Here is a 288,358-nt window from a genome sequence, read left to right as displayed (position 1 = left end):
TCATTTCCACCTTTGCCGTAATAAAATAGAAACGTGTGTGTTTGTGTGGGTGGGTGGGTGTGTGCATGTGTGTGTGTTTGTGTACTGTGTGTTTATGTGTGTGTGTGTGTTTATGTGTGTGTGTGTGTGTGTGTGTGTGTGTGTGTGTGTTGTGTTGTGTAAATAGTGGGGAAAAAAGGAAGTGCTACGTCATGATCTCTAAGAGTGAGTCTACCTGTAAAGGCAGGGTCAGCTCCAGGAAAGGATGGATTAGAGATATGGCTGAGTGTGCTGCTCATGTTTATGATGCTAACCTTAGAAAAGAAAGAACTTCTAAGAGTCTTTGGAAAAATCAAACTGTCAGATGTTTCAACTGTGGTAAGCAAGGCCTTCTGAAAAGGAATTTCAGGCAAGGCATTCCTAGAAGCTAGGGTTTTCCAGGGAGAATGCCAAGAGAAGGCCTCAGCCTTGTGGACTCTGCTGGATGTGTGTCAAAGACCAGCCTTGGACCAATGAATCCAGATCAACAAGAAATAGTAGGCAAGGCAATCCTATGTCACAGTAGGCCCAGGGTCTCCCAGAGCACCCTGCCACCCCCATCCTTGCCCTCTCCCTACACCCACACCACCACCAAAGGATGAATCCCGTTGGTGTGTTCCCTGTCTGGGTAGGAGAATCCCATCCACAGAGCCATGAACCAGTTCATGCCTCTTGTGAAAACAGCATGGTTCTGGGTGAAATGAAGGAACTGGACAGCTTCAGTGGATAAAAGAAAAGGCTCAAGAAAGACCAGCAAATGCATGATTTGCCCATGGGCTACAAATGAGCAGACACCTAAGCTAAAAGTGAAAAGAGCCGGCAAAGGGGTTGGAAGTGCCATGGACACAGAGGCAGATGAAACAATGAATTCCACCCAAACCTTGGCCTCTTCAGGAGGTAAACATCCATCTTCTAGGGACTGGAGCTTTATCTCGTTGGATAAAACAAAGTGGGGGACGGCTCAAATGGGTAAGGCCAGAAGGAGAAATAGGAAAACTAAGGCCAGATGTGGCTCTCCTAGCCATGAATTAACGTCTAAAAACTAAAGTCTCCTTCTTAAAGAAATGGAGAGTTTTATTGTTTGGTATGAAAAACCCAGCTAAGAGCTTGAAAATGGTTTCAGTCAGGCCAAAGGGTTACTACAGTTCCCACTTGTTTTCTAAATCTCTAAGAGTTGGAGTCCTTTGGAGCTAGGATAAAAGACTGGGAGCAGGCTGGTGGGAGCGCATGCCTTCCTTCTTAGCAGAGGCAGGCAAATCTCTGTCAAGTAGTGGTTTCATAAATTCTAGAGTTCCAAAGATGAGAGAGGTGCTGGTTCTCACCTGGAAGCCCACCCCTACCTGGTAGGCACAGACCTTTGCAGCCAACACTGACGAGGCAGAGGCACAGGCAGATAAAGAAGAAGTACAAAGAATAGGGTGGAGAGAGGGGTGATTGTGTAGGGACTGGGAGGAATGAGAGAATCGACTGGGATTTATATACAGAGTAAAGAAATGAATGAGAAAAAGAAGAAGAAGAAGAAGAGGAGGAGAAGAGGAAGAAGAAGAAGAAGAAGAAGAAGAAGAAGAAGAAGAAGAAGAAGAAGGAAAAGGAGAAAAAGGTGACAAAGAAGAAGTGGAAGAAGAAGAGGAAGAAAAAGAAGGAGAAAAGGAGGAGAAGAGGAAGAAGAGGAATTAGATGATGATGAAGATGATGAAGAAGAAGAAGAGAAGGAAGAGGAGGAGGAGCAAGAACAAAATCAACAATAAGATATACAGGCAAAGCACACCAGCAACAACAAAACACACCAACAACCAAACCTATTACAATGATCACATTTAAAGGCTGCTAGTAAATATCAGGCTGAAACACAAGGTGGATTGTTGCAGGAGACTTGATCCCATTGTGAACCCTGAGATGTGAGCTATCAAACCGTTTCCTTGTATGAATTACTCTCTTTCCCTGTGGGTCAGCCATGTTGGTCCGGATAGCCTTGGCTGTCCTGGACTGGCTTTGTAGACCAGGCAGGCCTGCAACACACATGGATCCACCTGCCACCCCAGTGCTGGGATGAAAGGCCTGTGCCATCAAGCCAGGCACAAACTCACACTTTGAATCCAAGGGCTTTCTGCCCTGAGGGCTTGATCAACCCACCCTAGGGCAAGGGGCGGATCTAGTAACCAGCTGACAGAGATTGAACTGAAAGGCGGGGCTTGGAGTTGAAGGGTATTTAAGAAGGCCAGGAGAAGAAGACAGACGCTTTGGCTTTTCCCTCTTGGCCTATCCAGTGAGCTAGCAGGCCTTTTCCTCCTGGGCTGTCAGGTGAGCTAGCCAGCTTTTGGCTTTTGGCCTTTTGGCTTTTGGTGTTTTCGGCTTTGAGATTTGGGGTGGTTTTTCTTTGTTTCTTTGTTTGTTTGTTTGTTTGTTTGTTTGTTTGTCTGTCTGTCTCTCTGTCTGTCTGTGTGTCTGTCTGTCTGTCTGTGGATTTTAATGATCTACCTATTTATTTGTTGATTGATTTTTATCTTTTTCCTTCAGGCCGTGAGCTGGGTAGGAAGACCCCTGTGTGCTTTCTCTGCCCTCTGAGCTAGCAAGGCTTCACCCCAGCATCTGGCTCCTGAGTCTTCCTCAGAAAACTTGAAGGATTGGGGCTTTCTTCTGTCTTGGAAAGAACACTTTGGCACACCAGCAAGTGGCCAGGCCCCACAGACAGAGAGATGGCTCACTCCAGCTGCAGAGAAACCGAGAAGCCATCAGCTTCGGTAAGTCACCTGAGAGGTACCCAAGGGGAGAAGAGTGAAGGACCGGCAGGCCCATCACAGAAGGCTCTAGAACCCTGCCTAGTGCCACTCTAGATGCCTTGAGAAGAGAAGCAGAAAATGAAAAGGGAAATGGCCTGGCTCACTGCCGCCCCATAGTCGTCAGGATTCTCATCCTTTGGGTATCCCAGGCTTCCTTCTTAGTAGCCATAATGCCCCTGTGTAGTCCATGAGAGAAATGGTGGGTGGAGAAGATCCAAGCCTTAGAGGGAAAAGTAGAGATGCTTATTAAGGAGAAAAGGAAAGAGACTGAGACACAGGCAGAGGAATTCAGATATGAGAGTGAGACAAATTCTCAGACCCAGGCAGAGCCCCCCACACCAGCACCTGAGGAAAGGGAAAGGGAAAGGGAAAGGGAGAGGGAAAGGGAGAGGGAAAGGGAAAGGGGGTTGCCTAGGATGGTTGGAAAGCCAACCCTAGCTTCTCCAGCGAATGCAGGAGAGGTCCCCGGAGGTGATAGGCACCCCCGAAGGTTCTAGAGAAGGGCAGTGGAATCCCAGAGACATCTTCCATTGGAGAAGATGGAGGCAATCGGTCATCTCCTATGGTGTGCGTTCATCCTAGGTGAGGGAGACTCTCAATTCCTGGCCCACCGGCCAACCAGGATTAGTCCCCCAAAACTGGAAAGGTGTGGCAGGAACAATCTTGGAACCTGGTCCTGGGTGGCCATGGCAATGCTGGTGGGAAGAGGCTGAAGGGAAGGCCTGTGAACAGGGAGATGGGGCCAGAGGGACTGCTAGCTCCCAGGATCAGAGCTAGGTGAAAGTGGCCATGCTGGTTTAGAGAGGCAGGTGGAATCTGCTGTGGGACGCCTTGGCAACTCTTGCCTAAGAGCTGGAAATGCTTGGGCTAGGGCTGAAGAATCAGGAAAGGGGTCTGAATCATTTACTAAAGCTCCACACATGTTTTGCAAAGGCTGACTTTGCAACCAGTGACTGACTCTTTTGTCTTTCCCAAGGCTCCTTGTGAGGTGCGCAGGCTGGATCTGAGTGCGCCTTCCACGCCCTCCTTGGTGGAGAAACTAGATATGTCTTTGGATGACATCATCAAGCTGACCCAGAGGCAGCGAGGCCGAGTTGGCCGTGGTGGCCGCGGGCACAGGGGTGCTGGCAGGGCCTGCTCCCCGGGAGGCCCCAGGGGCGCACTGAAGGCCGCCCGGTGTGGGCATCGCGGTGCCTGGCCTAGGAGGAACGGGCAGGCACCCTACAGCAGACGCGGACAACTTCCAGGCAAGCGGCAGCACGACCAGTTCCACAGCGCCTTCCCGCGTGGAGCCAGCCTGGACTCCTCTGGGAGGCTGCTGCTGTCCAACCTGCACTTCCAAGTGTCAGACGCTGATATTCAGAACCTCTTTGCTGAATTTGGACCGCTCAAGAGAGCAGCTGTGCACTATGATCGCGCTGGACAAAGTTTAGGGACAGCAGATGTGTGCTTTGAACGCAAGGCAGATGCCCTGAAGGCTAGGAGAGAGTACCACGGTGTCCCTCTGGACGGGCGTCCTTTGGACATCCAGCTTGTCCCATCCCAGGTGGAAACACAGCCGAGCCATGCAGGAAGCGCCAACAGAGGAGGCATGAGTAGAAACCCTGCCTCTGGGTGCTCTGCTGGGAGAGGCCCCTGGAGAGGGACCCAGAGAGGCAGCAGGGGAAGAGAGAGAGGCACCTGCAGCAACTCCAAGCAGCAGCTTTCTGCAGAGGAGCTGGACGCACAGCTGGATGCTTACGCTGAAAGCATGGACACCAGCTAAACAGCCCAGCCAGTCCACACAAACCACAGGACCCAGAGGGCTCCTCCTCTGATCCCTAGAGGGAGGGGTGGCCACTGGACTGTGCAGACAATGCTGGGTTGCTCAGTCTTCATCGCTGACTCATTTCTTCATTCCTGCCTTTCCATGGGCCTAAAAACTCTTTTAAAGACTTTGTCTTTTCCCCTCTGAAAAAGGGAGCTGCAGAGCTGAAGAGTACTGGCTGTTCATCCAGAGGGCCTGCCTTCAATGTGATGACAGCTGGTGCCATCTCCCGACATGTAGGTTCACACCCTGGAACAATACTGTATCCAGAATCACTCAATAAACGAATAAATAAAGACACTTTTGAAAAATGGACAACAGTCGTGTTTTGTGCTGAGTTATTTCGGGGGATATAATTTACTGGTGGCTCTTGTGCAGATGTTATCATTTCCACCTTTGCCGTAATAAAATAGAAACGTGTGTGTTTGTGTGGGTGGGTGGGTGTGTGCATGTGTGTGTGTTTGTGTACTGTGTGTTTATGTGTGTGTGTGTGTTTATGTGTGTGTGTGTGTGTGTGTGTGTGTGTGTGTGTGTGTTGTGTTGTGTAAATAGTGGGGAAAAAAGGAAGTGCTACGTCATGATCTCTAAGAGTGAGTCTACCTGTAAAGGCAGGGTCAGCTCCAGGAAAGGATGGATTAGAGATATGGCTGAGTGTGCTGCTCATGTTTATGATGCTAACCTTAGAAAAGAAAGAACTTCTAAGAGTCTTTGGAAAAATCAAACTGTCAGATGTTTCAACTGTGGTAAGCAAGGCCTTCTGAAAAGGGATTTCAGGCAAGGCATTCCTAGAAGCTAGGGTTTTCCAGGGAGAATGCCAAGAGAAGGCCTCAGCCTTGTGGACTCTGCTGGATGTGTGTCAAAGACCAGCCTTGGACCAATGAATCCAGATCAACAAGAAATAGTAGGCAAGGCAATCCTATGTCACAGTAGGCCCAGGGTCTCCCAGAGCACCCTGCCACCCCCATCCTTGCCCTCTCCCTACACCCACACCACCACCAAAGGATGAATCCCGTTGGTGTGTTCCCTGTCTGGGTAGGAGAATCCCATCCACAGAGCCATGAACCAGTTCATGCCTCTTGTGAAAACAGCATGGTTCTGGGTGAAATGAAGGAACTGGACAGCTTCAGTGGATAAAAGAAAAGGCTCAAGAAAGACCAGCAAATGCATGATTTGCCCATGGGCTACAAATGAGCAGACACCTAAGCTAAAAGTGAAAAGAGCCGGCAAAGGGGTTGGAAGTGCCATGGACACAGAGGCAGATGAAACAATGAATTCCACCCAAACCTTGGCCTCTTCAGGAGGTAAACATCCATCTTCTAGGGACTGGAGCTTTATCTCGTTGGATAAAACAAAGTGGGGGACGGCTCAAATGGGTAAGGCCAGAAGGAGAAATAGGAAAACTAAGGCCAGATGTGGCTCTCCTAGCCATGAATTAACGTCTAAAAACTAAAGTCTCCTTCTTAAAGAAATGGAGAGTTTTATTGTTTGGTATGAAAAACCCAGCTAAGAGCTTGAAAATGGTTTCAGTCAGGCCAAAGGGTTACTACAGTTCCCACTTGTTTTCTAAATCTCTAAGAGTTGGAGTCCTTTGGAGCTAGGATAAAAGACTGGGAGCAGGCTGGTGGGAGCGCATGCCTTCCTTCTTAGCAGAGGCAGGCAAATCTCTGTCAAGTAGTGGTTTCATAAATTCTAGAGTTCCAAAGATGAGAGAGGTGCTGGTTCTCACCTGGAAGCCCACCCCTACCTGGTAGGCACAGACCTTTGCAGCCAACACTGACGAGGCAGAGGCACAGGCAGATAAAGAAGAAGTACAAAGAATAGGGTGGAGAGAGGGGTGATTGTGTAGGGACTGGGAGGAATGAGAGAATCGACTGGGATTTATATACAGAGTAAAGAAATGAATGAGAAAAAGAAGAAGAAGAAGAAGAGGAGAAGAAGAAGAAGAAGAAGAAGAAGAAGAAGAAGAAGAAGAAGAAGAAGAAGAAGAAGAAGGAAAAGAAGGAGAAAAAGGTGACAAAGAAGAAGTGGAAGAAGAAGAGGAAGAAAAAGAAGGAGAAAAGGAGGAGAAGAGGAAGAAGAGGAATTAGATGATGATGAAGATGATGAAGAAGAAGAAGAGAAGGAAGAGGAGGAGGAGCAAGAACAAAATCAACAATAAGATATACAGGCAAAGCACACCAGCAACAACAAAACACACCAACAACCAAACCTATTACAATGATCACATTTAAAGGCTGCTAGTAAATATCAGGCTGAAACACAAGGTGGATTGTTGCAGGAGACTTGATCCCATTGTGAACCCTGAGATGTGAGCTATCAAACCGTTTCCTTGTATGAATTACTCTCTTTCCCTGTGGGTCAGCCATGTTGGTCCGGATAGCCTTGGCTGTCCTGGACTGGCTTTGTAGACCAGGCAGGCCTGCAACACACATGGATCCACCTGCCACCCCAGTGCTGGGATGAAAGGCCTGTGCCATCAAGCCAGGCACAAACTCACACTTTGAATCCAAGGGCTTTCTGCCCTGAGGGCTTGATCAACCCACCCTAGGGCAAGGGGCGGATCTAGTAACCAGCCGACAGAGATTGAACTGAAAGGCGGGGCTTGGAGTTGAAGGGTATTTAAGAAGGCCAGGAGAAGAAGACAGACGCTTTGGCTTTTCCCTCTTGGCCTATCCAGTGAGCTAGCAGGCCTTTTCCTCCTGGGCTGTCAGGTGAGCTAGCCAGCTTTTGGCTTTTGGCCTTTTGGCTTTTGGTGCTTTCGGCTTTGAGATTTGGGGTGGTTTTTCTTTGTTTCTTTGTTTGTTTGTTTGTTTGTTTGTTTGTTTGTCTGTCTGTCTCTCTGTCTGTCTGTGTGTCTGTCTGTCTGTCTGTGGATTTTAATGATCTACCTATTTATTTGTTGATTGATTTTTATCTTTTTCCTTCAGGCCGTGAGCTGGGTAGGAAGACCCCTGTGTGCTTTCTCTGCCCTCTGAGCTAGCAAGGCTTCACCCCAGCATCTGGCTCCTGAGTCTTCCTCAGAAAACTTGAAGGATTGGGGCTTTCTTCTGTCTTGGAAAGAACACTTTGGCACTCCAGCAAGTGGCCAGGCCCCACAGACAGAGAGATGGCTCACTCCAGCTGCAGAGAAACCGAGAAGCCATCAGCTTCAGTAAGTTACCTGAGAGGTACCCAAGGGGAGAAGAGTGAAGGACCGGCAGGCCCATCACAGAAGGCTCTAGAACCCTGCCTAGTGCCACTCTAGATGCCTTGAGAAGAGAAGCAGAAAATGAAAAGGGAAATGGCCTGGCTCACTGCCGCCCCATAGTCGTCAGGATTCTCATCCTTTGGGTATCCCAGGCTTCCTTCTTAGTAGCCATAATGCCCCTGTGTAGTCCATGAGAGAAATGGTGGGTGGAGAAGATCCAAGCCTTAGAGGGAAAAGTAGAGATGCTTATTAAGGAGAAAAGGAAAGAGACTGAGACACAGGCAGAGGAATTCAGATATGAGAGTGAGACAAATTCTCAGACCCAGGCAGAGCCCCCCACACCAGCACCTGAGGAAAGGGAAAGGGAAAGGGAGAGGGAAAGGGAGAGGGAAAGGGAAAGGGGGTTGCCTAGGATGGTTGGAAAGCCAACCCTAGCTTCTCCAGCGAATGCAGGAGAGGTCCCCGGAGGTGATAGGCACCCCCGAAGGTTCTAGAGAAGGGCAGTGGAATCCCAGAGACATCTTCCATTGGAGAAGATGGAGGCAATCGGTCATCTCCTATGGTGTGCGTTCATCCTAGGTGAGGGAGACTCTCAATTCCTGGCCCACCGGCCAACCAGGATTAATCCCCCAAGACTGGAAAGGTGTGGCAGGAACAATCTTGGAACCTGGTCCTGGGTGGCCATGGCAATGCTGGTGGGAAGAGGCTGAAGGGAAGGCCTGTGAACAGGGAGATGGGGCCAGAGGGACTGCTAGCTCCCAGGATCAGAGCTAGGTGAAAGTGGCCATGCTGGTTTAGAGAGGCAGGTGGAATCTGCTGTGGGACGCCTTGGCAACTCTTGCCTAAGAGCTGGAAATGCTTGGGCTAGGGCTGAAGAATCAGGAAAGGGGTCTGAATCATTTACTAAAGCTCCACACATGTTTTGCAAAGGCTGACTTTGCAACCAGTGACTGACTCTTTTGTCTTTCCCAAGGCTCCTTGTGAGGTGCGCAGGCTGGATCTGAGTGCGCCTTCCACGCCCTCCTTGGTGGAGAAACTAGATATGTCTTTGGATGACATCATCAAGCTGACCCAGAGGCAGCGAGGCCGAGTTGGCCGTGGTGGCCGCGGGCACAGGGGTGCTGGCAGGGCCTGTTCCCCGGGAGGCCCCAGGGGCGCACTGAAGGCCGCCCGGCGTGGGCATCGCGGTGCCTGGCCTAGGAGGAACGGGCAGGCACCCTACAGCAGATGCGGACAACTTCCAGGCAAGCGGCAGCACGACCAGTTCCACAGCGCCTCCCCCCGTGGAGCCAGCCTGGACTCCTCTGGGAGGCTGCTGCTGTCCAACCTGCACTTCCAAGTGTCAGACGCTGATATTCAGAACCTCTTTGCTGAATTTGGACCGCTCAAGAGAGCAGCCGTGCACTATGATCGCGCTGGACGAAGTTTAGGGACAGCAGATGTGTGCTTTGAACGCAAGGCAGATGCCCTGAAGGCTAGGAGAGAGTACCACGGTGTCCCTCTGGACGGGCGTCCTTTGGACATCCAGCTTGTCCCATCCCAGGTGGAAACACAGCCGAGCCATGCAGGAAGCGCCAACAGAGGAGGCATGAGTAGAAACCCTGCCTCTGGGTGCTCTGCTGGGAGAGGCCCCTGGAGAGGGACCCAGAGAGGCAGCAGGGGAAGAGAGAGAGGCACCTGCAGCAACTCCAAGCAGCAGCTTTCTGCAGAGGAGCTGGACGCACAGCTGGATGCTTACGCTGAAAGCATGGACACCAGCTAAACAGCCCAGCCAGTCCACACAAACCATAGGACCCAGAGGGCTCCTCCTCTGATCCCTAGAGGGAGGGGTGGCCACTGGACTGTGCAGACAATGCTGGGTTGCTCAGTCTTCATCGTTGACTCATTTCTTCATTCCTGCCTTTCCATGGGCCTAAAAACTCTTTTAAAGACTTTGTCTTTTCCCCTCTGAAAAAGGGAGCTGCAGAGCTGAAGAGTACTGGCTGTTCATCCAGAGGGCCTGCCTTCAATGTGATGACAGCTGGTGCCATCTCCCGACATGTAGGTTCACACCCTGGAACAATACTGTATCCAGAATCACTCAATAAACGAATAAATAAAGACACTTTTGAAAAATGGACAACAGTCGTGTTTTGTGCTGAGTTATTTCGGGGGATATAATTTACTGGTGGCTCTTGTGCAGATGTTATCATTTCCACCTTTGCTGTAATAAAATAGAAACGTGTGTGTTTGTGTGGGTGGGTGGGTGGGTGCATGTTTGTGTGTTTGTGTACTGTGTGTTTATGTGTGTGTGTGTGTGTGTGTGTGTGTGTGTGTGTGTGTTGTGTTGTGTAAATAGTGGGGAAAAAAGGAAGTGCTACGTCATGATCTCTAAGAGTGAGTCTACCTGTAAAGGCAGGGTCAGCTCCAGGAAAGGATGGATTAGAGATATGGCTGAGTGTGCTGCTCATGTTTATGATGCTAACCTTAGAAAAGAAAGAACTTCTAAGAGTCTTTGGAAAAATCAAACTGTCAGATGTTTCAACTGTGGTAAGCAAGGCCTTCTGAAAAGGGATTTCAGGCAAGGCATTCCTAGAAGCTAGGGTTTTCCAGGGAGAATGCCAAGAGAAGGCCTCAGCCTTGTGGACTCTGCTGGATGTGTGTCAAAGACCAGCCTTGGACCAATGAATCCAGATCAACAAGGAATAGTAGGCAAGGCAATCCTATGTCACAGTAGGCCCAGGGTCTCCCAGAGCACCCTGCCACCCCCATCCTTGCCCTCTCCCTACACCCACACCACCACCAAAGGATGAATCCTGTTGGTGTGTTCCCTGTCTGGGTAGGAGAATCCCATCCACAGAGCCATGAACCAGTTCATGCCTCTTGTGAAAACAGCATGGTTCTGGGTGAAATGAAGGAACTGGACAGCTTCAGTGGATAAAAGAAAAGGCTCAAGAAAGACCAGCAAATGCATGATTTGCCCATGGGCTACAAATGAGCAGACACCTAAGCTAAAAGTGAAAAGAGCCGGCAAAGGGGTTGGAAGTGCCATGGACACAGAGGCAGATGAAACAATGAATTCCACCCAAACCTTGGCCTCTTCAGGAGGTAAACATCCATCTTCTAGGGACTGGAGCTTTATCTCGTTGGATAAAACAAAGTGGGGGACGGCTCAAATGGGTAAGGCCAGAAGGAGAAATAGGAAAACTAAGGCCAGATGTGGCTCTCCTAGCCATGAATTAACGTCTAAAAACTAAAGTCTCCTTCTTAAAGAAATGGAGAGTTTTATTGTTTGGTATGAAAAACCCAGCTAAGAGCTTGAAAATGGTTTCAGTCAGGCCAAAGGGTTACTACAGTTCCCACTTGTTTTCTAAATCTCTAAGAGTTGGAGTCCTTTGGAGCTAGGATAAAAGACTGGGAGCAGGCTGGTGGGAGCGCATGCCTTCCTTCTTAGCAGACGCAGGCAAATCTCTGTCAAGTAGAAGAAGAAGTGGTTTCATAAATTCTAGAGTTCCAAAGATGAGAGAGGTGCTGGTTCTCACCTGGAAGCCCACCCCTACCTGGTAGGCACAGACCTTTGCAGCCAACACTGACGAGGCAGAGGCACAGGCAGATAAAGAAGAAGTACAAAGAATAGGGTGGAGAGAGGGGTGATTGTGTAGGGACTGGGAGGAATGAGAGAATCGACTGGGATTTATATACAGAGTAAAGAAATGAATGAGAAAAAGAAGAAGAAGAAGAAGAGAGGGGAAAAGACAAAGTCTTTAAAAGAGTTTTTAGGCCCATGGAAAGGCAGGAATGAAGAAATGAGTCAACGATGAAGACTGAGCAACCCAGCATTGTCTGCACAGTCCAGTGGCCACCCCTCCCTCTAGGGATCAGAGGAGGAGCCTTCTGGGTCCTGTGGTTTGTGTGGACTGGCTGGGCTGTTTAGCTAGTTCCATGCTTGAAAAATACTATATACTATCTTGTATAAAATAATGCATTGATAATTTCTAGTCCATTCCTGGTGCAATGGGTCCTTGAGTGAGCCCCTTATGCGCATGCCTGAATGCATAGCATGAGGTGGCGTGATCCACAGGCACCAACCAAGAGCGACAACGTGGCAGTCTCTGATAGAACCAGGCACATTATAAAGGTTCTGTTTGAGTTTTCCCAGGGTCACTCAGGTAGTCAAGGTCCCTGAATAAACTGCTGCAAGAAGAGTTCCCGGTTCTGGTGTTTTTCCTGCTGGTCGGGGGCGGCATCGCCACATTAATATTGGCAACCTTTCAGAAAGTATTTTACAATTTATCCTATCTTGGTGTGTCCAAAGTTTTGTACCTGAATCATGTGTATCAAAACTTGCATTACCAACCAAAACCCTCCTTAGACCTGAAAAGTTTTTGTGAACCCTAAACAACTATGTTTAGCTATAAGCGCAGAACTGTTTTGTCTTCAACCCCATCAGAAACTTTCAAAGGGTAAATATTATCTGACTAAACAGGAAGTACAGGGCAAGCAGTTTCCAAAACCATAGAAATGATAGACACTGTCAGTTGCGTGGACATTCACTCAAGATATCTCTGTAATGTTGGAGCATCATCTTCAGCCTTCCGGCCCAGAGTATCCAACAGGTTTTCTCTCAAGCTCGTATAATGAAGGACTTGTCTACCTTGTCCTTACAAAGTACAGGAATTGACTTTCCTGCACCCAGTTTGTCCAGTATTCTGTCTGTAGTTGAAGCAAGGGAAATTCTTACCCAATGGCTTCATCTCCTAAAGGAGAATTTTTTTTTTTGATGCTCATCTTCTTCAAAGTTGAAATTGGGTACATCCAGGAGCTGACATGTTTTCATTGTCAAAAAATTCTCCAATTAACTAAACATCTTTAAATGCCACATTCTACTGATCTCTGGGGTGTTTGAAAACCATCTGTCTCTCGTATATCTGAATTACTAGTTTCCAGCTATATACTGACTAAGTATTGTTTCTATATCATTTCTATGTCTCCCTTTTTCTCTTAAACTTTTAACTCTAAACAGTTAATTAATATTTTAACTCTAATACAGTAAATAATTTAACTCTAATACAGTAAAACTAGTTACAAAACTTAAGCAATTTTTGCTAAACTTTCCACAATGTTCAGATTGATTGTATTTGACAGTCTTAGGATCAAGTATTTTTTTAGTTCAATGTTCTGTAAAATGCTCATCATATGAACTCAGCCATTGAATGTCCTACGTAGTCTGTAGTATGAAGCTCACCTTTCCATGGTTATTGTCTGCTTAGTGGGATCCTGACCTGGTAGAATATAACAGGCAACCCAAGAGTGTCCACTGTTTGTGCAGAACCAGGCAGCAGCAGAAACATGGAGCTACTTTTTTTTTCTCCAGTCGTTGGTGCTACACAATCCAGGTAGATTCATCCTTGGGGGCCCTGTCACGTTCTTGGAAACCTAAAAAGTTACTGTTAGGAGTGGTAGAAATCCTAAACATTTTAGAAGTCATATATAGCATATTTCAAAAAGGTTTAAGGACCATAATCTATTAAGTACAATTATTAGGACTATGAGCCTGAAAGTTCAAAATGTAAGACTTTGCTTTAAGTTTTTATATTTTAGCTTCTGTTCCTAGTCCATACTTACCTCAACAGGTTTCCACTTGGCTGAGAGACACCATCCAGGAAGAGTTCCTTAAAGCTGCTGTGACCCACTCTAACTGATGCGATTGCTCCCTGTCCCCTCAGCTGAGTCAACTCGCCATTTCCCATCTTTGGCTAGTCTTTCAGCCTCCTTGGGCCCTGACAGCAACACCCTAGTTTCAACTGGAAGTAGTTAAAAAAAAAAGAGCGTGTATAGTTCCTTATACCCCTGCCAAAGGTTGAAATGTTAGGTGAAAAGGAAAGTTCCTGGCATAGGGGAGGGACAAAATGGCATACCAAGAAAGCTGGGCTCAGAATTATCAACAGGTAGATTCATTAACTGAAATAGTTGTACAATATGACAGGGCACGTAACTGGTTTATGCAACAAAGAGGCACTGAATAACTTTAAGACAAAACAAAAAACAAACAAAAAACCCCAAAACTTATCTCTATACAAACCATTCCTGGCTGTACTCAAAGAAACACTGCAAAAGGGGGAGCTGGGATGAAATAAATGACTAGTGCTTCATCCATTTCAAGACTCCATTTAGATAGTAACTCTGTTATGAGCCACCACAAGGCCTTTGGCCCTTCTACTAACTACTATTGGCTCTCAGCATCACTGATATCTTAACTAGATGATAATTCCTGTCTGGGTACCATTAAGCTGATGGTTATTAGACCCCAATATAAACAGGTGGCACATCACAGAGACATTCTTCTAGTTCCCCCCACCCCCTCACCTCCCCCCGCACCCCCAAGACAGGGTCTCTCTGTGTAGCCTTCGCTGTCCTGTACTCACTTTGTAGATCAGGCTGGCCTCGAACTCACAGCGATTCGCTTGCCTCTGACTCTCAAGTGCTGGGATTAAAGGTGTGTGCCACCACTCCTGGCTCTCTTCCAGTATTAAAGAAACAAAAGTTTTGTTTGTTTTTTTTTATATTTCTCAGCATTCAGAGGAGAATAACTCCTATACAGACAAATGTGAAGTCCTACCTTTCCTCTTTCTATATCACTTTTATCCTACCCTTTAACTTGAATAAAAACATCAACCAGCATTCAGGCAGGAACCACAAGCCTTTGCTTTTTGCAGCCACGAATTGGCTGCAGATACTTAAGTTCTTTGAGAGTAAATGAAATCACTGCATAAAAGGCAATTAGCCAAAATAACTTTGTAATTTGCATATTAATTTGTAAATTGCAGGTCAATCCTACTTTAAACTAGTAAAATATGGTACACATGCATATAAACATTAGCTTTCAGATTTGATTTTTTTATTATTATTTTATTTTATGTGTATGAGTGTTTTGCTTGCATGTATGTCTGTGTATCATATGCATGTGTGGTGCCCTCAGAGACCAGAAAAGGGGTGCTGGATCATTGGGAATGGGAGTGACAGATGGTTGTGAGCTGAGAAGAGGATGCTGAGAGTCCAAGCCAGGTCCTCTGGAAGAACTGCCAGTGCTTTTAGCTGATGAGCCATGTCTACTACCAGATTTGTTTTTGAAAGCTGTATCTGCACCTTGCAGCAATGTGTATGGCAGCTTCAAAGGGGCAGCTCAGATTTAAAAAAAGAAAAGAAAAGAAAACAGCAGCCTGGATACATCTGCCAAGGCTGCTGTGGTCCCTGGCTGGCATCAGGCTCCAGTTTCTTCGGCATTTCAACATAAACTCAATACACCCAGGGTTTTCCAGACCTTCAGTGCCACATAGGGACTGCTGAGCTTCCTCGATTGGTCAATTCTGGTTTTCTGATTCCCTGGTGAGCAAGTATTGTTGATATACCCAGCCTCTCTCGTGTAAGACAACTGAATAAATCCTTTACGCAGGCTGGGTGGGGACCAGATCTCCAGGGAAGGTTGTGAGTCTCAGGAATGCAGACCTTCCAGCAGGTTGGGTCCAGGAGGCTGGATCTCCAGGGATCATTGGGTGTTAATTGTATCTTCTGGAGAGCGCAGGCAGGTTTAGTTTATGGCAGTGCGGTCTTTCCCAGAATGCAGGAAGTAGTAGAATCACCTGGAGGACAACTTTCTCACAGACCATGGCATTAATTGTAGAATATAAATTACATATAGAATATGGCATTAATTTTGCCCCTACAAAACTCACAGTGATTGACCTGCCTCTGCCTCTCCAGAGTGCTGGGGTTAAAGGCGTGCACCACCACACCCGGCTTAGATTGTTTATGTAAGATAAATGAAATAAGTAAGAGTGAGGAGACACAGATAAGAAGGAATCCGGTAGGGTGTGCTTTCTAATGAACAGGAGCTATACTCACTATAAATCCCTGACTGAAATCTGACATCTCAGTTTCTGTGAAGAACGTATTGATGGAATTTATCCTTAATGCTACAAGTGAGGAAGCTGATTTAGAGGTTTGTGAAGTTGCTTAAAGCACAGACCTGCTCAATAGCCAGGCACCCATCCTAGGGTGCTTTAACTGGACAAGGTTTCCGGAAACAGCAGCTGTCCATGCACCACTCAGAGCAGCAGAACTGCTCAGCTACTGCTTTTAGACACTGCTAGTGCTGTGTCTGCCTAACAATCATTTTTCTTCCTGTGTTCCTTGGACTTTTAACTTTGTTGTTGTTGTTTTGTTTTTTTCTTTCTTTTTTCTTTTTTTTTTTTTTTTTTTTTTTTTTTTTGGTTTCTTTCAAGACAGGGTGTCTCTGTGTAGCCAGGCTGGCAGTGAACTCACAGCGATCCACCGGCCTCTGCCTCCCAAGTGCTAGAAATACAGGCATGCATCATCATGCCCAGCAGACTTTTAAACTTTTTGTTTAACTTAATCTTAAGCAATAACATCCATGAAATTATGGTTCACATATTACTTTGTCTGAATACATGGATTTGTTTAAATGATGCCAGTGATTAATATTAAAAGTATATCTGCTTACTGCCTAAAATTGAATGAAAATAAAAAGGAAAGGAACCTGACTGCTTCTAAGTCAGGTGAAGGAGAAAACTTTATTTTATTTTATTAAAGAATTATTTATTATGTATACAGTGCTCTGCCTGCATGTACACCTGGAGGCCAGAAGAGGGCATCAGATCACATTAGCGGTGGTTGTGAGCCACCATATGGCTGCTGGGAATTGAACTCAGGACCCTTTGGAAAAGCAGTCAGTGCTCTTAACCTCTGAGCCATCCCTCCAACCCGGAGAAAGCTTTATATAAAAGGGAGAGTGACAGTGAGGGGAAGGGAGAGTGAGGGAACTAGGTGCAGCAGCCAGGAAGCCCAAAAGAGAGTACAGTAAAAAGACCAGTAACCAAAAAGGTTGGATTACATTAGGAAGGGCAGCTGGAGAAAATGACATTCTAGCCCCTGGGCTGGAGAAATCTAGGGTATGGGGCTAGCCAGGAGGACCCTGTAACAGACAGAGGGATGCTGGGAGAACCTGGCAGCCAGTCCACTTTGATAAATTAAATAGGAGCCTCTGCCATTTGTCCCAGGGTTTGAGGTTTTTAAAAATTACCTTAAGTATTCTCTTATAAATACCTAAGATAAACGCCTGTTTCCCGCCGTGGTGCCTGGGAGTGTTGTACCAAGGTAGGGGCAAGTGGGACAGTCATATTTGTGGACATGCCTCGGCTTAGAGGAGATAAATTAAGCTATTTTTCTGAGAGGGAGAGAGGGAGGGAGCCTGACTCATATTTCCAGAGCAAATTGCCAATGCACCAAACAAGGAGTTTCATAAAACATTCTCCTGTGGCCACTTAGACTCTCCAAACAGCTGAACTGGAATTAAACTTGGGAACAATAACTGAGTATCACCAATGTCAGACAACTGACAGTTTCTGCAGCAAGAGCAGAATCAAAAATAATAAAACCGAATTGCAGGAAAGCACCTATGCTGCCTGCAGGAAAAGCGTCCTGGCTTTTGTGCTGGCCCAGCAGGAGTTGAACTGTTTCTATTCTTTCCTGTGAGTAAGTTGGGGAAGGAAGTCCTTGGGCAGTCCTTCTCTGCTGTAGAGTGGGAGGAATAACACAGGATTATTAGAGAAAGCAGGGAAGGGGCAGTGAGGAGGAGGACCACTATAAAATAAATTCATATTTTTGTGGGGGAAAAGAACCTTGAATTTGGTTTCGGCATTTGGATATGGTCCAATGCATTTAATAAGGGAGGGGGGCGGCTGGAAAAGTCTCAGAAAACACAACAAGGGTCATAGTGATAAACAATATTAAATTATCTCTAAAAGCTGTGAATATAAATTTTGACATTGGGTTGAGGAGTGTAGCCCAGTGGCAGAACACTTTCTCAGCATGCTCAAAGCCCAGATTTTAGTCACAACATTGAGAAGAAAAAGCATTTTAACGTATCTTCACATCTGACACTCTCCTTCCCTTATCCTTGGGTAGTAACTGGTACAGGCTCACCAACATCTAGACTTTAACTCAGAAGTTGAATGAGCAGACGTGATGCTCTTGACCTTTTGCTTCCTAAAATAAAAATTCCCTGAAGGGTTTTGAGTTGGAAGTCTTGCTTTCCTTGAGGAGACAGCATCTAAGTGACATCTTTCTCAAGAACCAGAAATGTGGGACTGCCCTCGTTTTTGTCTTGCTCTGGCTGGTTCTGTGGTCCTGTAACCTAAGCAACAGATCAAATGACTTCTGCTTGCTGAGGAGTCATTACAAAAGAATGGACGTTTATTTTCCCTCACATTCTTGGGACAAACTAACTAAGGCTGCACTCTATTTAGTAGGTTGAAGCTATTATTAAGCCTGGAAATTGTGAGGAGAGACCAAATCCGTGATTGCCCAATTAAAACAAGCTTTGTTTAGTACTGGCCAGGAAGGTGGACACTAGCCAGGTCCATACCCAGGATTCCCAGAGACTGGTGCTGAATTAAGTCAGTCAGATTTCTATAAAGGACAAACCCACAAGGCTAAGTATTTTCTCAGTTTGTCCAAGGAGGCAAAGCGTATACCCTGTTGTTCTTTCTGTCTGCATGTCTCCCACCTACATGTGACCCAGCGCATCCTGTGCAGTTGGGGCAACCAACCTTGTATGTTGAAGTTGTCAGCATATAGGCGGTCCCATTAGCCTGCCTTTTAAGGCCCTAGCAACCTCTGACATGATGACTTGCCACCACTGCCAGGTGCCTGCCAGCTGTGTACCTGATAAGAGGACCCCACCAGCATCCTTAGCTCCTCTTTCTCTTACACTCTCTCTTACAAGCCCTCTCTCTGTCTTTCTTTATCTCTCTATCCTGAGCACCTCTCTCCTCTCTCCACCTCCTTCCCACAATAAACCTCCTTTATACCAACTCTGTCACATGGCATATTAATCATTATTTTAACATTGGTGCTAATGTGGGCGGGGTGGGGCTTTCCCCGTTGTCCTGGCACACCAGCATCCCTTTTATGCTTGCCCACAACAGATTTGCTTTCTGGTCCACTGATTGCTACATTCTTAAATCCAGCACTGGTGAGCATGAGCAGCTATGGCTGGCCATTTTCGCTGTCCTTCTTTCAGACCCTTTCCCTGGGTGATATTCCCTCTTCTACCAACACTGACTCTTCTATCTCTTTCTCCCACATAGAAAAGCTTAGCACTAGGTGGGAACTGTGCCCGCTGGAGCATCTGCCCTTGGTCCCTGGCAAGCACATGATCATCCACTTGGCCAGCTTGTACTGACTCTTTTCTAACCCTCCTATACCCTTTGGAATGCCATGAGGTAGGGCTTGTAACTGGTTGATTTCTCTATTCACACACACACACACACACACACACACACACACACACACACACACACACATATTTTGGAGACAGGGTTTCTCTGCGTAGCCTTGGCCTCAAACTCAGAGATCCACCTGACTCTGCCTCCCAAGTGCGCCAACACATCTGGCCAAGTTGGCCTATATTAATTTTAGACTCATTCAATTGTTTACAGTGTTAGAACTTGGCTATTATGCTGTATCTTCATTCTCAAAAGGTTAAAATCACTGCCTCAAAATCCTGTTGTTTTATTAATGTTACTAATCTATGATATGGCTCTAGATTTATATAAGCTACAGACTTTTTATAAACTAAGTCATACAAGAAACTGTTATGCTCTATTCTGGTACATCATAGAAAAGTCAAAATGTTCCCACCCTCTTTATGGACTATGTTTATGATTTTTAAAGCTCCAATTTAGCAGAGATAAAACCTAAGGCCCAGCCAGGCGTGGTGGCAGACACCCTTAATCCCAGCACTTGGGAGGCAGAGGCAGGTGGGTAGCTGTTAGTTCCAGGCCAGCCTGGTCTACAAAGCAAGTCCAGGACAGCCAAGGCTACACAGAAAAACCCTGTCTCGAAAAACAAAACAAAACAAAACAAACAAACAAACAACCCTAAAGTCCTAGTCTTTAATGATTAAGAAATGCAAGTTAATAGTCATCTTTAAAATGATCAAATCCAGCTGGGTGCAGTGGTGCATGCCTGTAATCTCAGCACTCAGGAGGCAGAGGCAGGCAGATCTCTGTGAGTTCGAGGCCAGCCTGATCTACAAAGTGAGTCCAGGACTGTTACACCGAGGAACTCTGTCTAAAAAATAAATAAAAATAAAATCCTTTAACATGTCCAGAAACATATTTGTAGTCATGCTAAGAACCAATGTGATCAATTATAGGATTAAGCTTTATTTAGCCTCCTGTGCATGTTTTCCAAGTTAAATGAAAATTAACTAGAAACAAGCAAAGTTTGCCTGCATAGATCTACTTTAGATAGACATATGATCCCCAAACCCCCATACAGGAGTTGGTGAAAATGATTTTTAAAGTCTTAAAGCCCGAGAGGAGGTGGCTGAGTCTTTCCAACAGGCTCAGCTATGGCAGAGAGCTACACTCCAGATCCAGGCCTTGGCTGCCACCCTGAGGTCATTGGCATTCCAACAGAGGGAACAGAGAGTTCTGCTACACACCACACCACCAGGGCCCAGCCTAAGTCAACTCCACCAGGGACCTGTTTCCAAAGCTGCCAGGAAAGACACTGGTCCTGCAGGTGCCCCAAGCCCTGGCAGCCCACCGAGCCACGCCCTGCCTGCCAGCAGCCTAGCCACTGGAAGTCGAATACTCCCAAGCAGGCTCTTCCTCCGTGCTCAGCCACAAAGGCCCACCCCAACCAGCACAGGCACAGAAGACACTGCCAGACTTCAGTCTCTTCGGCCTGGTGGCCTGGTGGAGGGCTGATGGCTCCCAGACTCAGCAACCCCCATCACCTTCTCCAAGCCCAGAGTAATGCTGCAGGTCTGTTTACCTCACACTTGGGTCCCACTGTCACATTGCCAACTTCTCTCATGGGAGTGGACAGAATCTTTCTCCTTTTCCTCTAAGACCCCGACTTCTGTCTCAGGTCTTTGATTTGTTTAAAGGCTATTTGATGAAATATGTATCAGTTTAGGAGCAGAACTCAAGCCTTCAGATACCTTCTCAATCCTCTTCATGTGAAAAAAAAATCAGGTCTTAAGCCTCATTTCTAGAAATGTTACCACTATGTCTACACACAGACTATGTTGTTACCAGACTTAGAAAAATAGGTCTCAGATGTAACTCTGTACCTTCCTTTAGCTGAAGGACTGTGATTGCTCTCAGCAGTCTCACCTGTGTCTCATGATAAGCAATTGGAGGAGAGAGATACAAAGCTAGGTAAGGCCTAAGGACACAGAAGACCTATGAATGTATTTTAGAGTCTAAGAAGGTTAACAAATACAAGTAAAATCCTAGATGGTTATAAGAAGGTGATTTAAGTATCCAAATAAATAAATAAGTCAATAAATCTTCAGATTTCTTCCTGTTGCTATTCTACTGTTGTATTAAGACTTTTCAGATCCCAGCACTTGGGAGGCAGAGGCAGGTGGATCACTGTGAGTTCAAGGCCAGCCTGATCTTCAACGCAAGTCCAGGACAGTCAAGGCTACACAGAGAAACCATGTCTTGAAAAGCAAACAAACAAACAAACAAAAAAGACTTTTCAGAGCTTTGACATTAATCACTCAGTGGAGCTCTGATTTATTAATCTAATTCTAGCTATTAAAAAAATTCCACTAAGACCAGGCATGGTGGCACACGCCTTTAATCCCAGCACTCGGGAGGCAGAGGCAGGTGAATCGCTGGAGTTCAAGGCCAGCCTGGTCCACAAAGCGAGTCCAGGTCAACCAAGGCTAACACGGAAAGACCCTCTCTCAAAGCAACAACAACAAAATTCCACTCAGATCTTACAAGATTTTTTATTTATTTATTTACTTACCATCTATAATGTGATCTGATGCCCTCTTCTGGAGTGCAGGTGTACATGCAGGCAAAACACTGTATACATAATAAATACATTTTCTTTCTTTCTTTCTTTTCTTCCCCCTGCACACAGCCCCCCCCGCCCCCAGACATGGTTTCTCTGTGTAGCTTTGGCTGTCCTGGACTCGCTTTGTAGACCAGGTTGGCCTCTAACTCACAGCGATCTGCCTGCCTCTCTGCATCCCAAGTGCTGGGATTAAAGGCATGCACCACCACCACCCGACAATAAACACATTTTAATAAAAGTCCATTGTACCATCCATTATCATGGTTCCAAACTCAAGATTTTAAATTCCCTTTGGTTTGTCTTTTAAGTATAGATTTAAGAGGGAAGAAGCTTCTCTTTCGTGTCTGTAATCATACTGAAAATCAAGTGAGCTTTTTCCCCTTCTTCACAGGAGGCTTCTGCCTTCCCTGAGCTCATGTCAAAGAGTGTTCATACTGTTAAGCCAAAATCATTTCCCAAGCTTCTGCTATGCTATGACACCAAGATGTGTATCTACTGCCTTTTCCTAATATGTATATTTCACTGCAGAGTACAAACAATGGTGATGCTAACATGTTTAAAACTTATCTTCTTTGTAAACTTTAAAAAAAAAAAAAAGGAGTCTCGTAAACTACAGGAAATCCACCCAAATCCACCTCTAAGGTTGAATGGGCTCCAGATAAGAACTGCCAAACAACAGCCTGTTTCCCACCTATTGCTCATTTCGGAGGTGGGATTCCTCCCTGTTTCCCTAGTTTTGGGACTCCTCTCCCCCAACTATCAAGTCCATGAGTTCAAAAGTTTCATATATACACCTAGAAAAAGAATATTTTTCCCCTGCCCTACTTAACTTTGTCTTCTGCCCATATATATATGGCCCAATATCCTGTCAAGCCAAGGGGTTTACAACATTCATGACATTGCCAAAACAGCTACCTGCAGGTGCTCCAGTCTAACCGCACAGATCTCATGAGCTGGGCCTGCATTTTCCTTCCTAGCCACAGATATTCTCAAAGATCCTGGAGAGCAGTAAAGCAGGTATCCCAGGGCTCCCCCGGCCACGCCCCTTCTCTTAAGATCCCCAATGAACATGCCCTGAAGTCAGCAGGAAGCAGCCTGTTTAAACACAACACCCTCAATCCCTCCTCACCACCCCTCCTAAGTTTGTCTTTTTTTTTCTTTTTCGTTTTCTTTTCTTTTCTTTCTTTTTTCTTTGTAGTAGTAGTAGTTGTCATTGTTGTTGTTGTTGTTGTTGTTGTTGTTGTTGTTGTTGTTTTGTTCTTTGAGACAGGGTTTCGCTGTCCTGGACTTGCTTTGTAAACCAGGCTGGCCTCAAACGCATAGAGATCCACTTGCCTCTGCCTCCTGAGTACTAGGATTACAGGCCTGTGCCACCACTATCCAACAAAATGGAAGGAATGTTAGCATACGGGCGGTCCTGCTGGCCTGCCTTCAGGGCCCTTTTAGGGCCCTAGCAACCTCTGATGTCATCACCGGCTGCCACCAACCAGGTGCATCACTTCTATAAAGGCCACTCCATGCTCTTCTTACTCTCTCTCTCTCTCTCTCTCTCTCTCTCTCTCTCTCTCTCTCTCTCTGTTTCATCCCTCTGTCTGTTTTTTTATCTGTCATGAGTACCCTCCCTTTTCTCCCCCTCCCCCCTTCCCCACAATAAACCTCCTTTATACCAGATCTGTCTCAGGGCATATTAATCATTATTATAACAGAAGTGAAAACACATGGTTTGTTATCTTATATAAACATCACCCCCAGCATTTTAGAAAATTATCTGTCCTGGAGCAAGTGGGGCTTACAGATTACCTTTGGCCCTTATACAACCTTCATTTAGTTAAAAGAACATTTCGGGTCTTAGAGACTAGCTGTAGCATCTACACTCCTTATAATGGCTTGGAAGTAATAGTAACAAAGACAGGCATGCTTGTGTGTTCCTGGAGAGTAGCACTAGGCAGAGCCACCCCTGTGGAGTGAAGGTCTCGGCTGTCGCATCTGGCAGGAGCAGTAGTTGTTTCTTCACAGAAGTGACCTCCTTGGAACAGACTCTGTGACTTGGACAGTGGACATCCTGTCAGTGAGGTAACAAATTGAGGGCTTTCCTCATGCCCCTTCTTCTCAGCTTTATAAGCCTTAATATTCTTTCATAAAGGATGAACTGAGGCCCTCTAAAAATAGTCTGTTGAATTAGCAGCCTTAACAGACTTGATTAATTTAACCCCGGAAAACAATAAAATGTAGCATCCCTACACTTTCATTGTGTTAGTAATGTCAATGCAAAAACCAAATATCTCATTTAAAAGGGCATAAGAGTTTACTCTGAAGCCATTTGCGATGACCATAGGCCAGGAACATAGATTTAGGTTGTCCTAAATCCCATGTTCCAATATAAAAGAAGTTTCATGGATTTACAGAACAAAGCAAGTCATGAATCAAGGCACATCTACAGTACAGGGATGGTACATGAGAGAGGCAGGTTCAGTGAGAAGGGCCCAGATGCTGTCTTAGCTTTTGGGTTGGTGCAAGCTAGTGGGCTGCTAAGTTAATAGATTCACATTCAAGGAGAAGGGCTTTTAACACAAGGCATGAAAACCAGAAATGGAGGGTACTTGTATCCATCTTTGTATATACAACCTAAGTTATGGAATAAGATTATAACAATACTGAGAAGTTCGTGAGGGGAAAAAAACACAAATCAAATACAGTGTTTACCACAATGGTTGCCATATTAGTATTCTGAAAACTTTATTTTATGTGTATGGATGTTTTGCCTACTGCCCCGGCCCGCGGGGTTTTCAAACGGAACCTGGGAAGGGGTGCAGGAGTGAGAAAGGAGACACAAGAAACAAGAGGCAGGTCTGGATTCTGATCAAATTTCGTTTATTGAAAACTTTCACAGGGTTTTTATAGGTACAGAGGCATGGGTATTTGCGTAAGCGAGGGTTGCTATGGATACCTAACTCTGGAATGCTCCAGCAGGTGTCTACCTTTATGCCTGCTATAACCACAGAAGGGGGAGAAATTCCACAGAGAGAGAGAAGTAATAAAAGATCTGGTTAGTCAGGAAAAAGTTCCCGGAACTGCTGCTCATGGGCAGCTGGCCTTTATCTGATTTTACCAATAGTCTTACTGAAAAAGCTAGTTTATAGCCAGAAAGGAGTAGCTCTTACTATGAGCTCGGGGGTCTTAAAATGACCATCCCCCACAGCCTACATATGTGTCTGTGCATTACTTGTATCCCTGATGGTCTCAGAGGCCATAAGGGGACATCTAATTCCTTGGAGCTGGAGTTCCAGACAGTTGTGGGCCACCATGTGTGTGTTGGGAATTAAAGCTGAGTCCCACTTGTTTCTCCAGATCCCATATTAGTACTCTTCTGCTCAATATTCATATGTTTACTTATAACTTGCCACTTTATTATACATGCTTTAGTATTTTTCTAATTATTCATGAAAGAGAATAGACATAAATAAATAAATAAATAAATAAATAAATAAATAAAATGATAGATTTACTGTAATCATTTTATTAAGGGGGAGACAGGGTCTGAAGTATGTAGTATGTAATATTTACTAAAAAGAAAAAAACACTGATTTCTACTAAACATCTATAGAAAGCGTTCCTGTGAATCTCACTTTACACACTGTGGTGGCTTGAATGTGATGCCCCCGTTACACTCATGTATGTGGACACTTGGTCCGCAGCGGACGGTGTTGTTTGAGGAATTTTAGGAGTTGTGGCTAGAGGAAGGATGTTACTGGAGGAAGGCTTTGAAGGTGGAAAGCCTCGCTTACCTCCAGTTTGCTCCCTCTGCCTTGTGTTTACAGTAAAGGACATGAGCTCTCGGCAGCCTGCTTCAGATGCCCAGAGGCCATGCTTGACACTCGTTGCTTCTGCTCTGACATCACGGATTCCTCTGATCCCTCTGGAGCTAAAACATACTTTATCAAGTTGCTTCTGGCCAGGGCATTTTACCACAGTAACAGCAAAGAAACTAACAGGTTCATTAAAATGCAAATTAAAGCACTGATGTGCAAACATTATGTCATATTGACAAGGATTTGAAAGTTCCATTAGTGAAGACTGCGGAGGAAAAAAACAGAAGAACTAATAACTGTAACGATGTGAGATACAGATAGATGCTGTGAAGAAAGTGAATGTGGGATGAAAAGTTGGCCTTACAGCGCTACAAGCCCAGCACTGGTACACACCCATGTGTGCACTTGCACATGGAAACCAGAGAGCAACCTGGAGCATACCTCGTGTGCCGTCTGCCTAAAGTTTATTTCTACATTCTAGTTATTTGCTTATTTGTTTATTTATTTATGGAGGTACGTGCACACATGCCCCAGTGTGTGTGGAAGTCAGAGGAAAGCCAGCAGACATGGGCTCTCTCCTTCCAATGCACAGGTTCCCAGTTCAAACCCAGCTCAGCAGAGCTGGCTTCCCGTTCCTTTTCTTGTTTTGTACTGTTTTTCCAGGCAGGGTTTCTCTGCATAGCAGCCTTAGCCTACTGAGTCCTGGAACCGCTCTGTAGATCAGGCTGGATTGAACTGACTCACCGAGATCCACCTGCTTCTGCCTCCTGAGTGCTGGGTGTAAAGGTGGCCACCACCATGGCTGGATCCCACCTCCTTCCACCTCCTTTAAAAAGTTTTTTATTTTACTTATGTATTTATCATTTTATTTATTTACTTATTTATTTTGAGACAGAGTTTTACCCTGTATTGCTTGCTGGCCTGGAACTTGCTAAGTAGACCTGGCTGGTCTCAAACTTAACAGAGATCTGCCTTCTTCTGCCAAGTGCTGGGATTAAAAAAATATGCCACCATGCCTTCCCCCTCCCTCCCCACACACCACCTTTTTTTTTTTTAACAAAACAAGGCCTTTGACATGGAACTTACCAAATAAGGTTGCTTGCTGGACTTTGATTTCTAGGCATCGCTTGTCTCTGACTCCTCGCTGTTGAGATTACAAGTATGTACCAGAGTGTCCAGTTTTTTTTTTAAGTGGGTTCTGCGGAATCAATTATTATTATTATCAATTATCAATTATCAATTATTATCTATTATTATTATTATGCCTCTGAGTGACCAAACCATGTCCCTAGCCCCAGGGTTGCCAATTGTACACAGAATAGTCAAAGTAACTTTTCTCAGGGGAGATACTTGTGCAGAAACCTAAAGAAGTGAAAGCGGGCCTTCAAATCCCCAGAGTAAAGATGTTGCAGAAAGATGTAAGTGCAAAAGCTGACAGGTTTGCAAAGTATAGGCATGAGGAGAAGCCTGGTGCAATGGACACACAAAGGAACAAGCGGAAAAACCGAGAGAAATGAAGTTAGGGAGGTGGCAAGCGGCCAGGTGGGATACATAGGATCTGGTAGGTTGTGTGAAACAAAACAAAACAAAACAAGAATTTTATTTTATGAGCCAGTGCCATCTGTGATTGAGAACGGGGGAAGAGACATCATAGGGTTTATGTATGACAACAATCTGCGGCTGCTGCACTGTGGGGGAGGGGTGCAGGAGATGTGAAATGGAAGCAGAGGTCTGAGGAGGTCTCAGTACCTACTGTGAATGAGAGAATTCCTGGAAAGACGCTGTGTCAGTGAAGGCTGATCATCAGATCCTGGAGTGGCTGGGATGCTGCAAGTCCAGAGCCTAATTGTCCTTTACCTTGAGTGCCCTTTAGGCCCCTGGATAGCCATTGCTGGTCCAACCCTGTGTCACACCAACTATGTTGTGTGGTTAAAAGATTAAAATGTACTGATATGTTATCTCTGCTGACAAAGTAAGCCAATTCAAGCCAAATTAAAGCAGAAACGCAGGTTTATTGGGGGCATCGCTCTCGTGGGTTCATTGATCTCTGATTGATTAAAAGAGAATGAGCTAATGGTGAGACAAAGCTATATTATACAAATGCAGGTTTATTGGGACACTGCAGGGCAGAGAGGTGGCCACAAAGGGGGTGGGGGGAAGGACAGCAGAACCAAAATGTCTGGATTATATAGTGAAGGATCTCTGGGAGAAGCCACACCCTGCAGCAGGACCTAACAATCTCAAAGGACGGAGTCAGTGAAGCTGCTGTGCAGAAGGAGACGGAAAGGGGTAGACAGAGTGAGAAAGTGTGCAAGCAGAGAGAGGAGAGAGGAAGTGCAGAGAGAGAGAGAGGGAGAGGGAGAACCAAATCATCTGGATTGTATAGTGAAGAGCCCCTCTGGGGGAGAGGAAGCCATGTCCCTTGTCTGGGAAGTTCAGGGTAGAGGGCTGGGTATGCCAGCCATGCCCTGTAACAGGTAGGGACTGAGGGATGCTGGGAGAACCTGGAAGCCAGCTCCTCTTTGGTTAATGGCACCTCATCTGCTTGTCCCAGGTCTGAATCCTAATGCTAACAAAGCCTAGTTTGTACCAACCCACTTTCTAAGGGTCATCAGAGAGTCTGAGGCCATAGCTGAGGTTTCTCTGCACTGTTATATAGAATTTAGGAGACAGTTGCCGGAGTCCAGCATCTCAGGAACAACCTCCATCTTGCTGGCAGGGTCAAAACTGAGTTCATGTTCCCAGGCTGAGGGCCCAACTCCTAGTTTGCCTCTTCAGGTGTTCATGTTTGTCTGTTAACCAGTAAAGGACGTAAATAGAGGAGTTGCTGATGACCTAAACTAAGGCACGCAAGTCGTAAACGTACTGCCTGTCATGACCTATGCTGACTAGCTTACCCACTTCTTTCTTTTTAATTTTTTTTTATTTTATGTATTACATATCCAATGTTCTGCCTGCATGTATGCCTGCACAGATCTCATTAAAGATGGTTGTGAGCCATCATGTGGTTGCTGGGAATTGAACTCAGGACCTCCAGGAGAGCAGACAGAGCTCTTAACCGCTGAGCCATCTCTCCAGCCCGTGCTTGCCCACTTCTTTGTTCCCCTATCATTCTGAATTCTGGACCAGAAGTCCAGGAGAGGACCTAACTGAAGAAGCTGAGTTGAGGGCCCTGAAACCCGGCGACCTGGATAAATCCCAGTCACTAATGTTTACTTCCTTGCTCAGCACCTGTGCCAAACTGTGATTGGACAATGCTACAGCCTGCCTCACTCCCATCCTCTCCAACACATGATTGTGCTATGTTGTGTGACAGCAGGGATGTTGGATCCCTTGAAAGTGGAGGCAGAAGAGGAAGCAGAAGAATTCAAAAGGCAAGAAAGATTTGACCCTCTCTTTCTCTGCTTTGAAGAAGGCTATAAACCTAAAAATGGAGGAGTTTTCTCAGGAAAATGCCCCAGCTGTTAACCAGCGAATTCATGAGGACCTTAGTCTTATACAAACAAGGAATGGAATTCTATCAAGGTCTGCATGATAGTGGAAGTGAGTTCTCCCTTAGCCTCCAAAGAGAGGCCCTCACCTTGACTTCAGTCATCTGTGGTCCTAGCAGAGAACCCAAGCCAAGCCCACCTAGACACCAATCTGCAAGGTCATAGGTGAGAGCTATTTTAACTTTATTGTGATTGATTAAAGTAGCAGCAAATAATTAATACAACTGTTTCTTGTTTCCTGTGTTTTACTGCACAGAGAAGAGGTCTCAGGTCCTCACCACTCCCCGACAGTCTTCAAATAAGCTTCCTCCTGCGCCTAATCTCTGCATCCACTCTTTTCCATTTGTGAAATTCTCTAGTTATTTCTGGTTCTTAAACCTCCTTTAGATGACAGTTTAAATGTCACAGCCCACGCTGGCCGTGGTGGCACACACCTTTAATCCCAGCACTCAGGAGGCAGAGCCAGGCGGACCGCTGTGAGTTCGAGATAAGATGTTTTAAGTTAAGAGAGATGAGATATGATAGATATTGATCCTCAATCAGAAATTTATACCTAACAAGATAGGAAATATGTTTACTTCAAGTTTGCTAAATACAAATAGCCAAATCACTATGAATGTAACATTTACATAATTCCTGATTGTCTTGTCCTTCTTCCTGCTGTATGTAGTTTACTTTATTCATGTGTAACAATATAAATGTATATGTTAAAAAGAAACATAATAAAAATTTTTTAAATGCCACAACCCTTAACTGCTCCATCTTAAGTAGCATGTTCCTAATTTACTGTCTTACTTCCCAGTTATTTTCTGCCTAGTGTTAGTAGACCACCCCCATGCATAAAAATTCTAAGCACTTTACATTTAAACATTGTAAGGTTATGAGGTGAGCGATACTGTTTCCCGCTGTTCACAGGTAAGGAGATGGAAGCACAGAGACCAAGAAACTTGCAAGAATCACACACCTGGTAAAGGGCAACACTGAGATTTGAACCCAGGAAGTCTTCTTTCATGTTGTATGCAACTTTCTTTATTAGAAATAATAATCAGGGGTCTGGAGAAATGGCTCAACAGTTGGAGCACTTTCTATTCTTGTAGAGGACTAGAGTTGGTGTCTTTACCATGTCAGGTGGGTCTCAACCACCCATAACTCCAGCTCCAGGGAAGCTGACCATGTACACCTCTTCTAGCTTATACAGACACAACATGCATGTATACACATGCATGTAAACACACACACACTTTTTAAAAGATTTTTTTATGTACATGAATGTTTGTCTGCATGTATGCCTTGTGTCTATGCAGGCCAGAAGAGGGCATCAGATACCCTGGGGTTGGAATTACAGACACTTATGAGCTGCCAAGTGGGTGCTAGGAATTGAACCCAGGCTCTGTGCAAGGGTAGCCAGTGCTCTTAACCTCTGAGACACCTCTCTAACTTCAAAAAATAAAACTTTAAAAAAATAAAAGAAAAACATGATCAATTTCCTGAGTGTGTAACATTGCCCCAGAATATATAGTCTGTCTCATGTGGCAAAATGATTTGCTAGGAACGGTTTGTCAAAACCTACTGAGGCATGACGGAGGCTCATTCTTGCACTCATGACAGTTAACTCTGGGCCTCTTTACATTCCTGTGGAGGCTTCCCTGGCACTCCCCTCTGAGACATAGCTTAATTCTGGGAAGTCTTTCTGGTGACCTTCAACTATTTCCGTCTGTCTGCCTAGAGTAGCCAGCCTGTGCCTAACACACACTGCCTTCTCTGCCTCTGCAGGGCGAATTTCTCCTGGTAGGAGCCTGTAACAACTATTTCTATTTTCTTTCCTTCCCACACTAGTTTCTCTCTGGTCAGCACAAGTAGCCCTTCCCACCTTTGAATACCCAAATTACAATACATGTTCAAGAATGCTCTCCGCCCCCGCTGAAAGCCCTTTTCCCGCTATAAATAATAATCAGTGTTCAAGATCTCCCAGCTGACTCTATTGACTCCAAACAACCTAGTCAAGCCAAGACTCCAGCCTGTAAAACACTTCCTCAATAGACTGACATGAAACAAAGACACTCATTTCCAGGCCTTTAACCCAGGCTGCTGGAGTCCACCGGGGAGCTAATTGTTTAGATTTCCTGTATTTGAAGCACAAATGCTTCCTTTTCCAATAATAGACTCGCTAAGGCCTCAGTCAACACAGCAAAATTAGGGCCTTTGCAGAAAGCCTGTGTTCAGATAGCTCTCAGTGGTAATTTAGGTTGGGAGTCTGTGGGACTGCAACATGCTTCATAAAGGAATGGCAGGCCCTCTCAGTTCACGGACCGTTGATTATGGTTCTGGAGGGGCTGCCCTGGCAGCAGTGACTCTCTTATTCTATGTCCCCCATGAAGTTGAACAGGTGGGTGTGCCAAGGATGCAAATATAATTTACAAAGGAATGCACACTACTAAGCATAATATAAAACATTGTTTATGAAATGGGGTTTGACTCCCAAGCCAGCATTTGCTCCTGCCTCTGCCCTTGCAGTCCTGGGTTCCAGCAACGTCAAATCCTTTTCCACATCTCACCACATTTCTTACTTTTCCACATTTTCCTCTCCAGGCACTTGCTTGGGAGCATCTTCTAACATACCTACAAGGTAGATGACTCCTGTTCCTTAAGATAGAGGTGACATCATTTGTTAGCTGTGCCCTCTGGTTCTCCAGGGAGCAAATACAATGGGGAAAGGCATAGTTTGTGGCCTCCTGATTAGCAGGGAACATAGGAAGGAGAGGAGGGCAGCATGGAAGTGTTGCCTACTTATTTCTTATAGCCCGTAGGCCACAGACCAAAGAATATGTGGCTCTGTAATAGAAGCCTTTCTTGGGACCCCAAACCTGGAACATGTGGGAAGAATTTGACAGTGAAGGAGGAAAGAGTGAGACGGAAGTGACAGACCATCTCCCCCAGGGCAGCCCTTTAATACAGAGAAAAGAAAAACTCCATGAGGCAACATGCAGATTTCTCATTTCAGGAAATTATGACAATTGAAAAATACTCCACACTGGAACTCCTTGATTTATGAAAGACTTTTAAAAAGTTTTTAGCTTTATTTTATGCGTTTTGCCTACATGTATATTTGTGTACTGTGTGCATGCCTGGTGACCATGGAGACCAGAAGAGAGCATTGGATCTCCTGGAACTGGAGTTATGTAGATAGTGAGCCACCAAGTGGGTGCTGAGAATAGAACCTGAGTTCTCTGTAAAAGCAACTGTTACAGTGTAAATGTATCTATTTCCCTGAGGTAATAATTGTCAACTCAGAGGCTTGCTGCCTCTGTCTGCTAATTTAGGCCTAGTCCTGGAAGCTTCTAGCCTCCATACAATTTAATTTGGGCCCAGAATGTTTTCAGCCTTTTAAGACTTACTGTTCAATAAGCTCACCTTTTCCAGTTCTTTCTAAACTCTGGCTGACTAGTTAAACTCAGCTGTTCTGGCTCAAACTCCTCTCCTAGCTGATGGATTCAATCTGGCTTTTCTCAGTTTCTCACTGAATTGCTCTGTTTGGCCTCAAACTAACTCTAACAATTTGTTCTAATCTTCTGGCTCCTTCTCATTCTCTGGCTCGTTCTGTCTTCACCTGTAGCTTGCTCTTTCTTCAACCTCTTTCTATAAAACTCTCCCAGTAAAACTGCCTCTGAATTCCATGAACTGAACTGCTACAAATTCAACTCCACTGCACTGCCTCTCAGCTCACTCTCAGCAGAACTGCCTGAACAGCACTGATTGGAACTCAGAGATCTGCTTGCCCCAGTCTCTGGAGTGCTGGATTAAAGGCGTGTACCACCACCCTGGACCTAAGCTTTTCTTTACCTAAAACTTGCTCTAATACCTGGCTGGCCTTGAACTCAGAGACCTGCTTGCATCTCTCTCTCTCTCTCTCTCCTGGGATTAAAGGCGTGTCTGCATTCCAGATGGATCACACACACCTAGAAGGTCTTTGGATGTGATCTCTTACCAGAGCAGCCATGTTCTGAATTAAAATTCCCCTACATGGCAGAAATAATATGCCCTCCCAGTGAGAAATGACTCAGCACACCTAGAGACTAATGAAGGCAAAGCTCTGTAACAATGCTGGCCCTGATGGAGATAATGCTCAGAAAGGAGCTATCCTCCAACGGGTGAGCTGACTCTAGGCATGAAAAATGAGAGTGAGGGGATTCCATCACGCACCCCCATGACTGGATGTGAACTAAAGGATTTGGTGTTTTCCCTGTTGGATTTGGGTTCTGCCAAGGTCTAACCTATACCTGTTCAGTCCCCATCCTCCCTTTAGGAACGGAGTGCTTATTCTTCGTCACTGTGTATTAGAGGCGCATGACCCGCCATTTGATATTATGGGAACTCACAGTTAAGTTTGTCTTTAGTGTGAACTTTGGATGTTTGAGCGGTGACTGTGGAAATGTGCCCCTGCATGGGTCTATGACGGCACCTCCAGGAGAGTTCAGATGATGAGGGAAGAGCCATCCTGAAAGTGGACAGCACCATCTCAGCCGCTTGGTTCCAGAAGTGAGCTGAGAACCAGCATGCATCTCTCGGCTTGCTCATAGAATGTGCCGACTGTCCCAGGCTCCTGCTACCGTGCCCTCCTTCCCTTCCTCAGCTGACTACATCCTTGGAGCATGATCCCAAATAAACCCTTGCTTCTGTTAGTTGCTTCTGTGAAGTATTCTCTCACAGCAATGAGAAGTTACTAATTAATACAGTTACTGTGTGGATTGTATAAAGTATACCTATTGTACTAGGAACTATTTTAATCTGATAATGCCAACAAGTTTGGTCACTTGAAAAAACTACTTAAAACAAAAACAAAAAACAAGATCTCAGTGTGTTGCTCTGGCTGACCTGAACTCTCTATATAAACTGGCTGGCCTTGAACTCAGAGATCTACCAGCCTCTGCTTTCCAAGTGCAAGGATTAAGGACAGGCACCACCATGCCCAGCCTCAAACACTGTACTCGTTTATTCTTCTTTTGCACAATATCTTGATTGTTTTTTTGTTGATGGTTTGTATCTTTTACAAGCTGTGGCCAGTAACACATTATCATGGCTATAGTTACTTTAACAGTTTGTCTTCAAAACTTCACACTAGCGACAGGGTTGACTTGTACACTACCATCATGGGATGGGGATTTTGAGTAGAATACACTTATTATACTAGTGAGTTCTTTATTTCCTTTTCTTTTTCTTCTGTGTGTGTGTGTGTGTGTGTGTGTGTGTGTGTGTGTGTGTGTGGTTTTATCATTTTGTTTTGTTTTGAAACAAAGTTTTACTATCTAGCCCTGGCTGGCCTGGAACTCACGGAGATCTGACTGCCTCTGCTTCTCCAGTGCTAGAATTAAAGGCTACCCCAGCACTTCCAGCCCCTACTGGACACATTCCTCAACGCCTTGTTCAAGTTACTGTTTATTCAATCTGCTGGGTTCCTTAGCTTGATGATCTTAAGACTGCTCTTTGGAATGTCTTGTCAATTCAAATATTTCCGTTTAATTAGGACTGGCTTCTGGAGACTTACCCTGGTCTTTTATTTGCACCACAGTTCCATGTTTCTTCATTTTTTTCTTGGCTCCTCTATTGGCTTCTAAGCATGAGCTGATGTAGAAGAAGTGTGCCTCCACAGCTGGCCCTGTTGAGATGCTGTGGAGCTACAAACTCCTTGAGCTTGTTCATTGTGTACTTGTTCTAACTGGGACCCTAGCACACGTTAGGGGCTGAGTCCTCCGCTGGAGCCACCGTTTTGTGATGAAATTGAAGGAGGTACAAGGGCTGACGCTTCTTCCACTTCCTTCCCTGCCTGTAGAGAAGCAGAGAGCTAGAATTTTTCTCTCAATGCTCTGCCCTACACCGAGGAGACAGGCTGAAGCAGACGTCCACTCACTTGACTAGATTGCATGGAGTGTCTGTGTGTTTAAAAGTCACCCTTTTTGTTTTCTGTGGTCTAGGAAATGAGGCACGCACAGCTTTGTCAACCTGCAAAGCTAGACAAATCCTTGGGTGACAGTTATAAAAGCCGGAGCGCTGGATGCACATAGAAATGGCATTGGAGGCTGAGCACAGATCTGGGTTGATTGTCAGTCAGACCAGGGAAGATGGTGCTGCGAGCATTCAGGCAAAGGGAGGCTTCTGCTCACCTCTCAGAAGAAGGTGTCAGGTGTGGAGTCATTGCTGAAGGGAGCCAGGGAGAAAGGCTGAGGAAGTGCTCCTTTTCCTTCACAATCCCAGACACATTCTCCCTCTGCCATCCTCTAATGATGACTTGCAGGAGTTTGTGTCTGGAGCAAACTGGAGGAGACATTGTCATGAGCTCTCCCTCCCCTCCCCCACTTTTATAGAGATTCCGCCTTTCTTTCTTTTACTTTTCTTTTCTTTTCTTTCTTTGTTTCTTTTTTCTTTTCTTCTTTTTTTCTTTTTTTCTTTTCTTTTTTTTTTTTGAGGAAGTAGTGAGAGGTAGCAGATACAGATCTCTGGAGCAATCCAAGGGAGAAAGAGCACTTGTTCACCTGCTGGGTTTGCTGGCAGAGCCCGCCAGCCTCCTTCCACAGAGTGTTCAGCTGCACTGTTGCTGGAGCAATATGAGAAAGAAGGTTCAAGAACAACTGCTCCCTGTCCTCCTAAGCAAAAGGTTTCACATCATCCTTGAAGGACAAACTCCTGGTTTGGAGCCATTGCTGAAGCACTCTGATGACCACTTCCTTTTAAAATGGTGTTCTCTGGGGTGGGAGTATAAACCACTGGTAGGATGCTAGCAGGTACAGCCCTCAACTCAATCTCCAACACCACAGTAAACAAGCCACATGGGCTGGAGTGGTGGCTCAGCAGTTAAGAGCACTTGTTGCTCCTTCAGAGGACCCAGGTTCTATTCCCAGCCCCAACATGGTGGCTCACAAATACCTTCTTCTGGCCTCTAGGGGCACCAAGGACACATGTGTTGCATTAGACATACATGTGGGCAAAATATTCATATATACATATAAGATAAAGATTTATTAATCTGAAGCACAAACACCTTAAAGCTAAATCACAAATTAAATAAAACATGAAGTTGTTTTCAGTAGCATGTTGCTACTTCCTGTCTGATGTTGTTGCCGTGGAAACAGGAAGGAAGAAAGAGGCTCTTTAATATGTTGTACTTTGGGGAAGACAAGCAGGATAGTGGATGTTTGACAAGGGAACATTATTAAACCCACGAGACCTTAGAGAAGTAATGATAAGGAAGTAGGAGCAGGTGTGATGGTAAATGCAAGTCCTTAAATTCAACCTGCTTTGTAATTTTACCTGTGGTCCTCGGAGAAGCTAGTGTGGACCAAACACATATTCAGTATCTTCTATTTTTCTTTTTTCTGTTGTTGTTGGTTTTTTGAGACAGGGTCTTGCAATATAGCTTTGGCTGGACTGAAACTCCTTATTAGACCAGGCTAGCCTTAAACTCAGAGAAATTTGCCTGCCTTCCGAGTGTTGAGATGAAAGGTGTGCATGACCATGCCTCCCTGTCTCTCTGTCTAAGTATAAATTGATAGGCTGATGATCAGTTTGGAAAGTTGCAGGGAAAAAGAGAGAACTGACTGGTAAGCTGTCCTGTGACCTCCACATGCACATCATGGCTCATGTGCACCCACACAATAAAATAATAAAATATTATAACAAAAAGAACAAGAGAGAAGAGACTAAGGATTTGAGGGAAGACAAACAAGAAAGAATGAAAGAAGGCCAGGCGGTGATGGCACACACCTTTAATCCCAGCACTCAGGAGGCAGAGGCTGGCGGATCACTGTGAGTTTGAGGCCAGCCTGGTCTACAAAGTGAGTGTAGGATAGCCCAGGCTACACAGAGAGACCCTGTCTCAAACAACAAAAACAAAAACAGAAAAGAATGAAAGAAAAAGAAAGAAAGATGGACAGGGAAACAGTAGGAAAAGAAAATTCTGGGTATAGAATGATTTATGCAAGTATTTGAAAAAATATCAACATACTTTCCTTTTAATTGCATCTTCTTGAATTTCTTCTCTCCCATACACACCTGAAATTCTTGCATTTGAAGGGTGTTTTTGCAAACAATTAGATATGACCACTGAAATAAATATGGGATTCAGAGAAACTACATTAATTGACTGCTTTATCTAACAATGAGCTATTGAGAGCCTTTTTGTGTCCGGCCCAAAGCGTAGGAGTAGTACTGATTAGACAGAAACCCTTTGGAGATTTCATTAGCCTTGAGCTCACTAGCGCACCCAAGATCCCCACTCTATCACAATAAATGTCTTCTCTTGAAATCGTAGCAGGAGAACACGGCAGGTGAAAGTGTCCACCCCAAGGCTACATACAGGTAGGTGCTTAGTGTAATCGCCTTGTAATGACACTATTAAAACTCTAAGAATAGTCAGCGTGCTCTTTTGAACTTTATAAGGCAATGGAAGAATTTCTATAAAGAATATTAGAAAGAGTTACCGATCAATCCATCGAATTGATGGGAATGTGGTTAGTGTGATTGAGGGTTCTTCTTCCCCTCTCTCGAGGGCTCTCCCACGTGACAGGGTCCATTAGTGTGCATCTTAGTGCAGGGAGCTGGTCTTCTGCCAGTTATCACACTTGTTCCACCCTGGGGGGACCAGTGGGTTTCCAAAGAGAAATTGGATTTGGACAACTCAGCTTCCCCCTCTTGGGGTATGGTGGGAGAGAGGAAGCTTGTGGGTTTCTTTCTCATTCTCCAGGGACAGGCCCTGAGAAGGAGGAATGGATTTGCCTAGGAACTAATAGGTACATCTGAACACTCGGGTTTTGGCATTTCTGAGCCTACTTGCTCAGACATCCGCTTTCCCAGCTAAGCTTTGTGAGCAGTGAAGGTGATCCCTCTTGCTTTCCGCCTGTCTTACTTTTATATTGCTCCCTATTAAGTCAGAAATCAGGTAAGAAATGGGTGATAGTTATTGGTCCTTGTTGCTCCCCAGTTTGTCATCACTGTGACATATATGTGTGTGTGTGTGTGTGTGTGTGTGTGTGTGTGTGTGTGTGTGAACCAACTGCAGGGAGGAAGGAGTCCTTTTGGCTCCTGGTTTTGGAGGATTCAGTTCTTGCTCATCAGGTCTGTAGTGAGGCAGAATATCACAGAGGGGCAAAAACTCTTGCATCATGATGACCAGGAAGCAGAGGACATGGAGGAGAGTGGGCCAAGGTCAAACATAGCCACAAAGAGCACACTCCAGGGGCCTTCACTCTAGCTAAGTCTGTTCTCCTAAAGTTTCCAAAATATGGCTGCCATTTACATTCAAGCCACAGCAGTCCTTTCAATTAAGTTAACACTGCTCTAGTAAGTGTGTAAATAAAAACATAAAACTCAGTGGAAAGTGTCTAAGCTCTTTAATTGACCTGGGTTTTTAATTCAAGATAGTAAAGCCAACCAGCTCAAACTGACCTTGTCCCTCCTTTACCACCGATAGCAGGCTTAGCATTCCTGCAAAGACTAAAATGGCGTAAGTATCAAACACGATGCCCAGTATTAAAAACAGCATCATGGTGGATGTAGTGGTGGGTGATTGTAGCTGTCCAGTGCTGGGATAGTCATTAATGTACTTGCCCATTTCTGGAAAAATAAATGTTTTAAAGAATGTTACATTAAAAAAAGATTTGCTTTATTTTAATTATGTGTGTATACATTTCTGTGTACGGCTATATGTACATGAGTGCAGAGTCCTACGAAAAACAGAACTAAGGGATCCCCTAAGCTGTGAAGTTTCAGGCAGTTACAAGCCACCTGAGGTGGGTGCTGGGAATTGAACCCAGTCTTCTTCAAGAGCAGTCAGTACACCATCTTAACTGCTGAGCCATCTCTCTGGCCCCTGTACCTGTTTTTTAAAGGGATAGCTAACTAAACTGTAAATCTCCCCCATGGAGGAATACATGTCTTAATATTTAAAATATCTGTGGAATCCCAGGAGGGAAATGAACTAAAACAAAGTAAAAGTACTTGTTTCCAGTTATTTTTGTTTTGTTTTGTTTTGTTTTATTGTTTGTTTGTTTTGTTTTCTGGTTTTTCAAGACAGGTGTCTTAATTAGGGTTTTTATTGCTGTGATGAAACAGCATGACCAAAAGGCAAGTTGGGAAGGAAAGAGTTTATTTGGCTTACACTTCCAAATAACTGTTTGTCACTAAGGAAGTCAGGACAGAAACTCAAACAGAGCAGGAACCTGAAAGCAGGAGTTAATGCAGAAGCCATGGAGGGGTGCTGCTTACTGGCTTGTTCCTCATGACTTGCTCAGCCTGTTTTCTTATAGAACCCAACACCACCAGCCCAGGGCTGGCACCACCTATAGTGGGCTGGGTCCTGACAGCCTGCTCTTGTGGAGATATTTTCTCAATTAAGGTTTCCTCCTTTTTGATGATGCTAGCTTGGGTCAAATTGACATAAAACTAGCCAGTACAACAGGGTTTCTCTGTGTAGCCCTGGCTGTCTTTGAACTCGCTCTGTAGACCAGGCTGACCTTGACCTCAATGATACACTTGTCTCTGCCTCCTAAGTGCTGAGATTAAAAGTGTGCACCACCACACTCAGCATAAGGTCTATTTTTTAAATTTCATACCTAAGTACCATATTTACATCATTTCCTCACCTTCTTCCTCCTCCAACTCCTCAAATTCATGACATCTTCAATTTTCTCCCTCCCTCCCTCCCTCCCTCCCTCTCTCTCTCTCTCTCTCTCTCTCTCTCTCTCTCTCTCTCTCTCACACACACACACACACACACACACACACGGACATACACATACAGACACACATGGACACACATATCAGTTTGTGCCCCTTTCACTCCAGGGGAAATAACATGAAGTGGTTCTGCTCCTCGTGAGCTTGTTCTCTTCGCACGTTCTTCGCTGTTCTGGGAGGGGCTTAAGGCTGTCCTTTTGGCAGACGCTGTAGGGACAGAGCAGGCCCCACCCCTCTGGTGCTCAGAGCTTTCCTAGCTCTTGCCACTCTGCAGCCAAAGCACAGCAACACAACGTAAATAAACTGGCACAGGCAGGAACTGTTTGTGTAAAGAACTAATGAGCGGTTTGTAGAGAGCAGGAACTTCACACGTCACCGTCCTATTGGGATGGCCCATGAAGAACCATCCGAAGAGTCAATTCATTCAGAACAGAGTATTCATATGCGTGCAAACCATGGACATACATGGAATAAATAAATGGAAACCTACATATCACCTACTCTTCTTGTTGGGGGTAACAAAACAGTGGACAAAAACAAAAGTAAAAAACATACTTAAGAGAAGAAGGCTTAGCTGGTTGTGATGGCCTTTTATCCCAGCACTTGGGAGGCAGAGGCAGGTGGCTCTCTGAGTTTGAGGCCAGCCTGGTCTACAAAGTGAGTCCAGAACAGCTAGTGCTACACAGAGAAACCTTGTCTTGAAAACAAACAAAAAAACAACAACTACAACAAAAACAGAGAGGGTTTGGTGGCAGGAGATTGAGGAGGTTGGTCACAGTACTTCTACAGCCAGAAAGCTGGGGGGAAAGAGGAAGTAGGGCTGGGTCAGAGAACCCCAACCTCCCCCACCACAGGTCAGAGAACCCCAACCTCCCCCACCACAGGTCAGAGAACCCCAACCTCCCCCACCACAGGTCAGAGAACCCCAACCTCCCCCACCACAGGTCATAGAACCCTAACCTCCCCCACCACAGGTCATAGAACCCCAACCTCCCCCACCACAGGTCAGAGAACCCCAACCTGCCCCACCACAGGTCAGAGAACCCCAACCTCCCCCACCACAGGTCATAGAACCCCAACCTCCCCCACCACAGGTCATAGAACCCCAACCTGCCCCACCACAGGTCAGAGAACCCCAACCTCCCCCACCACAGGTCAGAGAACCCCAACCTCCCCCACCACAGGTCAGAGAACCCCAACCTCCCCCACCACAGGTCATAGAACCCCAACCTCCGCTACCACAGGTCAGAGAACCCCAACCTCCGCTACCACACAGTGAATCCCTTCTGGCTTCTGGCATAGGTCTACTTCCTAAAGGTTTTCCTCCCTCCCTTCCATCCTTCCTTCCTTCCTTCCCTCCCTCTCTCCCTCCCTCCCTCCCTCCTTCCTTCCTTTCTCCCTTCTTTTCTGGGTTTCCCTGTGTAGCCTTGGCTGTTCTGGACTTGCTTTATAGACCAGGCTGGCCTCGAACTCACAGAGATCTGCCTGTCTCTGCCTCATGAGTGCTGGGATTACCAGTATGTGCCACCACGCACACCTGGCTAATGTTTCTAAATCTTCTAAAATAACTCCATCAGCTAGGAGGAACCAAGTGTTTTAAACCCAAACTTAAAGGAACATTCCATGTTCACACCACAGTGTATATGGATCTGGTTAGGCTTATTAACTAGGGCTATCTTGACAACTATTCAATTCAATAATTTGTCATAATAAAATCAGGTGATTTCCCAGGTCCTGTTCCCCCCACCCCACTTCTTTTAAACAATACTACACATGTATAATGCTCTCTCATTAACTTCCAAGGAGTCACTTTTCAGTTGACTTGTACCTTTTTCTTTGTTTTTAATTATCACTTTTTTTCCAAAATAATATTTTTATTGATTCTTTGGGAAGTTCTCCTCGTACACCCAGGTCACACTCATTTCCCAGTCCTTTCATGCCTGCCCCCACCCTGCCCTTTGTGGCCTTCCCCACCCCCACCCCCAAAAGGAAAACAAGTCTAATTTGTGTTGTCAGTATACTCACTAGAGCATAGTTAAAATCCCAGTGACCTAGCTCCCAAAAGAAAACTGAGCCCTTCCCCATCAGAAGCCATCAACTGTGGAGAGCTACACTTCAGCATCCTTATCACAACCGTTAGAAGTTCTCTTTGATGGCTTCCTGATTTAGGCTGTGATTTTTGGTGGGTGGAAGTTGGGGTGGGGCAGAGATTGTCACAAAAGCCTTCTACGTGCTTTTTTTTTTTTTTTTTTTTTTTTACCAATTGTGTGTCTCAGTCATCGTTATCATTGCCAAAGTAGCTTCCTTGTTCTTTATGGTCACATCAGGGCTTCCTCGTGGTTTCTCGCAACAGCACAGATCATGATTTGCAATAGGACCACGGACCCTGACAAGGCCTTCAGAGGTAGCCTGGACTGTGTGCATCAACATGGCCTCAGGGGGCAACACAAGCCACTCACACCAACACGGCCCGCAGCAGCACCATAGCCCATAGAAACCAACACGACTTCAGGCCACGGCATAAAGCACAGTCCTCCCCGCATGGTGTTGGCGGTAACATGGGCCACAGACACTGAACTGGCTCCAGCTGCATCAGGGCCACTGACCCACACATGGCCCTCAGCAGCTGCATGGACCACAGTGGTCCTTCAAGGAGGGCCAGCTGAGGAAGTGAATCATTGTTCAACTAGAGCCAGGGTAACCCTAGGCCCAGGAGGCGTGTTCAGCGTCTGCATCTGCCTGAGCTCCAGGCTGTTGCACTCCACCCCACCAACCACATGGACCACTGTTGACCCCAGCCCTCTCTCACACCTGTCACCACCATTTCATCTCCATTTTCTCCTCTCTTCACAGCGTGAGTACAGCTTGGCTCTCCCAGCCTTCCCTCCTCTCCATTGCACTTTTATTCATCTGCAGGCCTTAAGGCCCTGTTTTTTTGTTTTTGTTTGTTTTGTTTTTGAAACAGGGTATCTCTGTGTAGGCCTGGCTGTCCTGGGACTTACTCTGTAGACCAGGTTGGCCTCGAACTCACAGAGATCTGCCTGCCTCTGCTCCCCAAGTACTGGGATTAAAGGTGTGCACCACCACTGCCCAGCACCCATTTCCTCTTATAAGAGAAAAATTAGTTTGTGGACAAAATATACTAGATTAAGTATATTGTATTTTATTTTAAATGTTTGAGCGTTTTGCCTTCATGTGTGTCTGTGTAGTATGTACATGCCTGGAGCCTGTGGAGCTCAGAAGAGGTTGTTGGATCCCCTGAGACTGGAGTTATAGAAAGCTGTGAGCTGCCACATGAGTGCTGGGAATCAAACTGGGGTTCTCTGGCAGAACAGCTAGCACTCTCAACTTCTGGGCCATTCTCCAGTCTCTAGACCCATCCAGCCAGTGTCAACTTGAAATGACCTAAGCAAAAGTGTGTATTTATTGTCTGTCTTAGTCTAGACGTGTAGGGCACTGCTGGGCAACGTGGAAGTCCTACCTCCTCCAGTTAGCCGTTCTAACAGGCTTGGAAAAGGGGGTGACTCCCATTTGACCCCAGCAGGCCCCTAAATCTCATGTGGTGAGAGGTGTCACAGACCTGGTCCTCCTCAGCATTGCTAAGGGCTGTTTCTCCTTCCTGAGATAAGGCTCTGGAGATATTTCCTATAAACAGAAGCCACATCCTGGTGTCTTTCCTTTTTTTTTTTTTTTAAACAACTCCCAGGGCTTAAAAAACAACAAACAAACAAACAAACAAACAAACCAATCAAAACCCAGGACTCGCAAGTGGGGGTCGCCTTGGTGTGACCTTTTGTCCTTCTTTCTCATTCTTCTTCCTTTTTGGCCTATGTGGTCCTTTTTCATCCTTCCTGTCCTTTTGGTTCCCTTTTCCGTTTTTTGTCTTTTAGCTTCTGGCTTAGCTTAGACTCCCCTTCTGCATCAAATGCATGGGCTTAGAATGCACAATAAAGTTAGCATGCTCAACCAACTGGCTTTTCCAGCAACTGCCACTGATGCTTTCCAATCCCAGGCAATGGGGACTTCCCTCCCCACTTGTGAGGAGCAGCAGGGCCTCTTCCGGGCAGAGAGGCCTGAGAACCTGCATTGAGAGCAGGAATCCATTGAATACAGGTAAAAGCCTGCACTCACTCCAGGAGAGCCGCCGCTGGGCTCCCAGCTTCAGGTGCCACAAGCCCCACCCTTGCTCCCCCCATCGCAGCAGTGCACCAGGGCCTCAGAACTGTTCACAGACAAGCTCCCCCAGAGCTCCGGGCTCAGAGAAATGGAGGATGACTTAGACATATTGAACTTGAGGTCTGGCTCACTGTTCAAACCGACACTGTTCAGAGACCATAGGCGGATGTGGTGGCACTCTCTGAGAAGTGAGGCAGGAGGATCAGGAGTTCAAGGCTTGCCTGGGCTAGGACCTTGACCTGCCCTCCTGAAACTAACCACCAATAATTATGATCTGGGAAAGTGGCATTAAACTGGTGGATCTTGTCACATTTAACTCCTACACCTAAAATTGGGATAAATCCTACTACAAGGAGAGAGATCAATGGAAATCTCCTAACCAAAAGATTCATCTTTTCGGATACTGTCTGAAGGGATCAGTGCCAGAGCCCCAAACTCACTACACTAACCCTAACCCATCTACTTTTCTACCACACAAACTAGCAAGACAGCCAGCTCTGAAATGACTAATACACATCATGTAATATTCTCCTCAGAGAACTGGCCAGGGAGAAAACACATAGGTTGTTTTATATAGATTTTCTCCCAACCCCAAACAATGGTGATTAAAAAACAAAGAACAATGAAATGTATATAAATCTACATCAGAGACAACTTTAAAAGGGAAAATTTTAGCTGGGAGTGGAGGTGCTTGCCTTTAATCCCAGCACCCAGGAAACAGACACAGGCAGCAGTGAGTTTGAGGTCAGCCTATTCTACAAAGTGAGTCCAGGACAGAGCCAGGGCTCTGTTACAGAGAGAAACATTGTCTCAGAAGACAAAAAAAAAAAAAAAAAGAGAGAGAGAGAGAGAGAAAGAAAAAAAAGAAAAAGAAAAGAAAGAAAGAAAGAAGAAAAGTTTTTACAGATGGGTATGAGCACAAGGATAAAAAGAAGGGACAGAATTAATCTCATTCCTAAGTAATGGCTAGGTGTTTTAGGGACACTCTTTTTTTTAAAAAAGCCCACATCTTTACTTTCCAGCTTCTATGTATAGCTTGTTAGACTTTGCATCTTTATCCAATCAACACAACGACAACTCTACAATCCAGTGATCACTCAACTTCCAGAATCTTATATTCTATCTGAAATTATAGAAAATATATGTTATATTGGAGGGTTGAGATTAGTGCTTGCCAAGTATGCAACCCCCAAAATAGTTTTCATCAACTGTCATTGAAGGAAATTTACTACTAGTTTCTGGGAAGACAGGAACAGGTGGATGAACAGAACTTTTTTTGAGCAATGTGATATTTTTTGGGGAGTAGAGATGGCTCAAGAGCAGCCACATCACCATAATGTCCATCCCAGCATGGATGACGACTCAAAAACAGAAATAAGAACAACAACAACAACAACAACAACAACAACAACAACAACAACAACAACAACAAACCTGCAGCCTTGGAGCTGTCTGTACAACCCTCATGAAGCTCTACCAGCCACAGAGAATCCTCAGCAACCTCATGGCATATAAACCCTGGGGAGGGAGAGGCCTCGTGAACCTGATAAGCTTTAGGGACTTCCTGAAACTTTTGAGTTTTACTGCCTGAGTTACTATGTAATACATTCTTATCATCTTAATATTTCTGAGACCTGACAAAAGCTGAACACACAAGGGGTCTTGAGGGAGATGCTAGAGAGAATCTCAGTAGGTGCAGGAAGAAGATGGCGCATGATAGCTGGCCTCAGTTTCCATTATTTGCTAAATATCTAAGTGCTATAGATTTCAGCCCCAGCTGACAGAATCTTTAGCTCCCTCCCTTCACATCAACAGCCTTACCATCCAGCTCCCAAAGAGCTGAGGCTTGAAGGACCCCTGAGTTGCGGCAGAAGAATATTCTGTTTCTGTGTTTCTGTCCTACAGTTCTCTTGATAGAAGGGCAGCTTGCCTAGAGCTGTAGTGTGGCACTTGGGATCTAGTCAGGAGAGAAAAGTCACACAGCAGTTTCTAGAAGGTAAATTCAGTATGAATCTGATGTGGAAATGAGGAGTAGAATAGCAAGAAATTAGCTACTTAAGGAATAAGAACAGGTGCCGGAGACTATGGCTGAGGGTTAAGAGTATTGGCTGCTTTCAAGGGGCCCAGGTTTGACTCCCAGCACTCACATGGCAGCTCACAACTGCCTGTAACTTCAATTCCAGAGGATCCAAAGCCCTCTTCTGGCCTTTGCAGGCACCAGGCACACAAACGGACACACAAATACATGCAGGGAAAACTGGCCATATACATTTTTAAAGGGGGAAAAAGAAGAAGAATTGTAAAGAATAAAGAAATAGAAATCTAAGAAAGAAAGTGCTGAGCCGGGCGTGGTGTCGCACACCTTTAATCCCAGCACTGGGGAGGCAGAGGCAGGGGTCGTAGTAAGTTCAAGACCAGCCTGGTCTACAAAGTGAGTCCAGAACAGCCAGGGCTACACAGAGAAACTCTGTCTCAAAAAAACAAAACAAAAAACAAAAAAAGAAAGAAAGTGCTAGGCTAGGTATGGTGGCACATGCCTGTGAATCAAGCACGTCGGAGGCAGAGGCAGCCCTATCTCTGTGAGGTTGAGGCCAACCTGGTCTACAAAGTCAGTCCAGGACACCCAGAGATTGTTACACAGAGAGACTTTGTCTTGAAAATGAAAGAAACAAAGAAAGAAAGAAAGAAAGAAACAAACAAACTGCCAGGGCTGAGGTAACAAGAGAAGAGCTCCTCCCTTGCCCAATGGGCTGTGATCTTGACCTGTTCCAAGAGGGTGTGTGCAGTGGCTCCTTCGATGGCAGATAAGTCACTGTGGCGGAACAGGATTTGGAATCTCGTCATGGAATCTTCCCTAATTTCACCTTTTACGGTAATGGGCAAATTGTTCGCAGAAACATTCTACCCGGGGAGACTAGACTAGTGGGGAGGCTGATGTCTCTGGAGGTTGCTGGCTGCTGGCTGCTCACTGTGCATGGCAGAAGCTGGCCTCTGGAAAAGCTGAGAGTGCTGTTGTTCCTGCTCAGTGAGCGCCTGAGGAAGGGAAATGCTTCTTTTTTTTTTTTGGTTGTCTTTCCCACTGTCAATAAGACTTCAGGGTCAGCTGTTACAAGGGGGGAGGGAAATCACATGTTAAAGGCCTATATTCACTTTTCAAAGAAGAGTTTAAAGGAGTTAGTTTGGGGCCAAGAAGCAAAATAACAGGTTCACAGGGTACCAGAATGTTTTTGTGAAAAGCAGCTAGATGTCATTTAATTAAGAGACACACCCCCATGGAATCTATGGGGCATACTTGGCTTCTATATGATGGGATTTTTATTTGTTTGTTTTGATGGGACTAGGTATTGGATCAGGGGCCTGTACGTGCTGGCCAAGCACAGTAGCACAGAGCTATATCCTCAGTCCTATGTACATCTATTTCACTCAAGTGAGCTGATGTCAGAATGCAAATAAATAAGTGATAAATAAATAAATATTACAGATTATATAGATAAGTGATTCTATATAGTATAGAATATATAGATATACTTGATATATAGATATTTGATTCTTCAAATCACATGCCATAAAACCTTACTTTAAAAAATAAAATGTGTTTTATATTTATTTAGTTTTTGTTTTATGTGTGTGGGTATTTTACCTGAATGTATGTCTATGTACCACAGAGAGCAGAAGAGCCTCAGAGTCCCTGGAACTGGAGGTACAGTTGCTAGCCACCACGTGGGTGCTGAGAAGTGAACTCAAGTCACCCTTGAGAACAGCCAGTGCTCTTAACCACCAAGCCATCTCTCAAAGCCAGTCCCCAGACATGATTTTTTTTATTACATTTATTTCATTTTAGAGGGACACAGGCTATGTCCTGTGTGGAGGTCAGGAAAACTCCTTCAGGAGTCATCTTCTTCCACTCTATAGGTCCTGGGGAGAAAACTTGGGTCCAGGCTTGGCTGCAAGTGCTTTGTCCACTGAACCATCTCACTGGCCCACAACAAAACTATTGGGAGTAAGGTCGAGGTCGGGGTCGAGACCGGGCTTCTCTGTGCAGCCCTGGCTACAGAGTTTCAAAGAGCACCAGCAGCGGTGGCACACACTTGTAATTCCAGCACTTGGGGAGGCAGAGGCAGGCCAGCCTGGTCTACGAAGTGAGCCCAGGATAGCCAAGGCTATACAGAGAAACAAAACAAAAACTAACAAAGAAAACGTGACTTTTAAAGCACCTCACAAACACGTCATTTTTCTGGACATTTAGAGCTTTTCAGTTTTTTTTTTTTCACTCATGCTAAACACTGGAAAATAGAACCCATGTTATCTCGCCTGAGATAATGAACTTACAAGGAGAAAATAATTATTTTAGCTCATGGTTTTGAAAGTTTCTGTCCATGGTTGGCTAGCAGTGTCAGAAAAACACCATAATAGCAGGAGCAGGACCAGGAAAGTGAGACAGAGCAAAGCTACACAGTTTCTGAGAGGAAAAGAGAGGAAGCAGGAAAGACTCCCACAATCCCCTTTGGCAGCAGGTCTCATTGACTTAAGGACCTGGCACAAGACCCTCTTTCTCACGGTCCACAACACCTCTCATGGTGGCTGTACCACTTGCATGCCAGAGGGCTGTTTAGGCACTCTTTGAATTATGCCTGTATTCAGTGGAGAAAAATGTTACTTCTATTTGTTCTATTTTTGTAATGGCTGGAATCTGCTCTGCCAATCTTTGTGAGCTGTGGTTACGAGGGTCCCTGTGATCCGTGCTCTGCTGGTTTGACTGTAATCACAGGATTTAGGCTTCTCACAGTGCTCGGAATAAAGCTTTCACTTAGGTCCAAACTGAGCTAAGCTTGATTTAAAAAAAAAAATGAGGGGGAGAAGTAGGAGACTTGGCTAAAAGAATAAGATGGAGAACAGGAAGTCATCAAATGGATTAAAATACTAATGGTGACGCCTTCTCTCAATCCCAGCAGAAAGAAACTGGTGAGTCTGTGATCCAAGGCCAGCCGGTTTACACAGTGAGTTCCAGGCCAGCCAGGGCTACATAAACAAACTGGGTCTCAAACCCACAAAAGCAAGAACCAAGCAACAGAAACGAATGCAGCAAACACAAAGTGCTAAACTTTAGCTATTACGTGCCAGGTGCGGGAAGGCGTCACCTCTCCCAGCCTGCGAAGTACAGGCCACTTCCACCTCCTCTCGGTCTCTGGGAACAGACTCTGGTTTTGAACTGGCTGAGCTGCCGCACAGAAGGAAAATTAATGCTCTCCTTCCCTTCCTTTAATGAGTGGAGAAGTTGGGTTTTTAATGGTCTGTCCTTGGAAATATCTTCCACAGTGCCCGTGAGTCTCCCATTCTTCCCTCTGAAAAGCTGCCTTTCCTTGGTTCCGTCCTTGGCTCGCTCCCAGTGCCTCTTACTGCCATTGTCCTCCCTTTGTGTCATTGCAGATTTGGTTCCCGTCCTCATCTTTTTCTTCTTTTTCCTGGTTGATGATTTCTGTCTTCTCTCAGACCTCAAGTAACCATCTGCTGTCATACTTTGAAGTTCTCTGTAAAGCTGATGATTCTAAACTCAACCCACAGGATTATTTCTGTCTGAATGTCCTACATACACTTCAAGCCTGGAGGAAAAAGTGAAGCGTGCGTTTCACGCCCTCCCCAGATCCCGTCTCCCTCTGTTTGTTTTCACTTACTAGGCAGCTTTTGTTACCTGCAAGAACTGCTGCACACAGGCTATGGGGGGGGGGGGATTGTGTGTGTCTCTCTTTTCTAGGGGCCTGGGGTCCACTCAGCATTGCAAAGCCTTTGCAGCAAGGGCCAATGCTTGGCTGTGACACCTGTCACAATGGCAGAAACATGATTGCATCTCAGGCAGAGAGCAGAGAGAGCTAGGTGAGGCCACAGCTGCTCCTTATAGAGAAGGTTTTTGTTTATTTGTTTGTTTGTTTTCACACTACCTTCCCCTTTTTGGTTTTGAGACTTGGTTTTACTATGTAACCCAGGTTTGGCCTCCAACAGGAGATCCTTCTGCCTTAGCTTTCTGAGCGCAAGTATCACAAGTGTGCACCTCCATACTTGGCTCCTTCCACCTCACATTTATTATTTACTTATTTAGTGTGTGTGTGTGTGTGTGTGTGTGTGTGTGTGTGTGTGGTGTGTGTGTGTGTGTGTGTGTGTGGTGTGTGTGTGGTGTGTGTGTGTGTGTGTGTGGTGTGTGTGTGTGTGTGTGTGTGTGGTGTGTGTGTGGTGTGTGTGTGTGTGTGTGGTGTGTGTGTGTGTGTGTGTGGTGTGTGTGTGGTGTGTGTGTGTGTGTGTGTGGTGTGTGTGTGTGTGTGGTGTGTGTGTGTGTGTGTGGTGTGTGTGTGTGTGTGTGGTGTGTGTGTGTGTGTGTGTGTGGTGTGTGTGTGTGGTGTGTGTGTGTGTGTGGTGTGTGTGTGTGTGTGGTGTGTGTGTGTGTGTGTGGTGTGTGTGTGTGTGTGTGGTGTGTGTGTGTGTGTGTGTGTGGTGTGTGTGTGTGTGTGTGTGTGTGTGTGTGTGGTGTGTGTGTGTGTGTGGTGTGTGTGTGTGTGTATGTGTGTGTGGTGTGTGTGTGTGTGTGTGTGTGTGTGTGTGTGTGTGCGCGCGCGTGTATTCCACCATGCCTGTATGGAGGCCCATTCTCTCCTTCCACCTTGTGGGTCCCCGGCGTTGAAATCAGATTAGGCATGGCAACAGGTGCCTTTATCCCCTAAGCCTCCATCCTTACCTTTTAAAATATTTTTGGTACTGGGAATCAAAGCCAGGGCTTTGACCATCCGAAGAAGGTGCTCTGCACACGACCTCTGTTCCCAGCCTGGTAGCAATCCTCTTGCAAGGGACTCAAGGGTTTGTAGAAGAAAGATTTCACGCCTTCAACGGTATCCGGACTTTCCATTAAGCTTCCACAGAACCTCCTAATGCCGCCACCTGGGGACAAAGGTTTGTCACATGGGTCCTTGGTAATCACCAAACCATTTCCAAACCGTAGCACTAAGTAAATGCTGCTGCTACTACCACCTAACGAGGAGCTGAACTCTGAAACAGGAATGTCCGCTGCAGCACCATTCGGCCCACGCCTCTTCTGATCTTTGGTCAGCCCATCAACTCTCCTTCCCAGTGTCCCCTCAGATTGATTCTTGGCTGTCCACTCTTGCGGCCACTACCTCAGTCAGGTCTCTTTCTTTTCTTAGCATAACAGAAACTGCTAGTAGTCACGCACAAAACCCATCTTCCTCTTTGTCTCTGGTAACAGACCCTGGTTTTGATCTGGGTGGGCTGCCCCACAGAATGAAGACTTCTTCCCCTAGCTATGCTTGCAGTTGAGTAGCGATCAGCTGCCAAGTTCTGACTGAAGAGACCTGTGTCCCGGTCATAACCGGAGGGCCTTCCCTTCTCTGTGCTCCTGTCCCTTAGGCTGTTATGTTTCTGTGCTGAGGAAAACTGGCTTAGAATGTGCAGCTGAGGGAAACACTGAGTCAATGACCTTGAAGCAACCCCAGATCACTAATTCACAGATTGTCAAATGAGGAAAGACCTTTTATCTCATGCAAATCACTGCTCCTTGGGGCTCCCGGTACAGTGACCAACCTCGGACTAACACTCCAGGATTAGAGCATGACCTTTTAACTTAGTCTCTCAGCCCCCACTTTGAACTTCTCTGAATGCATTCACTCTAGTTCCTTAATTAAAATCAGGACACTCATTGCCAAATTCAAGTTCGATTGTGTTACTCGTAGTTACTGCCCACTTCTGACTCCACTTCCTCAAGTGCGTACTTCACACGTCTCGGAGCGGCAAACCAAACTGTTCATTAGCCGGCCTCTGCTTCATTACCCGCCTCTCTTCTAGTCACTCCCTACTTAGGTTCCGAAGGTCCGAACACACAGACGCATTTGCAGCCTAACAGTACAAGCCATGCATCGTCAGGAGCCACTGGCTCTGTTCACAGGGCACCTTTCTCCACCTTGAGTAGTTTATGGGTCCGGCTGGTTTCTAGTGGTCCTTTAGGCCTCAGGTCAGCATCTCTTGGAAGATTTCCTGAGCATCCCAGGGTCAGCTACAGCACCCTCATGTGCTCCCACAGTATTCTGTGTATGGGTTTATCAAAGTATTTCCCACCCCCACCCTTTTCGATCAGCTGTTACTTTCTAAGTAACAAGAAAGGTTTTCTTTTGTAAACATTCTCTAGCACAAGCCCTGGCACACAGTAGCACTTTAACATAAAAATACTGATTTAGGGGCCATCGAGATGGCTCAGGGGGCAATGACCCTTGATGCAAGCCTCCACCGGCCTGAGTCCAATCTCCAGAACTCACGTGGTAGAAGAAAAGAACTGAGTCCTCCAGGTTATCGCCGACTTCAACAAATAAATAAAAATGAAAATGACTGTGAAAAATAAATAAACAGCAAATATAAACGAACTTTTTCTCTTCAGTACTGGGGTTAAGCCCAGTGCCACACGGACTCCGGGGAAGCCTTTTACATGGAGTTCCATCTCCAGCCCTGCTTTATTTATTTTGAGACAATATCTCACTACATTCTACAGGATGGCCTTGACTGGCCTTGGACTTCCAATCCTCCTGCCTCCTTCCCAAGCAGCTGGGATGAAAAGCAGAGCCCTGGGGCCCAGCTAAAATGAATTTTATTTTATTTTATTATTTTTTTTGCAATCTTTAAGTTTATTCTACTCATTTGAATTATCTTTATAGAATCTGCTTCAACTGAATCTTTCAGAAATTTCTTCTACCATCTTAAGTTCACTTAAGAGTATTAAATAACTTCTTGAAGCCAAAAGCAGAGACAGAAACAGAGTGAGAATTGAGCTGACTTAACTTTAAGTGGTCTTGATGCTACAGAGGGCAGCAACAAAGGGAGCAGTGAACTCAGGTAGCAGAGGGGCCGCAGCAGCAAACGCACTGCTAAACCATGAGATGCCAAACTCACTTAGAATCATGTGACTGTGGCTTGGCATGCTGTCATTTACTTTAGAATCAGGTGACTACAGTGAGACACACTGAGGCAATCATCTCTTTTCCTTTATGCAAGGCTATCCCGGATCAATTCCTAAAGAGTTAAATTATGAAATTCTTCAAAAATATTGGGGAGACAGGGGCTGGAGAGATGGCTCAGTGGTTAACAGAACCTGCTGCTCTTTCAGAGGATTCTGGTTCAATTCCCAGGCACCCACATGGTGATTCACAACGGTTAATAACTCCAGTTCCATGGAACCTGACCACCTCTTCTGGTCTCTGCGGGCACAAGGAACATAAGTGATGCACAGACATACATGCAGGTACAACACCCATACACATAAAACACTTAAACAACAAGTAAAAACAGCATTTCATAGCTCGTTTCCTTACTCGTCCCACTGCCACAGGGTACCAAGACCAGCACATTTTCCTTTACTTTAGCAGTCATCTGGGGTGACGACCTTTATCTTATGGTGAAGGAATGACACCCAGAAAGTTTTATGCTTTGCTCAAAATCAGGATCATGGCTCAACCAGAACCCAAACCTCAGCTTTTCTGACTTCCAGTTGCCTGTTGGAAACTTTTCAGAAGAGATTCGGCTTTTAGCAGTTTTCCTGTTAGACTGTCTCCTGATAAGATTTCAGTATGGTGACTGATTGCTTGTTGAATCAAGGTTCAAGGCCTTTGTCAAGGTTCAAAGTCTGCACCAACAATGCTCTGTATATCTACTATTCTCAGCCTTGCCTGGTTGTGGCTAATGGCCTCACAGATTCCTGCTCCTGGTGTACCTGTTCTGTATCCAGTCCCCCCTTCCATATGGTAGTATACATGTAATAAGATTGTGGGCTCTTTATATTATAGACAAAGGAGATGACAGTCAGTTTTGGTCATACAATGAGAGAAACCTTATGTTGGCTATTCTGTCTAGCTAGCCTTTATTTATTATTATTATTATTATTATTATTATTATTATTATTATTATTATTACTATTACTATTATTATTATTGTGTGTGTGTGAACACTGCAGGATATATGTAGGTTCTGTAGAATCTGTTATTTTTTCTACTTTTTTAGGTTCTCAGGAATCAAAATCACTTTGAATTCAAGCTGGCAGGTATGTGTGGCTAGCATCTTTACCTACTGAGCCACCTTACTGACCCAATTATATTAAATATTAAAAATATTAGCGCATGTGTGTGTACACTTTCTCTTCATCCCCCATGTGGGTTCTTGGGAGTGTGTGTGTGTGTGTGTGTGTGTGTGTGTGTGTGTGTGTGTGTGGTGTTTATGTGATTTCTCTTTGTTCTCTATATGGGTTCTGGGGATTGAACTCTCAGCAACAGGCTTGGTAGCAATCACTTTTACCTGCTGAGCCATCTCCAGCCCACATATTATATGTAGAGAGGCAATGAAACACTATATGAATGGGAGCCCTCAACCTCATCTCCATCTCTGACACTCATCCCTCCCAAGCTAGGAGATAAAAGCTGCCTCTGTCTCATCAAGTGTGTCAAAGGTGTTTCACACTTTGTCTCTCCTTTAAGTCCTCTGACACAACCTACAGACATCTGGGGGGGGTCTCCCCTTCATAGACCCTTTCTGTAATGCCGACCCTCCTGAAGGTCCATCCTTTCTCCATGTCTTATCTGCTTATCTCAGATCTGCCCCGGTTCAAATCTGTTCTGACCCAATAATGCCCAGCAAGTCTCAGTTCCTCTCCAAGTAAAATAAAGTTGTCAGCATTGGTTCCAAATTGACCCCTTATTGACTGGAGGAGAAAGACAATGAGTGGAACCAGCCAAAGATCCAAGCAGACAAAGACTAAGAAAATAAAAGCCAGTAGAGGTAAGTGAAGGAGGTCTTTGTTCAACTTAGAATTACACATGGCCCTGTTGCCTAGCTGAAACTATTAGTTTAAGCCCAAGTTTTATATATATATATTTAAAGGAAACGAAGGCCTTTCTTTCAGTCATATGTAATGCAGTAAGTATATTCAGAGAAGGGAGGGCATCCTTCTGTACGCATGCTCACAGTTCTTTGTAGCATGTAAGTCAAGGCAGCAACAGGAAACAAAGTATGTTCAAAGCAGGACAATTTGAGGAGGGTTTATCCAAACACTTGTGGGTATAGGATGCAATAAGGTATAATCCAATAAACTAAGGCCAATGGCTGTTAGGTTTTGGCAGGGATGTGCCAGTATCTCTGTGGTATGCCGACTTAGAGTCCTTTGGCTATGTAGTCAGGAGTGGTATAGCTGGATTATATGGTGGTTCTATTTTTAGTTGCCTTTTTTTTCTTTTGAGGAACCTCCAGTAAATCATTCTTAAGATTGCTTAATATTTAGTCAGCAATTAGAATTCGCCAACTGTCTCAAAAGTGTCTCTTATTTTACTTCTGTTTTCTTTCGGTTGCCAAACTCCATATGTGATGGTTAATTTTATACACCCACTTGAGTGGGATCAAGGGTGTCCAGATATTGGCCAAACGTCCTTGTGAAGATGCTTTTGGATGAATCTAACACATGTATAGATGAACACAAGTTGCTTCCTTAATGTAGTTTGGGCTCATCTACTGTAGGAGGCCTGGATAGAACAACAGGCCAGCTTACTCCCTAGGTAAGCGAAATCTCCTTTCTAAGCAACTTTGAAGGGGCATCGATTCTATCTTCTGTGTGCTCAGCAAACACATGGCTCTTTCTGTGTCTCCAACCTGTTGGACTGTGGATGGGAAGCAACCTAGTGCGGGTCCTGCTTTACAGGCTCACGGGAGAACCTTTTCAGTTCTCTGGGCCTTCAGTGTGCAGACTGCAGGCAGGCTTTCCCGGCTCCATCAGGGAGCAGACCAACAGGGTTCTATACCTTCCAAGAATCTATACTTTCTAAGTGTGTTTTATGTGGCAGGATTGTTGTTGCAACCCCTGTATCACTTCCAGGGGCTCTGTACTACATGATATTGGTGATCCATGCCTCAGCCTCACAGTTCATCTGATTTTAGCTGCAAGTTTGCACTACACACTTGTCATAGATGCTGAGGGGAGCCCACCCGAGGCACCCACTGCATCTCTTAGCTTTCTGAAGAGGGTATGTGGGTACTTAATGCCTCAAGGGTAAGTCCTTCACCAAGAGGTCAAGTTATTAGCTTCACATCTGAGCTCAGATGGACGCTTTTGAGTGTATTGACCATCACAAGCATGTTAGACTGGAGTGTATAGATGACCAGACAATTCCCATATGATGTAGTATACTGCAGAGCAAGCGTTGGTGTTCTTAGTTGTAAAACATGGCTAAGTTTAAGGGCCTGTTGCTGAGTCTTGAAAGAAATAAACACATTTGCTAGATGTTAAGACAGCGTGAGGAAGAAGAAGGCCAGGCCAAGCACCTCTAGCCAGCGCTAGGGGTTGTAGTCAACTCAAGTCTAGGCCCCAGCTCGCCCCTTTTTGGGGCCATACCTATGTAGCCTCAACAGGGGTTTTTAGGGAAGGGGGATACATGGTCATCTTATTGCATGGATCAGGAGTATTTCCTAAGGACCAAGTCTGAGAAAAGAGCTATTCCTTATGCTACCCAATGCTGAAAGAAGAATACATTTTGCCTGCAAAGTCAGAACTGTATCTCTCACAAGATAAGCAGTCTTTGCCTCAGAACCCTAAGCATGGCCTAGCACTGCATTAAAGGGTGGGTGGGGTGTGGAGCTCATAGGACTTTCCCTCTTTTTTCTTTTTCTTTCTTTTCCCTGCCATATTCCTAGGTCTTCGGCCTTTTGAACACTTTTACGTCTAATAGGAAGACAGTCCTGAGGCTTTGTTGCCCCTAAATTTACTGTTTTTGGGGCTACTCTGTGAAACTGGTCTTGGCTCCTGCTAAGTTTTTTGCTGGCATCTTCCTAGTGTAGTGTGGAGTTTGGGTCCTGAATGCCATCAGTGTTCAGACTACCACACTTCCAGAACTCCAACCAGCCTATCGCAAAGGCTAATGTAACGTTAAACTCTGTTCACTGTTCACTGCCTCAAGTGCAACGAGCAGTCTAGGGGGAATATCTCGATTTCTAAATGCTGAAACTGATGCTAGCCATGCTCAACCAACTTCCCAAAGTGTTCTGCCCCACCACAAAACAAACTTCTTAAGTACATAAGTACTTACCTGTTCAAACAGATCCCTGATTCTTTTGTTGTTGTTGTTTGTTTGTTTTGTTTTTGTTTTTCGAGACAGGGTTTCTCTGTATAGCCTTGACTGTCCTGGACTCACTTTGTAGGCCAGGCTGGCCTTGAACTCACAGTGATCCACCTGCCTCTGCCTCCCGAGTGCCGCAGATCCCTACCTCTTTGAGGCTAGAAATAGGTCTTAATTACATTGTATTTCTAGGGATGAGCATGCATATTGACTTGGATGAAGGCCTGTGACAGGTAAGATTGAATGACTGAAAGTCCAACTCAAGATAGCTTAAAACAAAACAAAACAAAGACCCAAACCAAATAAATAAAACCCCCAGCAGAGCCCAAGGCTCACGTCATGCTGCAAGGAGCTCACATGCAGCATTTTTGCTGTCCTCACTGCTCCTTATGGCTCCACGCCCAAGAAGGATGTGAAGTCCCTGGTTCAGCAAGGACTTTAGCTCTGAATGGTCCTGATGGTTTTGGATTGATTCATGTGCCTAACCTGAGGCTGGTCCATTTGCCAGGGCCAATTCTTTGGCTCACCATTAAAAACAAGGGTGAGGCAGCCGGACATGGTGGCACATGCCTGTAATCAAGAACTGGGGAGCCAGAGGCAGCCGGATCTCTGTGAGTTCGAGGCCAGCCTGGTCTACAAAGTGAGGCCACAACAGCCAGGGCTACACAAATAAACTCTTTCCTTCAGATTGGATCCCAGTGGCATATGAGTGCTAGCTCACACTGGTCTTGGCTAGTGACCGAGGTCAGGGTCACACTTCCTATGTGGAGTCTTCCTCAGACTCCATTTCCCCAGTGTACGTTTTGGCTCTGCTTGTCCCAGTCCCACTCTGTTTCCAGTCAGCCTCACAGTGCACGCAATGTCCTCTCAGACTGTTTGGCAACTAGTGGTCATGTATACAAAGAGCTATTCAAAGCAGAATGTGTTCAGGCTCTAAGAGAGTACTGAAAAGATGTTTGTCAAGCAGAGATAAAGGCCTCCAACATCTGCCTCCGAGCATGAGAGCAGACAAGCCATCCAGGGGCTATGAAGCACCAAGGACAAAGTCAAGCGTGGGATGGATAAAGGTAACACCTGTGAGGAAGGCACAGCAGCTAGTACCCACCGGGATCCAGACCCCACTCTAAGATCTTGAATTCAGTGCATCTTCACAAATACGCTTTCGAGTAAGTAAAACTATTCCCCTTATTTAATTTAAATAATTTGCTCAAAGTCACATGGTGAGGAAGCAGAATGTAGCTCATGGGTAAATGGAAAGGCAGGTACAGTGTTACCAGGCCGAGTTAGAATTCTTTGAGCAGCTGTTTCTTTCTCCCAGGACTCAAATATTCTGAAAGCAGAACCGTGTCTCGTTCACTTTTGTATTTATTCTAGAACACCTGTGTTTAACTCCAAATTTAATATATACCTACCTCAAATAGGCCATCCTGATGGTTAGGTAAACTAGTGTTTTAAAAGTACCATGTTACTGAAGTGAACACAGCTTCAAACTTAGGTTAGAGTACAGACAGGAAGTTATGGACCCAGTTAATGGCAGCTTTGTGCTCTGACTGTGACTGGGCAAGGGACCAGGCTTCGAGCTGCAGGGTTTTCCTGTGTCAAAAGAGGGTCTAACATGATCCACAAGGACATGGGGGCATACAGTAACGGCAAATACGGTATACTAAATTCTTACAATGTTTAAGAGGAAAGGCGCCAGAAGACGCCAAGGGACTTTTCTCAGTTTTACCACAATTTCAGTAACCGATGCGTTAGAACAGCACGGACACAGTTTCAGTGATAGAGATTATTTATAGACCATCAAAAGGGTGGAAAACAGCTCGTCTGATGGATTTGCATGCACGGATATATACAAAAGAGAATTCTTTACAGGAATAACTGTTCTCAGAGATAAAGGCCTGGGTTCTGGGTCTCACATTCGTGGGCAGACTTTGCCATGTGTGACCCAAGGGCTAGTCACAGCTTCTCTGAGACAATCTTTTTTCTCTAAAATGGAGACAATTTACTTAAAAGAGCTGTTGTGCAGATTAGGTAAAACTATGCGTGTAAGCCTGGCTATGCCCCACATATCAGCGATTACTACACCACCTCTGGGGGAAGAGTTCTTTTACAAAGAAGAGCCATTGTTTCTCCGGCCAGACCCCACTCACGAGGTCGAGGCTTGCAAGAAAGGTGCTTTACGCTGCCCGGAGTCGGAGCGGCAGAAGCCAGGCTCAGCCATCCCTGGCCGCCAGGCCCTTTCCAGTTCCTAATCTTCCCTTTTGGGGAAAGCCCACTTCCGCGGGTATTCGGTGGCCACCGGCGCAGTCCTGAGCCTTCCCGGTCGTGAGCACGCGGCGGCAGAGCAGCAAGGTTTCGCGGCCGGTTTCCACGCCCCGCGTCCCACCGGCTCCCGCTGGCTCCAGCGGCCTCCTAGCCCGGCCTCCAGCCGGGATTGGCGCGCAGGGCGGAGGGGGAGGGGGGCAGCGAGGGGGGAGGAGAGCGGTTCTTCGTGCGCGCCTCCTCGGCGCATTACGGTACCCTCGTTCCAGGCTCCAGTGGCCGGCCCAGCCTCGCGGTGGGGTCCGGAGAGCCGTCGGGCGAGCGCGCGGGAGGGAGCGCGAGCGGTGGAGGAGGAGGAGGAGGGAAGCTACCCAGCCCCGCGCCGCCGCAGCCATGGCGGAGCGCCGCGCCTTCGCGCAGAAGATCAGCAGGTACGCGGCGGGGAGCTCGGCCGGGCCTCCGGGGTGGGAGGGTGGGTGTGGCGCGGCCCCCGGGCCTTGCTGCGCGGTCCGGGGCCTGCAGCCCGCGCCTCGCCAGGCCCGCAGGGCGTGCGGCGGCTCGGCGGCTCTTTGTGTCCGCAGCCTGGTCCGCCTCGGCGCCCCACGCCCACGCCCCGGCTCCCGGCGCCCCAACAAAAGGAACTGGCGAGGAGGCCACGGCGCTCACGCCCGCACTCGTCGCCGCCGCTGACAGCACCCGGGGCGCCCCGCCCGCCCCAGCGGCTCCACACCCGCCCCTGCACGCGCTCGCCGAGGCCGCAATGCAAAGTTGTGGGCTGGGGGACGCGGGAGCACCCCGTTTTCCCCGTGAGCTCAGTGGGGGCCCTTTCCTTGGCCCTAGAGGTGGATGGATGATCTGACCCGTACTATGCTTTATGCATGGGCCTGGCGTTCACATCCAAGGAGTAAGCCACCTATCCAGGATAAGGTTTCCCAGCAGTTTACCTCTTGGTCTAGATAAAAAAACAAAACAAAACAAAAAACAAGGATATTTGTAGAATTTAACCATGGGATGTACTTATAAGGCACTAGGCATTTTTTTTGTTTATTTGATTCAATAAAACCTTATTTCTGCAACTTATGGTATTTAAAGAAAGGCAGCAATCACGTTAATTTTTTGACGGTTGTATTAATATTTCTGTGGTTCTGAATCTTTTTAAGCTTGTTGACATTTGTAGAAGGTTTTTGGATGTTTCAGAGAAAGGCTTTTTATGAGATTCTAGACCCCCACAGTATTAAGGCTTTTGGGACACTTTTTGTTTTGTTTTTGTTTTGTTTTTTATTGAAAACTAACATCTCATTGAATCTCTGCCTTTGACCAAGATCTGGTGTAAAACATCTCCTTTTTATTTTGAGTTTTAAAACATGTACTTCATTTTCTTCTTAAGAGATAAAATAAGTTCTTAGGAATGTGGGTGTTACTGGCAGACTTAGATGAATTCAAATACTGAGTGTTGTTTTCTAAATCGGGACCTTCACCAGGTTGTTGAAACTCTCTTGCATGTTAGTTGTCTCATCTGAAAAAAAACGGTAAATAATGGTAGCCAGCTAATAGGGTCCACCATGATTATTAAGTGGTCATTTTTGTATAAAGTGCTTAATTGACATAGTGCATTCCCATACTGTCATTGAGCACTTGTAATTGGGATTGGAAAGTATTACTTTTTTGGTTTGTTTCTGGGCCTTAAGGCATGCCACCAATGGACACATACCGTACATTTCCTTTAACTAGAGCTCATATCTCATAAAGTAAGAACACCTTTGAGGGTGAGTTATGAAATAATAGGCAGTGCCTCCTCCCTGTGAATGGAGATACCAGATGAAACGGGACTAGCCACAAGAGAGGAAACAGAGTCTGCTGTGGAACACAGCCTCCAGTACAAGTAAGCATAGTCTTGAAAGAAAGTTATAAGATGAGGCAGGGCAATGATGGGTATGTGCCATTGTAAGAGAGACACTTAGGTACGGCACGGCAGTGGTGAGTGATTGACGATGTGGACATTGAGAAATGGTGGGGACAGGCATCTCTTTCCAGCTGTGCAGCTAGCTGGAAGATGGAAGGCGCCACTGAGGTCCATGAGTACAGGAGGAAGCAGTTTAAGAGTGGAAGATGACTCAGGTTTGGACATCTTGGCTTTGAGGGCTTATAAATCATTTAAAATGGAAATGTTTGTTAGGGTTTTGGTGTTGGTTTGAGATGCAGGAGAGACTGGGGTTCTAGAATCCTGCATTGTAGTTGAAACCAGTTGAGATTTGTCAAGAGAGTACACCAAGGGCAGAAAGCTGTATGTAATTAGCAGTTATCTATTATGGATGAAAACTGTCTTCCTTGTTACTGAGTCATTAAATAATACTTCTGAAGAAAGGACAGCTGTACTTCTAAGTTCCCTGCCAGTGGAAACACAGCCCAGAGTCTGGGGGATAAGTTGAGATTGACAGCCTGGTTCTGCCACTCATTGAATAAACTTGAGCAAGTTACTTAACGCCATCTGCAATTGTCCTAATAATGGCGTTCTAGGATTTTTCTTACAGGGCTGTTATGATAACCGGTTAAAGAAACCAATACCTCTAAAATGCCCAGAATAAAGCCTTGTGTGCAGTATGTGCTTAGTAAAATTGCGGCTCTTTCGTTTTTGCAATGTTTATGAAATGAGGCTTAGGACCTTTTCTTCAAAGTGACAACCTTTTCCATAATATATGCATGTATGAAAGTCATTGCTCTGTAACAACCCCCTGCAGTGTAGAACTTTAGAAAAAAAAAGGGTTCATGATGGTCCAGAGAGCCATGGTTATAACGAACCACACTGAGCAGCTTTTCTGGCTGAGTTATTCTTTCAGCCTTTTGCTTGGATAGCTGTTATTTTTTGAGGCTGGGATTTAATTTCTGAAAGTTCTTTACTCATGTGTCCTGAATTGGACAGATTTCTTCAGCTCAGCTTTGCAAAACCCCATGCGTTTTGTCCATATCAAGAAATTGCCTCTTTGTTTTTTCTTCTTTTTGAGGACATGGTTCATGCACTTAGGGACTTTTAACTATTTGCAGATTCATGATGGTAGGATTTCTCTTGGATCATTTTGTCCTGTGACTTGATAGTCAATAAAAGAATGGACTTTTTGTACAGATTCTTAATCCTTATAACCCAGAGAAGCATACAACATAGGAAAGAATATTGGTTTGGGGACCAAATTGCTCCGGTTGAAACCCTGCCTTCATGGCATGAGAGCTGGGCAATTCTCAACATTCCATTAGATCATCTTGTTTTGGTTTCTAAAAGCCCCTATAATTAATGTGAAGATTAAATGAATGAACACCCTTGAAACACTTGAAATTGCCTGGAACATTTAGCCACTGCTGTGCTACCAGGATGTTATTTTCTAATAGTGGTGGTGTTTCCCAGATGAGAGTACAAACAGTGATACCATTGTCTCAGTTGCATTCAAACCCTTGGCTTCTCATTTCAGTTATCATACTTTGTATTTGTATTTTATTTTTGCAACATACTTTCTATAGCAGTTCCTCTGGTGCCACTGTTAACACCTCAACTTTATGCTTGCTTTCTTGTGTTTCTATTTTGACTAACTATAATTTTTTTTTTTTTTTTGGCCAGAAAGCAGAATTAATGAACTTGTTTGATTGTTTTTTGTTTTTGTTTTGGTCAGGGGTTTATTTCAATGGACTGAATGTAGTCATATTTAATAGCTCAAACTTGACCTCTTATCTGTTAGTGATTTTGTGGGGACCCAGTGTTTTATTCCATGTGTTATCAGCTGTGCTGCCCACTTTTCTCTTTGGACTCAGAGACTTCCCTGATTTTTTTTTTAACCTTATCCTCACTAATTTGTTGTTGTTGTTGTGCTAGAACAGGGCACTGGGTGCCCTGAGTGCTGTGTGAGCACTCTACCACTGATGGTCATCCCAGCCTCATCACACTAATTCGTAGTGCCCAGTCTCTGGCCTCCTTTCTAAGCCACAAGCTGGAGGGAGACTAGGGCAGCTGAGTTTTCTGTTATTACCATCTTCTTTCCATGCAGTTACTCTAGATTCCCCTCCTCTTTGTCTGAGATAGGTATATGCCATCATCATCGCTACTTCCTGCGTTGTCACTTAGGCATGCTTGGGCTGGGTGAGCATGCTTAGCTTCTGTGTTCTGAGTTGTATGTAGGTCTCCAGTTAACCCTGGATCCTTCTCTTTGCCTTGGCACTGATTTCAGGAGCTAAGCCTCTCAGTTTTTCCTGTCTGCCCCCCTACCCCCTAACTTGCTATAAAGTAACAAAGCAAATGATCTAAAGTTACAATAATGAGTGAATCTTACAGTCTAATGTTGGGAAAAGAAACAACAACAGCAGCAAAAAAAAGCAAACAAAAAGATACTGCTGGATCAGCCCGTGCCTTGTGATGCTGGAACTTGAGTGTCTGGCTGCCACCTCGGTGCAGCCTCAAAGCGTATGACAACACTTCCCTAGGCAGTCACAGCCCCAGCCTCTCCACCCTCTTACTCACATGCGCTTAGGGCTCCCTAAGGCACAGCTTTATCGCAAATTCACTTTTCTGACAGTGGAAAGTCCAAACTCTCGCTTGTGTTTTAAGGTTCTCTATGATCTGGTCTCTCTTCTTTGGACTCAATCTTTAGTTTATACTTTGCTCTCCAGTCAGAGGTGTTTTCATTATACTCCATAACTGTATTTATTCCACTGTTTTCATTTGTGATTTGCATTCCTTTAGAAAAAAGAAAAAGCTCTGTGTGTGTGTGTGTGTGTGTGTGTGTGTGTGTGTACGTGTGTGTACTACACACTACCATATGCATGTGGAGGTTTGAACGATCTGGTGGAAGTCAGCCCTCTGCTTCCACCATGAGGGTCTGGGGTTCTATCTGACTCAGGCCTGGGTTGTGACAAGTTCCTTTGTCTGCTGTGCCATCTCACGGACGTGGTGATAAACTTTTCTTTAAACATCTTGCTACTGTGGCGTGTGCATGTACCCCTTCCTTAAGAAATAGTAAGTATATTTAAAACAAGCAAGACATACAGATCTTGCCTATTTCTTAGATTATTCCAATGTATTGTGTGGACTTCGGCGTCAGTCTTTACTTTGTGTTTTGTTCTTATCACCTGTGGACTCATTTCTAAGCAATATAATTTTTCTTTTCTGCTTTTGAAGGTATTTGAATAGTATTGTATTGCGTGCTTGTTTCCTTTATTCTCTTGCCTTTGCTAAAAATTGTATTGTGATGTTCATTCATGATTGCAGTTGAAGTTCTCATTTTTGTGTTTTGGTAGTGTTTTATTGTATAAGTACGCCATGATGAAGTTTCTGATTACTAGATAGCATGTGTATTCTGGGACCAATCTATGGCTAAGTTTCTCTAGTGCAGTTATTCTCAACCTTCCTAGTTCTGTGACCCGTTAATTCAGTTCTCATATTGTGGTGACCCCCAAACCATAAAATTATTTTGTTGTTACTTTATAATTGCAATTTTGCTATTGTTACGAACCTAATGCAAATATCTGATATGCAGGATATATGATACGCAACCCCTGAGAACCCCTGCTCTAGGGTACACTGTAAACTGTTCTCTAAAAGTGATGGTAGACATTTTTGCTTCTACAACAATGTTGCTTTGTGTAATTGCTGTTGCCTGGTGTTGCCAAGTTTTTCAGTTTCATCAGTGTATTGGTGCTAGCTCATTGTAAAGTTTTAATTTTTATTTACTGAATTATTAATGATGTTGAGCTCTGCTTTGTGTGTTGAAATGCCTTGTTTTGTAGATTGCCTAGTTAAATCTTTGTGGTCATTCCCTCCCAATTTTTTAATTTGTGATTTTGTATAGGTACTTTGCGTACAGTCAGTGTATTAACCATTTATTGACCATTTGTATAGCACCTTCCCTATTATGGATAATTTTTTGTTTGTTTTGTTTTGTTTTTTGAGACAGGGTTTCTCTGTGTAGCCGCTGTTGTCCTGGAAATCCTCTGTAGACCAGGCTGGCCTCAAACTTAGAGATCTTCCTGCCTGTCTCCCGAGTGCTGGGATTAAAGGCTTGCAGTACTACCACCAGACTGATTTTTATCCTTACTAGGGAACTTTTTGAAAAGCTAGTTCTTAGTTCTAATGCTGCTTATGTGTTGTGGTTGTTGTGGTGGCCTAACCTTGAACTTGTGATCTTTCTGTCTCTACCTCCTGAGGGCTGCGATTACAAGCTACTGTGTCCATTTTATGGGATGTTGGAAGTCAAACCGAGGGTTTCCTGCATGCTAGACAAACATTCTATCAAACTGACCTGAAGTCAACCCCAGTGCTTTATGGCTGGTGCATAGCAAACCTCTCCTTACCCTGAGACAGGCTTTCCTCCATATTGACGTGAGCTCTGTGGCTGCTCCTTTTGAGTTTAGGTGGATTCCTCTTGACTTAATATGTGAATGGGGTAGACACTTAGCATGCTGGGCTGTCCTCTCCTCACTGGCATCCTTCCACCTCTCCATAAGTTCCGATTTTGTTCTGTAGATCTAGTTGTGTGTCTTTTTGCAATGATTGTAATTTTAATCATCTTCAGGATTTAGTGGACCAGTTATCCCCTCTTTTTTTTTTTTTTTTTTAAATTTGGTATCTTGGCTTCATTTAGCCCTTTGAAATTCTAATTAATTTTTTGACTTATATCCTCCCAAACTTAAAAAACAAAACCAAGAAGCGTCCTACCCACACCCTGTTAGTATTATATTGGAATTCTGTTGAATTTACACATCAGTTTGGTGGAAAATGATGGTCTTTCTTTCTTTCTTTTTTTGTTTTGTTTTTTGTTTGTTTTTTGTTTTTTGTTTTTCCGAGACAGGGTTTCTTTGTATAACCTTGGCTGTCCTGGACTGACTTTGTAGACTAGGCTGGCCTCAAACTCACAGCGATCCACCTGCCTCTGCCTCCCGAATGCTGGGATTAAAGGCCTGTGTCACCACAGCCCAGCAAAATGATGGTCTTTCAATACTGAGTTTGCAATCTACAATCCATAGCATTGCTTTTCAGCTTTCTAGGACTTTCTTATAGGAAAAAAGCTTTTATAGCTTTTCTCTGTGAGGTCCTTGCATGTCTTTGGTTAGGTTTATTTCTAGGTGTCCAACAACTTTATACCCAGCTACATCTGACCAAACTTTTGTTGGTTATAAAGTATGCCTATAGATTTTTTGATGTTTTGTGTATATATTAATCATATTTTCTGGGAGTTAAAATGTGTTTATTCCTTTCAACTGTTAACATTAATTATTTTTTATTTTTTTATTTTGCTCTTTGTTGGATCATTATATCTCCTAAGGGCCTGTATATTAACAGGTAGTTCCCAGGTGGCTTTTGGGAAATGATGGGACGTTTAAGAGCTGGGGCCTAGCAAGAGGTCTATAGGTCGTTAGTAGCATGGCATCAAAGGGACTAGGGGCCCTGGCCTATTCCTTTTTCTCTTTTGCTTTCTGGTCATAAGGTGACTGGTTTTGCTCTGCCATGACCATACTCCATGATGTGTTACCTACTATGGGCCTAAAGCAAAGGGCTGCTTGGCATAGACCAGAACTTCTGAAAATGAGCCTGAACAAAACCCTTGTCTTTATAATTCACCGTTGAAAGGTACCTTGCTGTAGTGATGGAAGGCTGTGTATTAACTTGCATCGCTGTGCGATTCTTACCACTCCTGTTTAGCATCATATTAGTGGTTAGTGCTCTTGTTAGGATTATGATCTCAGAGGAAAGTGGCTTGTGTTTCACTCTTGAGCTAGGTGGTTGCTGAGAGGTCGGTCCTTTCCTTTTCTTCCTGCCCTCTTCCTTCCTTCCTTCCTTCCCTCTTCTCTCTCTCTCTCTCTCTCTCTCTCTCTCTCTCTCTCTCTGTGTGTGTCTTTCTTTCTTTCTTTCAGAAATTCTTTCAGACTTCTTCTCTTAGAAACAGAGAAGCCAGGCTTATTTTGGGCAGGGCTTCTGGAACAAAAGAAAGTGGGGTGACGCTCAGGAAGATGAGAAGTGACCTAAGGTAGAGGCTTGTCTCCCTGGCTGCTGCTTCACAGAGAACTGGAGAGAGCATTTGGCAGCTGTGCTCGCTGGCCACACAGTATCTGTGGACAGAGAAAGACTCCCTCAGATCAGGAGAGGGTTTTGTAGAAAGGGCACTTACCTTGAGGTTTTCTCCTGTTTTAGGCATCTCAGTCTCCAGGGTGAAGTCCCGCTCTGCTTTGTTGAGTCCTTGGAGCCTTTTGGCAGTCTCTTTGGCTGTCTTGTTACTTTTTCATTGGCTTTTTTTTTTTTTAAGCCAAGGGAATTTTTAAAATGCAATCACAGAAGCTCAAATCAAATTAATTTACCTACACAAAGCAGTGCTCACTCTGGCAAGCTGACGATTGGATGAGGGGTTACAGATGTTGCCAGTAGGTCTACTATCTTCTCATCTCAGATTTTACATGAAAACCAAAACAGTTGCAAAGAGACTTGACAGCTCGAGGCTCAGCTCCTGCCAGCAGCTCAGTTTCCTGTCAGCTTCAGGTGTATTAGCCAATCGCTGTGTTTAGGGGTGCAGAGGAGTCTGCTCAGTCCTGGCGTCCTTGCCCTCCTCTGGCTTGGAGGGAGGTGTCAGGAAGTCAGCCCCACTGGAATCCCAAGGAGTAAGTTCATTACCAACCAGAAAGGGTTTCTAGTGAAAGGAAGGAAGGTCATACCAAGGCGACAGATGCTCTCCAGAGTGGGCAGGGGAGATGGCTCGGTCTGTGAAGCACTTCTTATCCTCACACAAGACCCTGAGTTTGGTCTCCAGAACCCACAGAAATAAGCCAGTCATAATGATATGCCTATGTAATCCCAATGCTGGGCACTTGGGGACAGTTTGACCCCTGAGGCTCTCTGGTCATCCATTGTAGCTTAATCGGGAGCTACAGGTCTACGAGAGACCTCATCTTATAAAACAAGGGTGGTACCTGAGGAATGACACCCAAGGTTGACCTTTGACCTCAACAGGAGGACACATGTATAAATACTTTCACAGATACAAATAATATATACATATAAAATAAAATTAATCATTTTATGTGTGTGTGTGTCTGTTTGTCTCCAAGATTGATGTTGAATGTATTCTTTGATTACCCTCTATCTTATTTATTGAGATCGGGTTTCTCCCACGGTTACCTAGAATTTATGCGGGTGCTGGGAATCTGAACCCCAGTCCTAATGCTTGGGTAACAAGTTCTCTAATCATCGAGACATTTCCTTGGCCTTCAAATTAATGATTTTTATTGTTCCATATTCTTCATTAAATTAAAACAGAACTGTTGAAATTTAAAGAGAATCATAACTTAAGGTTAGCTGGCTGTGAATTCCCTGTCACTTAATTTTTTAAAAAGCTTAGCTTAGATCTTAATGCCTACCTTAGTTACTGTTCTGTTGCTGCGAAGAGACACGGTGACCAAGGCAGCTTATAATAGGAAGCACTTAACTGGGGGCTGGCTTTCCGTTTCAGAGGGTGAGCCCATGATCACCATGGCTGGGAGTGAGATGGCAGGGCAGGCGGGCATGGCGCTGGAGCAGTAGCTGAGAACTTCCACCCTGGTCTGTAAGATGGAGGCAGTGAGGCAGTGCAGGACTGTGAATGGCATGGGCTTTAAATTTTTTTTTTAATATTTATTTATTTATTTATTTATTTATTTATTATGAATACTGTGTTCTGCCTGCATGTACACCTGCAGGCCAGAAGAGGGCATCAGATCACATTATAGATGGTTATGAGCCACCATGTGGTTGTTGGGAATTGAATTCAGGACCTTTGGAGGAGCAGTCAGTGCCCTTAACCTCTGAGCCATCTCTCCAGCCCAGCATGGGCTTTTGAAACCTCAGAGCACACCCTAGTGACACACCTCCTCAAATAAGGACACACCTCCTAATCCCTCCCAAATAGTTCTACTAACTGGGGACCACACGTTCAAACACAGGAGTGCATGGGGACCATTCTTATTCGGACAACCACAGTGACCTTTCATAACCTTCACAAGAATGCTTGCCTGGTTTTCCTTTTTGGACTTGGATTTCTCATACATGTGTACTCATGTCACCAGACCACTGAGCTAAACCTCTCACTCATAGTGGCTCCTTGGTGACTGTCATAATTATGGCTAAAGATGTAGGGATAGTAGTACATGTTTCAGGTCCCACATTGTCCCTGCCACTCTGCACTGGCTCTCCTCCGTCATCCTTTCTTTGCTTGATACCCTTCCTTTCTCTTCTCAGAGCAGCCGCAGAAGACCTCGCTGTGTTAACGTGCATTGTTATCAGTGTGCAGGGACACATGCACACATGCCACATTGCACATGTGGAGAGCCGAGGACTACTTTCTGGAGTTGGGTCTTTCCTTCCACTGTGTGTTCTGGGGCTGCGCTTGGGTTAGTAGGCTCTCGTGGCAAGTCATTTTACCTCTGAGACACACCATAAATTTTATTGATTTAAAGTATACAAGTGAGTGATTTTTAAAGTAAATTTATGATTACGAAACCATCACCCACTTCTGGAGTATTACCATCACCCTAAGAAATGCTTTGTTTTCAGTCAGTCTCCAGTTCTACTCAACACCCTAGGTAACTAACTGCTGGTCTGTATTTTATACTCTGTATTTTACTTTTCTGAATATGTCACATAAGTGGAGTTATGTAGCATGTGGCCTTTTGTGTGTGGGTTTTAAAGGTTAGCATAATGTTTCCATTGTTCTTCCATTGCTGTAGTACATATTGCTATTTTTACTTTTTATGGCTGAATAATATTCCATTTTATGTAGGACATTTTGTTTTTTCATTTATCAGTTAATGGACATTTAAGTGGCGTCTGTCTTTTAGCCATTATGAATGTACCTCTGTGAACATTTGTGTACTGAATTTTCTTTTCTTCTTTTCTTTTTCTCTTTGGTTTTTTCAAGACTGTCTGTGTAGCCATGGTTGTCCTGGACTGGATTTGTAGACCAGGCTGGCTTTGAAATCACAGAGATCTACCTGCCTCTGCCTCCTGAGTGCTGGGATCAAGGGCATGCGCCACTACACCCAGCTGCCTGACTTTTCTTTGAACACTTGATTTTAATTCTTAAATATATGTATGTATACATACATTTAAAAAAAGAGTTATTTGTTTTACTTTATGAATATGAGTGTTTTGCCTGCATATATGTATGTGTACCGTAATGTATGCCTAGTGCCCAAGGAGGCCAGAAGACAGTATCAGATCCTCCGGAACTGGAGTTACAAATGGTTGTTAGCCACCATGTATGTGGTTCTGCGCACTGAACTTGGGTCCCCTGCAAAAGCAACAAGCGCATTTATCCACCAAGCCATCTCTCCAGCCCATGGTTTTAGTTCTCTTTAGATCTACTTATTTATTTTAACTTTATGTGTATAAGTGTTTGCTTGCATCACATACATGCTGGGTGCCTGCGGATGCCTGAAGAGAGTGTTGGATCCCCGGGAGCTGCAGTTACAGATGGTTGTAAGCCTCCATGTGGGTGCTGGGTATTGAACCTAGGTCCTCAGGAAGAGCAGTGCTCTAACCTGCTAAGCCATCTGTCCAGGTCAGTGTGCACTACTTTATTACATGTTTGCTAGAGGACTAGAGAGGACTTTAGAGGTTCCCAATGACAACAACAAATGTGTGTGTGTGTGTGTGTGTGTGTGTGTGTGAGAGAGAGAGAGAGAGAGAGAGAGAGAGAGAGAGAGAGAGAGAGAGAGAGAGAGAGAGATTGTGTTTAATTAGGCACTGTTGCCTGAATGTGGATAGGATAGTATTTACTGTCGGTCACTTATCAGTGACTTTAACACTGAAGAAAATGACACACCCACAGACTCCTCTCCCATTCATGATGAAATGCGCCGGGCTCAGTTTTGTGCGGGTTTTTAACCACAGCTGCAGTGCGTCCATAAGTGCAGTGGCCTTGTCAAGCCCGGATGTCTGTTTGCTTTGTATCTCCTCACTCTTTGGCTCTTTGTTCGTGCCTCCTCCTCTTCCTTGCTGTTTCCCCAGCCGAGGAGGGGGCGATACAGATGGTGTAGAGCTCAGTCCTAAATGGGGCATCGTTTTGTTTTGACATGGTGTCTCTTGTAGCCCAAGGCTGGCTTTGAATTCGCCTTGTAGCCTTGAACTTCTGAACTTACTGCTCTCTTTCCTGAGTGCTGGGATTAAAGTGTGCACGGTGCAGGGATGGAGCCAGGGCCTCAGGCTAGGCAAATACTCTTCTGCCTACACCACTTTCCTAGTCTCTTACGTAGTTCTCTTTCAGCAAGATCCAAGTTTTCGGTGTATAGGCTGTCACTTCTTCTGTCTCCCTTTTGGCCTTACTCTTCTAGTCTTTTTTTGGTAAATTTATTTTAAACTATTTTTCATTTTGGATGTTATGTAAAGATTTTTTTAAAAATTGGGTTGTTCGTTGCTAGGATACATAAATGCTGTTGTGTTTTGAATGTTAAAGTAGTATCCTAGGACCTTGCTAAAATTGCTTATTTTACTGTCTTTTCCTGGGTTTCTTAGAATTTCCTCTGTGGAGTCTAATTTTGATGAGTAAGAGGCAGTTTCATTTTCTTTCTCTCCAGTCTGGAGGTTTCTCTCTCCTCCCCCTTTCTCCCTTTCTCCCCCTCTAACTCCCAAATTTACCTGTTGTATGAGTGGAGCATCATGGGAACAAAGTCAGCAGACCTGTTCCCAATGCCTCCTGTGTGTGTGTCCGCCTGCCTGCATGTCTCTGTCCTTTGTCGGCCTGTGTGCATGTGTGGAGGCCAGAGGTCAATCAATGTCAGGTGTCATCCTCAATTGTTCTCCATTCTGTTTCTTGAGACAAGGTCTGTTGTTTAAGCCAGAGCTTCCTGATTTGGTTAGATTACTAACTAGGCAGCAAGCCCTAGGGAGTGTCCTGTTCTGGGATTATAGGTGTGTGCTGCCAAGCCCAGCTTTAAACAAACAAACAAACCCATATATATATATATATGGCTGGAGAGATGGTTCAGTGGTTAAGAGCACTGGCTGCTCTTCCAGAGGTCTTGAGTTCAATTCCCAGCAACTACATGGTGGCTCACAACCATCTACAGTGTGATTTGATGCCCTCTGCTGGTTGCAGGTGTTTATGCAGGCAGAGCACTGTATACATAATAATAAATATTTAAAATATATATATTTCTCATATTTTGAGACTATAGTACAGTTACACCATTCCTCCCTCCAAACCCTGCCATATGCCCCTCCTGTCTCTTTCAAATTCATGGCTTCTTTTTGATAAATTGTTGTTACATACATACATACATACTTTTAAATACAACTTTCTAAGTCTGTATGATGTTACTTGCTTGTGTATTTCAGGCCTGACCATTTGGTATTGGCTGACTAATTGGTGTGCCCTTTCCTGGGGACACTGTCTGCCCCACTCTCGGCATTCTGTAGTTGCTGTTGCTCTTCTTGTAGGGCTGAGCCCTCCGAGCTTTCCCCATTCATCCACTTAGCATGTCTCTTGCTGTCCTTGACCAGCTCAGGGTTAGACAGTCATGTTGATGAGACTTTATGGGTTAGCTTCTGACATTCCCAAGAGACGTAATCTCACAGCAAACAGCTGTGACACCCAGCTTTTTATGTGGGTGCTGGGGCCAAACTCCCGTTCTTGAGCAGCAGGCATTTTAATGACTGTGCTGTCTTTCCAGCAGCCTTGCTGTTACTGATGTGTGTTTTACTGTTGCTGGCCACACTGACTGGCCAGTCAGAGGATGTTCTATCCCCATGGTGTCTCAAGTTCTGCTGATTTTTACCGTCTTTTTTTTCCCCTTTTCTCACCAAATCTTAGAGAGTGTTTGGTTCTGCTGGTGGTGTGGAAGTGATCCTTACAACCACACTTCTTGCTGCTGGTGTTCAGGCTCAGGGGTGGATCTTTGCTCGGTGTAATCAGTTTTGACTGCATCACTTCCCACCTTGCTGGTTCAGTCTCTGTAGAGAAAGACAGTTTATTTTGTTGTTTCATCTCTAGGCCAATAAACAACATCTCAGGGTTCATGCATCTGACAGCGGAAATCACTTTCTTCCTGATCTAAGGGGGGAAATGCCTCTCTGCAGACCAGCTCCAGAAGCAGTGAAGAGGAGAGAGGAGAGGTGGGAGAGTAGGGAGAACTGAGCAGGCGGTGAACGGCTGGTTAAGGGAAACCAACCGTTGGTTGGACAACTAGCTAAAGGGACTACTTGTTGAGGAGATGGTGGAGATCGGAGGAAAAAGAAATCCTTGGAGACTCAGGCATATGCGGTACAAGCTGAAGGTTCTAAAGCCCAGGAGAACTTTATTTTTTGGACCTCATCTGTCTTTGTCTCTGTTTCGCTTGCTGTGTGCCTGACTCCTGTTACTCTGACTTTTCTATCGCTCTTCCTGATTGCTGTTCTCAACTTTCCAGCTCTCTCGCTTGTTGCTACCCATCTTTCTATCTCTCTTCTCTCTCGCTGTCACCCATCTTTTTATCTCTCTTGCCTGCTGTTCCCCATCTCATTCTAGCTGGCTCTCTCATGTCTGTTACTGGCTTGCCATTCTCCTTGGACCAACCCCAGTATTTTATTGAAATGAAATTTAATTTTTTCATTACAGATTACGTCATGATTTTTCTCATCTTTTACAATCAATAGGACATTCAAAAATCAACAAATAAATGTAATGAAAATTAAGTTTAGGTGCTTACGCATCTTAGCACCCACATCAGTTGGTTGATAGATGGCTCTTCTCCAGCCTCAGGGGATCTGATACTTTCTTTGTTCTTTTTTTCCTGGCACCTACAACTACAAGCACATTCATATTCTCTCTCTCTCTCTCTCTCTCTCTCTCTCTCTCTCTCTCTCTCTCTCCTTTTTCCTGTGGACTTTTTTCACCTGTTGCCACTTACTAATTTTAGGTCAGCGCCAACATTCACAGGTGCACTTTTTGTAGTTGTTGTTTTCTCCCTCTCCATTATAACTTAATATGTTCCATAAAGTGGGCAGCAGTGTTGTTACTGTGTGTTAGCAGAGGAATTAAGACATACTGAGATGCTCCGTCTGTCAGATGTGCTCATCTCCTTAACACAGGACCTCGTAAGCCTTTGGCAAGTATTGTCCTGAGATCATCAAGCGGAAGGGCCTTTCTGCCCTGTTGTCTGTGTCTCAGCCTGGTCTGGTTCTCTGGCTGATTCTAGAGACTTCAGAGAGGTTCACTGAAAGTGAGCCAGACAGTGCCTGTTCTGTTTAGCGCCCACCAGAGGCAGGAGGCAGGTTGTAACAATGGTGACCGCCCTTGCAGTGCTTCTGTTTGTTAACCCGTTAGTTTGTACAGTAGGCATTTTCATTGTCTTTATCTGAGCTGATGAACTAGGTATGGGCAAATAGAGAAATAATGAACTATAACTAGAATTGTTTGCTTTTGGAAACATGATTCCATTGAAGTGTGTGTCTGTGGTATCTGACTTTATCTATAATATATTATATATATATATATATATATATCATATATCTGATGTATATATATGTGTGTGTGTGTGTGTGTGTGTGTGTGTGTGTGTGTGTGTATGACTTCTTTCCTTTTTTAGGCAATGTCTTGCATTGTAGTTCAGGCGCCCTGGAACTTACGGCAATCCCCCTGCCTTTAAAAGTGCTAGGATGACAGGTGTTTATAGGTAGGCTTATTATAGCTCTGAACTTAAACCTTGCCCCTATCATTTCCATTGCTAGGCCTGTTACTTTATACTTTATAGCCTCTAAACCTATTTTTCTCATTATAAAATACTTGTTACAGAAAATTTGGAAACGTGGGAGGCCCAAAAGAATGACAACAGTCACCCATAATTCTTCATTTAGAAAAAAAATCTTTGCCTTGCAGAATTTACATTCTAGTAATAATGTTTGGGAAAGCTAGAAATAGCCTAATATTCACTAATAGAGGCTTGTTAAATACATTTCAGTTTGTCCATAGACTAGACTGTAAGTAGATTAACAGTGGTTAATTTTGGCATCTCTGTGCTCACATCTTGGCATCTTTCCTAGTAAATTATGTAACCATAATGACCTTGAAACTTCAGAGCCCTTATATAGTGCTTGCTTCATGGGGTGTTCCTGGATAGTAAGTGTGCTCTGTGTGGTATTTGGCTCACTTTTAAGTGCTTGAAAGATGCTGCTAGCATTAATTTTATGTGCTGATTGGGAGAGATTTCAAATTTAAGTTATGAAGAAAAGATAGTGTTATGTAATGTATGCACACCTAATAAATAAGGATTTGCGCTTCCTCTATTTTTGTGTATGAAGTATATCCACGAAGCTACTAAGTGGTTGAAAGTTTGCATTTGAGGTATTTTCACTGTACAGGTGGAAGTAGTAGCAAGAGAGGTTTTTTTTTTTTAAAGAAAACCATTCTTTTTCTGTGAATTTTTTAATGAATGAATATAACTTTCCTTCATATATTTTGTTTTAATATTTCTATCTTTCTCCCCCCCACCCCCCCCATACAGGATTTCTCTGTGTAGCCTTGGCTGTCTTAGACTGTAACTTTGTAGATCAGGCTGGCCTTGAACTCACAGTATCCTCCTGCCTCTGCCTCCTGAGTACTGGGTTTGAGGGTGTGTGCCACCACACCCAGCTAAAGATTTCTTTCTTATGCCTGTTGTTCCATTTTTCTCTTTATTGCAAAATCTTTTTGTCTTTGTTTCTACAGTAACTCCCAGAAAATAGCCTTTTGCTGATATACTAAAAATAGAAATTATTTTGTTATAAGTAAACAGATTGCGTATCTGAAATTGTTTAAAATTTTTACATTAAATTAGAGACTTCTTGGAGGGGAGGAGAAAAGTTTTGATGGTTGGAGAGGGATGAGGTTTTTGACGGTTGGAGGAGGACAGTGGGGACTGGAAGAGGACCAGCCCAGGGGTCATGGGGGTCATGGTGGCAAGTGCTTGGACTATATATATGTTATAAGGTTTTAGAGTAGTTTGTTTAGTTTATGGGTAGACTAGAATTAGTTCAGACTCTGCCCTGGGAAGTGCTGGCAGCTTTAAAGTATGTTTCAGTCTCCCTGTGTCAGTTATTTGCTTTCTAGGCCGAACGGATACAATTTACTATAACAAATAATAAATAAATATTTTAATATATATATTTATTTTATATTTTGAGATTATAGTACAGTTACACCATTCCCCCTCCCCACACCCTTCCTTCCCTCCCTCCAAACCCTGCTTACAGACTCTCCACACTGGCATTTCAGCAGGCCCAGAAAGCCCAGAAACTGTCAAGTTTCACTGCCTAGAACCAGTTAGGACAACTGTCCTAACCTGTTTTGTGGGCTGAGGATCAGAAATGTTTAATTATATTTGCTTCTGAGTAAGAGAATCTGAATCCCGTTGTTCCTTTAAAAAATTTTCTTTGGAGCTGGGCATGGTGGTGCGTGCTTGTAATCCCAGCACTCAGGAGGCAGAGGCAGGTGGATTTCTGTAGTCTGAGGTCAGCCTGGTCTACAAAGCGAGTCCAGGACAGCCAGAGCTACACAGAGAAACTCTGTCTAAAAAGCAAATGAAACAAAACAAAACAAAATCCTCTTTGGTATAAAAATGAATGAAAATGAGGTCAACCAGGCTTCTAAAGGAACATGTAGATGTTTATTTAGACCCTTCTGAAGACAGGTCACCCTTGAAATCCCACCTTACAGTGACAGCCGAAGCTTGTTCCTTTTCAGGTAAGTCAAGCCCTCCACTCTTACAGATTGTTTACTCCGAAGGCTGTGTCATAGCGTTTTCTAGACAAGTTTGCTTTCACATGCTTGCTCCCTCTCCACACCTCTGTGTCTCCATCCCCTCTCTCTCTCCCACATTGTCTCAGACACTGAGGCTGTAAGGCTGGGCCTGACTTCCACCCTCAGGGAGCCCTAGCTGTTGCTCCATGCTAGTGTCAGTGCTCACCTGATCTTGAGGGAAGGAATTATGAACTCTGTTCTCTGTTATTACTGCCCCTTAGCTCATGAGCATCTTCTAAGCACTCGGTATGTGCTAGGCATTCTTCTAGAAGGGCTGGCTTAAGTAAGACGAAGTCCAGCCTTTTGATTGGCTTTTTTCCCTTCCTGTCAGGAGGAGCTAAGTTGTAGTCACTGGGATAGTAGCCACTTACCACAAAAAGATAGTCCCTTCAAAAATAATTAAATTATTTGATATGTTTGAATACTTTATTATTATTATGTATGCATGTATGTTTGTGCATCACATTCATTCCTGGTACCTCTAAAGGACTGAAGAGAGTGTTCGATCCTTTGAAACTGGAGTTATATAGGGTTGTGAAGCCACCACGTGGGTGCTGGGAATCAAACCTGGGTCCACTGCAAGAGCAGCTAGTGTTCTTAACCTATGAACCATCTCAGAACAGCATCATAACAATAAAATAGTTCTTGATAAAAAAAAATAGGGCACAATTAGGGAATATGCATTTTCTTTAATGACTTGTTTTGAAATATATTTATACAGAATAGATAAATGGCATGTACAGAGCCGTGGGTGATGTTTTCTTGACCTTGCTAGTTGCATTAGTTACTTAGTGTTGCTGTGACAGAAACAACTGTGGAAATGTTTCTTTTCACTCAGCCATTCAGAGGTTTGCAGTCTGTCAGAGCCAGAATGGCATGGTGGAATGGCTTAGTCTAAAGCAGCAGAAATGTGCCAATGGCTGGAACCGGCCTTGGGTACAACCTCCAGAGTTCCACCTCTAGTGACTTTCTTGCACCAGCAGGACCCTGTCAAAATAGTGCCATGGCTGGGGTAGGGTCAGGAACAGGAGCCTGCGCAGCACATTTCAGGTCCAGACCCTGACAGTGGAGCCTCAGGAGGCTGTGTAGCTGTTAGCGAACCCTGACTGCTCATGCTTGAGAACCCAGGTTCCTCACACCTCACTCCACTTTTCCTCCCACCATGTCTCCATGCTCCCTTTCTGCTATGCCAGAGAAACCCACTTTGCAATTTGTTTATGCTTCTGTCAGAGAAAATGATTATACAGTGGATATTAGCCACATAACACAGGAGAACCACATTGCAGTACCCAGACCTGAAGAAGCTAAATTAACAAAGGAGGACCCCGGGACCCTAGGGAGGATGCTCAGGTCTCATTCAGAAGGGCAACTAGAGTAGACACCAGAAGTGCGTGAAGAGAGAGAACAGGATGGGAGCCTACCATGGATGTCCTCTGAGAGACTCCACCAGCAGGGGATGGAAGCAGATGCTGAGACTCTCAAACAGACTTGGCGCAGAGCACAGGGTGACTTAAGGAAGAGTTGGGACAGAAGGGCCTGAAGGGACAGGGGCCCCACAAGGAAAACAACAGAGCCAACAAATCTGGGCCCAGGGGACCTACAGAGACTGACGCGCCAAGCAAGGACCATGCATGGAGAGGACCTAGACCCTGCGCAGACGCAGTAGATAAGCAGCTCAGTCTCCTCATGGAATCCCACCGTGTGGGGAGTAAGGGCTGCCTCTGACGTCACCCTTTTGCCCACTCGCTGATCACTTCCCCCTGGTGAGTGGACATGGCAGCCCACTGAGAAGGAGGGTGCAGGCAGTCCTGATGAGGCTTGATAGGCTGGGGTCATGTGGTAGGGGAGGAGGGCTCCCCATTTCTGAGGACTAAGGGAAAGGGGTTAGAAGGGAAGAGGAAGGAGGGTGGGACCAGGGGGAGATGAGGAAGAGGACTACTATTGAGATGTAAAGTGAATAAATTAAAAATGAGCAAACTTAATAATAATAATAATAATAATAAAGAAAATTGTTATAGTCATTGGGCTTCCCTATAGCTTGAATCGAGCGCATTGCAGTTAAGACCAGGTTTTTCATCTCTACTGGTAGGTTGCCACCATTGATTAACTTACTCCCTGTTTGATCTACTCTTGTGGAGCCTGCATGCCAAAACAAGTGAAAAAAGATTATTATGTGGAGCAGGCAAGGAGAACACGAAAGTTATTTCCAAAACTTTCCCTTTCTTGAGCAAAGGCAGGATGGGGATTTTCTTCTAGGAGCCTGTGCATACTCACACAAGTCAAACTTTCAGGGTTGGGCACATTCCTGAGCATGCTCAGTGAAGGAGGGTGCTCCTGAGCATGCTCAGTTGAGATTGCAGTTCAAAGAAAAGTAGTTTGCCTTGACTGTCAACTCGAATTAATAGGCCCAGGTAGTTAGTGAAGCACACCTGGGAGAGTCTCAGAGCGCATCTCTAGAGCAGATTACACCACGAGGGTTTTGACATAATGAGGTTAATTTACTTGATGGATCCATAACATGGTGGCATAATTGGGAAGTGGTAAGTGGTAGGCTATGGGGCTAATTGGAGGAAGTAGAGCAGTGGGTGTGTCCCTGGGGGCTGTGTCTTGCTCTGGCCCCTTCGTGTCTCTTCTCTTTGTTTCTTGTCCACCATGGAGAAGCTTTTCTGCCACACACCTCTGCCACCATGATTTTTGCCAAGCACATGGGACCAAATGGCCATGTACTGAGTGAACGAAACTATAAGCCAAAATAAAAATTTCTGGCCATCTTCACATATGCACTTCTGAGTGTACCTCCACTCTTACGACGTTGTATGCACACGCACACACACACAAATTTACAGTCTTAATACTATTCATTCCTCCTGTAACTTACAAGGTGCCTGGATTCATCATGTCAGAGCCCAAAGGGCCAAGTGAGTTACAAGGCTCACACTGAAGCCAAAGGAGGCAGGCCCACCTTCTGTTTGCTTTCTTCATTTATATAGCTTTTTTTTTTTTTGGCCTTTTGAATACTTAACATTCTTTTGTGTTAGCCAGAAACTCAAAATGAATGTAATGCAACTGTGTTGTAAGACACAACCATAGCTGTGCTTTGTGTCTTACTCTTCTGGTCCCCTCTTTGCTTAGCTATGTTTTGGACCAGATTCTCTAGGACATTAAACCTACGTTTTCTGAGCTACTTAAGTTGGGACTGTTGCTGGGCGTGGTGGGGCATGCCTGAAATGACAGTACTGGGGGGAGGCAGAGGCAGATGGATCTCTGTGACTTCGGGGCCAGCCTGGTCTACAAAGGGAGCCCAGGACAGACAAGGCTACAGAGACACCCTCCCTTGGAAAACAAAACAAAAATTGGGAATGCCAGTGATACTGATTTCATTCATAATTTATATGTCATAATTAAAAATGCTTTAAGATTTTGTAGTAAAACAATTATGAAAGAAGTAAAGCTAGGGCACTAGCCTACTCCTGGCAACCTATGACCTCTACAGCGCATTAGCACCGATGCGGTTTCACACAACTACTAAGAAGATACAGGATCCTGACTGACAGCTGGCAATTTAGGAACAAGGGATGAATGTGTCCAGAAAATAGCTGCTATGCAGTGAATCCAGGCACCGTATAAGGGAGGAATGAATAGTACTAAGTAGTATTGAGATTATATAATATCCTGTCCTAGCTGGGTTTGGTTGGTCCTGAGGGGAGCCCTAACTTCCCAGCTTTTAAGTAAACCCGATCTCTGGTTTATAGGATAAAGTTATAATCCCTATAGGAGATGGAAGGTAATAAGAGTTGACACCATCTTCCCTCAGTTGATGATATTTTATTACCTGCTATTCTCCATACTAAGGTATACTTTCAGAGCTGGTTTCTGTGGAAAGACCGTCCATGTAGCATTTTAATTAGGAAGAACCTTGAGCTTCTATCTGGGAAGCTCTGATGTGTGGGGCACAGCAAACAGACAGAAGTCACGATCATGTCTATGAGTCCTCCCACAATTGACCAGTGTGACTTTTACATTTAAATTAGTCCCTTCAGTTTTGTCAATGGCAGGCTCTCCAGGCCGCATGTAACCTCCATTGTATTCCTCACATGGTGTGTAGCGTGATGCGTGTGGGCATGTGGAAGTCAGATGATAGGTGACTGTGGAATCACTTTCTCTCCTTCCGCCGTATAAACTTCCACCTTATTGAACTCAAAGGCAAACACCTTTACACACTGAGCCATACCTCTGTCCCACCATACACCAGTTTTGAACCATGAGACTAAAACCATTTATTTTAGACAGATCTGGGAATGCAAACCCGAGGGGTAATTTCTTCTAAAAGTCCTCTTAGACTTAAGCTTTTCCTGTTTTGCAAGGGAAGGCTTATATTTAGCCAGCAAAAATTTTGACAAAAACTAAGAGATAAACATTAGGTCTTCTTGGGGCTGGTAGGATGTCAGTGATTTCCAGGCAGTGTGCCTTTGGTTTGTGTTTCTATTTTTCTAATAGGGCAGCTGGTAGCTAGTGTAAATTATCATCTTGACAGCAGACACATCGGTCTGTTATTTTGTCTGTGATGTCCTTTAAATTTCGGGGTTTTGTTACCCCAAGAAGCTAGTTGTGAAGTTTCTGTTCCAGGATGAGTTAGTTGGACTGTGGGTAAATTCAGTGACCTCTTTAAGCACCTGTCTTAATTATTTCTACTGCTGCGAAGAGACACGGTGACCAAGGCAGCTTATAATAGGAAGCACTTAACTGGGGGCTGGCTTTCCGTTTCAGAGGGTGAGCCCATGATCACCATGACCAGGAGTGAGGTGGCAGGGCAGGCGGGCATGGCGCTGGAGCAGTAGCTGAGAGCTTCCACCCTGGTCTGTAAGATGGAGGCAGTGAGGCAGTGCAGGACTGGGAATGGCATGGGCTCTTGAAACCTCAGAGCACACCCCTAGTGACACACCTCCTCAAACAAGGACACACCTCCTAATCCCCCCAAACAGTTCTTCTAACTGGGGACCAAGCATTCAAACACAGGAGCGCATGGGGGCCATTCTCACTCAGACAACCACGTTAATAAAATCCCAGCATCTTTTCTGGCAACCAGACCTTTTCTTGCTTGCTTTGAAAATCTGGATTGTACTGAAGTGAATCAAATAGGAGGCTCGGGCCCTGGTAATACTCGCCTGAAAGAGAAAATGTAAATGTAAATGTAAATGTTGGCCAGACCTTCAGTCTGAGCATAGCTTGGACAGTTCTTCTCTCCTTGTTTCCCTCTGCACCCAGAGTGCGCACTGACCTCCTTCCCCTCCCCCCAGCCGTACTGGTGGCCAGCGGGTCCCGCACTGGGACATCAGGAGCTCTCTGAAGATGGCTTCTTCCTTCTGGGTTACCTGGAGGGGACTGGAGGGGACAGCCCTTTAGAATAGCTTGCTTTCTCATTCTACCTCCTACTCAGTCATAGCTTTGCTGGTAAAAACCTTAAAGACTCGCTTCACCAGACAGGAAAAGGCAGCTCTTGGGTTTTCTCTGGCTGTGTGAACTAGATGAAGTAGATTTCCAGGCAGTTTGTTGCCTTTTCTCTTGTCTTGTTAAACCTACAGTTCTAGCCAACCCTGTTTTGTGTACTCTAGGGCAGAATCTTATTCTGTAGTTCAAAATTCCCTCTCATTAAAACAGTTCTCTTCAGTTTTCCTCTGTGAAAATGATTCTCATGTTAATTCCCTTCCATTCTTGTCATTACACTTTTTAAAAATTTATATGTTACAGCAGTGCTTCAAGATCTCCAAATTCAAAACAGAAAACCCACCCTTTTTCAGTAAAAGAACATATTTTATTTCTCATGGTTTGACCTGTGTTTTCTGCTGGCTAGCCCAACGCAGTCATCTCTTGTGGCAAACTGTGGTTAGTGTTAACAGTGAGGGAGGTTGTAGAATTGGAGATTTGAGGGAAAAAAGTAGATACAATTTTGGATTATTTTTTCTTGGAGGGAAGTAGGAATTTTTGTATTATAATTGAAGACCATAAGTAACTCCAAGACATTTGACCTACTTTATTCTTTGCACTTTGCAGTTTGTCTTAATAGCTTACTGATGTGAAACTCGAAAGCCTTACTTGGTTTGCTTTATACTATAAATTGCCACTAGGAGTAAGAAAAATGGCTGGAAAGAGTAACTGAAGGTAAAGGGTTTTAAATTGATTATTATTTGTCATCTTTTTTTGCATATGTTGGATTATGGTTTGGTTAAGAGATTGTTGGCGGAGAGCTTATTTAGGAGGTTGAAACAGGCCTCTTGTCTGGGTGGCTGGCATTTGCTGATACAGCTTGTTTTGAAATGATTTATTTTTTGCATTATTACATCTTACTTTAATTATTACCGATTTTCCCTTCAGGGACATGGCAGCATGCGGAAGTAAGACATAGTTGTAGTATTTGCAGAGGCCTCCCTCTGGGGCTCTGGGCAGGAGAGGCTTGGCCAGAGACAGTGGTGAGGCATTCTAATTGGTGGGGGGACAGGGAAAACAGAACAAACAGGCTAGTGGCCTGAGATCTGCCTTTAAGGGGCTAACAGGGTTTTGAGGTTTTTATAGAAGAATATAAAAAGGCGAGGTTGTGGTTTACAGGCCTGTGATGTGGCTGAGCAGATAATCTCAGGTAGTGGTGTGGGTAATGTTTATCTCAAGAGTGGTTCTGAGCCGGGTGAATGTGGTGGTGCCTGTCTTCAGTCAGCACTCAGGAGGCTGAGGCAGGCATGTTGCTGAGATTGGAGGCTGGCCTGGGATGCATGGTGAAACCCTGTGCCCCCCAAACAAACCAAGATATGTGTGGGAGGGGGTGGGGAGAAGGGAGGCTGTCTCTGCAAAGCTCCAGAGACATCTTTATCACTCAGCTCCCATCCTGAGAAGATGGTTCCTCTCAGGGCTCAGTTCTGTCTTCAGGGCAGTTGGTTCCATTATGGCAGTAGGGCAATGGCTCCTGCTTAGCTGGGCACTTTGATCATGTGGTCGTCTGTCTGTGAGACTGTTGCTTGGGGGTAGTTTTGTCCTTTTATTGTAGAGGTATTTATTAACCAGATCAGCTGTTCCTGGAGTCTAGGGTAATTGTAGGATAGAATGACTCAGGAGAATTCAGAAGAAAAGAAAATCACAGGTAAAATTGACAAAATGGAGTTAGGTCCCTGAGTGGACCCCACTCCACTGAGGACACACACCTGTCTTGTATGTATCTGCTATTGAGTAAAAGAGGATATCTTTCTGAAGTAGCTGTCTTATTTGCTTCTCTCCTTAACATTGAACCTGTCTATTAATGGGTAATGGCAAAGCAGAACTGAATTCTCTTTCTCACATCTCAGAGAATGAACATGGTGTCTTACACCTGTAATCCCAGCATGTGGGAGGAGGAGGCAGGTGGATCTCTGCGACTTCTAGGCCAGCCTGGTTTATATAAGTAAGTTCCAGGCCAGCCAGGACTGTATAGTAACAAAAACAAAACAATAAAAAATTGAACTTGGTTTACTTTCTTCTGTTATGTCAGTTTTGACAAATAGATTGGAAATGTAAGGTCTTTAAGCATGAATCGCAGCACATATGGAGGCAGAGGCAGGTGGATTGCTGTGAGGGCAGCCAGGTTAACCCTGTCTTGAAAAAGAAAGAAAGAAAGAAAAGAAGGAAGAAAGATTTGATTAAGTGGATTCCATTAACAGGACTGATGGAGGGTCCATGAACTGAGGTCATTCCCCAGCCTACGAGGTGGGAGGAAGGAGAGGGATTCTGCCCTCTGAACTCCACTCACAATCAGCCCTGCATGCACCTGCCCACCCTCCAGTTTAAAAAGAAGGGTTAACAGAGTCCTCAGTTAGAGGGACTGCTCTAGTCTTTCTCTGCAGACACTGCAGAGTTACCTCTGTCCTTTCCTCAATCTGTTTTCCCTCTCAGAAGATTATGTCCCCTCTGCAGTTTTCAACTCTAATGTCTAGCTGTTTTTGATGCTCTTCTCTTCCTCCCTTATGTGCTCCTAGTTAACTGATGTTTCTTTTCACGTTTCTTTCTCCCTTGCTCAATATGCCCACACTAAGTAAATCTCCTTTTTCTGTCTAACTCCAGCTTGTTGGAATGTGAAGGCCCAGCCTTTAAAAAAATTATTTATTTATTTATTTATTTATTTATTTATTATGTATACAGTATTCTGCCTGCAAGCCAGAAGAGGGCACCAGATCTCATTATAGATGGTTGTGAGCCACCATGTGGTTGCTGGGAATTGAACTTATGACCTCTGGAAGAGCAGTCAGTGCTCTTAACCTCTGAGCCACCTCTCCAGCCCCAAACGCCCAGATTTTTATTTTTAAAATTCTGGAAACATGTTGCCTTCTGCTACATTACTACTGCCCTCACTGACTCTCTTACGATTAGCAGCTGATCTGATTGAATGAGCCAGTGTTAGTTTACTATTGACTAAAGTCCACAGATTACAGCAGCGGTTATGACTGATTTATAATGACATACACTCACTATTATAATGTCACATAGAAAGTTTTCCTCCCTACACTGTTTTTTTTTCTTATTTGTTTGTTTTGTCAACTTGATGCAAGCTAGGATCATTTGAGAAGAAGAAGCAACCTTGATTGAGAAAATACCTCTATCAGATTGCCCATAGGCAAGGTCTGTGGGACATTTTCTTCGTTAGTGATTGGGGTGGCTGGGATGGTGTCACCCCTGCGTTTATAAGGAAGCAGGCTGAGCAGGCCAGCAAACAGCACCCTTCATGGCCTCTGCTTCAGAAGTTCTCTCCTCAGGTTGTGTTTTGTCATGGAGATCACAGCAATAGAAAGACAGCTAGGACAGGCCTCTAAACGCGCTGTGTTCCCCGACTCATTGCTCCTTTCCCCCTCCAGCCCCTAGAGCTGTTGTTTCTACCCCAGACATAGGTTTGCCTATTTCAGTATGTCATAAGCAGAAATTACATAACATATAGCCTTTCTAGACAGTTTTTTTTTTCACTTGAGACCGTTCTTTTGGTTGATAGAACCCTCTCCTTTCACAAATGAGTAATTTATTACGTGGATGTGACATACTTTGTTTATCTAGTCACTCGCGGAGATACAGCTTAGCTGCTCCCAAGTTTTGTCAGTTATGAATCATTGTTTAGTCTTTCAAGGCATTAATATAAAGTAAAAAATGAGCAGTTCAGTATCTGGAACCCTAGAGAAAAACCATTTTTCTCAGAACCGTACACTCAGAGTTGCATCTGGGTGTCAAAAGAAGATTCTGATGCTCCAGAGGCCAGCATTTGACCAACTGGGTAGCACCCTCCCAGAAATATGTCAGGGACAAAAGAGAAACTAAGTACTACCTTTTTAATAGAGTATACATGAAACAGAAAATGACAAGGAATGAAAATTAGGTTTGGTTAAGTTTTCTAGAAGTTTTAAAGAGGTGTGGTGTGTTTAACTGTGCTGAGCCAAGACGTTTGCATGAAGATCTTGTCATCTGAGTTTTACCCTTTAAATGGTGTACAAATTGAGCTGGTTACCACGAGAGGCAACAGTTCTCAGCAAATAGTCTGTGTTTATTGACAAGATGGGGGATGCTGCTGCTGAGACGCTGGACTCATGCACTGTGGGCAGAACTTAGAGACTCCGAGTGCTAAAGAAAGAAAGCGGGAAAAGCCATGTGGAGGGATTGAAGGAGAGGGAATGGGGTGGGCTTGACCTCGACATGGCGTATGCATGCACCGGATCCCAACCAGTATAAGAGATTATAAAACAATAATAAGAGAGGCTAGAGAAAGAAATTGGGTCAGGTTTAAGGAAGCTCGTATTGCCTGGGTATGAGGACATTGTTTATTAGCTAAGGAAAAATAGAAAATAGTTTCCTAGGGCATAAACAGGAAGGTAGTAATATTAGGAAAGAACTCTTTTCTCCCAATTCTTACAGTTTTATGTATAGACTATTTTAGCATTTATTTTAAATCTTTATATACATTTTAACATATTTTATAGCTTACACTCTCTCATAGATTATATTCCTAAAATACTCCATTAAAAACAGCCATGTAAAAATTAGATGTACTGCTTGTATCTTCCATCAGTATTAAAAAAGATATTCTGGTGAGTTCAAGGTCAGCCTGCTTTACAGAGCAAGTTCCCTCCCTCCCTTCCTTCCTTCCTTCCTTCCTTTTGTTTTTTTGTTTGTTTGGTTGGTTGTTTCTTTGAGACAGGATTTCTCTGTGTAGCCCTGGCTATCCTGGACTCAGTTTGTAGACCAGGTTGGCCATGGACTCAGAGATCTGCCTGCCTCTGCTTCCAGAGTGCTGGGATTACAGGCATGGGCCAGCACTCCAGCTGAATTTAGTTTTAATATACTAAGATCTTGTTATTTTATAAATGAAATGTTAATGTACTTCCCTCCATTATAAATGAGGTTTATTTTCTTAAATGTACGTACATACATACACACATCCATCCATCCATACACACATACATTGGCTATGCTCGTGTGTTTGTAATGTATTACTTTTTTTGTTATAGAACTGTTGCTGCTGAAGTTCGGAAGCAGATCTCTGGACAATACAGTGGTTCCCCGCAGCTGCTCAAAAACCTCAACATAGTCGGCAGTATATCCCACCACACCACAGTAAGTAGCATAGTCTAGCCATGGAGTGTTACAAATAAAAAAGTACTGAAAAGGTAAGTCAGCCGGGTGCAGTGGTGCACGCCTGTAATCCCAGCACTCTGGGAAGCAGAGGCAGGTGGATCTCTGTGAGTTTGAGGCCAGCCTGGTCTAAGGTTTGAGGTCTACATAGTGAGTCTAAGGCAGCCAGGGTTACATAGAGAAACCCTCCCTCAAAACAAACACACTAACAAAAGCCAAAAAAAAAAAAAAAAAAAAAAAAAAAAAAAAAAAGAGCAGTAATTTGGGCCCTACACCAGTCTCCACCTTTGCTGTTGGCCCTCACTTTGCAGTTTCTCTGTAAGCAGGATTTAATCAATGCTGGAATGCCGTGATCTGAGCCTCAGGAGGTGCGGGGACGCACGGTGAAGGTGAGACACTAGTCAAGCACAAAATGCAAACAATGGGAGTCTACTTCTTTATTGCAGCTAAGGAAACATACTGATTATTAAACAAACATATCCTAGTTGGGGGGGGGGGATTTGATTGACCTGCAATAACATAAATATTTCTGTTACTAAAACTTTAAAACAGGAATTTACTTTTATGAACAATATTACTTGGAAAGTCTTCCCAAATACGTGGATTTCTGGGTAATTTCAGTGTGCATACAGGTAGTCCCTTGAATATGTTATTGATGTTGTAAGCTCTGCCTTTCTTCATGTTAATCTTTCACCAGAGCTGGTTTTGTTTTGTTTTGCTTTGTTTTGTTTTGGTTTGGTTCTTCAAGACAGGGTTCCTCTGTGTAGCCTTGGGTGTCCTGGACTCGCTTTGTAGCTCAGGCCTGCTTCAGCCTCCCGAGTGCTGGGATTAAAGGCGTGCGCCACCACACCCAGCCAGATCTGTTTTGATTTTATTTTATTTTATTTTATTTTATTTTTTATAAATAACTGTAACTCATATGTAATCTCTCTTAATGGAGTCCTGATGCCAGATCTGGGTCCTGGGGTCCTCCTCAAACTAAGGCACCAGCCAAGGAGAATATAGGCATAAACTTCGAACCCCTACCAAGACCTATTTGTTTTCTTGTAGACATATTTCTTCTCTATTTCCATCAATAGGTAAATCTATCCAATTTTTAAAACATGGTTTCATTGAGTTGTACCATATAGTCTAACACTTTAAAGAGTTAAATTACATGAGACTAATGAATTCCCTGATATACCACCACTCAGAACTTTTCATCACCTCAGAAACAAACCTTTGTCTCATATTTTTTCATCCTTCCTCTGAGCCCCACACAATTCATGTTTAGTTTGAGGGAGGGTATTCACTAGTTCCTCCACCAGCCTCACACTTGTGATCCCCTCGCCTCTCAAGTGCTGGGATTGTAGGTTGTACTAACACACCTGGCTTACGCCAGAACCTCTGATGCATGCCGGCAACTAGAGAGTTTATATTGACAGTAGGCATGCCCCAGATGAGTGGCAGCGTTTCCTTCCTCTCTGCCTAAGGGATTTCTTTTAGCATCCTTGTAGGATAAGCTGGCAACAAAGTCTTTTTTTTTTTTTCATGAGAAAATATGTTGATTCCCCTTCATTTTTACATCTCTCTGTGCTTAGTCTACAATTCTGAGTCAATCGGTCTTCCATTCACCAACTTGAAAATTGTTATTTCCATTATATTACTTATTTTTCTTTGTTTCTGTGGCTGGGATTAAAGGCATGCACCACCACACCCAGCCCATTATTTTGATTTTTTAAAATGGAATCTACTATGTAATTCTGGCTGTCCTGGGACTTGCTATGGAGAGTCACTCACAGTGATTCACTTACTTTGCCTTCCAAGTGCTGGGATTAAAGGCATTTACCACCATGTCCTGCTGAGTTTGTTTTATGTATATGGAATTTTGTCTGCATATGTCTGTGCACCACTTGTCCTCTGAGGCCAGAAGACGGCATCAGATACCCTAGAATTGCTTGGAGTTACAGGTGGTTGTGAGCTACAATATGGGTGCTGGGAATCTAGCCAGTGCTCTTAGCCTTTAAGCCATCTCTGCTTCCCTCACCCCACTGAACATCTTAAGAAATAACATATTGCTATTTTTACTGCTCTATAAACTGCACATTTATAATATATCCTTCACAGTTTTGCCTGAATAATTTTTTCATTCTTGAATTTGAGAAGTATGATATCTTACTAAAACATATACTTTCAGGGCTGAGGACGTGGGTCAGCAGGCAGGAGGGGGCACGCTCCTGCAGAACCCTCTCCAGCTCCAGGGGGTCTTACTTCCTCTTGTGGCATGCATGGGCAACTGCACAGGCATGCGCTTGCACATGTGCACGTACATGTGAACAATTTAAAGATCTTTAAAAAGTGTATTTCTAGGCTGAGTAAAATGCAATGAATGTTTTATTATTAATGATAAATAATTTAAGTAGGGTCTGAGTATTAACTATTCTCTGGCTATTATTAAACAATTACAAACAACTGTAAACTAGTGTCTCAAAACAGTGGAAGTCACTCTGTCATTACTGGAGACAGTTTCTGAAGTCAACAGAACGTAACTGAAGTAACTGTTTGGCAGGCTCATAGCCCTGCAGTACTTCTAGGAGAATGTCAGGCCTTACCTCTTCCTTGTTCTGGTGGCATTTCTTTATCTGAGGCTGCAGCACTTAATCTTCAAATGTTGTCTTGCTCCGTCTCATAGGGCTTCCTCCTCAGTGTGTCCCACCCAGATTACCTATTGTCTCCTTAAATGGACATGCAGGGCAATGTCTCAGTCTTAGGCTGTTTAACACACCTGCAAAGACTTAAACTTCATTTCCGTGTGCATGAGCGCACGGGGCCGTGGGTCAGGTTGTGGAGAGTGCTGGGAGCATCACTGTTTTACTTACTACAGTCTGCTCGTGTGTATTTGTTAGAATAATCACCAGTAACAATTAATACAGCAAAGGCAGCTTATGGAAACAGCAATACAAATTCGAAAGTTAGTAATAATCATCCCAGTGAGTGCTCTAAGGTGTGACAAGATTGCTAATTATTATTATTTTTTTAATGTAAGAGTTACGGGAAGAATTACTTTCTACATGAGAAAGTCAAGAGTGTGAAGAAATCAGAAGGGAGCTTGAGGCTGGGTGTGGTGGTTCTCAGTGGGTTTGCACATCTGCAGAGATTTTGCAAAAAACTAGGTTAAAAACATGTGGCTTTCTTTCTGTTTCTTTTTTCAAGTTGTCAGATTCTTACTGACCTCTTCCTTGCACACAACCCTCTCTAAGGTGCCCCTTACTGAAGCAGTCGACCCTGTGGATTTGGAAGATTACCTCATCACTCACCCTTTAGCTGTGGATTCTGGGCCTCTGAGGGATTTGGTTGAATTCCCTCCAGATGACATTGAAGTTGTATATAGTCCTAGGGACTGCAGGACCCTTGTTTCAGCTGTGCCTGAAGAAAGGTAAGGAGGCTTTTACCTTGTTTTAGTGTAACTGCAGGAAGGCTATTTTTCATTACTTTACTTAAATCATACTTTTATGGTATTTCTTAGTATAAAAAGAACTACAACAAAAATTTTACAAAATTCATTTCTGTATTCTTCCCTTGGAACCTATTTGGGAAATGTTTCTAATAAATCTATGTATGTTCTATTTTTCTGTTTAGATCATAAATATATTTTGTTGTGTTTTTTTTTAAATAGTGAAATGGATCCACATGTTAGAGATTGTATAAGAAGTTACACAGAAGATTGGGCAATTGTGATTAGAAAGTAAGTTGCTTGTTTAGTATAATAATTTAACATACTAAGTAGAGGAATTGGAGTGATGGCTCAGTGGTTAAGAACACTTGCTGCTGCTGAAGAGGACACAGGTTTGGCTCCTGGCCCCAACAACACAACCATCTGGAACTCCAGTTTGAAGTTATTCTGTGGCTTCTTCTAGGAATCACAGGCACAGGGCATATACATGGCCACATAAAAAGAAAATAAGTAAATCTTTTTTTAAAAAATCACCTAGTAGAATTTTTAATGTTATTAAGTTGGATTTCATAAAAATTGTGGGACTTAAATTCATTTAAAAAAATGGTCAAGAAAAATAGAATTTACTTTTAGAAGTAGCTAATCTGCTCTTTATTTGGATTAAAGGAGCTTTGGGAGGACAGTTGTTCAATCCTGGTTTAGCACACTCAGAACTGCCAGGATAGATCCCAATTGTGTTTGTGTGAAGAAATAATTATTATATATAAATAATTATTGCATGATGATGCTCAGAGAGAAAGATTTTCAGAGACTGATTTTATTTTGAATAGATACCATAAACTGGGAACAGGATTTAACCCTAACACATTGGATAAGCAGAAAGAAAGACAGAAAGGACTGCCCAGACAGGTCTTCGAATCTGATGAAGTTCCGGATGGCAGCAGCTACCAGGATGAACAAGTAATGTTTTTATTCTTAAGTGACTTTAAGACGGTATTTTTAGTTAATTAATATATTAATATTTATAATTTAATATTTTTCATGACAGGATGACCTTAAAAGACGTTCAATGTCAATAGATGATACTCCAAGGGGTAGCTGGGCCTGCAGTATCTTTGACTTAAAAAATTCTCTTCCTGATGCCTTGCTTCCTAATTTACTTGATCGAACGCCAAATGAAGAAATAGACCATCAGAATGATGACCAAAGGAAATCAAACCGGCACAAAGAACTGTTTGCTTTGCATCCGTCACCAGATGAGGTAAAGCCTTTGTATTTAAAGAAGCAAAGGAGGCCAGGTGCATTTCTGCCATCCCAGCTGCTTGGAAAGCTGAGGCAGGAGGATCACAAGTTTAAGGACTACTTGGGCTACCGTAGTAAGACCGTATTACAGGCTAAAGTAAAATGGGCCAGGGATGTAGCTCAGTGGCAAAGCACTTACCTACCGTGTGCAGGCTGGTAGGTGACCATTAAGACATATCTCTTGGGAATATGCTTTGTATGTGGTATTACAGTGACGTTGGAAGCAGACAGCCATGGGACTTGTGAGTTAGACATGCTTTCAATACTAGTGGATTTACTTTCAATGAGGAACATCTGTGACTAAATATATTTGGGATGTGTATTTGGCTTCTGTTTATAGACAAGTGTGGCATTCTTTCCTGTGTTTTACTGAAGACTGAGAGCATTAGGATGCTTAAAGTCTTAAAAATAAACCGTGAGGGCTGGAGAGATGGCTCAGAAGGGCACTGACTGCCTCCTCCAGAGGTGCTGAGTTCAATTCCCAGTGACCACATGGTGGCTCACTACCCTCTATAATGTGATCTGATGCCCTCTGCTGGCCTGCACGTGCACATGCAAGCAGAGCACTGTATACATAATAATGGATAAATAAATCTTTGAAAACAGAACAAAGCATAAATGAAGGAAGGAATGAACCCTGAGATATGCTGTTCACTCTGCTGTTACTTCTCGCTCTGTAGGAGGAACCTATAGAACGGCTCAGTGTTCCCGATGTGCCCAAAGAGCACTTTGGACAAAGACTTCTTGTAAAATGTTTGTCACTCAAGTGAGTATTTCTTTTATTGTATTGTTTCTATTACCTGGGCTAAAGTTTTGATTAATGGTGTACCAAAACTTTAGACTTTATGCTTGTGTATGAGTCCTTATAAAGTGTTTTTCCCTTTTAAATTATTATCTTTCAAAGATCTTACATATTTATTTTGATCTTAAGAAAAATGTTTAATTATATTTAATGTTTTCCACATAATACATCCATTATAAACAGCTATCCAGAAAAGAGGAAAATGCACATAAGTAAGGGAGTATGGTATTCATATTATTTGGCTTGTAGAACTGAGATGGCAACCAGGGTAATATTGCAAATGCAATCCCAGCATTCAGTGGGCTGTGGGCGAGGGACATGAGTGTGAGGCCACTTAGGCTAGGTAGTAAGATTTCTCTCTCAAGAAAATCATTTATTGATGGGATAACAATTGAGTTGTAATCTGAATAAATTAATAAAATTAAAATTAAAAATTAAAAATAAAGAAAATCATTTATTTATATTTTTAGGTTGTATGAATTTTCGGTGTATACCTTAATGTTTTTTCCTGAACCCTGAGTACATAAGCGGAGTGACAGTACATACATGCTTCCTGCCAGAAACTCTAGAGTCACCCTTTGTTCCTTCTGTAGTTGTCTGTTAAGATAAGGAAAGGGCAGTCTCTCCACACATCCATGGAGAAACCCTCAGGCATACGATCTCAGCCGTTTACTTTAAACACTTTGGAAGGAAAAGCTAGGTTTGGTTTTGGTTGTTTGGTTGTTTGATTGTTTTTACATTTTTGTACCGTGTGACATGTTGACATTGCAGTTTTCCACGACAAGACATTTATTTATTTGTTTGTTTGCTTGCTTGTTTGTTACTTTTTGTTTTCTTTTGGGGGGCTGCAGGGGTAGAGGAAAAAAGGATGGGAGGTAAGTGGGATTAGAGTGCATGATGTGAAATTCACAAAGAATAAAATGTTTAAAAAATATTTTTTTCAAATATCTTTGATCTTATTCCTTTCTTTCCTCCACATCCTCCTAGATCTTCCCCCCTTCCCTTCCCACCCAACTTCATGTTTTCTCTCCCTTACTTTGTCTATAGCTCTTTGTTGCCTTTCTCTGTATCTCTCAAAAAGCAAAAATGAAAATCAAAACAAACAAACCAAACCAGAAAGCACATACAAAACATGGCGTCTGTTTTATGTTGGTTGGCTACTCCTGAGTAGGGCATGCCCTGGAGTGTGGTCCATGTACCCAGTGACTCCTGTGGAGAAAACAGATTTTCCTTTCCTAGCAGATCTTGACTGTAAATAGCTTCTCTGTTGGGGTTGGGTTGGGACTTTGGTTCACTTCCCCTTCTCTGAGCTGGGATTTTTGTCTGGCTTGAACCTGTACAAATCTGTGCATAGAGTCACAGTCTCTGTGAGCTCCGTGTGTGTTCCTGGTGTGTCTGGAGGATGCTGTCTGTGGAGTCATCTACCACCTCTGGTTCTTACAGCCTTTCTGTCTTCTCCTCTGCATAGATCCTTGAGCTTGAGAGGAGGGGGTTAATAAAGATGTCCATTTAGGCTGAGTGCTCCAAAGTCCCTCCCTTGCCGCACATCGCCCCATTGTTCTCAGTGTTAATTGCTACTACTGCTTTAAGAAGCTTCTCTGGAGGGCTGAACAATGCACCGATCCGAATCCCAGCCAGATGTCTTATTTTATTTTGGGTCTGTCTATGAGCATGTATATACCGGTGCTGGGGACACTAGGTCCCCTGGAACTGGAGTTACAGTCGACTGTGAGCCATCTAGCATGGCTGCTGGGAAGGGAACCCTTGTCCTTGGCTGCTCTCTGAAAAGACACCATCTCTCCAGCCCGGGAAATGATTTTCACTTAGAAATAGCATCTTGGGAGACAAGCATAAAGTATACAGACAAAGGGTTTTCAAACTCCCTTGCTCACTAACCTCCAAGTTAAAGTATGGAAGGCCCCTGAGAAACACTTAAAGAAATGCTCAATCAAAGAAATGCGAATCAAAACAACTCTGAGATTCCATCTTACACCCATCAGAATGGCTAAGATAAAAAACTCAAGTGACACCAATGCTGGCGAGGATGTGGAGAAAGAGGAACACTCCTTCATTGTTGGTGGGAATGCAAACTTGTACAACTACTTTGGAAATCTATCTGGTGCTATCTCAGAAAACTGGGAATGGGCTTCCTCAAGACCCAGCTATTCCACTCCTTGGAATATACCCAGAAGAAGCTCCAGCACACAACAGGGACATATGCTCAACCATGTTCATAGCGGCCTTAATGTTAATTGCCAGAACCTGGAAACAGCCTAAGTGTCCCTCAGTAGAAGAATAGATAAAGAAACTGTGGTACATTTACACTATGGAATACTACTCAGCTATTAAAAACAAGGAATTTCTGAAATTTGTGGACAAATGGATTGAACTAGAAATGATCATAATGAGTGAGTTAACCCAGAAGCAGAAAGAGTCAAATGGTATATACTCACTTATATCTGGACATTAGCCCAAGGGGCATGTCCCATGAAAATCTTCACTTACCAGGAAAGTGAGACAGAGGGGAGGACATCCTATTGGGATTTTAGGCGAGTGAAACATGGGAGAATGGGAAAATAGAAGGATCCAGAGGGTCCTAGAAACTACAAGAAGAACATTATGACGGGCGGATCTGGGCCCAGGGGTCCTGCTCAAACTATGGCACCAGCCAAGGAATGTACATGCAGTAAACATTGAACCCCGACCCAGATCTAGCCAATGGACAGGACATTTTCTACAGTTGAGTGGAGAGTGGGAACTGACTTTCACATGAACTCTGGTGCCCCATATTTGACCATGTCCCCTGGATGGGGAGGCCTGGTGGCACTCAGAGGAAGGATAGCAGGCTACCAAGAAGAGACATGATACCCTATGAGCATGTACAAGGGGAGGAGGTCCCCCTCAGTCACAGTCATAGGGGAGGGGAGTAAGGGGAAAATGGGAGGGAGGGAGGGAGGAATGGGAGGATACAAGGGATGGGATAATGAGATGTAAAATGAATGAATTAATTTTAAAAAGTGTAAAGAAAAGAAAGAAAAAAAGAAAAAAAAAGCATGGAAGGCCTTGCCCAGAGGCAATGTTGCTCTGTCATGCTTGTTGCCAAAGCAAGCTCAGGAAGCACTGTTTATGCCCTATACTGAGTGGCTGTCCTAGAGCTCACTGTGTAGAACAGGCTGCCCTCAGACATCCTCGACCTCATGAGTACTGGGATTAAAGATGCATTCCGCTATGCCCAGCAAGAAATATTTTTTCTTTAAAGAGCTAGTTTCGTCTTAGTCTCTAAGTTTTGAGGCACATTTTTTCTTGATGACAGTTGAATGTCACATGCCCTTGGGGAGCTTGCACATTGTGCTCTGCCTCACCCTGTGTTTTCTCTTATTTCCTGCTGTGTCTGCAGTCATTCTGTAAGACAGTATTTTCTTTATTTTACAAATGAAGTGTGAATTAAAGAGGAATAATAGAAGTTCTCAATATTGCCCAGTGAGTAATTGAAAAAGAAACCCTGTTCTTCCTATGATAAGGTGGCAGTGTAGTAGGTAAATTAGTTTTAACTTACAGAAAAAGCTGGTATTTGTAGCTCTTTCTATACAGAAGAACTCAGCCAGATAGGTTACATTGTGTATAAATGGGACAATTTTCTTTCTTTGGAAGCCAAAGCTTTATTCATTTAGTTAAATTTGTGTAGAAACCTATTAGAAAAATTGAATAGAATTTTCTACATATCTGGACCTCTATATTATATTACACTGAATGTCCTTTATAGGAGCCATTTTGATACACATTGCATACCACAAAATTATTTACTTTCATTTACTTATTTATTTATTTATTTTAATTGACATAGAGTTTCATCTTTCCAGTCTAGAAGGTCCTGTGTATCTGAAGATGACCTTGCATTTTCCAGTCCTTCTCCTTCCCAGTGCTGGGATTATTGGGGTGCACCAGGCTGGTTTATGCAGGACTGAGGGTTGAAAATAGCTTTGTACAAGCTGGGTAAACACTACCGGCAGAGCTACACCCCTAGCTCCAAATCTTATGCTTTTAAAATGTACAAATTAGAAGTACATATTCATAGTGTTACACAAGTATTATTTCTATCTAATTTTGGAGCAGATGTCTTACCCATACCTGTGTTAATCTACTTGGGCCACTATATCAGACTATCACATAGACTGTTGACATAATAGAAATTATTTCTTACTTCTAGAGGCTGAAAATCAAAGATAAAGATGCCAGTGGTCTGGTTTCTGGCATGTTTTTCCTTGTGGGTGTAAAGAGCTCATTTCTTCCCGTGTCCTTACATGTCTTTCCTCTGTGTGTGCACAAGAGAAGTCTGTGATGTCTTCTGTATGTTTCTCTGTGTGTGCACATGTTTGGGAGCCAGAGGTTGATGCTGGGTGTCTTCTACGATCCACTTAAAAATACAGTTTATTGAATTTTATGTATATAGGAGCTTTGCTTGTATGTGTGTCTGTGCACCATGTACAGGCAGTGTCCGTGGAAGCCAGAGGAGGGCATTGGATCACCTGGCGCTGGGGTCACAGATGTGGTGCTGGAGCTGGGATTACAGATGTGGTGCTGGAGCTGGGGTTACAGATGTGGTGCTGGAGCTGGGGTTACAGATGTGGTGCTGGAGCTGGGGTTACAGATGTGGTGCTGGAGCTGGGGTCACAGATGTGGTGCTGGAGCTGGGGTCACAGATGTGGTGCTGGAGCTGGGGTTACAGATGTGGTGCTGGAGCTGGGGTTACAGATGTGGTGCTGGAGCTGGGATTGCAGATGTGGTGCTGGAGCTGGGGTTACAGATGTGCTGGAGCTGGGGTTACAGATGTGGTGCTGGGATTTTAACCTGGGTCTCCTGCAAGAGCAGCCTGTGCTCATAACCATTTCTCCAGCACCGTTCAGTTTGCTGTTGTGGGAGGGTTTCTCACTGAACCTGGAGCTCTCTGTTCAGCAAGACCACCTCTTCTGTTTCTCCCTCCACAGCACTTAGACTGTAGACACGTTCCTCTATGCCTGGCTGGGTCTGGCTCCTCAGCCTCCTTCCTCCTTTTGTAGGGACTCCAGTTTCGCTGGATTAGTGTCCCATCTGTAGGACTTTATTTAACCGTGATTTCTGCATTAAACAGACCTTACCTTTAATATAAGTTTTCAGGTTATGGGTTTCACATAAGAATTTTCGGGCACCTTTCTGCCACAGCAGTGTGTATGGACACTCACCTCCTCTTCATCCTTTTCTCTAGCTTCTGCCGACACAGGCTTGCTGCTCATCTGTCTGCTCTGCCTTGTAAATAGGATTATAAACTATGTGGGGAGTTTTTGGTTGTGGCTTCTTCACATAGCGTGTTTTCATGTCTCATCAATATTGTAGCATATATCAAAGTTCGTACTGTGTATGGCCAAATGATATTCCATTAAATAGTGGTGCTACTTCTTAAAATGTTTGTCAGTTAATGAGCATATGGGGTACTTCTACTTTTTAAAAAAGAACAGCTTTATTTGATACAACTTCCATAGTATGTAGTTTATCTAATGTATGCCCAGTATACAGTTTTCTAGTGAATTCGCCCACTATACAATCAGTATATTTTGTTGTAGTCACAGGCCTGTGTAATTTATCAATGGATATTAGAACACTTTCATCATTCCCTGTCCCTGTTTGTCTGTCTCTGCTGCCCCCTCCTGTGTGTGTGTGTGTGTGTGTGTGTGTGTGTGTGTGTGTGTGTGTGCGTGCGCGCACACACGTGCGCATCTGTGTCTGAAAAGGAAGCTTAACCATTACCTCACATTTATGCAGAAAAATATCGACAGATCATTAGGAGACAAATCTGAAAGAAAAAACTGTAAAGTTTCTATATTTAAGTATAGAAACTCTTTGACACAACATAGTAAGCATGACCTCTAACCCACACCATTTTTCTTCCTCTCTTTCTCTGCTTTCTTTCTTTCTACTTCCTTCTTTTCTTCCCCTTCTCTTTGGTTTTCTACTTTCCTCCCCTTTCCTCTCTTCTCCCTCCTCTCCTTTCTGGTCCTGGAGATTGAACCTAGGACCTCACACATGCTGGACACATTCTGTACCACTGCACCGCGGCATTGGCCTGCATCAGTACATTTTGGTTCACTAAAGTGGACAACTGTTTTCCATACAATGACACAAGTGTTAAGACAGCACATAGGAGGGATAGAAAATATAAGTAACACATTCGGCAGTGTATTGATATTCAGAATACATACATGAGTTCTTTAAGAGTCAAACAATAAATAGCAAAATGATTCAGTAGAGTAGCGTTTCTCAACCTGTGGATTGAGGGTTTAATGACCCTTTCCAGGGGTTGCCTAAGATCATCAGATAACACAGATAATTATGATTCATAACAGTAGCAAAATTACAGTTATGAGGTAGCAACGAAAATATGGTTGAGGAGGGGCTCACCACAACATAAGGAACTGGATTAAAGCGTCTCAGCATTAGGAAGGCTGAGATTCACTGCAACAGAAGCTGGTCATATGGTTAATAAATATGAGAAAACGTATATGGAAAAATGTATTGCAGTGTCACCACCCAGCCACATCTCATGTATAAGAGGACACAGAGTAGGTTTCTAGTGGCTGATGAGTTAAGGATCGCCAGAGTCCCTTTGTGCTTCGCATCTGGTTGTTTTGCTAAGAGAAGCATTAGCTGGAAGTGACAGGGAGGACGAGTGAAGTCTCTGCAGTGCTCATCCCTCTGTGTCTCTGTCACGCCCCTGTCTTGTCTCCTGCTTGCCACTTCCTCGGTCTTGGATGAGTGATTTCCACTGTTGCTTGTCTAAGCACATAGACTGCTGGTTGCAGATTCTGTGTACTGCTGTTGCTTTTCTCCGAATATTATAAATGTACTTTTAAATATTTGTATGTTTGTGTGTGTGTGTGTGTATTTGATTTATAGCCCAGAAAATATTTTAAAACTTTATTTCAAAGTGAGCACACCTAAATAAGCAACTTAATTATAGGGTATAAAGTGATTATTGCCACAAAATAGAAAACTGTGAAACTTTTAAGAAATTTGGATTAATTATTGCTGGAAAAATAAGGAGAGTTATACAGAAAAGGTATTGGTTTTGAAACTATGAAAGATATGTGTGGAAAGTATATCTTAGGAGAAGGGGTGCTACAGATAGGCCCAGATGTCAGGGAGGAAGGTATTGAAATAATAACGTTTGAAATCAGACTTTCTTCCCAGTGGGTGTGTGTGTGTGTGTGTGTGTGTGTGTGTGTGTCTGTCTGTCTGTCTGTCTGTCTGTCTGTCTGTCTCTGTCTCTCTCTCTGCTGCTTCTGTGACCATGTGTGGATATGTACGTGTGAGCACAGATGTCTGTGGAATCCTGAAGAGGGAGCCAGCTCCCCTGGAGCTGGAGTTACAGTGTTGCTGTTAGCTGCCGCCTGATGTATGTGTTGAGAACTGAACGTGGATTCTCTATGTAGCCAATAGTCTTAATTGATCAGCCATCTTCTTAGCTCCAGATCTGCCTTTCATATGCATTTTAAACTCACTTTATCCTCCTTTTTTTTTTTTCCATAAAGGTTTGAGATTGAAATTGAGCCCATTTTTGCAAGTTTGGCTTTATATGATGTTAAGGAAAAGAAAAAGGTAAGTTTCTGGGATTTGATTGCCGTTACTGTCATAATGATATGTTTCAGAAAGCTGCTCACATGCTGCTTGCTTTATAAGATAAATAAGTAGTGATCCCTTGAGCATTATTAATTGAAAAAAAATAGAAGTTTACCTTTTCCAGACTAGTTAAATATTTTCTTCTTATAGAAAATACTTTAGTTGAAATCTGGGTGTTGTTTTGTTGAAAAAGTCCCCAAAGCAAATAGCAGAAGCAACTTTTATGACTAGACAGACTACTGCAGGGTAGGGTGTTTGGCTGAAAGCAGCGTGTAAGAATGGAAGCGTGGTGACCGCTGAATGTGTTAACGCCATTTGGAACCGCTGTTAGCTGACATATGTTTGGGTGGCGCATCTGGAAGGCTAGCCTTATGGTGCTGTTCTGTTACACTTCGGCGTTTTCACGAGGCAGCAGACGGCCTTTCTTCTTGTTTCTTTTTCTCCTCTCCTTTTCCCTTCCTCTCTTCTTTCTGTGGTGCTGGGGAGGAGCCCAGGCTCTGAGCATTCCACCCTGGGCTCTAGCACTCAGCCACATCTCTGAGAAAACCGAGTTTCTTACTTTAATACGCTCGCTCACTCTGTAGTAGAAACTTGAAAGTGCCCTCAGTACCACCATGTGACCTGTGATAGACAGTTCTTCTTTAGGAGAACTTGCTCTTGTAGCTTTGTAAAATAGAAGTTGCTTAGATGTTATTAGCATAAAGTTCTAAAATTCAGTCATCTCTGTGGTAACTTGCTTGACTGCACTTTTAACTAAGGAACTTGAGATATGACTCCTCAGAAAATGTTTCCCATGTTATATTCCAAAGTAGCTTCTACAGTTTTTTGGGCTTTGATGTAAATATGTAAATTGGTCTCAGTGAAAAATATAATCAACTGTGGATTTGAATAAAGTGTTTTAGAATATGTTTTATTATCTGTAATATTTTAAGACTGTAGATATATCATTTTGTGCATGTCAAAAATTTTGTATTGATGTAAAAATTGAAAGTGTGAATGTTTTTTTCAGATTTCAGAGAACTTTTATTTTGACCTTAATTCAGAACAGATGAAGGGGTTGTTACGGCCACACGTGCCTCCTGCTGCCATCACCACTCTGGCAAGATCAGCCATTTTTTCTATAACTTATCCTTCCCAAGATGTCTTTCTTGTGATAAAGGTGAGACAATCTCTAACGTGTGTGTTTACTATTTGGTGTCTATTCCTGTCTTTGTGTCCTTACTTGGTTTTGTATTTAATATAGTGCCACATTGGACATATGCTGTAGTAACGACCTGACTTTTCCAGAATGGAATGTAGTATTGATCATGGTTCTGTAGCCAAACAGTAGTGGCTTTATCTTAAGAGATTGCCTCAAGTGATTGTGGGAGTGACAATTGTCCTGATTTGTAGGGCAAGCTGACAAATGCAAATCCAGCTAAGAGTCTTGAGTCCAGAGTCCACTCGATAAACAACTGCAGACTCGTTTCTGTTACGGTTTTCTTCAAGAATACTCATTCTTTGTTCGTATAGCCCTCAAAAGATTGGATGAGGCCCACCTATGGACTAGAGATTAATCAACTTTATTCAAGGGCTACTGTTTTAGTTGTCAATCATCTCTAAAAAACACTTTCACAGCAACATTTAAAGGAATGTTTGACTAATAACTGAGGACCCAGGTCTACTTAAATTAACCCTGGTAGTTACTGTACTGCAATTATGTCAGAGTTATATAGGTAAGAAAGCTAAAGCACTGAGGTGATAGATCATTGTGATTTGATTGTCAGCCAGTTAACAACCAGAAATGCTGTCTGTGCATAGAGGCACATGCCTGTGAGTTTAAGGTCAGTCTGAGCTGCTTAAGAACTATCTCAGAGACTAACTGGGACCAGCAGACGGCTCTGCCGATTTAATGGTGCTCACTGCCACGCCCAGCTAGAGTTTGTTTCTAGAATGACGAGATAGAAGAAGAGAACCGACTCGGCAAGTTGTCCTCCGGCTTTCCCATGAGTGCCGTGGCGAGCTCGTTGGTGCCCTCTCCGTCTTATACAAAATAAATACGGCAATGCTAAAAAAGCAAGCAGAAGAATTTGGCTTCTTGACTTTGGTTAAATTGACCTTGACTTGAGAGCAGCCTAAAATGTGTTCCTTAGTCACTTTACTTATATAAAATTATTATAAAGGGGTAATGAATTTTTAATAAGATTATAAAGTGGATGGAGTTTCAAAAAATGAGTCCTTTTTACCCACAGGAATAATGCCCCAATTTGTTGGATACATTCCTATGAATTCAGGTTAAAATTAGTCTGATTTTCAGTTAACAGTCCTTGAGAAATTCACTATAGAAAATCCTCTTAAATGAGGTGATTTCCACCAGGCATGATGGCACACATCTTTCATCACACCTGTAATCTAGCGCTGCAGAGCCAGGTGCATTTGTGAGTTTGAGCCAGTCTGGTCTATATAGAGAGACTCTGCCTTCAAATACCTCAACTGTTACATCGTTATTTTTTAAAATATAATGACATATTAGTATTAGTTTTTAAAATATGAACATGAATGAGAAACAGTTATTTTACACATGGAAAATGGCAAATTTTTATAAACTAGACCATTTGGAAAAAAATTGTCCTTATACATTCAGTGGTAGCCTGGGCTGTCCAGGGGCGCAGCTGTCGTATTGCATTGTCGTAGTGCATGTTGGTCCAGGCACTGTTTGCTTCCAGATGGGAACAGAGGAGCCTCAAGATCAAAGGCTCCTGGTCTCACCAGGGGAGGTGGAAATGAGTTTTCCAGTAGAGGTTACAGTTAGCTCTTTTAAAATGAGACTGCTGGTACCAGATGGCAGTGGAAATTTGGGTGTTCCAGAACCTGTGGCACTACCTCAGTGTTGCAGCTCTTCAGCTGAGCTGCTGTATGAATTAATGGCAGGGGTGTGACAGAAAGCCTGAAGCCGACTGAAGGCAGGTGCTATGTGATGCAGTTCCAGGGGTGTCAGGCAAGCACCAAGAGCACTGACCTCACATCGATAGGGTGGGCTTCAGGCTGCCTGACCAGGACATCTTGGTGAACAGTGGAGGCTGCCTGATTGGCAGCCAAGGGGGGCAGGTGGGTCCCAAAGCTTGCTTCCGCCTTCAGGGAGGAGGGGAGCCCTTCCTTCCCCAGAATAAACGATTAGTCTTAGCCAGTCATGGTGGAGGAATGGAGAAAGCATTTATTTCATGAGTCAGGGATTTAGAACCCTTGGGCAGTAGGAAGAGTTTTGGTGTGAATGTGTTTGATTACCTGGGCTAGAGGTTCCAGGGATACTTGATCTACATGCAAAAAAACAGACCTATCATAAGAGGGGGAAGCCGTACCTAATTATCCTATGGGTGGAGAAAGAACTCCAGGTACAGTCGAAGGTCATTGGTTGAAAGCCAAGACCCTAAGACATCTCGTTAGTATAGGGTAGGGATCCCCAGGTGCTTGCATCCCATTGGCTAAGTCAGGTCATAATAGCACAGAAACTGGGGCAACTAGGGGTATATAATAGGTCTCTGTTGGAATGAAATTCACAGAATCTTGTAGTAAAGGGAAAGATGAAAGAAAGGTAAAGAATTGGGGCAATTAGTGCAGTATTGCTGGCTTGAATATTTGATTCTTATTTAGCAAGGATTTTTAATATCCCCCCTCTCTTTGATGACATGGTTGTTTGGGGCTAAGTAGATGAATTTACGGTTATCTTCTACATAATGTTACCTGGAAGAACAAAAACACAGCTTATTTAAATTCGTAAGTCAGATAACTAGGTACAATAGGCAAATGGTTTCCTTGGAATCATCCCCCATCTCTTGACAGCTCTTACAATGTTTCTGCCTCCTGAAGTTATCTGAGACTTGCGGAGAGTGATGTGATGAAACCAGGTCTTGATGCTTTTATAAAAACCCCTCCACAAACTGAGCCAGTTCCCCAGCCCTACTTTTAAAAAGAAGAAAAAATTTAAGATTTATAGGAAAGCAAGATATTTTATAGAAATATGGGAACTGGAAAAAAAAAACCCGTCTATTTAGCCGCTTAAGACTGTTATGTGGGTGGGCTAGAGGGGTGGGTTAGTGGTTAAGATCACTTGATGCTCTTACAGAGGACCTAAGTTCAGACCTCAGCACCCCTACCAGGTGCCCTCCAGCTCCAGGGCATCCAATGCACCTGCATGTGGTGTCTTAGTTTGCTTTGTATTGATGTGACCACAACTGTACACTTTGGGGAAGAAGGTGTCTAATTGTGGAAAATTGCAATTTGTAATCTTAACCTTTTGGGGGGAGGGGTTGAGACAAAGTTTCTCTGTGTAGCATTGGTTGTCCCAGACTTTTTTATTTCTTTTTTTAAGATCAGGCTGGCCTTGAACTCACAGAGATCCCCTGGCTTCTGCCTCCCTTGTGTGCTGTGAGTACAGGCTTGCACCACCATGCCCAGCTAATCTTAGCCATTTAAAATGTTCAGATGAGTATTAACTACATTCATATTATTTTGTAATCAGTCTCCAAAATTTTTTCAGTTCAGAAAATGAAAACTTACTAACAGCATTTTATGAAACCTCGCCTGATTCTCTGCTCTCCTCATTATACTGTCTGGTTGTGTGAAATGGACTTCTTGAGATGCCTTACGGAAGTGAAACCATACACTACTGGAGCCATTTAACAACATGTTGTCAAGGTTTAGGCAGGTTTTGACACATGTTCGATCACATTTTAGTTGAATAATACTTCACTGTGTGTGTGTATATTCATATGTATATGTGTATATACACTTCACTATGTGTGTATATATGTACACACACACATATCTATATATATATACATGCTACCATATTTATCTGTTTATTCAAGTTAATGAATTTTAGATTCTTTTTTTTTTTTCCTTTTTGGCCAGTTGTGAATAATGCTGTTACACAGAAAGCTATTTAACACTTTATATTCAAACCAGAATATTGCACCCCTGGTCCCATAGGCTCATGCAGAACACATTCAATCCAAGTTTAAAAGCCCCATAGTCATTAACAAGAACCATTCAGAATTTCAAGCTCCTCTTTGACTGAAGCCAGTCTCTTAACTCTGAGCCTCTGTAACATAACACAAACAGTAAAAACAATTCACATACTTCCAGAGTACGGTGGCGCATAGTAAACATTCACTTTCAGAGGGAAGGAGTTAAGGCAGACCAGGAAAGGTTAGACCAAGCTCTTCCACATTCCTTCTTTAGACTTGCTCCAAGATTCTATGAACCATAGGGTCAGCTTTGTTACGGTGACAACCCCACTGCTGATACCATTTTCTGCATTAGTTATTTTTCCTGTTGGTTATCAAATAACCAACAACAAGCAATTTAGGGAAAGGAGAACTTATTTTGGCTAATAGTTTGAGAGGCTATTCTGCACAATGGAGGGAAGGCCTGACAGCAAGCAGCACCGTGATGACAAGGGTGCACAGGTGGGACCCTTCACCTTTGTTGTACCATGTGGAACTGGAGGCAGAGAGCACACGGATGAATAAGTGCCGAAAAGCCTCCCTGCCTGCTCCAGTCAACCTGTGTCTCCCAGCTGAGCTGTACCTTATGTGTGCTCCATAACCTTCCAGAGTAGCTCTGTCGGTTGGGAACCAAGGGTTGAAACACATGAGCTTATTTGGAATATTTTGTTGAGCTTTAATAAACCTTTTGTTTATTGGTGAATTGGGTTTCTCATCATCACTGTTGCTGTTCCTGAGTTGTAGGAGTTCTTTATGCATTTGAAATACTAACGTGTAGTTAGACAAATGTTTTGCATATAATATTATCCTATTCTTTTTTTAATTTAATTCATTTATTTAGATTACATCTCAGTTGTTATCCCCTCACTTGTCTCCTCCCATTCCTCACTCTCTCCTTCTTTCTCTCTTCCTTCTAGTCCCCAATTTTATTCTATTATTAAGGTTTTCTTTTCATTCTGTTTATTTTGTCCTTTAACACAGTAAGCTTAAGTTTTGATAGTTTGTCTGTTTCTACCTATATCACTGTAATGTCAGTCAAGAACAAACTCTTCCAAATGGATGAAGCACTTTTTAAAAAGCTTTATAGTTTTTGGTCTTACGTTTAGGTATTAGATACCTTGGGCTTGATTTTTGGATAAAGTGTAAAGTAAGGATCCAGTTGCATCAGCAGCCTCCACAGCTGTATTTGTTGGGAACAGAGCCCTTTCAGCATCAAAACATATTGGCATCCTTTGTCAAGAAATACTTCACTAGGCTACAAAGATAGTCCAGTGACTAAGAACACTTGTTGCTCTTGCGGAAAATCTGGGTTTGCTTCCCAGCACCCACATGGTGTTATGGATTTGATATCCTCTTCTGACTTTCACAGGTACCAGGCACACGTAGTGCACATACATACATGCAGGCAAGGGTCATATATGTAATTTTAAAAAATGACTATATGTAAGAGTTATTTTTAGAATTCCTCTCATGTTCTACTGTGTGCATAGCTCATTTATTTACTATTGTTACATGAGTGTGACCTAATACCTGACAGAAATGTGGGAGAAAACATTTATTGTGTCTTCTAGCCATCCAGATGCTGATAGACAGTGGGAGGAAGGATCCCCTTGGCTTTTGGGTACAGAAGGATTCTAGACATCCAAACAGCTTATAAAAAATAAAGGGGGAAGCACTTATTTTGGCTTAAAGTTTTAGGGGAAACTTTTGCATTTGGGGAAGCAGAGTAGAGAAGTGTTTGTACTGTGGGTACACGAAATAACATTTCTTTAGATTGTGGTTTCCCAGAGCAGAGGACGCTTGACTGGAGCCCAGTGAGCTATTTTCCAGCTAGGCCCCACTTCCTAAGTGCTCATAGCCTGTAAGCCTGCAGCTGGCGTGGCAGAGTTCAAGTGCAGCCTTTGTCTTCATTCAAGGACACAGTTGTATTGATGAGTGACCAGTCTCACATCTGAAGTGAGGTCTCTACTTCAGATTTCTCTTGCGATTCCCTTTCAGATTTAGGGTGGATGTTTCTATTTCTGTGAAAAAGTCATTGGACTTCTGATAGGAATTTCTTGCATGACTTAGGCAAATTGGGTTCCTAAGTCTATTAAATTCCTCCCTTCTTGAATTTGGAATATCTTTGGAATTTTTTTTCTTTCAGCAACATTTTACTGTTTTCATTGTATAGCTTTTAACTTCCTTGTCTATTGCTAAATTTTCTTTATTTTTAATGGTGCTGTCAATAGAGTTGCCTTCTTAATTTTCTTTTTAGCATCCTCATTGTTAATGTGTATACTTTGTATCCTGAAAGTTAGTTGTATTTGTGTATTAGTTTTGATTGATTGATTGTTGTTTTTGAAGCAGAATTTCACTATGCAGCCAAGGCTGTCTTAGAATGTGCTAGGCCTGAGGTGGGTGGGCTCTCATCCTCTTGAGTGCTGGGATAGCCATCAATGCAGGCTTACTCAACAGTAGCCAGCATATGTAATGGTGTCTTTTCTTTTCTTGCATGAAATCTTTAGAGAGTTTTCTATATAAATGATCATGCTGTCAGAACCATTGCTGCTGCTGCTGTTTATGATGTTGATGTGATGAGGAAGATGCTGGGTGTGGTGGCACACACCTTTAATCCCAGCACTCAGGAGGCAGAAGCAGGTGAATCTCTGAGTTCTAGGCCTGCAAAGCAAGTTCCAGGGCAGACAGGACCACATAGACAAACCCTGCCTTGATGATGGACTACATATTGCCTTGATGATGCCGATGGTGGCGGTGGCGGTGATGGTCGTGCTGTCAGTAGAGGTCATCTCACTCTTCCCTTCCATTTCATGTGTCTAATTTCTTTTGCTTGTCTGATTGCTCTGGCTCTAAATCCAGCACAGGTTCATACAGAAAATGCTAACCTGGGTGTTCTTTTCTTGTTGCTAGAAGGCAATTTTTTTACTCACTCTTGAGAATGTTAGCTGTGGGCTTTTCATATATAGCCTTTTTATATTGCTGTACTTCCCTTGTATTCATAGTTTGCTGAGCATTTCTGTAGGAAAACGATTCTGAATTATTTTTTTGGATCCATTTTCTGCACAGATGATCATTCCCCTTCCCCCTGTGATTCTCTTGATGTGTGAAGTGTTATATTGATTTTTTTTAAAAAGCTTTTTATTAGTTCTTGTAAATTTCACATCATATACCCCAATTTTACTCAATTCTTCCTCTCCTTGTATCCAGCCTCCACTCCTGTAACCTTCAGCCCAAACAGTGGGGGGAAAAAAAATCTCATTGTGGAAGCTGTCGTTGTGTCACAGTGTGTCTCACAGTAGACTCTTTGGCCCACACTTCTTTGTTTGCAAATGTTCATTGTGATGATGCGTTGGCCTGGTACAAGGCCTCTGTCTTATGCTACTCTATCAACCTGGAGCCTCACTGGGACTCCTCTCAGGCATCCCTATGTTGCTCTGTGTCATGGAGGTTCTGCAGTTTTGAATCTGTAGGACCTTCCCCTTCTTAGTAGTTTATCGATGGGATAGATGTTGGGCTGGGCCAATTCAGACCCTGGATCTGGGCCTGAGGCGTACCTGAGCTATCAGCTTGTTGGCTCTCCTGCTCTCATATCCTCAGGGCCAGGGCACATGTAACCACTGCAGCCCCAGGCAACGTGCAGGGCCACCTTGCCTGCCTGCCATAGGTGTAAGGGGTGAGGGTGGGGGAGAGCATCTCTCCCTTGCCCATGCTGCCACATGGCAAACAAGTTGTGGGGCCAATTTTCCTGTCCACCACCATCATTATATTGATTTTTACTATGTTGAACCATCTTTGTATTTCTGAGTTAAAATCGTAGCTAAACTTTTCTGTTTTTGCCTCTGACAGCTAGAAAAAGTCCTACAGCAAGGAGACATTGGAGAGTGTGCAGAACCATATATGATTTTCAAAGAAGCCGATGCCACGAAGGTACCATGTCTGGCCCCTTGTTTTCTCATGTCACTCTTATTGTAATTTTGGAGAAACAAAAATATATAAACCCTGTTAAAACATTTCACTTCACTGCTAATTCACTTCTTTCTGTTGGTATACTTCCTTTATCCTGTTTCCCCATTTTCTTTGTCATTTAGCTTGTGTCATGTCCTATGCAAAACTTAAAAATCTCTTCTACTTACACCTAATTTTTTAGAAGTTTTTTTTTTTCCGGGAAGGAGCAGAAATAATTCAGTGGGTAAAGTCATTTTTCTGTGCAAGCCAGATGAGCTTAGCTTGACTCCAGACTCCAAAATGTTATTTTCTGAACTGATGACACACACAATGAAACACTCTCTCCACGACACAAACCGACACACTAATAGTATTAGTAATAGTAATCTAAGTAGAGTGTAAAAAAATATTTTTCTTAATGAGCACTAAGCTAATTAAATGTAAGTTGTAATTTTTAGTGGTTGTAAACATGTTTTTGTTTTGATCCCAAGTGTGGGATGTGGAGCATACTTGTGTGTGGGGAGGGGGCGGTTTGCCTGATGCTCACACGAAGCTCACTGTCCCCACCCGGGTGAACATATATGTTCTATGTATGTGTATGTCCTATGGCTACTTGCTTCCCAAATGCACAATTTAATATGAAAAAAGTTACCATGTCTATTTATTGTTAGACTAAAAGGGGGAAATGTAGGCATAAGGTTATTATATCATTTACATTCTGATTTCTGCCTCAATGTTGTATAAATACTGCTTCCCATTGTCTCCCTGATATGTTGATAAAGCAGCTTACAGCCAATCAATGACCAGGGGAGAGAATAGGGCTGGACTTCCTGCCAGCCAAGGGAGGAGGAGTTAGAAGAGGACATAGGGGATTGAGCCAGGGGATTGAACCAAGGGTGGAGGTCCAAGGATGATCAGGAGGCAGGAGCTGGAGCCGAGGAAAGCTACAAAGTGCAGGTATCCCTGGGGTGTTTGCTGGGAGTGAGACAGGATAGCATAGAGGGTCAAGAATAGACTTACACTGCTCAAGATTGTGTTGTGAAACACTGTGTTATAAAAGAGTCTCAATGATTTGTGTGACAGCCAGGTTAAGAAATAAGCTAAGAGAAACAAACACAGTTTTATATAAATAACTTCAACAATAAATAATTTAAAAGTTCTTTTATTTACTAAATAGTGATGTTGATGCGTCTTCCTGGCATTGAAATTCCTGTTTGTGATTTTGTCATTTGAGAGAAAAGAAACATGAGCAAGTGTCACACACACGCACACACACACACACATGCATGCGCGTACCACAAATAGCAGGTTAGGAAAGGCATAGCTGTGGTCTCACCAGCAGCTGCCAGCTGTAAAGTATCCAGGTTATGACTTGTTAAATGTGTCGTGCTGTGAGGAGGGAAGCAGCAGAGCAAATTCTAAACTGCCATAATTGCAGCAACCGTGAGATGGGGACAAAAATACTTTAGCATGGACTTAACTACACAGCCAATGACCAGAGAAACATCGTGAGATCAATTCTTTGTATGAGTCATGTTCTAAAGAAAGTTTTGAGAAAAACTTAGTGTTTGAGAAAGTTTGAAGAAAGACTTACTTTTTTTTTCCTGGAGCTCATAAAGACACAACTTTTCTAGATTTCATTCTTTTGAAGTTGTTCTGTTATTAAATCTTGTGTTTAAAAAGAGTGCCATAGTTACACTTCCTTTCCTAAAAAGAATGTGTGTTTAGCCCTTTTTACCTTTTTTGTTCTGCCAGTGTGACATAATTACAAACAGAAATTACAGTGCTTTTTTTGTCCATGTATATGTTTGTAGAATGAGTTGAGACACGGTGTTCAGGTAGTACCTTGTGTTTTGACAGCTGAAAGTTTCTATATTCACCTCTTCACACCAAGGATAGAACCTAGGTCCTTACAAACAATAGGAATGCAAGGCTCTGCTTCTGAGCTGCTTGTCTCTGCTAAGAGCTGAGCAAGTCTAACTTGCCCTCAACACTGTGTGAAATAGCTTTTAGATTTTTTTTTTCAAGTGTGATCATGGACCAAGTTCTGTTTTACAGAATAAGGAAAAATTGGACAAGCTGAAGAGTCAGGCTGACCAGTTTTGTCAGAGACTTGGGAGATACCGCATGCCTTTCGCCTGGACTGCGATCCACCTAATGAATATTGTTAGCAGTGCTGGCAGCTTAGAAAGAGACTCTACAGAAGTAGAAATCAGTACTGGAGGTAAGAGCGCTTTGTATATGTTGTTTCTAAAGTGGTGACCTTTCTCCCTTACATAGGCTTGTTTTGTCTGTAGCCTGGACAGTGAGTGTCCTGGGACTTGTTAAGATTTCCTTAGCTGGGGCTGGAGCTTACACACCTGTAATCCCAGTGCTCCGGTGAGCCAGCATCAGCTTCAGGCATGTCAGACCAGGTTTTGTTCATGAGATGGTGCCACTCCCTCACTCTAAAACAAACAAAACAAAAACAAGGAAAATAAATTTAAATATAGTATCTTTATTGAGACAGAGTTTGCATGTTATTCAAGTGTATTGCTGTGCTTTCTTCTGCTATAGCCATGGGGTTCTACAGGCACCACCAAAGTCGATGTTTTTAAATATGTTCATACCCATTAACAGTCGCTCCTCATTGCCCCCCAAGCCCCAAGCCCATCCCTAAACAACCTCTAATATACTCTGTCTTTATGGATTTGCATATTCCAGACAGTTAATGTAAGTAGAATTAAGTAGCGTCTGGTGTTTGTGGCAAGCTTGTTTCATATAGCATAATGTTTTCACAGATATTACCCATGGTGTAGCAAGTATAGTTTTATTTCCTATTTTATTCCCTTCTGTTGTTTTGCGCTCTATTATATTTATTTACTGTACTTTAATCTATTCATTATTGATGATAATCTTGAGTTATTATTGGTAATACTGCAATGAGCAATCAGAGAAGCTGTTCTCAGGTCCCCGGAACAGGGGATTGAACCCATGGCCTCTCAAGCATGGTAAGCAAAGCACTGAACTACATCCCCAAGGCTTTGAAAAAGCATTTGCATATTGTGTGTCTTTATTTCGTTTGACTATATAGCTAGAAATGAAATTGCTGTATCATGTGATAATTCTTTAATAAAGATTCTGAGCCTGTCAAACTATCTTTCAGTATGGCTGCACTTTAAAAATTCTACCAGTAGTGAGTGTATAAAAGTTACCTTTCTCCTTATTTTTGCCAGTGCTTGAATGCTGTCTGGCTGTAGTGATAGCATCCTAGGGTAGGTTACGCAGCATCTCCTTCCGGAGTGGATTTTGGTTCCTGATAACTGCTGAATTTAAGTGTCGTCTTGTGTGTGTTTGCTCTTTGTGGTCTTCTTTGGAGAAAAATATATTTGATCATCTTAATTTTTAAAACTGCATCGATGCTTGACTTTTAAAGGGAGGTTCTTCTTGTTTTGAAGTATTATTCTACAATTGTTTGCTTCTTCATTTCTGCTAGTAGAATCTAGTGATGCCACGTTCGTGAATTTAGCATAGTGCTTTGTGCTCTTCCAGTTTAGCTAAGGCTTGAGAGTTTCAGTAAACTGTTGACTTAATTTTCCTCGTTTCTGTTTCACTTGTTTGCATTCTCCTGCTGTCCCTTTGTAACCCTGGTTTTGGGGGGTGGAGCCTAGTTTCTCTTTCTGAGAAATGGTGTTGGTATATAGTGGTCTTCACGACTTGGCTTTCCCAGTGTTGGCTGGAGACATGGGGAGTCATGCCAGCGTCTTTAGATGCACAGTTCCTAAAGAGTGAAAGGTGACTACTGATTTGAGAGTTTGTTTTCTTTATTCTTTTGTTGTCGTTGTTTGTTTTTTTTTGTTTCAAGACAGGGTTTCTTTGTGTAGCCCTGGCTGTCCCGGACTTTGTAGACCAGGCTGGCCTAGAACTCACAGAGATCCAACTGCCTCTGCCTCCCCGAGTGCTGGGATTACAGGTGTGTGCCACCACACCCGGCTTTTCTTTTTTAAAGTCGCAATCTTGCTGTTAGCATAGACCAGCCTTGAATTTGTAGTTTCCCATGCTAGTCTTCCAAGCCCTGGGACTACCAGCCTGGCCCACCCTATCTTTTCATTGGAAGCATTTCTGGCCATCACCATCCCTGGAGCCCTGCTGCAGCTCCCCCATTTCTACATATTTGTGAATCCCCTGATTTTTCTTTTATTGCTAATTTACAGATTAATTATCCAGTCCTTTATCCTTTTGGTCTTTTCATATCTTGTCTTGTTTCTTGGAGAATGACCTATAACTGCTTGAAAAATAACTGTGTATTCTGCTTTTTCTTAGTAGAGTATGGTCCATTAGGCCACATAGCTTGCATATTTTTAAAAGTCTTATCTTTCCTTATTAATCTTTAATTCACTGTTCTTCTAGTTTACAGAAATAGGATTATCTTGTGAGGCCCTGGGTTGCACCCTAGCCTCTTAAGGAAGGAAAAGGGGGCATGAGGGAAGGGCATGAATATTCTGTCAAGACTTTGAACTTTCAACTTGCTTTTGAATTTGTTTCAGCTCAAATGCTAAGGCTGACAGACCATTAGTTATATTTCATTTTGGTGGGTGTTTCATAGTGGGTATGGAGCTCATTAGATGTTGGCCACTTTGTATTGTAGAAGTGGCAACTAGTATATTCAGATAGAATTACTTTCTTATTCCTTTCCCCAGGCATCAGTTCTTCTAGTATAACTAGGAAGCTGAGTAAAATGTAACTTCCAACATTAATTGATTACTTCTCTTGTTAGAAAAGCTAGTTAAAAACAGTTTTCCATTTTATGAAACTGACCATCTTTATCTCCTCCTTGGTAGAGCGGAAAGGTTCCTGGTCGGAGAGGAGGAATTCCAGTCTTGTTGGTCGAAGATCGCTGGAAAGGACGACCAGTGGTGATGACGCGTGCAACCTGACCAGCTTTCGGCCTGCCACCCTCACTGTGGCCAACTTTTTTAAGCAGGTAATGCTCTGTCACTACTGCTCTGGGGAGGTGCTTGTACAAGGCTTCACCTCCTTTCAGGAGAGTGGTAACTGCTGCGTGTGTGTCCATGGCCATAATGTCAAGAACTTCTAACAACTTTAAGAAAAAAAAAGTGAATATAAGAGTAAAAGCTAAGAGCTACAGAGACGGATGAGAGGCTAACAGCCCTGGCTGCTCTTCGAAAGATCCTGAGTTCAATTCCCAGCAACCACAGGATGCCTCACAACTATCTATACTGGGATCTGATGCCCTCTTCTGGCATGCAGGCATTCATGAAGATAGAGCACTCATCTTCATAAAACAAATAAATATTTTTTAAAACGAGCAAAAACTAGTAAAAAATGAAATAATTGATATACCTGTTTTATCGCTAACTTTATTTAGACTCTTACATTGACATTTTTAATGCATTGAAATTTGTATTTAACACCTATATCTTATTTAGTTGTAATAGTGAACTTTTTCATTTAATTTTTAAAAATTCTGTGTGTGCATGTATATCTGTGTGTGGGCATGTGCAGCTGAGTGCAGGTGCTTGCAGAGGCCAAAGACATCAGATTGTTTAGTGGCTAACAGTTACAGACGGCTATGAGCCACTGGCTCTGGGTGTCAGGAACTGAACTAGGGTTCTCTGTAACAGCAGCGCATGCTCTTGGCTGCTGAGCCATCTCTAGTCCCCAGTGCACTTTTTCTTAAACACTGATGGCTTCTGAATTGCCAGTGATGATGTGATTGTGTGCTTCCCCACCCGAGGTTTTCTGGCCTTGATGATCTTATGTGTGGTTTGTGGAATAGAACTTACAGGCCCCATTTCTGTGCTAACAGTGTTGTAGAGGCAAATGTCTGTATACAACATATTCTTTTTATCAAAGACATTTTATTCTCACAGATCTATTCTGTCCACTTCAAATCAAATCAATGTTTTTCATTTGTCATTTCATGGAGATCAATTTATCATGTAACATACAACTTTTAAAAAGTAGAATTTAAAAAAATCTAAAAAGTAAGTGCATTTCACAGGACATTGATTTCTCCTCTGTTTTTTATGTGACTTTTTATATATGAGTGTATACATTGGGTTTTGATGTCAAATATTGTGAATCAAGTTTTTAAAAATTGAAAACGTGTTTTAGGTGATGAGATGACCCAGAACTATGAAAGACTGAGGAGAAGACTTTTATTAGTGTATAGACCAGTGAGATCTACCAACCTTAAATTTGGGGGCAGATTAAGGAAAACGTTAAGAATTATCTCCATATTCCTCCTTCTGAGGCGTTGTTCTGAGTGAGAAGAGCAAACCCTGAGCTACTGGTGGGTTGTGCAGGAGAACAAGAGCAGAGCAGGCTTTGAGTTGGAGAACTCTTCTTGCTCCCCAGTCAGCTGCTCCGAGAGAGTGGGTGGACGGGAACCAGAGAGGCTCAAGTGCAAGGGGCTTGATATCACGGACAGTAGTGAAAATGTGATGACACAATCGGCCAAACACAGGGACTGCGTTACCATGGTGCAGCCTTCCCTCTGCTCACCCTGCGTGGCTACAGGGTCACTTCTCTTCCTACTTACATAGCTAGCTTTTTTATTCTGTATATATAATTGAGCTGCTATTGTGTAGGTAAGTGAACAAGCCCTCCACATCATTTCTACTTATACAGATAATGTTTTTTGAGCATTCTGTATTTTAAAAAGTTATATTTAAAATGTAAACTTTATTTTATTTTTAGATTTATTTATTTTATTTTATATGCATGACTATTTGGTCTTATATACATATGTACCTGGTGTCAGTGAAGTCCAGAAGAGGACATCAGATCCTCTGGATGGAATTGTAGAAAGTCTTGAGCCACCGTGTGGGTGCTGGGAATTAAACCTGGGTCCTCTGCAAGGGGTTCAAATGCTTTAAACCACTGAGACATCTTTCCAGTGCCCCACCCCCCGAAAAAACTTTAAAGTATTGTTTAACATATATAAAATAAAACAGGTTGTCTATATTGATGCTAATATGTAATGTTTCATTACATGTGTATATTATATAATACTATATGGCTTAAATATTTCTAGCTCAAATATTGGTTACATCTTTATTGTTAAAATTATACTTTCTCACAGTATATTGAAATTAGAGTTCATTATTCTGATCTCTAATCATTCTGTTGGGTAGTCACATGCTAGTGGGTTCTGCTTTCAGGACTAGCAATTGGATACTGCACCAAATGCTCACAAAACTTAAATGCACAGGGCAGTAGAAAGCTCTGCAATTGATGTTCTTTATTGGAAATATTTGGCCATAACTATGTATTATTTTTGTAAGTAGCTAGAAAATAATGTATCACCAAAGTGCAAATAAGGTAAAAAGCAGAGATTGTAGTTTTATTTAGCAAAGTAGAATTTAAGGAATGAATTTCTAAGTGAGATTCAGCCCCTCTTTCTGTTTTATGAGAAGTTATTGTCCATAGCGATGGCAGTATAGTTAATCGTGTGAGGTTTCAAATGCACCAACCTCAGATTATTAGAAATTCACAGAGATTTTAAAACAAAAGGAAATTTGTAAGTAGTTGTAAAAAATGTATTCAATATATTAGAAAACAGTTTTTGGGTGTTTTTACTTTTTTAACTTTTGCTTCAGGGGTCTGTAGTCCTAAACAAGCAGTGGAGTGTCAAGGGTCAGCGTGACCGCTGCAGTGAGCTCAGCTAGTCCCACGTTTGGCTGAATCGGCGCATCGAGATTAGTTTCTAGGAAAACTTAACCTTTCCATCTGCTAGAGGCAGAAACTAGGAGAGGGTGAGCCTGGTTGTGTGAATGTCTTATAAGTCTCAGTGACATATTTGCTCAGTGACAAGAGTGAGGTACATAGCCACGCACCAGGAAGGAAATTATGTCCCTCCCAGTAAAAGGCATAAAAACACATGTTAGTTATCACGAAAGAATGGAGGCTTATAATATAATTAATATATTAAGTAAAAATAAGTCAAGAGATAATCGAGTATATTAACAAATAAAGATGGAATTTTGTATTCTGTACTCAGTAAAGAGAATATATTGTTTTGGCAACTGTTGGAAACTTTGCATTCATTAGCCAAATTAAGACCCTGGATTTTTAATAAGGCCACATTTTCTACCTCCAACTCAGTAGACGTGAGAACTATTTTAGAAGCACTCGCTCCAAATAATCACTATTTAGACATTAAAAGTATTGCCCAAATAATAGTACAAAGGCAAACTGTCTCCCATGCTATGAACAAGTGGGAGCTGGCTCAGTGTAAGCTCACAGAAATAAAGAGGCTGAGTACTCTAGTGTGTCTTTGAGGGCAGTACATGACAGGTCAGCCGTGACCGTCAGGAATTGTCACAAAGCAGGTAGAGACCGTTGAAGTCAGCCTAACTATTGTGAATGGAAGGAAAAAATAAACACCAGTTAGTTCCTTTTTTCCCTCTATCTCTCTACCCTTTTTCATCAATTGTGGTCATTTGGATTTCTCTTTCTGGTCTTCATATCAGGATAAGTGTGCTTTCCCTAAATCATTATATTTGTTATTTATTTTTGTGAAGATGTAACATGTCTAAAGATTCTACATTTGAGAAGTTATGGAATATAAAGTTAAAAAGACACATAATCTAAATTGTGACATCTGTGCAGTTGTCCCATGTCCTTAATTTGCCTTCTCTTGGTTCTGTCTATGTCTGTATTCTTATTTTTCCTTTTATACTTTCTACCTTTAATTTGTATTGGCTGACAGTATGTTATCTGTCCTGTAATACTTTATAGGCTAAGTAATAGATCATAGCCATGAACAAAAATTTCAATGGTTGGTAGCATTATAAATCTTAGTCAGGCTTGAAAACAGGAGACTTCGGTTAGGAAGATATGTATGTATTCTCATGAATTGTTAATCTTTCAGTCTGACAGTGTGGTACAGAAGTTAGTGCTTATTTGCAAATGCTATGGGTTTCTTTCTCATCTCCTGCCTTTGTTTTATTCAATACTTTTTCTCAATATCACTGAACTCAGGAAGGAGACCGCTTAAGTGATGAAGATCTGTACAAGTTCCTTGCTGACATGAGAAGGCCGTCTTCTGTCCTACGGAGACTGAGGCCAATTACAGGTATTTCCAATGTTGAGTGATACGATAATTCTCACTGATGGTTATTTGTCACCATGTTTTCCATTTTTCTATTTATTTGGCCCACACACCGTTCTGTGTTCAGTACCTGTCAAGTGTTCTTTATCCCACTACCATGTGAGCTAACAGTTTGAAGTCAGGATTCAGGACCATCATTAATTGAGAATGATGAGTTATAATTGTGGTTTAAAGTGCACATGGGACAGTAAATATTGAGAACCAGTCACTGTCACAGTTAGAGCCAACAGTTCAGAACAGAACCGAGCAGGGGTCTGCCAAACCCGATGCTAGCATCTGCGCAAAGAGGGGTCTGTCAGGCTAAGACAAGTCACTTCTTAAAAGCTTGTCCAGTTCTGTGCGAGAGCCCATCTACTGTCTTGTTTTCGTTTTTTGGGACAAGGTTTCTCTGTGTAGCTCTGGCTGTTCTGGACTCGCTCTGTAGACCAGGCTGGCCTAGAATCAGAGATCTGCCTGCCTCTGCCTCCCTGAGCGCTGGGTTTCAAGGCGTGCACCACCATGGCCGTCTTGCCGGCTTGGTCTTTTGTTCTCCACTCTTCGTTTGTTCAGATAGCATTTATTGTTTTATATGCATTTATTCATGGATAACTCATTTTAAAAATTTGAATCTTGATAAAATGGAATGATTTCAATATCTAAGTTTTTAATTACTGGATTTCTATACTGTTCATCCCAGATATTTTACAGAATAATATTGAAATCTCTCTAAGAACATTTTAATCCATGTTAGTCAGCGTTCTGTTGCTGTGACAGATTGCCTCAAATGTGAATAAATTGCTTAGTGCTCATCAACTTAAACAGAGGAAAGATTTAGCTTGACCCACTTCCCAGAGCCTCCAGCCTTGAGTTGAGTGGCTTTGCTTTGGGGCCACCCTGGAGCAGAACGCTTTGGTGAAGCTGCACAGGGCGGAGCAAAGCTGCTTAGTTTGTGGTGTCCAGAAGTAGATGGGGAGGGAAGGACCAGAGACTGCCCATCATGGGCGCACTTCCAGCGACATAACTGCCTCCCCTAGGCCCTTCTCCTACAACCTCCACTGTGCTGCATCCTGATGGGGAAGGCTTTGGGAGGCACTGTCGGCACAAGTGTAGCCATCCCAGAATTTATGTTCACGTCGGCTCTGTAATGCATTTCCTGCAGCTCAGCTGAAGATCGACATCTCCCCTGCACCCGAGAACCCCCACTATTGCCTGACTCCAGAGCTGCTCCAGGTGAAACTCTATCCCGACAGCCGAGTCCGGCCCACCAGAGAGATCTTAGAATTTCCTGCCAGGGATGTCTATGTTCCCAACACAACTTACAGGTAAGATAACACAATCTTGTGAATTCTGGGATAAAATGCTATCTCTTTTAATATTAAAGTAGAACTAGAATGAAAGTTTTAAAAAACCTTATGTACATTTATTACTTTTTCTACCTCTTATGCCTTCTACTTCTTAGAGCACAATTATATTAGTAATTGCCACATATGTAATAATGTATACATATATGTGTATAATATGCAGGAAGCTATCTTTGTTCCAGGTACAATGCTAATTGCCTTACAAAATATCACCTTCACATTCTAGGCAATTAACCTGGAGGATAGAGAAATGTGAAATTTGATTTGGGGCTGTGTGGTTAAAGCATTTGAATTGCAAATTTGTGTTTCCTCAAATTCTTAGTAGAATTTTTGGTCACACACGAATCTGTGTATGTGCTTCTGGCATCATGTGGGCAGTCAGCGCCTGCTGAGCCTGTGCTATGTTGAGGGTAGCAGGCCACTACTGTGTACACTGTGCCGAGCACTGTGCCACTGCAGGCTTGGCATCCACGTGTACTGTGTGTGAATGCCTTCACCCGCTGTTTGAGATCATGACTTTTTGGGGGGGGGGTGAAACCAATTCTATAAGTTATATATGAGACTGATTTAAAGGGCAGAAATAAGAATGGATTGCATAACCCAAGCTGCATGTTGCATAATTCAGAGGCTTCAGCCTGCTCACCCAGGAGATTCTACGAGAGTACCCACCATTTGTGTTTCTTCCTCCTGCATTTCAGAGTGAAGCAAGCAGTAGTTAGGAACTTTGTTCTTTCATGTTTCTGCTTGTCACTGTTATTTATTGCATTTTAACCCTTTTTGAAAGAATTATATGGGTATAAAGTTCACACAGCAGAGTAAGGCTTAAAATTGCAGACAGATTTAACTTTACCGGCAGCCGGTCTGATGTCACAGTTCACCTCGAGATTAAGGCCAGTCCTGTGTTTTGTGTCAGTTTGTTTGTGTTCGTGATTATTACATAACTTTCACAATCGAGCCATGTAGAGACTGAGAACTTTATTGCTTTGTTTTCTGCAACTCATTCTTTCCCCTAGAATAGTTACATTATTTTGTCCCCCACCGACTACGTTTTATCATTAAAGCTTGCTGACATGTCCAGTGGCCAATCGTTTGCTGTTGTGAAGCTTGTGTACGTTGGGCCTTCTCTAAGCTTGCCAGACCGACTGTGTAGTTTCTGTCTAGAAGCCAGTTTACCATTGTCTAGAGATTCTTTACCATTACTTACTATCCATTACTTACCATTATCCTGGAAATCATTTACCACCATGTATTATCTATTATAAATCATTATCCTAGAGATGTTTTTAAAGACCCCCCCAATGGAATCATACTTCCCATGTTTTTCTTTCTGGATGTATTTATCTTGCTGAAAACTTTCAATATCTTCCTATGTATAATATATGGAAGATACTTTTTAAAATGTACCTGACTGTTTTTGGTTTTTTAGATTTTTTTTCTTTTTGGCTTTTCAAGACAGGGTTTCTCTGTGTAGCCTTGACTGTCCTGAACTTGCTTTATAGACCAGGCTGGCCTTGAACTCACAGAGATCCATTTTCCTCTGTCTCCCTGTGTGTTCCACCATGCCCAGCTATGACAGTGTTTTTATTTCATTCATTTCTTTTGTTGTTTTGAGATGAGGCCTTGCCAGGCTGTCTGTGCTCAGGTGGTCTCCTCTCCAGCCTCTCCAGTCAGCAACTGCAAACACATGTTTCCTCACTTGGTGGTGTAATTTTTGAATCTTTATTCCAAGGTTGACAGTTTTGCTAGGTGTAGAATTCAAAGTTGTAAATTATTTTTGCCAGCAGTTTGACACTGTAGCTGATCTCTTGCCTGTAAGTGGTGGCTTTTGAAGAATCTGATACTGTGTTTCATGTTTCTTATGGAGGCTTTTTGCAATTATTTTCTTTATTTCTTATGTTTTAAAATTTCATGTTAATAGTATTTTGTGGTCGACAATAATTATTTGGTGCCTTTTATTCTAACTACTTCATTTAAATTAGTTTTCATATACACAAATTTGGTGGTGGTGTTTCTATATATGAGAAACACGAAGCTGAGACTAGGAGGCTTATTTGGTCTGAAACCTAGGTATTGCTTCATCTTTCATAATCTTCATGCTAAAGGACAAAGGATAGCCAACATATAGAATTGTATGTGTTATGAGTAAATATTAAAGCAGGCCAGAATAATTTTATCTTATACTCTTGCTTCAAAATCGGAATTTGTCCCCCCCCCCCCTTTGAGACAGGGTCTCTCTATGTAGCCCTAGCTGTCCTGGACTTTGTAGACCAGACTGGTCTCGAACTCAGAGATCCGTGTGCCTCTGCCTCCCCCGGTGCTGGGATTGCAGGCCTATGCCACATGCCCAGTCCATTTTCTATAATTTTTAATGTCTTACTGTGGACATGATGTAATGATATAAATGACATCTAAAGAATCATATCCATGAATTAATAAAGATTAGGAGCATTTGAGGAAATCATGTTATAGAAGTTGAGTGGGGTTGAGTGTGGGGCTTACCAAGTGTTGAAGGAGGCTTTTAAGTGTTTATCCAGTTTTAATGTTCATAATATTTATCCCGTCCTGAGGGGAATGTCAGGTAAATGCACCATGTATGTGTGGTGCATATGCAGTTGTACACTGTCCTCGTGTGCGCGCGCGCTGCGTGTGTGTGTGTGTGTGTGTGTGTGTGTGTGTGTTGTACATGGTCACTCTCCACTGTACTTATGGAGGCAGGTTCTCTTGCTGAACCCAGAGCTCTCTGATTTTGGTTAAACAGCCAAATTGCCCTTGGGGGTCCTCTTTCCCTGCCCTTGGGGGTTCCCTTTCCCTGCCCTTGGGGGTCCCCTTCTTTCCCTGCTTTGTGAATGTTGGGATTATAGCCTAGCACCATGCCTTCCAAGTTTCTATGTGGTCTGGAGAGTTGAAATTCTATATGTGGTTCATAAGGAACTGATGATTATAGACAATAAGTTATGATATAGGATCCCCAAGTTACTATGTTTCTTAGTTTCTTGAGATGAGCTTTTGAAGCAAGAAAGATCCATCATTTTGGTTAAGAAAAAATTAATAATTTTCTGATCTAAGAATATCCTCAGGGAAGTAAAGAAAATTAAATACGTTAGAACATAGAAGTATAATTGTGGTTATTGTGTTTGGTTGGCTTTTTCTATTTTGATGCTCAGTTTCTCTTGGCTAGGTATGGTAGCACAGGCCTTAATTCCATCACTCTGGAGGTAGAAACAGGTGGATCTCTGTGAGTTCAAAGCTGGCCCGGTTTGCATAGTAAGTTTCAGGACATAGAGACACCTTGATTCAACCTCTGCCTCCAGAGTGTTTCTTTCTGAAAAGACACATTAATTATAAAGATACTTAAGAAACATTCACCAAATTTTTCTGTGATTTGAGATGGTATAACTGTTTTAACTTAAAAGTTGGGTGACTGGCTCTTACAACAGTTATTTATGGCCATATTTAGTTTTCGGTGATTATTAAAATTGAGATCAACTGACTTTTCTCAGTATGGGAAAATGGAATCCCATTGTGTCCTAGGAATTCATGCATTACACAGCCTCAGAGAGATTGGCTTGTAAAAAAAAAGGCATGAAGATATTGGACTTTGGAGGTATAAATAGGTAAAAGGATATATTTTTAAAGGAGGGTATGGGGCTGGTGATGTAGCTCATGGAGTAGAAGTACTTACTGTGGAAAACTGACGCCTGAAGCTTTATCCCCTAGAAGCCATGGTGGGAGGAAGCAGCCGATTTTCTGTAGTTGTCTTTTGATTTCTACAAATGGGCTGTATATATCCCCCCCCCACACACACACACTCACACACATAATAAATAAAATAAAGAATGTAAAGGGAAACTTTGAAAGTTAGCATTGGCCAGTTTTGTGCTTTCACTAGAGCTTTTAGTGCCCGTGAGACGGATAACCACATGTATATTTTTTGAGACAGGATATTAGAATGTAGCCCAGAATTTAGAACTATTCCATCACTGCCCGAGTCTGAGATTACAGCTGTAGATGTCACATTTAGATGACAAACTTTTCCCTGTTCGGCTGGTTAGCCAGTTTTGAATAGAGTGATCCCAGAAGAAAATGGCCTTTTAAATCCTCTACAGTGCTAACAATATGTAGATACCTTAGCAATCAAGACTTGGAAGACAGAGCTAATAAGCCGCAAAAGTCAATAATTGCTTACACTATCACAGTATAATATAAACACCTTGTGCAGTTGTTACATTAGGACAAGCACACGATGAGCCCTTTCTGTCTGGGATTTTATTAAATGTTTGAAATTGCTTGGAAGTTAGATGGTGGATTCCTCATGATGGCACTTGTGTTCCAAATCACTTCCTGGTCGCTGCTGTAGCTTTGTGGCTTGCACTAGATCGAGGTACACCTAGCTGAGCAAATCCTTCTGTTTTATTGACATTTGCTCTTTTTGAGACATGTCCACATAGCACATGATATTCTTGGCAGATGATGAGAGTTGCCCTCTTTCCCAACAGTAGCCTTAGTTGTGATTGCCTGTTGAACTTTTGTATCTTTGTTTTTCTGTCTAATTCTTTTTCTTTTTAAGTGTGGCTAGCAAAAGTGGTACAACTAAGACTGTAAGAGAATGTGGCGTTCATCAGTGTGAATATCAAAGCATGCAGTGGACCCCTTCTCTTCTTAAACACCAGTAATCGTATTGCTGGGAACTGCTCTGAATATAGTTTTAAATGTTCTGTTATAGGATATTCCAAACACACACACACCCACATCATTAATTACCATTGCCTTCCTCATTTTATCAGCTGCTGCGTCATTTCATTTGTAGATGTGGGGTGTGCTTCTGTGACAGGTAAGGACTACAATAGCCACAATAACAAGTGTTAGTTATAAAACCTACTTTCAATTATATATTTTCAGTTTTCCCTTGAGCTTTTTGATAAGCTTATAATGTACCAATTAAGCTTTTCCCTAATGTTTAATTTCAAGGAATAGCTTGGTTAGTCAGACCAGGTCAGTGTGAGCACACGGGCCATGTGATACTTGGTCCCTGTGATATGATAGATATCCCTTTGCAGAGCAATCTTACTTGTTTTCTGTATATATGTGAATCCTATGATCTTTTTGGAATAAGAGTTTAGTGCATAAAATATATAGGTTAACAAACAATATTCCTTATTAATGAGTTAAACTAAAACATTTTGTCCTCTGATATAACCAAAAGACTGTTTTCTAAGCAGTATTTTAGTTGGGATATAAAAATATGTATGATTTCTCAGTATCAGAGTTCCTATACACTGCTAATATTGCAGTGGTTCATTTTCTGCATTCTTTTTGTTGGTTTTTTGTTTGTTTGATTTTTCAAGACAGGGTTTCTCTGTGTAGCCTTGGCTGTCCTGCACTCACTTTGTAGACTAGGCTGGCCTCGAACTCAAAGATCCACCTGCCTCTGCCTTACAAGTGCTTGGATTAAAAGTGTGCACTACTACCACCCGGCCGTTTCCTACATTCTTATTTTCATTTAAGTGGTACTGAAAATTAAGAAAATCATAGAAATTATTGAGTTAAGAGGCCAATTTCCTGGCAGTTACATATTGCCACTCAAGTGTTTTTAAAAAGTCAAGTTAGTGGTTCCTATCCCAGGCTCCCAAGGGAGAGATAAAGCTTCAGAAACAGAAACAGCCTAGAGAGAGTTTCGTTCATTTGCCCTAAAAATTAAAATATTTTCGTGTAAGTGTTTGTATAGATTATTTTCTTAAAGGAGTTTGAACAGTGATAGCCTAAAGATGCAGTTTTTTAAAAATATGTACATGTATTTAACATACTGTTAATAATTTCTCTCTCTGGCTATGAGGACCCAAGGTGGCAGGTTGCCAGGTGCCTATTCCTGTGTGTGGAATTGTAGATCGGACCTTGGTTGCTTCTCTGAAGATGAACAGCAACAATTCTAAGGTTGTTGTTTATTGCTGTTTCAATAAACCTAATCATTTTTAGGCTTGTTACTACCTAAGAAACACTTTTCATGCTTTAGAAGGAATTATTTGTTATATTTTATATTTTCTAAAACTCGGTTGAAATGTCACCTTATGAAGGCGTATTGTGGGCACTTGTTAACCCTACTTTCATAACCTTGAACTGCACATTTGATACCCATTGAGTAATTTTGCTCTAGGTGGTTTGCACCCATGGGGAATACTTTGGACTTTGCTAAAAGGGGCAATTGTCTGATGACTTTCCGTTTTCAAAACTGCAGTGTTAGATAATCACTCAGTAGTGCACATGTAAGTGCTTTGTCTGTGGGTGTTAGTGATGGGGACAGAAACCCCAGCCAAAACCGTGAGGTAATGCTATTATTCTGTATAGAATATAGGACATATAATAATACAAATTTGGAATAAATTGTTGGAATTCAATAAATATTGGCTAATGAATGCATATCTACTAATGTATGAGTAAACTGACTGCTGTGAGTTATTTTACCAAGAAGGTGTCAGTATGAAAACATCCTTATTGTAGCCTGACAAAATAGGTAAATAGATTATGCAGCAGCAAGTGATGCTGGGATGAGCAATGTGTGTACTTGCCCTCCTACTTGCTAAGAGTACGCTCTTGGTATCAGATTTTACAGTAATTTCCCTAAGATGAGGTAGATAAGTGTTTGATGCTCCTAGCCTTTTGATTTCTATTTTTAAATTACTATAATAATCCGCTAGGTTTACCTTTTTGTCTACATAATGCTGCCATTTGAGGGCTATAGACACAGGTGCTGCATCATACAAAGGAGGAAGGAGATATCAGAGCATAAATGTCCTAGCCAATCAGAAAGGGAGAGGATGAGCTGTAGACAGATGGGATTAATCAGGAAAATACTTAATAAGAGGTTTTAAAGTACATGCATTTTGATTTAAGAGAGCAGTGTTGTGTTGAGAACATTGTGAAAGTGGAGCCAGGCATGGTGATTCACACACGCAGTCCCTGACCTTAAGAGGCTGAGAAAGGCAGACTGCATGTGTGAGGCTAGCTGGGCTGGTCCCTGACTAAAAAAGTTAAAGAGTAAAATTAATTACCTGAGTATACAGGGAGTGCAGGTTAGCAGCTTCCAGATGAGAAAATGACAGTGTTTTGTCTGAATCGTCACCCAAAACTCTTTGGAGACCAGATAGTTTAGTTTTACAATTAAGCTTAGTTGTTTAGGGGTTAAGATGTTTTTAGGTCTAGATAGATGTTTTAAGTTGATAGTGCCGAGATATGATAGATTTTAATTTACATTCAGAATTTTAGATGCACCAAGATAGGAAAGATGTTTTCTTCAAGGCTGCCAGATACAAATAGCCAAAACACTATAAATGTAACATTGATATAATTCCTGATTGTTTCGTGGTTCTTCTTGCTGTAGGTAGTTTATTGTATTTATGTATAATAATATTAATGTATATGTAAAAACATTTTTTTAAAAATTTAATAAAAAAAACTTGAAGAGATGATTGGGGCCAGTTTTAGGTATCTTGGATTAATGGAAGGATTTGAATTTTGTTCTTTAGGCAAGCGCTCTTGTAATTGGGAAATATTCCTGTGAGGGTATAGCTGTAAGACGTATGTGAAGTCTCAGAATAAATGTGACTCATCTTCTAGGAGCATCATTTCTTAGGAGATATTTGGAGGGAAAGAACTTTTTATATGAAGATAGGTTTATGGAGTATGAGATATAAACAGATGTAATATGAGGCTATGTTTCAGTAGCAGGTCATTATCCCATAACTCTAAAATAGGTTTTAAGGATATATTTTAATTATCATCAACTGCTATATTTCTATAGTAGACAGCCTTAAACAAAACGAGTACTATGTCGTTACCGGAAACCTGATATAGCATGATTGAGTGGGAAATAAAGTCAGTGGGGTAGGAGTAGATCAGGCTAAAGACAGTCCTCAAGAAGAAAGCTTATCTGAAAAACATTTCAAAAGAAGGTTCTAGGATATAAGAAAGTGTGATAACAAGTTCAGGTAAAAAGCCAAACATTCTCCAGGTTCCAGACTTCTGGGACTGATAGCCTGGTAGCGATGCTGACAGTTATAAAAGTTGGGAGCGTATGCTATAGAGAGGGAGGGAGAGGAGGTGAAAAGAGCGTCAGGGGTTGGGCTGCTATTGAAGTATCTACAGGATAGCGGGGGGGGGGGGGGTGTGGCTAGTAAGCAGTGTGAGGAGGAGATATGAACAGAGATTATGGGTTGTCTATAGAGAGCTGGGAAATTTATCCATGGAAAACAGAGTCCATGAAAGTAGATAGGACGTTTGAGGGTCACATTTATAAAGATTGATTTGGGGCTGGGAAGACGGCTCAGGCAGTAAAGTGCCCATCACATAAACATGAGGATGCCAGTTTAATCCCCATCACCCACTACATAAAAACCAGGTGTGGCAGAGCGCCTCTTGTCTCTCAGTGCTGGCGCCAGAGACAGGTAGATTTCCGTAGCTGTTTGGCTGGCTGACCCACTGAACCAATAAGCTCGAGGTTCAGTGAGAGACCCTTGTCTTTACAAAAAGAGAAGCTGGAGAATGATTTAGGAAGACAGCTGACACAGACCTCTGACCCTTGAATCTGCACAACTTACACATGCGTACACTCCTTCATGAGCGCACGAACAGTTTCCCTCTTACTCCCCCTCCCAAAAGGAAGGTTGTATTGTTCCATTGCGATGAGAGGATATGAGGAAGGACAAGTTATAAAGATGGATCCAAGGGAGGGATAAGCCAGCTGAGGGCTGTGGTATTGGAATTCAATAAGTAAGTATTAGAGAGCAAAGGGAAAGTGGACTGGGAAAGTCCCCCAGATTAGCACTCTGTGACGTGTACCGCAGAGGCCTCTTCTCTTCCAGGGTCCTCTCTCGGTTTGAGCGTACTATGGGGGTGGAGGGTGGAGGGGAGGGGGAGAGGCCAGTGTGGTACTTCTAAAAGGAACAAAATGAAACACACCGTAGGAGAATGCATCTGCTGTGTTATGTAAAGAAGCAGTTTATATTTGAAAGTTTCTCATTCTTTTTGGTCAGGGATGTATTTTGACATTTGGCTATAAAACTCAAAAGTAGATTTTTTGGCAGGTTGGACTGTAGCTCTGAAAACTGGGACTTTTCTTGCTTTTATTCTTTTGTTTTTTTGTGTTTTGTGTTTTTGTTTTGTAGAAAAAGAGTAGGATCCACATAGACCATATGTATCTCATATGTGATTTTAAGACTGTTATGATATAGGAAAACTTAAAATATAAGCTGTGTATTGATTGAGACAAATCACATCATAACTGGATACTGCCTAACTGTAAAAACTTGGTTGAAGTCAAAATTTTCTTTGTTGGCAGTTTTTTTTTAAGATATATTTTTTGGACTGGAGAGATGGCTTAGTGGATAAGAGCACTGGCTGCTCTTCTAGCGGACCCTGGGTTCAATTCCCAGCACCCATGTGGCGGCTCACAACTGTCTGCAACTCCAATTCCAAAAGGTCCAACAGTCTTACACATACGTGCAGGCAAAACAATGCATATGAAATACATTTTAAAAAATTACATGTGTGCGTATCTGACCTGTGTCTGTGTGCCCATGGAAATGAGAAGAAGGCCTCCTCCGATGCTCTGCAGCTGGGGTTCTAGGTGCTTATGAGCCCCCAGTGTAGGCACTGGGGACCAAACTCAGGTCTCTGGAAGAGCATCGGGTGCTCTTATATCTGAGAGTCAGTGGGGAGTTAAAGTTTTAATTACTTTTAAAAATATTCATATACTTATTGTAGTATCAGTGTCTATGAAATTTTAAACATACATGCCTATTAGGCTTTAAAATATTTGATGATGTATTATGATTTTTAATTCTACTTAAATATATATATGTTAGGTGCACATCCAGCTCAGGGATAATAAATTCTTATTAAACTTCCATTTAATACCACAAAGGCATTCTTTCTTATTGCATTATGACAGACATAACTTAAAATTATTATCATAGTATTAAGTGTTAAAATATATAAGATGTTCACAGTGTAGATAAGCTAAATATATCCTAAGTTACTGTGATTCTTGATTCTGAAAAGTCAGTATGACTCAGTAACCAGATATACCATATTGGCAGACATGGAGCCTCTTGCAGACACACCATTACACCCAACTTATTTTATGCGATGTTCTTTAAAAAAAAAAAATCATTTACTCCAGATTATGTTATAGCAAAATGGAGCATGATTTTAAAATTTCCTATTACACATATGTTTTCTAAATTGATTGAATGTAATTTTGAAACTAGTAATACAGAATTTGAGAACTATAAAAAACAACACTTTTTGAAGTTTAACATAAACTGTCCTTTTTTAAAAAATTGCAGTTTTAAGATTTTTAATTTAAGAATGATTTAGAACTTACTCATTAGTTACTATTTAGATTGGAATCATGGTTTTTTGTTTTGTCTTTTAGTGTTTTGTTGGTGGTAGTCTGTTTGTTTTTGTTTTTGTTTTTGTTTCATTTTGTTTTGATTTGATTTTTGAGACAAGGTTTCTCTGTGTAGCCCTAGCTGTAGTGGAACACACTCTATAAACCATGTTGGCCTCAGATTCAGAGATCTGCCTGCCTCTGCCTCCAAAAAGCTGGGATTAAAGGCATGTGCCACCACTCCCAGGTGATTTGGCCATCTTAAATTGATTCCCACTTCACAAACATATGAAGGAACAATACTGAAGGAGGTTTGATTGAAAAAGATAAATTGTGTTAAGTTGATGTGATGATATCTAACCTTGACTATGATTTTAAAGCTAATTGAAAATTCATTTCTCAAGCTTTCAATTAAAGATTACTATACTATAGAAATCTGAAAGGATTTCAATATTTAATTTATTGGTCTTTCAGTTAGTCTCAGTTTGTTCAAAGCTTTCTCAGTTGGTAGGCCGGACCATCATTTTGGATGATTTGATGGAGGACAGCTTTCCATTCTGAGGCCTCCAGTAGATCCCTCTTCGCCTGTCTGCCTTGGATTTGCCTCTGGGTTTGATGTAGTTACCGTTCAGGCTGTTTTCTCCACATACGCCGTGCCACCACCAGCCTCCTAAAGACGACAGATGTGTGATTTAATTGGATAAATGCCTGCTGTCAAGAAGCTGTTTGATTTTTTTTTAATGGTTATGGCCTTATTTAACATAAACATTATTATATTGTAGGTGCAGGTATTCCAATATTCATTAATCTATCATTCACATACACCACCAACACAGTGAGAAGCACTGCGGGCAGTAAAGTAGCTGGACCAGAATTGGCACTTTAACTACAGTCAACAGGTTTTTGTCTCTGGTGAGAAGACTTACTCGAGATTAGTATTTTATAGGATTGATATTATAGATAATAACTAAAACCGTAGGGGATACTCTAAAGAAAAAAGTATTGGCATTAATTAAATACCTGAGTAAGTTTCCGGACAGGCGAGCTGTCCCTTTGCTCTGTGATCCCATGTAGAAAACACCAGGTCTCTGTGTTCTGGGAGCGCCTCAGGGATGTTGCCAGCGGCCTCAGCCACATGTAGCGTGTAGTTGGTGTCACCATTGCCCAGGTGAAAGGAATATTCAGCATAGTGCTGGCCGTCTTTCCAGTCTTGTAGCTCCAGTCGCAAGATGTAGTCAGACTGTTTTACTATGGCGTAGATCTTCTCTAGGCCCAACCAAAATTCTCCTAAAGAGAAAAGTTAGGAAAACAAAACAAAACTGTTGTTATTTTATCAGTATGGCCTAACGGTGGTATTTTCTAACCCACTAGCAATCAGTCAAGACACAGACACCTGTTATATTTTAACATAGCTTTAGTTAACCTGGTGCAGGGCAGATATTCATCCCCTAAACTACTTCTTATGCCATTTCTAATACTTTCTATCAAGCTACCACCCATCCATAATCCCATATACTTGCTAATGTTCATCATCTGGGCCAAATCCCCATCCACGCCGGCCATGTGCGTCTCCTCCACCCAGCCCTTCACGCAGCCCCCTTATCCTCTCCCTTCCTGTGCTCTCTCTCCTCCCAAGGTTCTCTCTGTCTCTCCCAGCCCTGGAAACTTAGCCACACCCATCCCATTTGCCCTGTCCGGGTGTGATGGCCTTTTATATCTCAAACAGGCCAGGCTTTTAGGCCAGGCACAGGTCTGGCACAGAGACTGAAAGAAGTAATTAGCATCAGAATACATCAGACCAACCTCCAACACAAAATAAAACAAAACTTCTGCAGATCAGGTCCTGACTGACGTGTGTGTGTGTGTGTGTGTGTGTGTGTGTGTGTGTGTGTGTGTGTGTGTGTGTGTGTGTGTGTGTACACACACACATACGTACCAGGTCTCACTGTTTAGCCCAAGTTGGCCTCGAGGTTGAGATCTTCCTGCCTTAGCCATGCCAGTGCTGTGATTACACATATGTATAGTCATGTTCCATGCCAGTTCTTAAAGTTATTTTCAGTTTGGTGACGTAAATGAGTTGTTGTAGTATTGGCGCCTTGGTTACTTTGAAAACTTGCAAAGCATTTACTTATATCATTGATGTATGGTATGTGCTTGTAATGCTAATTCTTGGGAAGTTGAGACAGAAAGACTTGATAAGCAAAGACCTTAACTACAGAGAGCTGTTTGAGGCCGTCCTGGACTACATGAGACCCTCTCTCGAACACTCAAAGCAAATCCTTTTGAAAACTGAGATTAATACACACTTTTGTGAAAGCTCATCTGTGTCTGGGTGTATGCGCCGCCCTCCTCCTCCTCCTCCCTCCGTTTCTGATCTTTCCTGTGTTCATTTCTTTTCAGTTGCTTTGAGTTCTGGAGGTTGAGTCTGACCTCATGCGTGCTGAGGGTGACCTTCCCACTGAACTGTGCTCTCAGTACAGCTGCTCAGTGTTGAAGTGTGACGTTTCCTCCTTTAATGTTAATTGAGCCTCTGTTTAAGTCTTGCTTTGAAAAACCCCAGCTTTACTTCACAAATATGTTTTATAAAGTGCTTTATATATGATACATTATACTATTACAGCTGTCTCACCTGTGCCTCCTTATGCATGTATATAATGGAATCTTAGTATCAGCTGCTCATTAATATGCCCACATTCACACAAAAGAATGCTTTATTTTTCTAGTTTTACATAATAGTGATATTAGTTTTGTCAAATGTGAAGTTGGGTTTTTTTTCATAGAAAAATAATCTCATAAATTAAAAAAATAGATTTGGATGTTTTGTTATTAGTATTTTCTCTATAATTGAAACTATTTTTATTGGGATTAAAGCCAGCAGTAATATGAGTAGATCATACAACTGATATTGAAGTGTTTAATGACAAAGATAAATATTATTGCTATTGAGTTAGGAAACCTAACTCATTTAAGGGTTATAAATGGAATTATTTCCTGTTTAGAAATAAGTCAGCATTCTGCACTGTCTTGTTTTAGTATAAACTCAGAAGAATTAGAACTTCAGAATATCATGGGATAGGCCTTCTCTTAGGGATTTAACTAGTGCCATGAATAGAGAATTTAAAAAATAATCAAGTAGTACCAAGTAAAAAATTTTGGTATAATAGCAGATGAATTCTACCTTATGAGTGAATACTACATACTCACAAATATCCATGATGTGCTTTTGAAAATTTTAAAGAATCTATTTTTTATTCTTCTGCTTATTTTTATAGTTGTCTTACGATTAAAATAGAATATCATATTCTGCATTGACTACACCACAGAGAACCACAGTTCCGTATATATATTTATAATATTGAATAATTGAAATTAGTATTTAGCTAGTTAGACGCTGAATCTCTGACAGGTTCCCTATCCCTTTTAACCATCTCGTTTTTTATTTCATCACCTTCTTTGTGCTGCTGGAGATCAGCTCGTGTTGTGCCAGTAAAGTGCTCTGCCACAGTGCACACTGCCAGCTCCATTTTACCCTTGTGGTACTTTATACTGAAGATATAAGTGAAAGAGCACCATAATGCTATCTTTGCAGCTCATTCACAGCATCACCACTCACTAAAGCCCACAGCACGCACTATTTTCCTAAAAAATAATTATGATACTCATGAACTATTGAGTTAAACTTCAACAAGCATACTTAAGAGCAGACATGTAATAGTGACAAGTACAATTAAAACAATTGTAATTGCTAACATGTATAATATATACCAATCAGTTTTATAAAGGCTGGTGTTTTTTGTTTATTGTTAAATTTCCATTGCCCATTTTATAGTTGTTTCTTAATTTATAATTCTTTCTTTCTTCCAAGAATGGGGTCTCAGTATGTTGCCCAGGTTGGCCTTGAGCTTTTAATCCTCCTGCTTCATCCCTCTCCCCGTTCCTGAAGTGTTATGATCTCTAGCAGCACACCCAGTTAATACTGTTCACAGATAGCTGAATAATGCAAGGACATCACTTTACCGTCAAGCCTCCCAAAGCCATTTTTGTAGTTTTCCCACGTTTCGTTGAAGTTTTGTGACCCATCTTTCCGGTGTTGAATTAATGTCCATGGACTGCCTGGAAAATGAACGTAGATTAATGGTGACAGGAAAAATAACTGTGTTTTGAATTTGGATTTAACTTTGCTTTGTGAGTTGATTTGTTAATTTGGTAGTATGTAGTTAAGGTAATATACTTTATCATTTGTTATGGTCCCAGATTGCCCTGAATAATCATGTCCTATGAGTTGATAACAGGCTTAGTTTTGGTAATAGGTAATTAGTACCTTGAATTCACTGCAACCCATTCTCTGCGTAGGAAGGGTTTACCTGATTGTGTCTCACAGTAGACATTAAATACTTGAGAGCTGCTTGGCCTGATAGCATACACGCCACTTTTACGTTCACCTCCACTGTAAATGGCAGAGCAGTCAGCCGGAAGGCCTAGAATTAATGAACGTTATTATGTAGTATTTAGCAATAGAAGTGTCTTTGCAGCTTGCATTTCACTACTACTTCATGGAATTGATGTGAGTGTTGAGGAATGATAATTTTAAAAAGCATCATTTCTGTTAGGCATAGTGAGGGTCTCAGGGAGCAAGGCTTATTAGTACAGGGTTTGGTTGGTAACGAGAACCAGCAGGCATGTGGAAACTGAGCATACAGGAAGCGCTAGGAGGGATTTTTTCTGTGTGAATTACAGAAATGAAAGTAACTGTTGGGAATGAATCATTTTGCTGAAATTTGGCTGGAAACACTGGTTTTGTTCCTTTGTTTTAACTGTGAAAGATTCTAAGCACATAGGAAATTAGAATTTTTTTTTTAGGAGAACTCTGTAATGTCTCAGGTTTTAGAAGTGTATGTTTAAAATACACATGGATATATTATGTATTTTGTCTATTACCCTTTTTTTCAAACAAGAGTTTTTCTGTGTATCTTTGGCTGTCCTAGAACCCTCTTTGTAGACCAGGCTGGCCTTGAACTCACAGAGATCCACCTGCCTCTGCCTCCCAAGTACCGGGATAACCGGTGCGTACCACGCCCAGCTCTGTTTGTTACTTTTGAAAGTAATTTTTAAATAGGACCTTTGGCCCTTATGAAGTTCTTCATATGCCTTATAAACATGAGTTTATTCCTTTCCTACACCTGTAGTATCATGCTATATCTGTGAAGTTAATAATCATTTTGTGTTTTTATATTAGTTTCATGTCTTAATAGTATCATTTATAGTGTTAAAATGTTTTTTTAAAAAACCAGGATCCTATTAAGTTGACATTTATATATTCCTTTTTATTCTTTTAGTCTACTCCAGGCCCTAAAAATGGGGAATTTTATAGAGAAAACCTGCCCAGTTATCTTACCATCTTGTTTTATGTTTTTTGTTTCATTCGTCTGAAGAGTGGGAGTAGTCCTTGGTGCTCTTGATTTAGAAGGAAGAGAATTTTCTGTGGGTTCTTGAATACCAGTCTTTCTGAGCTGATAAAAGAATATAAATCATACATCTACTCTTAAAATTAAGGAATTCTGGGTAAGGATATCAAAAGTACAATTGTGTATACATTGTCTCTCAGTTTCTAATGTTACTGTTCCAGCTGTTAAGAGCAATACACAGTGTTGGAGGTGCAGCTCAGTGGCAGAGTGCTCCTGGGCATGTGCAGAGGTCTGACCCGGTTCTGTAAGTGAGCAGAGGGGTAGACAGTGCTCTGCAGAGTGTGGAGACACTCTGTTCTTGACATATTTAATCAAGCATATTACTTCAGGACAAAATTAAGAGAGCAAAGCAAATAAGACAAGAGACAGTGATTAAAAGGAAAGGAACCAGTAAGGCTATATGTCTTACTTAAAACATTTGAATATATTCTCTTTTCAACAGTACAGATTACAATCTTAGCTAACTTTATTAACTTCTGCATGCTGAATATGATACTGCTATGTTCAGTCCAAAATACTGGGTGCCTACTATGTGTCATGCAGTATTCTGTGTGAAGAGTTTTAGTGCTTACTATGTGTCACACAGTATTCTGTGTGAAGGGTTTTAGAATTAATATAAAAAGAATCCCAGGTTCACAGATATTCCAGTTTAATTCAGAGATAGTCAAGAACTAGCTTTCTAGTTATGCTAAATATAAAGAAGTTAAGGAGGGAAAAAAACAAGGAGCCTTTTAAATTTGATCAAATGGCCTGGGGGCATTTTTAGTGTTCACTGAGCATTTTGTATTTGATGAAAGTATGTGGGAAGTGCAGATACTAGAAAGAAGAGCATTCTAGACAGAGACCACACAGATGGAGGCCTTGTGGGCGGGCAGCACAGCGTGTTTGGTTTACTTGAACAGCAAGGAAGCTGGTGAGATGAGCACATAAGGTAGTGAAGGGACAGATCATTGCTGGTCTAGGAGTGGTGACAGGACGCCACACCCAGGCTGCGAGCGGAGAGATTCATGGCCTGATTTAAAATGTAATAGGATCACTTTAGTGGACTCAGTTATGGATCCCTTTTCCTCGTAGTTCTTCAAGACAGGCTCTTGGTAGAACGTGTGAGGAAATGTAAGATTAGTCGCTCAGTTGCACAGAAGCTGTGCAAGCTACCGAGTGCTGTCTTAGCATGTTTACATCCCCTGGTGCAGCAGACTGGCTTACCTGGTGTTCTATTTCCTTTATCTGACTGTGCTGTTGACTTAATTGTTTGTATTGTTCTTCCACAGTCTGGAGGAGGTCTCTGATGCTGTTATCTTGCTGTTCTACAAAAGTCTGCACACAGATTGTAGTTTAAAATTTCTTTTTGTTCACCTTTTTATATATTTGTAACAGTTAAAAAAGTGGACATTGGCTGTCATTGTCCTATGTTTTTCTCAAATATTACACATGCTTGTTACTATATTAAAATGTTGCCATATCTAAAATTTTCTGAATCTTACTTAAACTAAAAGAAACAATGTTTCAAATGAATTAGAATATACCACTTATTATATTAATTTATTTTTGCTCATGAATAGTTTTAAATTTAAATTTCTTTTAATTGTCTACCTCTAGTAATTAGCAGTAGCATAATGGTTGAATGTTATAAATTTTATTTGATTATATAAAATATAATCTCTTTTAAATATAATATTAGAGAAACAAAATCCGAGTTGAAGTTACAGAGGAAAATGTTAGTTCCTAGGACAATTAATTTCTTAACAAAATTAAGTATTTTAGTAATGTAGCAGACTATGTATGTCTTAAAATATATTTTCCAAAACCCACATTGAAAACAATCAGAGTGCTTTGGTTTCTACTTACTTTAAGTGATGTTACTTCTGGGTGCTCCTGAGCCCCAGGCTGGTTTTGAAGTAAATAGGTTAGCTGCTCCTCCAAAGCGCGGACTTTTTGTTGAAGTCCAATTTTCTCTTCCAGTAGGCTTTCAAGTTTTGAGTTCAGTTCGAGTGACATATTCTTCACCTCTTCGTTTTTGGCTTGTAGTTTAGATGTAGTTTTTCTTAATTCCTTTTCCTCTTCTTTGATTTCATTGGTTTGAAGTGATAGGTCATAAAAAGATTGATCAAATATGTTGAGTTTCTGAAATATGTCATTAATTTGGCCCTTAGTCTTATGGACAAAATCTTTAAGACCATGTCCCAGTTGAAGGAGGCCATTGGCTAAAATTTTGACATCATCCAACATAGCAAACCTTGATTTTGGCTCTGAAGGTACAGAATCAAATGTTGAACTGTCTGGATCAATCCTGGAAGAAATTACTAAAGGAACAATAAAAAGAAATATTTTAATTGTGTACATTTTTTTTGTCCCAATTATTCAATTTCAAGTAATTTGGAACTACTTTCTCCTGTAAAGAGACTAGGACCTCTTGACTTTATATACACAACTGTTTGCTACAGGCACACAAGGTTAGCAGGTGAATGCAGTTAACCATTAAGCTATGTTAACTTGCACGAATGTAACCCTCCCCCATGTTGAGTTAGATCAATGGCTAATGAAATCAGGGAAGTGAGCAGCTAATAGGAGGTAATTTTTAAAATTGTTATTTAATTAAATTTGCTATATTGAGAATTAAACTTTCAGTATCAAGGTATCTACTTGGCTTTAAAACTTCATTTTAATTTAAAATTTTAACTGTAAGAGATTTACAAACAAATAAAACTTCTGATGAGAAAGGTTGTCATTAAAGTTGAAGAAAAAGTTAGTATGTATACCTTAGTTGTAGTTTGTTTATCCTGGAAACAGCCACTGTTCCCCAGAAGTCTTGTATGAAGCCTTCCCGGCCTTGAGGAGGTGCTACAGAGCTATAGCTCGTGTTTCTGTGATTTGTGTAAGCCAACGTGTAGTTACATATTTCTTATGTGTTACTATAGCTATTGCTTAATATCCTGAACTTCACATATATTTTAATTGTTCCTGTATGTTACCCCCAAATTCCCTAAATAGTTTCAGTAAAGATATTTCTTCCTCTTTCCATTGTTTTCATGTCTGTATGTCAGAGACATATAGATGTACATATGCACATGTATATATACATGTGAAAGTATCAGTAGACACATGATCATCTGAATATAAACTAGAATTAAATATTAAACCTTCCAATGGCAGAGGAGATTTGCCCATCATATAGTTTTCTGAAGTTTGTGAGGTGAGTAAGTTTTGCCACTACCAACTAACAAAACTGAAGATTATTTAAGAGTAAATGTTCCAGTGTCCTCAATTGATGTAAAAAGGAAAAGTTATAAGCACTTAAGTTATAAATGCTTATCCTTAGTATATATACAAAATACTTAGGGAAATTGACATGGTAAAATAACTGTGTGAGTTTTAGAATCACACTGTTGTCTGGTTCTAAAAGCCAGCTCTAGTGTTTTGCCTTTAATCAAATTATTTGATTTCCCATGCATCAGTTTCACACTTGTTGGGGTAATTTATAACTTTGTTGGTGGTGGGTTTTTTTTTTTTAATCTTTTTAAAATGTATTTTATGTATGCATGCTCTGTCTGCTTGCACACCTACATGCCAGAAGAGGGCATCAGATCCCATTAAAGATGGTTGGGAGCCACCATATGACTGCTGGGGATTGAACTGAGGACCTCTGGAAGAGCAGCCAGTGCTCTTATCTGCTGAGCCATCTCTCCAGCCCCCTTGGTTTTGTCTTAAGATAGGTCTGTTATGTTGCCCAGACTGACCTCCAGATTATGGGCGTTCAGCACCATGCATCAGGATCATGTCCATAAGTTTAAAAACTTTATTTTATGTGTGGATATTTTGCGTGCATGTATTCGTGTGGACCTCAGCAGAGGTGAGAAGATGATGTTGGATCCCCTGGGACTAGAGTGATAGAAGGTTGTGAGCTGCCATGTAGGTGCTGGGAGTCAAGCCGAGGTCCTCGGTGTCGCTTGTGGCCACTCCACCATCTTTCCAACCCTCGTGTTAAGGCTTCTTTTTTTTTTTTCCCAAAGAAAAAAAGCAATATAAAAATTTTAACTTGGGTTGTCAGGCAAAAATGTTACAGACTGCACCATTTCTAAAATCCAATTCATAGAAATGCCCACTCCTGCTATAAAATAGAGTTTCTTGCTGGGCGGTTAAGGATTAAGGGATTGGCTAAGGCTTTCTTAGAGGTGCCGGTTAAGGAGCGGTTGAGAGCAGGGTTCTGGAGCCAGACTGCTTGAAGTGGAGTCTTGCCCTGCTGCTCTTCAGCTCCTCCACCCTTGGTCAAATCATTTGCTTTCTGTTTTCTTTTTTTATCCAGTGGAGGCAATACTTTACTTAGGGTTGTGAAAAGAGTAAAGTTAGTATTTTCAAATCACTAAGAAACCCTATCTTGAAAAACCAAAGGAAAAAAAAAGATTATATAGACATGGAAATTTCTCTGGTGTCTAGGTCTGAAGAGGTTTGTTCTTGTGAATCTCGGCAAGACACTGGATCTGTGTCTGTATACATGTGCGTGCTTTCTCTTACGGGGCTGTAGGTGTGGGTGGTCGTGTGAGGCTTGAAACTAGGACTTCAGCGTACAAGGCGAGCACTTTCCAACTGTGCGTTTTCCCCAGCCCGCCCTGTGTGCAGCTGTGCTTGAGTATCCGTTACAGAACTATATAAATACTTTTGGCAGAAATAAGTAATAAACAGACATGTATGCATGCAACCACTAATAAATATGCTCATGAGTCGGTCTCATCTCCTGCGCCCTGGTGTGTGTGTCAGGGAGTTACTAAAGTATGTACTGAACTAGATTGAACAGTCACATTTTCTCCTTTCATGGGAAAAGTTAGTGATCCTTGGTCATGCAGGGCATATTTCGAAACTTTTCTTGACTAAGCTGTCAGCTTTTGTGGGTCAAAACTATTGACCTGCGTTCCATCCCCTAGGTGAAGCACGTGATGAGCCAATCTCTCTACTCTCTTACACTACCTTTTTTTTGCCAAATGATTTTTAATTTGTATCCTTGCTCCTTTGTACAATGTCTTATTCCTTGCAGAAACAGTAAATATTTATGGGATGGGCAAAGGAGTTTTTCACACAGCAAGCGTAAAGCACATGTAGTGGATACACATCCCTTTGATTCATCAGCTTCCTTATTTAACAAAAAAGGACTATGACGAGGGGACCCCTTTTTAAAATAAATTATTTTTATTTTATTTCCTGTGTGTGTGTGTTTCGCCTGCATGTGTGCCTGCAGGTGGCCATCAGCTCTCCCAGGACTGAGTTAGAGAATGCCAAGTGGGTACTGGAATCAAACCCAGGTTCTCTGGAAGAGCAGCCAGTGCTCTTAACTGCTGAGCCACCTTTCCAGTCCCTCAAAAGGGGCTTTTAAATAGGGTCCTTTAAATAGAACCCTAGTCAAATACAGCCAGTATACCAAAGGAAATAAAGTACGGTTAAGCAAACCCAGTACTTAATTTAAGAATGTCTGTTTCTAAGAATCACTATACAAAATTTTCTAGCTACAGAGAATTCTAGGACATTCAGCAGCCTTAGAATGCTTAAGTTCCAACAAACCAGAGACTGCTTGCTTTTCTCAAGGTTATACAGTCTTACAGTAATATTACTTGCAAATTAAGAACAAGGTATTTTGGCTCTTCAACAAAATCTTTTTTATTTTATGTATGTGAGTGTTTTGCTTGCTTGTGTGTGCACCACATGTGTGCAGTGGCCAGATGAGGTCATAGGATCCCCTGGGTATTGTTTACCTTGTAGACAGATATGATGTAAACTAATGTTATATGTTTGTTAGAAATGCCTGGAAGTATCTATTTAAGAAAAATGTGTACAAATAGAAGTGTTGTGAATTGAAGAACAGAACAATGCTAGAATTAATATATTAGCTCCTCGCTTTCTCTGATCAGAACAGGAACAGCAATTAAATAGATGTTTAAGGTAAGAGGCTGGGCTTGGAGCTCATTTGTCATCATGCTTGCCTGCTGTGCATGTTGCTCTGGGTTCCATTCCCAGCACTGCTTAAGCCGGGTGTGGTGGAGCATGGCTGGGGGGTGCAGGCTGGAGGATCAGGAGCTCAAGATCATCCTCGTTTATTTATATAGAAAGTTCTAGACTAGACAGGACACATGATATGCTGTTTTTAAACAAAGTAAGCTACATATGTAAAAGTGTTCTTTGACTTAGGTCAGGTTCTGTTCTGAACAGGTATGTATTGAAAGTGCATCCAATGCAGCTTAACGTCATAGCACAGCATCAGTGTCTTAAGAATCACCCTGTGGGTGAGTAAGGACCGCATTTCACTGTCACTGCTTGGCATCATGAGAGTATTCTATAACGTATTGCTAGCCCAGCACTCTGGAAACGGCAAGTGAAGCCGTCAGACAGTGATCCAGAGGTTGAGTGAGCTTAAAAGGAATTGTATATTTTTGCATGTTCTGTTAATATGTTTGTGGCAGTTGAATTTTAATGCCTCACATATGCTAGGTAGGTGCTCTACTACTGAGCCAAAACCTGTGTGTGTGTGTGTGTGTGTGTGTGTGTGTGTGTGTGTGTGTGTACACACATGCTGCATAATTTGTTTTGTTGTTTTTGCAAACTTGAGTATTTTAAAACCTATAAAAATGAAAACTATGACTCTTTTCTACTAGTATTTTGTTATCTACTATACCAGATCTCTTGAATGACAAGGTAAATGTCTTTTTTAAACAGAAATCAGAACATATAGTTCAAGTCACATGCACCAAACATGACCCAAGAACTTATTCTTTCTGAATTATTTACATAGGAATACCTTTGGATTTCCCATGATAGGTTATCTGTAGTTTTTTTTTCTTGTCTATTGAGATAGTCTCCCTATATGTACCAAGCTGGACTTGAACTCTCAAACTTCCTGCATCAGCCTCCCATGTGTTGGGATTACAAGTATGAAACCTCAGAGGGCTAGAAAGATGGCTCAATGATTAAGAGAACTGGTTGCTCTTCCAGAGGTTCTGAGTTTAATTCCCAACAACCATATGGTGGCTCACAACCATCTGTAATGGAATCTGATTCTATCTTTTGGTGTGCATGAAGACAGAACACTCATGTGCATAAAATAAACAAGTGTGAAACCTGCATGTCTTTTCAAGGGCTCAAAAAGATTCTATTTATAGAAGTACCTTAATGTAACCACCCCTGTTAGTGGTCAATAAATATTTTTGGCTTTGTAAATAGTATATAGGAAATATGTTCTGTGTTTATGGGAAATATTTTTACATAGGCTCAGACTTGTAAGTTATGATTGCTTTTGTGAGATTCTTCACATATGTACCAGTTTATATTTCTGTCAGTAAAAGAAAGCATCTCTTTCACTGTATACTTTTATCAATGCTTTCAGTGAAAAATTCTTATGGCATATATACATCTAGTTTGTTTTACTGGCCATCTGTGTCACTGTCTTTGAGAGCTATCTGGACATGTGCCTTGTACACAGTTTGTCCCTTTCTGCTGATTTTAGGAATACTCTGCCATATGTATAACAAACCACATTCCTTCAGCGTCTCACTTTTCCTCCACCTGTGTCTGTCTGTGGTACTGCTTTCTGTGGGGAAGCCTTAAAATGCATATCTTGTATAACTTCGTGTGTTATGCCAAGAGACTTTTTCTCTAGTCTTTTTTAAACATTTCTTATATTCGTGGTTTTATTATCAAATCCTTTGATTAATCTAGAATTGCTTTCCATGGTAGGTAGAATATTTGCCTTTGTCCCCTCTAATGACTACTCACCTCCTTTCACATTTCTGCTTTGCTGCCATCTCCCTGCTAGTTTGAAACACTCTGGAGGAGTGCGGGCTTGGTGTGTTTATCTGAGAACTTCTAGCGGAGTCGTTAGTCATACATGGAATTAACCAGATGTGACTTCATGTCTTTCTTACTTAAATCACATTGAGTTTAAAATTGTATTGTGTATTGTGGAAATCAGTTTATATATAATGTTCACACCACTCTTATTTAACTTGGAGTCCAAATTTGTGTGTGTTAAATCTCTAAATTTTTATGTACACTTTGCACTATATACTCAAGAAATATAAAGTTGTTGTTGTTGTTGTTGTTGTTGTTGTTGAGTTTATTGAATGAGCATGGGGAGAGAAGGAAAGAATGGAGGGGTACCCAGAGAGAGACAAGACAGAGACAGCGACAGGAAGAAGAAGAAGAAGAAGAAGAAGAAGAAGAAGAAGAAGAAGAAGAAGAAGAAGAAGAAGAAGAAGAAGAAGAAGAAGAAGAAGGAGAGGAAGAAGAAGAAGAAGAAAGAGAGAGAGAGAGAGAGAGAGAGAGAGAGAGAGAGAGAGAGAGAGAGAGAAACAGACAGGGTAGAAAGAGCTAAAGTATTTTTTTTTAAACATTAAAAGATAAAAGAGTTTGGGCTCCCGGAGACTTAGAGGAGCTACTTTAAAATATATGTGTGTGTATATACACATATACATATGTATGTATCTAAATCATATATATGATTACGTGGTCTAATGTAGAGTGATGGCGCAGTAGTTTTGCTTTTCTGTGTGTTTTACAGGACTGACAGATGTGGGTTCTGTTGTTGTTGTCATTAAAGACCAGGATCTCACCGTGTAGCCCTGGCTGGCCTGAACTCACAGAGATCTGTTGGTCTCTGCCTGCTGAGAGCTGAGATTAAAGGTGTTGGCCAGCACACCTGTTTTATGAGCATGTTATTCCCACACCCTGGAGTGAACCCAGTGTCATTCTTTGCTTATTACAGCAAAGCAGCATAACTTGTGTTCAGCTTTGTGTGATTCCAGCTCTAGACCATTATTCCAACAAGTCAACATCTAATAGTCTTACCTTCTCAGTAAATAGATCTGTGCAGACACCCAATAAATGTGTGGCATGTTTCTAATTAAGGCCAGTACATTATTACACGTTTTGGGTTGTTTTCCCTTTGACCATCTCAGGGAACATATGTTCTTGTTATAATACAGTGTAAGTCTGTTTCCATTAGATGAGATTAGTTATTTCTTTACTGACTCCCTTGCTTGTTTATTTCTCTTCAGGTAAGACTTACATGTTACAAAATCCGAGGACCCCGGGGGCTCAGTAGCCTTTGATACTTAAGCATTTCATTCTCCTGAGTCTTTGTTTAGTTTCCTTGTCACTTCCTACTTCCCTGTGAGCGATTTTTCAGTCTTCTTGCAGGTTCACCCTCTTCCATTGAACACAGTGTCCAGGGAATAAATGGAGATCTTCCTCTTCCCCTTCTCCTCTTGTTCCCTCCAGGGTTCGGGACATGGCTCCTTCAAGCCTGAGGCTCGCTGTGTGACCACCTTAGCCTTGTGTTCATGAGTGCCCTGCCTCCACCTCCGGAGACTTTTTCACTTAAATTCTTATATTAAGTGATATACTCTAATTCTTCCATAGCTGATGTCTTTAAGAATGATTTCCTAGCATGGGAAAAATGATATATGGATGTTCTGTAGAAAACATTAAATAAATAACTCCGGTCCTGATTTGGATTAAAGCCATCAATATAGCCAAGCCTGGTGGTGTATGCATGTAATCCCAGAACTTTGGAGACAGGCACAGGAAAATGTATTACCATGTTAAAGCTTTTCTTTTGCTTACACAATCGAGAGTTAATCGTCGGTGAATGTTCAAACTGTAATTTGGAGAAACATTTCTTATTCAAAAGAACCAAATTCTTTAGAGAAATGCTTGATTATCATTAGTGTGTGTGAGTGTTGGGAGTATATCTGTGGAGGTTAGAGGGCAGAGTTCTTCTTCGTCTTATGCCTTTGTGAGTTCCAGGATTAAATTCAAGCTCTCAGGCTTGTATGGCAGCTCATTACCTACTGTGGCATCTCATTGCAGCTGTGTGTGTGTGTGTGTGTGTGTGTGTGTGTGTGTAGGAAGAGGGAGGGGCAGAACTTGGGAGTGTGTGTGTGGCAGTGTTATTGCATGACTGTGCAAGAGTGTGTGTGTGTGTGTGTGTGTAGGAAGAGGGAGGGGCAGAATGTGGGAGTGTGTGTGTGGCAGTGTTATTGCATGACTGTGCAAGACTATGGCATGTGTGTGTGTGTGTGTGTGTGTGTGTGTGTGTGTGTAGGAAGAGGGAGGGGCAGAACGTGGGAGTGTGTGTGTGGCAGTGTTATTGCATGACTGTGCAAGACTATGGCATGTGTGTGTGTGTGTGTGTGTGTGTGTGTGTGTAGGAAGAGGGAGGGGCAGAACGTGGGAGTGTGTGTGTGGCAGTGTTATTGCATGACTGTGCAAGACTATGGCATGTGTGTGTGTGTGTGTGTGTGTGTGTGTGTAGGAAGAGGGAGGGGCAGAACGTGGGAGTGTGTGTGTGGCAGTGTTATTGCATGACTGTGCAAGACTATGGCATGTGTGTGTGTGTGTGTGTGTGTGTGTGTGTGTGTGTGTGTGTAGGAAGAGGGGGGCAGAGAAGGGGATGGTGAGAGAAAACAGAACTTGGGAGTGTGTGTGTGGCAGTGTTATTGTGTGACTGTGCAAGTGTGTGTGTGTGTGTGTGTGTGTGTGTGTGTGTGTAGAGCATCACAGCAAGCTGTAGGTTAGAGGACAGCTAACAGTAGTCCGTACTCCTTCCACCTGAGGTCGCCAGGCGTGGTGACAATTGTGTTCACCTGCTGAACCATCTCAGTGGACCAATTCTACTTTGACTTCCTGTTACTTAACAATCTGTATAATGGTTTTTGAGTGATCAGTTGGCTACTTGTAGTCAACTTTGATTTCTCATTTTTATTAATTACCAGATTGACCATCATTATTCTTTTTTTTTTTTTTTTTCGAAACAGAATTTCTGTGTAGCCTTTACTGTCCTGGACTTGATGTGTAGACCAGGCTGGCCTCAAACTCACAGCTATCCACCTGCCTCTGCCTCCCAAGTGCTGGGATTAAAGGCGTGTGCCACCACTGCCCACCTATTATTACAGAGTTACCCTGTGCACTTGTCATATTTTGAGTCCTGTTCTCCATTTCATTAGTATTCATGGATGCATACTTTTTTTGTCAAAGACATTCCTATCTATCCCCTATCACTGAAATTTTTATTGTTTTTCATTATTTAAAAAAATTAAACTAATCTGGGTGATGGTGGCACATGCCTCTAAGTCCAGCACTTGGGAGGCAGAGGCAGGCAGATCTCTGTGAGTTTGAGGCCAGCCTGGTCTGCATAGTTCCAGGACAGCTAGGGCTACACAGAGAAACCCTATCTCAAAAAACAAAATATACAAATAAAAAATTAAAGTAGAAAGATACATAAAAAGACCTAAAGCCACTCGTGTTAGTATTTTAGAAATTTACCAACCTTCTCATTTTTGCTTCTCCCTTCCCTGTCTTTCCCCCACACAAACTCCTTTACAGGATTCTTCAACATGATGGCACCACTGCGTATCCCTACTCTGGAATCCTCTTCCCATGTCAGCCTCCACCCAGCATCCTAGTTAGGGGTCACTTCCTGTACCAATAAACATGGCTACACATTGTCAAGGGATTCCGTAGTATCCCTTCACACTATTGGTACCATAATTTAACTAGGCCATCCATAATAGATTGACTGTCCTTTAACCAAAGTGCTTGAGACTATAACTTTGATATTTTTGAAGTTCTTTAAAATATTCCCATATGTACTGAAAATCTGGGGTACTAGAATCTAAGTCTAAGTATGGAATTCATCTGTATGAAGAAAATTTATATAATATTGATTAGTACATTGTACATTTTTTAAAAAGTTTATGTACACTGAATGATCAGATTTGTGGTATGAAACTTAGAATGTTTCATTTAAAAAAACACTAGGCATGAGGTGGAGGCAGAGGCAGCAGCAGGCAGATCTCTGTGCATTTGTACTCTGCTCAGTCTACCTAGGGAGTTCCAAGCCACCCAGTACTACATAGTAAGATCCTGTCTCAAAAATATAAAATAAAAATAAATTTAAAAAATTAGAACTTAGAGTAAATAAAATCTTTTAATGATTTCAACCTTGGGAATATTTTGAACTTTTGTTTTATTTGGAATGCGTAATATGGTGAACAGTGTATCTTTTTATAGTTAATTATTCTTGATAATAAAAATATTGTATGAATTACTTGTGCAACACTCATCTATTTCTGTGCATAATCCTCTCCTAAGGCTAGAAGTAGATTTGTTGAGTCAAAATATGTTCATGAAGAAGTTATCTATCACTGTACATAACTGTAGCAGTAGAAAACCTAGACCTGTTTTCATGGCCCTAAAGTTGGTTTTCAGGGTATTGTTCTTACTAAAATTTTGTTTGTCAGACCTAAGCAATGGTGTTCACATAAGTAACTCTCATTTTTAACCCTTTATTTATGTGTCTTTGGTTGAATTATTTCTTTTCTTTATGTTAGTAGCAGAAGCTATTAAATTGTGTAGGATGTACAATTATGAACTGAAAAGGCATCTAATACATACATGCAGGGTAGAATATAATTATTTTACAGTAATTACCTGACTCTGTAGTGTCTTTTGTATTGTAATATACATATTTGTGTGTATATGTGTATACATGTCCGCACATGCCTGAGTGTGTGTGTGTGTATACGTGTATGCACACATGTACGTTCTAGCATGTGGAGGCCAGAGCTCAATTTTGGGTGTCTTCCTCATTTGCTGTCCAACTTATTTTTTGAGACAGGGTTTCACACTGAGGCTGTTGCTCAAATGATTGGCCTAGTTCGAGTGTTGACTAGGACCTAGGCTCCCTTCTACGCTGCCACTGCTGGTGTTACAGGCGTGCCTCCAACTTTTGTGTGGGCTCTGGCCTTTAGCTGAGGTCCCCTTGATGCACAGCCTGCACTTTACTAATGAGCTATTATTCTTGTCTCTACAATATAGTTTTGAATAATAAAGTGGCCTATTGTTCCTTATAAGTTCTTGATCAGATTTATACCAGTAACGCATTTGTGAAGTCTGTTTTATTTGTATCTACTTGGAGGGGCTAAAATAGAATTAGAACCATCTTTTAAATTTTTTGTAATGTCTTGGCTCATACTTTATTCTCAGAAGCCTCTTATAGAAGAAAGAGAATGTTTGGAGTCTGACTGGTTTGTTGTCTGTCTTCAACCCTGATGTTTAATTTCATTGCATATGAAAAACCATTAATTAAGCCATAACTTAATTAGCCAATCCATCATAGATTGAATATCTTTTAACCAAAATGCTTGAGACTATAACTATTTAATAATTTGAAATTTGTTAGAATGTTTGCATATGTACTGAAATATCTTGAAGACTGGACCCTAACTCTAAGGATGGAATTCAATCTATAATGGATTAGTTAAATTAATTTTCTAGAGTTCAGTTCATCTGTAAAATTAGGTTACATTTGATTTCTTTATATTTCAGTGTTTCTCTAAGTATCCATGAAAAATACTTAGCGTAGGCACTGGCAAAAAGTAGTTGAGTACGCTTCCATCTGTTTCTTTTGTGATATCTAAGTATTGTTAGGCATGCACTCACTAGAACTCACACACACATTGTTCTTAGATGTGCACTCACTATTATTTACACTTTTTGGTTTTACAGAAATCTTCTCTTCATTTACCCTCAAAGTCTTAATTTTGCCAACCGTCAGGGTTCTGCCAGAAACATCACAGTGAAAGTCCAGTTTATGTATGGAGAAGATCCGAGTAACGCAATGCCGGTAAGAACCATTCTTTGATGTTTCTTTTTTCCATACTTTATTCAAATAGATGGCGGTTTTTTATTTGTTTTGTTTTGTTATGTATCACTGATTGGCAGCTCTAAACTATAATTTAATGATCCTTTCAACCAAATTTCTAACTGCACAACTTCCTGATAGATAGTAATATCTTAATGCTAGTTATTTATGAGTACTTGTCATGTGGGAAGCACTCCCAGAGATGCAAAGATGAATAAGCCTTAATATCTAGAGAATGTAATACAGTGAGAGACTGCAGCCAAGTCTGGCTAGGGAACACTCTCAACGAACAGGGAGCTTTCCCTTACTTTGGGCACTTGTGATTCTGCTTTTCTTAGCGCTCCCTTAGGACCAGTGGCAGGTGAAGGAGGAAAGAGGTGGTCTTGTCCTTTGCAGACAGGCTCTAGAGGCTAAGCTCGGGTGCACATTAGATTCATCTTGTCGGGATTAACTCATCTCTGTGGCTCCAGACTAAGTAGCAGTTTACAAACTCTGTGAACTGTGATATGCTACTGAGAGACTGATACAGAGTCAAAGGAGAAGGTGTCCAGAGTGGGCAGAGGATGCCTGACTGAGGTAATAAGTATGCATCTTACAAAGAAGTTCCCCTCTCTCCCTGCTCCAAAGTGAGACGGTAATGACCGTGGAAAGAGGAGCAGGGGCGGCCCAGGTCTGTCCATCCCTGAGAGTGATGAGTACAGTGAAGCTGCCCCCGAGCCATGTAAGGTGTTAGAGATCTAGCCTGAGGTGGCTCTTGACTGCCATAGCTGCCACTGATAATGAATTCAAGTCCTGTGACAGTCGAGTGCTTGGGGTAATTGAAGCTGGAAACACAGAATGGGCATCAGCTATGGACGGTATAGATTTAGCCTCAGACAATGAAAATGCTTAGCTGGGCAAGGGTTCGCATTGAGCCTTATTTTGTGCCTCAAATCCATCTTTTAATCAGGTTCTTTAGATGGTTCTCCTCACTAGGAAAGATGCGTCAGTGAACACAGGTTATTCAGCTTTGTGCTCTCGCAGCAATGTCATATCTTTATTTATAGTATTTGCTGAACAGATGTACAGTGTATTTCTGAGTCTTGAAATTAACATTTTTCTTTACTAGATCTTTATTTCAGCTAAATGAGTAAATGTTTTATTTTAGTTGAGGTAATATATTGGAAAAACAGATACTGTATACAGATTGCCATGTAGACTTGAGCTTTATGAAAGATGTATATGTTGAAGAATGTTGCATTGTCAACTATCAAAGTCTCCCATGTCTGAGCACATTCCTGGCCTCTTCCACACAGCACTGGGTGCTTCCCTCGCACACTGGCACTTAGAGCTCTCTCTGCAGTGTTAGGGCAGCATTTTCTCACTCCTTTCACAGTGTGGTTGTATGCTCCTCTGCTGTATGCATTAGACTGTGAGCTCCTTGAGGGCAGGGCCCTGTCTCACTCATGTCTGTGTCTCCATGCTTGTCACAGTGCTGAGAGACAAAACACATGTCAGATGACCAAAATTGAACACATTCCACTTTGTTCTGTTCTGGTTGCATAGATAAATAGTTTGCTTTATGAAAAGAGATAGCTTCTAAAGAAAAAAGATGCTATGTTTCTTTCACTTGTATTATTTATATGAGAATATAATGCTTTTATGCTAGTGTAAATGGCTGCTATGAAAAGAATATATATATATGTGTGTGTGTGTATGCATTTATGTTTGTAAACTATGACTATTGAAGAGGTCTTCATACAATTTTTTATTATATATTATATAATTGTCAATAAGACAAAACTGTAAAATTTGCAATTATGCAGCTAAAATAAACTTTTATAAAAGCATATAAGGTAACTGGGCATTGATGGCACATGCCTTTAATCCTAGTATTTGGTAAGATGAAGAATTTAAGCCTGGACTACATATAAAATTTAAGTCCAACCTGGGCTACATAGTGGGACCCTATCTCAAATCAAAGTAAGAACAAAATAAAAAAAAGAAGTATCTAAAGTATTAGAAAACTTAAGTAGGTAAAGCATTTTAAAGGGAGTAAATGTTATTGTATGTGTTATTTCTTTACAATAGAAGCACCTGCTTGAAATCTTGGAAAAAAGAAACAAGTGTCAGTTACCTCCTTTACAAAAGGAATAGATTGGGTTGTTTCACAGGATGATGATGTAAATATAGCTGCTAGATTTGCAGTGCTCAGTCTGGGGCGTTTCTAAGCTGCAGTACTCATAATAATGATGTCGACATTGGTCTCTAATTAGCAAGTGTTCCTGGCTCAATTTTGTGTAAATCCTTTATTTTTAAAATGTGGTGGATTTAAAAGCAAGCACACATCCATAAGTCTAAAATGGAGCACCTCCGTTGTGAAATAACTTGCAGGGTATATGAGAAGTAAAAGATAACAGCAAAACCTAAAGACAGTATTTTTGTATCATTTATAAACAATTGGTATTTGACCTTCAGGAGGCCTCTCATGTTTTAGTAAAGCCACCACTTTGAATAGTATATTAATGCCACCATGTGGGGTAGTTTTCTTATTATAAGGAGAAGGCATGGTGGCACATGCCTGTAATCCTAGCGTTAGCTTCAAGGCTGTCCCCAACTACATGTGAAGTTCAAGGCCACCTTTGGTTACGTGAAGCCCTGTCTCAAAAAAGCAGGGAAGGGGAGGAGGACAGAAATGTATCTTATTACACAGTGAGTAGAAATATAATTGTAGAAGCTTTCTGAATGGTTGAATGTCAGATGGGTCTATCATTGAAAAGATAGCTGAGTAGCTGAGTTTTGACAACCGTAAGTAGGCACATTGCTCTTCACTGGGCTGGTTTCGCCCGTTTTCTCAAGTAGTTTTTAAAGCATACAATTCTTACGTAGATATGAAACATCCAGCATTTATTAACACCAAGTTTCAACATGCTGTTATTTGTTACAGGTAATCTTTGGTAAATCTAGCTGTTCAGAATTTTCAAAGGAAGCCTATACAGCCGTAGTATATCATAACAGGTACTGAATTAAAATATTTCTTTCAAAGTTACTCACTTCTTAGTGGCATTGTTAGCATTCACATTAGTATGTTTACCAAATGCTTTGCTGCACTGAATGTGCCAAATTCACGACTGACATCAATACTGGCAATTTCCAGTCTGTAGACGCACAGCTCTTCTTGGTAGACGTCTCAAAATGTAAGACTTTGTACAAAAACATCTATTTTAAAAATTCTGTTTCTTCCTGTATAGTTATTGATTGGTGTTGTGAACTCTGGTCCTTTGGTCTCTGCCTTATTATTTTCCCCAGACACTTCCTCATTTTGTTGAACTCTACTGTGCTCAAGCATTGACGTGTGATATGTTCAACATCTGCCATCCTTTGATTTAGTGACTCCAGTTTTACATCTGTGAGAAGCTGCTGACCCCGACTAGCTTCTATTTTTCTATTTCTTTGGGGTAGGGGTGGTTATTAAATTTAGTTAAAGGAAAAAAATCACAAAATTGTCCTATTGGGAGAGCTGTTGCAGAACTGTGCTGTTGCGTCACATGTAGGGCACAACCATTCATTTCTTGTCTGTCAGCCCCTCCTTCACAGCCTTCTTAACGTCATTTTGATTTGGATTTATTTTGTGCCTTTTCTCTCATGAGCCAGTAACTTTGGGGGTTTCCCACAGCTGTTGTTTGTTTGTTTGTTTGTTTGTTTGTTTGTTTTTCTTCTGTATTTCTAACTTACTGATTACAGCTGTCAAACTTGACATCCATATTTTCTCTGTCCACACTTGTCTGCCGTCCCTTCTCTTACAGTGTAGCACTGGCCCCTGCCCTGCTCGGTGTGCCTCCTTGCTGTCTGCTCCTAGTCCCGTTCCCTCCTCCAGAGTAGGGTCAGCTGCTGTCTCTTCCCATCCCAGGTGTTTCATGGCTCCACCCATTACTTTCAACGTGAAGCTCAGGCAGCAGGTGTGACACACCCTGGCCATTCCCTGGTGCTCGTACGGTGCGTGCTTTCTTGCTCTCCTTAAAACTTCCTTCCTTCTCGACTTCATCTTGCAGCCACATTGTAGTTTCTCTCTACCTTTCTATCTTTAGGGACCCTTTTTCTAAATATAGGCCCTGCACACAAAATACTAAAACTTTTCTCATAATTTCTCTTTGTATGTCTCTTTCTGAGTGATCTCTCTGCCGCACTCAGTGAAAGCGCTTCTGCTCTAACATGTGACGGAAGGCTTCCAAGTCATTTGCAGTCGTGGCCTTCTGTACTCATAGATCTTCTGACTGATGAAGACGGTTTTCTTCGTTTGCAAGTTTGTCTTCACGACACCCTCTATTTTAATTGTGATGCTACCAATTTTCTGGTTCAGATTTGACATCTCTGATATTATCCTACTTTTCTCTGTTATCTAATAAAATTTTAAGTTTTAAAATTCTCCTTTCTGCTTTTTGTGCTCTGTTTCTGGGCCCTTCTTGGACCTGTGTTTACTAAACTCTACATACTCTTTCAGACCTGTATCAAATATATTATGTTGATCTCAAACTTGAAACAGTCTGTTTAACTTTGTTGTTAACTTTGTTTCTGGTGTGTTTAACCTCATGCAATCTACACCAGAAGTTAGCAAACATTTTCTGGAAAGGACTAGAAAGTATATGTTCTAAGCCTGGGGCCATATACCATCTCTTGCAGCCACTGAATTCTGCACTGTAGCACTAAAGTACCACAGTCAGTAAGTAATGTTACAGTAATGTAGTATGGCTGTGTTCTGATAGAACATCATTATGGACCCTGAAATTTGAATTTTATATGGAGAAACATAGTATTATTTTGATTTTTAAAAGCCATTCAAAATTATGAAGCGCATTCATGATCTTCAGGCTGTATAAAGCTGGTAGTAGACTGGGCATGGCCTGTGAACATTTGCCAATCCTTGTTTTACAGTTTACTTTTTGACATCTAAGTCCGATTCATATTCATAGTAAGTTATATAGCTTTGAGGTTAATAGTTATCTTGCCTATTTTTAAAATAACCAGAAAAATAAAAATTAAGTTTAGATATGACAAACCAACATATTGAAATAAGTAATTCCTAAAGACACCTATAATGTGATTTCAGGAAGAAATGTACTCAAACACTGCATAAGAGGAAATATATTTCTATAAAAACAACAGTTTCTAAAAGTTTCTCAGTTTGACTGGGTCATTATTATTATTGTTTTACTTATTAATGAAATTAAAATGGCAATCCCATCTGACATTGCTTATTAAGTCCAGGTTTTTATAGTTCAGTGATAATTGGTGAACTTACTAACAAGATAGACACCCTTTAAAGTGTTTGTCAGGCATCAAAAACTCAGCTAGTACTAGCTCTGTCATCTTGCTAGCATTATTTAAGGCCTACTTGTACTAGTGTTTCTGTGATCAAATCCACACCTGCCAATGCAGTTTTGAGGCTTTTTTTTTTTTTTGACAGATTGACATCTGAGAAAGGACAGCCCTCACTTTAAAGGTGGCCAGAACCATATGACTTAGCTGTATTTCCACTGAATATAATTCTGAAAGATGCTGAGAATGGAGAATTAAAATGTCTCCATTGAGTTCTATTCCTTTTATTTGTATGTCATGAAAAAACCAGCCATGATTCTGTTACAGTGTCCCTTGGGACCGCCACTCCTGTTGAGAGGAAGCATCTCGGCCTTCGGGCATGGCACTCTTTTATTAGTGTAATGGTGAGGACACCTGCATCCTGTTGGACCAGTGTACTTTGTGGGCTTTCTCTGGCTTTGTCTTTATTTTCTGTGTCAGCAGCAGTCTGTTTGCTGGCATTATTTATTCCTTCTAACAATGGGACAGTTGAAAGAAAACATTCCACAGAGGGCCTAACTTAAGATTACAGTATCTTTAGAGATGCCTCTCCCAAAGGGTGGTTGTGCTTCAACAAGGGAAAATGCTTTTCGTATGGTATGGCTTAAGAGTGTACACCTGCAATACTCGTTTGCCTGTTCTGTGCGGTGTGAGCCAGATGTGGTTCATAAATGTAGTACAGCACCCAGTGTGATGAAGATCTCAGTATGTAGGTGGTGCTTATTAATGGATTTCCAGATAGTAGGATGTCTCCCTCACCTCTTTAATAAAAATGTGACCAACTATTTCAGAAACAGTGTTAGCTCCCTCATCTGGAAGTTGAGGTTAATTACTTAGAAATTGAGAACAATGGAAAAGATATCCTGGAGTAAAGGAAAAATAATGCATGAACCTAAGTTAAGCTTAAGATCATTCAGATAAGCAAATGCAATACTTACTTATTTTAGGCAAATGACTGACTGTTGTTCTGTGTTTTATTTCTTTGTGTGAAGGTCTCCTGATTTTCATGAGGAAGTCAAGGTTAAGCTCCCTGCCACGCTAACTGACCATCACCACTTGCTCTTTACTTTTTATCATGTTAGCTGTCAACAAAAACAAAACACCCCTCTTGAGACCCCAGTTGGATATACAGTAAGTCTTTTTGCATTACGTGCATATGAAGGGGTTGAATGTCCTGAAGGACTTATGAAAAGTGGCGCTCGGTACATGTCTTCTATTGCTGAGTGCTGCCCAGGGATGCTCTGTAGTGCACACATGTGCTCTGGCAAGGAGGCGTCCTCATCACAGCCGCTCACTGATGGCCTCAGCTAGTTAATGACTTTCTGTGGCTTATGGACACTTCTGACTACTGGGTGTTTTCCTAAATTTTTTTTCAGTTCAATAGATTTAATGAGAGAAGGATATGAATGTAAATTTGACAAATAAAAGAAACTCATAGACAAGAAACTAAAGCTTTTGGATATTTAAAAAAAGTAATTATGGTCAACTTGCCAAGGTTAAAGCACAGCGAAGGCCACCGTGAGGTGCTGTTACACAAGTTTGCTGTGGAATTTACCTTTCTGCTCAAATTACAGAATTCATATTTGGTTCATTATTTTTTGTCTCATGTTTGTGACAGAAATTATACTAACTATAAGGAAATATGTTATCCCCCCCTCAGCATTCAAGGTTTTCTCTATTTTTTAGCCTTTTCTAGAATTGTTTCTTCCTTGGGTAATAATGCTGCATACTAAATATTGCATGTTAAAAGAGTCAATTTGGGAATTTTAATTAAATACCATCACAGAAATGGAATGCTGAAGACCTATCATTACTTTGGTAGTTAAAACTCCTCATACCTGTTTATATGTGACAAATTTAGGTTGTGTCACATTCTTAAAGCAAACTGTCCACATAGTGATTTCTGTAACAGATCCATGTCTCTCTCATCTAAAGTGGATACCGATGCTGCAGAACGGACGGTTGAAGACTGGGCAGTTCTGCCTACCAGTCTCCCTGGAAAAACCCCCGCAGGCTTATTCAGTGCTCTCTCCTGAGGTCAGTGCCTGTCAGCATGTTTAATTTTTCAGACTGAATGAAAAGAGAATTTTATCATAAAGATGTTTACCAAACAAAGATTTGCTGTTTCTTTCACGTGGTTTTTGTTTGTTTGTTTGTTTTTGATAACTATAATTTTTTCTCTCTAAAACTTTAGAGCTTTTATCTAGGTATGGTAGCAAACTAGTTCCTAAGTGGCTAAGAGAGGAGGATTGACACAGGTTTGAAGCTAGCCTGGGCTACACTGTGAATGTATGTGTGACATACTCATTTCTATATATGTGTAGAGGCCAGAAATAACATCGGGTGTCATCCTCAAACATTTGATACCTTTTTACTAGCCAGCAAGCCTCCAACATCTTCCTGCTACTTCCCCCCCGGCACTGAAATGAGCGGTGTTGCTGTGACTAGGAGGGTTATGTAGGTGGTAGGGTAGGGAACTCCCGTCCTCACACTTGCTTGACAAGCATTTCACCAACTGAGCCATCTTCCCAGTTTTGATAATTAAAAATATTTTTAAAATTGATTTGTTCATTCCTTTATATATTTATTTATTTATTGTGTGTATGAGGGCAAACATATGCACATGTGCATTCCATCACACACATGGAGGTCAGATGACAGTTTGCTAGGGCCAGTTTTCTCTTTTTACCATGTAGGTGACAAGGTTCAAGCTTAGATTATAAGGGTTGTCAGCAAAGCCTTCACCCCACTATGCCATCTTGCTGGCTTAACTGATAATTTTTTGAAATATAAAATAAATCAATGACTAAAAAGAGTTATATGTTACAATAATTTTGAGTGAATTTTGTAATCTATATCATTATAGATAAAAATATGTTTCAACCTTTTAATAATTTACTGAGATTATAAAGAATTAAGTAAAGAGGAGGCTGGAGAGGCCGCTCAGCAGCTCAGAGCACTTGCTGCTCTTGCAGAGACCCTGATTTACTTCTTAGCACCCAAACCAGGTGGCTTGCAACTGCCTGTAGCCCCAGCTCTGGAGGATTCAACAGCCTCTTCTGGATTCTGAGGGCACCTACACACACTCCTACATATAAACTTATAGACAGACACATGCATAAATAAAAGTAAAGTAAAGCTCTTTTAAAAAACTTTAAATCATTTGATTTTACAAGTGATAGCTAGCATTTGAAATCTATGCTTTTTGTATAATTATATTAAGATGAAGTGTGTTTATTTTCAAATGTTGGATCTGCTATTGCAAAAGAGAAATTCTGTTGTCCTCCTTTCCAGGAATATACACAGTGACATTTTTATCTTCTGTGAACAATGTACAAACCAGTATGAGATCTAAATTGCTCACATAGTGGATTAAAAGAAGCCTCCTCATTTTTGTTTGTTTGAAATCTGGAATACTGGCACTTTCTAAATAGGTTGCAGTTCTTTATTCCTATAACCAGGCTCAAAGCTGGTGCTGACTTTGGGTCTAGAATATCCAGTGTGAGTTCTTTTTAAGCTTCTTTTCCACTGACATTTCCTATTTAGTCATTTGACCAGGCCATAGACTTATCTCGTTAATGTTAAACTTTTAAAAAGGCACCGTGAACACACCAACTTGATAAACTATGTCCCTGTGCATTGCTACCCAACACTTATCTTCCATGTCACATTTACTGCAAAGCAGTGAAACATTTTCTGCACTGTAATCCATGCAGTCTGTCCCCTCGGGCCCTTTGTTCACTAACTGTAGTCTGAGTTCAAGGGGAGCTACCTGCAGCTGTCCCTGATACGCCAGCCTGCACTGTTGGAGGTGGCTCTGTCCCTTCTGTGCCCAGGGTTTCCAGGGTACACTGCATAGTCCAGCTTGCTTTCTGTACGACTCTTCTGTTGTGGGTAATCTTGAACAAAATGAACTGTCAGATCTGACTTCCCAAGCCTCCTGCACAAAGACCAGCAGCTCACATGATGTGACCTGTGGGCTGTGTAAGACAGATAGTCTCACTTCACCCATCTCTGCTTCCTGCTTTACTCTTGAAGCGATGGCTCCCTGGTGACTGGTAGTGTCTCTCAGGGCTTTCGACTTGTAAACATTCATCTGAGATATCTTGTGTATTCTACTCATGGTATTTGTTTACAGACAGTAGCTCAAGATGTATTTTCAAATAAACACATACACACACACACACACACACCACCAGGCTCTTGCTCTGACCCTCGTACTGTATTCTGTCACTCACTCTGCCCTCACCATTGCACAGAGCCTATGTTCTTCCTGAGGCCTTTGCACTTCCCTGTATTGGCAGTGCTGTGTCTCAATACCTTCTTTTCATCTTCATCAAACAGTCACTCAAATATCTCTTCAGAGAAGCCATCTGTGGTTATTCTGCCTAAGAAGCAGCCGCTACCCCGTTTTCTTCCTTGTACTTCTTGTCACTGGCTGTTAACTTAATGTTTCTCTAGTCGTTGTCCATAGAATATAACTTTTGTGAGGGTAGGAGGTCCGGAAGTATTCACAGTGGTGCTTAGCTTATTGTAGTCACCTGGCGAGCATCTGTGAGAGGAGCACAGCACAGGAAACACGCATGCGTCCACTCCCAGCCTTCAGTGCTTTCCAGGTGCCTTTGCAGCTATGGCTGTTTGTATGGCATTGTTATGCAAAAGCGTGGCCTTTTTCCTAAGAGTAAATACTTCTTTTTTTTTTCTGCTGTTTTAGACAAAGCATATTTCAAAGGAAATATTTTTTTTAAAAAAGTATATCTTTTGTTGAAGTTAGGATTTGTTATTGACACATACATATGAAGGTGCCACGATGGAACCCTCGACTTTGTATGCCAGAATCCATGAGAAGTTAAACTTTTTAAATTGTGAAATGTGCTTAGTTTTAAAGAATCTGAAAAGTATATTTCTTGAGATGAGTCAGACTCAGATAAGCAGCAAGCATCCTCTCTCATGTGCAGATAGCTTATAATATATATGTATGTGCATTTCATTGGAAGTAAATGCAGGTTAAAGCTTAAAACCTCAGAAAGAGACCAAAAGAAGGTAAAAAGAATTGCCAAGGAGAGTGTGAGGGGGTGAACAGAGGTGGGAAGGGAGCTAGCTGGAGAGAGAATCAACTAAAACTGAAAATATGACACCTACCTCCCTTCCTGTGCCGAGTGTAGTGCCCAGAGCTTTTTACCTCCTAGACAAGGGTACTACCATTGAGCAAAAGCCCCAGCCCATGTGATGAATTTAAACTTTAACATGGACCTTCACATGTAATCATGGTTAAGTACTAAGAAACTAAATTTTCTAAAAAAACAAAACAACTATTTCTTTAATTTTACTTGATAATAACTATACTTTTTAAAATGTGGCTTTATTACTTTTCATCTTCTCAATTTCTTGACTATTTTCCTTTAAATACATGTGTTCCTCACCCTGAGTCCATAAGCATTGTTCTCACGAGGTACCAAGGTAGAGTGAGTCAGTTTCACATCTCTGTGGCAAATACCTGAGAGAAACACTATACAAGAGGTAAATACTATTGTGGCTTACAGTTTGCTGGCCATGTTGCTCTGAAGTTGTGAGAAAGCAGAATAATACCGTGGCATCCAGAGTTGCTCACTTGGGACAGAGCAGAAGAGTTGGGGAGGGTCCTGGGCGCAGGACACCGTGAGCATGCCCACAGTGGGAACTTCCTGCAGCTCCCCCTCCTGGGTTGCACCACCTCACAGGAGTGTTGTCTCCTCATGAGTTATCGAGGGCTCACTCTGCTCAAGAGGATGGAAACCTCTGCCCCAGTCAGCCCCCAGATGCCCATCAGTTGGCACCCAAGCCGTTGGGGCATTCTTCCTACCCAAACCACAGCAGCGCTCTTACCTCTACAGAGAGCAGGTGTACTCCACTTTGTATTTCTGCATGTTCATTTTTTGTGATTTATCTTTCTGGTAAAGCTATATTTATAGTGATACCTTTATTTGAGTCCCACAGATACCTCAAATACACAGTGTCCCAAATTGGTCTCATTCTTGCTAACTACTGTTAGAAACCTTAGAAGAAAGTAAAGACCTTAGTCACCAATGTATCTCAGCAGTGATGACACCCAGATGGCATGGCCTCAGGAGCCATGTTCATTGGGCTCTAGGGACCAAATTCGTAGGAGATAGAAGTACTTCAACCCTTCAACCTGGAGCTAGATTTTTTCCCTCTTTGTAGAAGTATAAAACTTGGTGTAGACTATTTGACGTTTTTATCTGGATCTTAAAACAGTTTTGTTTGTTTATACCCAAACAGTATCAAATGAAAATCCATTTGTTTTACCTTATAATTTATACTTCTAGATATTTATCTTAGAGATGAATTTGCATAATTATGAGATGATCTGAGTATGGGATGTTTTAAATTTGGTAGTGGTTGCACTACAGATGGACAGTGATGGTTTCTGATTCATTATTTTACCTATAAAAATAACATTTATATAAAGTATTTTATTTACAATATAATTACTAATCTATTGATTCAAGAGCTGGAACATTAGTAACTTAGACCATTTATCTTCTCACTCCATATTTATTTGCTTTCAAATTGGGAATTTTTAAGATTGTGATCAAAATGTACATAAAAATTTAAATAGATATTTATGCTGTCAATGCCCAGACCATAGAAATGTTGGATTTATGAACATGTTACATAGTTTACCTGCATGTTTTTTAAAGGGGAAAACAAGTATTTTTGAAAAATAAAGCTGAGCTCCAAACCATTGTTATTTGCCTCAATAGAGGGATTGAATCTCTGACTTCATGTGGGAATTTGAAATGGGAAACTGGCTGGACCAGAATTTCTTTTCTACACATAAAAAGGCCAGGGGGCGTTATTCCTCATATACGTGGCTTGTTTGGCTTCAAGTCTTGTTGGTTTTCATCTGCGTCAGATATGGTTATTCGTCGATGGCTGGAGAATGACTGGCTTTGCTAGCCAGAGCAGAGGTCGCTCCTTGGCTGTTTGGATCGCCTTCCTCTCACACCCAGTCCTGGATAGATAAAGCACAAATAAAACACAAGAAACCTCCTTTTGGGTCCTTACTTGCTGAGGTTGCCAGCCTAGCTCTTCTTTTTTCTACCTTTAAAATATTCACATTCAATTTGTTAATTATGCCAGATTTTAGCTGTGTGTAGTTAAAGGAATCCAGTGTATATACTTGCTTGTATTGAAGGGCCCCTGGGGAGTTGGGAAGAGAGAGTTGAATATATGTAAATATATATTTTTAATGCATTGTATATGTGTATAGAATCCTCAAAGAATAAATAAAGCAGGTATTTTCACAGTGCTTTTAGTCATTTTGGTTTGCTGAGTTCATAGCACCTTTGCAAGCCCATGATTGTTGGGCGTGATGTCTTACAGGTCCCTCTGCCTGGCATGAAGTGGGTAGATAACCATAAAGGAGTGTTTAATGTTGAAGTTGTGGCTGTATCATCCATTCACACACAAGTGAGTTTCAGTATTTTTTTTTTAATAATCAGATCCCTCTTAAAATGAATTGAACATATTATCTCATTTATGTCAGTTTTGTTGTCTTGTCAGTTTAGAAATACATGTTAGTTAAAAATATAGATTTAGACATTTTCTTCCATTAACTGTCATTAGCTTTGTCTTTTAAATATTACTGATGTGTATTTTTTAACAAATATGGCTCTTTTTCTCATTCTTAATTTCTGGTTCATGGCAAAATAAAGTCGAAAAGCTATTATGAGCTCATTTTAATTCTGGCAGAGCCAAGTGTCCCAGGTGCAAAGTGTTTAGAGATCATTTGCTCCAGGTTCTTGACTCTGTCTGTAGTAAAGGGGGACACTGAGTAAGAGCAGACAAGCTCAGGACACAAAGCCACCAGCAATTTGAATGGAGAACATTTTAAATACAGACTTTCCAAAATACTAACAATGATTTGCTATTAAATAAATGTTAAAAGAGTTCTATGATAATGACAGATAGCAGACAGAGAAGTATCAAGGAAGAGTCTTAGGCACCCAAAGGAAGTTTCGGGGAGAAGGTACCGTTGCAGGTAGAACTTGCAGCTTAGCATTCTGTGGTATCGGGAACTTGTTGAGAGTCCCTGCCATAGGAGCATGAGCCAGCACTGCTGTGGCGCACAGCCACACCATCTCGCCTCCACTAGGAAAATAATCACCCAGCCCCACAGACGACAGCTGATGAGCACAGCTGGAAAGATCTGGTTCCTGTATTGCACAGTCTAACACGGAAGGTGGGTTAGGAGCCAAGAGACAGCAAGTTAGAACAGACGCAGGTGCCTGAGGTACCTGTCATGAGAACTGAGCTCCAAAACATTAGGCAAACTCAGACTGTTGATGAGATCAGAGATTCCTTGAGAAACGGATGGTATTTGAGATGACTGTTTCACAGTGAGGAGTACAAGGGGATATGTCAAATTGGAAACAGTGTGTGTTCTTGTGAGTGTGGGTGAATTTTGTTTTGTTTTGTTTGTGGATTTTTGGTTTTTGGGTTTTGGTTTTTTGTTTTGTTTTTTGCATTATCAATATGAGATATTAGTGCTCTATAGTTCCTCATGGCTTGGGGATTGATGTGGGTAGAATTGTTTAGTTCTGTGTTTGTTCTTTGTTTCAGGATCCTTATCTTGACAAATTCTTTGCTCTTGTCAATGCTCTGGATGAACACATGTTCCCAGTCCGAATTGGGGATATGCGGATCATGGAGAACAATTTAGAAAGTGAGCTGAAGAGCAGCATTTCAGCCCTGAGTTCCTCACAGCTGGAGCCTGTGGTCCGCTTTCTTCACCTTCTGCTCGACAAACTGATACTTTTAGTAGTTAGACCTCCTGTGATTGCTGGCCAAATAGGTAAGTACGTTCGCATGGGGCAAATCACAAAATTCATAATTTTGCATTTCTAACTTTTTTAAGAGAATCATGTTTTCTGTTTGGTTTTTGTTGTAGGAGGGGATGGGAGGTGCTACTGACTTCTATGTGCCAGAATATGATATGTATTTATAGACTTTTACTCAAAATATCTAAAATTAATTCATATTCAGTCACCAAATATTTGTTAAGCACTTATGATGAATAGATACTCCTAGACACTGTCCAAGCTTGGTCCCTGCTGCTAATTTCTTATAGAGTAGTTAAGATAAGCAGCCAATAGATAATCCTGCTACATTTTATAGAGCATACAGCATATCCAGTCTGCATTGTCGTCCGTCTGCTAATCCTCTATTTCATATAGCACTTCTCTTTGTTTTCTCAAAAAAAAAATCACTGTATTTATTCTCTTTTGTACTCTGAATATAGAACTGTTTCTCATTTCCACCTGCTTCTAAATAAAAATCTTGGGAAGAAACTGAGCCTGAAAGAAATATGAGCTATTCTGTTATTAGCATTTATTAACTGGTGGCTCTAAGGAGATATCTGTTCAACATCCTGAGATATATGTTCTTTCAGGGACACTTGTAAGTGGAGGAACTTTTGGGTCAAATAATCAGAATATGAGCACTTCATAGGTGCTGTTCAAGGAGAGGGAACCACATTCATGTGTCAAAGACCCAAAGACTTGTAAAGAATGACTGGAAAGCAAACAGTTGGTAACTAGCGGTGATGTGGGAGACATGAGTTATTGTAGGCTCTTCTACCACACTTTAGGAAACCAGGAAATTATTCTATAGGAAACACAAGCCTTTGGGAGATCTGGCTCTAATTATGGAAACAATGTGACCAAATTTAATATGTAGGGGCTACAGAGATGTCTGAGCAAGTGTGAAAGACCTGGGTTTAAATTCCCAAGAGCCCATATAAAAGCCGCACATGCAGGGTGAGTGCCTGCCATGCCTGCATTACTACGGGAAGGTAGAAGATGGAGAAAAGGGACTCTGTGGAAGCTACAGGCCAGCTACAACAGCACACACAGAGGGAACAACAAATTGACCCTGTCCCCAAACAAGGTAACAGGGAAAACAAAACAACAACAAAAGGCATGATGTCACACAACTTTAAATCCCAGCACTCAGGAGGCAGAGGCAGGCAGTTCTCTCAAGTGCAAGGCCAGCTTGTGAGTTACAGGACAGCAAGGACTCTACAGGGAAACAGTGTCTTAAAAAACAAACCAAAAACCCCACAAAACAAGGTAGAAGACAGCCCAGCATCTAAGGCTGGCTTCTCACCTCACATGTGCTTTGGGCATATATGCATGTACACCTGCCCACACATACATGGATGCATGCACACCTGCCCACACATGCATGCATGCATGTACACCTGCCCACACATACATGGATGCATACACAAAAATACTATGTGGTTGAAAATGGAAAGATCTAAAGCAGAGACAAGTCTGAGATCATGTACAGCTTCTTACCAAAAATGACAAAACCCCTGATAAAAGGCAAGAGAGAATAGAACAAGGAAAAGAGGATGGGTCACCGTTAGGATGACTTTTAACAAAGAAAGTTACTATTTGTTCAGTAACTCAGAAGTAAAATAATAATAAATTAATCATGATCATGATAATAAATCACAAAGCATTGGTCAAAATAGAAATCTGTGCTTTATTTTCATTCTTGTATGAGCTCCTGTCAGCCCCCTTGGGTAGTCCTGTCTTAGTTACTCTTCTAGTGCCGTGACAAAACACCATGACCAAAGCAACTGTCTTTTGAAAGCATTTCATTTGGGGCTCCTGGTTCCAGAGGGTTAGAGTCCATGACCATCGTGGTGGGGAGCATGGCAGCAGGCAGGAACACATGGCGCTGAGCAGTAGCTGAGAGCTGGTGTTTGATCCAGAAGCAAGAAGTAAACAGTCAGAGGGCAGCTGGGGATGGTGTGGTCCCAACCCTGGTGCCACACATCCTAACCTTCCCAAACAGTTCCGTCAGCTGTGGACCAAGCACACACATGGGAGTCTTTCTTACGTAAAACACCACTTCACAGATGAGCACAATGGCAAACATGTTTAAATTTTTTGCCTAAAGTCACTCAGCTATTAAACCACAGACAAAATTCAACCCAAGCTCCTGGCCTTAGAGTACATCTCTTAACTGATGAGTGTCCACTGATAACGTTTTTAAGAACAGTTTAGTCTAACGAAGGAAGAAATGTAAGAAGTTTAGCTAGAAGAGAAAGCCAGGTTGAGTGGGGTGCAAGAATGGAATTGAAGATGCTGAGAGAGGATATAGCAGGTAAGGGCACTTGTGGCTCTTCCAGAGGACCCAGGTTGTTTCCAGCATGCACATGGAGGCTCATACCCATCTGTAACTCCAGCGCGGGGGGAGCCAACACCCACAGACATACATGTAAAATAAGATAAAATTTAAAAAGTGAGTGTGAGCATATTTACACACTGACATAAACATTTTCAAAACAGGAGAAATATACAAGATAATGGAGTGAGAAAAGATATAACCATCGGAGCAAGTTCAGGAAGTGAAAATGACGGTAGATCTCTCATGGGGAAGGAAGAGGTGTTGCCCTTTTTGGAAAGGTGTTAGGAGTTTTAGTTTCTAATAAGTCTGTAAACAGATTTGAGGCCGTTTATGCTTTAAGCTTGTTCTGAGTGATATAGAAGGTAAAAATTGCTAATAAGGGAGTAAAATGCTGTTTTTTAACAATGTAATTTAATATAATTTTTATCTTATGTGTATGGGTGTGTTGCCTGAATGTGTATGTGTGTGTATACACACAATGCATACATATACATATATACACATATGCATATATACACAGAGAGAGAGAGATGTGTTTATGTATGTGTGTCTACCTCATACATGCCTGGTACCTGTGGAGGCCAGAGGAGGGCATCAGATCCCCCGGAACTGGAGTTAACAGTTGGTTGTGAGCCACCACATGGGTGATAGGAATCAAGCCTGGGTTCTGTGGAGGAGCGGTCAGTACTGTTAACTCCTGAGACATCTCTCCAGCCCCTAGACCTGGTTTTGGAAAGGATTCTGCTGAGTTGGAATAGCTTCAATGAGAGAAAAAAAGGAAAAGAACTAAGCAGGAAGCAGGAGGCTGCTAAACCCTCTCTGGATGCTGTCTCTGTCCACTGCCCTTTTAGTTCAGTAATGCTCATTAACTTTGCGAATAGCCATCTCACTTGATTATCTTACCTTCAGGAAACTTAATTGGCCTCATTTGTGTGTCCATAACTTTCTTTCTTGATGAAATAAATCACAGAACTGACAGCCTTGTTCAGATGTTACGTGTTTACCTAGTTCTTCAGTGTGCTGCTGCCAGCATTCCCAGATTTTAAACATCGTTGCAGTGTGTCTCATGGAGGGTGGAGCAGGCGCTGGTGTCTCGCCATTTCAAGTACTGGGCTGTCTTGCTGTTCTTCCAGCCCCTCCCCCGTCCATTCCCTTTTCAGCTTCAATAATTTAAATCAAGTTGCTTACCCATAATTCTCTTTTCATATTACTTTTTTAATGATTTATTTTCACTGTTATTTTAAATTTCTTTAAAAGTAGGTGCATACTCTTTAGATTTTCAGAGTCATCTCTGAAATGAGAAGTTAATTCTCAAGGTTGTATATGTGAGATGGATTTATCTGTCTTTTGTATTACTTTTCAAAATACTTTATATCTGATGGGCAATGTTTTTGTTTTAACTAATCTAACCCATGCAGTTTTCAAGAATACTTTTTGTCGTGCTAGTACAAAATATCAAAATCATCATATTTTTATATCTTATACACTTACTGTATCTGTCATTCTACTTACAACCTTTTGTAAGTCAGCCTTCTTTTTTGTGGAACTGTAAACCTAAAAACGTTTCGTCTTTCTGAAAAGTTAATCTAGGACAAGCGTCTTTTGAAGCTATGGCATCAATTATCAATCGACTTCACAAAAACTTAGAGGGAAACCAGGACCAGCACGGCAGGAACAGCCTCCTCGCGTCATACGTATATTATGTGTTCCGCCTGCCACATACTCACCCGAACTCGCCCTCCCCAGGTACTTTAGTCTTTTTAGCATTAAACCTTCTTTCACGAAGTTTTTAATGTCAAGACTGAAGCCGTCATGTAGTCCGTGGTGGGAGTCACACATTCACAGTGTTTATCTTCTCTCTGCTGCGGGACGTTCCCTGTGTGAGTCACTGAAGCGCATGCTTCTTCTTAAAGCATCATTATATATGCAGCCTCCTTTAAGTTGAATTGGAGAGCTTGGTTAAATTAATTGTTGTGAATGTACCATGACAATCACTTCATCTGTCTCTGAAAACATCATTTCTTGTTAAAATTGAGAGGATATTTTATTTGCCATTCAGGGTGTTACTAGACACTTAAGGAGATGCATGGTAGACTAATATTCTATTAAGCCTATAAGGACTATTACAGTATTATATAACTGGTTATCTACAAAACTTCCAATTTCTTTGTGACAGGTAAAATAGCATGAACTTTCTGAATATTAAAGCCTCAAGTAGTTACTTGTCTTTGGTATGACGTTGACGATTGTGGTGTTTATGAGGGATGTTTGAGTTTGAATTTCAAGTTAGTTAGTTAGTTAGTTAGTTAGTTAGTTAGTTGTTTATTGAACTTTTGAAACTGCTTACCTGTTTGCTGTATAGGTGATGATGGCGTGTGTCCCTTTGCAGTGTTGCTGGTTTAAGCTTTAGCTTAGAACTTTTCATTGCTGTGAAAACAGGAACATCTGTCTTCTATCCTAACCCATAACTTACTACCTTGATCTTAAGCTGTGCAGCTTGAGCGTCTAAGTGTGTGGTGGTGATAGCAGTATAGCCATGGGAGAGTACACAGAACGCGTGTCCTTCCGCCTTTTTGTTTAGTTCATTATTAAGATTCCACACATTTTATGTGTAAGTATACATATTAATTAGTTATCAGATTTGTATCATTTTCAGTAAGACATTTTAAAATATTCTACAATTGGATAGACTAGATGGAGCGGAAGAGATGGCGTGTTCTGCACAATGCTTATCATACAATCATGAGGACCTGGGTTTGCTTTCAGAGCCCATGTTAAGAATCTACACATACACACATGTATATGTAAGCTCACACAATATACATGTGTACACACATACACAAAAAATGTAGATATTGAGTATAATTGCTGGATATTTTTGCTTTCATGGAACATGTTAAAAGAAGATATAATGCGTGATTTTATTTAGACGAAGCAATTCCTTGTTTTTATAACTTAGGCTCTTAAAACTGTCTTTAGGTGTGTGTGTGTGTGTGTGTGTGTGTGTGTGTGTGTGTGTGTGTAACAAAATGCTATTCTGTTACTTTTCATATCACTCATGAAGATAGAGAAATAAAGCATACTTTTGTTGTTAATAAATTAGATGTTTCTATAGTGACCATATATCAAGGGGACCATAGCCAGAAGTGTAGGCAAAAAGAGACAGAGAGTTAGCAGCTACCACATTTTTGGGTCCTAGATATAAAGTGTTAGTGTTTCTTGTTCATTTTGTTTATTTTTTTATTGTTTAAAAAATATAGAGGTATTAGCCAGGTGTGGTGTCACACGCCTTTAATCCCAGCACTCAGGAGGCAGAGGCAGGCGGATCGCTGTAAGTTCGAGGACAGCCTGGTCTACAAAGTGAGTCCAGGACAGCCAAGGCTACACAGAGAAAGAAACCCTGGCTCAAAAACAAAAGCAAAATATAGAAATATTTAAGACAGTGATTTTACTTGTAATTCATATGGTTTATATCAACTGCTATAAAGTAGAACTTAATATAGCTGTCACTGGCTCTTATTTCTAGTGGTATTCTTTTAAAAACTGACAATTTTCATTTAGAAACTAAAGCAGTTTATATTTTCTGTGGAATTTTGTAAAGTTTTTGGTTATTTTGGGAAGAGTCCTTTCCTTGTTTTCTCTTTTATTAATTTTGTGCTATTTGTTGCAACTCTAGGTCCCGGGGGTTTGGGAGGATCAGTACATTATGCCACAATGGCTAGGTCTGCAGTGAGACCTGCAAGCCTTAACTTAAATCGCTCACGGAGCCTTAGCAACAGCAATCCGGATATATCTGGGACTCCCACATCACCAGATGATGAAGTTCGGTCAATCATTGGCAGTAAGGTAAACTGAAGACATGCTACCCCTTTATGACAGTTACCCAAGTATTTAATCTATTCTTAATTTTAAGATGTAGTTGAGTTCAAAGTAAGTAAGGATTTTTTTCTATTTTATTTGAGTTAGGAATAAACAAGAATTGTATATTTCTATTCTGTCAGTAAGTACTTTTCACAATCCTATTAAGTATGCTTACTTACTGTTATAAACTTAAAACTTGTTCAGGATAAATCATCAAATATAACTTGTCTGATATCTTATCATGTGGAAATTTCTTAGATTGGTGCTATAGCGTGGGGAGGGACCTGTGTGGCTGGTGTGCACAGAGATGCACTGTCATGGTGTCCTGTGACTTCCTTCTTCAGAAGAGCATCCAGAATAGGAACTGGCCTTGGCTGGTACTGGAGCTGCATTTCATATGCACCTGCGTACACTGTACTAGGACTATTTAACAGTGGTTAGTAATGATCCTAGACAAGAAAGGGTGTCTAGGGTGAGACCACCTATACATTATTCAGGGCCTCCACTCTTACCACACAAAAAGTATTCAGGAAAACTATGTTTCTACACACAAAGCACAAGTATAACTCTGACTTTAAGCTTAGGAAAAGTATTCAAGATTTTTAGTCTTTTTTTTTTTTTTCTCCAATTGTTCCTTGTTTAGTGAGGGCAGTACTTAGCACTTGCACACTACCAAGTATACGTCCTCAGTGGAATGAGTCATGTTTGTTAACAACAAATATTCTAATGATCTCTTAGGCTTATTCTTAATTATTGCCATAAACATTTTAAAAATATTAAACAAGGTTGCACACACATTTGCACAAGCATTATACTCATACTCATTACAAATTACTAATTCAAATACAAAATTTTAGTCTCTGGAAAAAATTTTATGTAAACAGTTTCCGCTATCTGCCACCTTCAAGGCATTACACTTCAACCTTCCTTAAAATATCAGGAGAGACTGTTGTTATTTCAATTTTGTAGATAAGAAACTGAATTAAGACGATATATAGATATAGATATATAGATATGAATTTATATTAGATTTTTAAGTTAGTACGCAGGAAAGCCTGTGTAGGAACCTTAGCTCCCATCTTCAACAATCAGTGTCAACAGTGTGCTTGGGAAGAAAAGAAAAGTAGAGAAAATATTCTCTCAAAAGTCAAAACTTGAAGCAGTAGTTATTTTCCTTTTAGACATTTCTCTGGAAATGTAAAAAATGTGCTGACCTGTAGGCCTTTCCCTCATCGACCCAGGCTGAGGTGGTTTTTGGTGGGCGGGGCCACCACATTTGCTGTGGAGACTCTCCCTGGGAACTGGCTGTCTGGACAGCTGATCGCCATTGTGCCAACATTTTCTTTATTTTCAAGCAGTCTTAGTTTTGGTAGTTTCTGGTTCCAGTACATTCTTTGCTTGTTTTTGAGGGTTTTGTTGTTGTTGTTGTTTTAGTTTTTTGATACAGGGTTTTCTCTGTGTACTCTTGACTGTCTTAGACTCACTTTGTAGACTCACAGAGATCCCCCTGCCTCTGCCTCCTGGAGTGCTGGGATTGCAGGTGTGCCCCACGGCGCCTGGCTTCTGCTTTAGTGTTTTCAATCAGGTTGCTTTGGGGTGTCTTTGATTCTTACCCTGAAATCCTCCAAACACCTGTTACAACTTCCTCCAAGTCCATTGAGCAGGGTCTCTACGCTTACTCGAGTTTGAAGACGGGAAGTTGGGGGAACAGAGCATAGAATCTTAATTTTATAAAGCATTTTACATGATTAATGATCCCTTGGGCTTGGGAAGTTGAAGTCAGGCCTCTCGTAACTTCATGAGGGATCAGTAGTCCCTTTCTAAAAAAGGTAACATGCTGGTATGTTTTTAAATAGCTAGCATGTTAAAATTCAATGAAGGTGATGATGAAGATACATTCCTAGAGAGACATGCTTTTCTTATATGTTCATACACAATAATACCCCATGTATCTAAATGACAAATAGTAGTAGAGAGAGAACACAGCTGCAAATTCACTGTTCTTATTAGGAAGGGACAGATTTAGCTTTTCCTTTACAAAATATTTTCCTTCTTGTTTTTTGTTCTCTAAAAGAAATCGAAAGAAGAGGTAAGGTCATGCAGATTTGTGGAGTTCTCACTGCATAGTAGCTTTCAGATATAAGAAATGCAATGAAATTAAGACCTTTTAGCAAAAAGTGGTTATTTTTTCCTCCATTTCCCCCAAGTCTCAGTGCAGTTGAGAATTTGTTCCATATTTAGGAAGCATTTTGAGGGTAATGATGCAGAGATTTCTGTGGTTTGCACTTTAAGGCAGTCACTTTGCAGAGAGGTGACTGTAAGTGTACCTTGTGACAATAGATACTGCGATGAACTAATGCCCGCTGTGTCCCTGAGGTCTTCTGGGGGCTTTAACAGTACTAATGAAGAACATGTTGCGTGGGAGGGCGGGGCTTAAGAGTAATTCATAGCATGCACCGTGTAACATTTCTCTCCTCTCCAACCGCTCTCTGTTGTGTGCTTAGGGTTTAGATCGCTCCAATTCCTGGGTTAACACTGGTCCAAAAGCTGCCCCATGGGGATCCAACCCCAGCCCAAGTGCAGAGTCTACACAGGTGGTGTTTGCATTCTAGGCTTCTTTATTGGCTGCTGTTTCCCTTTAGATCATTGCCTTGTAGTACATGCTGTGCTTTCAGTGGCTTGCTTTTTTTTTTTTTTTTTTTTTTTTTTTTTTTTACATTATAAGTGTGTATTTTTATTTAGCACATTCCCCAGCTACTATGCATGAATGCCACCAGTTGCACCATAATGTTCTTTTGTTTTCTGTCTCCTCCTGCCTCTTCCTTACACACTGTACCAGTGTCTCTGTGACCGCTGTTTATGCACTGTTAGTACCAGTGTCTCTGTGACCGCTGTTTATGCACTGTTAGTACCAGTGTCTTTGTGACCGCTGTTTATGCACTGTTGTTAGTACCAGTGTCTCTGTGACTGCTGTTTATACACTGTTAGTACCAGTGTCTCTGTGACCGCTGTTTATGCACTGTTAGTACCAGTGTCTCTGTGACCGCTGTTTATGCACTGTTGTTAGTACCAGTGTCTCTGTGACCGCTGTTTATACACTGTTGTTAGTACCAGTGTCTCTGGGACTGCTGTTTATGCACTGTTGTTAGTACCAGTGTCTCTGGGACTGCTGTTTATGCACTGTTGTTAGTACCAGTGTCTCTGTGACTGCTGTTTATGCACTGTTGTTAGTACCAGTGTCTCTGTGACCGCTGTTTATGCACTGTTGTTAGTACCAGTGTCTCTGTGACCGCTGTTTATGCACTGTTGTTAGTACCAGTGTCTCTGGGACCGCTGTTTATGCACTCTTGTTAGTACCAGTGTCTCTGGGACCGCTGTTTATGCACTCTTGTTAGTACCAGTGTCTCTGGGACCGCTGTTTATGCACTGTTGTTAGTACCAGTGTCTCTGTGACCACTGATTATGCACTGTTAGTACCAGTGTCTCTGTGACTGCTGTTTATACACTGTTAGTACCAGTGTCTCTGGGACCGCTGTTTATGCACTGTTGTTAGTACCAGTGTCTCTGTGACCGCTGATTATGCACTGTTAGTACCAGTGTCTTTGTGACTTCTGTTTATACACTGTTAGTACCAGTGTCTCTGTGACTGCTGTTTATGCACTGTTAGTACCAGTGTCTCTGTGACCGCTGTTTATACACTGTTAGTACCAGTGTCTCTGTGACTGCTGTTTATGCACTGTTAGTACCAGTGTCTCTGTGACCGCTGTTTATACACTGTTAGTACCAGTGTCTCTGTGACCGCTGTTTATGCACTGTTAGTACCAGTGTCTCTGGGACCGCTGTTTATACACTGTTAGTACCAGTGTCTCTGGGACTGCTGTTTATGCACTGTTAGTACCAGTGTCTCTGGGACTGCTGTTTATACACTGTTAGTACCAGTGTCTCTGGGACTGCTGTTTATACACTGTTAGTACCAGTGTCTCTGTGACTGCTGTTTATGCACTGTTAGTACCAGTGTCTCTGTGACCGCTGTTTATACACTGTTAGTACCAGTGTCTCTGTGACCGCTGTTTATGCACTGTTAGTACCAGTGTCTCTGTGACCGCTGTTTATACACTGTTAGTACCAGTGTCTCTGGGACTGCTGTTTATACACTGTTAGTACCAGTGTCTCTGGGACTTCTGTTTATGCACTGTTAGTACCAGTGTCTCTGTGACCGCTGTTTATACACTGTTAATACCAGTGTCTCTGTGACTGCTGTTTATGCACTGTTAGTACCAGTGTCTCTGTGACCGCTGTTTATACACTGTGAGTACCAGTGTCTCTGTGACCGCTATTTATGCACTGTTAGTACCAGTGTCTCTGTGACTTCTGTTTATGCACTGTTAGTACCAGTGTCTCTGTGACCGCTGTTTATACACTGTTAGTACCAGTGTCTCTGTGACCGCTATTTATGCACTGTTAGTACCAGTGTCTCTGTGACTTCTGTTTATGCACTGTTAGTACCAGTGTCTCTGTGACTGCTGTTTATACACTGTTAGTACCAGTGTCTCTGTGACTGCTGTTTATGCACTGTTAGTACCAGTGTCTCTGTGACTGCTGTTTATACACTGTTAGTACCAGTGTCTCTGGGACTGCTGTTTATACACTGTTAGTACCAGTGTCTCTGGGACTGCTGTTTATACACTGTTAGTACCAGTGTCTCTGGGACTGCTGTTTATACACTGTTAGTACCAGTGTCTCTGGGACTGCTGTTTATGCACTGTTGTTAGTACCAGTGTCTCTGGGACTGCTGTTTATGCACTGTTGTTAGTACCAGTGTCTCTGGGACCGCTGTTTATGCACTGTTGTTCGTACCAGTGTCTCTGTGACTGCTGTTTATGCACTGTTAGTACCAGTGTCTCTGGGACCACTGTTTATGCACTGTTGTTCGTACCAGTGTCTCTGGGACCGCTGTTTATGCACTGTTAGTTTTCTAACAGGTTCTATTCAGGGCTTGTACATCATTATAGAAATTTTTATGTAGAAAACACCGAGCAGTTTTTCATTTGCTTTAAAGAATAATTAAATGTATTGTTTCCTGTGGTCTTTATTGCCATATCTCTTTTTCATAATCACCAAGTAGAAAGATTGGTAGTAAGTTGAAGTTAAATATAAATAAATATGAAGTGTTACAATATGCATGCTGTAAGAATAAGTGCTGGAGGAAAAGCTCTATTTTTACTGTGTTGCAAAGTATGAAATTTATTATAACTGTAACATAATTTAAGACTAGTTGCTTCATGACTAACTGCATGCTACATCAAAATATACTTCTTACCTGTATGTTGGCTTTGAAGGAAAATTCTCTCATTCCTACAAAAAATTCAGTTTTTTGTTTAAGATTATAACTGATTTATATTACATATAACTGATTACACATGGTTTATGACAAACTTAAATGCTGTGCTTTCAATAGAAAAAAGTAAAGCTTCTAAAGTTTTAATTTCCCTTATTGAGCACCAAATTCTTGATTTTTTTTTTTGTCAGACGCCAGTTGAGAAGTATGTTTTTACTGTTTACGTGTTTTCACTAGATATGTGCATGTGTAGATTACATAGATAAGTTTCATTCTTTGCAGCACTCTCTGTGTAATTAATCTCTAAGGTAATTAATCCTAAAAACAAAACACAGAAAGCAGTTTTCATACTGCTTTTAAAGAAGCGTAAAATAGCAGTGATATCAGAAATAATATAAGTGGTTGGAAATTGTGCATCGTCCGTGACCTTCCGTCCTCCAGGGCAGCGTTAATGTTTTCTCGTCATTCATCCATCTTCACTCCGTAGGCTATGGATCGAAGTTGTAATCGTATGTCTTCGCACACAGAGACGTCAAGTTTCTTACAAACATTAACGGGACGCTTACCAACTAAAAAGGTAGATTCATAAGAAGATAGTCATAGAGGGGGAAAGTTAAAACTTGTGAAGCTTTTTTACACAGCCAGTGTGAGATACTAAAATAATTTTGTTGTGTCTAAAAATACATTTGAATAAGCAGTGCTGGTCTGGAGCCTTTGGGCATATCACTGTTGTGTAGGGGTTGTTTACATTACAGTGATGTTTCTATCTTTCGGATCGACTGTAGTATATATTAATTCAAATTAAGTAATCAAATTTTAATACTAGAAAAAGGTTTGAGCCCTTACTTTTGCTTCTGTAACTACTCCTGTTTTGTTTTGAATCTCCAGGGGAAGGAAGATGGGTTAGAAAAGCTATCAGTCTTAGTAAGCGCTGTTGGCTTCCCCTTGCGCACAGCCCTGGCAGGCCTTCCATAGTGCCTGTGCTGCTCTGCAAGTACTCTGTATGCGTATCCATTATGAGGAAGGCTCTGCTTTTAAAATACATCCTAAGCACCTGAAACTTAACAGCACATAGAAAAGTTTGAATTTGTAATGGTATTTCCTAAATTGTACCAACTAAGTTGATGAATGTCTTATATGCTCAAATATGTATTCAAAATACAAACAAAATCCAATTTATAGCTGTGAGGTTTTGGTCTGGTATTTTTTGTTTGCAAGTGCAATTTAGGAAGTTGTTTCCTGCCTGTCCTTTTAAAATTACATTTTACTCCAAGATAACATGTAATTTTTCAGCTTTGAACATACCACACTGTCTTCATGCATAAACAGTCGTTTCGTTAATGGGTGTGTCCACTGCGTCATCCAGTGATTCGTGTGCCCTGTGTCACTTACTCCCATTACGCCTCATTTGTACCTGTGTTATCATTTGGTTTATGTCACCAGCATATCTGACTTTGATAATAACCTTGATCTATTCCTGAATAGCTTTTCCACGAGGAACTGGCTTTGCAGTGGGTTGTTTGTAGTGGCAGCGTTCGGGAATCAGCGTTGCAGCAAGCCTGGTTCTTTTTTGAGTTGATGGTAAGCAAACTGAACATGTTCTTTAATACCTTCTAACTCAGTATGCAATTTGTATCAGCTCATTTCTCTTTTAGATATTGTGTCCTCCTGTTTGCCCTCAAAGCAAAATTGTATGTATTTGTTTCTAAATATACATTATGGACACCAACACAGTATAGATGAAATTATAACATGTGAGGTTCATTTGAACTCTGATTCTGATTTTCTTATGTCTTGTTCTTCTTGGATACTTATCAGGAAACTTGTGACAGTCTTTGCTAGTCTGTGCAAGTTAATAAAGTCAATGCTGTAGATTTGCAACAATTATTTTAGAGCTTTAAAATACATTCTTTTATTATTATAGGTGAACAATGTATAGGGAAATGCTAGTTACAACCAATTTGAGAAACATTTTTTGCTTAATTCAATAAATGATACTACAAACCAATTAGTATTTTCATGTCACTTAAAACATGGCTATACTTATGTAAATGCACACCTCTTAATGAACCAAGGCAGTGAGTGATTATCATGTGACTGTGCCGGCCTGTTAGGTTATATAGCTTTCTAGTGCACACATCTTTAGGTAGCAGCACTATAATCAAGTTCAGGCATTCTGGAGCTAGGGATCTTCCTCTTTGTTTTTTCCCTTAGGACTAGAAAGCTCAGATCATAGGACCATTTTCTTTCAACAAAAATAATATTTAATCAATATGGAACAAAACGGTAGCAAAAACTAACGAAATAAAGACAAGTAAAGAGAGAGAGGGAGGGAAGGACAGATGGAGGAAGGGCAAGAGAGAAGGAAATAACAGGGGCTTTTAGAATATGACATAGAGTTCTTATCAGCAGTGACTGTCACCTGTATTTGAGATAGACAGCATTGTTCCTATAGATTCACTAATCTACAGAAAAGTTAAACCTGGGGATAAAGGCTCATTTTCTCTTAGAATATAAATATCAAATTTATAACCCGCATGCTTTCATTGTAAGATAAGAATTGTAATTTGGGCTTTACCAAAAGTCTTTCCTATGTGTTCAGATTTCTTAAATGTGAGTCCAGAGATTATAGTTCAAGCGTTGGCTGTAGCCGGGCGTAGTGGCGCACACCTCCTGTCCCAGGGCCTGTTAGAAAGAAGCCTGAGTGCTAGGAGTAGTGCATGATTGCAGTGGCAGGCAGAACTGAGTTTGAAGCCAGTCTGGTTAGCATAGAGAATTCCTAGCTAGCCAGAGCTGCATCAGGACCCTGTCTCAAAAGGACTGAGGGGCTGGGCTACAGACGAGTCTGGAGTTCTTGCTAGCATGCACTGCCTTGTGCTCATTTGGCTGTGCTGCATGCTATCAACACGTCAGCTCTTTAAGTGTAAACACTGAAATTCCTTATTACCATTACTAGTATTATAATACGAATCTTTCTGAAAACATTCTGTTAACTGAAGTCACTCGAAGTTATTAACTAATATTTTATGTAATAGATACTGATGATGGTTCAGTGAAGGCAGGTTTCTAACTATTGAAAGCTCCTTATTCAGGGGCAATAGAATAAAACAATGAATCAGTCTTAAAAATTTTTAATTAAAATTTTTCTTACCCAGTGAAGCTATTTTCCGCTAACACACACTGATTTTTTTCATTTGATAAAATAATTTATGAGGATAAAGTGGAAAAGTTTTATTGCATTTGATATTCATTGACAAAATATATTTAAGGAACATTGTCAAAATGCTAGAAAATCAAAAAATATTTCAGTTGACTGCTAAATTACTTGTTATATTTTGAGATAGCCTGAGTATATAGAGCTATTATAATTTTCTTAAAATTAAGAAATTAGCCAGGCGGTAGACATACATATAATCCTAAGAGCTGCGAGTCTGAGGCAAGAGGATGAGGACTCATGGCTAATCTGTTTATATTGTAAGATGCTGTCATAAAACAAAGCAAACCAACAACACAGATAATGGTGTCCTTTTACAGGTAAAGAGCATGGTACACCACTTGTACTTTAACGATAAACTGGACGCTCCAAGGAAAACCCGCTTTCCAGAACGGTTTATGGATGATATTGCTGCTCTAGTTAGCACAATTGCTAATGATGTCGTGTCACGATTTCAGAAGGTGATGATGACTTCCCGTTGATGTCTCTTACGAGCTGAGAGTAAACTGCTTTTGATCATGATCACTATTACTGTTGTTGTTTATATTGTTTCCTAGGACACAGAAATGGTTGAGAGACTCAATACAAGCCTTGCCTTCTTTCTCAATGATCTGTTGTCTGTTATGGACAGAGGTTTTGTCTTTAGCCTTATAAAGTCCTGCTACAAACAGGTAATACATAGTCAGTAGTTGAGTAACTGGTTTCTGGGCTAAGCTTCAGAAACACATTCATATACTGATATTAAAATGAAAAAGGAGCACAGAGTTTTGTGTTATTAATACTGTGGTAAAAATACATGGTGCATGTTTTATTAGGACTAAAGCAAGTAGGTCCTAGAATAGCCAGTTTACTCCACTCCTCAGTGTTTCCTTCTTCCCATTAAAAGATAGCCAGAGTGTGATGAAGTGCAGCCTTTGAATGCTGTACAGATACAGCATTTGTGGTGAGTGCACAGTTAGCTGAACTTTTACCATTCTGGGTGTTATTTGTTTATTTGAGATAGGGTTTCATGTAGCCTAGGGCAGGCTCCGACTTCTCTCTGTAGCTGACAGCGAGAACCTCTGAGGTTTACTTCCTGCATCCTGGAGGGTTATTGCAACACTGGCAGTAAAAGAATGTGACTTTAGCTTAGTCAGGTGGATTTATACTGTAGACTTGCAATTTCATGTTTATAGTGTTTGTTGTAATTTTGGAAAAGAGGGTATTGTCATATAAGCCATAGAACCCCAAACCTCTGTTACTGGCATATTACTATGGGAGGAAAACAAAACCATGTAAGTTGGTGTTCTCTTGTTTACATAATGCTTCCAAGGTGTCCTCAAAGCTCTATTCACTGCCAAATCCAAGTGTCCTGCTGTCCTTGAGGTTGGACTTTCTGCGAATCATCTGCAGCCACGAGCACTATGTTACATTAAACTTACCCTGCAGCTTGCTCACCCCGCCTGCCTCGCCATCGCCTTCTGTTTCTTCTGCAACATCTCAGGTATGCAAAAAGGGAGGACATATATATGTTCATCCTCACACAGAAGGACTGAAAACAATGGGTAGAGAGATGATTGTGTGTTATCTGATGATTGGTTAGGTAACTGGCTCACTTCTGAGTGCCCATCTAATTCCCAGAACAGCTCCAGGAGGTTGTTTTGTTATTATGTATATTGGCTCCCTCCAAATCAGAAACAGAAAGTAAGAGGCCGTCAGGTGAGGCTTGGAGCCACAGCTTTAGTGCAGAGCCAGGTCCGTGAGCGTGACGTGCTTGCTTCGCACAGGTACGTGAGTTCACCTACGTAAACTCAGTTACTTTGATGTTTTCACAAATTGAGTTGTTTTCTTGATGCGTATATGGAGACCAAGTTTGGGGTAAATGCCTATGAAAGGAAGCAGAGAAAAGAGTCAGGCTGCAGTGCCAGCTCAGCTTGCTCGCTCACTTACAGAAACTCACGTGCATTTATATATAGTTGTACTTGACTCACACAGCTAGCAGTTTCTTTGGAGATTAAAAAGATTAAGACTTTATAGTTGTAGTATCATGGAAGCAGAGAATAAAATGTTCTTGTTATATTCTTCATGAGTTGGACAAGCTGTTTGCATAGTAGTCCTAATGACTGAAGTCATAGTTGCTCTTATGCATCCCCTAATTATATTTCTATGGTGTGGAGTGCCCAGATGCAGTCAGTTCTGTAGACTAGCTCGATTTTACGTTTGTTTGTTTGTTTGTTTGTTTGTTTGTTTTTTAATTAAACCTCACTTAAATAAACTGGAAAATATTAGAGAGCCAACCACAACTTTAAATTTCATCTTTTTAGAATGTCTCCTGGATCAGCCTGTTTTCACTTATCTTTATGCCTCCCTAATGAATGCATCTAGCCTTTTGCATTCTTCCTGTTTTCTTCCAAAGCTGTGGCTACTTGACCAGCGGCAAATTAGTCAGAAGTGCCTTTCCTAAAACCTCCTTACTACATGGCATTTACCTATGAAATTCTCATGGAATTTCTTGAATTATCTTACTCATTTTCTTGTTTAACTGTAATTTTTAAATATTAGTTACTAACATAGATGTCCTAGTCCCTGACCACTGTAGGCTTGTAACCATAACATAATGCAAAACACATTTATTCTAACTTTAAAAGGCCCCATAGTCTATCACAGTTTCAACAATGTTTAAAAATCCAAAGTTCAGAGTCTCTTCTGAGAATCATACAATTTCTTAACTGTAATCTCCTATAAAATCAAAGTTAAAAAAAAACCAATCACATACTTCCAACATATCGTGGCACAGGATATGCATGACCATTCCAAAATGTAGGGAAGGGAGCACAGTGAGGAAACGCTGGACCAAAGAAAGGCTGAAAACCAGCTGGGCAAACTCTAACCGCACATCTCCATATCTGACGTCAAGACGCTCTCGAGATCTTCAGCCCCCTCCAGCTTTGTTGACTGCAACACACTTCTTTCTCATGGGCCGGCTCTACCCCTGGTAGCAACTTTCCTTGACAGGGGTCCCATGACTATCATCTCTAACCTCCAGGCTTCACCTTCACAGCTTCACACAGTGGCCTTTCTAATCCTCCTGTAGGAGCACCCCTGCCACACACCTGACTGAGGCATCTTCCCTTAGATGTAAAGAGAGATTCCATAGCCCCTTTCTTCAGTTCTTGATTCTAAAGCCAGAACCAGGCTGCTGAAGCTGCCGAGCTCTGCTATTTGCCCCGCCGTTCTGTTACGTCTTCACCAGCTCTCTGTTTTCCATGGTTTCCTTCACTGCCTAAGCTTGAGTGTTATGGAACTTGCTCTGTAGACCAGGCTGGCCTTGAACTCAGAGATCTACATGCCTCTGTCTCTAGAGCGCTGGGATTAATTGCATGTACCACCACAGCTTGGACCTAAGCTTGTCTTTAATTCCTTTACACCAAATAGAAGCTCAGCAGGGATAGGATCTTGCCCTGAGGTCACCACTCCCTTAATTCCATTTAATATCTTTGTTTGTTTGTTTGTTTTTCGAGACAGGGTTTCTTTTGTAGTCCTGGCTGTCCTGGACTTGCTTTGTAGACCAGGCTGGCCTCGAACTCACAGAGATCTGCCTGACTCTGCCTCCCCTGGGATTAAAGGTGTGTGCCACCATGCATTTAATATCTTTAACCTATTTATCTCCTTGAAAACAGGATTTAGCTCCATTCCACTTCCTTGTGCTCCTTTAATCCTTGAACCATACGTTTTGTACTTTTCCTTGCTTAGCCTGCTCCTTTTCATCATAATGCTCTTCATATGAGTTAACATTTGTCACCGCACAACAGAGTTTATACTAGGCTATTTTTAAATTTCCTTTGCCAATACAGTTAATCTAAAACTCTTCACCTTAGCCTTAGGCAAATTTTTCAGACAAGGGCAAAAAGCCAACAAATTCTTTACCAAAATATCATTAGAACAGTCTCTAGGCCACACACTAAAATTCTTCTCTGAAACCCGTTGACCCAGGACCTCACAGTTCAAATCACCTCAGCACCACTGTCTTCCATGTTCTACTAGGATGGCTCATTAAGCCAAATTTAAGTCACTCTATTGCTTTCCAATCCAAAGTCCCAAAATCTACATTCCTCCCAGTACCCTGGTCAGGCCTATCACTGCTTGGTACCAACTTCTGTCCTAGTTAGGGTTTCATTGCTGTGAAGAAACAACATGACCATGGCAACTCTTTTAAAGGAAAACATTTAATCGGGGCTGGCTCACAGTTCAGAGGGTTAGTCCGTTCTCATCGTGCCAAGAAGCATGGTGGCGTGCAGGACGGCATAGTGTTAGGGAGTAGCTGAGAGTTCTGCATCGTGATATGCAGGCAACAGGAGATTGGTGTACACTGGGCATAGGAGACCTCCAAGCCCGCCCCTACAGTGACACACTTCCTCCAACAAGGCCACACCTCCTAATAGTGCCACTCCCTGTGGGCATTTAAACACGAGTCTCTAGGGGCCACACCTATTAAACCACCATAATAGACATCCCCTTTGGGGGCCTTTCCTAAAACCTCCTTACTACATGACATTTATCTATGAAATTCTCATAGAATTTCTTGAATTATCTAGTTTACTTTCTTGTTTAACTGTGTAATATTCAGATTTTAGACATAGACATACCCTCTTTGTGGGGGCAGAAAGTATTCTTTATACTTAATTCGAAGTTTTCTCTACAGCAATAGGAAGTTCTATTGCTCTATATGCTGGAGATACATACACATATATGCATATACATACACATATATAAATATATATGCATATATACGCATTCATATATGTGAATATAGAATGTGTCTTGAGGGATAGAAGCTTTTTCAAGACTACAACTTCTGAAGATTTAGTAAAAAGACCACAAGATGATCCACAAATTTCAAAGATAGTATGTTTGCTGAAAAGTAGCTTAGGTTATATTTGAAATTTCTTTAGACACTAAGTGCCACGATTATGGACATTTCTCCTGTCCTTTAGGATGAGGGCATATATAACATTAATGTTTAGTTCCATTTCTTCCCTTCAGAGGGTCACTGAAATAGCAGTCACTGAAAATAGAAATTTTCGGTATGAGAAAAGCGAAATTAAACTTTTTGCTAATTAATTTCAGTAGTAAAATTGATAAACTGTTTGGAAGACTGAAGCTGTAGGATCATGAGTTTGCGACCCAGCATAACAAGACCCCATCTCCTATTTAAAAACAAATTCATGAGTTGAGCAAGCTGCTCTCCTAAGGGCTTTCTGTGAGGTCATTGTTGGCCGGTGCACTCCTGAGTCCTCTTCCTAAAGTCTCTAATACCCAAGTAGAATTACCCAGGCTGGGTTGGCCTCCTGTGTTTGATAAAGAAAGCACATAGATGTCACCATAGTCTCCCATACCCAAAGTAAGAGCAGGTACTTTTCTGTGAACTCTCCAGAGTAGCTTTTGTCTGGCGTAGCAGCGTCCATGTCATATGCTGCAATGCCCCCACTGTAGGATGTTCGCTGCACAGCTATCAACGGTTGAGTTCTGTCTTACCCCCCCAACAGAGTTCTGGATTTTCCACAAGCGTGCAGGACCAGAAGACTGCAAACATGTTTGAGTTGTCCTTGCCCTTCCGCCAGCAGCATTACCTGGCCGGCCTCGTGCTGACGGAACTGGCACTCATTTTAGACCCTGACGCTGAAGGGTGAGTACACCTTTTCCACATTGTAGAAAATCCGTTTGATTTTAGCCAGTGGATAGATTTGCTAACATTTAAATTAACACTATCTCTGCCTCTATATTTTTTTCTGTTTTGTAATTCTTTAAGCTCCATGTACTTGCTATGTCTGTATTCAGTACTTTTGAGATGGTGTTTATATTTCACTGCTGAATTTGAGATTTATCTACACGGATGGCATATCATGGTTGATTTTTTTGTACAAGAAATGATTGTGAGCCAGCCATGGTGGTGCACGCCTGTAATCCTAGCACTTGGGAGGCAGAGGCAGGCAGATCACTGAATTTGAGGCCAACTTGGTCTACAAAGCGAGTCCAGGTCAGCCAGAGCTACACAGAGAAACCTGTCTCAGAAAAAAAGGAAAAAAAAAAAAAAGAAAGATACATGGACTATTTATTAAAATACTGTAGGCACTTTTCAGTTAAGGAAAACAGACTGGTTTTTCTTTAATTCCTGGTGAGAACATTTTATAATTTGCCATCCTTTCTTAAAACCCTGTCCTTTAAAAAATATCTGTTGTTGAATACACTGTTAGAGGATCTTTGGAGACTGATACAAGAAAAGAAACCATCTGGTGATTTTCATTTATGAAGTACCTTGGTATCTTGTGGGATAGCAGCCCTTATGAGAGGCACCATCTTAACAGTTATATTTTAAAAACCTGTTTGATAGCCTGACACTATCCCGACACTAACCCAAATTCTTAGCTCTTTGGAAGACTCAGGCCATAGGATCCTGAATTTGAGGCCATCCTGGGCAGCATAGCAAGACTCCATCTCCTGTTTAAGAACAAAACAGGCCAAGAAAGGGCTTAGTTAGAGTGTGTCCTGCTCCTCTGAGGACCTGAACTCGGTCCCCAGTACTGATGTCAGGTGGTTCGCAGCTACCTGTAACTATCTCCAGATATAACCTCTGCTAGTCTTTCAGGAAACCTGCGTTCATGTGCTCATACACACACACACACACACACACACACACACACACACACACAAACTAACTAAAATTAAAAACAAATATTTAAAAAGCAAAACTGTATAATCATGATTATTTGGGTTAAAAAATTTTTTTGATACTCTGATCATCTTAAGTTTATCCTGAAGGTAAGTGTCATACAATACGTCCATGAAACAAAAACATGCAACTTTAAGTAGGTTTTTAATGAATGTTTAATCTGCTTAAGAATCTACTAAACACAACATAGGTTCTTGAAGTCCTTAGTAATATGTCAGGGAAATAGTTGATACTGAATAAAAGTTAAAAGGCCAGATTATCTGCAAATGAAAGATTTGTACTTTTAAAATAATGAGAACATACATATAGAATATATTTTAAAAAATTAGTTTTCACGAGACTGTGGGATTCTGAAGAGGTGTCAATAGGCTCTATACAGAGTAGGATCTGTGTAGACTGTACAGAGAGGAAAGTGTAATGGCTAGGACTCTGCCTTCCAATTCTGTTTGCAAGCACTTTCATGTCTTACCATCTGACAAAAAAGTATCATGTCATTTGAAGATAATAAAGGTGTCCATTTTTGAGGAAAAAAGATGCTCTTTAGCTTTTCCAAATGTACTAGCTGTCCTTAACACCTGGTAGACCTCAGTCAGGCATTGGAATATTAGTGTGAGTGCCTGCTCTTACTTACTGTGCCAGGGTCACCTGATACTTCCTCGAGGAATTAAATCAGGCCAGGTGGAACGGCCACAGCACAGCTGAGGCAGTGACAACTTTATTAAGAGCAATCAGGTTTTTTTTTAAATACCTTTATCAGAAACAGAATAAAGTGGCAATTGGCTAAGATCAATAGAGTTGTAGTTCCAGGATACAGTGACATTTGCCAGTTATACAGAGTTCACAAGATTAATGTCTAAGACTAATTGTCCTGTCAAGCTTCCATGCTTCCTTGACTTCCAAGGGAACAGAAACACAAAGATGCCTGGACGCTTCACTGCCTGAGGGAGTGCATCTGGCTCTCGGGACCATGAACTCTAACCTGAGAAACCTATGATCCAGGCCAACTTCATGGCTCCCTGCATGCTATATTCCCAGCGTTTTTACTTGGTCAGGATGGCTTTAGTTGTAAGAAACTAAAAGTTCTTCAAACTAACTTTGTTAAAGGAAATGCGTTTATTCATATCTGGAAGAAAGAGGGTTCTTTGTGTCTTCAACTCATTGGCTTATACATTTACTCTGCAGGAATAGTCACCTTTGCTCTGACTGCAGGAGGGTTTCCACCAAGTTATGATTAATTACTACCTTTGTTCATGGCTCGAGGGAGAGGGTGAATGAATGAATTCCTTCTCCCACACAAGTGTAAATATTTCTGTAGGCTCATTAGGGTCAGCTAGCTATTCAGATGGACTCTGTCTCCATCGCTAAGCAAGTTGCTGCACGGATTAGGTTAGTTCTAATTGCATGTGACTTATATCAAACATGGATTGTTTGCTACAGCACACAAGATGAGGTTACACCAACCCCTGAATCAACTGTGTTGCTAAGCACTATTCCTTATTGTCAGGCTTTCTCTATTGAGAAAACTGGGTTAATTAAAGGTTGTCTCTTTGCAGACTATCACAAACGAACTGGCTAACTCACTATTTGAAGCAGCAGGGCTGATGTAGCTACAGTCTGATGCTGAAGTTGCCTGGAGACAGCCAGCTTCTGAGCCACAGGGGAACACAGCTTTAGTTGACTCAGGATGCATGGCTGGGAAAGATTTTTGTTGAGTCCTGTGAGTTCACTCTCACCTTTCTTTGTGTATTCAGACGCTGTAGCCTGTGTGCCGCACATTAGAAGAGCTCATCAGCCCTTTTTGTTTCATCCTTTTCCTCTTCTTTCCTGTGCCCACTCCATTAGCAAATTCTGCAGCTCTCCAAAACATATCCCACGCTTAGCTACTTCTTCCCATCCCTGCTTCTGCTGGAGTTAATTACCTTCCTTCTTAAGCCTCTAAAATCATTTTTGACACAATAGCCTGAAGAGTCTTTTTCAATGGGATAAGATTATGCTGTGACCTTGCTTAAAATTATCTTGCTCTCTCCCTGTAAGTTAAGTGCCACTTAGAATAAAACCCAGACTTTTAATAATAGTCCTCCAAAGCTCATACATTTGGGCCTTGCCCATCGCAGTACTTGAGTGCCCTGTGGCCTTCACAGAGCCTGCTGCAGTGTCACGGGTAGAGCAGGAGATCCCACTGAGGCTCTCACTGCCTGCTAAGCGATAGCCCTGTTGCCTGTGAAGCACTCACTCTTAGCCATGCCGCCCGTTTTCTCTTCGGCAAAGCACTCCCGTGAAGTTTTTCCTGCACCCCCTCCCATTAGAGTATACGCTAGAGAGCAGATGGCTGTGCTTCCTGCTTGGGTTTGAACTCTTAGAGCTTTAGAGTTTGTTTAATGTTTTCTTAGTAGCTAGAGGCCCAGCTCATCTAAGATAAACCATTCTACCTTTTAGCTTGATTGTGACAAGTTCATTTCTATCTTTGGGCCTTAGCAATTGAAGTTTTTCTGTCTAAAACAACCCTTGAATGACCCTAAGAGGGCCACGTACCTGTGTCACAGTCTTACAGGTCTAGGCAGAGATACTGAGCCGGATACATTGCCAGATCCCCTAGGGGGAATGCTTGTCCTTTGATTTCACCTCCTTGCTAAGTAATCAGAATCATTCCTTGATTAGCAGTAGTGTGATCTATAGTTAGCCAAAGATGTGCTTGTTACATACTTCCCTTATAGCTGGAAAGTTAACCAAGAAACAGTGTAATCAAGGCATAGATCCCCTTGTCTTTTAAGAGCTGTTGTCCTAGGTTTCTGTCCTGTCCCTGGGATGAAATGTCATGACCAAAAGCAACTTGGAAAGGAAAGTGATTGTTTGGCTTATATGTCCAGATCACAGTCCATCGGGAAGGGAAATCAGGACAGGCACTCAGAGCAGGAATTGGGAGGCAGGAGCTGATGCTTACAGCCTTATTCTATAGTTTGCTCAGTTTGCTTTTTTTTAATTTAAATAATTTATTCAGATTACATCCCTTTGTTATCACCTCACTTGTATCTTTCCTTTCCTCCCTCCCTCCCTCTTTCACCCTATTCCCTTCCCCTCCCCTAGGCCTGTGAAGAAGGGAACCCCTCCCACCATATGATCACAGCCTATCAGGTCTTATCCTGATAGCCTGCTTCCCCTTCCTCTGAGTGTTATCAGTTTGCTTTCTTATGGCACCCAGAGCTACCACCAGCCCAGGGACAATACCTGCTCCAGTGGGCTGAGCCTTCCCATATCAGTCATCAATTAAAAAAAAAAATCCACAGACATATCTAGAAGCCATTCTGATGGAGGTATTTTCTCAGTTGAGAGTCATTCTACCCAAGTGACTCTAGTTTGTGTCAAATTAACAAAAAACTAGCTGACATGACTCTGTAGTGTAATTAAATGTTAATTTTATAAGATATAGATTTTTGGAAAATAGAAGATTTATACTTCTTAATTTACATATCACTCTATAATAATGCAAAACTTTTTGTGTTGTGTATTTGTTTTTCTCTGGCTAAAGTAAACTCCTTAAAAACAAGAGCAGCAAGCCGGGTATGGTGGCACATGCCTGTAATCCCAGTACTTGGGGTGCAGAGGCAGGCAGATCTCTGTGAATTCAAGATCAGCCCAGTCTACAGAGCAAGTCCAGGACAGCCAAAGCTACACAGAGAAGCCCTGTCTCCAAAAAACTAAAACAAAAGAACAAGAGCAGCATCTTGAGTCAGACAGCAAGAATGGAGCAGGAGCTGGGGATGTGTGTGTGGCATGCACGGAGCTCTGCATTCAGTCATTAGCACTGAGAATTGTATAATTATATATCTAATACTTTAATGTGGTTGGATAATAAAATTCATGAAAAGGCTTCATGAAAACAAACTTTAGACAGGTTGGAGTCTGGGTGTGCCCACTGCTGAGAGGGTAAGAGTGCTTGCCTGGCCAGGCACGATCACTGTGGTGAGAACGTAAAGAGCAGAGCACCCCCACCTATGGCCGTGCTAAGCAAGTGCAACAGGACACACACAGGGAGACATGAAAGTGGGAGAGGAGCTTGTTGGGAAGTAAGACTGTGTGTGAAGCGTATCTCGAAGTTGTAAGAGAATTGAGTAAAGTTAAGAAGAGTCAGCGCCTGGATTAGCTCCTTAGGAGCGTGAGGACGGCGGCGGGAGCTGTTGTTGGGAAGAGCATCGAGCGGGAATGGGGACTGAAACATGACTGCGGGTGTGGTTTTAACAGGACTTGAATGTATACTTTATGAGCCAACCTATAATTGAAAGTAAGATGTGCCTTCAAGGGAGGAATATGGTCAGGACGGCCGTGGACAGTGTTGAGGGGAGTGGGATTCACTGGCAGCCTGGAGAGCGTTCTCCAGGGGAATAGAACCTTTTCTGAGACTAAAAGGACTGTGTCATAGGTATAGGATGGACATAGCTGGGCCTGCAGAGCTAGCTAGTCAGTTAAGAGCGTTTTCTGCTCTTGCCGAGGACCTGAGTTAGGTTTCTGTGGCGCACAACCACCAGCTCCAGGGGATCTTATGCCCCCTAGTGGCCTTCATGCCCAGCTCCGCAACTCACATTTACACTTCTACATAAATTCCTTTAAAAAATTTTAGAAGAGATGAACATATTCAAAGGCCTAGCTAGAGCAGGCCCAGGACAGCTTGTCTTTGCTAAGACAAGCACTTGTTGGTGGGTTCTCCTACAAGGACCAGCCTGGAGGCTGCTGCCTGCTACAGCTTCAGGGCCAGGGGGAGTTGGGATGGGTGAACTTTAATACGAGTGGTCTGTGGAGTCAAAGTGCCTTCTGTCTGTGGAGAGAGCAAGTGTGAGAAGAGGACGGGAACCCTTGCGTGCTTACCTTGGGGAGAAAAATCAGAAGGACCTACATGAGGTGAGACAGACAGACGGCAAAGGGATCCCACCTACTGACCGCACAGTGTGTCAGAGGATGGTTCTTTCAGGAAAACAACAAGTAATAGAGGCAGGGGAGCTGGCTCCCTCATTCAGTAGGGGGCTGCCATTCAGGCAAGAGGAGCTGAGTTTGCATTCCCAGCCCCCACAGAAGAAGCTGGGCACAGCACATGTCCAGTCAGCACTGAGAAGGTGGAGACGGGGTGATTCCTGCAGCTCCCTGGCCAGCTCATCTCGCCCAGTCGCTAACTCAGGGTCAGTGAGAGACCTTACCTCAAAAAATAAAATGGAGAACAATTAAGGAAGACATCTAATGTCCATCTCTGATCTCCACACACCTGCATTTTATACACACACACACACCTCATACACACGTGCCTTACACACAGGTTCCTTACACATGCACAAAGTCATGCATATACTTGTGCCAAGTATGTATACAAAATAAAAATAAAGGAAGGAAATAATGTGGTTCTGATATATGTGGAGAGACCCTATTTGTTGGCATAAAAGTTAAAGCTACCTCTTCAGAATTCTTACTACAGAGCCAGTGTGCCGGCTCAGCAGGGAAAGTATATGCGTGCACGTGATGGCCTGAATTGAATCCCCAGCACCCAAAAAAGGTAAAGGAAAAGCTGACACCCCAAAGCTGTCCTCTAACCTCCACACAGGTGCCATGGCACATGTGCAACCCCCATTTCGTTACACACAGTAATATTTAAGTTTTTGTTGAAATTGGTACTGTTCTCCTTTTATGTTCCTTACCATTCTAAAGCACTAACAAGGAGTTATTTCAAAGAGTTTGGTTTTACTTGTAAGTGAGATAATAAAGTTCTTCCTTTTCCTACCATATCTGCAATGTATTTCAAGTGTGTTTTCATTTGTATGAAAATGTATGTATTTGAAAATCTATTTTCAAATGTATGTAGTTGACCTACTTTAAAGTGAATATTCTATAGAGTGAATTCGCAGAACAAACGCCTGAACAGGCTGATAGAGTGCTGTGATGTGCTATATCCGTGCGCTCACGGCTTCTTCTCTCCTTCTCTTCTTTTTAAATAGACTGTTTGGGCTGCATAAGAAGGTCATCAATATGGTACACAACTTACTGTCCAGCCATGACTCTGACCCACGGTACTCTGACCCTCAGATAAAGGCTCGGGTGGCTATGTTGTACCTTCCTCTGATTGGTATTATCATGGAAACTGTACCTCAACTTTACGATTTTACAGGTACTTAATATAAGTAATGTAGTTTTTCAAAGCCTGTTGTCTACGAGTTCTAGAAAATGTCTTTTAAGGTTAAACAGTATAAAGAAAATATACCCTGGTGCTGGAATGAGGCTCAGCGGTTAGTAGCACTGACTGGTCTTGCTGATTACTTACTCCCAGCCTTCACGAGGTGCCCCACCACCCATGACTACAGTTAGAGGTCACCCAGTACACTCTTCTGGCTTCTCTGGGAAACAGGCACATGCAAGGTGCACATACGTGCAGGCAAAATACCCATATATATATACAAAAATAATAATTTTAAAATTATTTTTAAAGTACACTCCTATAAAAATAACTGTAAATAGCCATGTTTAACCATGTTCTTTAAAACTTTTGAGTATTTGAGAAGATTCATTGTGAGATTTCCCCTAAGAAGATCTTAGGATGGGTTTTAAATTTTGAGTTTATAGCAGTTTATACCTGCCTTTTAGAAAACACAGTTCTTCTTGTATGTATGTGTATTGTGCATATTAAGAGAGAATAATTCTTGACTTCCATCTACTACCCTTATAGTCAACTTCATTCAGAGATATGTAATTGAAATTAATGTTCACCTGCACATTAATAATTACATTTATTCCAAGTCAGGATGTTGAAACTACGATGCTCCTTAAAAACTAGACCCTACAAAGTTTTGTTCCTCTTACTTTGACTATTCATAAGGTACTTACATGCACAGTTTAGGTTGTCGTGAAACTAGCAATTAACCTGATACAGTACTTGCAGTTTGGTGAAGTCAAAATCATCTCCTGGGTATCTGATACTATTTGGAAATAACTCCTTGTCTGTACGAGATTAGTGGAGTATAACCTCCCCTGGTTTGGGTCACTGCATTGTTTCCTGCAGAAAAGCAGGAATGTTTGTGGTGTTAGATATTTCATGGTAACTGGAGTTCAGGTTTCCTCTAGAAAGTACTGGAATAGAACTGAGTTAATGTTTAAACTTAAAAAGAAATAAATCTTGATGATAAAAATTGCTAGTGCCTTTAAAAACGGATTTAAACTGAAAATAATTTTTTTCAAGATTTGCTACCATTTGAAAAAAATCAGACAAGCTACATAATCTAGAAATGTCACACACAAAAAAATTAAGAGCCAGTTATATGATAAATGATAAAATATAGGTAGTAGTCTTTTTAAAAGCTACTTTTTACCACAATCTATATAAATCTACTATGAAAAGTTAAAATTTATTTTAAAGTAGACACAGTATGCATGCATGGTGACACTAACAGTTAAAAGACATATGAATAAATATAAACTGCAGCATTAAAACAACAACATCAATTAGTGCTGGCACATACTGTGGTACTATAATACCTATATAGCTGCCTCCGGTGGCTGTTACAGTGAGCTGAAGGGTCAAGAGCATCTGTTTAAAGTGCTGTGACATTAATGTCTCTGCCAGTAAATTACCTCTGAGAGTAAGAAAACAGTCTGAAGGCTCCTTTTTCTCACTGTTAACCAGTATCATGTTATCAGTAAGACTGCCAGTCAACCACAGAGTCTTAGTAGTCGAGTCTGGGGTGTGTAAAATTTACACATGGAGTCTTGGCTCTGGGAGTCTTAACTGTGGGTTCCCAAGAGTCAGCTGTGTGTCTATATTGGTGGCTTTTTCTTTTAAAGAATCATGGAAAATAAGAAAAGGACTGCATGTTTAATAACTCGAGCTGACCTAAAGTTTTCTTCCGTCTTTCCCTTTCAGAAACACACAATCAACGAGGAAGGCCAATTTGCACAGCCCCCGACGATTACGATAGTGAGAGCGGGAGTTTGATAAGCCAGACGGTCGCCATGGCAATTGCAGGAACATCAGTCCCTCAGCTGACAAGGCCTGGCAGTTTCCTCCTCACCTCAACGGTAAAATGAACCTCTATACAAAATAGGGGTTTTGTTTTGTTTTTCTAGAGTACCAAATATACACAAAGAGGTGTCCATTGCTGAGGCTGTTGCATTGGCCAGTGCAGACGCATTCTGAGTGCTCTAAGAACACGAACTTTCCTATAATATTATCTGCTGTGTACCAAATGGTGTGAAAAACTGTTATCCTTGAGGCTTATAGGATGCAGCCCTGGATTTTGTCATTTAGAACTTTGTAAATTTTCTTCATTTTTAAAGCTCACTTTATTGGCTCTGAAAATACCCTGAAATTAACAATTAATCTTTAAACTCCATGCCTTTTAAATTTAGCAGAGTAATCTGTGAAGATCTGTGTGATTGTTTTCCTCCCTTAAGGGGAGAGACTAGGGAGCAGGGAAGACACAAACCATCATGGAGCCAGTTCACATTCTTAAAGCTTTGAGTTGCTGCTTTCAGGAAACTCAGTAATATATATGGACACTGCCGTGTTTGGCATTAATAGCTTTATATGTTCCAAGTAGTCTTAAGTGTACATCTTAATAGTTAGTTTTAGTTATTTATGAAACTGCACAGCCTTCTCCACACATTACTTTGATAACATTTTGATCTCCCCCCCCCCCGAAAAAGCCTGTATCTGCCGTCCCCTTATTTCTACCCACCTGGCAGGGCAGTGATAACCTACTTCATGTCGGTGCAGTGAGGTGTAAAGCAGACCGTGTGCTCTGTACCCTTTGGGCCTGCTTCTTGGCACCATGCACCACGCATGCTTTTAAGCTTCCTCTGTTCGTTCAGCAGCATGTATATATGGTTCTTTTCTTTTTTAAAATTACCAAATAGTACTGCATTTTGTTGATATACCCAGAGTTTGTTTATCTGTGTTTTAGTTTGTTAACTTTAAGATACCTCTGTTAGGAATAATAAATGCCATTGTGAACACTTGTATGCAAGTCTTATTTATCTCCTGGGTAGAAACCTTGCAGCAAATTTGCTGGACATTTCTGCAGTTAACATTTGAGAAGCTAAGCCTTCTTAAAGGGCGTGAACATTGCAGTGAGGGCTCACTGGCACATCCTCTCGTGTGTGCACGTCCTCCCGTGTGTGCACATCCTCCCGTGTGTGCACATCCTCCCGTGTGTGCACATCCTCCCGTGTGTGCACATCCTCGTGTTTGCACGTCCTCTAGTGTGTGCACGTCCTCCCGTGTGTGCACGTCCTCCCGTGTGTGCACGTCCTCCTGTGTGTGCACATCCTCGTGTTTGCACGTCCTCTAGTGTGTGCACGTCCTCCAGTGTGTGCACGTCCTCCCGTGTGTGCACGTCCTCCAGTGTGTGCACGTCCTCCAGTGTGTGCACGTCCTTCCGTGTGTGCACGTCCTCCCATGTGTGCACGTCCTCCAGTGTGTGCACGTCCTCCCATGTGTGCACGTCCTCCCGTGTGTGCACGTCCTCCAGTGTGTGCACGTCCTCCCATGTGTGCACGTCCTCCAGTGTGTGCACGTCCTCCCATGTGTGCACGTCCTCCCGTGTGTGCACGTCCTCACGTGTGTGCACGTCCTCCAGTGTGTGCACGTCCTCCAGTGTGTGCACGTCCTCCAGTGTATGCACGTCCTCTAGTGTGTGCACGTCCTCCAGTGTGTGCACGTCCTCCAGTGTGTGCACGTCCTCCCGTGTGTGCACGTCCTCCAGTGTGTGCACGTCCTCCAGTGTGTGCACGTCCTCCCGTGTGTGCACGTCCTCCCGTGTGTGCACATCCTCCCGTGTGTGCACGTCCTCCCGTGTGTGCACGTCCTCCAGTGTGTGCACGTCCTTCCGTGTGTGCACGTCCTCCCATGTGTGCACGTCCTCCCGTGTGTGCACGTCCTCCAGTGTGTGCACGTCCTCCCGTGTGTGCACGTCCTCTCATGTGTGCACATGCTCTCATGTGTAATCTTTGGAGAAAGGGCTGTTCAAACCCTTTGTCTTGTTATTGAGTTGAAAGAGCCCTTTGTATATTCCAGGCGCAAACTCCTCAGAGCCGCACGATTTGCAATAGTACTTCCTTTTCTCTATGGATTATCTTTTCTGTTCTTGATGATAGTCATTAAAATGCAACATTTTGGGTTTTTCTTTAATTGGTTGTAGAAAAATTTGGAATTGGTGAGGCACTTAATCTTTTATCATGACTATCTGCCCAGTGGCCTTTCAAAGTTTGAGCAGTGTGCTTACCATAAAGCCTACGGTGTTTTCAAGATGACAGGCCTACCTGCTCTTTCCCAAGCATGAATTTTTATTCCTAAAACTCAGGGACAATATAAGCTAAAATTATCTATAGACAAATCATAATAGTTCTAGAATGCCCCCTCCAAAAAAAAAAAAAACACTTTCTGTGGGGCACTAAAAAAACTGAATTCTTTTCAAGAGTTTGAATTGGATTGTTTCAACCAGATGCATCAAAAAAATGAATTTTGATGAGTTCCAATTAATTTTCTTTTCTTGTGTAGTATGCTTTTTGTGAGAATTCCATGTGGAAAATGTATAACGTGCACACACACAAGCTAATCATAAGCCAAGCCTCGGGTGCCTGTCTGCAGTCCCAGCACTTCAGTGTGTACAGTCAGGTCGTATTTGACAGTTTAGTTTGTTTCTTTCCATTGTTTTCCACACTCCCTCAGGCTGACTGGGGTCTCCAGTGCAGGAACGTTTTCAACTTTTTTTGTTGAATGTATGTTCAATGTTAACCTGGTTCCCAGCACCCACAGAAGGTGGGTGCAACTCAGTTTCAGGAAATCTGGTGCCTTTTTCTGGCCTCCAAGGGCACCTGCACTCACATACACATCACACACACACACGAGAGAGAGAGAGAAAGGGGGGAATCTTTAATTAAAAATACATTTAAACTTATTTAATAAAAATGTTTTCTTGAGTCATTAAGATGACCAGGTTATTGAGCTTTCTAGTCTTTTTTGCTGTTGTTTGAGACAGGATCTAACTGTGCAGCTCTGGGACTCACTTTGTAGACCAGGCTGGCCTTGAACTCACAGAGAGCTGCCTGTCTCTGCCTTGTGGGTACAGAGATTAAAGGTATGGGACACCACTAATAGCTGGCTTAAGTTAATTGTAAAATAACCTTGAAATTCTAAATTAAATTCAGGCTTTTTTTTTTATATAGTTGTATTTTGATGTATTGGTTTGCTTGTGTTTTCTTTAGGATTTGTGTTTTTGTGCTCTTAAATAATTCTGCCTATAACTTTCCTCTCTGAACATTCTTTCCAGGTTTGAAAGCAAAGCCAGGCTAGCAGTTGAACTGGGCCAGGGAGTTTCCTCTTGTATTCTGTTCTCCTCAAGTGCTTGTTTATGGGTTCTGTCCCCTCCTTCCCAGAATTCTGGAGAGGCTGACTGTCCCTTCTGTTGCTGCATTGTGAAGGACAGGGTGTTGGGGATTTTCCCCCCACATTAGGTGTATTTCTTCTCATGGCTGTAAGGCTGTTCAATTTTCCTATTTCTTCTTAAATTGTTTTTTTTTTAATAAATTCTGTTGTAGTGAAATTTTATTCAGATTTCATGGCATTTAAAGTTGTTCTGAATGTTTAATGCGACCTCTGTCATGTCTGTCCCATGTGTAGTCAGGGTAAACATTTTGTTTCCGTGACTAACATTTGTATTTTTTTTTCTTATCAGCAGTTTTGAATGGTGGACATGTTCATTCATACCTGTAATTTAGCACTAAGAGGACTGAGGTAGGAGGATTGCAGATTTGAGGTCAGCTATATAATGAGCCCTTGTCCCAGAGATGTCAAAAAAAGTTTGGTTGTTATGAAGTGCCGACTCAGTGCCGTTGCCCATCCCTTCTGTTGAGTGTCTCTAGCCGTCTCTGTCCTGCCTGTGTATGATGCTTCTTTCTTTCTTTCTTGTTTGTTTATTGGGGTTTTCTTTTTTCTAACTTTGGATAAATGTTTAGCTCAATAATTTCCATCTTTTTTTCTTAATATATCTCTTAAGCCTCTCAATTTTTCTTTATAGTTGCTTTAGTTAACTGCTACTGTTTTGCATAGCATTTTCATTATTCAGCTCAAAATGTCTGTAACATTCATGGTGATCTTTAAAGATTTCTGCCTATTTAAGAATTGCAGACTTTAAATTTCTAGTTGTAAATATTCTTCTTTCTGCTCATGGTCAGAAGATGTGCGTCTGGATTTTGGTGAAGCTGCTTCTAGGTCTCGTCTACGGTCCATTTTGTAAATACCTGGTGCTCAGCTCAGATGGTATTTGCTGTTGCTTCTGTTTAAATATTCTGGCCTTCACTAGGTTTTGTCTGCTTACTTTGAATTCCCCAGCAGTTGAGGTTTAGATTTTTTCCACGTTACTCCACTAGATTTTTGTTATCTTCCTGGACTGATAATGAGGTATTCAGCAGCTTAAAATTAAAATTGTTAATATATTTCTGGTGGCTTGTGCCTTTGGTGAGCATGAACTATAGTGTTCTTTTCTGTATTTTTTCCTAATGCTTTTAAATGTTACCTTTCCCATTTAAATTCTTTATCTAAAATTAACTTTATATGGAATGATACAAGATGGAAGTCCATTCTTTTTCCCTGTAGAGGAATCAGTTGTCCCAATTCCGTTTATTAAAAAGTTTGTCACCTCACCCCTGAGCCACACTGCGTGCTGTTGTAGGTCGTTTCAGAATCATGAGATACTTCTCACGTTTCCTGTGCTGTTTGTTGTTTGTCCCTCTATACACACCAGAATCGCACTGTCCTCATCATCCCGACTTTCTAAAAATGTGCTGCTATCTGGGAGAATAAATTTGTCTCCTTTGCTCCCTGAACCCACCTGGTCCTCACTCAGCTGCTGCGTCAGAGGCTGAATACGGAGGAGAACACTGAACATGGCTCCCAGTCCCACCGTCCGACTGCAGACTGCTTGGGCTGGCTCCGTGTTCTTGCTGTGACCAGGGATGAGTAGTCACTTGTAGGCTCTGTTTCTTAACAATTAAACTTTATTATACAACCCAACTAGCTTACACAAGAGGGAAAAAAGGTTAAAGGGAAAAAAGAGTGAACCTTCCGGTATCTGTTGCACGGACGGGTCCCTAGGTGTCTCTGGCCTACGTGCTGGTCCGGCTGTTCGCTGATCCTCCTTCCGATCCATGTGCGCTCGAGCCCGGCCTGACCCTGTTGCCCCTCTCTCCTCTCTGCCTGCCTGTCTCATGTGTGAAGGTTAATCTAAGGGAGTATCTATGAAGTGTCCAAGGGTAAAGCTGTTTTCACCTGTGACAAAGCTTACAGTCCTTTCCACAGTCACAGTTATCTCTGGGGTACTGGCAACAGATGAGCGAGTTAATATGGGCTCAGTGTTTGGTGCGTTGCCTGGGGCAGAGTACGTATCCGCGTTAGCTGCCACCACCTGTTTCAACCAGAAGACAGATGAAAGATTGTCAAGAGAAGTAAAATCGTGACCTTGGCAGTTAAGTGTGTTTGGCTTTGCTGAGTCTTTCCTTACTGATCTCTTTTTTAAGTAAACATTCCAGTAACGTCTCAGGTGAGGAGCAGGGACTTTGGGGTTTGGTTACTTAGCCAGAATCTTACCTTTCAGGAAAACTAGTAGTTAATATAATCTTGTAAGATTGTGAAACTCATCACCGTAGTATTTGGCACATTTCAGATTTTACTCCTATCAGCGTCATTATTGTTGTCTGTTCTTATTTGTGAAATTGAGATGAGACAACTTACTTTGTAATATTTTGGGAGGGTTAAAATGGCGTGTGAAGGGCTTAGTACATTGACTGAGCTAGATAACAAGATCCCTAGTCAGTGGTGCCATAAATAAGCTCACATGCTCTGTTTTTCATTTACAGTTCACTGTATGTCTTCTTGTAGATCACAGATACCTTTTAACCTTATATGCAGTAAATAAAAATAGCATCTATACTGTATGTATATTAGTTATTTTTCTGTTGTTAAAGTTTATTTTGACATAAAGCTCCGGAGGGATGGCACTCCAGGAGGGCAAACAGGCATAGCAGCAGAACCAGGCAGCTGACAGCTCACATCTCAACCCTGAGCATGAAGCAGAGAGAGCAAACTGGAAATGGCTCGAGGCTTCACTCTCAGAGCCTGCCCCCGCCCCCCGTGATGTACTTCCTCCTGCACCCCCCCCCCCGTGATGTACTTCCTCCTGCAACCCCCCCCCCGTGATGTACTTCCTCCTGCAACCCCCCCGTGATGTACTTCCTCCTGCACCCCCCCCCGTGATGTACTTCCTCCTGCACCCCCCCCCGTGATGTACTTCCTCCTGCACCCCCCCCGTGATGTACTTCCTCCTGCACCCCCCCCCGTGATGTACTTCCTCCTGCACCCCCCCCTGTGATGTACTTCCTCCTGCACCCCCCCCCGTGATGTACTTCCTCCTGCACCCCCCCCGTGATGTACTTCCTCCTGCACCCCCCCCGTGATGTACTTCCTCCTGCACCCCCCCCCCCCGTGATGTACTTCCTCCTGCACCCCCCCCTGTGATGTACTTCCTCCTGCACCCCCCTGTGATGTACTTCCTCCTGCACCCCCCCTGTGATGTACTTCCTCCTGCACCCCCCCGTGATGTACTTCCTCCTGCACCCCCCTGTGATGTACTTCCTCCTGCACCCCCCCTGTGATGTACTTCCTCCTGCACCCCCCCGTGATGTACTTCCTCCTGCACCCCCCCGTGATGTACTTCCTCCTGCACCCCCCCTGTGATGTACTTCCTCCTGCACCACCCCTGTGATGTACTTCCTCCTGCACCCCCGCCCCCCCGTGATGTACTTCCTGCAGCAAACAGCTCCACCAACAGGCAACCCAGTGTTTGCAAGCCAGACACTATGGAGGACTTTCCCACTCAGACCATCAGAGTATGGCTTAGCATTCGCCACTTTATGTCACTGGTTATTTTTAAGGGACATCGTCCTCTAGATCTTATAAACGTTGTTTTTCTATTACTTTGCTTATTCATACTACCACTTACTCCGAGTCAGTGGCTTTGCTCGTCTGATGTTCTGTGATGCGTTCTTTGGGTTGAATACTAGGAGCTTTGTCTCTCCCGCATGCTCTCTCCTAACGTGAACTGTTTTCCGTTGGCAGCTCTGCCACGGTGAAGCAGATGTCTGCTGCCCTTCACTAAACTTCAGACTTTAAGGTTCTGTATGGCCGCCCTTCCCGTGTGTCACCTAAAACAAGTGGTTCCTTTGGAGTAGTTTACTTTTAAGAAACTTCTATTTTAAAGTATTTGCTTGTTCGTTTGATTTTAGACAGAATCTTGGTATATAACCAGGCTTGCCTGACGCTTGATAGGTAGCTCAGACAAGCCTCAAACTTGTAGGCCTTGTGCCCGAGTTGCCCAGATACTGACTGATTACAGATGTGTCACAACAACAACAACAAACCCAATGGTGACCGGTCCGTGGGTCTCATGCTTCTGTTCTTGTTTTCAGAGTGGCAGGCAGCATACCACCTTCTCAGCAGAATCAAGCCGGAGCCTTTTGATCTGTCTGCTGTGGGTTCTCAAGAACGCCGATGAGTCAGTTCTGCAGAAATGGTTTACAGACCTCTCGGTCCTCCAGCTGAACCGGCTGTTAGATCTGCTCTATCTGTGTGTCTCTTGCTTTGAATACAAAGTAAGTAGCCATGACCCTGTCGGCACTTACAGGGAAGCAAAGTAGTATGGTGAGGAAGAAAGAAATGTCCTCAGTGCCTCTTCTGATGTTTACATTTTAGGGAAAAAAGGTGTTTGAAAGAATGAATAGTTTAACCTTTAAGAAATCAAAAGACATGAGAGCCAAGCTTGAAGAAGCCATTCTGGGGAGCATCGGTGCCAGGCAGGAGATGGTCCGGCGGAGCCGAGGGCAGCTCGGTAGGTGCATCTTCTCCTCCTGATGAGGGCTGCGTCACCTCCAAGAGCTGTGTCCTTTATTCGTCACTGCTGCTAGTCCACAGTGACTTTCCAGAAACTCTTGAAACATAACTGAAATAGCGGGTTCTCTAAAGATGCTCATTGAAATTCTGATTTAAGGTGATAGGCATGTGTCTCAGTTTTGCCCCTGTCTAAGTATCAGTGGCATTCCTTCCCTCTCCTTTTAAAAATAGACAGTTTAAATTCAGGGCAAAACTGAGCACAAAGAACAGAGACGTGTGTGTCGCCTCTGCAGACACATGCCAGCTTCCCCCACTGTCAACACTTGACAGTAAATGCACACAGTGTGCTGCCACCCACAGTCTAGTGTATATTAGGCTTCGTTCTATGTAACTTGCCCCTTTACTGTTGAATGTTCTAGTTTGCACAGTAAATTAATATATTGTGTATCAAATGTAAAAAGGCTGCCCACAGACTAACATGTGAGAGGGAAAAATAGGTTTTGCCTCCCCCCCCAGCAGCTGAGGTCTGTTACTAGGCTGACTGCCATTAAACTTGGCCATGATGCTTAATCTCCAAGCTTCCTTTTCCTCACCTCTTCATAGTTACTTGTAGAGCTTACAAGGCCCTATCTGATCTTATAATCTCTGTATGTGTGTGTGTATGTGTGAGCATATGTGTGCTAAAAATGATATTTAAACACTAATATTGATAAAAATTCTGTAATGTCAGATGAATGGCTTAGTCATCTGTGTAAAGAATATATACTAAACACATACTATGTATTTGTTGGATGTGAAAAGTGTAAAATGTGAATTTTTTACACAGAATGTAAAATCTGTGATGGATTTTATTTTTCCCTTTATATATTTATTTATTTTGAGATGGGGTCAGGTCTGGTGGTCTAGCCCTGGGTGGCCTAGAACTGACTGTGTAGAACAGGCTGACTTCAGCTGTTGGTGATCCCCCTGCCTCACTCCTCAAGTATTGGGATTATAGGTGTGTGCTACGACATCTGGCCTCTGAACTATAGGAACAGAATTTTCTGACTTGCCATTAGCTTAGATCATTTATTTAAATAGCCTTTATATACTGTGTGTGTTTAGAATTTAATGATGAGTAAGATACACTGTACCAGGGGAAGGAAATTACAGTGCTCAGGCCAACAATCCCAGCAGGAGGTAGGCAAGAAGCCCTGCCCCTCGAGTCCAAGTCCTAGCTGGAGTGAGAGAATCAGGTTTCTTTAAGGATGTGATCCCACTGTGTTGACCATGCGCCATGGCAGGCTCTACACCCAAGAGTTTCTGAGTAACACTGAACTCAGTGGGTTAGAAAGGAGAGACAGAACACTGAAGTGGGGTGGGTAGGAAGTTAGGGGAACGGGTGGTAAATATGATCAAAATACGTTTCAAAACAGGGCTGGAGAGGTGCCTCAGTAGTTAAGAACTCATGTGTTCTTGCAGAGGACCCAAATTCTGGTCTGAGCACGCATGTCAGCAGGTGGTTTACAGCCCCTGTAATTTCAGTTCCCAGGGAATCCATTGTCTCAGATCTCCATGGGCACCTGCGTACAGACAGACACATAATTAAAATAATGATAATAAATCTAGAAAAAATTTCAAAGTTAAAAGTTCAGAAAGGAAAGAAAAAAAAACAGGGAAAGCATAGAGATTTGTCTGTCATTATATAAAATTATGTTTCTTAGTATTTTTAAATTCCTATGTGAACTCTGAACTTTCACCTTCTCTGTTCTTCCACCCTCTCACAGTTCCAGGCCTTATTGTTTTCAAAAGGGGAGTCTTCATTTCCGAGTTAGAACCATGAAATCTGATTCCAATCCATGCTTCTGTATTTCTCCACTGTCTTGGTGCTTTCTCCACTCAGATACATTTTCGTGCCTGTCTCTTTAAGACTACCCTTGCCATCCAACCTGCCTTCAAGCTTAAAGCTCTAGAGGAAGAGAAGTGCCCCTCCCCCACTTTTCCTATAGAACTGGGAAGTCCACCAGAGAAGCAATTGTAGAGGACACAGGTTTAGACCTCAGCACTTATGCCAGGCAGCTCAGCCTCCTGCAGCCTCCTGCAGCCTCACCTCCAGGGTGTCCATTCCCTCTTCTGACCCGCATGGGGATCTCTCCCTCCCTCCCTCTCTTCCCCTTCCCCCTCTCTCACAGAAGATCTCTAAAAAAATAATCTGTTACAGTTTTTTAAGTGTGTGTGTGTGTGTGTGTGTGTGTGTGTGTGTAGTCTGTACATGTATGTGCATTGCTTGCATGTGTGGAGGCCTAAGGTTGATGTGTGGATCTTCTTCACTCATTCCTCCTTATTCTTTGAGGCAATGTCTTTTAGTTAACCCAAAGTGCTCCCATATGCCCATCTTGCTAGCCATCCTGCTTTAAGAGCCCCCTGACTCTGCTTCCCAAGGCTAAAACTACAAGCAGGCTACCACATCTGCCTTGCACGAGTGTGGGTTGTAGGAATCTGAATTCCTGTACTTTTGCTTGCATGGCAAACACTTGAGTCACAGAGCCGTCTTCCAGGGCCCTGTTGTGATTCCTTATGGACACAGGTTTATTGTGTACTCAGCATATTCCAGATGCTTTGTTATTAAATGCTGGACAAAATGGATGCCACTTCTGTCAAGTAGCATGTTCTCATATGAGTAAATGCTATGGAGCCCAGTATTACATCTGTAATTCCAGCACTTGGCAGACTGAGGCAGGAGGATTATGTTAAATTCATGGTCTGCTTTGGCTACATAGTATATTCCAGTCCAGCCTGGGCTACAGAGTGAGACCCTGTCTCATTAAAATTAATAATTAATGATAGGAACAAAAGTAAAGCAGATACTTAGGCAAGGATGTCTTAGAGGGTGGGGGAGGCTCCTGAGGAGGAGGAGGAGGCTCCTGAGGAGGAGGAAAAAGAGGAAGAAGAGGAGGAGGAGGAGGGACATTCAGACTGGCCCGTGCCCACAGGGAGAGCAGGGGAATAGAATGACTAAACACCAAGGGAACAGGCCCATCCACTTGCCTTCTAACAAGACCCATTCACAGCCTTTCTTTGCTTATTTAAAAGGATGGGGGCGGGGTGTTCACCAAGAAATATCCTATATAGAAAATATTTTCTCCTTAGTTATTGTGAAAACGTTTAAGTAAAAATTACAACTGCCTAGCTCTTCTCCTTGTACTGAAAGAAGTGGCTGTTTATAAAATTAAGGGCACCCATTATTTCTTGTATGTTTTCAAAATATGTGTATATGTGGTCCAACTGAAATACCATTTTGGAATTGTTTTGACAGAGAGAAGCCCATCTGGAAGTGCCTTTGGGAGCCAAGAGAACCTGCGGTGGAGAAAGGATATGACGCACTGGCGTCAGAACACAGAGAAGCTGGATAAGTAATGAGACTCCTAGTGTGTTAGTGGGCTGCCTAGACCCTAAACACAAGACCATTCACTGTCCTAGTGTGTTAGTGGGCTGCCTAGACCCTAAACACAAGACCATTCACTGTCCTAGTGTGTTAGTGGGCTGCTGGGACCCTAAACACAACACCATTCGCTGTCCTAGTGTGTTAGTGTGCTGCCTAGACCCTAAACACAAGACCATTCACTGTCCTAGTGTGTTAGTGTGCTGCCTAGACCCTAAACACAAGACCATTCACTGTCCTAGTGTGTTAGTGTGCTGCCTAGACCCTAAACACAAGACCATTCGCTGTCCTAGTGTGTTAGTGGGCTGCCTAGACCCTAAACACAAGACCATTCGCTGTCCTAGTGTGTTAGTGTGCTGCCTAGACCCTAAACACAAGACCATTCACTGTCCTAGTGTGTTAGTGTGCTGCCTAGACCCTAAACACAAGACCATTCACTGTCCTAGTGTGTTAGTGTGCTGCCTAGACCCTAAACACAAGACCATTCACTGTCCTAGTGTGTTAGTGTGCTGCCTAGACCCTAAACACAAGACCATTCACTGTCCTAGTGTGTTAGTGTGCTGCCTAGACCCTAAACACAAGACCATTCGCTGTCCTAGTGTGTTAGTGGGCTGCCTAGACCCTAAACACAAGACCATTCGCTGTCCTAGTGTGTTAGTGTGCTGCCTAGACCCTAAACACAAGACCATTCACTGTCCTAGTGTGTTAGTGTGCTGCCTAGACCCTAAACACAAGACCATTCACTGTCCTAGTGTGTTAGTGGGCTGCCTAGACCCTAAACACAAGACCATTCGCTGTCCTAGTGTGTTAGTGGGCTGCCTAGACCCTAAACACAAGACCATTCACTGTCCTAGTGTGTTAGTGTGCTGCCTAGACCCTAAACACAACACCACTCACTTTCCTAGTGTGTTAGTGTGCTGCCTAGACCCCAAACACAACACCACTCACTTTCCTAGTGTGTTAGTGTGCTGCCTAGACCCTAAACACAACACCACTCACTTTCCTAGTGTGTTAGTGTGCTGCCTAGACCCTAAACACAAGACCATTCACTGTCCTAGTGTGTTAGTGTGCTGCCTAGACCCTAAACACAAGACCATTCACTGTCCTAGTGTGTTAGTGTGCTGCCTAGACCCTAAACACAAGACCATTCGCTGTCCTAGTGTGTTAGTGGGCTGCCTAGACCCTAAACACAAGACCATTCGCTGTCCTAGTGTGTTAGTGTGCTGCCTAGACCCTAAACACAACACCACTCACTGTCCTAGTGTGTTAGTGTGCTGCCTAGACCCTAAACACAACACCACTCACTTTCCTAGTGTGTTAGTGTGCTGCCTAGACCCTAAACACAACACCACTCACTTTCCTAGTGTGTTAGTGTGCTGCCTAGACCCTAAACACAACACCACTCACTTTCCTAGTGTGTTAGTGTGCTGCCTAGACCCTAAACACAAGACCATTCACTGTCCTAGTGTGTTAGTGTGCTGCCTAGACCCTAAACACAAGACCATTCACTGTCCTAGTGTGTTAGTGTGCTGCCTAGACCCCAAACACAACACCACTCACTTTCCTAGTGTGTTAGTGGGCTGCCTAGACCCTAAACACAGGACCATTCACTTTAGCTTATTTTTTATTAGGTGTGCCTATCTTAAAAGATAAGTATTTATGTTCGGTTTTAAAGTTTTAAATTAAAAACTACAGGGCTGGAGCGATTGCTCAGATGTTAAGAGCACTGGCTGCTCTTCCAAAGGTCCTGAGTTCAATTCCCAGCAACCACTTGGTGGCTCATAACCATCTATACTGAGATCTGGTGCCCTCTTCTGGCCTACAGATGTACATGCAGGCAGAACACTGTATACATAATAAATAAATCTTTAAAAAAAAAAAAAAAAAAACCTACATAAAGTCAGGCGTGGCGGCAAACGCCTTTAATCCCAGCACTCAGGAGGCAGAGGCAGGCGGATCGCTATAAATTCAAGGCCAGCCTGGTCTACAAAGCAAGTCCAGGACAATCAAGGCAACATAGAGAAACTCTGTCTCAAAAAAACAAAAAACAAACCAAAAAAAACCTACATGAGAAAATATTTTATATATTACAAAAAATATATTGCATGTTTAAAAACTCATTTATAAATAAATAAAACAAGCACATTTACCCAACTAATCCTCCATGGAAAATGCATTTGGCAACTGATTTTAGCATCATATTGTTTTATTTTGTTTGTTTTCCCCTCCCTTATTGAGTTTTAATTGGCAAGAAATGTATTTACACTATACAATGTTAGTTTTAATATATATATACAATTGTGTAATGATTATAGTCAAGTTTGTTAACAGTATATGTTGCCTTTTTTAAAGTTTTGTTTCTAATGTTATGATTCCATCTAGTCTTGTTTAAGAATTAAATTACCTTCTGAGAATATTTGCATGAGTAGCTAAGAGGAAATTAGACAAAATATTAGAAAAATCGAGTGCTTTTATTGTTGTTAATAAATACATTAAGAATGTTTGGGATCTAGGATGAGTACTCAACTTTGTTTTACATACAGCAATCCTAAGTGCAGGTAAACCTAGCGCCACCTAGCATCTGCGCCTGTGACTAAAAGGCGGGGCTGAAAAGTGTAGCAAATATTCATGCCCTTAGTGGCACTTTGTGCCTTTGTTGGAGACAAATGCTTATGTTTCTGGGCATGGTGTCACTAAGGAGGCAGAGGCAGATGGGTCTCTGAATTAGAGGCCAGTCAGGGCTGTACACTGAGTACCTGTCTCAAGACCAAAAAAAAAAAAAAAAAAGAAAGAAAGAAAGAAAAAAAAGAAAGAAAGAAATGTGCATGTTACATGTTACTATACAGTCAACAAGATGCAGGGAAACAAAACATTTTAATGTATGAAATACTGTATTCCTCTTATTTTTTTGTAAGTTTTTGTTTAAGCAAATCCTAATAGTGTCAAGCTTTTGTTTTAATGGCTGTCATTTCTTACTTCAGGCTTTTTTAAAAGATAAGTAAAATTCCTTACAATATGCTGTCTTAGGTCCAGAGCGGAGATAGAACACGAGGCTCTGATTGATGGGAACCTCGCTACTGAAGCAAACCTCATCATCCTAGACACCTTGGAGATCGTCGTCCAGGTAAGGGCAGGCCAGAGGGGCCCAAGTCAGACTCAGCAGGTGGAGTTGGAAAGTCAGTTTGAACCATGTAATCATGCCCAGGCATCCGTAGCTGACATGTAGTTCCAAGTAGTTGGTGATTCTCTAACTATAAATTCTATTTCAGCCAGATGTGGTAGCGTATGCCTGTAATCCCAGCACTAGGCAGGCAGAGGCAGGCGGATCGCTGTGAGTTCGGAGGACAGCCAAGGCTACACAGAGAGACCCTGTTTTTAAAAACCAAAATAAATAAATAAATTTCTGTTTCTTTCCACAGTTTTCAAATGTTTATTCTTTTGACAATACTTATAAAAATCTGCATTTGTTTGTCATATTAAATGCCTGGTTCTGTGGTTCTAGCAACCACTGTGTATTTATAATACTGTGTCCTGCTGAGATATATTTAACATGCAATATAGAGCTAATCTGGGTTTATTCTACATCTTCTTATGTTAAGCAGTGGTTTAGGGTTCTTATGTGTGATTGCCTTATTTGGTTATTTTACATAGATGTAAACTGCTTGTTCAGTAGGCTTCTAGACAGTGTTACCTCGGTGGTAAAGGAGCCATTTATGAAGTTTTTCAGGCAATGTCCTAAGCACTTCACAAGTGTTAACATACTTGGTCTTTACAAGAAAGAAGCAATTGAAAGTATCATTGTCCTCATCTTGTAGATAACAGTAGTAGTCACAGATGTTTAAGCAGTGTCCCATGATCACACAGGAAGTCAGTAGAAGAGCCAGGATGTGAGTCTAGTTGTCTTAGTAAATGCCTCTCACCTGTCTCTGCCGCTCTCTTCTGCTCCCGTCACTTTGTCAGATTCCTAACTCAGTGCTGTTATAATGTCTGTCTGGTTCATGATGCTCTGTATTCTCTTTGTAGTCTCTTCTTTCCACTTCCTTGAGATTATTTTTCTTATATTTTACTGGCTGTTACCCTGATTGAAAATCTCAACATATAAAACCTGTAGTATTTCTTGGTACCAGAGAAGTCTCAGCTTTAAGAGTGCATAGTGTGTTCTTAGTGTACAGTTGTGAAAACCACAGATCAGATTTCAGCACCTACATAACAAGTCCGACATTTAGCACATGCCTGTAACCCCAATTGCAAAGGGCAGGAAGACAGGAAGATACAAGGCCAAGGTTCAGAGAGAGCCTGCCTCAAAGGAACAGTCAGTTGTGTAGTAGAAGATGTTGAGCATCTCCTTCCGGCCTGCACACACATGCACGAAACCATGCAGACAGGCACACAGTGTGACAAGTAAATAATAGTTTTTAAGAGTGTGACTGTCTTGACTGCTTAGTGACAAAAATGGGGAGTTCTTCAGACTCTAAGGGGTTTTATATTTTAACACTCTGTTGTTTAGACTAGATCTAATCTACTAGGGAAATAGTATGAAAAGAAATAGTATTTCTAAAGTAAAGTAGATTATGCAAGGTGCTGGCTCAGGGTTTGCCCTCCCTACACTACATTTGACTGGGTCGAGGAGCACTTGTATTTCTGAGGGTTGCCTCGTAGAGACAACTTTTCTTTAGATCACATTTCTTTTTAGCTTAGTTTCTAGTTCCCAAACAGAAGCCAGGATTCCTGTTCTTAAAGGAAGAAAGATAGAAAATTATTTTTGATATGTAACGAATATTACCTGCCATGGGCACTTACTCTAGGTTTTTTTTTAGCTTTAATTTCTGCGGGCGTTTCAAGTCAGACATCCAGGTTAATTTACAGTTTTTCCTAGAACATACTTAATGTTTTCTTGCACTACATCAGTGCTCCCTTCCCCACACCCACCTTAAAATCTCTGGCCTTTTCACTCCTTTTCTTCTGTCCACTGCTCGGCGTCTGTTCTTGAAGTCCTCCTGGCTTTTATCATTTTCCTCTCTCATAAATGTTTGCATTTTCATACATATTTTACTTACCTAGCCACATTATAGATACATGTCTATTTTACATATTTATCTTTCAATTGCAGACTGTTTCTGTAACAGAATCCAAAGAGAGCATTCTGGGTGGGGTGCTGAAAGTGCTGCTACAGAGCATGGCCTGCAACCAAAGCGCAGTGTATCTGCAGCACTGCTTTGCCACGCAGAGGGCCCTCGTCTCAAAGGTGGGTTACTTTGTACCGTGGTCTAAGTGACATCAGTTTCTTCTCTAGCACTGTCCAAGGTCATTTGCCACACTCATTGGTCAATACATTATAAATTAATTTTAAACGCTTAATACACTTTCTTCTCTGTCTCTGCTTCTGTCTTCAGATTGTGTATTGATCTGAATTACTGCTAATCAGTTTCTTGTCTCAAAATCACTTTGTTTTGAGAAGAACCTGGACTCAGTAGCAGAGAAGTGTGGGCTCTTCTCTTTACTTTTACCTTGTTCCGTCTGGGTTTTGTGCTGCTGGAAACTGAGGCTAGGTCCTTGCACACATGGTGCAAGCGCTGTTCCACAGAGCTCTATCCCCCGCCCATGTCTCTTTCTCTTCAACTCATGTCTTAGGAGTTAAGTGTAAGTCAGGCATAGAGCACACCTTTAATCCCAGCCCTCCAGAGGCAGAGGCAGGTGGATCTCTGACTTCGAGGCCAGCCTGATCTACAAAATGAGTACAGGACAGCCAAGGCTACACAGAGAAACCCTGTCTCAGGAAAAGAACCCAACAAAAAAGAGTTAATGTATAGACAGTTCCACCCTTGCTGTGTAAAGGTGGCTCTGTGCTCTGCTGCCTCGGAGGTCAATTTTCTGTTTTTCCCCCCTTCCCTTTCTATATTTGTACACTTGTGTTTATTTGTTTATGTTGAGCTCTTAATGTTGCTACTGTTTTTCATGAAACCCTACTAAAGCCTTATAATAATTTATATAGATAATATTATTAGACCTCCTGCATGTAAAACTGAAATTTGCCCGGTGCCATACCACTACCTAACAAGTGACATCACCAGTATTCCAACCCTGTCTGTCTGTCTTTGGTCTCCACTGTTGACCTTAACTAATATTGTCTCTTAACCATTCTTTTTAATTTCTAGTCTACCTATCAGATTTCCAAGTCAGACTATATTAACATATTTCTGTCTGTTTTTTGTTTTTTTTGCTTTGTTTTGTTTTGTTTTGTTTTATAGTTTCCTGAGCTCTTGTTTGAGGAGGAGACAGAGCAGTGTGCGGATCTGTGCCTCCGACTTCTCCGACACTGCAGCAGCAGCATCAGTACAATCCGGTCACATGCCAGTGCCTCTCTGTACCTTCTCATGAGGCAGAACTTTGAGATCGGGAATGTAAGTGTCTGCCATGAAAATTGTCCGGGTACATAATGAAACACAGTTCTAATAATCAGTATTAAGAAATTACAATGTCTTTATTTGTCATCTTACGTCTTACAAAAGTATATATATGTATGTGTGCGTGCGTGGTGTGTATGTGGGGGGGTGCGTGCATGCATGTGTGTGCGTGCGTGCATGCATGTGTGTGTGTGTGCATGTAGTAGGAGGGTGCCTGCATGTGTGTGTGCATGCATGCATGCGTGTGTGGGTGGGTGAGTGTGGGTGTGCATGCGTGTGTGCATGTGGTATGTATTTGCTAATACAAACTCACACTGCTCTACTTCTTTTGGTTCTCATAACCCGGAAAAAAAGAGTGTAGTTACTTCATAAATTGCATTTAGTTTTTTAAAGTCCCTAAAGTTTGACTACTCATGGAATTCTGGAATTCCTTGATATATGTTCTTGATAGCATTTTCTGTTGTTTTGGGAACTGCTTTTGGGGTTTTTTTTGTTTGTTTGTTTGTTTTCCTATTCAGGAAAATAAAAAACGTCTAGTCTACTATCGGGTAGTATCTCTAAATAGAAATTGGTAATTTAAAACTTGCGGTGATGCTTGCTTTACTCATCACTGCTACCTTCTCAGTTCCTACTATATGGTGTAACACATTGGCTCCCTTGAACACTTGGATTTTATCGTTCACACTGTGGGAGCCACTGGCATATTATAAAGAAATGAGTGGTGTGCGTTTAGCATCTTAATACTACACAAAAGATGAGGAGTGCAGGGCTGAGAAACCATCAGATTATTAACCAGGAAGTTATTACAGCGACTCGGGGTAGAAATGGGAGGCTGCTGACAGATGTATCAGGGTTAGGAGTGAGAACTGACAGTTCAGAGGGCAGCAGGGGCTGCGTTAGGCTCATCCTGTGGAGTCAGGGAAGGGTGAGCGTGGGTGGAGAAGGTCAGAGGGAAACAGGCACGTTGGTTACACCAACTGCACGTTGTCCTTGCTGCATCCAGACGGAGCTATTAGTAAGACAGGGTGACCCTGAGCTCTGCAGACCAGTGTGAGCTGAAGGCAAGCACGTACATCAGCGGAAGGAAGCGCTCACTGAAGCCATTTAGTGCTAGCCAAGTATGAAGAGATTTTTTTTTTAATGAAAATAGGGAACATTGGTGTTTTAGTTTCTTTTCCTGTTGTGGTAAAAACCCTGACAGGAGAGCCTGAAGGGGAACAGATTTGTTTTCACTCATAGTTCAAGGTGCAACTCATCACGGAGGAAAGTTGAGGCAGCAAGAGCAAAGGAAGCAGCTGGTCGCATCACATCCTCAGCAGGGAGGCAGACAGGATGAAGGCAGGCCACTACTCAGCTCTCTCTCCATTTGTGAAGTCCAGGGTCTTCTGCCCAGGGACAGGCTAACTGACAACTGAAATGAGCCTTCCCACATCAGTGTAGTCAAGAGAATCCTTTGCAGATGTTCTCAGAAGCTTAGATCAGCAAGACAGTCCCTCACAGATAAGGCTCATCTCCTGTGTGATTCTAGAGTTTATCAAGATAACCCTGACCATCACAGTTTGTATCTAAAGTAGATAACAAAGGAATAAAGAAGATAAAAAGAAGTAGGGAAAGAGCAAGATGATCTGGGAATGTACCAAGTACCTTCTTGTGCCAAGGCCCTAAATTTAGTCCCTGGCACTACAAAATACAAAGAATGAGAATCTATCCAAAGCAGCAACACTGAAGATAAAGCAAGGTTCCAAGGGGAAGTGGCCGGTACTATGGATACACAGAAGTGTAAGAAGAAAATGTCAAAAAAAAAAAAAAAAAGATGTAAGTTTTAAGGGTGGTTTCATAATAGAGAATAATGGAGCAGCAATGATTTTATACTGTGAAAAGAAGAAGATTTAACCATAACAGAGTGTCCTACCGTGTTCTTTGTGCATGGGATGTCTTAGCAAACTTCACCTCAGCATGGACTCGTGAAGTAAGCTGGCGCTAACCATTCCACTTGGGCTGTGGATCAGACAGCCAGAGCATAGCTTAGTGATAGAGTCCATACTTGGCACCCCTGAAGTCCTGTGCTGAAGAGTTCTGTGATGTCAGCATTTCTGATTTGTCTGTCAAAAACCATAGGTGTGTTCATAGGTGTGTAGGTTTATGTCTGGGTCTTTGATTTAATTCCATTGATCAGTGTGTGTCCTTCTTGCCAATACCATGCTGCTTTTATTATGATAGCTCTGTAGTGCAATTTGAAGTCAGAGGTGGTGATACCTTCAGCAGTTCTTTTATCCTTAGGAGTGTTTTAGCTATCCTGGGCTTTTTGTGTTTCTGTATGCAGCTGAAAATTGTCCTTTCAGTTTCTGTTGAAGAAATTGTGTTGGGATTTTGTTGGTGATGCCTTATATTTCATTTGGCTAAGAGTTTATTAATCTTACTGATTTTTTCAAAGAACCAGCTCTATGCCGTTGACTCTTTGTATATGTTTTATTGATTTCAGCCCTGAGTCTGATTCTCCCTTGCCATCTCTTTTTTGGTGTGATTTTCTCTTTCTGCTCTACAGCTTTTAGATGTGCTGTGAAGTTATTACTGTGATATTTTCCATTTTTATTAAACACTTAGTGCTGTCAACTTGCTTCTTAGAACTGCCTTTATTGTGTCTCATATGTCTGGATATGTTGTGCTTTCATTTTCATTCAGTTCTAAAAAGCTTTTAATTTCTTTCTTGGCCCATTATTCATTCAGTGGTAAACTGTTTGGTTCCCATGAGTTTGTAAGCTTTCTGATGTTCCTGTTGCTTGTGACATCCAGCTTTAATCTGTGATGGGCAGATAGGGTGCAGAGTGTTGTTTTAATTTCATTTTAATCTACTGAGGCTTGCTTTGTGTACAAGTGTGTGGCCATTTTTGGAGGAAGTTCCATGAGGTGCTGAGAAGTTATATTTTTGTGTGTTTAGGTGAAATTACCTATAAATGTCTATTAGATCTATTTGGTTTATGATGTCAGCTCCAGCACTTTATGTTTAGTTTTTGTCTGGATGACCAATCTATTGGTTAGAGCAGGTTACTAAAGTCGCCCAGTGTCGGTGTGTGAGGCTGACAGTGATCTTTGCTGTGGTAGTTCTCCTTTATGAACTTGGGTGCCCTTGTGTTTGGTTCATATATGTTTATAAATGCAATACACTCTTTATTTTTAAGATTTATTTATTTATGTATACAATATTCTGCCTGCCCACCAGAAGAGGGCACCAGATCTCTATAGATGGTTGTGAGCCACCATGTGGTGGCTGGAACTCAGGACCTCTGGAAGAGCAGTCAGTGCTCTTGTCCTCTGAGCCATCTCTCCAGCCCCTTCTTCTGTGATTTTGTTGAACATATTTTCTATACTTTTGACTTGGGTTTCTTCTCATTTCTCTAATCCTATTATTCTTAGATTTTGTTTTTTCATAGTTTGCTAGATTTTCTGGATGCTTTGTTCCAGGGGCATTTTGTTTGGAGGTTTTTTTTGTTTTGGGATTTAACATTTTCTTTGACTGAGGTATCCGTTTCTTTTATCTTATCTTCAATGACTGAGATTCTTTTCTCTCTCATTTCTTATATCCTGTTGGTGAGGCTTGCCTCTGAGTTTCCAATTTGAGATTCTCAATTTTTCATTTCTAATTTTATCCCAGTTTACCCCTACTTTTCATGTGCTGAACTGTTTTCTTCATTTTATTCCACTGTAGATTTCATTGGTGGGTTCATATCCTCTTTAAGGCCCTTGCGTATGTTCATAATAGCTATTTTGACGTCTTTGTCTTGAGATTCAGCTGTGTTGGAATACCTGGGGCCTACTGTGGTAGAGCTCTTGGGCTCTACCGAAGACACACTGCCCTGCATCTTCCTGGCTGTTGTTGTTTGTCTTTATGCTGCTGTCAGGCATCTGGGTTTGCGATGATTGTCATTCCAGGTCTGGCTGTCTGGTCTTATCTTTGTTGGGTGGGTTTTCTGTTCCTTGGTTTCTGTCACCCTCTTTGGCTCTTAGGACTGTGGTGCCTGTGTGCTGCCTGGCAGTGGGTGCTTCTGAGTCCATCGTGTGGTTCTGAGGTAGAACTTGTTTCCAGATACTGGGGCTGACCCAGGAATGTGGGTGGTGAGGATGGTGGGGCGCTGAGACGGTTCATAGGAGGGGAGAAAGCAGGGCTGCCTCGAGGATTGGGTTCCTGGCGGATCTGACTTTCTGGCCACCAGTGGGCTTCTAAGGAGAGAGTGTGTGGTGTTGGAGGCTGAGACAGAGGGATGGGCTGAGAAGGAAGGAAGGCTGAGGAGAGCATGTACTTAGTTCCCTGGGAGTGGGGCAACAGGAGGGAGAGGCTGCAGCAGTTGGATAAGACTAGGAAGTTGGAATTGGTGGGTGGAAAGGAGAGTGAAAATAACTTAACTGATCAGACCCCTTTGCCAGTGTGACCAACAGGTTCCCAGGACAGACTGTCTTGGGTGATGGCGGCGTGAGAGAAGGGCTAGGGTATGAGGAAGGAAGAATCTGCTTAGTTCCCTGGAGTCCATTATGTCCTTTTAAAAATTAGATATATTTCATTACTTAAAAAAACTTTCAGAATTGTATTTTTTCACCAAATATATGATTTTGTTATATTTGCAGTATTGGGATCAAGCCAAGGACCTCACACAAGCTAAGCAAGCACCCACCACTGCCATGGCCCCAGCCCTCTCCTTTTATAAGGAAACAAAGTACATTTTATTTTAACTGTCCTAAATATCAACCATTTTTCTTTCACAGAACTTTGCCAGAGTGAAAATGCAAGTAACAATGTCACTGTCCTCTTTGGTGGGTACATCTCAGAATTTTAATGAAGAATTCTTAAGGCGTTCTCTGAAAACTATTTTGACATACGCTGAAGAAGATCTGGAATTGAGGGAAACAACATTCCCTGATCAGGTGAGAAAAGCTCCTATCTAAACTATTAATTGTAGTAAAACTATTGAGTAGGAACTTTCCAGATTGGTAGAGAGTGAGTTTTTCTGTAAGATTGTACATATTCTTTTCCACACGTTACCCAGAAAAGAGTGTCTCATAAAGCTGTCTTTGTGTGTATGCACATGTGTGTCTGTACATGTGACAGCCCAGGGTCAAGGTCAGTTGTCATTCCTCCATCACTCCCCCACCTCTCTCCCCGAACCTGGAGCTTACTAGTTTGCCTAGGGTGCTGACAATGAGGCCCCAGTATCCTCATCTCTGCCTCCCCCTGTGCTGGAGTTACATGGATGTGCCACCACGACACCTGGCCTGTGGGTGCTCGGGACAAACTCAAGTCCTCACGCTCCAAAGGAGGCTATTCCAAGTGAACCATCTCCACAGCCCCTGTTTTGAAATAGTGACCGAATGACAGAAAATTTTTATATGATTCTCTACTACAGGTCCAAGATTTGGTTTTCAATCTCCATATGATCCTTTCTGACACTGTGAAAATGAAGGAGCATCAGGAGGACCCCGAAATGCTGATCGATCTCATGTACAGGTAGCATCGTGGGTTCTCTCACTGTTTGCGTGATGGGATTAGTACCGCCTGGGTAATACACAGAAATTACTAAAGTGGCTTTCTAAGATACATTAAAAGGTCAAATGAAACCTTACTGTTTATTTATGTGTTGTTGCCTACATGTATGTCTGTGCACCACATACATGTAGTGTCTAGTGTCTGCAGATGCTGAACTTTCTTGAGGCTACTTTTTCAAGTTTTCTGTCAGTGCTTTTAAACTGTTCAGTTTACACTGGAGAGATGGCTTAGCAGTTAAAAGCACTTGTGGCTCTTCCAGAGCGTCTGGCTCAGTTTCCGGAACCCATGTGGCAGCTCAGCCATCTACGACTGCAGTCCCACAGGTCCTGTCCCCTCTTCTGGTCTCTGTGAGCACCAAGCACATTGTGGGGTGTACAGACATATGTAATATCAAAACATCCATACACATAGAGTAAAAGTTTAAAAAAAAAAAACTGCAATTTGCTTGTGTGTTGTAGTCTTTATAGTACAAGGGATCGAAGGAAGAGCCTCAGATTACAGTGTGTTTATTCTTGTCAAAATAAATTTTTTAGAAATAATTTGGTATCCTAGATCTTGAACTTCTTAGAAAAGCCCTAAGCCCATATTTTAAATGCCCAAAGCAATCTTTTTTTAAAAAATAGCATGTAAATGTTTAACATACAAATTGTCATAATTTCAAATGTAGTTATGATTAAAGATAGTGTTACTAGGTACAGACTTTGAAAAACTTATAATTCCCATTTTATCTTTATAGACACAGCAGCAAAACAGGGAGTTTTCTTTTCATATGGCCCCCTTCTTCAGTTTTCCCATCATGAGACACAAATAAAACATTTATGCTCTTGAAATAAAGATGATGTGATGACACTACCTTGTATATTTTCTAATTTTTCTTATATATTATTTACTATATAAATTTATATGACATTACAAACTACATTTCTTATGTATTTTCTAATTTAAAAATGACAGTTTTCTTAGCAGCCAAGTGTTATGCAGCGTGTCTCTTTACTCCAACCCAAAATGATCGTGTCCATTTTAGGCACCACAGTGGCTATCCATACTTGATGACGTTTCCCAGACACTTAAACACCTCCTGTAGCAGGATGACACCATAGTAGGAAGTAGTCTAGGGAAAGTCTGAGCAGCTCTCTCAACTCCCACCCATTTGGGGAAGCTGATGGTCACTGAGACTCACTTCCCTCTGATTAGGATCGCTAAGGGCTACCAGACCTCTCCTGACCTGCGGCTGACCTGGCTGCAGAACATGGCCGGCAAACACTCTGAACGAAGCAACCATGCTGAGGCTGCTCAGTGCCTGGTCCACTCAGCAGCTCTTGTCGCCGAGTACCTGAGCATGCTGGAAGACCGGAAGTATCTTCCTGTGGGATGTGTGACGTTCCAGGTAGGGATCTGCTGCACGTATGTGAGATCAAGCTATGTCTGTTGGTTTTTACTTTAACCTGTTTATATGGAAAGAAAGCGAAGAAGAAGGCCGTGCTTGGCCAGGTGAATGAATGGTGCACTCCTGACGTCGCTCCTTTGTTCTGCATGCTGTCCTGAGAATGTGATCAGGGCCTTTCAGTACCAGGCATGCCCTCCACCTCCAGGCAACATCGCTAGCCCTGTTAAAGAGGGCATGATTTTTTTCTTTTTTTTATTAATTTATCCATATTATATCTCAGTTTTTATCCCCTGGTTTATCTCCTCCTGTTCCTCCTCCCTCCCTCTTTTACCCTGTTCCCATCCCCTAGGTCTGTGACAGAAGGGGACCTTCTCCCCTACCATATGGTCACAGCCTATCTCCATACGGAGGACATGAGTTTTAATTGGGAGTTGAAATTAAGGCTTCGATCCTAGGGCCTCTGGAAGAACAGCCAGTGTTCTTAAGTGCTGAGCCATCTTAATTTTTCTTCCCACAGATTTAAAGAGAGAGGGGGGGATGTGTGTGCGTGCGTGCGTATGTGCACACACATACATGTGTGTTCATGACATGCCATGGTACAGCTGTGGAGATCAGAAGTCAATTTTTTTCCACAACTTGTTACTGGGGGAAACTTATCTGGCAACAGTGGTATAACATTATTGTCATCTTAAAATAGCGAGTGTTTTTAGAGATTTCTTTCTTCCGTTGTGTATATATGCGTAGGGCCTGAGTCCAGGGTCTCACAGCTGAGCATGGGCTCGGCTACTTAAGCTCTACCCAGCTCCTCCTCTTTAACCTTAGCTAATAGCTAAATCTAGTTGTCAGCTACTTCCTCGTGTACATTTCTCACGCTGGCAAAGTAAGTCCTTGCCAATACTTTTTCAAAATTTTCCCTAGAATATCTCATCTAACGTATTAGAAGAATCTGCTGTCTCAGATGATGTCGTATCTCCAGATGAAGAAGGTATTTGCTCTGGAAAGTACTTCACTGAGTCTGGGCTCGTGGGGCTACTGGAACAAGCGGCTGCATCCTTCTCTATGGTAGGTGACTTTGTTCATCCTGTCCTACTTCCTGTCTCAAAAATGACATGTGTGCCACTGTCCTCCGCTTTGCCACCTTGCCTTTGAGAGCATTTGCTCCCGGTATCCTTAAGAACTGTCCTTCCAGGGACTGGAGAGATGACCCAGAGGTTAAGAGCACTGCCTGTTCTTCTGAAGGGTCTGAGTTCAATTCCTGGCAATTATATGGTGGCCGATAACCGATCTGGTGCCCTCTTCTAGCATGCAGGCACCTATGCAGGCAGAAGTGTGTGTGTGTGTGTGTGTGTGTGTGTGTGTGTGTGTGTGTGTGTGTGTGTGTGTCTTTAAGAAAAAATAAAAAAGAACTGTCCGGCTCCCATTCCTTGCATTTAGTGATCTGTGGCTTCCCCAGTATTTTCATTTGCTTGTTTGTGAACCAGGCTTAATCTGCAACAGTTATTTTCTTGATTTACAAAATATTTTCTGAAACCTTTAAATTAAAAAAGAAGGAACAAAATAAAACTTCTCTGAGCTTTGAAGTCCTGTCTGAGTAAATCAGCATGCTTTTACAGCGTTTCTGCAGGTGAATTGGAGACTCTTAGGCCCATATACTGAGCTGTGCTTGTGCAGTGCTCCTCCCTGGGTAGTTTGGGGAACTAGTTCTTGACGATCAGAGTGCGTCCCTCGTGCTGTCCTCCCCTCTTGTATAACACCAGTCCTTGCCCCGCCCATCAAGGGGAGCCCAGACAGAAGGAACATAGTCCTCCCTAACCTCAAGCTTCTTTGACAGATTGAGTTCCTGCTTCCGCTGAGTTTGGTGTCTAGTATCCCAGCACCAAGGTTCAGGAGAGCACAAGGTTCGTGAAGGATAAGGGCAAAGCTTGAAATGGTGTGCAGAGCTGCTCATGAAATGGTGTGCAGAGCTGCTCATGAAATGATGTGCAGAGCTGCTCATGAAATGGTGTGCAGAGCTGCTCATGAAATGATGTGCAGAGCTGCTCATGCCACCTGGGGCTAGGTACCTTCTCTAAGCACTGCCCCTGCCTGTCCTGCAGCCCATCGGTTAAGCACGGCCGAGTTCTGCCTGACCTCCAGACGTAGCAGCTTTATTATTTCAGGTGCAGTTATTCAATCTATATTAATGCCTCATTTTTCCTTTCTTTGAGACAGGGTCTCTCTGTGTAGCCTTGGCTGTCCTGGACTCACTTTGTAGACCAAGCTGGCCTGGAACTCACAGAGATCCGCCTGCCTCTGCCTCCCGAGTGTTGGGATCAAAGGCTGTGACACCACGCCCGGCTCACTTTTCTCAACTGCTAACCATATCTAATAACAGTGTGTACCTCGGTTTGGCATGGGAAGGGGTGGATGAGTTCACAGAGAGAGTGCTCTAGTCAGCGTTAGACGCTGGCATCGTTTCCCTCTTTAACATCGTTGCTCCTTAGAAACAATGTAGTTAAGTATAATGATTTTGAAGTTCTTAAAAATAAAAAATTTTCCAGTTGGGCATGGTGGCGCACGCCTTTAATTGTAGCACTCAGGGAGGCAGAGGCAGGTGGATCTCTTTAAGTTCAAGGCCAGCCTGGTCTACAAAATGAGTTCAGGACAGCCAAGGCTTTAAAAAAGAGTTTTTCCAGAATTCAGTCCTTTCAAAAATGTCCTATTTCTAAGTACAATGGCCATCTCATTCTTGCCACGGGTGTGGTGCAAGGTTTTTGTTTCGTTTTGTTTTGTAGTATGATATTTATAATAGAAATTGGCTGAAAACACTACATGCTAACAGACAGTATGATACACAAATAGGGTGAGAGTAGACAGGAAAGGGCAAAGGCCACAGGCCTACAGCAAGAGCCTTTCAATAATAGACTGCTGAGTGGTCTGGATCTGCTGCTTTGGCTGAGAGACTTCTTTGGTGGTAACAGAACAGGCGAGGACCGGCCTGGAGACCACACAGACCCATCCTACAGCCTGGTTGCGCACACTACATAGGGACGTTCTTGTTTACACACAGCAGTGGGAGGTGCAGGGTCATCTCCAAGGGCTCAGCGTCTGCTGCCATCACAGTGAACTCAGATGCCTCTGTTGCGTGTCTTGGTGGCTTCACTGGCTCCTTCCAGAAGCTGCTTGTGGTTACATGACTGCTGAACAGGGCCCAGCAGCTTCTTGGTGAGGTGGGCATCTTTGAGGGGATAGGCCTTCGGGTTCACATCACCCTCCATCGTGGACTCAGTTGCTGGCCTCGCTGTGATCCAAAGCACAGCCCACCTCAGACCTGTTTTGTCTTACTTTTCATTTATCTAAAAGAAAGTGGTATCTGACAGACATTATTTTTGTAGGCTGGCATGTACGAAGCAGTTAATGAGGTTTACAAAGTACTCATTCCTATTCATGAAGCCAACCGGGATGCAAAGAAGCTCTCCACAATCCACGGTAAACTCCAGGAAGCATTCAGCAAGATTGTACATCAGGTAATGCTTCCTCTCTGGTCGGGGGAGTGTCTAGAAACCTTAGCATTGCCTGTGCTCACATCTAACCAGACCCCAGGGGATGATCATTTCACTCGTGTTAAAAGACGGCTCATAACTAAACCCAGACTCATTTACAACAACAGAAATGAATGAATTAACCTGAAGTGGTTGTGACTATTAGAAACTCCCCAGATGACTTTTTTTTTCAAGTTTTTGAATTATTTAGTGATGTTTTAGAATTTTATTTTCTGTGTTATATTATAGACTATAATTATGAGTCTGATATTTACCTTAATACTAGTTCCTTTGCTGCCAAAAAGGTTTTATGTGTAAATTAACTTTTTGTTGAATGATGTAAAATTTTAATGAAATCCTAGTGCTTTCTACTGCTGTAGCTGTGTTTTGCTTTTCCTACTTTTGTACTGTTACCCATAGTATATTTCTAATATAAAAACAACAAATGAAACAAGTTCTTAATATAACTTATAGAGTGATTTCAGTACTTCACTGTGTAGGCCACATTTTCACCAAAATTATAATCAATTAAACTTTGTTGGAAAATGAAAGAGACTTTTAGTGATTGGTGCCTTCTGACTGAGTCACTGGCTCCATTGAAAGTCTCCTGTTGGGCCACCTCCTTCTCCTCTTACACATTTCTGCTCCCTTCGCACACATGCCGTCCACAAGGTGGTGGAGGGGTGACTGCCCACTCCGTCCCTCATGCAGCACTAAAACTGTCTCACTGTCTACCACCTTGACCACCATGGCCAAGCTGTCACAGATGAAGTGACAGACTCTGATGGTAAAGTAGGTTGTTCCTGTTATACCAAGACTCTATTTGTACTCTCCTAAAGTACTGAGGCTGCAGAAGATTGGTTAGTTTTCACAGTGGTAACAGGTATGTTTTTATAATCAATTATGCACATGCTATGAGAAACTTCACCCAGCTTGAGAGCTCTGTGATGCAAATTATACATATCCAGTCCAGGCCATTTAGAGAGACTAGTGGTTATCTATTTGACTGAGCTCCTAGCAGTTGGCAAAATTTCAGTGTATGTACTGCTTAACCTGGATATTTCAGAGGGATGAAGCTCCTGGTAGTTAGAGATCTGAGTTAGACACAGAAACAGAATAGGCAGCAGATTCTCTGTCCCTAAAATGTGTGCTTCCACTTAAAAAGTGCTTCTACTTTTAAAACTTAGCTTTCTGCATAATGGCACACGTCTTAGTCCCAGCACTCAGGGAAACAGAGACAGGTTTCCTGTGAGTTCAAAGCCAGCTAAATCTACAAAGTTAGTCCAGGACAGCCAAGACTACACAGAGAAACCCTGTCTCTGAAGAAAAAAACAAAACAATAACAACAAAAATATTTAGCTTTTGAAATGCAAATTTTTAGGTATTGAGTTTTGCACAAGTATGTTATAAAATTTTATTGGTCTTAAAAGAAACAATATGTGCTGTTTGAAATATTTTGTTATCCTCTGTGGAGAAGAATCTGTGGTATTATACCTTATAACTGAACTTCTTTTGGCTTCTTTGTTTTTTTGAACAGTTTTTGTTTTTGTTTTGTTTTTTTATGACTTGCCTTTTTTTTTTTTTCTTTTTTTTTTCTTTTTTTTTTTTTACTTTTTATTACACAGAGTACTGGCTGGGAGGTAGGTAATGTTTTAGTTAGTTAAAGACACTAATAGATGGATTTGACCAGATTTCTTATGCCAATGCTTTGCCCACATGTGCTAGCTGTGGGCACTCTGTTGCTGTCTGCTTATCAACTGAATTCATTAACCAAAGAAATTTTGTTCAAACACTGTAAGTTATTTGAAGAACTTTTTGACTTAGAGGTTCTAGGCAGTGCATGGAAACCCCTTTCACTAATGAGATTCTTTGGTAAATGAGCTACTGTGTTCTCACTCTAGTTTGTTTTTACCTGTTGACGCATTTCTTTCATCAACACTTATACACAAATTTCTTTTTTAACCATATTGTTTCACTCATTTACAGAGGTCGATTTATATATTATTGCTCAGAGGTACAAATAGAAAATGCTGTATTTTGTCTGGAGCCATCAGGTAGAGGACATGCCATTTCCTATGCCTTTGTGTAAGGTATGAAACTGAGCATCCTGTCCGTAAAGATGGGTGCCAACTATGAAGATAACTGAAATGTGGTCAGAAAATAGGCATGCTCGAATTGAGAGGTGGGGTTTAATTTGATGAGTTACTTTGCTCTGTATATAGCCCCCAACCCAGGAAAGAGATTTATTTTGATCACATAAGTTAGTTGGGGAAGCAAGATAAAGAAATTGAAAAGCCTTAACACTTAAAAATTTGACCTCGCCAGGTGGATCTCTGTGAGTTCAAGGCCAGCCAGGACTACAAAAAGAGTCCAAGGCAGCCAGGGCTCTGTTACACAGAGAAACTGTATCTCAAAAAAGTAACAAAACTAAATTTAACAAATGTACCTCATATTCTGATAGTGTTTATTAGTCTATAATGAAGACTGCATGTGCTTCCTTTTATGTCGTGGTTAAATTTGGAAATGCTAAATATAAATTATTAACTGAAATTGAATTTTTCATCTTTCTGTAAAGGAGACACTTCCATTAAAAAAAACAAAAACAAAAAAAAACCTCCCTAATAGTGAATAGGATCTATTTTGGGCTAAGTGTTTTGCTAAGATTTTTGGCTTTGCCTCTCTCACCTTGTAGTTACACTTACGTTGGCTGAAGAGACTCAGCTTCTCCACTTCATTTCTTTACAATCCTTATTTGGGGACCCAAATAGAAAAATTTAGAGACAGATGTTACTCCTGAAATAGCGCCTACCCCCTGCTTATCTTTACATGAGCCATCGCTTGTACGTCTTCCTTATTTTCCATATTAAATGTGCATGCCCTTATTAATACCTAAGATATAATTTCTTGTTTCTCTGGCATCATCTAGACATAGGCAGAGTCTAGCCACAGCTGTCTTTGAGGAATAAAGCTCCTGTATCATGAAATAGAATTAGCTGAAGCTAGACATAAAATTAAGAATGTATTAAAACCTCTGAGCAGTTTTTTACTAGTGTGCTTGATGCTAAATCGACCCCTGGACAATAGAGTTTCCGCTGGTATGACGTTAATGCCCTCCTCCCGTTGTGTCACTGCATGGTAAAGGCTGCACAGGCCTCGTCTCCTCGTTTGCATTCCTGTCTCTGCCTGTGCTGCATCCCCAGCTTCGCAGCATCTGAACTTGTTGCACGAGTGTTTTGTTTTTTGTTTTGGTTTTTTTTGTTTTGTTTTGTTTTTTGCTGTACTTGTTAAACTTAAGTGATGCTTGCATTTTAAAAAATATGTTTGCTACCATTTGCTGCTTAAATGTTTTGAAATTCCCCTAATTAAAATGCTTTCTGTTTTCTCTCTCTTGCCCCTGGTTGCTGACCTACTCCCTACTTTTACTATTGTCTATTGTGGTAAGTTCCTATCTTGTGAATATTTTCCTGTTTGACTCTGACAGCTTCAGTGATTTCATTTTCTCCAAATCTTGTTTCTTAGCTAATGTCTTAGTATTCTCATGGGACCCTCATTGAATCAATACCTAGTAAGGACAACTTATATATTGCATAAGGTTCCTTAAGTGTGCATTGTTCCTCATTTTACACTGTTCTTGATTCAGTAAAAATTATTTGACTTGGTAAAGCTTCTTGGAGGTAGGGGGTTGGGGTGCACAGGGAGACCACTCAACCAGGATATTTAGCTGTTTGCTGAAGTATTTACATGTCAGGTGACAGATTGTGAAACTCTCAAGAACCGGCCACTGTTGACTACCACGTTTTGCTCCTTAATATCTGGTTGCTGTTCACATTTATTTTCATTTTTCCCAGTGTTCACATTTTGGTTTTTTTATAAGGATGGAGCATAAAGATGCTTTTAAGTAGTTGAGTGGGAGAATGTGCTGTACAAGAGAAAATATGGTGCAAAGCCCTCACGGGTCTTTCCTTCAGGAACAAGAGATTGGCTTTACCAGTTGAGGGGGCACTGAGTGGGAAGAGCAGCACCTCCGAAAGAAATGCTCTGTGGAGTCGGAGCCTCCCTGTATAGACTGGTGGACTTAGCGAGACCATGCCGCACTGTTTCCTTTGCCTCCTCTGCTGACACTATGGTCAGCAAACTGTAGATGGCATGAACTGTGACATCCTTTCTGGGCATGGAGGTCCGTGATGATGAGAATTGAACTTGTGATAAGACACTGGGTAGGCTGTATCTGAGGAGTCTGTTAAGCCACCCCTTGATCTTTACACTGGATTATAAGGAAGATCTGCAGAGGCAGTTTTTGTAAAGGATGCTATGGTAACATAGAGGAAAACAAACAGCAATGGGGAGGTAATTCTGTAGTGGATTACTCAGCAGGCATAGTGGTTCATGTTTATAATCCCAGGACTCAGGAGGCTGAGGCAGGAAGATCAAGGGTTCAAGGCCGGTCTTAGCTAAGGAGTTCGAGGCTACCCTTGACTACATGAAACCCTGTTTTAAAGCAGGGGAGAAAAAAACAAAAAAGTTGAAATAAAGTTGAATTACTCAAATTCATAAGAGCTCTTAAGAAAAACATCACAGAGGTAAAGACAGCTCAGAGGTTGTTCTCATGTCCCAGTGTTTGTGCATGGACTGTGGAAAGGATGTAGCTGAACATCTTAGTTTGGGTGTCACACAAAAATGCCTCCATCACATAGTGCAGTGTGATCATAGGCAAGTTGTGGGTCCCCCCTCCCAGTCTGGAAGCTGATGATCAAAGTAGGGGTAGCAGTCACAGAATTCTGCTACATATTAATGTAACATGTGTAGGCGGAGCATGCTATTGCGTGCCAGTGATTTAAGCCCTCCGGACACCGAAGAAGATAACTGAGAGCTCAAGGCCAGTGGAGGCTACAAAAACTAAAAAAGAAAAGAAACTTAATATAATACACATAAAGGGTTTATAACATAGTAAATACTCAGTTGGAGATCACCTTTTATTGATGCTTTGTTTACGTCCTTGGCATTACCATCACTGTCGCTTTGAAGTCTGTTGGGTTTGTTATTGATGATGATATAATGGGGATCAGACCCATTGAACTCATGAGATCTCGGCAAGTGCGTTGCTGGGCTGCTGAGCTGTCTGCCAGCTCCTGCTGAAATCTTAGCACAAGATTTAAGACAAGAGGCCAGGCGCAGTAACACTCCTGTAACCCCACCTATCCCAGAGGAGCAGGCAAGAGGATTACATGTTCAAGGCCAATCTGGAAAACTGAGCAAGGTCTTGTCTGAAGGTCAAGAGCAGAAAGGAAATGGGGCTGAGATGCACTCATTGCTGGAGTGTCCCTAGAGCGTGAAGCCCTTGGACGGATCCCTGTGTGTCCCTTCCATGCCCCAAAGGCTAATAGCATGTTCTGTGCGTGATGTTCCCATGTAGACGTCATGGCCAGAAGACTCTAACCTAAGAGAAGGGAAAGTAGACGACCACTGTATGCAGTACTAATGTGCCTGTGTAGAAATCAGATAGTATAGTGGAAACAGCTGGGTGAGGGGAGAAGGCGCCACAGAAACGGTGTACCACCAGCCCAACAGGTTTCTTCCTTAGTAAAAAAGAAAGAAAGAAAGAAAGAAAACAAAAAAGAAAAAAACAAAACAAAACAAAGCTAGAACAGATGTAAAATGTGTTTGATGTGGGAGGTAGTTTTCCTTGTTGTACAGTTGCATCTTAACCTACAGAGTTAAGAAAGCCTTAAGTAAAACTGCATAGTGAGAATAAGCTATATATAGTGTGGGAGCGATGTGAAATTCAGAATGAATTCTGAGCAGTAAAAGAAGTAATGCTAAGTTATAGGAAAGTAATTGAAAACAAAAGTACATGTCAAACAAAAGAAACTTAAATTGGAGGAAATTTTTGCTGAAAGTAAAGCTATGTGATTGTGCCTTGAAAACTGGATATTATCCAGTGGGTGAGTGGTAGAGAACACACACACACACACACACACACACACACACACACACACACACACACACACACACACACACACAGAGAGAGACACACAGTCCAGGAACTCCGTGTAATCTCTCTGTATTTGTCTCCTGTATTTCAATTGATGTCCTCTGTTCCACACAAACCGTTCTCCACCCTGTTCCTCTTGCCTCGGAGCCTTTGCACCGGCTCTTCCTCTGTTGGAATATGTTTTCCCAGAATCTATATGAATAGCTTTGCACCTCTTTCCTCAGTTGTCACTTGCCCAATGAGACTTCTCTCTGTGTCCTTGGTGAGCTCATGTGTCATAGACCCTGACAAACCTTAGGCATTCAATACTTGAATGGATGGTTGGATGGTTTCCTTCACATACATTGTCTTTTATGACTAGATCTGCCCTTATTTTCCTCCTCAGTCTACTGGAATGTCTCTTCTTTTTTCCTCTGTTCACTTGGCTTTTTTTTTTTTCAAGGCAGGGTTTCTATGTATAGCTTTGCTTTCCTGGACTCAATTTGTAGACCAGACTGACCTCAAACTCAAAAAGATCTGCCTGCCTCTGCCTCCCTGAGTCCTGGTATTGCAGGTGTGTGCTACCACACCCAGCTGGCCTTTTTTTTTTTTTAAACGTTGAGCACTGTGGGTGGCTAGAACCTTAACTGTTATTTGGTTCCAACAAGATTAATCTTCTATTATTAATACTGCTAGTTACAGTATGTACTGCTTAAATTTTATTCTTTTGAGGAGCAAGTTGTATTTTTATTCTGTTAGTGAAGATGAATAATAGTTAACATAACAATACCAATATAAAAAGTATGTTAAAAGAGGTAGCTAAGTTATTCAGGTCCAAGGTCCAGGGCAGTGATGCCTTCACCATCAGATTACATCACAGTACTGTGTCTGTTTTGGGATCATACACATTATGTGGTGTCACTGGAAAGGCCCATAAAATGGAAGCAAGACAATAATTCTATAATACAAAGATTAAGAATTTGAAAGTTGGGGCTGGAGAGATGGCTCAGTGGTTAAGAGCACTTCCTGTTCTTCCAGAGGTCCTGAGTTCAATTTCCAGCAACCACATCATGGCTCACAACCATCTGTAATGTTATCTGATGCCCTTTTCAGCAGATAAAGCACTCATATACAATAAATAAAATAAATAAGTCTTTAAAAAAAAGAATTTGAAAGTTGGGTTGGACGTGGTGGTGCATGCCTTTGGTCCCAGCACTCAGTAGGCAGAGACAGGCAAGCGGATTGCTGTGAGGTTGCGGCCAGTCTGGTCTACAAAATGAGTTCAGGACAGCCAGGGCCACACAGAGAAACCCTGTATCCAAAACAACACAACAAAGAATTTGAAAGTTTAGCTAAGGGAAGCAAATTCTAATTACTATCTTTAAATAATATTAAAGATATAGAATAATATTTTAACCTGGAAGCCTCTTGAGCCATGGGAGCTAAGATAGAATGTTCTAGTATTTATGGATTTCAGGAGTGAAAATTATTGGTGTATGAGGCATAGTTGTCATCTTAGATCTTTTGCTTATGTTCCACGCAGTGCTTTCTTGTCCTGATTGTGTCAAGGTGTGCTATTGGCCTGTTGGTGGTCCTAACATAAGTTTCCGTGAAATTTATTTCATTTGCCCAGAGACTTCACTTAACTATAAGAATGACTTAATGGTTATGTTGCATTTTAAAGTTAGCTCCAAAGGTAATTTTCTTCTTATGGATGAGAATATGGGGCTATTGTACTTCCCTCACTTCCATATGATAAAACTGGTAAATTAAGGGTCAAAGGTTCTCTTTTTGCTTGATTACCTATAACATTTGCTGTTCACTTTTCAAAGCATACCATCTAGTCTTTTCTATATAACAAAAATAAATATAAAACAACAGGCTTAAGGAGAACTCAGAGGAACTTCATACTTTGCGGTTTATATATAAGTCACTGCAGAATCCTGCTGAATCCTGCTGAAACAGCTTTGGGTCTTTGTTGCATAGGAAATGAGCAGATGTTATACTCATTAAAAGACTTCGTTCTTGCCAAACTTGTGTGAGAATTAGGGTGACTTTCTGTCCTTTTTCTTGTTGTCAGTGTGTGGTTAATATTAGGCCTTGTCACAGTATTGTGTGTATCTGGGTGGTCATACTTATCACTAAAAAGACCAATAAGATGGAAACCAGATAGTAATTCTAATACAAAGATCAAGAATTTGGAAGTTTAGTGAATGCTTTTGGCGGTCTTTAAAATAAAAACTCAATCTCAAAATTGTATTATTACCTTGCACTCAGATTTTTTTCTTTCATTTTCATTTTTTTCTTTTTCATTTTTATTCTTCTACATACAAGTATTTTTATCAACAATGATACTAATTAAGGAATTTTTACATTTGTACTTCTGAAGGGTCTTGGCATTTTGCTGATTTTGTACTCTATACCAGATACTATCATTGGCTTTTGTTTCTATGGTCTCTTTTTAATATACTCAGAGACTATGAGAAGGATTGTGTTGACTTGAAAACATATTAGTAATGTGCTCTAATCAATTTCATATTAAGACCTTTTGGTTCAATGAGGAAAATAAGTTAATGTACAGCTCAACTGTATGGAATTAAAAACAAAGACCATATTGCTTCATTTGGTTAAAAAAAAACTAATGGGCATGATTCTTGTTACAAATAATGAAGAAAAAACATTTTCTTTATTATTACCCTTATTTGAAGAATAAACATAATTTTGAGCTAATTTTTGCTGTTTTAGAAATTTTACGATATAACAATTTAAGCATAATGTCAAAAAATTGCATTAAAATTTCTCATTTTCCTAACCCTAGGATGGTAAGCGGATGTTTGGCACCTATTTCCGTGTTGGTTTTTATGGGACCAAGTTCGGGGATTTGGATGAACAGGAGTTTGTTTACAAGGAGCCTGCAATAACCAAACTGGCAGAGATTTCTCACAGACTAGAGGTGAATGCTGTGGTGGCTCACAAATGCCATCTTACACTTCTGTAGTGGATAGACCTTCATATCAGCTTTAATTATTAGAGAAGCCATCAGCTGTACTTTTGAGGCTTTATTTTCACACATATTTTCTAAGCACCTTTATCCTTCAGAATTACTCCAGTTTCTCTAGCTTAAGAGAGAGACGGGCGATCAAGTAGCAGTGTGTGATGAGACTGGCGCCAGCAGCCCAGGAGACAGCTAACGCAAGCGCTGCCGCTGTGGCCTGACTGCCTGCTGAGGCATTGTGAGGGTTAAACGTGGAGTCACACCTGGCCATCGCCACTGAGTCCCGTCTTCAGAATTCCCTGCTTCTCACAGAGACGATTGTTTTATATTTAATTCTGTTAACACATCTTTCCAGTTGCTCTTCTGAGCCTTTCTTTTACTGCTCCGAGTATGGCTTATGACTCAGGAGCATTTGTGTCACCTAGGAGAATCTCAGATCCCACCCCAGACTTTCTAAGTCAAAGTCTACTTTTTGACAGGATCCCTGCGAGACCTGTGAACAGTCTGGGAAGCAGCGGTCTAGGCTTGCTTCTCTTCTCAGATGGTGTCCTAAAGTCTAACTGATGACTTTGCTGGGTATGGTTTTCATAAAGTGGCTCGAACCATGACTCTTTTCTTTTTATAAATTAGGTAAGTCTTGAGATATATCATGTGGGGATAGCTCCTAGCGATCCTCCTGCGTGGCTGCATTTAAAGGTCATCTCCTTTGCTGGTCTAGTTTTTCCTTCTCAAGAGCCATGACCATTGCCTAAACTACAGCTCTTAGGTCCCTTAAAAAAAAAAAACAACTGAGTTTTAATTTCTTTGGCTGTTACTTAATTGCATGGAAATGACATGGTTAGAACAAAACTTGCCAAATTCTGTGGTCTTGCTGAGGCGTCTCCCTCGGGCCTGCTCTGCCTTACCAGGAAATTCATGTAAAAGATTTCCTTCTCTTGATTCCAGGGATTTTATGGAGAAAGATTTGGAGAGGACGTGGTTGAAGTAATCAAGGATTCTAACCCTGTAGACAAGTGTAAATTAGATCCAAACAAGGTAGGTTGGCTGCGTTGTGATGCTGTGCAGCTTACGTCTCTGAAGGTCTGTCTCCACGTTGTTTTGCGTGACACGCACTAGGTGACAGATCATTAATACGGACCTTTCCCCTTTTCCAGGCATATATTCAGATCACTTACGTGGAGCCGTTCTTTGACACCTATGAGATGAAGGACAGAATCACTTATTTTGACAAAAACTATAATCTCCGTCGTTTCATGTACTGTACGCCCTTCACTTTAGACGGCCGTGCCCACGGGGAGCTGCAGGAGCAGTTCAAGCGGAAGACCATCCTGACGACCTCTCACGCCTTTCCTTACATTAAGACGAGGGTCAACGTCACTCACAAAGAAGAGGTAACTGCACGGCTGAGGGAAAAAGAACCCACGAACCAGTACACGTGGCTTTAGTGGAAGATGCGCCCTACCCTCTTACACACTAGGGTTTCACCATTGTTGCTCGTTCATTTTTGGCTGTCTTCCAAGTTGCTGATTCATCCTCAGCTTATGTTTTTTAAAACATTTATTGCTTTTTATTTTTATTAATTTAGGTATTAAGGTTTGGATTCTGTTACATGAAAGCTCGTAAAGTGTCCCCGTTTCTTCTGGCTTTCTTATGTAAAGCTTATTGGGTAGTTTTCTGGTGGTACACTGACCCGACTGCTACTGTTTTACTCAGATAATCTTAACACCAATTGAAGTTGCTATTGAAGACATGCAGAAAAAGACACAGGAGTTGGCATTTGCAACACATCAAGATCCAGCAGACCCCAAAATGCTTCAGATGGTTCTCCAGGGGTCTGTAGGCACAACTGTGAACCAGGTTGGTGCTTCTCACTGGGTGTGTGCAGTTGGAGTAATATTGTAATATTTGCAGAATGACAGAATAGTGCAAATCAAGTGAAAAGATTGTGTTTTGGATATCATGCTGTACAGAAGTATAAATGGAGATATATTGAGAAACAGATTATTCACAATCTTCATACCTGCCTTCCCCGCTGTCTGTGCCTATCTGTTATGCACTTAAGATATTCTTTGCTGGGACTCGAGATATGGCTCAGAGGTTAAGAGCACTGTCTGTTCTTCCACAGATCCTGAGTTCAATTTCCAGTAACTCAATGGTGCCTCACAGCCATCCATAATGAAATCTGATGCCGTTTTCTGGCATGCAGGCACACATGCGGGCAGAATAAATAATATAAATAAGTCCTTTTTTAAAAAAGACTGCTATCTTAAATTTAAAAAACAAATATTCTTTGCTAGATGGTTGAGACAAGCAGGTTCTCTGTGAGTTCAAGCCCATCCTGGTCAACACAGCAAATTCCAGGCCAGCCAAGACTATATAATGAAATCCTGTCTCATAAAACAACAAAAACAAAAAAAGTCTTTCATTTAAAAAGTATACATGATTCAAAAGACTGATTTCCAGAGATGTGATAAATGCATATGAACCTCTGGTCTCTTAGATTCTTTTTTTTTTTTTTAAGATTTATTTGTTTATTATGTATACAGCACTCTGCCTGTATACAGACCTGCAGGCCAGAAGAGGACACCAGATCGCATTATAGATGGTTCTGAGCCACCATGAATTGAACTCAGGACCTCTGGAAGAGCAGTCAGTGCTCTTAACCTCTGAGCCATCTCTCTAGCCCCGGGCTCTTAGATTCCTGATGATGTTTCCTTCTCCAGATCTTTTTCCCAATGAATTTTGTGGAATAATTAATGTAGAAGCATTTTGGAAAATGTAATAATAAAGCCAGGCATGGTGGCTCATGCCTGTAGTCCCAGCACTTGGGGAGTCAGTCTCTGAGTTCAAGGCCAGCCTGGACTATAAAGCAAGTCCACAACAGCCAAGGCTACACAGAGAATCCCTGTCTCAAAAAACCAAGACAAACCAAAAAAGTAATAGTATTTGCATATAAAATACCATTTTTTAATGGGATGTTGGAAGGCATTGTGTTGTCCCCTGCAGTTGATTTGCTGAGGTGGTCTCCCTCGTGATTTTAGGCATGGTCCCAGTCTTAAAGAGTACCTGCAGTTAAGAGCATCAAGAAAGGCCTTAGCCACGTTTTGCGTTGTATGACTTGACTACATTTGGATTAAAGAGCAATGCCAGCATAGAGCTAAAGTAGACTTTTGTGCCCATAACACTAAAGTGCTTGTTTTTCCCCTTCAAAATTCCCTTCAAAGACAAAAGACCTTGTTTAATTTATTGGATCAGGAATAACCTTTAAAATGTTGAAGGAAGTTGTTTTTGTAAAATCAAATGTAATAGCCAGTGGATTGGGAGATGCATTGAAACTTGTGCGGCCAGAATAATAAAAAACAAAAATACATTTAATAGCCTCAGTCCTCAGAGGCCTGTTCATTTCTTTGAAGGATGAACCAGTAGGAAATGAATCACTAAGTGTAGAAGGCAAGAATATAGGCCTGGCATTGGGAGTATCTGAAGCCCTAACAGACGTGAACGTATCCACTGTAGATGCGGCCCCGTCAGTGATGTGACTCTGGAAGATAAAAACCCTTCATTGTTCCCTTTTATCTCTCAGGGCCCTCTGGAGGTTGCCCAGGTCTTCCTGTCTGACATACCTGGTGACCCAAAGCTCTTCAGGCATCACAACAAGCTGCGCCTTTGCTTCAAGGACTTTACTAAAAGGTATTTGAGGCTTCTTGCAAAAAGAGCGTCAGACTAAGAGTAACCAAACCACAGTTTGAATAAACACCACAAGGAACTGGTGAAAGGAGAAAATGGGATCTGGTTCGCCGTGAGAGGCTATCTTCACTCTCTGCTCTTTACTACCATAGACTTGAAAGCTGTTGTTTATGCAAAAAAAAAAAAAAAATTAGTATTGTTCTTCACTGCCCAACACTAGTTTCCCCCCCTCAGGAAATTGTAAACTAACAAATGTTGAAGTCCCAGCCTTACCAGTGTATGTAACATATCCTTGTCCAGTCTTCACGATCCTCAGTTTCTGAACAAACAAAAGATAAGGTGACCCCCTCTCGTAGAGAGGGTTACAAATTAGTTAACTAATGCTCAGGTGTCTAGGGTCTCAACCGCACCCACATCCCGTGAGTTATTAGGAAGACTTACAGGATTCAACATGTATCTGTTCTGATTGCTGTGACTTACTGCACTGAAAAGATGCAAAGTAGGGTCAGCCAGGGGAAGCACACTTGGCCTGGAGCTCAGAGGGTCTTCTGCCACTGTGGGCACAGGCTGTGTGCATTCCTCCAGTAAACTCTAACAACGTGTGGAGCTCCTTGGGGATGGCATACTAAAACCCTAGGTCACAGAAGGAAGGCATCACCAACAGAATAGCTGGAACAGCAAGCCCCTCTCCAGGCCAGATTCCCAAGAGTCAGCATTGTAATGTCCTTCTAAAGGATATTAAATATAAGATGTTGGAACAATAGGGAAAACGGTCATTATCAACTCACTACTTATTCCTAATATTTATTTATTGACAGTATGATTACAAAAGGGAGAATGATTCATGCAGCTTGGCAGTGTCAGTAAAAATGCCACACACTTTATGTGGACCTTAAAGATTTAATTCTAGGTTTTAGATCTAAAAGGTAAAAGAATGTGCCCAAAAAAAAAAGTCAATTTCTGTATCTGTGTGGCAGTGGTCAGTAATCCAGTAATGCCAAAACCACAGATGCCACAGGGAAAAGAGCCTGAGAAACACCTGGGCAAGTAAAATAGGGGTCAGACTGAAAGAGCATCGTGGCCCTAGCTGTAGCTCAGTGGTAAAGCACTTGCCTAGCACACTCAAGGCCTGGATTCAGTCCCCACACTACCAAAACAGTTTCTAAAAGAGCCATGGAACCATTGAACAAATGACCAAGTGCCTGAGTACCAGTTCACAGCAACAAGGGTCTTCCTAATGTGGTCTGTCCTGTCAAATCATTTATCGAGTGTATTGGACATTGGGATCGATTTGGTTTGCTTTGCTTTGCTTATTTTGTTTGGTTGGTTGATTTGTTCTGTTCCGTTTGTTTTTTCAAGACAGTATTTTTCTGTGTAGCTCTGGCTGCCCTGGAACTTACTCTGTAGACCAGGCTGGCCTCGAACTCACAGAGATCCTCCTGCCTCTGCCTCCCCAGTGCTGAGATTAGAGGCGTGCGCCACTGTCAGCTGGACGTTGTGATTTATCATCAGTAAGTGTGGATGGTGCTGCACTGCTTAGGAAGATAGCACTTCTGTTCTTGTTGTATTAGCTTTACAAAACTCTTAGCTCCTTCCGCCTGAGCTTTAAAGACAGCCAAAATTAAAGCTTACAGAGCTTCCTCCAGGGTCTGGGCACACACTCAGACTGTAGCATTCGTGAAGTCCTACTAGGTTTGATCCCTAGGACTACATGAAATTGTTAGCCCATGCCTGTAGTCTCAGCCCCTGAGAGGTACAGTGGGAGTTCAGGGACATCCTTTATTCAGCAGAAACTAAACAAATGATCAGATATCTGAATTTTTGTGAGAGTTTTTTATTTAAATTTATTTTTAACTGATACATTGATATGTTTTGATTATATTCTATGCACTACAGTACCTATGAATACACTATATAATCAGAAGCAAATGTATCTCCTAAGACACTATTTCTTTTTTATAAAGTTTTATTTTTATTATGCATATGGTGCTTTGCCTGCATGTGTACCTACAGGCCAGAAGAGGGCACCAGATCTCAGTATAGATGGTTGTGAGTCACCACGTGACTGCTGGGAATTGAACTCAGGACTTTGGAAGAGCAGCCAGTGCTCTTAACCTCTAAGCCATCTCTCCAGCTCAAGAAACTATTTCTTAGTAGTGAAAATGTTCAAAATTCTTTGTTCTTCTAACTTTTGGAGTATACTTTGTAATACTGTTGTCTGTGGTGATCCTACTTTGTATACAAGATGTCTTATTGCAGTCTAATGTAGCTGAATGTGCCCTGTCCAGCCTCTCTGCCCATTGCTGACCCTTCTCCTGCATCTACCTGGTAGCCACCATTCCATTCCCAGCCTCTCTGAGAATCACATTTTTACATTACACATGTGCAGTACCTGGTCTTCCTGTGCCATCTTATTTCACTTTGCATAGTACCATTTTCTTATGTACTGTCGTGCCTAAGACTTGATTTTTAAGGCTAAAATGTATCCCATTATATATATGAACCATATGTGTATGTCTGTGTGCACACATGGGGAGACCAGATGTCGACATTGGGTCTCTTCCTTAATCATTTTCTATCGTATGTTTTGGAAGAGTCTCTCCCTGAGCACAGCAGAATGGCTGGCTAGTGAGCCCCATGGCTCCTGCCTCCACTCCACCCACCACCTCTGAGAGTAATATGTACATAAAACCCCACACTTGGCTCGTTTTGTTTTGTTTGTTTACCCGTGTGCTAGGGGATTTGGCTGGGTTGACATGCTTGGACAGAGAACACTTTACCAACTAAGCCACCTCCCCCACCACCACCCCCAAATGAACCATCTTTAGTTTTAAATTTGTCCTTTGACTGTTTTATACATTTATGTAATGCATTCTAAATTCTCCCACCCTCCACCTTCCCCCACCCACCCCTGTTGACCCCATTCATCATTTGATAGATGGCGTAGGTTGTTCCCACTTCTTGGCTATTGTGAGTCATGCTGCAGTGAGCAGGGTGAGGGTGGGATGTAACAGGCTGATTTTGTTACCTTTGCGTGTGTAGCTGGCCGTGCCACCTGGGGGTGCTCTTGGTTTTGTTTTTAAGCTTTTATGTGTTTTGCTTGTATGTGTGCATGTGCATCCTGTGTGTCCCCTGCAGAGGCCAGAAAAAAAAGGAGTTAAGTACACTGGAGTTATAGATGCTACGAGCCATTGTGTGTGCTAAGAGCCAAACCAGGGCCCTTCAAGAGCAGCAAGTGCTCTCACCTGCTGAGCCTATTCTCCAGCCCCCATTTCTCATGCTGTCAGGGGTGTACTGACAGGCAGCATTCAGGGGCACCTTCTCTCCACGCTCTCAGCATCACATGTATTGGGTGTCTCTTTTGACAATAGCCATTCTTACTGGGAAGAGGTAGTCTTTATTTGCATTTTTCTAATGATTAGTGTTGCTGAACTTTCTGTGTATTGTCCATATCTTGTTGCATTGTTGGATGTTTACATCTGAGTTCTTTATGTGCCCTAGATACTAACTCTAGGTCACATGTATTTTTGCCCATGTGTAGGTTGTTCTTTCACTCGGTTGGTTATTTCCTGAAGCTGGTATTAGAAGTGCTTTAGTTTGATGCTTCCTATAATGTAGCCTCATGGGATTGGTTGTGGGAAGCCAATTCCTAACATGTGAGCACATGACCTGTGCCACTTACTGGCAGACACACATATTTCAGACTTATAGAACTCATAGGTTCCAACAGTAATTTCACTAATTGGGAGGTTTATTACAACAAAATAACTCCTACTGTCTTTGGACCAGGTGATCATGGGACAATACAGGTCTCTTAGAGTCACTGACATTTAGTAATAGACAATCATAATTTTCTGCTTGCTGTTTCAGGATATTTTATCACAACTGCAACTGTAAACAGTTGCCTTTTGGATATACTTACTTTTTTTCTCTCTCTCTTTTTCTTGGTGCTTGGTATAAAAGGCAGAGTCTCACACAAAGAAGGCCAAACAGACTCCTCAGAGGAATGAACACTTAGAGTCAGTAGGTCTCCTCAAGGGTTACTGTCAGGACAGAGGAATTCTTTCCAATTATAAAAAATGCCCAAAAGTTTTTGACTGTGTTATGATATAAACCTTACAGAGAAAGTTACATAGCTGTTGGGGTACCAGATGCCTATAAAAGCCCTAGCAATTGGAGGCTGAGACAGGAGAATTGCTGTTGAGTTTAAGGTCAGCCTGGGCTATTCAGTGAGATCCAGCCCACCTGGGCCTCAGAGTGAACCCTTGTTTCAAAGAAAAAATAAGACAGGAGAGTAGGAGGGAAGAAAGAATTAGAGTTAATACTCCACTTTTGTTTTTCTCCATTAGTGGTGTTTTTCTACACGCACACACACACACATGCACACAACCATAGTTCAGTTTGCATATAATCTTAATTTTTTTTCAGTTAAATTAGAACCATTATGTAAATGGTAATACTATTTCATCAATTTAACTTTGATATTCTGTCTTCCTGTTTGAATTTAAATGTGGTGTAATTTATTCCACAGTGAGTCTTTTCTTTTGTTTAATTAAAATTTCCATCATGAAATTACTGAACCAAAGTACATAAGCACTTTTATTGTCTCTTAATATAGTGTACACCCCAGAACATCTCAGTATTAATAATAGCAGGAGTGCAGATGCTCTAGTGTCAGTCCCACACTTTGTTACATAACTCATATAAATAGGGCAATTTCTGCTGATCAATTTTGCATAACACTTCAGTTGGTTTTTAATTACTAAAAGTACTTTCTGTGTATTTTAGTGTGATGTTTTGTCTTTCAAAATGTACCTTCATTTAACCTTGTTTAAAATAATCCATTTCTATAATGTCATCCTCTTTCCCTTCCAGAAGTAGGCAGTGTCCTGAATGTTCCCGCTTTTTTTTTGTCTTCTCAACTTTATCAGAAACCACTGAGTCTCTGTGTGCTGCACTGTTTTACATTCCTTAGCTTATATAAAGGAAGTGTGTGGCTGGTTTGTGTCAGCTGTGGTCCTCAGCATTTAATGTCTGTAACTGTTGCTTGAGCTACTTTCTGTGTGTTCCATTGTGTGATTATAAGTGCTTCCTTTCTCTAGCTGGTATATTTTGGATGTATTTGGAGATTCTTGGCTGTGTGTTCCTATTGCAAAGCACATACAAAGCATGTACCTAGAAGGATGTCTGAATGAAACGCCACACGTACAGCAGATGTGCACTTGAGTATAGTGCCGTGGCTTCCTATGCTCATCAGCACCTAGATGTTAGCACATTCTCCAAAATATGTGAACTCATATTTTGAGTGTAGTCTACTCAGATTGCTTACTCTTCAATATTAACACTTTTTAAAGTTACTTTTGTGTGTTTATGTGTGTGTGTACATGCTCATGCAAATGCTCTGAGCCTGCTTGTGGAGACCAGAAGACAAACTTCGGGAGTCAGTTCTCTTTCTGTCGTGTGGGTCTCTGGGATCAGATTGTCAAGCTTGGTGGCTTTTTCTAATATAATCATTTAAAGCTATGCATTTCTCTAAGCATCACTTGAGCAGCATCCACAAGCAAGGAGCTATTCAGACAGACACAGTAGATATGGCTCTGAGACAGCCATGTAAGCCTCAGACTAGCTGTTCTGCTTCAGTCTCAGCCACTGGGATTATAGATGTGCGCCACCACTCCAGGGTCTCTCTGTGTAGCCTCAACTGTCGTGGACTCGCTTTGTAGACCAGGCTGGCTCACAGAGATCCTCCTGCCTCTGCCTCCCGAGTGCTGGGATCAAAGGCGTGCGCCACCACCGCCTGGCTTTTGTAGTACTTTTAAAAAACATCTTTTTCTTAACTATTTGAGTAAATTGGATAATGATCAAGATCTATTCACTAAACCAAGCTTTTTAGTTCAACATGGGGTGGAGGAGGTGATCCAGATCCTAAAGAGTTTCTGATCTAGAAATGGGGGTGGGGGGGTGGGGGGGTGGGGGGCAAGCTTCAGAGTCAGCGTGGACAGCTCAGGAGCAATTCATTGGTAGGACCCTTGCCCGGAGTTTAATCCCCCAGCACTGCGAAAGACAAATAGCGGCACACACTTACAGTACTCAGGAAGCTGAGGCAGAAGAATCACAAGTTCTAGGCCAGCTTTGGCTATGAATTAAAATGTTTTCAATTTAATGAGTTCAGGAAGTGTTTATCAGATTGCATCACAGACAAGAAGCAGAGAGGACAGCCGGCCAGGGACCAGTACTGAGCAATTCTGTGTCCAGGCCACTCTCCTAATAACCCATTTACCTTATGACCCATCCACCTCTCGGTGCCATGAGCTGAGGACACATGAAGTCTATGGGGACATGTTATACCTAAACCATAACAGCGCCTTAAACCTAAAGCAAGGACATCAAGTCTATAGGGACATGTTCTTAAACCTTAAGCAAGAGAATCTTTTGCCATCAACTGGAGCAGAAAATGGCCGGGGTGGGGGGCAGGGCTAAGACTATAAATTTCCAGACAGGGGAGAGGTCTAATCATGTATTTTCTTACCCCGTAGGTGTGAGGATGCCTTAAGAAAAAATAAGAGCTTAATTGGGGCAGATCAAAAAGAGTATCAAAGAGAACTGGAGAGAAACTACCATCGCCTTAAAGAGGCTCTGCAGCCACTGATAAACAGAAAGATCCCTCAGCTCTACAAGGCTGTGTTGCCTGTCACTTGCCACAGGTGAGCCTAGTGCTTCCTCCTCAGAGCGTTTTAGGAAAAGAAAACTTGATTAATTTTAATAGTTTTACAGCCTTTTATATAAAAATTCTGGTTTGTGTCCTCAGAAACCTAAGAAGATCCAACTGGTATATAAGCCTTTGCCACTCCCCACTAATGAGTCTGAAAGTTAGCCTTCCCTGTGGAGGGCACACTAGCTGGGACAGTGCTCCTCAGTCGCCCTTCCCTGTGGAGGACACGCTAGCTGGGACAGTGCTCCTCAGTCGCCCTTCCCTATGGAGGACACACTAGCTGGGACAGTGCTCCTCAGTCGCCCTTCCCTGTGGAGGACACGCTAGCTGGGACAGTGCTCCTCAGTCGCCCTTCCCTGTGGAGGACACGCTAGCTGGGACAGTGCTCCTCAGTCGCCCTTCCCTGTGGAGGACACACTAGCTGGGACAGTGCTCCTCAGTCACCCTTCCCTGTGGAGGACACGCTAGCTGGGACAGTGCTCCTCAGTCACCCTTCCCTGTGGAGGACACGCTAGCTGGGACAGTGCTCCTCAGTCACCCTTCCCTGTGGAGGACACACTAGCTGGGACAGTGCTCCTCATGCGCCCTTCCCTATGGAGGACACACTAGCTGGGACAGTGCTCCTCAGTCGCCCTTCCCTATGGAGGACACACTAGCTGGGACAGTGCTCCTCAGTTGCCCTTCCCTATGGAGGACACACTAGCTGGGACAGTGCTCCTCAGTCGCCCTTCCCTATGGAGGACACACTAGCTGGGACAGTGCTCCTCAGTCGCCCTTCCCTGTGGAGGACACGCTAGCTGGGACAGTGCTCCTCAGTCGCCCTTCCCTGTGGAGGACACGCTAGCTGGGACAGTGCTCCTAAGTCGCCCTTCCCTGTGGAGGGCACGCTAGCTGGGACAGTGCTCCTAAGTCGCCCTTCCCTATGGAGGACACACTAGCTGGGACAGTGCTCCTCAGTCGCCCTTCCCTGTGGAGGGCACACTAGCTGGGACAGTGCTCCTCAGTCACCCTTCCCTGTGGAGGACACGCTAGCTGGGACAGTGCTCCTAAGTCGCCCTTCCCTGTGGAGGGCACACTAGCTGGGACAGTGCTCCTAAGTCGGCCTTCAGAAGCCTCTCTAGACATTTAAAGTCCTGGCCCAACTTCTATCATGTTTGTGAGAGAATTCGAGACGTTTCTCTGTGTAGCCCTTGCTGTCCCAGAACTCAGTCCTCGAACTCACTGAGTCCACCTGCCTCTGCCTCCAAGTGCTGCAATTAAAGGCGTGCGCCACCACAGCTACGTCTTTAGTATGTAGGAGAATTGACCTGAGCTTCTGATCCTCCTGTCTGTACCTCCAGGGTGTTTTGGTTACAAGGATACCAGACACAAATTATGTGGTGCTGGGAGGCTAACCAGGATGCATGTTAGACAAGTATTCAATAACTGAGTTATATCCCAGTGTGTGTGTGTGTGTGCGTGTGTGTGTAAATGGGATTATGTGCACCATGTGCGAGAAGATGCCCTAGGAAGCTAGAGGGCATCTAATTGTCGGAAACTGGAGTTACACAAGGCTGTGAGCCACCTGATGTGGGTGTTGGGAACCCAACCTGGGTCTCTCTACAAGGGTAGTAAGCACTAACCAACCACAAAGCCATCTCTCCAGCTTAAGAAATCCCTTCCCTTGATGAATAGTATCAGCTTTCAAATCCTTCCCCTGGTCAAGTCTCTGAAATGCAATGCTAAGTGCCATTCTCTTTGCAACTGCTCCCACCTTAACTTTAACATCAGGAAGCAGAAGGAACCAATTCATGAGGAAGAAAAACCTATAGAAACATTGATGATAAAATTCTCAAGTCTTCAGATTTTAGGAGATAAAAATTTCCTAGGATTTTAATTGTCAAAATGTGATCTGAGACCTTGACCATCTTCCTACGCTCATATAGGTAGGATGGACTTTTCCAGAGACTGGGTAGGATGTGCTGTTGTAAATGAGTGGCTGTAGAAGCAGGTTGGGAAATGTATGCCTTCTATTACGCTACACATTACAGATGAGGGCTACTCTGGTAGGATGCTGTTTTGGCCCTGGCTGGCCTCAAATTGAGATCCACCTATCTGTCTCCTGAGTGCTAGGAATAAAGGCGTGAGCCACAGCGCCTGGCCCTTGCAACTTATTTTTAATAAAACATAAGTTACTTGGTAAAATAACTTAAAATTTCCATTTTAATTTTGAATATGGCAAATACCAATATATAAACCCACATAAAGGATTCTGTATTTTGGGGAACCACTTGTTTGATTCCAAATTTATGAATAAGAAACACTTTTTTTTTACCATAGTAACCTTGAATACTCCAAAAATCTCTCCCATGGCACCTTAAGGACAAATAATCAACAGCTTTGGCAAAGTGGCTGCTATCACATACCTCTAATCTGTAGAGAAATCTGAAACCAGGATATGGCAGAGTATGTAAGATAAGCATCTAACATTAAGATCTCTCTGGCAGGAAAAATAAAAGGCAAAACAAAAGAATTTTAAAGATTGGGGGTGGTGGGCGGGCCAACAACCAAACGACTGTGGTACATTTTAAAAACTATTCTTAAGTATATCCTCTTGTTTTCCTCAGAGATTCCTTCAGCCGAATGAGCCTTCGAAAAATGGAACTTTAGAATATACACTTGTTCTATTCACTTGAAAAGAGCCATGTTCTCAGCACTGAGGGTGAGAGGTCTTCTATTGAAAAGTAGGCCTGGGATGTCACTCTGGAAGCAATAGCATTGATTTACCTACTGAAGAATGTGCTGCCAGATGCAGGCTATTGCCCACAAGGCTTGTGGCTGTGGTGTCTGACCTTCTGGTACACGCTGTCATCTTTTTAAAAAAAAGTTTTAATGATTCAAAGGTACAGTACACATTTACAATTATTTATACCATAGCTAATGTTAAATTTATTTACTTTAAGTTCTTATTTTTTAATTTATATTACCATTTATAGTCATTCATTTTGGAAATGTAGTAATGCTTATTTTAAAGGTACTATTAAATATGTGAATGTTTACACTAATTTTAATGAGTGGGATTTTTTTCTCTCTATTACAATGGGAAAAAAATGAATTGTTCAAAAACTGGTTCTAAACTGGTACCAAAATACCTCAGATTAACTAATGGTGGCAGATATCCCCCGACCCCTGCCATTTAAAAAAAAAAAAAGGACTTAATAAAACATTCCTAGGGCCAGGCTTGGTGGCACTTGCCTTTAATCCCAGCACTCAGAGGAAGACGCAGAGGCAGGTAGATCACTGTGAGATCAGGACCAACCTGGTCTACAAAGCAAATCCAGGACAGCCAGGGCTACACAGAGAAACCCTATCTTGAAAACCACAAAAAAAGAAAATCTTTATACCAAAATACCAAAATGCTAGTGACATGCTAATTTGACAGCAATTTGATCTTTATGGGTGATTTTGTTAGTATCAACTTCATGAATCAATGTATCAAATGTTTATTGGTTGAACCATTAACTAGAAATCTGCTTTAAGGCTATTTGATATCACTGAAGGCAACACCAACCTGAGATTTCACTGATTTTAATCTACCAATTAAATAAAAAGACTTGTAGTTTTACAAAACGCAGAAGTTAATTGCTACTACCAAAATAATTGTTAATTTCACTATCGAAAATGTACACAAAAAAACTTAACACTTTACACTCGTAGCACAATTCTCCCACCGAATAATCATGTTTTCTTAAATGTTGCAGATTTTTTTGTGCTTTGGCTTACAGAACAGCAACAATGACAATACTGCTGACCACTCATGAGTCACTTGAAATGACACCCCTTCCCCGTTTGATGGCAGTGAGGTGGGAAAGGAAGTTACCAGGGGAGAACACACTGAGACAGCGCACCTTAGTATTAGACACTTCTCAATTGTTACTTGAATTGTTTCCCATCTCAGTGATGGTGTGAAGGGCTTTACCATTTATGTCTCTGTGATTGGGTTATGAAATACCAGTTATTTTCTCATGAATTGGAATGGAGACTTCCTGCTCCGTTTTGTTATACTTCCTGAGGGTTTTTTGTTGTTGTTGCTCTGTATTTTAAACTCAGGAATCTCTACTGCTCTAATTGATAGCACAAGGTAGTTATTTTTTAAAGTTATACCAATGATTCTAAACTAAAGGGAAGGCAAGGAGAGTCATCACACCATCTGTGAGAAAATGTTAGTGGAATAAGCAACCTTTCCTATTGGAATAGAATGTTATTCCAGTAGCCTCTGTGTATTTACTCATTTGAGTGTGCCTTTACAAGCCCTAAAGCAAGTGACTTAAGTAAGACAGCTCTGAAAGATTTTCACCTCTGCCCCACTGTCAGAAGTTGAGAGTTAACAGTAAATTATGCACGGCTATTCTGTCTTGTATGTACACATTTGTCTTTAAGGTAACTCCACGTTGGAATGCATCTTTAAAAAAATCACATTTATATACATGGTTGTTAAACAGTTTAAATTTTATTGACCTCCCAGTTTTTTTAAAAAAGTTAAAGGTCGCACCTCTAAACTGATGTGCTATATACAGACCATGCTGAGTATGAAGAGACGCAAACTAGCCAAGAAGACTGACTAGTCTCTTCATACGTCCATATAAAACTCTTGCCAACATAGAGGGGACTACCACGTTTTCTGAGACACTTCCAAGTTTTTCAAGGCACAAAATATATACCGTCATGAATATACACATTCTAGACTTTGTGCCTCTGACACAACCCAAAGGTTTGGCTTCACGACTATTATAAAACTAAGTACACTGAATGAGATTCTGTTTCTTGGGTGAAAAAGCCAGACCTATGAACATCAAGTTAGGTAATTGCTCCAAAATATGGAGAATACGAATACAAGCACTTTATTTTAAAAAGCAAACACAAAAGTTCATGTAGTTCCAAAAGTGTTAACTGCTTCAAGCTTCCATTTTGGATCATTTAGTACCTATACACATTTGTTCCCAGAAGCTTATTTATCACTAGTCTCTACTAAGGAAAATGATTCTAAAAATTAACATGGTTTTCAGTATTCAAATTTTCACTATTTATATAAAAGCCTAGAGAGACCAATATCCATTAGCTTCAAAAGATAAACTAAAGACTCTTAGATGTAATCAACTTTACCAATGTCTGTCCAGGTCTGTTTAATATATACAAGGAAAATATGCTCACTATAATTTCTTATAAAATAGCAAATAGGGAGTAGATGTAGGAGATGTAGAAGGGGAAAGAGAATTCAGAAAGTCTTTCTCTTCTGTAACTTTGACTTCAGAATCATCAAAAAGCAACCACTTTCCCTCGTACTCCTTTAAGCTTTGCACTACATAGGAAATTTTGTTCTCAAATCCATTCATGTTAATGCCTGTCTGGTCACTGGATTCCTTGTTCCTGTCAGATTCGTGGGTCCCATTAGTATCATTCATTTCAGAATTTCTATTTTCAGTGAATGCTGTCCCGACAACCTTATCAGGGTTAGATGCTTTGTTGTACAGCTCATAATCTGCTTTGCTCTTTTGTCCTCCAAGAAGTCCAACAGCTTCTACATTTTTTTTGTTCAAAACTTTACTTGGCTGGGCATTTCCACCAACTCTAATTGACACTTCATCATCATAATGTCCAGCCGTCCCTCTTGCTTCCTCCTCGTTCAGTGGCTCCAGCTTACCTACTTCACTCATCTGGTCAACCACAAAATTCCCCTTATCTAGCTCTAGACTGTTCAGGTCAGTGACTTTAACAGATGCAGTGTAGTGCCCACTACTGATTGTGATGCCACTGTGCATCACCACAGCAAACAGCCCATAGCTGTCCGTGGTCGGCTTTGTGCTCCATTCTTCTAGTGACAGTTTAAGAGGTGTCAATAAAGGAGTGTTGATCTTGGAAAGTCCACCACCATAACAGTCAAACCTTTGGAAAGAAAAAAAGGTTTCCTGTCATTCTGTTTTGAATGTAAAATTTTACACACAATGTGAAACCAAATAATAAGTCCTTGATGTTTAGTTATGAGCAAAAGCAGAGTAAGACTTCAACTTAGAAAAAAAAATATGTACACAAAAATATTAAAACAGACCCTCAGTAAAATGGTGCACACCTTTAGCCCTGGCACCTGGGAAGGAGCAGGTGGAGTTCATGGCCAACACTGCAAACTCCAGGCCAGCCAAGGCTACAGGGAAAGACCCTCTTGTTTGTTTTGCTTTTCCAAGCCAAGGTTTCTCTGTGTCACCGTGGCTGTCCTAGACTCACTTTGTAGACCAGTGTGGCCTCAAACTCAAGAGATCTGCCTGCCTCTGCCTCTGCAGTGCTGGGATTAAAGGCATGTACCACCAAACCTGGCACAAGAGACCCTCCTTTTTAAAAATAAAACTAGCTGATGTTTGGGTGTTTCTGTGGGAAGTATATTTTCTTAATTCTTTTATTAGATTGTCCAAATAATATATTAAAATGACTTAAAAAAAAAAAAGACCATCACTCTGACAACATGTGAGGACTATGAGAAGTTATCCTTGTTAACACATCAATAAATGTAGAAACCATGAAGTTTACGATAGCATGTCAGAAAAGACAAGAGTATCCAAAACATTTTTGTACTTATTTTAATAGCTTTTGGACAAATTCTCAACTATAAAATTTCCCAAAGTTTTCACAGAAATTTCCTAACTTTCCTTAAAACTGAAAATTTGCTTTTCTACACACACACCCTCAAAAAAAAAAAAAAGTTGAGTCAAGCATAGTGGCTCACACCTACAATCCTAGCTTGAGTCTGACACAGGAAGACAGCTGTAGATTGAGACCAGCTGTGGCTACAACACTGAAATCCATTCTCATAGAAGGAAGTGGGGAACAGATTTTTTTTTAAAAGAAAGAATATTAAAGATTTCTCAGTGTGATGGTTGGAGGCCTTTAATCCCACTCAGGAGGCAGAGGCAGGTGGATCTCTGATTTCAAGGCCACCCTAACCTACAGAGCAAATTCTGGGACAGTCAGGGCTACCCAGAGAAACTCTGTCTAGGAAAAAAAATGTTTTTTCTCCATTCCAGTCAGTTCCGCTGAAGCAGAATTCTACTACTACCTACAGAATGAATATGAAGACATCTGAGAATTGGTGGTGACAGAGATCAAATGCAGGGCCTCATCTCTGCTAAAGCACACTATCTGAGCTGTATCACTGCCCCAAAAAAGCGTATTTATGTATTTATGCACAAAGAACCCGCTTATTAAGAGCAGAGAGTCCATTCTCACCAATGGCTTCACTTTGCACAGCACTGTACACAAAGCTCCTGTCTCCCTCAGTTTATTCACAATACTCACTCCAAGCCACTAGCAGCAAAGCACTTCAGATGAATAGTGATAACTTCAGGCATTTTATCAAACAAGAGACTGCGCTCTGCTTCGGTATAGTGATGGCAATTTTCACAGAAATATTTATCTTCTCCTACAATTCTCTCCACTGAAGCAAATTGTGAAATTGCCCATCTCAAGGTCTTCATTTCTGTTTTTGGCTCTGGAGAAACTGTAAAACAGAATTGTTCACTCAAAACTTAAAGTTTCATATATGATATTATCGTTCAGTTCCAATAACCCATCCCCAACATCTAAGGAGATTTTTTATTTCAGTCATCCTGAAAGTATACAAACATGTCTTTTAAATATTTAGTATTAGCCAAAGTAAATTTACACATTTACACATGCATGCTAGGAACACTGAAAGCCACATAAGCCCAGTCTCAAGTCAGTTGCCAGTATCTGACAGGCAACACCAGTCTCATGATCCCTCAGGACATCTCTATACTTTCTATGATTTACATTAAACACAACAATAGCTCAAGTACTAACAGCAAAAAAGACTTAAGTTAGTAAAATATTAAGGTCTCACGTGTTAAGTGTTTCATTCTTCCATTACAATTTCATAAATGGAACTAACAAGATGCTGAGAGAACAGGAAGGCTACATACTGTATACCAAGGACACTAACTCTCCCATGGTCCACACGGGCTCTCATCTTACTTTCAGAGCTTTCCTCGACCTTGGAAAGCTCGTCTTCTTGTACTGGGACACTAATATCCTGAAAGTCTTCTCTTCTTTCTGTTAAGCTTTCACATTCCAAACAGCGAGTCCTCAATACTAGCTGACCTTGAAATAATTTCTCTACTAGTTCAAAACCAATTTGCTCCACACCTAAAATGAAAACAGATTTGTTTTTCAGTATAGCTCAGTTTATCAGTTTCCCACTGAAAAAGTATTATCACAAAGACCCAGTTTCACATCTTATCAAGCAGTGCCTTAGTTCACGAAATGTAAAGGTCCTACCAAAAAAATTTCAAATATGAGTTACTGCCTTTAGGATAAAATCAGCTGTGTCTTTAACTTGCTTCCCAGGGACATGTCTTTATAGAACTGCCCCAGAGAACAAAGAACTTTTGGCACATTAAACACATTAACTATAGATTTTTCCCTAAGATGCAAAACCAAGCAAGGCAGTTATATCTCAGCTCTAACAGTCACTCAACTCTGTTTCCCCTTTAAGTGTATGTCATACTGCACAGATAAAAGGGGGAGTTTTCCCATTAAAAATATACTGAACTTCCTTACCTTAAAAACCACCAAGCAAGCCGGGTATGGTGGCGCACGCCTTTAATTCCAGCACTCTGGAGGCAGAGGCAGACGCATCTCTGTGAGTTCCAGGCCAGCCTGGTCTACAAAGTGAGTCCAGGACAGCCAGGGTAACACAAAGAAACCCTGTCTCGAAAAAACAAAACAAACCCACCAAGCACAATTACCCTAACATTAACAATAATAAATAATGCATGTTCACACATTCAAGTACAGTGTTTTAAATACTACAGTTGACATTCACTGGTTAAATTAACTTCTCAAAACAAAAGCGTAAATACTGTATATTTCTGCAGCTACTAATGTCCGCACTTGTCAATCTAATAACTACACTGACCTTTGTTTATGGACTTGGCTTCACTACCGTCCACAGGTGTAACGCTACTTCCCGGAGCCTGGAGCACACCACCAGCCGGGTAACTGCGCGCGTGCTTCCCCAGGTCCACCTCAAGGTCACGCCCACTTTCTTGAGGCAGTCCTTTGAGTCGCTGACTTGTTATTTTCCCCAGACTACAGAACTTGGAAAGAATGCTGGGTTGCTTACTTGTAGGCTTTAACCAGTTTATCTTAACTTTTGATTTCTTTTGTGAGGGTCTTGCACTCTCATTTTCAGAGACACACGTGGGGATGACTTTAGGAGAAATCTCTAATGTGTCACTAGTAGCTTTTCTTTTTGATCTGGTTTGTCTCTGGGTTTCTCCCGATGGTTGGGATTCCTTGGACATTTTAACTTTCTTCTTCATGTTACCCGATTCACCGTCACTTTTTCTTTTCCAGTTTCCTTTGGGGAACTTTTCTTTACCGTCCTCCAAACTCCTCACACTGTCACTCTCTGTGCTGTTAATTCCACTCATTTCCTCTTTCTGATGAGATTTTTCTTCTACTTTAGTAGGTAATTCAGCCAAGTCTTTTACTTCTTCTTTTCTTAGGTGTTGGCATGTTTCTTGAATATTTCCCAGAATACACTGCAGCACTTCCTGTGCATCATGCTGTAGGTACCCTTCATACATAGGGTTGAGTTCCCTATGAATAGGAGGGCTCATTTTAGCTAATTCTAGTTTTGCATAGTAACATAAAATGCTTTTCATTAATTACTTTAAATATCCAAAAGCATTCTAATTACAAACCTCTCACCTAAATTTACAGTTGAAAGTAAAAACAAATTTTCACCATATTTTTTATTATCACAACACTGTGACCCTCTTCTAAATACTAGAAGTTAACTAATGCTGACAGTGTCTTACCATAAACCAAGTTTTATTAAAAATGCTGTATGTGTCCCCTCAATAACTGCTGTTACTAGTAACTACTGACAGATGCCACAAGGTTAAATAACTTGCTAATGGGGTCATAGAGCTAGTTAGGATGCAAAACGAGGGTCCAAAATTAGCTCTTGGCCACTTTTTTCTGTCTCTTAACAAAGGTAAATAAATGCCCTATACCTACATCTACTCAAAAACTGAATTAAAGAACTTCTTTGTAAGACCACATTATGAAAACTTTCAGTGTGTGTGTGTATGTGTGTGTGTGTGTGGTGTGTGTGTGTGTGTGTGTGTGTGTGTGTGTGTGTGTGTGTGTGTGTGTATTTTTAAGCAAATGTAAGTATTTGGAACCTGCAGTTTTTATGCATGACATTTTTTATACAGACTACAATTTCTACTCTGAAATCCTTAGGACCACGTGTTTATGAATTCTAATAATTTCATTTCACAAAGACAATGACAGAGAAACTCCCCCCAGCATGTAAAAGTCCCAGCACCACAAAAATAAGTAAATATATTAAATCCCAGGCTTTACCACCAGAGATCAATTTGGTACGAAGTCCATATACCTGCATTTTCCTTTAAAGGAGTGCAATATGGCACATAAGTAAAAGTATGAGTCATCTACATATAGGGCAGCACTCTATAACCAAACACTAGTCTTCTGACAGAAAATTTATTAATTCACATCAGAAAGAACTATGAGTAAAAAATATAAATAGGCTAATATAAGTTGAATCTAATTTCTTTACTTTCGTTTATTTTTTTAAGTATTAGTTTCAAAGCCTCTCGGATATAAAAGGCTGTGAGCCTAGACCGTCGACTTCCTTGCCATTTATTCCTACTTGTACATATATCACTCCCATCTAAAGACAGAAACTAAAAGACAAAGACTGTAAAATTGTGTTAAAGAGGCTATACCTGAGTGTGTTAAGCAGTCGCCTTGGCTGTGTAGCAAGTTCATCTGTATATTTCTCTGGGTTTAAGAGAAAACTAGCCTGAAGCTGTTCAACTGAAATTATTAAGGACTGTAAACTGCATATAAGCTCATAACTTGCCAAAGGATCTTCTTTACAGCTTCCCTATCAAGGAAAAAAAGCATAGTAATTTAATTAATAAACATTAAGTAAGTGCCTCTTATTGGTCTCACCGAACAATGTAGCTTTTCTAAATTCAATTTCAGTACAACAAAAATTCTATTAAGTCAGAGTGGGTTTTCCCCCCAATTTCTTTCTATATAGACAATAATTTTCTAGTCAGTTTCCATTTGTTTGCAATTGAGGCTAAGGGTAAGGCTCAATGGGTAGAGCTTCCCTTGTGTTTGTAACACCATAAATTCAGTCCCCAACACCAAATAATCATTAGCGTCAATTAAAACACAGTAGATAAATAACCTGGTAGTCAAGTAAGACAGTTGTGACTGTGAGGTATAGGCGACAAGTCTAGTAAACAATGCATATAAGATAAAGCAGGAAAAAAAAACACTGCAGTGCTCTGAAAATTCTGGTAAACTACTTTATCAAAATGAAAAATACTGACAAAATACAGTACTGAAAAAATGAGTTCTTGTAAACAGAAATAATCTGTCACCATTGTCCTCAACTCTCTTGAGAATCTATTACCTTTTTATTTAACAAATAAACTTAACTCCTCTCATTAGTGTCTTGTTGTATGTGGGGCTGGGTTTGAGAAGAGTCTCAGTGAGAGCCCTGTCTGGCCAAGAAATCACCATAGAGACAAACCAGGTTTAGCGTCGGCCTCATAGAGCCACCTGTGTCGGCCTCCCCAGTGCTGGGATTACAGGTGTGCATCACCAGGCACAGCCTTCCCCCTAGCTTATTTTGCTTTTTAAATTATTTTAATTTTTTTTACCTTATCTTTCTGATTAGAGTCATCCTTCAGAGCTTCTTTCTTCCTTGAAATAATATTAAATAAGTGCTTCACTCCAGACTTGAAACCGGGACAGAAGTATAACACCTAAAAAAGGGCATTGTCTAAGTGCTGAGCAAAGCAACACACCTAAAGCCATCAGTGCCTTCTGTAGGGCACTCTTAATGTAAATTACCTACAAGTGTGACGTTCTCCCCCCCATCAATAGTAACCTCAGCAATATTAATAAGACCAAGATTAAAGGACAAAAAAAAATTGAACAAAAATGTTAAGAGCACACAAAGTAACAGAAGTTTTTAAGTGGGCACAGCACCAGGAATCAAGCAAAAAAGAAAAAAGAAAGAAGAAAAGTTTGGCATCTTCTTAACTGATCTACCCAATTTTAGTACCTCACTTTTATTATTTTCTTACCCCCAAAGGAAGTAATGTGCAGTTTGGAGTATTACCACATTTTTGGTTTTATTTTGGTTTATTTACAATTTAAGACAAAGTATGTAAGACACTCAATAATCTAAAATTCTCAGAAACATTAAATATCACATCACTTTACCTGAAGAATACTGTTCAGATAACAAGTATTGCCAAGATTATTCAGTCCCACAAATGGCAACAAGTTTTCTCTCTTCTCACAGCTTATTGGCGAGGACTGTGCAGCAGGAACAACTTGATCACTACTAACACAGAAGGAAGAGAAGCTTTAAGGCCTCGCATCTTAACATGCAAATACTACGTCCCTAGATTTAGTAGTTTTTTCTTACAATAGATGTGTTTGTGATATGACAACACATTTAAAAACATCATTATACTCCACAAACGTCAAAAGAATTCCCTTAGGGGGGATGTTAATCCCACAAAAATAGATGAATTGTTCTGGTAGTTTATTTATTTAATCTACTGTGACATTTTAATCAGTCTAATTCTGAATGTAAACCTGGGAATAAGCTAATTGCAACACTATTTAATAAGGTTATATTCCAGTCCTGTTTTTATAAAGACTTAGAAGAAAGTCTATGAAGAGACTTATTACTGCTTCTGTTCACTGTAAGCTCTCTTGGCCAAGTGTGGCAGCGCGCACCTGGCCCAGCACTCACGGAGGCCGACACAGGTGGATCCAGGACAGCCAAGGCTACACAGAGAAACCTGTCTCACAACCAGCCCCCTCCCACAAAAAGTTCTCTTCTTCCCCCCCCACCCCCCCCACCCCCACCCCCCACCCCCCCCACCCCCCCACCCCCGTCTTCGGTTCTAGGGACTGAACCCAGGGGAATCACTGAAGTATAAACCCACTCTGAACAATTTTTACGGAAACACACATAAGATCTACTTTTAGTTACCCAGCAGACTGCACATTTGTTGAACAAAGAGCTATAGACTGCAGCTAGAGCAAACTGGAACACTCACATTTCTTATTTAACATAAAACCCACTTTATTATATAATGAATTCACAAATAAAGACATTGTGCAGCTAGATTAATGTAGTCAATCAAATAAACACTTGTCCAGTCCTATCGACAGCCGTTCTGAAGCCACGGAGTTCCATTTAGATCTTCACACATCTACTATCCGTGACATGGTTTTGTGCACTTACCCACCACAGACTACACAGTAATGAGCTTTATATCCTCTTCCACAACTGGACGCACTTGTTCTTTATGTGCATTCCCTCCACCCCCATCTTTCTTTTTAGTGACTAAAGAATTTATGTGCTTTAAAAAGCATTTATTTTTTAAATCTAGTTTCAAAATAAATTTGTAACTGTCCTGCCTCTAGCAGATATGAGTAGTTGTGGAGTATAGCGAAGAAAAGCCTGTTTTTACACACAATACACTGCAAAATATCAAGCATAAACTCAAGAGTTTTCATCTCAATTCCTAACAACAATGACACTAACGCTAATAAATTAACATTGTGATATGACCCCTATGAGGAACCACCAGGTTTACCCTGCTCCTACTGTTCACTTTAATTCTTGTCTCACTAGATGCAAATTCATGTGTACTTTCTTTTAACCCCTGTCAACTGTCAGGTCAGTACAGAAGGATCACGCCAGGCTCAGTGCTCCTTCCCTAATTCAGAATAAAGTACTGAAATATATTTAAAGTAAAATACATACATTTCAGATCCTCTATATTCAGAAGCCTTTTCTTCATTTTCTTGAGAATCAGTAAAATCTAAAGCTCTTTTGGTTTCCTTTTTCTGAAAAAACTTCAAAGAGAGTCTGTTTTTCTTCGATGGACTGCCTCTTGAGAGCCCATTACTTTCACTAGGTATGACACCAGGCATTTTCTTTCAAAATTGCAAGGAGTTGATGAGAATTAACTTATTGGAGGCAGCTGTAATCACCAATTATAGCTGTTAATCACACAAGAAGAGATTTCATTAGTTCTCAGCTATCAGGTGTAAGTGACAAATTAGCAATTGTGAAAATTTTTCCAAGAGTGGTTCTCAAATCAGGGCATGTTTAAAAACCTAATGCCCAGCAGTAGACACTTGGGGTTATTGCTTAGACCAATGGCTCTCAACCTTCCTAACAGATGCTTAATACTGCTCATGTTGTGGTGAACCCCCAACTATAAAATTATTTTGTTGCTACTGTTTTAAATCATAATGTAAATATCTGACAAGCCACCCCTATGAAACGGTTGTTGAACCCCTGGGGGGGTCACACCCCACAGGTTGAAAACCACTGGTTTTAAATGCTGCTCCATTGTCTAACTTTTTCTAAAGTTACACCACTAAATTCTTATTAGCTTAACATGTGTATGTGTGCATATATGTATAAATATACACACACAGAGACATTAAGGGCCATATCACAAAATACTCATTTAGTAAAATCACTCATATAGAACAATGAAATCATAGAATTAAGAAGTAAAAACTCAGGGCTGATTAGATGGCCCAAGGAGGAAAGTCACTTGCTGTTAAGCCTAACAATTTGAGCTTTGCCCCAGGTACCCCACTTCTCAAATGTGCCCTCTGACCTTCATGTGCACACCTTTGAACACACAAAAAAGTATTTTTATAAAACTGAACGGGGCATTGGTGGCACACGCCTTTAATCCCAGCACTCTGGAGGCAGAGGCAGGTGACTGCTGTGAGTTCAAGGCCAGCCTGATCTACAAAGTGAGTTCAGGACAGCCAAGGCTACACAGAGAAACCCTGTTTCAGAAAAAAACAAAAAATTGATTTAAACAAAATTTCATGTTATGCAAAAATGGTAACTGAACAACCATCTCCAATTGGTTAAAAAAAACAAACAAACAAACAAACAAAAAAACAGGGAAGAATGAGAAACCAAAGTAGTAGTGGACACTACAGAGTCCTTCCAAGGCCACTTGTAGTCGATATGAATATACACAATAAAGTCTCTAAAATGCTTCAAGTGTAATTCACATAGAGAAAAAGCACATTGCTGGCCTTCAGTTATCAAAATCTGACAGGTAACTACACATAGAAAGCTAGAAAAGAGGTTGGAAAAACTTGCTTCGTTTCATGTGTGCTAAATATTACAATATATTCTAGTTTTCCAATTTTGTTGTTTTGAGATGGGGACTTAAAGTGTAACCTTGGCTGGCCTGGAGCTCAGAGATCCACCTGCCTCAGCCTCTCTCCGGTACTGGTATGAAAAGGCCTGTGGTGCACCACACCAGCTCCAGTTGTTTCAAAACTATGTGATTTTAAACTGTACTGAAAAACTACCTTTCTACCTGTTTCAGGATAAAACTTTAAAATGTAAGGGGGTCGGGGCGGGGGGGAGCCCAAGACAATACTTGGGATGTTTACTTTTCAATTGGGACATGTACAAGAAAAATATCCTTCTATCCCAACATCCCAAAAATTTGATCAGTTTCAAATGTAGGTGCCTGAGGTACACAGAAATCCACTCAAATTCTACCCCTAAACAATTCACTCCAGAATTTCATTGTACACTGCAGTGAAACAGTTTTCCCATCTTGTCTGCAACTTAAATTCTGCCTCCTGGCCCCTTAATACTCCTGATGAAATGTCCTGTTGGGAATGGTAAAACAGTCTTCGCTAAACTGTCAAGAGATCCTTAAACACTACTGACTTGGGGAAAGTGTCTTCCTGGCAGCCAATGAGAGAAGGAAGAAGTCATCAGCCAGCTGAGGTAGCGGACCTGACCGTCACCTCGGCCAACCATCCTCTTGGGGTCCCCCTAAACAACCAACCTGCGCAGCCGGGTCACCCAAGAGCGCGACCCTTCGCCAGGTGCCCAATCCTAGGCTCTCCCCCGTTCCTTCTAAGTAAAAGCTCTCGGTCAACAACGTCTCTTCAGAACTGTAAACCAAGCTTCGCACAATGAACTTAACAGGAAACCTCCTTGAACGAATGACACCGTGAAACCCCCCCCCAGCCACGTTACTTTTCAAATCTGTGTAAAATTATAGGATTCAACTTTTTTCACCGCCCCCCCCCAAAGAAAAACATGAAACAATAAAGACAGAGTTCTTGGGCGCAGGGTTAAGACACGTGGCGCCGTACACACTTCTGGGGAAACTGTAAGTCAAGAAAATGCGCGGTAAAAAAAGTCGCAAACCCTGACCCAGGACACCGCGATCGCAAACGCCTCTTTCCGGGGCCAGCCGCTCCCGTCACCAAAGGCGCGGGCTGAGAGGAGCGCTCAGCTGCCGGGGACCCCCGGGGGTCGCCGCGCCCGCCGGCCGAGCCCCGCAGAGCAGCAGCCCCGGTGCGAGGGGGCCCTCCCCACGGTCCGCACCTGCCCGAGCCCCGAACCCCCGAGCCCGCCTTACCCGGTCATGGCCCTGAGCGAGTCCGCGGCGCTGCCGCCGGGGAGACCAGCCCGGCAGAGTGCGGGCGCGACAGGTGAGCCCCGCCGCCGCCCCGGGGAGAGGGATCGCCGGTGGGAGTGAGTCTCCCGCGGGGGAGGGACCATCCGTCCGCGGAGCGGGAGCCGGGCCGCCGCTCGGTCCTGCCCGCCGCGGCCCTACTACATCCCCGGCGCAGCCCGGCCGGGAAGGCTACGGGCGCAAAGCGGTGGCGGCGCTCCCGGAGCCGCCGCAAGGGTCCCCGCTCGGCCACCGAGGGGAACTTGGCGCGTTTTCCTCAGTCTCAGGACCCCCGCGGGTGAGCCCCCGCCCGCGCCAGCGTCGCGGCTGGAGGTGGCGTCCTCGGAAAGTGCCGGTTCTCCTCGCCGCGCTGTCGAGACGCACAAGGCGCGAGCCGCCACGCGACCGGCCCCTCGCCCCCCGGCACGCTCGGCTCCGGAACCAGCTGGAACGGTAGCTCCGTCCTAGGGGCCTAACGGGTTCCGCGGTTTAAACAGCGCAGGCAGCGACGCGGACAGCTCGCGCGGGTCCTCGCAGAGGCGCGCGCTGCGCAGGGGGCCGGGCTGGCGCGCAGGAGCCTGGCTCACGCCCTCTTTTTTTTTTTTTTTTTTTTAACACTAGCGCTCGGAGTTAAAGGGGAGGGAGCTTACAGGTCCGGGGATTGGACAGGGAGTGGCAGGCACCGGGCCCCTTCCTCGAGTGCTCAAACGCACCAATCCAGGGTGAACAATTTGCAAAACCTCACTCCCAGGAAGAGCCAATCAGAAGTACCTATACAAATAGCCAATTGGCGGGCAGAGAAGACCCTCTGACCAATTAAAAAAAAAAAGTAGAAGGAACGAGGCCCCGCCAGTCCTGGTTGGGCAAACCGCGTGCCTGGAGCCGCTCTTTCCACGCCCATTGGCTCTCCAGTGCGCGCTTTCGCTGCCGGCGGTTAGAGCTCCGCTTTACGTTTTGTTAGCACGGCGAGGTGGCGACCCCCGGAGGGTGTGGCTTCTGGACCAAGGCCCCAGTACAGGACCGCCTCCTCCCCCCTCCCCTCCACCCCACCCGGCTTGCGCTCTCTGCCTGGGGAACCGGAGAGACACGGAAAATGGCTGACGAGCTCGCAGTCGGCTAGGCATCTGCTGGGCTTCCAGTTTGTAGACGCAGCCGCCGTCCGGTCCCAGGACGTCCGATTAAAACAAGCACTACCCCAGATCGGCTTTGCTCAGCCGAATGCGGCGGAGCCTCGAGTCCTTCCACCGTCTCCTCAGTCAGAGCAAGAGTTTTAGTGTTCAGGCTGGTCTCTCCGCTGGAGTTTCGGCGGGCTTTGGCGCGATCCGGTACCGAACGGCCCACAGTCGGACAGACCGCCTTACTGCCTGTTTTGAGGGTTTGTGTTTGTGTGCTGTATCTTTGTGAGATGGTTTCATAGGACAGTGCTACAGTTGATGAGAACTCAGTACAAATCCGTTCAAGTCGGGGTTTTGGTGCCCACTGTGTTGCCAGTCGGCTTTCTGGGTGGTAGGGACGACAAGTGAATGAGATGCGCTCCCTGATTTACCGTCTACGGGAGACCGAGATTACACTGGTGGTTTAAAGTAGTGTACATAGCAGATTTGGCGGTTTCAATGTGATAATCTAGAAGGATTCGATTTCAGCAGACACTCCAGGAAGTGCACCTTGGAAAGAATGAAGGAAAGGTCCCTGCAGAGGGAGCGCTGCTCATCACTAATGTCCATAGCACCTTGATGCTTTAGGAGCCTAGTGTTTGGGAAAACGATGAGGTCAGGGTGCTTCCAGAATGGCGAGGCTAAATAAAACCGTAGGAATAGCCGAGAAATGAGCATGTGTGGAGACAAGCACAAGTGACATCTCCCCCAGGGAGCATGTCAGCAGCCTGACATTCCTGGCAACTTTTAGGGACCTTCACTCAGTCCAAACTGAGATTCGCGGCTTAGTCACAGAAACACGTTTTCAGACTGGCGGGTTTGTGTAGCAGGATTGGGGTTTAAAGATACTTCATGTAGCCAGGTGGGCGTGGTGGTGCACGCCTGTAATCCCAGCACTTGGGAGACAGAGGCAGGCAGATCTCAAGAGTTCAAGGCCAGGCTGGTCTGCATAGCGAGTCCAGGACAGCCAACGCTACACAGAGAAACCCTGTCTTGAAAAACAAAAATAAAACAAAGGAAGATGCTTTGATGTAGGGATGAGAATGAGGGCCGAGAGGCTCAGTAGGAAAGATAAGACGTAAGGAAACATGGCTGTGGGCTTCTTAAAGAAGAGTCCCAGAGAGACCTTCCCAAGTGTGAATACAAATTCAAGGGACAATCGTAGCCTTTTTGTTTTGTTTTTTGGTTTGGTTTGGTTGGTTTCCCCCCCCCCCCCAGACGGTTTCTCTGTGTAGCCTTGGCTGTCCTGCACATGTCGCTTTGTAGACCAGGCTGGCCTTGAACTCACAGATCTACCTGCCTCTGCCTCCCAAGTACTTGGATTAAGGGCGTGGTTACTATTTTTAAAGGGTTTCTAAGAAACCTAGAATTAAGATACCTGGGATGGTTTCCAGTGCGCTCCTGACAGGATTAGGGTTGGTAAAGTAAATATCTAGCCCACAGGGATACAGAAAGATAAGCAAACAATTCACAGTTCCTTTAAGATTCTCCAGTGAGGTTGGGCGGTAGTGGCGCACGCCTTTAATCCCAGCACTCGGGAGACAGGCAGGTAGATGGCTGTGAGTTTGAGGCCAGCCTGGTCTACAAAGTGAGTCTAGGACAGCCAAGACTACACAGAGAAACTGTCTCAGAAAACAAACAAACAAACAAAAAGATTCTCGGTGATGTCTAAGGAGAGAAATGAAGCTGCACTCAGGGTCACACACACTCTGACCTTATTGTTACTTTGGCATTAAATATCTTTGTATAAATAATCCTACCTAGGCAGCCTCATGGCAGACGGATTGGAATTCTTTAGCTGGCAAAGGCTTCAGTCACACTCCAGGTGGAGGGGTTCCATGTTCCGTGTTGCCCATGTTCCTTCCCATAATTTCCTCCAAAGTTCTCCATAATTTCTGTCCTGTCAGAGCTCTGACTAAGTTGGCTGAGTGCCATTGACTACTTCTGAATTAGTAGGTAGCAGGACTTATAAAGTAAAGGGAAAGAAGCAGAAAGATCTACTAAGAAGATGGTTCACAAGGCCAAGGATGAAATGGTGACTTGAAGTCAGGCAGCAGTGGAAGCATTATTGGGGGAGTCACAGCAGATAAGGTGGTGCACACCTCTAATCCCTCACCGCGATGGCTGAGGCAGGAGGACTGTGTCATTGGGATTAGGTGTTGTGGTGTATTCCTGTTATGCCCTATGCCTATGCTTAGACAAGAGAACCCTGAATCACAGCCTGTCTCGGCTACAGCGGGAGACTGTGCCTCAAAGGGAGAAGAGCAGCCACTGCTGCCACAGTTCAGTGGGGAAAAGTGCTCTCTGAAGCCAGGCGACCCTGGAACGCACAGTGGAAGGATAAAACCAGCTTCCAACGTTGTCCTCTGTCTGCACAAGTGCCATGGAATGTGCCGGCACTTGCGTTCATACATTAATATTTTTTTTAAAAGATGAAGTCACCTACTTCACGTAGGACATACCTAAGGAGTCAAAGACCAAACAGAACCAGCAAATACACAAGAGACAAAGCTAGAATTAATACTAAAAATCAGTGTTAGGTTATCATCCTGTACAACACACTGGAAGCGCTGCGTTTTTGTCTTAACCAAATAAGAGACGCTATCAACCAGGTAGAGACCTGGTTAACCAAATCTGATTTTCCATTTCTTGTTTGTTTTGTTTTGTTTTTGAGGGTCTCTCTGTATTATCCTTGGCTGTCCTGAACTCACTTTGTAGACCAGGCTGGCCTCGAACTCACAGCTATCCGCTTGCCTCTGCCTCCCGAGTGCTGGGATTAAAGGCATATGCCACCATGCCTGGCTTAATTTTCCATTTTTTGAAATCCTACTATCTGTAGCAACTGGTCTTCTATTTAGTTCATAACTTTATTCTTGGAGACTACATCCCCTTCTAAAATAATAAAAGGGACAATTAGTATTCTTTGCTTTGCTTTTTCTAACCATGTTTAAAAAATAAAAACAAAACAAAACAGGAAAAAAAAACACTAATGAAGATTTCCAAGAAAGTAGAAAAAGAATGAAATAAGGACATCTTTTGATTCTGTGAAAAGTAAATTTGCTGGATATCTTTTTCCCCCTGTGGTACATATGGAGATGCACTGTCCATGATTCCTTCAGTCCTGAAGATCCTACCACAGTTGAAGCTGCACTTCACCAGTGGCCTTTCCTGGCCTTTCATGGTGCCAAGCCTTAGCTACTATCCATGACCTTGAAAAGTAATACAAGTGAGATACTCTTACACATTACAAAATTCAGCTGCCAGCACAAGGTACAGTCTTGAGCCCAGATTATAGTCCTGTGTGCTGATCCTAAGGAAACACTTTCCAGAAGATTTTGCCTCAATGATGTCTGCCTCTTCTTGATCACAGCTACTTCTTCAGCCTAGCTGACCATAACCACATATTCTTAGATAAGAATGTTGAATGGTCCCAGTAAGTTCCTGAGGGGACTCCAAAAACTTCCCTCTGAAGCTTTACAAACCAGGCCTCCATCATTTACACTGCTCTGAGCATTCTCTTTGAAGTTCCTGCAATAATAGCTTAGTTCTGAATACTCACTGCCCAAAGTCCTAAAGTCCTACAGTCCTCCCAGAACATGATCTGTCTGTCTGTCTCCCAGCAATACCCCACTCCCGGTACCAATTTACATCTTAGAGTTTACATTGCTGTGATAAAACAACTAAAAGCAACTTAAGAAGGAAAGGTAATGATCCATCACTGAGGAAGTCAAGACAGGAACTCAAGTAGGGCAGGAACCTAAAAGCAGGAACTGAATCAGAAACTGGGAAGGAGCACCATTTACTAGCCTTCCTCCCCTCGCTTGTTCAGCCATTTTCTTGTACAACTCAGGACCATCTGCCCAGTATTGGCACCACCCATGGTGGGCAGAGCCAATTTTTAAAATGCACCACAGATGGCTAGGATGCTGGAGCCTGTCGTGCAGCAAATCGCGGATTGCTGGTTTACAGTCCTGAGCCTGGTTGTAAGCCTAGACTTGACTGACTGAAATGTCTCCAAGCCAGCCAGGGCAACATAGTGAGACCTCCTCTCAAACAACAGACAAAGCTGACTGAACAAGCCGAGGAGCAAGCCAGTAAACAGTATTACTCCATGGTTTCTGCCTCAAGGTTCCTGCCCCGACTTCCTTTCATAGCAGACTGACTGTAAGCTGTAAGCTGAATTAAATACTTTCCTCCCAAACTTGCTTTTGGTCATGGTATTTTTATCACAGAAATAGAAACCACGACACCCCAGTTCTTACTCAAAGATGTATAAACATGATTGCTCCATGGTATGGTTAAGGGGAAGGTTTTTCTTGTGGATATGAGAGAGACTAGTCAGAGGCATCTGGCAGAGTCCAGAGCAGAGAGAGAAAGAGGCAGACTGAATATGGCCAGCAGACTGGACGTGGCCAGGGGTATCTAAGAGAGAAGGGAGAACAGAGAGGAGCTGAGCAGAGAAAGAAAGAGAGCAAACATCAAGAATAGCCGGGGGATATGCAACTCGGGTGGCTGAGGAGAAGGAAGGCTGTGAGCAGGAAGGAGTTTAGGGCAGAGGAAGACGTGAGAAGGGCATGACCTCAGCATGGACTTTGAAATGTGAAACAGGTGCTTGTGACACGAAGGAGCTTGGAGGCCACCATGTCCTTTGATATGCTGATAGGCACCACAGGTGGCCATGTGTCCTTTCTGCCAGGTAAGGGAAATCTCTCCTTTTGGTAGGTGGGAACCAGTTTTACACGTTCCTGAGGACTGTTGGCTCTTGTCTAGGAATCCTCCTATAGTCCAGGCTGAGCTCCTTAGAACGCCTTTTGGAGTCTGGAGAATTGGAGTTTCCTTTGGACCTAACAAAGAGGATCTTTGGCCATTTACTTAGCTAACTTTATACTAAGGAAATGGACACAGCCAGATATTTCAAGGGGTAGAACATACAGGGACTAAAATACATTGACCTCCAGGGACCAGAAGTATCGTATTCAATTAGCATGAAAGTATAGAGAGGCCAGTTAGTAAATGGAGTCATTACCAATCATCCATCTAGGGTCTTCTTGTTCTGTCGAGACAGAAATCATAACAAGGTGAGAGTAATAAGCTAGTACTGGCAGACAGGGGCCCTTGAGTGCCCAAAGACTAAAGACAGAACTGCCGGACCCAGAGCAAGCCCTAGTAACTTATACCCCAGGATCAAGATGCCAAATATGGTTCTAAATACCCAGAGAGGGGGCTTATAGCTATAGATTTTAACAACCAGGGGAACCAGCACAATAGAAGCTATTATAAAATCCTCAGCTTCCAATAATAGGCAACTACAAAACAGCACCTGGTAGTGTTACAGCCACTGAATAGCACTCAGGAATTAGGAGCCTTGGCTCCCATGGTGGCCTGTGTTACAATTCTCAGTCTTAAGGCTTGGCAGCTCTCTGAGCCATTCTGGAGACTGGGGCTTACAATTTCTTTTCTTTCCTCTAACCTTCCATATACCTTCAAAATACGTGATGTCTTTAGTGTAAATTATCTGTGTAGCAACTCACAGCTTCCAAGAACATTCTCTCATGTGCCACATGTTGGCTTTCCACGTAGGTGCTGGGTACTGAACCTGAGTTCAGGAAGAGCTATAGTGCCTTTAGCTATGAAGCCAGGACCAGGCCTAGTCCAAGTTGTTCTTCAGCAACAGTCCTCAGAAAGAGGACCAGGAGATCAGAAAATAATGACAGAAGATAGAGAAGATAAACGTTTGGGACCCAGAGGTCTTGTACAAGCTATGTTTTAGGCCGAACAAGCTTATTACAAAGTACAGCACCAGTTAGGCATGGTGGCTCATGCCTTTAATCCCATCGTTCTGGAAGCAGAGGCAGGCAGATCTTTGTGAGTTCAAGGCCAGCCTGGTCTACAAAGCCAGCCCAGGACAGCCAAGGCTACACACAGAAACCCTGTTTCGAAAAACCAAAGAAAAAAGAAAAGAAACAAAAACAAAAAACTCAAGGAATTAATAACAATATCCAAAAAATGAAGATAGTAATCTGTTGTACATGGTAGCACATACTTACAATCCTAGCACTCAGAAGACTGAGACAGAAGGATCATAAATTGGAAATATTCCAAACGATATAGTAAGACACTGTCTCAAAAAGAACCCCTCCCCCCCCACACACATGATAGGTTCACTCTCATGATCTCATCTAATACAGACTATGTACGTGTCCCCAAAGTAGTCATATGGTGACACCTAATTGCCAATGTCACATTTGGAGGTAAGGCCCTTGGGAACTGTTCAGAAATGAGATAAACCGCCCTTTAAAAAGATTGTGGAGAATGTTTTGTCCATCCCCATACAAGTGTTCAGCCAGGATGCATCCCCTCCCCAAATCCAGAAGCTCCTGCTGTCTTGATCCGGGACTTCCCATCCTCAAAGACCATCGGAAATTTCTGTTGTTTATAAACCATCTACTCTGCGGTTTCATTGCAGCAGTCCAAAAGGGAAAAGACAGTACTTACCTCTGAGAGACTCACAGAAACCATCGCAACAATCAAATCTGAACATGCAGGAAAACAAGTCTGTATTTCAGGAGGGAGTGGCAGGAATCAGGGTCACCCTTATGAAGGGAAAGCAAACAGACCTGCCCAGCATTTCCCCATGTAATTCACCATCTGGCCCTACAAACTCTATGTGGATGATGAAGAATGACAGATTACTGCAAATGCACCCCATTAGTAGGTCAGAATGCAGCTGCTGTGCCAGATGTTGGGTGTTTTCTAGAGCACATCATACAGCCTTGGGTATTTGTATGCATCATTGATTTTGGTGAATGTGTTATTTTTCTATTACAAACATAAGGAAGGATCAGAAACAGCATTTTCATGAAACAGAGAAAAGGGCACATTTGCAGTTTGGTACTAGGGCTTTCCTAATGGTGTGCTTGCTGCCTCTCATGAAATAGCCAGAAAAGACCCAGACCTTCTAGACATCTGGCAAAGCATCACATTGGCCCATTACCTCAGTGACATTTTCTTACACAGGCAGAACGGACAAATTACAGCATAGCTATCTAAGAGGCTAAAGGACTCATGTATACTTTCATGCTGGAGGCTCAGAGGAAAGGTAAACAGGGCTGCAGATGGTGGTGTATGCCTTTTATTCCCAACATTTGGGAGGTGGAGGCAGGTGGATTTCTATGAGTTCAAGGACAGTCTGGTCTAGATCCTGAGTAGGACAGCCAGGCCTATGTAGAGAGACCCCATTTCAAAAAATAAGAGCCAGGCATGGTGGCACATGCCTTTAATCCCAGCACTTGGGAGGCAGAGACAGGAGGATAACTATGAGTTCGAGACCAGCCTGGTCTACACAGCGAAATCCTGGACAACCAAGGCTAAACAGAGAAACCCTGTCTCAGAAACTAAACACACACACACACACACACACACACACAAGTTAACTTTCATCTTCCACCCTAGAAGTCAACACATAATGACTGAAACATCACCATGTAAAAACAGAATCTCCTTATTTAGATGTAATCCCAACGAATCAGCCAGAAGTAGACAGTGATTGCCCTTCACAACCGGGATTCTTGTCAAAACCACTTAGGTCCTTTAAATCATGTACACATATAACCTTTAAAAAGGAAAACAACTTTGTATATTTAAAAAGAAAGAAAAGAAAAAGGAAAGAAAGGAAGAAAAAAAGAAAACCCCTCTGTACATGGATTGTTTTGTATTTCACATTCTAGAAACAGAGTGATTAGGCTCAGCAGGAGGGCTATTTTGGGTTGAGGTGAATTCTTTCAACCTACTAGCTATAAATGAAGAAAGACTCAATAAGCCTTTGACCTTCATCAAACATGGTATTCATTCATTCATTCACTTTACATCCCGGGCATAGCTCTCTCGAACATTTTTAATAAAGGCAACCAACTTCAAAAACAGCTGAGCAAGGGGTTGAGTAATGGCCCCACAGTTAAGAACAGTGGTCACCTTGCAGAGACCCAGGTTCAGTTCTCAGCACCCACAAGAGGCTCCCAGCCATCAGTAACTCTAGTCCCGGGGATCCCGTGCCCCTTCTGACCTCTACAGGGCCCTGTAGGCACATGGCGCACATACATACACTCACGCACACACATATGCACTTAAAAATGTTTTAAATACTTTTAAAAATAGGTGATCAAACCCCTCTCAAAGAACTAAATCTCAACAAAAAGGATCCCTTTGAAGTATTAAAGTCCACTTGAAAAGTAAAATCCATTTGGCTTTAGAATTTTGATTTTTTTTTTTAAAGTCTCCATCCCCGGTGTCAAGTAGGGGATCCTCCCAAGGCTCTATGAGGAATGCTTTGCCTCCTGTCTTGATGTTTGGTGACAAGGTGGTGGGTGAATGTCCGGTAGGTGGGTGAGGCTGAGGGAGTCGCAGGAAGTCTCACCAGCCTATTTATATTTCACAGGAAAGGACTCTTGTCTTTCTCATGTTGTCAGGACCCTCTTAGCCTTTGAACCCATCCAAAGGAGTCTACAATTTAACTTTGACAGCAGTATTGTTCTTTTCTGAATAAAATGTAATTAAGCAGTAGGTATTTGAAGAACTCTTGCATTCATTTTATTTTATTTTTTTAATTTATTTATTTATTTATTTATTTATTTTAGGTTTTCTGAGACAGGATTTCTCTGTATAATTGCCCTGGCTGTCCTGGAACTCTCTTCGTTGACCAGGCTGGCCTTGAACTCATTTTCTTTTGACTCATGGTTTTCTATAATCTTGTTTTAATTAAATATAAACTTTATTTCATTTTTATGCAAAAAAATGGTTATAATTTAACTTTGGGAACTCTGTTTAAATATTTAATATTTAATGTTTCCTTACCTTTGAAAAATTCCAGGTCCACCTTTAAAATAATCTTCTTACCAACTGGAATATATTTTATATTACTATAGTACATATTCAAATCATAATATTTTACAAGGATTATAATTTTACAAAATTACTACACTACTTGTTGTATAATATTTTATTTTAGACATTGAGGCAAGCTTATACATTTTCAATTATTGAAACGCTGGGTTAGCTGTAACATGGCAATCGTGTTGGTCATCTTGATGTAGCTTCCCTTCAGGTCAAATATCTTGACATTAGGTTTTGAGTAAGCCTTGGTGTGAAACCACTGCAAATGCGGCCTATTACCTCAGCAGAAACCCAAGTAGAGACTTGACAGAAACTGGAGGAAAGTGCTTGCTCGCTTGCATTCTGGCTCATGTTAACTAGCTATCTTACACAGCCCAGGACCACCTCCCAAGGAAATAACACCACCTACAGTGGGCTGGATCCTGCTGCATCAATTAATAATGAAGACAGTCCCCAACACACAAGCCCACAGGCCAGTCTCCTGGGCAACCCCGTAGCTGAGACTCCCTTCCACTTGACAGATACAGCTAAGATAATAATAACGGATCTGTGTTCTATTTTGCGCTGTCATCTGTGACCTAGAGTGGATGTGTACAGTGACAGGTGTGGATCTGCCCTTTCCAGCTGTCCTCTCAGGGTGACCATAAGAGTTCAACACAGTCACAGAATGGTGTAGCTGCTTCAGCTTTTAGTCTTTGCAAAAAATAAACAAGCCATGTCTGTACATACAATTTTATATTCTCTCTGAAGATGTGGACCACAGACTTGTATTTTTTAAAACTAAGAGTAGGTGATGGCAAGATGATTCCATTAGAAAAGGCATTTGCCAGCAAAAGGGAAGACCTGAGTACACACATACACACACACACACAGACACACACACACACTAAAATGTTTTAATTAACATTTACTCTTGTTTGTTTGTTTCTGTTTTTGAAATAGGGTTTTTCTGTGTAGCCCTGGCTGTCCTGGAACTTACTTTGTAGTCCAAGGTAGCCTCAAACTCAGAAATCTGCCTGTCTCTGCCTCCCAAGTGTTGGGATTAAAAGAGTGTCTGGCCTATTCTTGAAAGCTTAAGTTTACAATAGATTTTCCTCTTTTGCTTTTGTTTTAATTTTATGTGTATGGGTGTTTTGGCTGTATACATGTCTAGGTACCAGCTTAGTGCCAGCTAAGGCCAGAAGAGAGGACTGGATCCTTTGTGACTGGAGCTACAGACAGTTGTGAGCCGCATGTGGGTGTGGGAAATCAAATTTGTGTCCTCTGGAAAAGCAGCCAGTGCTCTTCAGCCTCGGGTTTTCTTTTAAATTCCATTGAGCTTAACTACTGAATATAAAATTCTGAGATTTGGATTGATAAAATTTAGGCCAAAAGAAATAGAAATATCTACCCCACCCCCACTTATCAAAAATAGGAAAAGAGATTATTCTCATTTAAAAAACCATGGTCTTTGGGATCAAAGAGCTTTTCACTCAGGAGGCATAAGAGAACTCTGAACACATTGCTGTGTGCGTGTATAGGGAAGTGTGCATGCATGCAAGCTGGCATTAAGTCATTCCATTATTACACCATAATTTTTGTGCATATTCTATTTTTAACATATAAGATGGCCTATTCTATGTTAAGAGTATGCTGAAAACCACAATGATTTGTTAAAACAATTTAATCCACTACAATCACTTCATATTTACTGATTTATCACAACAATATTTATTGAAATATAGATTAAAATTACAACTTTAGGTTTGCACACGATATATCTTTATGTATTTGTTGTTTCAAACAGGCATCTTAATTTGTTTTTATGCCTTCATATATGGAAGATTTATGTTTTCAATTAAGGATTTTATTTGGTTGCTTGGAAAGAATCTGTCTAAATGATTATTTTTACTATCTTGAAGCATCGAAATACATCTTTAAAGCTCAATTCATTTGGAAGACGTTTGCATAAATTGCATGGCTTTGAGGTCGTACCATTTCAACTATTTGTCTGTAAAAGCAAACAGTTTGCTAACTGATGTTAAAATTTGCTTATAATTATAATCTTCAGATTTTCCCATCATTTTGCATTATAAATTTTACAATAACCTTTGTTATCTCTTCATTGCTCTTTAATCTCTTTCAGTCAATTGAAATATAAAGGGCAAACAAGGTAGACTAACTGCTCAATTTTGCTGAAAGACACTGGGCTGAACTTTAACTTTATTTTTTAAAGATTTCTTTTTTTAATGTGTATAGATGTTTTGTCTACATGTGTGTAGGTGCCACACATGTGTGCCTTGTATCCTTGGAGGCCAGAAAAGGGAGTCTCATACCCTAGAACTGGAATTACAGATGTTTGTGAGCTGCCATGTGGGTGCTGGGGACTAAATCCAGGTCTTCTGCAAGATCAGCAAGTGCTTTTAACCCCCTGAGCCATCTCTCCAGCCCTGGGCTGAACTTCTAAGTTCCAGATCTTTCTTACAAACGTTTATTGTTCCTTATACATTAAAAGCCCCAACACACTGGGACTTCTTGGAGTGTCCCTTTTGCTTGTGATGCTTGTATGCGCATCTCTAAGACTGTTCCAAATTACTTATGGTAACTCATTTCTAATATTTATAAATTGGCAATCATCATGTTAATTTATATGTGTTTTAACTCACTTAAAGTATTTGTTTTTATATGTATGAGTGTTTTGCCTGCATGTATCTGTATATAATACACACACACACACACACACACACACACACACACACACACACACACACACACACACATATATATATGCACACAGAGGCGAGAAGAGGGCTTCAGGTCCCCTGTAACTAGCGTTACAGTAGGTTGTGAGCTGCCATGTGTGTCTGGGAATCAAACCCAGGTCCCCTGGGAGAGCAACCAGTGCTCTTTAACTGCTGAGCCATCTCTCCAGCCCCTTGACTCAGTGTTAGTTTACTCAGGAATAATGGTTAATCTCTGTTGCTGATTTATTTCGATCACAGAAGCCTGGAAGGTTAATAAAGGTCACTTCTGTGTGATCCTAGAAGGATATTTCCAGAAGTGATTGAAATGTGGGGGGTAGCAGCTGAGGGGAGATGAAGCACCCCTCAATGTAGACAGTGCCATCCAACAACCTGGGGTTGCAGATAAAACAAAAATAGGAAGGAAGAAGTCTGCTAGAACAGACTTGCTCTTGGACTGTGCTTCCTGGCCAGGGAGGCAGCTGCCATGCCTCCAGGGCCCTGACACTGCCTCAGCTCAGGTCTAAAATAATGGAGTCAGACAGCGACGCTGTGGGCCGGGCGGGCGAACCCTTCCTTCCTCTTTCACCAGCCCCTTCCAGGTATTCGCCCCAGCGCTGGAGAGACTGACTAACACTGCAGAATGTTTCTCACTTCTCACAAGTCAGCATGCTTAGGCTGAGTGTGCCCTGTTCTGTGTAAACAACAAGCCTTCCAGATCCTCAGTCTCAAAACCCTCCTGGAGAAGAGGGGTGTGGCTGGCATGGCTTCTGGAAGCAGTCAGAGAGCCTGCCCTGCCGAAACTGGCTGTGACCTGTTGCTTTACATCTTTGCACAGCCCTGAGTGCTCATATCCCAATCTGTGTAAGGAGTTAAGCTCTATTAAAACTCTGTTAAAATCATTGTTAAAAACGATAGCTTCAGAGCTGGAGAGATGGCTCAGCGGTTAAGAGCACTGACTGCTCTTTCAAAGGTCCTGAGTTCAATCCCCAGCGACCACACATGGTGGCTCACAGCCATCTATAATGAGATCTGGTGCCTCTTCTGGCATGAAGGTGTACACGCAGGTAAAACACTGTATACATAATGAATCTTTTTTTTTTTTTGTTAACGATAGCTTCTTTATTTCTTATTGCATGCATTCCTTCTAATACTTATTTTCCTGTGATAAGAAAAAACACTGGGGGATATGTATAAGTAACTTTTATTCCTGTGATTTAATTATTGTCTCTCTAAGGCTTACTGCCTCTGTCTGCTAACCTAGATCTAGATGTGGAAGCTTCTGGCTTCTGTGCAATCTAATGCAGGCCTAGAATGCTTACAGCCTCTGAGGTCTTCTGATGAATAATCTCACCCTTTCTAGCTCTTTCTGAACTCTGCCTAGCTGGCTCATCTCAGCGATTCTGGCTCAAACTAAGCCGACTGATTCAATCTGGCTTCTGTCTCTCTCTGTGCCTCTGACTGCGTTGCTCTGCCTGGCCTCAAGCTAACTCTAGCAATCTGTTCTAATCTCCTGGCTCCTTCTCATTCTCTGGCTCATTCTGTCTTCACCTGTGTCTAGTTTGTTCTCATTCTCACAGTAAAAACTGCCTCTGAAGCTGGGCGGTGGTGGCGCACACCTTTAATCCCAGCACTTGAGAGGCAGAGGCAGATGGATCGCTGTGAGCTCAAGGCCAGCCTGGTCTACAAAGCAAGTCCAGGACAGCCAAAGCTACACAGAGAAACCTTGCCTTGAAAAGCAAAGAAAAAAAAATACTGTGGAGCGCTCCCTACTCACTGCCATGCGGCACAGGCAAGGCTGAAGACACCTAGAGGCCCAGGCGCCCCCACAATGGGCAAGTACGTGATGAAAGGTGGTGAGGAACAGCCTGATGTGTGTAGCCTGGCTGCTACCTGAGGTCATGGTGCGGTCCTGGCCCATGCCACCAGCCACCCAGGGCCATGTCTGGATCTGTGGCCGTGCAACAGCTGGGGTCGTTGTCAGTGTCCTCGGTTCATATTACCACCAAAGGGCATGTGGACATCCCTGGTCTGGCTGCCATGTTGATGTTCAAAGGCTGTACAGAGCTGGCACTTCTTTCTGGCTGCAGCACCCAGTAGAGTGGCTCCCAAACCTTGCCTAGGCAACACAGTAGAGCTGGCTCTGGTGGAGTGGGTGCAAGATAGCTGGCCCCTCACCTGGGCAGTGCTGTAGACCTAGCCCTGGTGACCTCACTGTGGGAAAGCTAGCCCCAAGGCTGTGAGAGTAGGAGAGCTGCCCGTACCCTTTGCCGGCTGTGGCACTTGGGTGAGCTGGACTCACCTCTCACTGGGGCAGTGCTGGAGACCTGTAGCCCTGCTGGCATGGGTGCAGAAGAGCTGGCCCCAGTGGTGTGATTTTGAGAGATGCAGGCAGGAGAGCTGGCTGTGCCCCATCACCTAGGCAAAGCAGGAGAGCTGGCCCTAGTGGCACAGATAGGAGAGCTGGCAGGCTGACCAACTCAGCTACCATCCAGGCCCAGATTCAGGGCTTTGAGCTGACCCATCCCAAAGTCTACTCCACCTATGAAGTGCTGGAGCACCTGAAGGGGCCAGTCCTACCGATTCAACACTGCATGATCTTCATGACACAGGAGAACAACAGGATATCAGAGTATTGATAGTGTGGCAGAGCCCAGAGGCCTGGAACCAAACCAATGACTCATTGCAATGACCATTTACAAGTAAAACTGTTGGGTACACTGTGTGACACACCATGAACTGCAGCATGCAAGGGGAAATGGGTTTTGTTTATTTTGTTTGGGCTTTGGGGGTGTTTCAAGAGTAGAAGGCAGATATGGAAAGAAGGGAAGATGTGTGTGATTGGGGTACATGATGTGAAATTCACAAAGAATCAAGAAGAAGAAGAGGAGGAGGAAGAGTTGTTGTGGTCATGGTGTCTTCACAGCAATGTAAACCCTAGCTACAACAAGAGCCTTTCCTTGGCACCCACTATTTCTGTCTGCGTAGAGCAGGGGGGCCCCAGCCACCCTAACTACTCTTATTGTTTCTCTCCTAACCTTGAATATCATTTCTTAGTCTTTCTAACTTACAAACCAGCCTGGCAGATGGATAAACAAAAGGCACAGTAGGCTGTTCTCCATGTGAGGTCACCAGCAGTGACCTGGGAGGCTTGTCAGCAACATCAATGTTCTTCCCAGCCTGGCATCTTTTAAACAAAGTAACTCCAAGTCAGGGGACCATAAGCTGTTGAAAAACAACAGGCATCACATGGAGTACAAAAGTCTTCTGGGTAGTGTTTTATTTCTGGTGAGAAATTTTAACAGTTGCTGGAGAAGGAACATAAAGTGTTGAGAAATAAGACATCTGCATCATCAAAATGCTCTCGCAGAGGCAAACCAGACCCATGCTACAATAAAAAACTCTTAGCATTGACTCAGGTCTGGCCCTTCCCTAGCGTAGTCTTCTATGTGCACTTGAGATGATCTGGCAGGAGTGTGCAGCACTGTCAGTGAGCACCTCTCCTTCCTCAGGAGTGATCACGGTCTTTTCACAGAGCATCTTAAACAAACACACCGAACATTTAAGCAACACAAACTTAGCTCCAGTTTACTCGCAAAATTAGGATACCACAGAAGGGAGAAAATACGGTAGAGCAAAAGGGGTTTCCAACATTTTCAAAGCTTATTCATAATGGATTCCTACCCTCTGCAGTAATGCGTATGTTCCTGGTAGAGTGACCACACCCGAGTCAAAGGCTTCATACTTTATGAATATGTGGGCAGCATGAGTTGAACTCAGTAGGTTATTTTTTTTTTTTTAAGACACAAGAGTATCTGGGAGGAATTAGGGGGAGACATAGGGATGTGTGTTCAGAATACATTTCATGTATGTTTAAGTTCTCAAAGAATCAATAAAATGTTTATATTTTTTAAAAAATCATTCTCCAAGCCAAGGCCAAAGCAAACACTTCTCCTTGTCCTGTACCTTTGTAGGAATGGCTTCACCCGCCCCCCAGTTCTACCTCTCCTGTTAGCCTCAAAGACTCTTTCTTGATTTAAATACCTCACTCAATCTATCTTCTTGTGAGTCTTTCCCCCCTCAAGACAGGGTTTCTCTGTGTAGCCCTGGCTGTCTTGGAACTGGCTCTGTAGACAAGGCTGGCCTCGAACTCACAAAGATCCGCCTGCCTCCATGTGCCACCACTGCCTGGCAACCCTTTCTTGTCCTACCCTTTTTTAGAAGTACATTTCAGCTTTGATGGGCCACTGCTTTCCTGACCCTGTGTAAGCTGGAGGCTGTCAAATTAATAATATAAGTTATACCCTGAGGAAACTAATATTCCAGCAAAAGAATGAGTTCTTTATCACTTTGTTATTTGGTGATTTCACACTGTACTTAGCCCTATCAGATGCTGTTGAGTTCTTTGTGTATAAATATCAAGGTCTCTTTTCTTATTGCTATTATTGCTTATTTGTCTCTTAAATTTTCATTGTTTATATTCATTACAAATGGAAATATGTCACATATGGAGATTTTCATCCAAGTATATATATATCCACACACCCATCCCTTCTTTTGTTCCATTCCCCCGACTAGGCCCCTTTGCTCCTCTGGACATACATGATGCCATACATCTAGGTAAAATCTAAGAAGGATTATCTCTACTTGCATCAATTATTCTGTGAGCAGCAAAACTTTGTTTCTCTTTGTTCCTGTAAACCAATCCATTATGCATATACACCACATCTTTATTATGCACACTCCCCTGTTACAGGATTGCTAGATTGAATCCATAACGTAGCCACTGTGGATTACCCTTCCATGAACACTGGTATGGAGTTGTCTCTGTGATATGCTGGTCTGAGGTTCTTTGGGTAAACACAGGAGTGGGGTAGCTGGTTCATATGGTATGTTTAATTGTAGTTTTTGAGAGCCCTCCATATTGACTTCCATAGTGGCTGGACCATTTCTATTTCCACTAGCATCATATATGATTTTCCTTTTGTCTAAACTCTTGCTAGCAGTTATTATCTTTTTTTTATTATTTTTCTGTTTTTGTTTTTGTTTTTTGTTTTTTGTTTCCTGTGTAACCATGGCTGTCTAGAACTCATTATGTAGACCAGGCTGGCCTTGAACTCACAGAGATCTGCCTGCCTCTGCTTCCCTGAGTGCTAGGATTACAGGCATGTGCCACTTTGCCCAGTGTTGTTTATTTTCTTAATGCTCTCATTTACATTTCTCTGGTAACTGGTGGGGTTGACCGAATTTTCATGTGTGTATTAACTGTTTCTGATTCATCTTCTGAGAAATCTCTATTTCATCAGCCCACATATTGGTTGAGTTGTTTGGTTTGTTGTTTAGGTTTCAGAGTTCTCTTATATTCTAGATGTTGGTCCCCTCTCAGTAGAGAAGGTTTCCTCCCATTCTGTGAGCTACATCTTTACTTGATTTTCTTCACTATAAGGAGGCTTTTTGGTTTCTTAAGCTTTTGTCAGTTGTAGGTGTTGTTTGCTGAGCAACTACAGTTCTACTCAGAAAAGCCACTCACACATTTATCTTAAAGTGTTTCCCTGACTCTTTCCTTCAGCAGCTTCAGAGTTTAAGGTCTTTATAGGTTGAAATCAGGTGATACTTCCAGAGCTAGTATTTTTTGCTCAGGATTGCTTTGATTATCCATGGTGTTTTGTGCTTCTATATGAAACTTAAGAGTTTAAATTTTTTTCTGTAAAGAATGACATTGAATTTTTCATAGAGATTTTGTATATACTGCTTTAGGGACTAAAGCCACTTTTATAATATTAATTCTTCCAGCCATGAACATGGGAGGTCTTTCAGTCTTCAGTGTTTTGAAATTTTTAAAGTATAGGTCTTTCATCTCTTTTTTTCTTTTCTTTTTCTTCTTCTTCTTCTTCTTTTTTTTTTTTTTTTTCTTTTTTTGGTTTTTCAAGACAAGCTTTCTCTGTGTAGCCCTGGCTGTCCTGGACTCACTTTGTAGAGCAGGCTGGCCTCAAACTTACAGTGACCCACCTGCCTCTGCCTTCCTGAGTGCTGGAATTACAGGCATGAGCTACCACACCCACGGTCTTTTACATCTCAGCTCAGAATATTCCAAGATTTTGTTTCTTTGTTTGTATGTTGTGTTGTTTTTGCAGTTTTGAATGGGATTGTCCCACGATTTCTTTCACAGCGTGCTTGCTTGCTACAGGTGTGTAGGGAGGTTGTGACATCAGTGTTGATTGTCGGTCTGACAGGGTCTGGAGTCACCTAGGAGACAAGCCTCCAGGCCCACGTGAAACGGATGATCTAGATGAGCTTATCTTCTGCACATGGCTGTGAGAGATTTTCTCCATTAGGATAATTGAGGTGGGATGCCTTACTCTAAAAGTCCGAGTCACTGGTCCAGGCCTGGACCCTGGAGAGGATAAAAAGGAGAAAGTATGCTCAGTATCAGCATTAGAGCCTCTCCCTTTTTCATTTCTCTTTCTTGTTTGGTTTTTTGAGACAGTGTGTAGAGGAATTTTAATTCAGAACATGGCTGCTCTGACAAGAAATAACACCCAAAAGACCTGCTAGGTCTGTGGAATGCAGACACGCCTTTAATCCCAGGAGACAGGGGCAAGCAGATCTCTGAATTCAAGGCCAGCCTGGTACAGAGCAAGTTCCAGGTAAAGAAAAGCTTAGGTCCGGGCGTGGTGGACTCTGGAGAGACAGGGTATGCAGATCTCTGAGATCTAATGAGCTCTGTTCAGGCAGGTCAATTAAGTCAGGGAGCTGAGAGGCAGGGCAGTGGAGGGGTTGAGTTTGTGGCAGTTCAGCTCATGGGATACTGGGAGGGTTTGTTTCACAGAGACAGGCTGAAGAGAGAACAAACTAGACACAGGTGAAGACAGACAAGCCAGAGGATGAGAAGGAGCCAGAAGACTAGAACAGATTGCTAGAGTTAGTTTGAGGCCAAGCAGAGCTATTCAGTGAGAAACTGAGAGAAGCCAGATTGAATCAGTCAGCTGGGAGAGGAGTTTAAGCCAGAACCAGTTGAACCAGCCATCCAGAGTTTAGAAAGAACTAGAAAGGGTGAGCTTATTCAGCAGTAAGTCTCAGAGGCTGAAAGCATTCTAGGCCTAGGTTAAATTTTATGGAGGCTAGAAGCTTCCAGAGCCAGGCCTAGGGTAGCAAACAGAGGCAGTAAGCCTCTAAAGCAACAATTACCTAAGGATAATAAAAGTTACTTTAAAAGCAAGGTTCCTTTTTGTAGCTCTGGCTGACCTGGAACTGGCTCTGTAAAACAGGCTGGCCTGGAACTCACAGAGATCCACCTTCCTCTGCCTTCTGGATTAATGGTGTGCACCACCAGGCCTGGCCCTCTCTTTCTTCCTGTGGATGCAATTTGAGCTGCTTTGAGCTCCTGCTGCCTTGATTTCCTAACCATGGTGGACTCTTCTCTGGAACTGTGAGCTAAAATAAACCCTTCCTTCCTTAGCTTGCTCCTGTCGGGCACTTTATCGCAGCAGTGAGATAAATGACTGAGACAAAGCTTAGTATGTTTTTTTTGTATCCTGCCACTTTGTTAGAAATGTTTATCAGGCCCAAGAGCTTTCTGGTGGGATGATTTATCATTATCATCATCATCATCATCCTCTTTGTTTCTTTCACTTGTCTTACTGTTCTAAGAGTCCGAGTACTACATTGAATAAGAGTGGAGAAAGTGGACTCCCTTGTCCTGTTCATGGTTTTAATGGAAATAAATACTTTAAGTTTTTCCCATCTAGAATAATGTTGGCTACAGGTTTGCTATACATTTCTTGGTTACATTGGGATTGTTCCTAGTCTTTACAGGATTTTTTTCTTTAAAACAACATCTCCCATTCCTCCCTCCCTCCTGCTTCCTCCCCTACTCCCTTCCCCTATGTCTGTGGCTGAGGGGGACCTGCTCCCCCTGTATATGCTCATAGGGTATCGAGTCTCTTCTTGGTGACCTATTATCCTTCCTCTGAGTGCCACCAGGCCTCCCCATCCAAGGGACGTGGTCCAATACGGGGCACCAGAGTTTATGTGAAAGTCAGATCTCCTTCTCCACTCAAGGTGGAGAATGTCCTGTCCATCGGCTAGACTGGGTAGGGGTTTGAAGTTTACTGCCTATATTTTCCTTGGCTGGTGCCATAGTTTGAGGAGGACCCCAGGGCCCAGACCCGCCTGTAGTTTGAGATATAATATGAATAAATTAATAAGAAATTTTTTAAAAAGGTACTTGGTGAACTTTAAGATTATCTCTACCAAAATACTTAGAGTCTCATAATAGTTTCAAGACAGTCTAACATAATTTAATTAGAAATAAGAGATACCTTTGTTTAGGTCACTGCTGTTTCTCTTGAAAGGGAAATTGGTCACGTTAAATGCGCAGCTTCCTTATTGTATATAGTAATTGATGCTGGAAGTGGAGACCTAGCTCTGTACCCATCAATAACAGCATTGTACTCTGGTCCACTGGAATTTCAAGAAAAGGGTGATGATCCATGTAATCAGGAGTTTTCAGATATTGAACATTTGAGTTGATATCGCAGGGCTGAAAAGATTCACGCTTATAGCTTCTTTCAGACATCCTAATGGAAAAGCTAATTTGCAGACATAAAGTTAACTTAGAGAGAGAAAGAGGAACATGATTTTCTGGGCTTGTGGCTGTTCAACCCCTTATTTGTGGCTTAAATTTGTCTTTTTCCAAGTTGAGTTAGGCTTTCTTCAAGCAAAGCCACAGTGTAACTAATAAAACTATGACACTAGTGCAATAAGTTGCTTTGCATTCTTTGTCAGTTGAGGGGGTTTTTTTTGTATGAATATATTTCATCTCTTCTAAAGAACCTGGAAATTGTCTGGTTTACGTATTTGATATTTTTGTGTATAAAGACACCATTATTTTACAGTGTGTGCCAAGTGCTATGGATTTTATTTTCTCTCTAACTTTTTTTCAGCTAAAATAAAATTAGCAATGCCTTAAAAAAAAATCTCACTATCTAGTTGATCTGGAGCTTGCTGTGCAGACCACGTAAGACTTGAGCTCACAGATTCCCGCCTGCCTCTGCTTCCTCAGTGCTGGGGTTAAAGGTGTGCACCACCATACCTGGACCCTCAGGGCTTTCATATGAAAGGATGCTGCATTTTGCCAAAAATGTGATTTCTGCCTGTGAGTCCACTTATATATGCATCACATCAGTTGATTTGGTTATGTTAAATGGTCCTCTCATCTCTAGAATGAACCTAATCTAATCATGATCTTTTTCAGGGTTCTTGAATTTAGTTTACAAATATCTTATTGAGAATTTTTACATTTATGTTCATCATGGAGATTGGCCTATATCTGTGTGTGTGTGTGTGTGTGTGTGTGTGTGTGTGTGTGTGTGTGTGTGTGTATGTATTTGATTTAAGTATCTGGGTAAAACTGGATTCATACAGAATTTCTTCCTTTTCTGTATCTTGTAACAGTTTGAGAAGCATTGGTGTTACTACTTTTTGAAAGTCCTGATAGAATTCAACACTGAATCCAACTGAAGCTTCCCTTTTTAAATTAGGATTTTCTTTTAATTTAATGCTTCAAGGTTATTGATTGTTATCAATTTCTTTAAATTTTAAAATCTCATTTTGTCTTAATTTTGATATGGTCATTTGCATCTAAAAATTCACTAACTTCTTTTAGATTTTCCTTTTTAGTGGAAATATAAATTTATAAGTTACACACTAATGATTCTCTGACTTCCATTGGTATCTGTTGTGATGTTTCCTTCTTCATCTCCAGTTTTATTAATATAAGTAAGTCTTCGCTCTTCTTTTGCTGGGTTTGTCTATAGGTTTGTTGATCTTTTTTATCCTTTCAAAGCCAATCTTGGCTTTATTGATTCTTTACATATATTTTTCCATTTCATTAATTTCTGCCCTGACTTTCTAATATAAGCACTTATAGCTACAAAATTCTGAGAACTGCTTTCACTAGAGCCTATGGGTTTTGATTTGTTGTGTTTTACTACTTGTTTGATCCTAAGAAGTTCTTTTTCACTTCTTACTTTCATTGATAACAATCCAGATATTATTCAGTCGTGCGTGCTGTTTAGGAGCTGTGAACTAGCATGTGTCCCATCACTCCTCTTGCTGTTGGTTTCTGGTTTTGTTCTATGGTGATTGCATAGAATATAAGGAGCCACTGAGGTTTTCTTATGTTTGCTGAGATATGTGTTTTAACACATGACCTATTTTGGGGAAAGCTTTGTGGTATACACAGAAAACTGCCTATTACTCAGCCTTTGAGTTGAGTGGCATTGAAGTCACTCACTATATAAGTTGTTAATCCATCTTGATGGATCATTCCCTTCATTAATGACATGTTCTTTATTGTGTATTGTCAGTCCATGAATGAAGCTATCTGAAGAGATTTCTGAGAGCTTGTGGGAAAAAAAACTCCAAGTAAACAAGACAGTCCCCGGGGACTGCATACAGCCTATGATGTGAGCTTGCCATGGTGACTGTATATAGCTTGAACTCAAGTGAACTTTGCTCATCTGACTTTGTCTAAGCCTCAGAATATAAAGTGTCTGATGCTCTGAGTAAAGACGGCTATTGCATGAGCCTTTAGCCTGCCTCATTTTTGGCTCCACTCTCCCAGGTTCATTCCACCAAACAGAGTAACAATGGCACCCGAACAGAGACTTGAAATTGGGTGGAAGGTAAGACTCTCACAGAAGGAGATGAGAGAGTGTAATGGGACAGAAACCATGGAGGCTTTGCCTTATGTCAAGCTCCTACATCATTTCTTTTTTTTATCCTTAAGATTTATTTATTTATTATGTATACAGTGCTCTGCCTGCCTGTACACCTGCATGCCAGTAGAGGATGTCAGATCACATTATAGATGATTATGATCCACCATGTGGTTGCTGGGAATCGAACTCAGGACCTCTGGAAAAACAGTCAGTGCTCTTACCCTCTGAGCCATCTCTACAGGCCTGTATGTCATTTCTTTTAAAAAAGGATAATCACAAAAATTAAAATCACAGCTGTTAGACTGCTTGCAAGTTGTTTGTGATTGTAAGCCTGGGTTTCCAGAAGAAAGAACATTAGATGAAGAAGCACGGGACAGAGCAGCATATAGAAGAGGGGAAGAAATCCCCGCTCAATTTTGGAATAATTAAGGAAGATAAAGAGATTTCCCTACACAGGCACGAGGATTTAAGAAAGCCTATGAAAATGCTGTTTCTAGTTAAACAAAAATTATACAAGGCCCTCGGAGCCTTATGTCGACCTCATAGAGAGACTCAAAGATGCTATTGAAAAACAAGTGGGGGGGGGGACACAAATCCAAGTATTATTATTTTAAAAAATTGGATTTTGATAACACCAGTGATGATTGCCAAGGATTAGTCAGGCCTCAGAGAGAGAAATAGGAAATATGAACTTCCTAAAGTTATGTAGAAATGTGAGGACCTACAAAGTGAGTCCAGGACAGCCAAGGCTACACAGAGAAACCTTGTCTGAGAAAGAGGATAAAAAAAGGAAAAAGGGTTTAGTGTACTCCTTCAAGCTAAATTTCCATGCCTTAAAAATAAAAGGTAAGTACAAATTATTCAAATCCTATAAAACATGACAGTAATACTGAACTGCTGGCGCCTCTGTCTCCAGATAGTACTGGCAGGGAATACCTGTGTAGGAAGAAAACCAGGAACAGCTGTGGCTATTGTTGATGAAAGCTTCTCCAAAGGGTTGGCGCAACAAGTTGTCTGTTGCTGAGACTGTGGGAGATTAAAAGAAACAATGCAAATAGCCCTTACAATGAGTGGAGGCTTTAAATCCAAAACCGGTAGCATTTGTGCCAGCTTCAGATTGCGATCAATCTGCTCTTTTGTTAGGAGCTGCTACTTAAGGAAGAACTACAGCTATCTGAATCCACACTAAAAGAGGCATTTGTGTATCGTGTGGATCGTTTACTGCCTTTAAACTTACTTATTTCCCCACTAAAGTGTCCCCTACAGGTATTATAGACAAGAGGATGAACCTTTAAAACGGATCTATGTACACCATAAGGGCCATAAGATACCAGCCCTCATGCTTAATTAGTAAGTCAGGAGAGAGCCTGATGTCAAAAATTGATATGGATTGATCCTTGCTGTATTATTTTACTCTTACCTACTGATTCGTTTTTATGAGCATTGCAGAATCCTACAGATTTTCAATTTATTTATATATTTCCTTCCTTCCTTCCTTCCTTCTTTCTTTCTTTTTTTAAAGACAGGTTTTCTCTATATAGCCTTGGCTGTTGTCCTAGACTCACTTTGTAGCCCTGTCTGTCCTCGAACTCACAGAGATCTGCTTGCCTCTGCCTCCCTGAGTGCTGCTGGGGTTACAGGAGTGTGTCACTGCACCTGGCTGGGTTTTCAAATTTCATTTGCAGACTACTATGGAAGGATAGGAAATTGTTATCCAGCTGCAAAACTATGGGGTTTTCTCATACAAACTGAATTTTTGATCACAAAAATTTCCTGCCCTCTCCCAGTCCACAGGCAGATATTTATACTGATGTCTCATCTAATGGTGCAGATATTCATCAACTTATTTTTTGTTTGTTTGTTTGTTTTTCAAGGCAGAGTTTCTCTGTGTAGCTTTGGCTGTCTTGGACTCGCTTTGTAGACCAGGCTGGTCTCAAACTCACAGAGATCCGCCTGCCTCCACCTCCCGAGTGCTGGGATTAAAGGCATGCGCCACCACGCCTGGTTCATCAACCTATTAATATTTCCTTTTTTAGATTTATTTATTTATTTATTATTTATATAGTATTCTGGCTGTATGTACAGCCTGTACCCCAGAAGAGGGTACAGGATCTCATTATAGATGGTTGTGAACCACCATGTGGTTGCTGGGAATTGAACTCAGGACCTTTGGAAGAGCAGTCAGTGCTCTTAATCTCTGAGCCATCTCTCCAGCCCCCTATTAATATTTCTTTTCCCACAGCCCAACAAGTAGAATTGTCTGTTTTGATTCATTTATTATCACTGGTTCACAAACCCTTGTATATTGTTTCAGATTCTGCTTACGGTGTAGGGCAGAAGGAAATAAACCAGGCCACTCCTCCTGGGTATTATTCCTACTTTACCCTGTCATTTAAACCAGGGGTGTCTCTTGCCGCTCTTCAACTTCTCCCGATTTATTACCCAGATGGTTTATTCTTAGATCCTGGAATCCCTGGGTGTTTGCAGTTCCACTGAAAAGTCAGTCTTCACCCCTGCCCCCGTCCCCAGATTTAGATCAAAAGATGGCAAATAAAAAGTTGCTTACATAGTTACACCCATACTAAGCTGCAGGCTGTTTTAGGAAGAGAACCCCGTGTAATTTATCTTTGTGTGTACAGTGGTAGTATACACACACTAAATTACCAAGGTCTTTGCTAATCTGACTCTAAAGTTCAAGTCACCTCTTCAGGATCTCACAGAGGACTTTCCCCCCTAATTTTCCTTCACGTTGAACACTTATATTTTTATTTTATTGTTATGATATTTTCTTTATACTGAGCTCTTGGTCTGTCTTGTTTTGTTTCCCTGATGTTTGATGCCTGGTGTAAACAAAGTAATCAATGAAGTTTGAATCTATTTTTTAAAATATTCTAGATCATAGGCTTTTGAAATGCATATATATTAACATTAAATATTATATTATTAACAGAATTAATAAGTTGTTAGACTTGAATAGCTAAAATATACAGGGCTTCCTAGTTAAAGGAGAGAGGACATACAGGAGTATCTGACCAATTAATAGAATATTTAAAGGGCACCTAGAAACCGAAGGAAACCTGAAGGTAAAAGTAAGTGTGCCCCATGGGAAGGGTGTCTTCAACAAAGGATGCTTTGAAGCAGTGCAAGAAGGCTGCAGCAGGGCCTCGAGCCTATCAACAGTAGGTGGCAGCAGGGCCACGAACCTATCAACAGTAGGTGGCAGTCATATCATAGCACTGACTGATCCTCAGCCATCGAAGGACTGACCTGAAAACGTCAGAAGAGAAACTTTATGGAGAACAGCAGACTGCAGCTAGCCTACCTAGCCTACAAGGCCGATATGTAAAAAAAAAAAAAAAGTAAAATAAAAATTTTAAAAATCACTATTTTCAGTAGCAAAATAAAATTAAAAAGTACAAAAGAACAGAAGACTAGTTCCAGGGCCATTCCGGAGCCCCATCTGGGGAGCGCTCTTCTTCCCCCAGTGGGGTGGATACCATCCATGGCTTAAAGAGAGAGAGGGAAGCTCCGCTGGCAGAAAGTTTGCCTAGCATCTACAAACCCTGGGCTCTCTCCTAAATTCTGGGGAAGCTGAGCATGGGGGTGTATGCCTATAATTTCAGCGCTTGGAAGGTTGCAGGGGGATCAGAAATTTAAAGTCTCCCTTGACTACATAGCCAATTCCAAGCCAGCCTGGACTATATGACACCCTATTAACTGAAGAGGGTAGGGACAAAAGCCACATAAAGTGACTATCCACAGATGGGGGGGCGGAGCCTAGGTAAAACCTCTTTCTGACCAAAACCATGAATCATCCCCCCTGCCCCCCCCCACCCTCTGACCCCAGACAGGTTTTCTCTGTGTTATAACCCTGGCTGTCTTAAAACTCTCTTTGTAGATCAGGGTGGCCTCAAACTCACAGAGATCCACCTGCCTCTACCTCCCAAGTGCTGGGATTAAAGGCATGAGCCACCACCATGGCCAGCCCAAGAAGCCATTTTTAAAAAGATACCTGTTGAGTCAGTCGCTTGGCACCCTGAAAAGCAAAATGCCTTTTCTGAACCTCACATTTTGGAACTCAGAAAAAGTGTTCACATGATGGTACACTGAAACCTGGCTTGCAGAAAGCCTGTAGCTAAGTGAGGGAAACTGAGTCAGACCACGCAGTGTTTGTCGAGATGAAAGTCTGGGCGGAGCCATAGTCTGGGTGGGCTACACAGGCACAGGGTTTGTACAAGTGTCTAAACCCTGCAATGGGTCACCCACGGGTATGGCTGACATCCACAGCACGACTATTTGAAAGACCTCCCAGGTGGGCTGGTACCGTCATCGCCCAGGCGAGAGACCATGGACAGACTCTGAACTTCTGCAAAGCCCTTCCCTTCACTTGTGTCCCTCACAATATGTCAGGTCAGTGTAGTGCATCGGCTTCGTCTACTCTGCTCTCTTTTTACCTGCTCCCCACCACCTCCTCCTTTTTTAAAATGGGTTTTCCCAAAGAACATAGGACTGGCTGGAGTTTGGAGTCTCCCTATCTCAGCCTCATAAGCACAAGTATTGCTTTAGGTTGGTTACCTGGTTACTTCTTTCTCTTTTCATCCACTGCTAGCCAGCCACAGCTGTCTCATCTCCTCCCTCTGTCCCTTTTTTGTTTGTTTGTTTGTTTGTTTTTTAAGACAGGGTTTCTATGTGTAGCCTTGGCTATCCTGGACTAACTTTGTAGACAAGGCTGGCCTCGAACGCACAGCGATCCGCTTGCCTCTGCCTCCGGAGTGCTGAGATTAAAGGCGTGCGCCACCACGCCCAGCTTCCTCCCTCTGTCTTTATTGTTCCTGCTTCTACTTACCTTTCCCTCCTCTGCTTCCTCTGACTTACTGATGCTAATGGTTCTTTCTCTGTTTATCCCTTCACATCCGTATCTTCAGCATCTAACATCTTAACACACACGAGTAATGGAGTCCAATCAACTATCACCATCTTTTCAAACGGGCGTCTTCAGGTGTGGCCGGTTCTTCAGATAGTCTTCTGCTCTCAGAGTAGTAGGTGGGATCTACCCTGGCGCCCTGAGTGTGTGGGCTGTGGGCCTAGCTACTAAGTGGCAGCCACAGGAGAGAAATGACAGCACAACCCTACTGTAGCCCGGCCCCACTTCAACGACAGCTGAAAGAAGGCGAGTGATTAAATAAAAAATCCAACCCACAAACTCAGCACAAGACCTAATAACGCACAAGCAAGAAACAAGAAGAACCAAGTCCCTCCAACTAACTCGCAGTAATGGGCTCCAACTGGAGAATTAGACAGAAATCTCAAAGAATGATTATAATGATCAAGAAAGTCAGAAGATATGAATAAACTTTTGGATAAATTAAAAGAGAACAAACAGATGAGTGAAATGAAGTCAACACAGGATACAAATCAGTAAAGAGATAAAAAATACTAAGAAAATTAAATTAAAAGATATTTTATCATTTTCAGTGTCTGCGTGTGGGTGTGGATGTGAATGCAGGGCCTATAGAAGCCAGAGCCACTGGGCTCCTTCGGAGCTGGAGTTACAGGTGATCACAAGTTGCCTGGTGTGAGTGCTGGGAACAGAACCCGAGTCCTTGAGAAGGGCAGCAAGCACTTTTGCCGGCTGAGCCACTGCTCCAGCCTCTGAGAAAATCAAATTTAAATACCGGGAAGTAAAAAGCTCAACAAATAAAGACTCATCAATAGAGTGACTAGCATAGAAGACAGGAGGTCAGGAGGTCAGAGATGGAGCAACTTGCAGACAATGACAACAACAAGTTAACAGGAAAACTATGAACAGCACATGTGAGGTCTGTGGGAACCACTGAGGAACAAATCTTGGCACCATGAGCATAGAAGAGGTGGAATTTCAAGCTAAAGGCATAAAAACTTATTCAACAAAAATGTTCTAGATCTAGAAAAAGATTATAGGAGGCATTTAGAGTATCAACCCCACAAGATCGGAAAAAACCCCACCATGATACCTTATAATTGAAACACTAAATAAAATGTTTTCATATATATATATGTATATACATATATATGCATATGTATATGCAAGTAGTGAAGAAAAGAAATTGGGAAAGAGACTAGTGGAAGGGAGGGGAAGAAAGAGCTAAGGAGAGGTAATGAGTGGGAGGGGTGACAACACGCTTGGAAGAAACTGTCCTTATGAAAAACCCAGCACTGTACGGATGGCCTCAGTGGGTACATGCTGATAAACTACAGAGCTAAAGGAGGGTCTTGAAGCAACATGAACGACCTTGGCACTGAAATGCTCACAAGACTGCAGTGCCCAGCCCTTTGGAGAACACTCAGCTACGTTTACACTGTGGTGGATAGTCTGACTTCTTTATCCCGTGTAGTCATGACCTAAATGACACATGCACAACCTGGCATGTTCAGACACTTGAACCTTCAAGATAAAAATAAAGATGGCAAAGGACGGGTCCCCATGTGTTTGAATCATACACGTGAACAAGGCTGTGGTGAGCTCTGGGATCTGGCAAACCTGTCGTATTGAATCACACATGAGCATGACGGCAAAGCCCAGGTGTCTTATAAATCTTAAAATATTTCTCTCTGTACCCTGGCACAAAGTTTTTAAATCTCTGGGATTTGAAAGTATCTTGACACTGCCGGGCGGGGTGGCACACAGCTGTAATCCCAGCACTCGGGAGGCAGAGGCAGAAGCAGGCAGATCTCTGAGTTTGAGGCTAGCCTGGTCTACAGACTGAGTCTATGGCAACCAAGGCTATACAGAGAAACTCTGTCTTGGGGGGGAAAAGTATCTTAACCTTCTATTTTTAACTGTTGATTAATGTTCTCAAGCCACCAAATGTTTTACTTTAGAGATCCCAAGCCACCTCCTTGGCACACTCCTAAGTCGGTGAAGATCACCTGATTCTTAGGGTCAGCAGGGTTCTCAGGGACTCGTACACTAGCCTGATTTTATTTGAGCCAACTGATAAGAATACAAGCAGCCTCATGATCAACAGAGTCCTGGCAACAAATACAACTTCATCCCCACCTGAAGGCTTTGTGCCCAGGTATAAGTTGTTGTAGTAGTGGGCACGGAACCTAGGGCCTCATGGATACCACAAGGGCACGGCCACTGAGCTATATGCAGCACTTCTGTGTTTTGAGACAGTCTCGTTTCTGTCTCAGGCAGCCCTTAAACTTTCCCCACCCTCCTGAGAAGCCAGAACTACAGGATTGTGCTGCTGTGCCTGGCTCTACTTTCCAGTTCTTCTAATCTGAGCAACTGTTAGGAACGCTGCCATTGTCAGTAGGCAACCCC

The 288,358-nt window shown here is 42.2% G+C and overlaps 3 protein-coding genes and 1 pseudogene across 13 annotated transcripts; 1 reads left to right on the top strand and 3 right to left on the bottom strand.

The window, feature by feature from the left end:
- Positions 1 to 58,810: 58,810 nt before the first annotated feature.
- DOCK7 (dedicator of cytokinesis 7) lies at positions 58,811 to 244,017 on the top strand. 6 transcript variants are annotated; one of them, XM_084777071.1, is made up of 50 exons: positions 58,811 to 59,709; positions 87,537 to 87,642; positions 90,900 to 91,075; positions 91,316 to 91,384; positions 91,924 to 92,053; positions 92,142 to 92,354; positions 93,076 to 93,161; positions 100,760 to 100,826; positions 101,857 to 102,006; positions 109,679 to 109,759; positions 111,836 to 112,001; positions 114,598 to 114,740; positions 118,766 to 118,859; positions 120,034 to 120,196; positions 149,633 to 149,750; positions 152,695 to 152,765; positions 156,095 to 156,233; positions 157,038 to 157,139; positions 162,489 to 162,575; positions 163,728 to 163,959; positions 167,889 to 168,053; positions 169,984 to 170,153; positions 172,673 to 172,762; positions 175,994 to 176,083; positions 176,992 to 177,087; positions 179,041 to 179,181; positions 179,278 to 179,391; positions 180,033 to 180,203; positions 184,246 to 184,385; positions 191,405 to 191,574; positions 193,321 to 193,475; positions 200,919 to 201,101; positions 201,202 to 201,337; positions 204,635 to 204,731; positions 207,788 to 207,884; positions 209,871 to 210,005; positions 211,009 to 211,161; positions 215,923 to 216,081; positions 216,561 to 216,661; positions 217,895 to 218,087; positions 219,006 to 219,149; positions 221,462 to 221,593; positions 223,234 to 223,248; positions 230,407 to 230,532; positions 231,520 to 231,609; positions 231,729 to 231,965; positions 232,288 to 232,431; positions 234,158 to 234,264; positions 240,798 to 240,965; positions 243,580 to 244,017. In XM_084777071.1, the coding sequence occupies exons 1-50, from the start codon at positions 59,672 to 59,674 to the stop codon at positions 243,620 to 243,622; spliced, it is 6,393 nt and encodes a 2,130-aa protein (XP_084633197.1). In that variant the 5' UTR covers positions 58,811 to 59,671; the 3' UTR covers positions 243,623 to 244,017. The 6 variants fall into 6 exon arrangements, with proteins under 6 accessions (XP_084633197.1, XP_084633200.1, XP_084633201.1 ...); XM_084777074.1 differs by lacking the exon at positions 172,673 to 172,762; XM_084777075.1 differs by lacking the exon at positions 175,994 to 176,083.
- On the bottom strand, positions 131,061 to 138,525 carry ANGPTL3 (angiopoietin like 3). Its single transcript, XM_084777245.1, has 7 exons — positions 137,933 to 138,525; positions 137,291 to 137,401; positions 136,015 to 136,129; positions 134,984 to 135,097; positions 134,637 to 134,732; positions 131,640 to 131,906; positions 131,061 to 131,289 (listed from the first exon to the last, which is right to left on the bottom strand). Exons 1-7 carry the CDS (start codon positions 138,425 to 138,427, stop codon positions 131,120 to 131,122), a joined length of 1,368 nt encoding a protein of 455 aa, XP_084633371.1. The 5' UTR covers positions 138,428 to 138,525; the 3' UTR covers positions 131,061 to 131,119.
- On the bottom strand, positions 220,369 to 221,452 carry LOC311594983 (NHP2-like protein 1; annotated as a pseudogene). The gene has a single exon. The product of its transcript is annotated as an NHP2-like protein 1 (transcript).
- Positions 244,018 to 245,443: 1,426 nt separating the features above from the next.
- USP1 (ubiquitin specific peptidase 1) lies at positions 245,444 to 258,282 on the bottom strand. 5 transcript variants are annotated; one of them, XM_084777145.1, is made up of 9 exons: positions 257,527 to 257,667; positions 254,865 to 255,103; positions 253,301 to 253,424; positions 252,733 to 252,837; positions 251,782 to 251,942; positions 249,936 to 250,621; positions 248,993 to 249,163; positions 248,297 to 248,498; positions 245,444 to 246,895 (listed from the first exon to the last, which is right to left on the bottom strand). In XM_084777145.1, the coding sequence occupies exons 2-9, from the start codon at positions 255,032 to 255,034 to the stop codon at positions 246,163 to 246,165; spliced, it is 2,352 nt and encodes a 783-aa protein (XP_084633271.1). In that variant the 5' UTR covers positions 255,035 to 255,103; positions 257,527 to 257,667; the 3' UTR covers positions 245,444 to 246,162. The 5 variants fall into 5 exon arrangements, with proteins under 5 accessions (XP_084633271.1, XP_084633275.1, XP_084633272.1 ...); XM_084777149.1 differs by having other exon boundaries at positions 250,143 to 250,621; XM_084777146.1 differs by having other exon boundaries at positions 253,301 to 253,421.
- Positions 258,283 to 288,358: the final 30,076 nt, after the last annotated feature.

The sequence above is a fragment of the Acomys minous genome (assembly GCF_964271855.1).
Source record: "Acomys minous genome assembly, chromosome: 1".
Lineage (NCBI taxonomy): Eukaryota > Metazoa > Chordata > Mammalia > Rodentia > Muridae > Acomys > Acomys minous.
The sequence above is the reverse complement of the archived record's forward strand: the minus strand, read 5'-3'. Positions and strand labels throughout refer to the sequence as shown.

Excerpts from the sequence above, each read along its gene's own strand:
- DOCK7 (XM_084777071.1), top strand. The coding sequence starts at position 59,672 with ATGGCGGAGCGCCGCGCCTTCGCGCAGAAGATCAGCAG. Across the intron at positions 184,386-191,404 it reads TTAGACCCTGACGCTGAAGG|ACTGTTTGGGCTGCATAAGA; the intron begins GTGAGTACACCT and ends CTTTTTAAATAG. Across the intron at positions 231,610-231,728 it reads GTAAATTAGATCCAAACAAG|GCATATATTCAGATCACTTA; the intron begins GTAGGTTGGCTG and ends CCCCTTTTCCAG.
- ANGPTL3 (XM_084777245.1), bottom strand. The coding sequence starts at position 138,427 with ATGTACACAATTAAAATATTTCTTTTTATTGTTCCTTTAGTAATTTCT. Across the intron at positions 135,098-136,014 it reads AAAAAACATAAAACAAGATG|GCCTTCCGGCTGACTGCTCT; the intron begins GTAAGATAACTG and ends CATTAATTCTAG. Across the intron at positions 131,290-131,639 it reads CTGTCCGGAAACTTACTCAG|GAGGCTGGTGGTGGCACGGC; the intron begins GTATTTAATTAA and ends TGTCGTCTTTAG.
- USP1 (XM_084777145.1), bottom strand. The coding sequence starts at position 255,034 with ATGCCTGGTGTCATACCTAGTGAAAGTAATGGGCTCTCAAGAGGCAGT. Across the intron at positions 253,425-254,864 it reads GAATATAGAGGATCTGAAAT|TAGTGATCAAGTTGTTCCTG; the intron begins GTATGTATTTTA and ends CTTCTGTGTTAG. Across the intron at positions 249,164-249,935 it reads AGCCAAGTCCATAAACAAAG|GTGTGGAGCAAATTGGTTTT; the intron begins GTCAGTGTAGTT and ends TTTTCATTTTAG.